Source organism: Eschscholzia californica, unplaced genomic scaffold (genome assembly GCF_041429995.1).
Source record: "Eschscholzia californica isolate CP2 unplaced genomic scaffold, dmEscCali1.0.p SCAF_3, whole genome shotgun sequence".
NCBI lineage: Eukaryota > Viridiplantae > Streptophyta > Magnoliopsida > Ranunculales > Papaveraceae > Eschscholzia > Eschscholzia californica.
Window position 1 is genome coordinate 62179268 of NW_028238420.1, and position 204542 is coordinate 62383809.

Here is a 204542-nt window from a genome sequence, read left to right on the forward strand (position 1 = left end):
AGGATTGGACCTGAGACCTCATACTTAATGTTCAAGAGGTTTACTAATTCAGCTATATGATCACTATCTTGTTTCATTCTGTACTGTCAAATTAATATATTTAATTCGACATTAAGGAGTCCAACTTCTTTGAAGAAATTATGTGATTTGATGGGGTTCGGTGCGACCGTACCGGTGGCACCACCTCACGCCCCTGATTAAAGTTATCGACTCTACACTAATCTTTCGACAAAAAATAAATCTACATTAGTCTCTAATACTCTATATATAATCACGTGGCACAAATCAATTTGAAGTAGGTGGTAGTGGTAGGTTAATAAGTTATTAAAAATAAGGGAAATCTCATACAAACATGAAAGCAGAACACAAATCAACCAATGTAATTTTTTTTTGCGATCTAGGACACAAATCAAGAGGAAGTTAAGGAATCAATCCCAATAATGGGTTTGGGTGGCTAGATGTACAGAATTTTTTTTAATAACTCTCTCTCTCTCTAATTTCTCACCAAACTTGTATTTGTCCGTCTCTAACTCTAACGTCCCTCCAACAACTACCAAAAGCCGTTTGAAAACCGTCCGTCCAACCCAAAGGAGGCAACTTTCTTATTCCCTCCCTCCTTTCTCTCATCGGCGGACTTCTCAACGACACTCCTTCCATCTTTGGATCTTCCCCAAATTTAAATCAAAACCCTAAATCAAAACTCACCTTTCTCTTCCAACAATCCAACCACTTCGTATCTGTTTCTCTCTTTTCTAAAGATGGCTTCAATCTTCTCTCCTCTCACTCCCACCAAACCAGCTAACAATCTCCTTTCAAATCTTTCTTCCAAGTTTCCATCTTTATCTCAATCTTCTTCTACCTCAACCATCTCTTCTGCTTCGCAGAAATCTCGATCTTTATCAGTCCGTTGCTCAGTCGCTTCTGCTCCTTCTCCGGTCAAACTCACCAACAAGGAGTTCGCCGTGAAATCAGTGAAGGCGAGGCAGATCATAGATAGTAGAGGTAATCCGACGGTTGAGGTTGATCTAGTTACTGATGATCTATATCGATCTGCTGTTCCTAGTGGAGCTTCTACTGGGATTTATGAAGCTTTGGAGCTTAGAGATGGTGATAAAAGTGTTTATGGAGGGAAAGGTGTTCTTAATGCTGTGAAGAATATCAATGAGTTATTGGCTCCAAAGCTTATTGGGGTTGATGTTAGGTTTGTGTTTGTACTTCTTCAACCTTGATTGATGTTTTTTTCATTGATCTTCTTTCTTTGATCTGTTTTAGAAGAACTGAAATCATATGATCTAGTTAATCTAAATCTCCAAGTAGTAGTATATAACATTTGTGGGATCTTTTAGGTGAATTAATGCCAAAAGATGATCTATGTTTCTGTTCATATAGAAGTAGTAATTGTAGAAATACTTGCCCTTTTTTCGGTTTATCGTTGAAGTGCATTTTAATGTATGTAAGAATGAGTTTCAATTTAGGAGAGTTTGTCCTTTGGGTACTTCCTAATACAAAAAAGATTTGAATATCAGATGGCGAACTTGGAGTTATTTTATCATTAGCTCTTGTGTTGAAGTATGATCATGTTAGGTTGTTAGAATTGAGTTATGCTTCGGGTTATTGTTGGCCATCAGAATCGAGAACTAGTTCAGATGAATCAGAGTCCATTAGGTAACGGGTTACAGAAGTTTTTTATTTACTTGTTTCGTGATCAACAGTTTATGTAGTTGAGCATCAAAAGGAGTATACAGTTGTAGAACCAGCTGAAATTTTGTATATACTCAGTAATCAATAGCACAAGTTAGAGGTCGGAGGGTTGAATTCTGTGGTGGAAGAGATTCTCCTGGCAAGAAGCTGTTCGATAATAAATTAGAGGATAACAGAGTTATCTCACACTTTAGGGTGCTACAACGCTGGCTGGTCATTTAGGTTTACTACTTATGGTTCTGATATAAAATCTGACATGCAATTCATTATATGATTTTCCAATACAGGAATCAAGCTGATGTTGATGCGATCATGCTAGAATTTGACGGAACTGCAAACAAATCTAAACTGGGGGCCAATGCTATTCTTGGAGTTTCTCTTAGCGTTTGTAGAGCTGGTGCAGGAGCAAAGGGAGTTCCCCTATACAAACATATTCAGGAACTTGCTGGGACGAAGGAGCTTGTCATGCCAGTTCCAGCTTTCAATGTGATAAATGGAGGAAGCCACGCTGGAAACAATCTTGCCATGCAGGAATTTATGATATTACCTGTAGGCGCAACTTCATTTGCTGAGGCAATGCGCATGGGTAGTGAAGGTTAGAACAACTAAACAATTTTTCCCCCATAGATCTTGCTGTTTACTTTTCTTCATAAATCTTGATGGTGAAAATGATAGTTTATACCAGCTCTGGTGTTAGATAACAAATAGCAAAAAGGAATTGGGTCTCATCTTGAATCCTCAAGTTCTACATTTTGGTTATCAATCAATTAAGATGCTCTTATTTCTCGCTTTTAGTTTTACCTGTTGGTCTTTCTTCCTCTTTTGTTTAGTTAGGTCTTATCGTGTCTGTTCATGGTTGTCACAATTCTGAGCAAAGATTGAACCTTAGACGCAATATCCAATTTCCGATCAGTTAGTATTTTCCAAATTGATAGAAGCATACCTTGTTAAATGGGAAGGATAAAAAGGCGTGAGACCTAGAACAAATATTAGGACCTAACATTTGACACGATCAATAACATTATTTTTGGGTGGCTGAATGAAATTTGAACATCTTGATAGTTAACCATTTAACCTTCAAAGAAATGTTAGATTAGACTGCTTATTTTGTGTTGAAGGAGGCGATCGAGGAATATACTAAAGAAAGAGATAAATACAAGAAGAATCTAATAATTAGTTCAAATACAATGTTCACTGTTCTGCACAATTCCAACTGAACACAAAATGCTCGCCTTACCAAAGAAAAGTTTTTTTTCTTGAGCGTTCTTCAAGTATAACTTATTTTAATGAGTTGCAGTAGCATAATGTTGACGACTAGAGTTCTTAAATTAAATTTTACAAAACTGTGCATTTGGAATCAGTGTATCACATCTTGAAGGGCATCATCAAAGCGAAATATGGGCAAGACGCATGCAACGTCGGAGATGAAGGAGGATTTGCTCCCAATGTTCAGGATAACAGGGAGGGATTGGTTTTACTCATCGATGCAATTGAAAAGGCTGGATACACTGGCAAGGTAGAAGCTCCAATCAATTTTTTTTTCATTTGATTTAAAGATGTGATTTTCTTTTACCATTTACCTCATAACTAAAAAAATGATACAGATCAAAATAGGAATGGACGTAGCAGCTTCGGAGTTTCTAACGAAGGATGGGAAATATGATTTAAACTTCAAGAAGCAGCCAAATGATGGCTCGCATGTGCTAACAGCTCAGAGTCTCGGTGACCTATACAAAGAGTTCATTAGAGATTTTCCAATTGTTTCCATCGAAGACCCTTTTGATCAAGATGACTGGAGCTCATGGGCTTCGTTACAATCCTCAGTTGATATCCAAATTGTTGGAGATGATCTGTTGGTCACGAACCCAAAGAAAATCGCTGAAGCCATTCAGAAGAAAGCTTGCAGTGGTCTGCTGTTAAAGGCAAGTACTTCTAATACATCCTCTATGATAGGAAATCTCTAAGCTGAGTCATTCATTCTCCTGTTGGATTATCGACTCTAACCCCATCGTGTGATGTTCATGATCTGTTTCGGGTATCGCTTGTGCTGCTTCCCCGATGCCACGTTAATCTGCATCTCGTCTTGACACGTTCGACCCATTTTATGGCAGGTTAACCAGATTGGTACTGTTACAGAATCCATTCAAGCAGCTCTTGACTCTAAAGCTGCAGGATGGGGCGTGATGGTTAGCCACCGGAGTGGTGAAACAGAAGATAATTTCATTGCAGATCTATCTGTTGGTTTGGCAAGTGGACAGGTTTGTGATGTGTTTTCATTAAATCCAATAGATTTACTGCCGCAAAATTTCTTTTCTTAAGGTTTTCTATATGTTGCCTTACAGATAAAGACAGGAGCCCCTTGCCGAAGTGAGCGATTAGCCAAGTACAATCAGGTAAGCCCTTGTGTTCTTATCAGTCTACTGGCTTAAAAAGAACAAATTATGCTCAGTTCTTGGCTTAATTGTGAAAATACTACTTGGATAACAAAACTTCTTGTTAACCAATTATTCTGCATTTTGTTTCATCATACCTGAACCTGATTCAACATTTGCATTTGGAGTTTTCATCTTTTCTGACTTGATTATGTTTGTTGTTGTTCTCGGGTGTAATAGCTTCTGCGTATTGAGGAGGAGCTCGGTAATGTGCGTTATGCTGGTGAAGCTTTTAGATCTCCTTAGGGAAACAAAGAAAGTAAGATCAAAATTTATTCTATTTATGAAGAGATAGTTAATCTGTGTTTGGATTGAGAACCTATATTGCCGAATGGGTAAAAGTAGTGTCTATCGGAAGTAAACGAGTTTTTGTTGTTGTTATTCGTATCTGCACATTCTTATCTTTTAGTAGGGTAAGAATCAGTTTTCGTGCTTTTTACAGAATAATTCTTCCCTTAAACACAGGGAATGTGTCTCATTAATCTATGGAAATTCGTATAAACTAGTTATATTGTCACCACTTACATTTATACTTCCTTTCTTTCAAGTCGGATTCTAGTCCCTATATATAATATAAATATATGTAAATTTATAAGATCATATAATCACGGGCAGCCTGGGCCGTTGCTCAGGCCGGAATTTCTACAATTTCGTGTTATTATAGTATAGAACAGAAATGAAATTGTAGCTCATTGGTTAGTCTTGGTTGAGGTTCAAACCCCTTCCACTTTCATCCTCATTTTGCTCTTTTTCTTCTTTAAATGTTCTTTGAACTCGCCCCAACTAGCTGAAAATCCTAAATTTCACTAACAAAATAATTATCTGATGGGATGTGTTAGTATCTGAATCGAATCCAATAATGATTGTATCCAATTAGACAACATCAAAATTTTTGGAATTGATCGGTATTAGAATTGAGTGGTGCATTATCAGAACTACTCCTCAATCCTCTCTTGTCAAGGTCTCCTCATTGGTTGGAAACCACCATAAACGAATGTTATTATAGAGTCCAACTACTGGTAAAATGAAACAACATAATTTGATTTCTTAAACCCTTAATTTTTTCTATGAATTTTAAAGTTATTGAAAGTAGCAAATGATATAAGAAATTAACAATCTTTTTGTATAATTGGTGCAATTTTATCTGCACTCAGTAAAATCAAACCTAATAATATATAATATGAGATAATCCCATGGGGGACTAAGTACAATATGATAAAATACAACTTTTATTTTTACAAGAGGAAGAACCCAGCAAAGGTAGCAGCACCAACACCAGCTACCATAGATACCTTCACAACGGATGATGATGATGCTGATGGTGATGATGAAGGTGATGATGATGGTGATGATGAAGATGATGATGGTGACGATGATGGTGATGATGATGGAGAGTTTGCTCCATTTCCAGATTTTGCCATAGCAATATCATGTAACTCATCTTGGGTAAGTTCGAATCCGTCCATAGAACGACCAGAGCTCGGTGATATTTCTTCATCATTATCGACGAGGCTTTCAGCTCCATTAGATGGTGCAGGTGATGATGATGATGAGATTGATTGAACCATAATGGCCACGAAGATGAAAGCAGCAATGAAGATAATATTCATTTGTTTTGCCATCTCTCTCTCTCTCTCTATAGTTATTTTCCCTTATATTTTGCTTTCTCTTGATCTTTGTCTCTAGCTCTCTTAATATTACTGGGAATGGAGAGAGAGAGAGGTTGAAATGAAATGAAAAATGGGTAGGTATTTAAGATGGAGAAAGAGAAGTTAAGAGAGAGAGGGGGGAAGAGAGAGAAAAGGTGGTGGGAGATTGGAAGTTAGCAATGAGGGGTTAGGGAGAGGAAGAAGGTGGTCAAACTAACTATTTGGAGAACAAGGGAGGATAATCTTCTCATCCAATAGATTAGAGTATATCTATAACCAAATACAACACTAAAAGGGTGTTTGATTTTTTAGCACTTATAAGTGCTATGATGTTTGTTTTCCATCACTTTCAAGTGTTTGACTTTTGTTTTTATATTAATTCTAAATGTCATAAAAATGAGTAATTGTCTATTTTGACCTTAAAGTATTTACATATTAGTATTTCATACTAATTTATTGTGCTTGCTAGTTTGGATACAAGAGAAACACGATTTATGAATACTTTGTGTTGAAAATATTAACCACAAATAATTAAAAATTGTGAGGGAGAAAAAACTTACGTTGCATCATTGAATTTGGGTGGTTCCGTGATTAATGAAGGAAGAGATGAGAAAAAAAAATCAAGGAGAAAAACTTAGGTGAAGGGTGAGTGAAGAAGGAAAAGAGTCGTCGCTGAAGTCTTAAAAAGATTTTTTACTTATCATTTGTTTAAGATTTTCTTTTTAGCTATAGTTACATTGGTAATTATTATATTCGGAGAAGGATAAAAATGCCTTTTTTAACACTTAGAAAGTAAGTGCAAAAAAATAAGCTCCAAGTTAGAGCTTACTTTTTTGCACTTACTTTGGTCCCACTTACAAGTGGTATTCACTTATTAAGTGAAAAAACAAACGGCCTAAAATTGTCGGCCCGCACTTATTAAGTGAAAATCACTTCATAAGTGCAAAAATCAAACACCCTCTAATTCTTATTTGGGTTATTTCTCAAATGACCCCTAGTTTATGACCAGCTTTCCGCGCAGTCCCTAGTTTATCGAAAATACCTAGATAATCCTTTTTTTTGTCGTTACCATCTATTGACCATGAAGTTAAATTTTGAATTCCCAAATTAATTAACCTTCTTTTATGTCAGATCACACTTTTCATGGCTTGACTTGTCACACCAACTAAAAAATTAATTCATGACTTCTCTCTCTCCAAAAACTCTCTCTCTCTCTAAAAACTTTCTTTCTCCTTGATATTTGTTGAAATTTCTCTCATCATCCCTCTAAAATCTCTTTCTCTCTCTCTCGTCATCTCTAAATACTCCCATCAATTCTATTCAAGATGCAGTACTCCAAAGATATGAGAACAGATTTCCTCCCATAACCAAGAGACAGAACGTTAGAGCATGTCCAACCCCAGCCGGGTTGAGGCCATAAATTCAAATTTATGGCCTCAGCCCCCCGCTCCAAGCCCAGCCGCTTGGAGCGGAGGCTGGGGCTCGGTGTTCAGTCGCCCCTAACATTAGGGGCGACTGAACAACGGCCCCAAGTGACCGTTGGGGCCCCAACGGTCACTTGGGGGGCATCCCCTAGCCGTTGGAGCAAATCCAACGGCTAGAAATGGATCCAACCCCTATAAATAGGGGTTGGATCCATTTTCATCTCTCACCCTCTTCTCATCACTTTCTTTCTCTCATTCTTGCAACTTCCTCTCCATTTCTATCTCTCTTTCTTTCAATTTTTTTTGATCTTTTCATTTGTTCACCCATGGATCCATTAGACATCAATGAATTCGATAACCAAAGTTATATGGAAATGTTGTCCCCTAATTCTACTTACCCGTCGGCTCAATTAGGAGTTGATGATTATGAAGTATGTGAGGATTCTTGTGTGCAAGGAGGGACGTGCTCAACAAATGCTTTTAGCGGCGCGAGAGGCTTGGTTCAACGGTGCACCATGAGACCCAAGAAACCCCTTCTAGTTATTTTTAATTAATTATTCTAGTGTTGTTTAGTCGTATTTAAGTAGTTGTAAATTTTTAATCAATTATTAGTTGTAATCGATGTTTTTTTAATTGAATTTTATTAGTAAATTGGGAAATTCCAAATTCAAATTTTCGGCCTCAAGAGAGGGTGGGGCTGGAGCTGAATTTTAGAGGCTGAGCTGAGGCCAATAATTTTAGGTGAAAAAGTGGTTTTTTCGGCCTAAGACAGGCTGGGATTGGACTTGCTCTTAGGTTAATTTCTGAATAAATTGATCGCAAGTCACTACTTCACATGCTTTTTATGGTTGAAGTGTTAATATGATGATGTTTGATATTTTTTATGGTTGAAGTGTTAATACGATGATGATGATGTTGTTGATGGTTGAACGGTTAGATGATGATGATGTTTTTTATGGTTGAATTGTTAGATAATGATGATGATGATGATGATTTTTTGATGGTTGAAGTGTTAGACGACGACGATGATGATGATGATTTTTTGATGGTTGAAGTGTTAGATGATGATGATGATGTTTTTGATGGTTGAAGTGTTAGATGATGATGGTGATGTTTTTCAAGAGAGAAGTGTTAGATGATGATGATGTTTTTGATGTTAAAGTGTTAGATGATGATGATTAGAATCAGATTATCAGAAACAATCCAATAATCATCTCTTGAAAATCGGTTATCACGTCTTGAAGCTTCATCTGGTTTCATAAAATCACAAGTGGTTTTACCTTGTTCACCGGAACTTAACCCTAACGGAGGAGAAAATAAGGTTCCTCTTTGACCATGGTGATGGTGATAACTACTATCACTGGAGCTAAGTTGTAAAATCATTGAAGATGTTCCCGCCAAATTTTCATCGTTGTTGTTTCCCTAAGAAAGAATTGCTAAGATATGTTTTAAAAAAGAGTTATTTTTCAGATAGCCCCCAACTTTGTGACCAGCTTCCTGCCTAGCCCATACTTTATCAATAATTGTCATATGACCCCCTTTTTCAGTTACCGTTAACTAGTCATATTCCCTCTCCCCTCCACATCATCTCTTCTCTCTGCCACCTCATCTTCGCGCCACCTCATCATCTTCTTCGACGAAAATCGCCGACCGTCCAATTTTTTCCGGGCAGCGACCTTCAAATATAATTTTTTTTTTATTTTCTCTCTCTCTAGAATTTTTATACTCCCCTTCCCCAGAGTTTTTAGAGAAAGAGAGGAGAGGAATAAATTTTTGTTTTATCAAAAATACCCAGAGGACCTCCTTTTTCAGTTACTGTTATAACTATGTTAACTAGTCATCACATCTCTCTCCTCCATCTCATCAACTCTCTCTGCCACCTCATATTATCGCCACCTCATATTATCGCCACCTCATCGACTTCACCGGCGAAGGTCGTCAGCCGACCAATATGAGGTGGCAGATAGAGGTGATGAGATGGTGGAGAGAGAGGTGATGACTAATTAACGAACTTATAACGATAACTGAAAAAATGGGTCATCTGAGTTATTTTGATAAAGTAAGGGACTAGGCAGGAAGCTGGTCATAAAGTTGGGAGCTATTTGGGAAATAACCCTTGTTAAAACTAGTCATATCTGGAAATTTTCTTACCCAACTACATGTAAATGGCCTGTACTCGGTTCTTCTCACTAATGGCACATTAATTTGCAATGTAGTTCATTAGCAATCAGGTGCGGATGTGCGGTCACACAAATATTAACAAGTCGGGATTTAATGGAATATCTTATAAAATTCGAACTCTATTTCATTCGGCTGGCTCCTCTCCTAAGTTTTAGATGTCTACGATGTGTTTCGAGTTTCAAGACTTTTTTTTTTTTCTCTTTTGGTTGAACTTTTATGAGCCCCACCTATCTCTCCTTGAGATTGCAATTACCTAAACAAAATAGACCATAATGGTAGCACTATTGGTTGGGTATAGTTGAGATCCTTTCTTCATGAAACCCCCGCAGTTAATGGCGATTTTCAGTTTGGAAGACCAATCTCAGTTACTTTTGTCTGACTGTGGAAAAAGAAAAATTTGCCCTTCCGGCCTTCCCCGGCCAAATCTTTCACAAACCCAGGTTTGTTTTTATGAACAATCTTGATTTCCCCTTCTCTAATTTTGCTTATTTCTCTGTTAAGGACTGACTTCTCTCTCTAGAAACCTACCCATTCGATGCAATAACAGACATATCTCCACACAATCATATTTGCATTTTTTTTTGTAGAATAGAATCATGGGTTTTGTCTGGAAATCCAAATCCTTCATTTTACCAGTCAATTTATGGTTTTAGTAGCTTAATTCTGTTCATATTCAACCATCTGGCTTCTTGTTTGATGATTTTATTATGAATGAATGTTGTTACTCTTTTCTTCAATTAATTCCATGTATCTTGCAATTTTAGTTTTGGGTATGTTCAAAACAATCAAACATTGGGTTATTTGTCATTTTAATGATGAGATTAGGTTTAGATTTCACAGTCAGCTTCTGATCATCCCCATGAGTTATCAAGTATTGTTATAAGCATATTAAACAGTTACTCTTGGATTGCCCTGCCTTCTTCCTTGGTTTCTTCATCCAGCCTTCTTATTGAAATACAATTTGTTTTGCTTACTCTTTACCCAGAATCAAATTTGAGTGGCTTATTGTAGTAACGATTAGTAGTTCCGAATATGGGGGTTTTACTTATATTTATACTTCTACAGGTGTTTCGGTTTGACGCTTGTTTAATTAATTTAGTTTCTTTGGGTAGAACAGTTTCCTCCCTCTCTGTGTGGAATGCCGGAGTGGTTAGTTGACAAAGGGGAATTAGTAGGAAAAGTATGGATTTCCTTGATCATGGACAAGTTTTGCCTGCTATATCAGTTGATAGATTTGGATTTGTAAAGCATGAACTCGCTGACTATCTCCAAGTTTCGACAAAGATAAACTATGCTCAACAAGAGAGGTATGCTTTAAAGTCTTTTATCTATATGCCGTTCCTTGTCGCTCAAAATCACTATAAAAATGTAAGATCATGCGCCAATTCTCCATATAGTGGTTGGTCTACTTAAACTGAAAAGTTGTTAAAATATAGTTTTTAGTGTGATTGAAATATTGTGGGAACGTTGATTCAAAACTTAGGAAACAACAAACAACTATTAAAAGAGTAAAAGATATCTTAGAAGTTCTAACATTTTTAATGGTCAGAAAGGAGGAAGTGTTGGATAACCATATACTTCTACATCGTGAGGTTACACGGGCTTTATGGATATTTTTTTGTAAATGCAACAAATACCAATTGGACGTCTCCAAAATCAGTTAGTGACTTAATTAGGTCATGGGGCAATGCTATAAAGCTGAAGAATTGGAAGAAACTTTGGTTTCATTGCCCCATGCAATATTGGCGACACTTTGATTTCAGTGCGCATTCTTTTTCGTGTATTCACACCTGATAGTATATGTGAATGTACATGAGACAATGGCATAGTGGTGGGGGAGCTATGAGTATCCTTTGAAGTCTTTGCTATGATTGTATTTCATTTTGTGACTAGTATTACACTTGGTGATGAATTATGAGTATGAATCCTTATTAGGGAGGAGAGAAGGGTTAGAAAATGGAGGAAAATGATGGGGGTCGGCGGAAGCGATTGGAAACATAATTTTAGAAAGAAACCTCATGTGGTGAAAAGGCGTATAAGGAAGGGAATTCCAGATTGTTTAAGAGGTCTTGCTTGGCAACTGATATCTGGAAGTCGTGATCTTTTGATTATGAATCCTGGAGTTTATGAGGTACTTTTCCTTTACCCCTTGTATAAATGCTTGCGTGGTTTATTTGTATTTTTCTTTCCGTTTTTTGTGTAAAAACTCATTCCTACCGATAAATGTGCTATTGATTCCTACGAAAGATCGAACCTTGAGAGTTGAGAGTAGTGGTGTTGAAATTTAGTCACATAAACCTGCTTGAATACGATTATTAGAAACTAACCCATTGACAGAGTTGGATTATCGCTCTATACATGGTACTTGGGAGTGAAATCATACCGATGCATAATAATTAATGTAGAACCAAGGACGATTCTTAGAATATCCACTACATGGAAAGGTCATGAGTTATAAAACATCCTTCTGTAGTACCGCGGAAAACTTAAGAGTGTACATTTGTTCTAAAGATATGGCGAGGATTAACAACTAGAAATCAAGATAAGTATAAAGGCATAAGAAATGGTGAAGATAAAATGTAATGCACCACTTAGGTTTTCGTTTACTTAAAAATTTATAAATTATATTATAATCAACCTGATTATAGGCCTTTATGATTAGCCCTACTGGTCAACTCTGGACTCCCACTGGAGGAGTACTGATTGGACAAAAACTCTATAAGAACATGTATAGCGAGTTTACCCCAACCCATATTGGTAAATAGCAAGGTACAAAGTAATAAGATATCTCCAAAGTAGTTGCTGAGCTCTTAAAGACCTTAAATTCTGAACCTCTACCAAGAATATCTCTACTAAGCCCTAATAGCCATTAAAGATCTAAGTTGCTGCCCATACGACCCATGTTTTCCCACCAAAAATGCCACTGCATCACTTCTGATCTCTCCCCTCCATTACATAGCTAAGTAGCGCTCGGATATTTTCTTGAGGTCGACATACTGTGTGGTTACGCTTTGTTTTTCATCTCAATCATCCGAAGAATTAGTACGTTGATAGTTGACTCGATGGTAGAACCACAAGGCAGCCGAATAAAAGAACAAATAATATAGAACTGCAAAGCATTCTTCGAGAAACGAAGTACTTTCATGGTTTCCAAATAAATCAATAACTTATTCGGTACTTTTTGTTGGAGACTATTATTCCATCTATTAATGACATTCTTTTCCGATAACCTGATTTTTGACTAATTTGTGCTTCTACTGCAGCAACTAGTGCTATATGAGACGTCATCCTCTGAACTAGACATTATTCGAGATATTTCGCGTACTTTCCCTTCACATATATTTTTTCAACAAAGACATGGTCCAGGTCAAAGATCCCTATATAATATTCTGAAGGCATACTCTGTGTATGATAGAGATGTTGGATATGTACAGGTTTTACTCCCATTGCTGATCCTGACTTCTTTGCTTCTTTTTTGTGTTTGTTGTTTTTTGTGACTTCTTTATTGTCGATACCTCTGAAATGCAGGGAATGGGTTTTTTAGCTGGTCTATTTCTTCTTTATATGAGCGAAGAAGATGCATTTTGGCTATTGGTTGCTTTGTTGAAAGGAGTCACTCACCCTCCAATGGAAGGACTATATTTGGTATTTTTTGCCGCATAATTTATAAGTTCTACAGAACTAGGACTTGATCCAGGGAAAGCTCAATTTAATATGTGATACAGTATAATGTATATATAATACGCTCACAAGCACCCAAGTCTAAAAATATCTGAAACATCCTGGTTTGTGAACTGGTGGAAAGCTCAACTATATATTTCATATTTGTTCTCAAAAGTCTGAATATTTCATTTATGATTCTTCTGTACGTATATTGTTGAGAAGTTGGGTGTCTTTCCCCAAGTACGGCAGCATTCATCACATAGATTGAACTTCCACTTCTCTCAGAAATTTTACCTTCTTTTCATGTAATAGGTGGGTTTGCCACTTGTACAACAATACCTCTTTCAGTTTGATGGATTGGTGAGAGATTATTTGCCGAAGCTAGGCGAACACTTTTCGCATGAAATGATAATGCCAAGCATGTACGCGAGCCAATGGTTCATAACTGTTTTCTCTTACTCATTCCCTTTTCATTTAACTCTCCGGATATGGGATGTCTTTCTCTCTGAGGTTAGTGATTTAATAACCAGCTTGCTTGCATTTCCCTTATGAAGGTCCTTCATGACTTAAAATTAGTACTCCAAATAGTTGTTTATTTTGGTTTTTCTTTTTTTACTTTAGCATCCTTTTCTTATCTGTCTTGAAATTCATTGAACTTTCGGCAGGGTGTGAAGATCATTTTTCGAGTTGGTTTGGCCATATTGAAATACTGTCACAATGATTTGGTGAGAACTTATGCCTAGAGTTCTCTTTGGAGTATTATTGCTTTCATTTCATTAGGTTTCTCTAAATGTTTCATTTAATTGAACAGATAAAATTACCATTTGAAAAGCTTATACACGCTTTACGAAATTTCCCCGAGGATGCCATGGACCCAGATACCCTATTACCAATGGCCTACTCAATCAAGGTTTAACTTTCCTACTACTCTCATTTTCTAATACCTTAAACTTCTGAATTCTCAACTATTGAAGTTTTATATGCTTGCCCCGAGTACTTAGTATCCGTAGTATTATATCTCACGATGGAAATATAAAATTTTAGTGAGGTTGGGTATTTTGATGCCGTCCTTGATGCTTTACCATAACATGCACAAAACTAGTTGAACAAAATTAGTTGTTGAACGAAAAGGAAAAGCTACACGTTTGAGGTTTCGAGTAGCTAAAGCTTCCGCGATTTACAAAGACATAAACTCGTGGCGGAAGCTTCAACGAGGGTTTACTTCATTGTTCCATGTATAAATTGGACTAGAATTCTTTGCAAACACTAGCAAATTGCAACTAAACTATTACACTTATAGCTAAACATAAGTTTGGATTAGGAGCCCTTAATGCAGAAATTCATGAATATGAGTCCAAAACTTGCGAAAACTCTTAAAACTTGCCAGTCCCTATACATAATAAGCTTAGGGCTCATTTCAGGCAATAACACTATCATAAAAATATCTAATTTTAATCGAAATCTAAACGAAATAGAATAAAGATAGATGTAGGAACTAGTAAATAAGAAAATAAACGAAGCATTAAGCGAAGTCATTTATATTGCTAGACTTCGGTCTCCACTCTCCACCTGTGTACATCCTATTCGCATCACAACCATGATTGACAGCTGATTTTCATATTTTTATATGTTTATTTCAATTAAATGTCGTGAATCCTTTTTCTAGATGTCTAGGAGCATCATCTTAGCAATAGTTTAAATATATATTCTTCATACTTTTCCACCGAATATTATGGTTTATCGAAAGTGAAGTCGCCCTATAGAAATAAAACCGAATTTCTTTCCTTTTCTTTTTTCTTTTCCTGTTTTCCTTTTCACGATTTCCTTTTCTTTGTAGGGCATCTGATTATCTATATTTTATACGAATATAGGATAGTGAATCCAAGTACACCACTTGGGCCGAATTTGGATATTGCCTCTGCAAGACCTACACGAAAATGATTCTTTTTCCGAAATAACGTGCTTAATTGGTAGAAAAAAAAATATGGATGTTCTTGGTATATGTCTATTTATTTTTTTGCATCGTGGATTATTATTAGGTATCGAAACGTCTGGAGACGCTGAGGCAAGAGTACGAGAGACTAACTGAAGAAGCTAATGAGAAGCAGCTTCAGACAGGTAAGCAGAAAGGATCGGCAAAATGGCAAACGAAAATATGATGAATGATGTACCAAAACCGATACTACTGGAACAGGTCCTTTCCTTATTTGCTTGTATTACTTATTCAATCCAAACTCAAATCCAAATAATGTATAGCCCAACCAACACATACTTGATGTGACCATCGTGAGGATGACACATGATTCATCTTCGGGTCGTTCGCCTGGAAAAATATTAAATAACACCAATAAGAATATAATTGTTCTTAAGCTGTCATTCTGCAATCGTGTGTTCAAACTTCAAACAGCCGTTAGTCGCTCCGATGAATAATTTAAGATGTTGGTCCTCGATTGGACTCAAAGCCTCAAATAATAGATTACATTATATACATAATATACAGTGAGGTGTCTAGTCATTTGTGATAAGAAGGAATCATTATTTGTTCATGTTCTTTTCTTGCTTTGAGAAGTTGCCCTAGAAGAAGGCTAGAAGAACCATTTTCAACTATTTTGATAAAGAAATATATACTCAATGGATTTTATATGAGAAGACAGGTAGGGCCAAATAGACTTTCTCCAAAAGTTTTTTTTGGAAGTAACTTTCTCCAAAAGTTGTGTATTATTATGCTAAACTTGGTCACTAATCATTATTCTGTTTCCTCTCATATGTCTATCTTTATCTTTACATTTCTCTCTTATATTTATTGTTGCACTAGCTATAACTTCATAAGTGCTCTCAACGAAAAAATAAAAATAAAAAAAAATTCATAAGTGTCCTATTATTTGTAGGCCATGTTTGGTACACCATAAATAGATGACGTGATTACCTATGTAAAACTTGTGTTTTTCAAATGGCCGCGGCTTTGGGGAATAAACAAAAATCTCCAGGGAATAAGAAATAAGTCAACTTAGATTGACTCAAGAGGAATATTTATCTTCTAGTCCAAAAATTCATATGATTAAATTTTCCCCCTTAATCTTCATCTCTCCACCACTCTTCTTCTATCTCATTCTCTCTCCTGCTTTCTCTTTCACTGTTACTGTCTCTCTTTCTCGACCTCTCTCTCCCGCAAATTAATCAACATAGTGGAGATGAACATAATGAAATTAAGGTTTCTAGGGTTTCTAGGAGACAAAAATAACATAATGAAACCCTAATCAATTATCACAGACTAGTGTCAACAGTTGGTAGCCCAAGTGGTTCCAAGGTGTTGACATAAACTCCAGAAATCCCTGGAGGTCCCAGGTTCGAATCCCAGAGAAGGTGGAATCTTTGGTTATTTGAATTGGGGTTATTAGGGTGTAAATAATGTTGTTGGGCTTTAAGCCATGTCTTGTTGGGCTATAGGCCCGGTTCTGTTAGTGTTTGAGTGGGCGGTTATCGAGCTTATCACATCTATGATGTATCAAGTGCCAAATGTAACGACATACGTAGATCGTAGTCGACTTCCAAAAAAAAAAATTATCACAGGCTAGTTCCATCTTCTTCGGCGCCCAATGGATAACGGGAGGAGATCAACCAACACGGACTGTACCAATCATGGACGAACTCGACGAGCGCATGAAGACTTCAAACGGTCTCAACGAACAAAGTTAGGATCATTCTATCTATGTAATACCAGCAACTACAATCAAATCTTATAAATCCAACAAGCCCTGATTTTGGTTGTTTCTTAGACCATATATGACAACATCAACCTTGATCAAACTGCTACAGAGGTTGATAAATAGAACTTGTTGAAGTTAGATGTGGAGATGCATTTTTGGACTAAAAAATTAAATAGATGAGGAAGAAGAGATTGTGTAAATAGATGGAATTGATAATCTAATAGGACTTTTTGTTAGAGTTCAGATTACCATCACCAAGATCAAACTGTTAGAGAGAGAGAGAAAATAAGTTATTATTAGACTTCAGAGAGATAATTTAGAAAGGAAGAGAGAAGAAGATGAAGATTAGGTGCCAAACTTCAATCGACGTATTTTTGGACTAAAAGTTTAATAAACTTCCCGAGTCAACCTTGACTGAATAAGTCTCTATTCCCCGGAGAATTTTGTTTATTCCCCAAAGCCGCGGCCTTTTCAAATATCTTTATGGAATATGATTCTTAGTATTGATGCAACAACACGGTGACTACCGCTAAAGCCAACAATTTTTACATGTTCTTGGTGTTAAGTATATACGAATTTTTGTTTGTTCGGAAATATATAATTTGGAAAGTGAAGGCAACCAATTAGCAAATAGCCAAGAAATGACGTAGCGCCTAAAGTCTCGTCAAGAAAATGATATGCCGAAATAACTACTTAGTCTGGAGGCTAGAACTAAGCACTCACACTAACAACTGGGTGGGGGGTTAGATGCTCATCGATCTGAGTCAAGCTGGTAGAAGACTATCCCAAAATCGATCACATTTAAAAAATTTCGTTGATCGGTCGGATAAATCGTGACAAGATTGTTTATGGAACGTATATATACTATTTACAAAAAATTTCTAACACCAAAATCTAGCCCGAAGGGTGGTTACTATTTTAAAGATCACAGACAATCGTTACCAATGTACAAGCTTAAGAATATCATGTCAGTTGCTTTTAGTTTCAAGGTATCCTGCTCTAAATATATCATCAACAATATCAAACAACTTTTTTCTCATTGAGTATCAAAACTTAATCGCCATCGAATATCTAAGCTTAGTGAACAAACCATCACGTTATGCAAAGTATTTTCGACCATATCTCACCTATTGATCCTAAACTACACCATTTATTGTCACAATGCGAGAAGGGTAATTATATTATATCTATGAAGTAGACGGTCGAATGAATCTTCCCCCCCTCTCTAGTTTGTTTTTGTTGAAATTCTCCCCCTCTCTAGTTGAGTCTAAGGGGGGGGGGGGGGGGGGGGGGGTAGTGGTTGGGGACATTGGGGGACATTTTCATGTCCCCCAATGTCCGTGTTATTGGTTGGAGACATTTGAAATGTCCCCAAATGTCCGTGTTATTGGTTGGGGACATTTCAAATGTCCGTATTATTGGTTGGAGACATTTCAAATGTCTCCAAATGTCTGTGTTATTCGTTCGGGACACGAAATTAGGGACATTTCAAGACAAATTGTTTTTGGGGACATTTGGAGACATTTTAGTGTAAATTTGGAGAGCTTTTGGAGAGAAAATGTCTCTCAAATAATGGAAGACACTTGGGGACATTTGAGTAAGGAAGATAATAAAAATAATTATTATTACCAAATCATATTATAATAATATTATCTTATTATTATATTACTACATTATTGTATTATTATTATTATTACTATTATTATTATTATTATTATTATTATTATTATTATTATTATTATTATATATTTGAGTAAGGAAGGTAATAAAAATAATTATTATTATCAAATCATATTATTATAATATTATCTTATTATTATATTACTATATTATTGTATTATTATTACATTATATTATATTATATTATATTACATTACATTATATTATATTATATTATATTATATTATATTATATTATATTATATTATTATATTATATTATATTATATTATATTATATTATATTATTATATTAATATTTAACTATATTAAATAATAAATATTTACCAATTGTCCATCAATGTCCACAGATATCTACAGATGTCTACGAAAGTCGAAAAATATATATTTGGAAATATTAATTAATTTTTTTTATTTCATATGGTAAGACAGTAATAATATTAAAAATAATAAATATCAACTAAATTTCTATCAATGTCCACAGATATTCACGGATGTCTACGAAAGTCGAAAAATATATTTTCAAAGTAGTAGGACAAATTTATTTCGTATGATTAGACAATAATGATTACATTAAAATAATAAATGTCTACCAACTGCCATCAATGTCCTCAGATATCCACAGATGTCCACAAAAGTCGAAAAATATATTATTGAAACATGAGTACAAATATATTATTTCATATGGTTTGACAATAATGATAATATTAAAATAATAAATGTCTATCAATTATCCTTCAATGATGAGATAATAATAATAATAATAATAATAATAATAATAATAATAATAATAATAATAAATAATAATAATAATAATAATAATAATAATAATAATAATAATAATAATAATAATAAATAATAATAATAATAATAATAATAATAATAATAATAATAATAATATCCACTACACATTTTGTCCATGGATTCAATATGTTGAAATGTCCCCAGGACATTTTGTCCATGAACCAAATGTCTTGAAACGTCTCTGAGACATTTTGTCTATGAATCAAATGTCCTGAAATGTCCTGAAATGTCCATAAAGACATTTTGTCTACGGACAAATGTCCCGAAATGTCTTGAAATGTCTCTGGAACATTTTGTCTCTGAGTGTCCTCCAATGTCCTGAACCACTACCCCCAAATTTAGATCCACATTTGATGGGGAAAATCATTATCTAATTGATTATCACATAATGCAATTAACAACAGAGGGCACCCCTACCACCACCACCACCACCACCAGTCCACCACCATACCACAAATAATGCCAAGTCAGCATTCCTGTTGAGTTTGTGGCTGAAAATGACTCCCATCATGGGTTTCATTGTCCTTTTGTAATTATTATATCATCATATCGAATCAGATCCAGCTCATGAACCAGTCAAATTTTTCGCAATCTCCAACCATCTTATCTTCTTCCTCTTCCTCCAACTTTGACTCCATACAACCCACCTCATAATAACATTTAACACTCTTTCACTTGTCTCTCGACACGTGTTTCCATCTACTCCTCACGTGTCAAAACCGACTCAATGACCTGACCCTGAACCTAACCCGAACACGTGTGTAACAAACACAAACTTGTGGTACACGTCAAAAGTCACTCCTACTTTACCGGAATATCCTTTACCCAGAGCCATTTGTCTTCACGCAAAATGACCTATTTAACCCTAATCTATACCACTAATTCTCAGAGAAGTCCGAAATTACCCTAGGACATAAGGGTAGAAGCGTCTAATTGTAATGTGTGTGGTTCGTGAGGTATTTAGGGTTAAATAGATGACCGAGGGTATAATCGTAACAAAAGTTTGTAGGTTATCTCTCCAATACTATATAAACCCCTTGGCTAGCCCTAGTAGAGAAGAAAAAGCTTCTCTCATATTTTACTTGTTCTCAAAGTTTCTAGGGTTTGAAAACGTCTGTTCTTTAAACAATTCTAGGGTTTGTGTTGAGAGGATCTGCTAGAAGAGGAATTTTCGAAAGATCGATCTTTGGTTTCATCAAGTATAATTATCATTGTAAGTATCTTCGATTTGTTCTATTGTGTTCGTTTCTTTGATCTTCGTTCAATTGTTACGATTTTTCTGCTTTTGATTTCGATCTATTTGTATATGTTCGTTCATATGCATTCCGTTTTAAGTAATTCTTTTCGAAATTGAAACTAGGGTTTGGTGGTTATACTCCTGTTTTTAGGGCTTTTATGCGTTCATTATAGATTCAATATTCAATGTCGTTGACAAATTATTGATCAATAATTATATCTTCTGGCGGAAGCCCTAAATTATTGTTTTTAGTCGCAATCCCTCTTTGCTTATTTTTTTCATCTGATCTTCATATTGCTTCTTGAATACTCCTGATTTGTACGATATGTTCCTAAATATGCCATCTTTAGGGCTTTGACTTGATTTTTAGAAGTCTCGAAGAATCCGTTGATCTATAGCGTTAGATCTGCTTATTTCTCTGATTTTTCATTATCATTCTCTTTGTTCCCAAAATTTTACGTTCCATTCTAGCAACCCCACTAATTTATATTTTTATTTCGTTATCAAATTGTGATAATTCTAATTTTTGGGGTTTAATTTCTTTTTCTCCAGGAAAATTGAATGATCAATGGAGTCGAAAGGTGGGAAAAAGTCTAGTAGTAGTAGTACATCCTTATGTTATGAAGCTCCTCTAGGTTATTGCATTGAAGACGTACGACCAAACGGTGGAATCAAGAAATTCAGATCTGCTGCTTACTCCAACTGCGCTCGCAAACCATCCTGATATCCCCGTGCTCCGATCTTAACCACTATTTGTGGTTCATTTACTTGCTTTCCTTTTCAATTTCGTTCTAGTTTTCATTTCATTAGCCATCTTCCTTTCTCCCTTCTTATAACCTCTTTCTTCTACTACTACTACTATTATTACTTCTGAAAAGATGGCCATCCCCACATCTGCAATTGGTTTCGAAGGTTTCGAGAAGAGACTCGAAATCTCTTTCTTTGAGCCAGGGGTATTTGCTGACCCTGGTGGAAAAGGCTTTAGATCTTTATCTAAAGCTCAACTTGATGAGATATTAAACCCAGCTGAATGCACCATTGTTTCATCCTTGTCTAATGCTCATCTTGATTCTTATGTTCTATCTGAATCAAGCTTCTTTGTTTACCCTTACAAGCTCATTATCAAAACTTGTGGAACTACCAAGCTTTTGCTCTCGATCCCACCCATTCTTGAACTAGCCAAATCTTTATCTCTATCTGTGAAAGCTGTGAACTATACTCGTGGTAGCTTCATATTTCCTGGAGCTCAAACTTACCCACACCGTAGTTTCTCTGAAGAAGTTGCTCTGTTGGACAGCCATTTCTGCGAGCTAGGTTTGAACAGCAAAGCTTATGTGATGGGTAGCTTAGTTGAATCACAAGATTGGCATGTGTATTCTGCCTGTGCTGAATTAGCTGACTCGGTTGATACACCAACATACACATTGGAAATGTGCATGACTGGTCTAGGCAAGGACCAAGCTTCAGTCTTCTTCAAGACTAAATCAAGCTCAGCTGCTGGGATGACTGTGGAGTCTGGAATCAGGAAGATATTACCAGATTCAGATATATGTGATTTCGAGTTTGATCCATGTGGGTACTCCATGAATGGTATTGAAGGATGTGCAATTTCCACAATTCATGTAACACCAGAAGATGGTTTCAGCTATGCTAGCTTTGAAGCTGCAGGATATGATCTGAAAGCTGTTGATCTGAAACAGCTTGTTAAGAGGGTTTTGGTCTGTTTTGAGCCCTCAGAGTTCTCGATTGCCGTTCATGCTGATACTGCTGCGTTTGAGACTGGACTTGAGCTTGAAGGATATGATTGTGGAGACGGAAGCGAGCAAGTGATGGATAATGGCGGAGGATCTGTTATGTACCAGAGCTTTGTGAAGAACGGGAACGGAAAGGCCGATAGCAGCTGTGGCTCTCCTAGGTCAATTCTGAAAGGTGGCTGGAAAGATGAATCTGAAGGAGAAGAATGAGTGATGAGTTAGCTGTTTTTATTATTTTCCCTTGTTTCTTTAAGATGTAGTAAGTCTTTTGAGTAATATATTAATGCTCAAGCAAGTGGATGATGATGGATTCTAGTAATTTGGCTTTGTTAATCGAACTTGATTAGACATCCATAATTGATGGTTTTTAAATAAAATTGAACTTGTTAAACTGAGCTTCTGTTTTAAATATTTTTCAAGTTACAAACAAGTAGAGTTTGTTTCAGGAGGCCATCTTTGCATCTTCAAGAGGTTCCTTATTGTCTAGGTAGGAGTTGGTATACTCTTCTTCTCCACCATTTTATGAACATGTATGAAGATACCTGCCAACAACCTTTGGCCCGAGTGGTCATCCATGTGACCATGTTTAATTTCTACAAAATGAAGTATTGACGTTGTTGTTTGTGGGATTGATCAAATTGATTAGGTTCTTTTCTCCATTAGTCATGTGGTTCTAAGACAAGGTTACTTGAGACCCATGTAGGGTAGAAGCGGACAACAACATTCAAATTCTTTTTTTCCTTTGATGAGACACTAGTATACAAGGGGAGTAGAAGCAAGCATCCATTGGCTATTTTATACGAAGAGACACTAGTATACTTTCTTTGATGAGACACTAGTATACAAGGGGAGGAGTAGAAGAAGCATCGATTGGGTGGGGTGACCATTTAGGGTTCAATCATATTGAAACTTTGGTTGGTTCAGTTCAATCTATTCTATTTGGTTCAGTTGGTTCGTTGAACGTACTCCACGTAAATATGTATATACTCTTTAACATGGTAGGACCATGTAAACATGAGAAGACGACATGTTTCATGCTTCTCTTTTATAGAACTTGTTTTGATTTCAAATTGGACCGCAAAAGAGCTTTCTTCCATCTTCTTCTTATTAGTTCTATTATCTTTATGTGACTTACTTAATGACAACCTCACATTTTTTTCCTTTATTTGGTTGGTCTTCAAAGTCCTCTTTGAACCTTGTCTTGCCTCCCTTTCACTTGACCTTTCAGACTACACTTCTCTTTTTTGGCCTTTGCTTATAGGAAACTTCCCACATCTCATTCTCTTATGAATCTTTACCTCTATCTAAACTTCATTTTCATTTTCTCTCTCCCACCATCTTTTCATTTCACTTTTCCATCCCTCCAGTCACTTCCTACACTATTCATTAGATGATTTTGAGTTAATTTGATAGGACGATTTAGATTCAGACAATGAAAAAAACAACGACTACATACCCAAATGTTTCTAGACTAGTTCATCAACTCAAATCTACATCAATGGCCCTCTGTGTTTGTAGATAATATGTGAACCATAAGGGTTATGGTGTTTAAGTTTTGGAAAATAAAGAAATTAATTTCAATTTCTCCAAGCAAAGTGAAAACCACTCAAAAATACCCCTTCCCACAACTAACATTGTTATTGTAGTTGTATAGATTGATTATATGATCGCAATTCAGAGTCAATACATTGATATAACCCGTTCTCGAAATAGAAGAATTGCTTAATAGAATAGTACAAGTAGTAGATGAAGAATGTAAAAACTGTGTAGGAGGAGGAGCTCAGTTTCGAGATGATAGGCTCCTGAATAGAAGGATGCCCACGCCTGCAATTGCTAGTGTGAGAACAAGAGGAGCTCCAACCGATTCCAAATCAGCGATTCTACTTCTGTTGTTGGTTCTTCCTCGCTCAGGCCAATCAGCTAAACTTTCACGGAGAAAACTAGTCAAATTGTCTAACTGATGCATAACTTGGCGTTGTCCTCGAACAATGGCATTGACCTGTGATCATAGAAGAATTTTAATGAGTTTTACAGTCGAACTTGAAAATGATTATTTTGTCCCCCACTCTGACATAGCTAGATTAGATGACTTCGATTTGGACAAGCCCAAGACGATTAAAAGAAATAATGCCACTCAATAGTTGATATAATGGAATGAAGAAGCAAGAGAAATCACGGTACCTCTTCCATTAATGGAGATTCCCTCGCCAATTGGGAAGAAGATGAAGAGTTGGGTAAAAGTGAACTATAACCCAAACTAGGCATGAGAAGAGATGCAGATCCATTACAGGCTTCAGCTTGAAGGGCTAGGTTTTGTTGGCTAGCAGAGACTTTCTTGGCATTGAACCTCGAATTTAGCTCTTCAATCCTAGATGTGAATTCATCCATCCTCTCATGGAGAGTAGAAATTTGTTCTGAAAGTTGAGTAATAACTCCCTACAACAAATCCAAAAACAAGATTTACAAACATGAAGTGAGAGAATATCGGACATGCTTTCGTTGATTTTGTTTCAGACCTGGTTCAGATGCATAGCCTGTGACTTTGGGATTCTTCCGTCGAACCTTCTATTGTCAACTGAAAGTCGTGTCAGCTTCGATAGACTCTTTTCGCGCATGGTAGAATATGACTGCGACACCCCACTGGTTGAAAATCAAAGTTAAACCAATTAACTAACATAACCATCATTGAATTGAGTTTAGAGGAAAAGAAATTGAGTGAAACATCTGACACCACCAAACGTGCAAAGTCTAAATAACGAGACCAAACCTCTTATGGTTTGTATTTTTGGTTGTAACCCTATCAGTAAATAGTCGAGAAAGTGCATCTTTAGGACTTGACGCAACCAAATCTTCATCCATGCTGAGCTTTGTCTTCAAATCATCGGGCAGTGTCTGCGAAAATAATGAGACTAGTTATAAATCAGAAGGAGATGAGCTGAAAAGGTGAATTCATTATTAAAAGAGTGTCGAAAGTTTTCATACCATAACGTCATTTACAAGCTTCTCTAACTGAATCTGTTCGATATAAGTACGAGGCACATATGAACCTTCCATACCCAGTTGCTCTGCCACCGTCTTTACATACAGTCGATCTTTACCTTGCACCTCCCCAAAACCAGTAGAATTCTTGAGTTAGTGCTAAGTAAAGTTGATGAAAATTGCTGAATATAGTTTCAGTAAATGCTTCCTGTCTGCAAATTAAACGATCGGTTTTAGAGGTGCAAGTGATAGTGTGATACCTGAACATAGTGACGCTGTAGTTGCTCTAACCAGTCCATCTTTATACAGACTTTATCAGTAGAGAAGACAAGGCTGCTCCTTTTCAGTATGGCTGCTATAGTGTACCCCAAGGCCATCAACCCACCAAGAAGGCGGACACTTACTTCAAAAGATATTCTTGGTGATATTATGAATGGACTATCCGTAACCCATTCCTGAACTTGACAAGTAACAGATAAGAATAGACATAAAAGCTCGAAAGTACTAATCCGTAAGAGATTAAAATTAAGCATTATATAGTTTGAGATTTAGTACAAATGTTCACTTCTGTTAGAGAATAAGTTAGGCACCTTGTGATGTTATATTAATCTAGCATAACAGAATTTAACTCGAAAAAGATCGAAAGTGAGTGGCCGAGTCCATAAAACTTATATTCTTTCTCATGGGACTAAGCATTGGGCATCTGCCCTTGTCTAAATTTCCCCACTAGAATAGGTTAAGGCTACAATAACAACTAAGCCTTGTCCATAAATATCGTAGTTAGTTGGCCTAGTAGCCTTCAACTATCATCTCCGTCTCCATTGAACTGCAGTTCGCAACTTTGAAAACTCGGCTCCCCCTTAGAAAGGAGAAGGGGACATTTATAACTGATTCATACAGAAAAGGTAAACCCATTTAGCATCTCCAAACGTTTGAGTAAACTCGGCACGGCGGACAAGCTTTCAGCCTCTCCACAGGAATGCCTGTTATGCGTACTTGGGGAACTCAATCCTCCTCTAAAAATGAGGAGAAGGAGAGATTTCTAGATGATATTGTCATCCATACCAAAAAAAATACTAAGCAGCTCAAGTGCTCAACTTTTTTTTCTAGTTAATTGATGATATTAGCAAATAGTATGAGTTCACATATCGATAAAACTGAAAGAAGCAGTTACTTCTGAAGTACGAACCTCAAACATAAGGTTGTATTTTCCGTCTCTGTTCCGCATACGAAGATATGATTGACAAGCTTCAGGATCTTCACCGGGTGGTAGAAGATAAATATCGTAAGTCTCTTCTGAGGTTTCTGTATATTCACTGGGCATGACGGCCTTAATTTGATCCACTGTTAAAATTTTCCGAGACTGCAACAATCAAATACCAAGTTTTAGATGTTAAACTATAAAACTCTAGTAACATAAGAATGGTGGTCACTCATGGAAATTCAGAAATTCTAATGATGAAGTAATCACATAAGTTGGTAACCTTTAAAACATAGGTGGGATTCTGGAATCCCGTGAATGGATTAAACTTGTTGATTATTTTTATGTGCGCCGTTTGCAGATCAGGTTCGATAAAAGCCTTGTACATTGGATATACCTGCACAAAAGATAAGAGAAAAAGAGCAGTTTTAGACGTGACAGCTTGGTTACCTCATAAGGCAATCAAATACTTATCATAGCTATATCGAACATAGGGAAAAGGTAGAAAACCGTTTCAGAGATTTGATGGATTATTTCTTCTGGTTCTTGGCCAGCACGTTGTATATCTCGTAAAACACGTTTCACCAGATCGAAGTGAACACCACCTGTTACTGATACTCGAAGGTCTAAAAAAGGTCGCAATTTTTCACTCAGAGCATAGATGCCTTCAATAATAACAATCCGTGAACTTGGAACTTCAAGTGTCCTGGTATGAGTAACCACCAAGATATATAACAAATTTCAGAGTCGGGAAAAACACAAAATATGGGGTTTCTAGCTTGTCGTCTTTTACTTTTTTATTACCTAATAACAGAATACCAAATACCAAATATTAGGTACCCAACCTGTATCCCATTCGGCTGCTAGACTTGAAATCATACACCGGCACCTGAACAGACTTCCCATCTTTTAGGCCACGGATGTTCTGAAGCAGCGTGTCATAGTCTGTCAATCGTGGATCTGATTCATAGATAACAAGCATTAGACTTATATAGTCGTAGTATCAATTTTTTCTCGCTTACTAGCTTACTGTGTTAAGTTTCGTGACGGCAATAGAAGTTACCATCGAAGTTGCCATCTATAATACGGCTAGCATCATTATAGTTGTCCATTGATATAACAGCAATGCTAGGCATAAAATTGAGAATCTTCTCAGTGAATGCCGTCTTTCCAGCCCCAGAAGGGCCTGCAACACCAACCAGTATCAAGCCTTCATTTTTTTGGGCCAATAACTGACATGCTCGTATTAGAATAAAGAAACCCTTCTCAAAAGACAAGGGATCTACTATTGGGACAATCTCGTATCGATCAGAGTCTTTTTTCTTTATCAATTGAACCTGGTCTCTCAAAAGGCCAGACCTTCGTCGAGGAGAGTCGACACTAGAGATATCTTGAGCCATCTGAAACCTGAAATATGAATTTTCCGATATAAAAAATAAGCCACTCTGAGATGAAAGATATGTGATATAAGACCAAAAATCAAGTGAAACAAAATAGTTCGTGTCAGACAACCCCACGAAGATTTCATGGATCGACTCTTCATCAAAAAGTAATAATCAAACTAGCTGCACTTGTTGACTACATTAAAGTTTGAACTATCCAAGCGAGTAGTAATCGAACTTACTTATATCATAAAAACCTTTGGGAAGGAAGGGGAAGTAATCGAAAAATGAACAGAGGTTTTCTATGTGTAGAGAGTAACATCTAGATATCAATCCTACTCGAATAAATTCAAATCGACTTTCTTCGGATATTTTCAGCATCTGAGTGCTTGACTATCTGTCTATCTGATCTTAGTACTGGTAACTGTACAACCAGACAACTCGAAAATCCTAATTTAAACACACCAACACTAAAATTGGACGCGCCTAAGTTAGCAGCAAACCCTTAATGACACCCATATTTCACAAATTTCATCCATGAGCTCTGATATTTGAAGATATCAAAATCTTAATCATTAGAAGAAGTCTCAGTATATAAACTAATCAGGTTATGAACTACCTCAATTTTTCTTTAAAAGTAACTGAATTAACAAAATCAAACGGGTAAACTGTAAGCTCCAAATATGAAATCTAGAGAAAATTTATTCAAGAACTTAGCTTCATCACCCATGCCTATGGAATTATTCAAGAACAAGAAAGATATACCAAAAAATATCAATCACCCAGACCTTAAAATGACTAATTTATAAAACCCAGAAGAAGAAAAAAAAATCAAATTCGATCAAACTATCTTGATTATGATGATGATACTTACAAATAATTTTCTTGTGGTAATCTTGCTCAAGAACTCTGGAATTTGGAGGACTGAAATCTAAACTTTTATTTTTTAGTGGAATTGAGATTACTAGATAGTTGATTTTGTGGTTATAGGGTGAAACCAAATCTGGGGTAGTAAAGAAATTGAGGGTCTTTTTTTGGTTGAATGAAACAGTGGGTGAAAAGTGATTGATTAATGTATTTTGTTCAGTGGTGAACCAATTATCAGGAATTCTCCAAATTGGCGGTGGACAAGAGAAGAAGGAGACGTGCCCACCACTGGGACCTCATGGGATGGGTCTGCTTATTGCTTAGGTGTAGTTGCACCTTCCCGAGTCTAGAGATGCAAATGTGCTAGCACGTGAACGGACAAGATTTAGAGAGTGGACGGACAAGATTCAGAGAGTCGGATTTGACCAGAGCTTCATGGTTGTATCAATAAAGCTTTCGAGAGATTACAAATTTTCTGCCCTTCCGCTTTTGAGATGATTATTACACAAAGATTGCGTTATATGAACTTTGTTTTCGGTTGTTTTAGACGTTCTTTAATATTTCTCCCAATTTGATTGATCTTCATTAACATAGGTTCATGAACTTCTGATTCGTCGGAACAAAGAGTTCAACTGACAAACCTCTAATTTTATTAAAAACAAAACTTCAGTATTGTTGCTGAAAGGAGCAAGAGAAACTTCTTACTCGTTGGAGCAGATGAGCAAGGAGGTCCCTCAATAACCTTTAGATATCTTAACTTAGACAATCTTATAAATTCTCATTTCATAAATCAAAATCTCCAAATATATATACTCAAGAGATTTAATATAAATTTAATTTTAATATAGTTATACATATAAATGTGTCTTCCACTTCTTGATACCACAATTTAATAATACATAGTAACTCTTATAAATGTAATATATAAATCAAACACTTTCTTTTCATATTTTCCTTCATAATAATCTAAGTGTTAACAAATCTACAAATCTTTCTTACTTCCCCATTCTCAAAATCACCAGTAATATTTCCCATTTTCACCATGGAATCAGAAAATGCTTGAAAGAAAGCAATACCATCTTCGGCATATTTCCGTACTATATTCTTCGTTTCGATGGCTAGGACGCTAGAATACAATTCTTGGTCTGAGTTTAGTAATCCTTCTCCTCTTAATAGTATTTGATAGAAAGAATTATCAAAAAGAGTTGGAGTAACATAATCCATAGATGATTTATTTTCACTATTTCCTCCAATTGATGGACACATAGATTTCAAGTTGTTAAGGTGAGTCTCACTAATAAGATTCTTCTCCATTGTTTCTTGATAATCTCCATGAATTCTGTCCCTGAAGTTTTGGCATCTTGCTGAGCCTATTGTGTGTGCACCTATAGATTATGATCAAATCCAGGCATATATTACTTAGAAGAATCATAAACAAAGAATTCTTTGACTATTAAAATTTAGAGTTAAATCTGTTTGAATCTGATTTCAGGTGAATGAGATATTGATATTCAAAATATCGAGCTTAAATGACTTCATGCTTTTATATTGAGTAGAAACCAAAATTGATTTCTCACAAGATGGTATCAGAGAAGTTTGCACCACTGCTCACGCGCAGGTACATGCACGATGCAGGTGATAGGCCTCTATGACATATTAGTGGGAATATGATTAAGAATTTAAGATGTCCTACTCTTTCCTCGTTCGCGATTAATTTTATATCAATGGGTCTTTCAATTTTTTTTTTATTATTATCGTAAAGGAACTCCGATTAAAATTTGGCCCTGGAACTCTAAAATTTCAGTTAAGCCACTACCACAAACTTCATATTTAGGGTTGTATTCAAAGTAGAAGCCCAAAATTTGAAGTGCATACCAATAAGAGCCACCATCTCTGTGACAGAGAAACCTTGATAAATGAATTTAGCAATGAGAGATAGTAAACCCTGATCAGAAGTAGGAATATAAGTATTTGCTCCTTCAAAGTTTGCAGTTTTTGAGTCTTTTCTTCCTAATGGTACATGCCAGTATGGCCCTCCAACCTACAAAATATTTCATTAATTAGAATACATTAGCTCAAATGAGTAGCTTTAACATCTGGACCTAGCTAATAATAGAGTCATTCTATTGATACAATAAACTTATAACAATTAGACAATATTTTATCACCAGTCATATCAGATATAGACGAGACATAATTAGACGATCCGGATTCAAGATTTGGAAAAAAAAGATTTACCAAAATAACTGCATCTCTTGCAGCTATGGTGAGTAAATCTGCACAAGAAACAATCCCAGGGCATTCAGATTCAAGCTTGTTCTTGATCCTATCAACAATGTCAAATCCTTTTAAGGAATTCAAATTAGGCAAAGCTTTCTTCTCTCCTTGTAGTGTAATTGTATCATCTAACAAAATGGACCCATCACAACCCTGTCAAATCATTACCAAAATTAAACCATTGTAATTATGTTTCATTAACGCAACTTTTTTTAATGGGAAGTGATATATGAATAGATCGGTGGACCGCCATATGTACATACAAGACTTTCACATGAGGGGATATAAGAGGGTTGTTTATGGGAATTGACCCCATGGACAACTGAGGGTTACCCTTTCACGTGAGGGGTCTAAATTTACAATTTTCTTTTTGTTTAATGTCATACCTGCACAAAACAATCGTGAAAATGCAACCTAAGAACAAATGCAGCTGTATGTGGATCTTCTTGTACGACACATTCCATCTCTTTTCTCACGATTTCTTGGGCATTTGGACACGTCGATGTGTAATAATCCAAAGTTAATGAAGGGGTTAGAGCTTGAGAATTAATGATAAAAATGGAAATCAAGAACACAACTAGAGGTTGTAAAAAGAGAGGCATGGTATGGGGTTTTCCCATAATTCCTTCTAAATTAAGAACAAAGTGGTGTAGAGGGGAGAAAGAGGTTGGAATTGATGGATTTGATTAGACTCTTTATGAGTTTATATATAAGTAAGAAGAGTGTAATATTTTGGTGAGGGTTATGAATAATTAGATAATTAATTAATCAAATTGTGTATAATGGAAGGTAATATAATGTATGAAGGATGAAGGGGTTAGTCAAGAGAGGATGCAACTAATATTGCTTGGTTTGGTGATTATTTTCCTTAACTAAATTACCAAATTAATTTGGAGATATCTTCACTTCATAAAAGTTGATTCTCTTTTTGTTATAATTTTAATATTTTGGGCACGAGAAGAAGGTGAGAATGGATTATTACTTAAATATCACAAATAGAGTCTTTGCTATCGTGTTTGACTGGTAAATTTACATATAGAAAAATATATGTTGATTTTTACCCTAAGACGAAAATGGGTTTTACATAGATATATATATTTTGTAATAATTTATAAGGTTTAAAATAGTCCGTTGGAGACGGGAGAGGAGTCAATATTTTTATTCGTTGATTTTAGAAATTGAAAACGTCAACTATTCTGAAAAAGAGTTGCATCGAGTATGTAGGATGAACGACCTATCTATAACGTCTCTACTTCTTTCTTTATGTATGTCATCTTCGTATTCTATCTTTTTGTCTCTTTCTTTTATCTTTACATGCATCGACCTCATGCACCTATCTTGCTTACATGAACATTAACATTATAGTTAAAGAAACAAAGAGATGTACGGAAAAAATAATGTTAGGAGATATTATAATAATGTCTCATATAGGTGCTTGGTTAATGAGGTAACAACAACGATAAAATGTCTGAAAACTCAAGTTGAAACTCAACCAGAATCCGATATAGATAAATTGAGTTTGCCCAAACCACGTCGATGTAGATTCTTGTGTGCATTTGGGGGCACCCACACATTATTTTATGAGATAAAAGTGAAACATTTCCTCAAGTGAGAACTGTGCAAGATTTGACCCCTAGCTTCTAGAGAGTGTACAATAATAAAACCCTTATAAGCTTGGAAGTTTCAGTCATGTATAGATGAACCACCAATGGAAAAAACAAAGAAACCTATGCAAATAAAGTGACAATGAAAAATCTAGTAACCATGCAAAAATCAAGATTCATTTGTTAAGAAATTTGAGTCCCCAAATGATAATTCTTGAAGGTATAATGGAAGTTTCTTCGATAAAAAAAAATAATCATCAAATGTAAATGCTTCCTCTAGCATTGCAATTCCAAAATTGAATTGTTGAAGGAAAATGACATAACAATGAATTAATTGTTGATCTTTGATATCCTGCACTTTTCAAAGGATTAGATGGCAAAAACCCATATTATAATATGGTTTTGTTGCATTGGGTGTTGATTTTTCGAAACAAACCTCTGTTGATTTAGGCTTGAAATAGAATTGGGCTAAAACCCAATAGAACCTTGAATGTAATGAAGAAAATTCTATTAGCACCTCCATTCTTGTTAATAGCGGCTCCAGTTATTGGCGCCCTTCCCATTGGTTTCAGAAAATTGTTAAAAGTGCCAAGCACTCCTAATTTTGTATTTGACAGAAATAAAAAGTTTTATCCAAACCGAAATACATTCAATCTTACCTATTTCAAAGGGGCACAAAATACTTTTCTCTTTTTTCTTTTGCAATGATAAACATGATAAAAGGCCCGACATGTACAAAGTAACAACAAGCTTAAAAGCAACAATAAATAACAACAGATAACAGGCAAAGAAGCAGCAGACAGATGGTCCACAACACTTGGAACAACTTAGAACCAACTTTTCTCAAGTATGATGAAGTCTGCTCCATCATCCAAATTTTGGAATTACAAACTTTATTTTCTTCGTGTAATAAATCTTTGAGGCGTCTCAAGTTGAGAAAATCTATGAAGCCCCTCTCTAAACTAGTCACCATAGGAATCCAAATTGATTAGACCCAACTGAACCCGGGGCGAAGGTGGTCCAAACGAATTAACTACACTGACCGAAAGGGGTCGGGCCGTCGGGGACCCAGGGCGCTATTAACCCAAATGGGAGGCGCCAATGAAACTACCCTAGAATCAACCGCTTTAATTCAGCCCAAAAAAATCAATGGTTTAGTTCATATATTTCAGATCAATTTGATTTGGCTCCGTTTACTTGCGGGGAATTTCCTAAATCGGACATGAGATCTATCATTACGAAGGAAGAAGGAAGTGAGGATCTGAAGAAAATCAGCTGTTAGAATTTAGAGAGAGAAAGAGGAGAGAGAGAGAGAGAGAGCAAACCATTTGAAAGATGGGTTGCTCGTTATCTGGTCTGAATGCTCTATATGACGCCGTTAATGGTGGAGGAGATGTTTGGGTCAATGAAAACCGTTTCAGAATTGTGAAATTGCTCGGAGAAGGTGGATTTGCTTATGTTTATCTTGTTAAAGAAGTTGGTTCTGATTCCTCTTCCTCTACTGGTGGTTTTGGCGTCAAATTCAATGATCCTTCTCTTATTTCAGGTAATTCATCAAACCCCAGATCTCAAATTTGTAAATTTAGTAAAGGGTAGTTGATTATCCTTCTCTTTTTGTTTATGAGTTTCTACCAATTTCACATTAATCATATATTCATAGGTATTCAAGTATGTCAATCAAGAACCAATATCATGTCATGCTAAATCAGGGATTAAATTGCTAATTTTTCTAACTAATCAGTTACTGATCTGACAAAATGTGCTAAATAATGATGAATTATAACATGGGTTTTCATTCTTTTTTGTGTTTATGTCAGACCCATGATTTTGCTTTTCAATCTGTTTTTTCCTTCTTCTAGTTTGATTTGTTTTATGAGCCATTGTCACTTTTATTTCTAATGCATTTCTATGTTTTCAAAGAGGATGGTACATATGCAATGAAGAAAATTCTAATTCAAAACAAGGAGCAATTAGAGTTGGTGAGGGAGGAGGTTCGAGTTTCTTCTTTGTTTAGCCACCCAAATCTACTTCCACTTCTTGATCACGCTATAATTGCAGCTAAGGTAGCTTACTTTTGGTTTATTATGTTGTCTTCCTTTTTTCTTTTCGAAAATACGGGATTACAAAAGTACAATAGACATCATTATTAGTACATCAAATGACTTTGATAAATCATAAGGATGGAATATGCTCACAACTAACGTCAAACTGTCCTAACGATACTCATAAACCTAAAGGCCATTATTATACTTATCTACTCTTATTTTATACCCTTAGTAATACATATCAATAAATGATGGATTTCAATCTTCACCAAGCATCGATCCTGTGACCTATGGGTTTTTGGAGTGGGTGCACTCCACTGGAGCAAGAGCCCATGTGTATGTCGTCTCCCTTATTCACATACAGTATTTTATTGTATGTATCCAATTGTTCTTAAGCATAATCTTTTGCTAATTAGAGATTCATTCTGAGAAAAGTAGGGTTTTGGTAGAACGCACAATAACTCTCAAGAAATCTGTGTATCATGGTTGACTTCTTGAGACATCTAAACGACAGACTGATTAATAAGCATTAACCGGTATTGTTTCTGCTCATCACACAGAAAGTTTAAATGTAACTAATCAGTTTAATGTAAATGCTATGTTTCTTTCTAGTCTACAGAAGGAACCAGCAATCACGAAGCGTATTTGTTATTTCCAGTTCATTCAGATGGAACCATACTAGACAATACCAATTCTATGAAAGAAAAAAAGGAGTTCTTCTCGACCAGCGATGTTCTTCATATATTCCGACAGGTGATGAAGAATTCAAAATATCAATCACTTGGCATTTGTTACTTTTATGATATGTTTTCTGATTATTTAATGAAGTAGCAAAAAAAACTCTGAGGGCAGAAATCAGAATTAAGTGGTGGAGGTCCTTTTTTCGTGGACTATGATGATGCACTGATGACACATGTAAGCGGAAAGCAGAACCCATGATATTGTAGTTTTATCATTAGAAGAGTTATGGGTCCTGTTGCTCGTGCCATTAGTTTCGAATAATGATTATAAAAGTTAATCTCCATGTCAGTCCACTAATGCAAAACGAATTTGAAGGCTTCATGATTGAAATCTTACAGATTTTCTTTGATTTGGTACTTGTAATATCAATTCCTGTCATATATGCACTATGGTTCATGACGACGAAGACCTGTATACCAGACTAAATCTACTTCTTTGGGCTGGTTGTTATACTCCAGTGATGTCACTTTTGGTCATAACTTAGAAATACATTATCTTAATTCTTAAGTGAAGAATCTCATTCCGCAAGATAGATTTCTTTCTGATGAGTTTAAAACTTCTAAATTGAATTAGCTCTATTTTCCTGGGCAAAGTTGAAATACAATGAATATATCATTCCTACGGACATTGGAACTCAGTTTTAGTTTTTTATTTGGCTGCAACAGATGCCCTGGCACTTGCATCTGCGTGTCGAATACTCGGTGTGTTTCGGTTATAATGTGAGGTTATGTTTGTAATTGTGTGTATTGTGTTTGTAGTTGTATACAATCTTGTTGTGATGATAAATAGTACTCTAGATTAACGTCTTTTAAATCGAAACAGAAGTTGATGCGAGAGAAAAAAAACTCTAAGTAAAATAAAGGACATAATGATTAAAGAATATGTATATATGTACGTAACTATGTATAGATGTATCCTTACCCTGATTTGGTTTCTTCCATTCACCGTCTGCGGTACCTTGTTGCTTGAATTGTCAACTTCTGCTCAAATGAGAATTTTTTATTGACAAAAGTCTTATACGCAGGTTTGTGCAGGACTGAAGCACATGCACAGTTTTGATACTCCTTATGCACACAATGATGTCAAACCAGGCAATGTACTTCTCACATACAGAAAAGGAGAACCACCACTTTCCATTTTAATGGATTTTGGGAGTGCTCGGCCTGCAAGAAAGCAAATCCGATCTCGTTCTGAGGCTCTACGATTGCAGGTACTGCAATCGTGCTTTCTTCCAAAGCTTTCGGTTATGCTATTCTTTTTCCACCAACTACTTGGGAGGTTTATATTCGAAGTTGTGACATTGAGGGTTTAATGGTAATCTAGGTAACAGGGATAATCCTTTTTTACAATCTTGTTTGGACCATGAAGTATCACTCTAAATTAACGCCTTCTATATATAATGTGACAATAGTTGGTCCAACAACTTTTACCAATATCGGACGACGATACCCATACGCCCATATTATGCATGTTGTAATCAAACTTAAAAATTTCTTCTTTTAACCAATACGAAAAGTAGCCTCTTATGAAGAAACCAGCATTCTCGTTTGCTGATATATTGATTTCCAGAGTCTTCTTTGGGACGATGTTAACAACCACTTAATGTTGCGTGAAGTGTTGCAAGGCGAGGCGAGAGGGTGATTTCATGAGCCTGTGTCTATAGTCGGTGCACCTAGTCGAGCACCTAGTCGAGCACCTCTGGTCTTGGGGAATGGTACCCCAGATGCCTTCCCTGGTTTCATCCTTCTATGTTGTTTCATGTGTTTTCCAGAAATATCCACGATATTGTTACAGTTTTATAAATGGCTTTGAACTTCATGACCTGCCAGCTCTGCTTCCTCTGACACCTCATGCCATTTCTCCATCTTCAAGTTTCACTTTCATAACGTTACAGTTTATAAATTTTATCCTTATAACCATCAACTATGCACATTAGAAATATAATTGTGCTCTATATTCCTTCCGAATCGAATTTAAAATCAGTTTAGATTAGTAGAAAACTTGATGAATGTACTCCTCTCTAGCTAATATTAAATATGCTTACATGCTTCGGTGGTTGTATACTTGTATGTAGGAATGGGCAGCAGAGCATTGTTCTGCACCTTATCGAGCTCCAGAGTTGTGGGATTGTCCAAGTCATGCTGATATTGATGAGAGAACAGATATTTGGTCACTTGGATGCACATTATATGCAATAATGTAAGTATTTTAAAATCATTTCAATGGCTCTTAGGGTAAAGAACGCTGTGAATTGCGATGACATATTAACAGATGTTTTGCCTCGTCTCTGAGACTGACCATAATTCCTTCGAACATTTTCTTTTTCGCCAACTCATTTTTGAATTGTTCTTTGAACTTTAAAGTTGTATTTAAAATATCACAAGAAATTTCGAAGTTTTTCTGATGAACCCGCCCTTACTTCTGCAACTATATATTGCAGGTATGGTGTATCACCATTTGAGTACGTACTAGGGGAAGCAGGAGGAAGCTTGCAGTTAGCAATAATAAACGCACAAGTAAAGTGGCCCGTAGGGCCTAAACCTCCGTATCCAGAAGCTCTTCACCAGTTTGTAACATGGATGCTCCAGCCTCAAGCTGCACTACGTCCTCGCATTGATGATATCATCATTCACGTCGATAAGTTAATCTCGAAATTCTCTTCTTGATTTGAAAAATATATACTCTGTGGCCTAACCGAACAATGTTGAATCAAGAAACGGAAACACAGGTAAAAAAAACATTCAAATGTTAAACTAATTGAATCTTTACTGTTATTAATAGAAAAATGCAGTTTTCTTCTTGTATGCTGTCATGAGTTTCACTTACTAGGGTTATATGTATGTGTTCACACTTCATTCTTTTCATATGAGTATATGATGCAATAGAAGTGCAGACCGGTTATGAGCTTAAAAAAACCTAAATTCAGAGCTCGACTACACTTTTAACATGTTAACAATTCAGAATTGATGTAGAGAACTAGTAACTAAGGTGGTGTTGTTCTTTTTCTAAGTCTGGTCTAAGTTTGGCTCCAGGTTTGAATCGAGTTGAGCCAAAATTTTAAGACGTTTATTTTTGTGTGGTTCGTCTGAATGGCTGATTGAAGTTGTTTTTTGATATATTTTTTTATCCAGAGGAGTTAGATTTTCATGAAACAATTGACAGAAAAACAGTCAAGTTACACTGATGCCCAGTGGGGTCACTCGGTCGTCGGGGGTTTTTACATTTACCCCATTGGCCCAACCCATTTACCAGGGCCATGGGCCCACCAATCGGCCTTTTGCAGGCTGGAGAAATGGCCCGACAGATTGAAATCTCAACCTAGCCGGGGCCGGTCCAGGACAGAGAGTCCAGGCCAGTGTTGAGCCAGCCCCACTGATCCAAATGACACCACTAGTTTACACCAAGGAAGGTTCTCTCTTACTGTAAATGATTCCAAAAGCCAAGAAGCACAATAGAGAAGATCCCAATCAGCCACCCCCTGAGGGCCTGACCCTACCTATAAGGAAGGCCAACCTTTTGCGGGTACAAAATTTGGGTAGAAAAATGATTTGTTTCCCCCAGGCCTTCACCAACACTTCTTTTTTTCACGCTTGGAAGAGTGTTGGCAGACTGCCATCGCCAACGATCTTTCAAGAAAAATAACATAAAATTTGTTCTCTCTCTGTCTCTCTACCTCACCCTAGTCGACGACAGGGAGTTGCCGTCAAATGGGGTTAGAAGGGAAAGAGAGAGATTAAGGGTCACCGACAGATGGAAATGCGCCCCGCTAAGAGAAAAATGGGTTGTTTGTATTCTAAAATTTTGAAAGCCTCCAAAATTTTTGTTTGTTTTCCCAAAACATCCGGCTAAAACAAAGACAGTAGCAGACAACTCAAGGTGTAAATTACCTACTTCTCTCTCCCTCTCATTTTGTGCCATGTGTCATACTCAGATTCTTCCCTCTTAGAGCATCTCCAATGGGACACTCAATCTCTAACACTTAGAGTGCCACGTGTGACTTTTTGAAATTTTTGTTAAAAAATCATCTCCAATGGAACACTTTGTTAGACACTCTATTATGAGTTGGACACATTTATTATAGAGTGTCTAGAGAGAGAAACTCTAAAATGAGAGTGTCTACTTGAGACTCTCTAAGTGTTACTTTATTATTCCAACCAATAGAAAATTTTGCTTTTCAACTACTTTTTATATATTGAATTGAAGAGGGACATGTGTATTAAATAAGAGATTTTAGAGATCTCCATTGGAGACCAAACAAATGTAGAGTGTCTCTACATTGACACTAGGAAAGAGAATCTTTATTTGACAACTAGATTTTTAGAGTGTTTAGTAGAGTGTCCCATTGGAGATGCTCTTAAATCCCACATCTCTCCTCCCCTCTGCCTCTGCTTTCTTCCTTGCATTTTGTTTTATTGGGATGAAATATCTTCCTCACTATTTCACTCTCAGACATCTCCTAACCATTTTTCTAAGAGATACAAAACTCCCAACTTTCTCACAATTTTAAGTTCAGAGTAGAGTGGAGAAAATGTTGAATGAGGTAAGAAGTTCAGGTGGTGGAGTATGGCCACGTTTATGTGATTCATGTTGTTCATTACCCTGTTCAGTTTATTGCCATGCCGACGCCGCTTACTTATGTACAAATTGTGACAGACGCGTGCACGAAGCAAATCATGTAGCTGCACGTCACAAGCGCGTGCGGATTTGTGAAGCCTGTGAGTATGCTCCTGCAGCTTTTACTTGTAAAGCAGACGCTGCTTCCCTCTGCACATCTTGTGATGCTGAAATTCATTCAGCAAATCCACTCGCACGTCGTCATCACCGTATTCCAGTCCTTCCTATCCATGGCTATACCTCAACTACCCACTTCCCTTCTAGACCTTTCGAGTCCAAACATAATAACCCAACTTGGTCATTCGACCCAAAATTGGTTTCACAAATTCAAAATGAAACAATTGAAGAACAAAAACAAGAACAAGAAGAAGAAGATGAAACTTCATCTTGGTTGTTGCTTAGTCCTGCTAAGATTCATAAGAACAATGGCAATAGTAATTATCAGAGTAATAAGAATCATGGGTATTCTTCATTTGACAGAGAAGTTAATGAATATTTGGATCAGTATAACCAGCAAGAACAACTGCACAATTTTCATGGGAAGGATGATGGGATGAGTAGTGACAGTGTTGTACCAGTTAGCCAACAAAATCAGCAGCAGAGTGTTCAACTTGACATGGATTATGAAGCTTTAAAATCTGGGTTTAGTTATACTTCTTCAATTAGTCAAACTGTAAGTTTTTTGTTTCTATATAATATTGAATTTTATACTTTTAAGATGAATTTGGATCACTATTTATGTTATGTTTTCGGGTTTATCTTGTTACTGATTTTGGGTTTCATTTTGAATCAGATTTCTTTGACATCGATGGACAGAAATATTGTTCCGGATTGTAGCACAAATCATATCTTGAACAACTCACATACAAGAACTTCGAACGGGAAAATTGATATATTTTCAAGTCCTTCAATTCAATTTCCGACACAATTTAGTCCAATGGATAGAGAAGCAAGAGTACTTCGATACAAGGAGAAAAGAAAGAGTAGAAAGTTTGAGAAAACAATAAGGTATGCCTCGAGGAAAGCTTACGCAGAGGCTAGACCTCGTATTAAAGGTCGATTTGCAAAGAGAATAGATGTTGAAGTTGAACAAATGTTCTCCGAATGTGGATATGGAGTTGTTCCATCATTCTAACTACATCAAAAGAAGGAAAACCCTAAAACCTAAGTCTTAACCCTAGACAAGAGTGGACGTCGAAAGATATTTGTTGAAGTTGATTGATCATTATTCGAAAATTTAATAGCCGAAAGTGGATTCGAGGTATCGTGGTTGTTTTAACTTTCTTAAGGAAAAAAATTTCCTTTGTCAAAGAAGGGAAACAACTTCTACTATTTTTGTGTATTTCTTAAGAAGTTAGGATAAATGAGAAGTAGTGAATTGTGTACATTGATCTATATCAAATGTTTGTTCATCCCTTTATCTCTAATCCCAAAAATAAGTAACTATATGTTAATTAGTTACCACAACTTTAAGAGACCACAAATTTATGAAGTTCACAAAATTATTATTCTAATGAGTTTGCATTATACTATGTTGAAGCAATTAAGCCTTTCGACAAAAAAACAGCAACTAACCCTTATTTGCACTGATCAGCGATCCGACCCTTACAAACAATGCCTGTGTAAAGTGAAAAGTTATAAAAGATTAAGTTATTTGTTCTAAATTGATTTTGTACCCATTATTTACCTTCGGCCGTTTAATATAATTTTGCCTCCGGGTTTTGTAAGCAAAATTATATGAAACAATTTTATAAGCTTTAGGTTTGGTTTTGGTGTTGGTGATTGGGTTGTAATTCCAGTTAGAATCAAAATTAAGATCTCTCTTTGTTTTGTCTTCATTATAACAGAGTCTTGGTTTATTCTAAAAGTAGAATATTTCCTTTCTTCGGCTTACAACTAGATAGACTATAAATGAGTAATGACTATCAATAATCATTCTTTCGGTTTAACTGAGTTAGAACGAAAAAGAGTTTAGTAGAGGCGAGAGTAAATTCTCAACATTTTATACAACTGTAACAGTACCAACAGTTAGAGTGTATGCCTTTGGGATACAACGACTATTCCTTTCAGGGTTGTGATGGTAGTATACAGTTCAGAAAGCGAGCGAACCTTGAAAGTAATATGAGCTCCTTGAATGCTTTAACTGGATCCTCTAGACGCTAAAATACTTCTGACTTCAGATTCTAGACATTAGAATTCTTCTTTCTTCCTTTACTAGACAAATTAGAATTTCTCTGAAATCAGAATTATATTCCAAACACACTTCGAATTTCTGCATTTAAAAGAGAATAGAAGAAGAAAATGAATTGAATTTTCGAGATGATTTGGATGAATGCATAATCAATGCACCTTTTGGGTATCTAGGGATACATCTCTTGAAAAGGAGGACTTTTTATGAAGTTTCTTTCCAAATTAGAGTCAACTGCAATATCTTGCTTAAAGACTCAGATGGAACGCCCTTTATCCGATCTGTCCAGATTATTCCCAATAGATGAGGCCAGATGGCCATTAGATGAAAATACAAGCTTATCCCACTTCATGCCCGACGCGGGTGGGATGCGGGTGGGACGTGAATGATTGGATCCTCGTGGATCTAATGATCCTGGTGGCACTCCATCAACACTCCCCGGTGGATGCAACCGGTAGCCGTTATATGGCGGCCTTTCGTGCGGGTAAAACACAAGCCACCCGATCTAGACGTGCTCGCTTTGCACAAATGACCCTCAACCGAGTTGTTTTGCCGTTAAGTCCATAGTTTAACCTAAGTTTGTCCAAGTCTTAAACTTGAATATCTCATTATTCCTGAATTGAATTCAAGTGATTCTTGACTTTAATTCGAAGAGCTCGACGAAACAAACACAATGAGGTGGTCCATTTCTGAATTTGACAAGTCGGATTGAACTAATATCGACTCCGACTGCAACCGATGGAAAAGACAAGAAAAACTCACTGTGGTGAGAAGAAAGTGATCTTTTACCACAAATCTAACCATTGAAACCCAACCACTTAAATCCATTGGGTTTTTTTCTGGTGGTCATTCCCTTGCCTTCCAAGTTATCTCACTCACTTCTATACCTTTATTTTGTTGATTGTTTGGGATCTTAGGAGATAGAAGAATAAGAAAAAAGAATTTCTAGAGATGAAAAAGAACAGAGAAGTCTAGTCTCAAACTTGGCCTTTAGTAAAAGCTCACTGCACTTTTGGCCCTTTTCTTTTCTAGTGCTAAAAATATTCAAAGGAGAAAGTGAAGGAGAGAGAGAGAGAGAGAAAGTTTAGCCAAGTGTAAGGCAATGAAAAGAAGAGGGTACATGGGCAATGAGCTTTTATTGGATAGATTGAAGGCTCTCCATTCCAATCAGGGGTGGCTACTATTGAAACTTGGTATGCTCTTTTGCTTTTGGTTTGGAGCCCTAATTGAAACTTCCCTTTTGCTCTTTGTTCACTTTAGGAATCCGTTTATGAATTTTAATTGGCAATTCTTCTTCACTTTTATCCACTTGAGCATTAGCAATGTGGCTGGATTCTTAAAGGGTGCATGTCAATTTTATGTCCATTTTCTTACATCAAAACAAATTATAGTTGTTATACAGTAAGATTCTGCATTTGTGGTGCTATGTTTTTCTAATAATATTTTTCATAGATCATCTCAAGAAAGAGTTATAACGGAGTTTCGTGGAAGGGTCGTGATCGTTTTTTTTACATAACGAAAAGGTTAAGGAGTCACAAAGACCAATTAACTTAACAAGATCATCTCAATTAATTTTAAATTGTGTGTCAACAAATTTAACATGGTATTAGAGCTAGATCTTTTTTTATTATTTTTATGAAAATGGGCGCTGCCTAACTTTATTAAATCTCACAACAAGAAAATGTTGGATTTATCTATCTCCAATTGACTTACAATACTCCCAGGAACCGTAATCAATACACTTGGTGTGTCATAATTGTTCCTAGTATAAGAATTAGCTAGTAAATGTGCGAGTTTATTCGTATTTCTCGGACAATAAGCAAAACTACACTTATTAAGAAGTGTCATATTAGTTTTAATATCAAGAACAATAGATTGAATCTTCCATAATATATCGTCTTCTAGGTTAGAGCAAGTCTTTACCACATTCAAGGCGGTGTCCCCTTCGATTATAAAATCATATTCAGGTAAGTCTGCAGCTAATGTTGAAGCTAGAAGTGCAACTTTTGCTTCAGCTTCAAGTGCCGATGTAGCGCTTGTTTCATGAGCCAGGGCCATCACAAATTCACCAGTAAAGGCTCTGCAAATAACTGCAAGCTTTGCTTGCCCTTCCTTGTACCTCGCATCAAAGTTTACTTTAAGTTCATCGGGCAAAGGGGACTTCCAAACCTCTGAATTAATTAGCATAGTCTCCTCATTTGAATTACATAATGACTGACCTGAAGTCATAAACTCATCATTCAATTTCATTGCTGCATTTATAATTTGTCGGGAGATGCTAGAGTGCCCAAATTTTTGGGCATTTTAATGCCCAGCTGATGTGGAATCACTAAAAGACAAGGGTTTTTCAAAGTTTGACTACGGTGGGGACCGCTTTTGTTTCTAAATGAGGAAATATGTCACCCTCTAAATACCAATTTCTAAGAGCATCTCCAAACGTCCAACCTCTATATTGGCATAATCTCTATATTTTCACTCCTTAAATAGAGTTTCACTCCAAACGCAAAACACTATTCAAGTCTCTATATTGACATCTTTATTATTTTATTAGTTTTAAATTTATAACTTATTATTTTTATTACTTATAACTTCTAAAATTTGATAAATTAAATATAATTAATATAGATTACATATAAAAACATTATATTAAAAAATACATATAATATTAGAGATATTACAATGCGTACGTTACTACAAATCTTAGAGATATTACAATGCGTACATTACTACAAATTACGAAAATATGAACTAATATTGTTACGTAACTACCCGTAAAATTATTTAGTACTCCGGTAAGTCTCCACCTTCGCCTCCACTTCTAGATTCGCCTCCATCTACACCTCCATACCCACCTTCGTCTACACCTCCATACCCACCTCCGTATCCACCACTTCCGTATCTATCAATTTTGTATTTTGTTAAGTATTTTATGTTTATTAATAAAATTTTAATTATGGTCATTTATAATTATATAATTAATTAAATAATATTCTTAGTTTTTAGAATACAAAAGTAATGGGACACAAGTGTCAATTCATAAAAGATATTAAGGACTCAAGTATAAATTTTATGGCAACCAAGGACTAAAAATCTATTATGTCAAATCAGCTCTATAATATAAAGAAGTGAATAGTGAGCCTTCACATGTGAAGGCTCACTATTCACCATTCTCTACATTATAGAGAAGTAGAGGAGCCTTTGGAGCTCCAAAATCTCTATTTATGGAGAAATAGAGCACGTTTGGAGATGCTCTAAGTCACTCTATCATTTGCCTAATTTGTCTCCCTCCTTGCAAAGAATTATCGATAACCAATTTATTTCTCGTTTTCCATAAGTACCAAGCAACACAAAACCGTAATGTAACTATCTTCTCCTCTTCTTCCCCTGCAATCCGATCATATAAAATATCATGAAAACTTCTTTGTCCCTCCAATCTCAGGTCAAGTGGTGGTAATTACCTAGCTGTCATATATAATAGATTTCGCATCACCTGCAAAAAAAAAAACGCATATTAAGCTAAAAATACAACATGTGAGAGAAACATGTAAGCATTAGGCCATCCAAATGTCATTCTAAAAAGGAGTCCTCCATGGTTGTTGCTTTCTACTTGCACTTTTCACACCTGGCCCAACCAATAGATCGTGACATGGATATTCCAATTTATCCTGATTGTTCATTGTTGTCCATTTCAATGAGGTCCTTTCAATGCCAAAACTTCAACAATCTTGTTTAGTAACTAATGAGACATGGGAAAGTGGCAAAGGCCCTAGGTTTAGGGGTTTTTTTTTGTCTTCCAAGAAATGCTTCTTATGGGATTGTCTAAATCTCAAGCCCTAATCTTCATTTGGCTTTTGTGCATAGATTGTCGCTTCCACTTACTGAAATATACTATGCTTTTAAAAAGTGTTTCTCCTAGGTGATAAATTAGATGAAAAAGGGAATAACATATCTACCACATGGTAAAGCCAATTACTCAAATGTACTATCATTCCCATATCATCTATCCCATTGGCTTGCCAAGAACCAATCCTATTCAACACTTCTTTATGAACAATATATCATCGATAGTTCCTTCCTACGTGTTAGCTTTACGGATGCACTTTTTCCAACTAGATGCGGTCTGGATATCATGTCGAATGAGTTTAATTATATTCAAGTTGTGCTCTTATCTGGTCAACTTTTTCAAGCTATAGCCATTCATTCACCTCATCCAACACAACCAACTTCACTAGAAATCTTTTGAGCATCTTTGAGCGTAAAGTTTTCGTCTTTATGGACATCGATAAAGGTCAATCCGCATTTTCATCTTCACTCGCAATGTTCGCATAAGAAAGAGAACATTTCATAGATTGGGTGACCCAAAGGCTCCATTTGCTTATGGAATCCTATGGATCAATGAACACAAACCCACACTTTGGGAGGATAATCAACTGCATGTTTAGTGATTTTACTCTAGTATTGGTGAGAGAATTGGGACTCAAACAACACGAAGAACTTTTAAGCAGGAGGGTTACAGACAATACTAAAGAACATGTATGAGGTCCTTAGTTTATGAAAATAAAACGGGCACTATCTCCGCCTTTTGAAAGCTTCCTGGTTATGCCGTTTACCATTTCACATGTCTTTTTTTTTTTGTTGAAAGTTAATCTAATGTCTTATATTCTCTTGTGGAGCTCATTTTAATCGAGTGGTAACATGTATATTTTTTATTGGAGAGACCAAGGTTCAAATCTTACCATTAAAAAAGGGAAATGATAGAGTGCCCAGCAATTTTGCCCATTAAATTGCCCAACTTTCCTTATTTAGAAATAAAAGCGGTCCCCACCGTAGTCAAACTTTGAAAAACCCTTGTCTTTTAGTGATTCCACATCAGCTGGGCAATTTAATGGGTTAAAAACTGGGCACTCTAGCATCTCCCATTAAAAAAAGGGTTATTTTCCTAATGGCCCCCAACTTTGTGACCAGCTTCCCGCCTCCCTACTTTACGAGAAATACCCATATGGTCCCCTTTTTTCGTTAACTTTAATTTTCCGTCACTCTCTCTCCTCCATCTCTTTTTCTTCTCTGCCATGTCACGCCACATCATCTGTTACGCCACCTCACCACCTTCTCCGGCAGTGGTCGCCGGCCAGCCAAATTTCCGGCTTTAGTAAAGCTTAATATTGTCTCGAAAACATGGAATATCATATGAAATTAGATAGGAATTGCACGAATTGGTGTTTGGATTTCTCTACTAGAACGTTTTGTATTAAACTACGAAAAAACTATTATAAGAGTACACAACATAAATATACGACTATTGAACAACAATATAATATTATAGGTTTTATAGGCAATGCTCAAACTTGTTAAAGGCAAGCTTGTTAAAGGCAATTTCTAAAATAGTTAAAAGTAATGTATGCAAAGGAGGCAATGCCTCAACTAATGTTTGACCTAACGAACACAATTGACGCTGTTAGGTTGTTGCCGGCCGGCGACCATAACAAGAAAAAGACTTTCTTCTTCATTCACTTTCCTTCTTCTTCTTCCATTTCCGGCGAAGGGCGACCATAATACTGTATCTATATCTCCTGGTTCGGACTTTATTATCATAAGTGGTGTTAGTTGTTGTTATGAATAATGCATTATTTACTGGTAAAGAGATGTTCAACAAATAGCAAGATCAAAGGCGAAGATGTTATAGAGAGAGAGAGAGAGAGCGGAAAGAGAAGAAAAAGAAAGAAGGAGAACGAAGTAGGAAGAAGAAGAATAGGAAAAAAAAAAGGTGGGTGAGAGTTACCTGGTCAACTCCTTTTGACCAAGTCATATGTGGAAAATACATTGTTTTTAAAAAGTTTGGGCATTGCCTATAAGATTTCTCTAATTCCTTTTACATCTCAAATGAAATCCGGTAGACCAAAAACACCCAAAAATAATAGGTTTCAAAAGCACGTACAACAAATAAATACATATATGCAGTTCAAGCATTGAATTATATGCACGACCATGAATCAACACAAAATTCAAATTATGTGGGAACTCCAATACCACGATACCTACAAACCCTTTAGTGAAGTTTAATTACCTCTAAAAATGTAAAGCCAGAGTTAAGTATCATTTAAATGAGTGCCTATAATAATGAGTGCCTTTATAGGCGCCTCTTCTTTTTTCCTCTTGGCCTGCCTTCACTCCTAGCGCCCTCACGGATTGGGCAGTCTAAGACATTCAAACTAGGCCTACTGCACTATGGGTTTGAACAACACGGACTAGGCTCAGACCGACTACTCTCAGATTGCCTTGTAGGTGGGTCCCAGACTGCTTAGTCCGAAGTCTAAAGCCCACAGGGTGCTAAGAGAGGGTGGACGAAGAATAAAAAAGGAGGTGTGCCCATAGACGCGCCCATAAATAGTTAAATAGGATTAAAACCTTGGGAACCTAGCTAGTCCCAATTGGCCGAATGATATGATTCACTTATCAATATTAAAATCTTGTTAAGCCGAAAGGTCACTTGTAGACCCTAGAGTGGAAGCCTATTGTTCATGAGAAGTAAAGACTACACTAAAAGTTCCTACTCATGCACACACATCCTTTCTTTTCTTTCTCTGTTTAGTTACATCATCAATCAAACATGAAATTATTTTCATAAAGATTACTTAAATACCCCTCTATAATTCTAAAACAAAGAAAGAAAATTTTAAATTGAAAAATGATTTTTTCTTGTTAAAGGAATTAAAATAAAAAATACATTATTTTAAATAGAATTAGCATGCATAAATTAATCCAATGATGGGAAACTAAAAGTAAGGCTCACAAGTCACAAATAACTAGTAAATGAAAAAAATGGACGAAAAATGAAGAGACAACGAAGTCAGTATATAAGTTATATATCGAAAATTGCACTATCTTTTGTAGAAATACTTCAATAACTTATCATAATTAATATTCCTAATTGCAGTGATTAGACTAAAACACTATGAGGTTTGGGTGTAAGATAGAATTATACTTTTCTAATTTAACAAAAATTCTTTTCTTCAAAATGTTTCTATATATACTACCTTTATAGAGTGGAAAAAGGAAAGCATTTGGAACTTTTCTTTACAAGTGAAATTAAAAGTTCTCAAGCCAAGTATATAACTTTCAATGACAATTTAGTAAAAATAAAATAATCTCAATTTATCTTAACTCAAAATCCAAATTATTACTAATTAATTCTTTTTCTTTTTTGTTTATAAATAGACTTCTTGAACTTAACCATATTCTTGTACTACAAAAACTAGCAAGAAGTATCTTGAGAGATTGGAGAAGAGAAGAGGGATGAGACCAGAGGGAACAATGACCGGAGCTGCCAGACTTCAGGGATGGAAATCTCCGATCCCGTACCTTTTCGGAGGAGTAGCTGTCATGTTAGGTCTCATTGCCATGGCTTTGATAATCTTGGTGTGTTCTTGTTGGAACTCATCATCTAGTTCTTCTTCTAATGCACCGGACGATATAGAAAAGTCGAGAAAACCCGTCCTTCTTCCACCGGAGATGGAACCGAAGTTTGTTGTTATCATGGCTGGAGATGAAAATCCAACTTTCCTAGCAAACCCAGTCCCATCATCAACTCACCAAAACTTGCAACGGGTCTGAAAACGATTCATCTCAACTCACTGAGTCATGAATGAATAAAAGCTTTTATTTCTTATTCTTAACTTCAAGATATTGATCTTAACATTTTGTGTTTGTTAGGATTATTTGCGGTATTAATTATGTAAATAGGTTGAGTTTGGTTTATTTGTGACATTAGATTAAAGGACGTTTACTATTACTTTTTGTAACGGTTCTCTGTGAATCTAATACCGTTGCATTTTCTAATCTCAAACCCTAAACAAAGATGTTATAGTTGTTTGGGGTTCCACTTCAGAGAGATACAAGTTTATAATTTATTACCATTTCATACAGAGTGGCACAAAAACGAAAAATCATAGCGAATAACATTCTCCTCAATTATACTAATTAAGATTTTACTTAACATTTAAAACAAACTTGATCTTGTCGTGTGACTTGTTGCTTTTCGCGGTAGCTTGCTGCTTACAACCTCACAACGGAAGTGCGCTAGCGCAGCTCGCTTCGCTCTGAAAGCTGAGCTCGCTGCTGTTAAGCTTGACTTTATGGTTCCACCAAGAGTGCTAGTCAACTAGGTTTGTAACTGAACACTAAAGGATAGTATCATTGTTTCATGTTGTTTCAATAATAAATTATATGATTTAACTCATTTGATGAGGAAATTATTAGTACCATATGATTAATGATTTTTTGCCTTTGTGCAAATTCTATACATTATACATCATGATTTTACATCATTTGACATGTATATATCAAAAGATTGAAAAACATATAAATGTCATGTAAGAGCTAATTCTAGTATTGACCTCATGACCTTCTGGTCTCTAGAGGAATGCACATGTAGTTGAGCACTTGAGCTACAATCTCATGCCCATTGTCATATCACTAAAAACCTATTGGTGACGGTAGTTGTTGTAAATGCTGTCGGCAACGGCATTTCGCCGACTGCTTCCAGCCGCCAACAGTAGTATTTTTTACCGCTTTATATATAGTCGGCGAAGTTTTTTTTTTTCCGCCGGCAGTAGCTGTCTCCAGCAACATTTATCTATTGCCGACGGCTATATGTCATCCGCAAAAGCTTTCATTTTTGTAGTGTATCTAACCTAAATTATAGTTTAATCAAGCCTTTAAAAAACAAAATTGGATTCTTTAAGCTACTATATATACTATATGTTTAATTCAGCATAACTAAACTGCTTTTAAATTACATTATACTTCTTTGAGGTATGGTGGACGCGACGACTCGAAAATGGAGAAGATATAGAAAGATTCTGTTGATGATAATGTGGAGAAAAGAAAATGTTTGGAGAGGGAAAGAGAGAGAGAAAAAGGTGTGGTTTGAAGTTTTTGATTTGAAACTATAGTCTTAAAAGTAAGAATAAAAGATTATATATAGGTTATATTTTATCTTCTTTTTGCAAAATTTTGAGTGGAAGGGAACACTTTTTAATGATAATTTAAACCACTAGTTGTTGTTTTTATATCTTTTAAAACATTTATTCTTGTTTGTTTGACAGTACAAATAGTGAAATAGAATAGAATTATTCTCTAAGCATATTATATCTTTTTCTTCTCTCTCATTCATCCTCATTCAAAATTTTGAAATCTAATGATTAGTTTAACTATTAAGAATAAAGGTTAATTTCCAATTGCGTTCAATTTTTCAAATGACAAAATCAGAACGGAACTATCAGTTCGACAAATTATCTAAACTGACACCTAATGTCAAAGAGTTGAGCCAAAGTTGTGGACTTAAATTGAATGACCATTTTTATTTTCAAAGGTAACTACATGTACTGAATCCACAACTGCATAGGGAACTACATAGACATGATTCGAGTCTGATCATAGAAAAAAATTCTCTTCGAGAGAATCAACCATCTTCCTCATGAGGCTTATGTGGTGGTTAGAACAGAGAAACATTTGGTTGTAAATTCTAATGTAGCAGATAAAATCATAAATGTGCATGGGCCAATCAATAATAGTTCACGTCACACACACTCTGCTGTTTTTGGGGCTCATCACTGACGCCTCACCTGCACAGGGGGACCTACGTAGTGTAGTGTAGTGTAGAGTAGTATAGTGTCGGTCGCGAAAAACAATTGCCATTGCTTCTATTGAAAGCGCATATAATTCTTGAGTCCACTAAAAGGATGAACATTTGCCAGACATATGCTTCCATTGCTTCTATTTTCGAATAATCTATGTTAATAAAAGTTATTACAAACTTTGTTGTATTTATTTACATATGATTTAATTGAGTGTTCATAATTCTAATTTAAACTAAAATGATTACATTTAAACACCTTCAACACTTCAAAAGAGTAACTACATTTTAAGAAATCCCAAAGTTACAAAGCTTGTAGTGGTTCTCTACTTAGGTTTTGGATTTCTTTGTTGGCAATATGTTAGCACTTCATGGTAGTACAATGTTGCTAGTACAACACTAACAAGGTGCCCATGAATATATTTGATATTCTTTGGGCATATTCCAAGTCTTTGGTTCTCCTTCAATCACATAAGACCATAAGGAAATTGAAAATTGATTTCCTCTTTTCCCTTTTGTGTTATAATAAGTGCCACTATAAGAGGCCATTTTTTATACAACATATCTGTTGTGTCCCATCCAGATTTAGGTTCGAAGTGGTCAAATTTGTGCCTAGCTTTACAATAATGGCGTTATCAAGCTTTTATGAAAACTGTCAACGACCCAATCTGAAGTGATTACTAAATTTGTTTCCACCTCTAGACCTCAGGTTCGAGACACGAATTTATACACCCTTAGAGTATGATAACATTTCCAGAAAAAAAATGTTCTAGCGAAAATTAAATTTATTACTGGGTCTTCCATCCTTTACAAATAACAGTATAACGATTAGTAGTTTGTCTTCTAGACCTTTTAGTTCATCCAAAGACAGAGAATAAAGTAGGAGTTCAAAGTTCATACGAAGATTTGTGTTAAGATCTAACTCCACCAAAATAATAAAGGCATTGAAGTTGAACTTGCTCAATCTTGTGAATTTTATATATGACCCAAATAAGTTGTTACTGTTAATTAGATATAATATGAATATGGACTCCAAAAATGACACAAGCCTCATTTGAGTATAATGTAATTCATGATTTCATGGAACTAGGGCATGAGATCAGACAGTAAAATGACTAGTTCTCTATAATGATAACTACATTATACACCATACTTAGAATTTGGGAAATCACCTAAATTTTATCACAATTTACTAATCAAAATGTGCTTTAGATTTATAGATATAGAATCCATAGACCAAGAATCTGAGCTCTTTCACACTGTTCAAGTCTGAACGGCACTGGCACGAGCATCGCAAGTCAGGGATGCTCAAGCATGCCCAGTTAGGGATGCCCAAGGAAAGCCATGGCCTGGACATGGCAAGTCATAGACACCCGAGGCAAGCGATGGCACAGCCATGGCAAGTCAGGGATGACCGCGGCAAGGCATGGAGCAAACATGGCAATGAAAAGCAATGCAAGAACATTATCTGAAACTTAGATTTTCATAACATTCAATTAACAATGAACATAAGTCTGAAGTTCTTGCTCTAGTTTCTTCATCACACATTAAATAACACAAGATTAATCGCCACCAGGAAAAGGGGATCTAAACTGAAAGTCTTAATATGAGTTCCAAAGGCAGCAGAACCTGCAAATGAACTACACCAGGATAGAAAACGTAATCGAAAAACAATTATTTCACCAAATACCGATTTAGTAGAAGATCAACAATGCTGCGCTTATATTTTTGACTGTTTAGCAATCTTGAACCACTCGGTATGAAAGGATCCGGACATGTCAGTCCTCTCATAGGTGTGAGCTCCAAAATAATCTCTTTGAGCCTGGACCAAATTAGCTGGAAGCCTATCCCTCCTGTAAGTATCGAAATAAGCAAGACTGGAAGACATACCCGGGGTACTAATACCCGAATTGATAGCGAGACAGATAACACGACGCCAAGCTGATTGTCGTTCAATGATTTCCTTCGCAAATTCAGGGTCCACAAGAAGGTTAGCGAGATCTGGGTTCCTGTCATAGGCTTGCTTAATACGATCAAGAAATACTGCACGGATAATGCACCCTCCTTTCCAAATTCTAGCCAGTTCTCCCAACTTCAGGTCCCATCCCTGCTCCAGACTCTTTGCACGGATCAAATTCATTCCCTGTGCATAACTGCAAATCTTAGCTGCATAAAGAGCTTGTCTTACATCATAGATCAACTTCTGCTTATCGACAATTTGATCTGTCAGATTTTCACCAAAGCCACTTGATTTGAAGACTTTAGCGGCTTCAACTCTCTCTTCCTTCAACCCACTGAGGAATCTTGCATCCAAAGATGAAGCTATCGTTGGAGCTGCAATTGATAAATCAGCAGCTTGTTGAACTGTCCATTTACCAGTACCTTTCATACCAGTCTTGTCCAATACCTTATCAACCAAATACCCATCTCCCTTATCATCTTTAATTCCGAAAATATCTGCAGTGATTTCGACCAAGAAACTCAAAAGTTCTCCCTTGTTCCATTCAGTGAAAACTTGATGTAGTTCCTCGTTTGATAGCTTCCCGACGGATTTCAGTACATCATAAGCCTCCGCAATTAGCTGCATATCACCATACTCAATTCCGTTGTGAACCATCTTAACAAAATTACCGGATCCTCCCTTGCCGATGTAAGTAACACAAGGGCCACTATCAGGAACTTGAGCTGCCACTTTGAGTAGGATATCCTCGATGTACTTGTAGGCCTCAAAGGAGCCTCCAGGCATCATAGAGGGTCCATGTCGGGCACCCTCTTCTCCACCAGAAACACCCATTCCAAGATAGAGGAGACCCAATTCACTCATGGCTTTCTCTCTCCTCTCAGTGTTCTCGTACCATTCATTACCACCATCAATTATACAATCACCTTTCTCCATGTAAACTGATAGGGTTTTGATGGTCTGGTCAACAGGTGCTCCAGCCTTAACAAGCATGATTATAACCCGTGGTTTTTGGATCGAATTAACAAAGGATTCAGGATCATGGAACCCAACTAATGGGAGGTTTCCTTCATTCTTCGCTCGTTCAACAGTCTCATCAACTTTAGAGGTGGTCCTATTGTAGACGGAAATGGGGAAACCTTTGTCAGCAATGTTGAGAGCAAGATTTTGCCCCATCACAGCAAGCCCCGCGAGGCCAATTCTTGAGAGAGGTGGGGAAGTTGTGGCCATATTCTCCTGTTCAAATCGAAGAAGATTATAAGTTGTAGAGATAACAAGTCATCACAACTTTTTTAAACACAAATTTATAGAAAAAGGGATTGTTTGTGTATGATCCAAAAACTGAAAGGAGAGGGTTTCCCAAGACTTATCTACTTGCAAATTCTAATGCCCATGTGATGTGGGGATAGTGCTAATAGATCTCCTAGACGCGAGGGTTGGGGTCACTAAGCACTCCCTCTCCGTGCAGAGCTAAGGTTAAGAAGTCACGACCCATTCGTGAGACAGTAGCTCTAAAACCGTGTAAGAGCCAATTGGGCCTAACTCTCCTTGAAAACCGGCTTGCCAGGAAAAGAGTTCCCAAGACTAATCTACTTGGCAAATTACTATTCACGGTGGGATAATGCTAATAGTAATAACAAAGATCAAAAGAACCTAAAAGACATAACCAAACCTAGATTCTCAAGACATATACGGTTAAAACTTCAACAAGTATCATACTACCATTGCCAATCAATCTAGATTACTTATCTAATTGTGATCTATAAAGGGGAAAAGATCACAATTGTTACTTCTCAAACAGCACAAAGGGTCATTACAAATCCAAATATCACGTATACTAATCCACAGTGAAAGTCTCACAGATGAGTGGATCAAAACAAAATCCAATACTCACAAAAATATCAATTCACTAGAAGTAAATAATGAAAATTTTAACCAGAACCCCATTAACAAAAATCACAAAAACCCTCACCAGATTTACCAAATCAAAACAAAAATACCCATATGAATGAGAGATAGATTAGAAAACAAATGCAGTTCAAAAACAGTAGATTGAAGCATTCATCAAGGAAGAAAACAAACATATAATTAGGAGGCAAAGAACTCAAACCTGTTCAATTGAGCACTAATCGACTGAAAATTTGTTTGAGAAATCCCTTGAAATTGAAGATCTGGGTCTTTTGTCAAGTGATTTAAATAGATGAACTTGTAAATAGTCCCAACAAGATTTCAGATTTGGGTATTAAATATTTTTTCCCTTTTAGTTTCGTATTCCACCAACCATGTTTCATGCTTGGCAGAATCTAACAGCTAGGATTTAGTATATAGTAAGGGTAAAACTGTAAAACTATTAGTATTTTCCCATACTTGATGGAAAATCGTGTGGTCGATATATTTTACCACATTGGTACGATTCTAATTAAATGATGAAATTTATGTATGAAAATAATTTTATGGAAATTAGGTGTACCAAGATCTCAAGATGGTAGGTGAAGAAATATGATATCACCTATTCACCTTACAGATTTTCTTACAAATTTAGGAGCTAATTCTTCACGTGAGTGCTTTGGGGCATCTCGTTTTGGTTAGAGGGCACCAAGACTTTGGGTCACTCTAGTTTAACCCAAATTAACCAGAGAGCAACTTTTAAGTAAAAGCATGTTACATCTTGGCCGGTGTTTCGCGGAAAGAAAGGTTTCTGGGGCAATAAGTTTTGGGAGGAAACAAAATTTTCTTGTTTCCTCCAAACATCACCATTTTTTGTTCTTTATCTTCTAAAACTCCGGCGACCACCACCGAATCCCGCCGACATACACCATTAGTTCCGGTGACATACACCATTAGTTTCGGCGACCTCCAACTATTCCGGACGACTCTCTCCCTCCCTTTCTCTCTTTCTCTCTCTCCTTCTCTCTCCCTCTCCCCTTCTCTCTCCCTCTCTCCTTCTCTCTCTCTCTCAACTTTTTATGCTCTGGAGAAGGGGATGCCCTTTCGCCGGAACCTCGTCTGAAAACCAGACGAGGTTGTCTGGTTCTACTAGACGAATCTGGTAAAACCAGACACAACTTCGCCTGGATCTGAAGTTCAAATCCAGATTGGCAACATCCGCCCAACGAATTTCTGTCGGTGACTTATAAGGTCCGCTTGGTTTGGGTTTTATTTGTTTTCCATCGTCTTCCCCGGAAAATTTTTTGTTTTCCCCAAAACAGTGGACTACATCTTCCATCATAAAAGCCTTAAAGGATTTTCAATAGATGCACAACCAACTAACCAAGTAGTTCTTGGCTTCTTTATTTACGATTGAGTCTATTGTTGTTAAATCAAGAGGCACCGAACCAAAGTACTCGACGTTTGGTAGCTCAAATGGTCGATACTGCTGACATAAACTCTAAAATCATGAAAGTTCCAAGTTCGAATCCCAAAGGAGGTAGAATTCATGGTTTATTGAACTTGGTGCAATAAGGTATAAATAATGTTATTGATCTTTAGATCATAGTTTAGTTGGGTTTAAACTCGTTCTTGTAGGAGATATGATAAAGTCATGAAAAAGTTAACAATCAGATATAGATGAACATGAAATAAATGACACCATATTTGACGAGGTCCAGTCAGATATTCACGAGCTACATCCTCGAATAATTAAACTCCTAAAATCCATCTCTTATTTATAAAGAAATTATGATCTCTTCACCTCAATCGGTCTACAAAATAAACTAGAAAACAATATAAAATCTATATCTAATATTATTACCATTAGATACTTACAAGAGATATCTTAAATATATCTTTTATATCTTCCAATATGTTGCCCTCATGTTCATCATCAGATCTATTCATCTCGATTTGTCTCATATCTCAATACCTATCTTTTATCTCTTTTTCATCTCTATCTTCTTTTTCTCTACTTCTTTTCTAAGAGGATCTCCTTTAAATGTATTACAAATCATAAAAGGGGATCATCTCGCAATTTTTAATAAACTAAGAGGTCAAACGAGTAGCTGGTCACGAACTAGGGAAAAAATTTACCCATTTTTAACGGGAGATTTGGTCAAAACTCCCTAAAAAATTTGGGCTTTGGTTAAAACGGGTTTATCAACTTTTATAAGCTTCAGCTCCCTGTGGTATTTTTGTAAATTATCTAATATAGGGAAAAGACGAATATGACCTTATTGCAAAGCTTTGCAAACCAGATTGCAAAATTTTACAAGGCAAATCAAATTGCAAAGTAGTGCAAACCAGTTTGCAAAGCTCTGCAAACCAGATTGCAAAGTGTGTGCAAAGCTTTTCAAAGTCATTGCAAGGCAAACCAGATTGCAAAGTCGTTGCAAGGCAAACAAGATTGCAAAGCAGTGCAAACCAGTTTGCGAAGCGCGAAGCTTCGCAAACTCAACATAAACCCTAGCAAAATAAGTAACTAAGAAGTAAAATTATATCTTGAAACAATAGCAGATTCTCCTTCCATTATTGTCTATGAGTCCAATTATGAAGAAAACTATATAAACCCTAGCAAAGCTGAACCATAAGTGAAAAATTTGTACTTTCTCTCTCTAAAATGTTTTCCTAAAAACTAATGAAAACCATCAAAATCAACTTCAAACAATCAATCCTGAGATTCAAACAACTAAACCTAACATAAAGATATATAAAAATCAATTGAAACCCTATGGTATGATTCAACTCGCGAAATTCTCGACCAAAACTTTCCACTTCGCTCTCTCTGAACTGAAGCTAAGGGTCTAAGTCCTGGGGTTTTTAGAAAATCAGTGGTTAATTAAAGGGTAATTTCGGCATAAAAATGAGAGTGCTTTTAGAGTCCTTCAAGATTTTCGAAACTATCTATGGTGCCTAGAAGAACAAAAAGATAATTTGTCTTTTTGACAAAAAAAAAAAAGGGAAAGTGGGCCTCCAACCCAATTTCCTGTTTTTCAATAGCTAACATCTTGACAGTAACTACTTCAAAACTTGAAGCACAAGCAAAATATTTGGTCTCATTGATAAACAAATGAAATAACTCAAACACTTGAGTTGAATTTCAAACTACACTCTATCAAATTCCCTTTCGAGCAGGACTTCATTGAAGCTTCCATCATAGAAGCGACAAGATAACATAAATTAGTTATGTTGATTATCTTTCAACAAAAAAAAATAGTTATGTTGATTATGATCCACATCAATTAATACTCCTTATTTGTTGGGGTAATAAGGGGTTATTCTTAATATTGGGTGAAGCTAGGGATTAATTTATTAACCACATCAATCAATAATCCTTAATTGAGATGAGGGCCTACTTGATTTCTTTCACAAATCAAGCTTATCAGAATGACTACATATGTTTCATTTCAGTTTCTTTCTTGAATTCACATAGTTTTTATCACAGTTTTATGAACAAGGACACCTGATATCTAACAGAATGAATTCTAAAGTATTAGCTCCCAAGTTTCTAATTCCTTTGGTTCTTGGAGTAGTAACTCTTCTAGCAGTGCTTGTATACTTGGTATATGTACGGTTGAAAAGCAGAAGAATAATTAATCAAGCTAAGAGAGTTCGAGTTCACAACGTGCCCTTGTCGGTACCGGCCTTGCTACAGATGTATGCTAGCGATAAAAGTTCGATAGCAGATAAAAAAGCCCATGAAAGTCATAGCTCCCCCACATCGGCTATAGATATTCATCGGAAGCATGAAGTTCGTAACGCTATTGTTTCTGAGCCTGTGGTACTAAGGATGTTCGATGTTGTAACAGTGGATAAACTAAGAGGAACACTTAAAGTAGATGTACTTGAATACCCAAACTTATCACAAGAGATTTCCTTGGATGTTTCAATAATAGAGAGGTTTATAAGTGAGATGGGAAGAGAGAAACCGATAAGATTTACGCCTAACCAACTTAAAGACCTCACTTGGAACTACTCGGTGAGATTAGGTTCGGGTGGGTTCGGAGTTGTTTATGAAGGAAGGTTTCCTAATGGAGTTCAAGTTGCTGTTAAGATACTTAATGACAATAGAGGTGAGGGAGTAAAAGAACAATTCATGGCAGAAGTGAGCACAATTGGTAGAACTTATCATAAAAATCTAGTAAAATTATATGGGTTTTGTTTTGATTCATCTATGAAAGCTTTGGTCTATGAGTTCATGGAGAATGGATCACTTGATATGATTTTGTTTAGTAAAAATCAGACTATAAAGTGGGAAAAGTTATATGAAATCACTATTGGAATAGCTAAGGGGTTAAGTTATTTACATGAACATTGTGATAGGAGAATAATTCATTATGATATAAAACCCGGTAATATTCTTCTTGACTCAAATATGTGTCCAAAAATTGCAGATTTTGGTTTAGCTAAGCTTTGTAATAGGGATAGTTCTCATGTCACGATGACGGGAGGTAGAGGAACGCCGGGTTATGCGGCACCAGAGCTTTGGATGCCGTTTCCTGTTACGCATAAATGCGACGTGTATAGCTATGGTATGATGTTGTTTGAAATTTTTGGGAGAAGAAGGAATTTAAACCTAAATTTGAGTGAAAGTAATCAATGGTTTCCTAGACAAGTTTGGGAGAAGTTTGAGAAGAAAGAATTGGATGAGATGATAAACGGGTTTGGGATAGAAGAGAAGGATAGAAACAAGGCAAAAACAATGGTTTGTGTTGCTCTATGGTGTGCCCAATACTTGCCTGAAACAAGACCTTCTATGAGTAAGGTGGTGAAGATTTTAGAAGAGGGTGAACAAGTTACCTTGCCACCGAACCCGTTTTTGCATCTAGGCTTTTCAAGTGCAGCTTTGGCACTGCAATCAAAAGCCGTTAAAGATGAGTCTTTGACTACAGATAGTAGTACGTCTACGAGTGATTACAGAAATTACACCACAATCATGAAGAAGTATGAGATTGAAATGGCGATATAGTTGTGAGTGCCACAAAACAACTTCTCCATCTAGAGATCTTCATATTTATTTGCTTTTCTGCTTTCTTTGTTTCCATGGCTTTTACATATTAATTATAACTAGTCTGACATTCTACCGGACCCCTAGGCCAACAAAATCCCAACCGGCTTAGGTGACCGGGTGAAATGCCGTTTTTCTATTCAATATTATTTGCTTGTCAAGATTCACTTCGGATCACTATATATTCCCCATTTTGATTGAATAATAGTAGGATTTGTACAGCTGTGGTCAATATGACTTCACTCTTAGTTATTATCTTTATGAATTATTGAATTGAACTGTTCATTAAGACGTGTGTGAATTGACATCCTAAAATTAATCTTTACTCTCTTGTTATTTTTTTAATTCCGTATAGAGCACAACTGAAATCTGACTCGATGTCTGAATTGACTCGCTTCAAAATCTAAACTTTTTTTTCTTTCTGTGCCTCCTTATATCTGATTCGTCTAAATGTCTGATTTGAGTTGATTTTGGGTCTATTGATTCAGATGATTTAGACTCAGACTAGTCAGATACAAATAAAAGAAAAACTACCACATAAGTTGGAGAAGAGGGAAGAAAGAAGAGTGACCCTTAATTTAGAAAATCTATTGAAACAGAGATAATCATTCATTTACTTAATCAAGATCTTTCAACTCATTAAATTGATCATCAATTTGTAAGTTACTAATCATTCGACGAAGTTCAGAAGTTTCTTCTTTAAGTTGATTATACTGTTGAAAAACTTGCTCATGAGAATCTGAGACATGATTAAGCTTATCAATTAATTGACTGTTTTCGTTTCTAAGACGAACAACTTGTGACCAGAGTTCATCTAAGTGTCTCTGTTTTCTCATTCTTGATCGACGGGCAGATTCTCTATTTGATATCATTCTTCTCCTTCTCCTTTCATCTATAACACTTTGGTGGATTTCATCTGCTTCATCAGAAGTTGAATTATTACTTAGACATGATAATTGTTGTGTTGATTCATGAAAAGGAGGAAGAATCAGAGAATTTGATGAAGAACCTAAGAACCCATAAGAGAATTGAAGGTTTTGTGTATTGTCCTGTATTATAGAGGTAAAGTTGGCAGGGTAAGAAGATGGGTTTACATGTTCGAAGTACCGGAGTTCCGTGAGTTCATCGGAATCCATGGACTGAAATTTGAAGTGAGAGAGCAGAGGATGTTGTAAATGAAGAGTGAGAGAGAGAGGAGTTGGAGAGTGTGTTGTTGTTGTTGTTGTTGTTGAGAGAAGAGAGTAGATGGAGCATGAAAATGGAGATGTTTATAGGGGTGGGAAAAGGTTAAGGGAAGTGACCCACACACACTTGAACAGATAGAGAAAATAGTAAAAGTGTAGTGGGATCCCAAGTGTAGTTTCATAAAGGGCAGACACAATGTTCTCTCATTTTTGTTTTGAAATGCTAATGACTACCCCCATGCCATAATGCCTGTCATGTGCATCATAGATGATAGATCTTACCTCTTACTACATACATCACCAAATCCAGCCAAGATTTAATTTCGTGTTGGTCTTAGTGACTTGTTAGTACTTCGGTTTTTGTTTACTCTTTGTTCAAAGCTATATCAAAAAAGCTGCAAATCGATGCAAATCTTACTTATATATTATGTATGAATTTAAATAAATTTTACTACGTCTACATACCAGGGCGAATTTCACCTAGGAAGTTGAAATCTTAACAGATTTGATGCATTTTTTGTCCGCAAAGAAATAACAAGAGTGAAGGGCTATTTTTTGTCAATTTTCTCTCACTACGTACGTAATTAGATAAAGGGAAATATCACATGCTTTTAAATGTTTGATTCCAGATCAAGTTAAAAAATAAAAATAATCATGTTTTCATACTTTTTTTGGATGAGTACATTGGGAGAGGGTCGTGACCCTATTAGATTTATCCCAAGATCTCCAACTCTTAAGGATTTCACTTTCCATTATGAATTGAGCCTGAAATTTATCCCAAGATCTGCAAAAGAAAATATCTTGTCTTTGGAAAATAGTCAGAGTGTTACTGTCTAAAACAAATTTGTCAGATGTTTGTACATGTACATGTATACATTGTTTGGGAGATTGAGGGGTATATATCAGAAATGTTAATTCCGTTTTGGCCCCCGATTTGTGACCAACCGGCCGTTTTAGCCCCGAATTGTGTCCGGCAGTTCGTTTTGGCCCCAAAAAATTCCTAAATGGCCCCAAATTTTTTCAACCTCCCAATTCTACCCCCATGGCGTTTCTGTAATTATTTTTTTTTTCTTTTTCTTTGTCCACCTCATCTAACAATCACCACATCACTCTGTCCACCTCACCCTTCTTCTCCGGCGAAAAGTTGCCGGCCGGAATAAAAAATTCCGGCCGGCCACCTTTACCAAAAAAAAAAAAAAAAATTCTTCATCTTCTTCATTCCTCTCTTTTCTTCATCTCCTTCTTTCTCTCTCTTCTTCATCTCCTTCTTTCTCTCTCTTCTTCTTCTTTATCTCTTCTTCCTCTTTCTTTACCTCTCTCTCTCTCTAACCCCTCTCTCTCTCTAACCCCTCTCTCTCTCTCAATATAACTCCGGAGAACCAGACCTTGAAGGTCTGGTTTCAAACCAGACTCGGTTTGGTTTCAAACCAGACTCGGTCTGGTTTCAAACCAGATCGGGATCTGGGGAGTTATATTGAGAGAGAGAGAGAGGGGTTAGAGAGAGAGAGAGAGGTAAAGAAAGTAGAAGAGAGAAAGAAGGAGATGAAGAAGAGAGAGAAAGAAGGAGATGAAGAAGAGAGAGAAAGAAGGAGATGAAGAAATTTTTTTTTTTTTTTTTTTGGTAAAGGTGGCCGGCCGGAATTTTTTATTCCGGCCGGCAACCTTTCGCCGGAGAAGAAGGGTGAGGTGGACAGAGTGATGTGGTGATTGTTAGATGAGGTGGACAAAGAAAAAAAGATAATTACAGAAATGCCATGGGGGTAAAATTGGGAGGTTGAAAAAATTTGGGACCATTTAGGAATTTTTTGGGGCCAAAACGAACTGCCGGACACAATTCGGGGCTAAAACGGCCAGTTGGTCACAAATCGGGGGCCAAAACGGAATTAACCCTTAAAATAACATCATAATTCATGAAAGTGTACATATACCTAAGAGTTGTACTTTTTTTTTTTTTTGTTGAAAACCTAAGAGTTGTACTTGTGTAGAAGAGTTTTGGATAATTACAATGGTTAAAGTTGAAATCAAAAAGTTTAAATTATTTTATATAGAGAATGTTCGTCAGCAAATACAAATGGCATCTCTTGGTACAGATTAATTATGGATTAGAGGAGGGAGATCCGTTTGGTTGTGGCAAACCAACCCAACCATTTCTTTACCTATTCTATGGGACAAACAAATAATGTGTTGCTAAATTATTGGATTATGTGGGAGCATCCAACCCTCAATAATATAATATATACTTTACAAGCTACAACACGCCTATTGATCTTCCTAGATAGGGTAGATTTCTATCTGATAATCAAAGTAATTTAGACCACTAGCAAGTAATGCATTTGGTACTAACCTTGTCTTTGATTATGTGGATGATGCAAACAACTGTTTATTCAGTTAGTTGTGTTAGTAGTCCAAGACGAAGTTGGACTCATAAAACTCCTGTCAGCTATTAATTTTTCTAAAGTTTTCCGATATGAAGATATAAACAAAAGGAATGTTTAATATTCTAAGTTTTGAAGCTAAAGTTGCAATTAACTTTCAAAGTACAAGAAAGAAAAGTAAAAGTAAAATGGAGAATCACATTCCACAATTAAATTCTTCACTTCTTTCTGTTAATCAAAATATTGCATACTTTTATATTTGAACTAAAAGAATATAATTGACACTACAACTAGTTAATCTTACCTAATTTGCCATTAATAACCAATCAACTAAAATAAAGTGGAAGAGAACAAAGCACTCCATCAAAGTACAAATCTGACATGCTAAATTAACGACCCTTAGGTCAAATAAACAGGGGGCGGAGAAAGAACGAGATCAGGTTTTGCGATGTAGGGGAAATAGTAATAGTACAAATTAACGACCGGAAGACTAGGTTCAACGGCTAACGACACGGGAAACACAAAACAAGAATGAGAGACACGCAAGGTCAGGATAGATAAGGTAGATACTGCCACTGAGTCTGGGTCCCTCTTAAGATGAGCGCGTGGGGTGCGGGTTGCACCAGCCGTCTACCTGATTCATCCACCCATCAACTCAAGCCAAAAAGCTATTCTCATCTAATACTCATTTTTTCTCCCTCTTTCAATACTCTTTTTAGTTTTCCATCATGGAAATATGGATATGTCTATCTCTCACTCTCTCTCCAAGATTTGTTTGCGTGGTACAACTAGTACCATGCCTATCTCTGAAATGTGTCTTGTGTCGAACAGAAAAAGAACATGATGTAACGAGGTCTTTATTTGTTTACAAAAAGTTCTTGTTAAAATATATAGGTATATATATATATATATATATAATTACCATGATGATCTTTTTTATTGTTTTATTATATATAATTATTTATTAACATAAAAATAATAGCAAAAAAGAAAAATTAATCATCACAATGATGGCATAGTAAAAACTAAAAGTTTTGAAACATTATCAACAAAACCTGTAACCACTAATGGTTCTTTCTTTCTTAGTATTTTCTCTTTTATACTTGTGATGTCATTACTTATCTATTCATTGGTTGAGAGAGAGGATAAGTTCATAATTTTAAAACTTACTTCACTCATCATACAACACTTGAAAAGTTCATTTCTTTTATCATAATATTTTCATCTCACACTAATCACAATTATATAGGAGTATTATACTACTTTACTCTAATTTCTTATTGTTAATGCTCTTAATCTTCTTTCTCAAATTTAATCTTAAAGTTGTTAGAATAAGTTGTATATATACATTGATTAGTTAAATCATTATCTTAACTTGATTAAGTGCTTCATTTGTTGATTATTATATAATGATTTAAACACATGAGCATAAGTGCTTAGGTACTTATAAGATGTTCTTAGTCCACTAACGAGAATACGGATAATGGCATTGAAGAAATTCAACTAAATTAGAATAAATCTATAACAACAACATCTGAGCTATTTCCAGTGTTCACATTTTTTTATCGTATCTTTTAAGAAGTAAATTGAATATTAAGTTTTTTATTTTTTTTAATTGTTTTCAATGGAACCACTTTATATTATTCGAATTAACCTCCAAAGATTCCACCCATAATTGATCCCAATAGAAAAAGTATGGATTCAAAGACAACATAACTTTTCTTGAAGAGAAATATCAAATAGTTAGTTACACATTAAAGTATTCCATTATCCATACATATCCACTTATCCTTTAAACTCTACAATCTTCTCTAGACTACCTAAGCCACACCATTTTTTTTTTTCTTAACTCACAACCACAAATTAAATTACTACTTAATTTTGGTGCCTAACTCACCATTTTCATGGTTAATGTGATCATTCTAGAACTAGTGCAGTTCTAGAATACTTTCTAGACGAAAGTAGTACTTTCACAGGTGAGTTTGAGGAAAACCAACAATATTACTTAACACATACTATTTGATTTAAAATGATTTGGCAACTCCTTAGAAAATATATAAAAAATTGTGATATTACTTGCTTCTAGCCTTATTTAGAGATCTACACACGCCGTGCTCGCATTATGTTTAAAATGTCTTCGCAGATGAATTAATTATCTTATTTAAAAACGACTATGTCACAATCAACTGTAAAACGGGCACTGATTATCGTTATTTTTCACACCACCATGTGAATTATAGTTAGTAAAGCTAGAGTGGCAAATATTGTCGCCCAGAATCAATATCTTCTTCTATAGGTTGTTACAAGCAATTTAGAAGAAATTACCAAAGTATGTCCGTTGGATCAATTTTATGGCCCATAACCCCATTTGTGGTCATAATGCATAGATGACCCTCTTTCTTATACTAATAAAAAGACAAAAGAGAAAAAAGTTGGGAGAACAAAATTGCTTACCTATCTTCTTTTCAAACTTTATTTGCAGTTTGTATAGGGGAAAATTTTTAGTCCCACCCCTATTATTTTTTTTCAAAAGTACTGAGTATATCTCTATTTTCCCTTATCAACTAATTTAGAAGTTTTTCATAAAAAAAAAAAAAACTAATTTATAAGTAGTGAAGCAATAAGATTTGATCATATAATGAGTTGGTGTTTGCAAGTTAAAAAGGGGCTCAAGTTTATCTCTTACTAGGTGTTGGTAATTAAAAGATATGACTAAACTCGTTCTTAAATTTTTAGTGCTCTTGAAGTAGACGTTCCAAACTTTCAATTCCAACTTTGACAGGTTGAGATGGAGAACCAGTTAGGGTTTTGTTAAATTTCCTTCCAAGTTTTAAATGTTTGAAAGGAGAATTTATAGTTTATCCGAAGTGTAGCTTTTATAACAATGTGAAGTTGTCATTAAAAAGTAAAAACTAAGTTGAAAGGTAGAATAGAAGAAGGCCAAAACAAAAGAGGAGAAAAAGGTCACTCCATGAAAGAGAATATGATGACACTTTTTCATTTTCTTGTTTCTTCCGAACTTACTCATTAGTGAAGGGACATCTTTTATTGGGTAATTTTCCAAATGGCCCCCAACTTTGTGATCAGCTTCCTGCCTAGCCCCCTATATTAGAAAAAATATCCATATGATCTCTTTTTTAGATTCCGTTATAACACCGTTAACCACTCACCATTTCTCTCTCCTCCATCTCATAACCTCTCTCTGCCACCTCATCTTCTAGCCAACTAATCATCTTCTCCGGCAAGAGTCGCCGGCCGCCAATTTTCCGACCGGCGACTTCCAACATTAAAAAAAATAAAAAATTTCCTCCCCTCTCTCTCTCTAACACTCCGGCCAAGGGAGACCTTCGCCGGAGGTCTGGTCTGTCCACGAACAGACCAGATGGACAGACCAGATCTGTTCGTGGACAGACCAAATCCAGTCTGTTCACGGACAGACCTTGATGACGGATCAGACCTCCGGCGAAGGGCCGGTGACTTCAAACATAGAAAAAAAAGAATTTTTTTTCTTCCTCTATCTCTAACACTCCGGCGAAGGGAGACCTTCGCCGAAGGTCTGGTCTGTCCACGAACAGACCAGACCTGTTCGTGGACAGACCAGATTCGGTTTGTCCGTGAACAGACCTTGAAGGTTTGTCCATGGACAGACCTTGATGACAGACCATATCTGGTATGTTCATGGGCTCTCGCCGGAGTGTTAGAAGAGAGAGACGAAAAGAGAAAAAAATTTATGTTTGAAGTCGTCGACCGGAAAATTGTCGGTACCGGTGACTCTCGCCGGAGAAGATGATGAGTTGGCTAGCAGATGAGGTGGCAGAGAGAGGTTATGAGATGGAGGAGAGAGAAATATTGACTGGTTAACGGTGTTATAACGGAATCTAAAAAAGGGGGTCATATGGATATTTTTGCTATTTTAGGAGGCTAGGCAGGAATCTGGTCACAAAGTTGGCGGCCATTTGGGAAATAACCCTATTTTATTTCACTTTGTATTCTCATATTTATCTTGTACCCTACCCTCCTCAACTTCGAACTTTACATAAAATTGGCTAAAGCCCCAATTTTATTTTATTTTATTTTATTTTTCAGTGAGAATTATATTTTGTTTAGTTAAAAAGTCAATATTTGTATTTTATTTGGTTAAATATTTATATTTATTTAGTTAAAAACACAATATTTTTTGCAAACCTCTTTCCAGCTGCTTGTAATCACTTACAAACTTCTTGCAAACTTTTTGCAAGTTATTGCAAACTATCTATGAAAATACCTAGGGAGTTGAAGACTAGAGAAAAATGAGTGATCTTTTTTAACCAAAACAAAAACTGTATAGGGAGTTATGACAAAATTTCCCTTTACTTTAATGATTTGCCCCCTCATCAAATTTTCTTCAATCACGACAAAGACTTGCATCCTAACCAGTTTATATACGGTTGAGGGGACATTGCCATATTGATGCACGACATTGCCTAGTTTCTGACTTTCGCTATATCATCTAGATTGCCAAGGATCGCCCTGGTCTTAGACTTGGACTGATTTCAGAATAGAGCTAGTGATTCCAACCCTTACTCTTAGTTGGAGGCATGCTCTTTACTACCAATACTCAAATCACTAGTTTCTACCAGGGTGGCCTGAACCTACTACTGTTATCCTCATAGACTTGGGCTTTAGGAGGTCATGGGTTCAAAGTTTCTCCCCTCCATAGCTTAAAATAAATGAGTAGAAAATATGTTTTTCGAATATAATAGAAAAATATGTTCTTTTGGAGTTTTTCACAATTGAGATTCAGAAACATTAACAATCATTTCCTTCGCTCGAAGACTATGATTTTGATCTCAGAAACTTTTGTCGAACGCCTGATTATCATCACACGTCCAAACTTTCGAGGACAAATTTCTTGCATCAGTTTTTGTGCATTATCATCAATATAGAAAATCGATTACTAATCACTTCCACAACAACCTCCTGGAGTACATGTCCGACACTATCGTATACAAGGCTCAAAGTGAATTATAGAATTCGTACCCCTTAGAATTTGGGGCCGAAGCCATCGGTTTGATAGCTTTGGGACAGGGCTTGCCCTGCAAACTCCATAGGTTAGGTTAACCATTGGAGACTTAAGAACCGATACCGCAGACTGTACTTATGGTTTACCCAAACATCTTAAGAAAACAAACTCATAACACAATGTCACAAAATCAAGACAATCATACACAGACCAACACAGGCAAATCCTATACTCACACTGCACCATTTCTACTTGCTATTTCCAACATTTGTGGCCCTGATTCATCTCTACTTAAGAGTTTGATTCATCTCTACAAAAGAGCTAAGATATTGTAGTAACACTACCAATACATCCTTGGGTAGCCGAACGGGCTGCCACCAAAGGGAAGCCAAGTGACCCTTATTAGGGTTTAAAGAGGTATCGGCTACAGCTATTCAAACGTAAGCTTTTAGGTTATAATACGTAGGTTGTATAAGAGTATAAGTCCACTACACGGACCACTTGATCTGCCAAGCCATTCAGTCTAGTCATGGCTCCTATAGTCTAAGGCCGTCTCACCAGACACTAATCCTATAACACATTTGCCTAACCACATTGAAAGAGCAATAAATCAAGTAATGACTTACTACTTTCCACAAGATAGTCAGATTCAATATTAAGCATAAAACGATGAATCGGAGGTAAAATGTGAAAAATAATGTAAACTAAAGAACTTAAAATAAACTCAAAACCCCATCCAAAAGTATCAAAACCTAAAATTAATTTCAAGTATATTGGTGTCATAAACACACCATGTTCAATTGTGCATAATAACCAAATAAATCCCAAAAAATTAGTAAATGAAAACCAAGTAAAAGAAGTTTCAAAACTTCCTAAATGAAAGTACTTAATTATTGCAAAGAGATGGTAAACCCAAAACCCTAAGTTGTGTATTGTTTAACTTACTAATGAAAATGTATACCTACCTAATCATCAGTAGGGAATTCGTTCCGACAAAGCGGGCAAGAATTGTGCGAATTCAGCCACGGCAAGATGCAATCTCCATGAAAGTAATGAGAACAGGGCAAAGATGTCACAGTTTCCATTAACACAAAATTTTCAGTACAAACAGCACATACTCTGTTTCCATTGAGTTGTTCTTGAGTCAAGTTTACTCTTGGAAGATTCTGTATGAAATTTGCAGAAGCAGGCTGGTTTTCAACTGGATCAACTCCAAAAACATGATTCATTTGTAAGTCATCTAAAAGTTCATCAATATCAGCATACGGGTTAATTGGGATTTCATCTTCTTCCATTGGATCATCCTGAGCAACCATCATGAAATCATCCCCTGGTTCATCATTTCCCACTTCAATTACAGCATTCTGAGGAACATTCAAATCATTATCATCATTTCTTCTTACATTAGGAACATCTATATTACGAGCAACCATCAGAAAATCATTAACTTCACGGGTAAACTCTATTAATTGATCAAGATAAGAACCATCAGGTCTATCTGGTTCATTGATGGGTAGAGGGAAAGGAGGGGATTGAGTGACAAAGCTCTGTTCATGGTGGTTTTGGGTAGGAGGAAATAAGATATCTTCTTCTTCATCAGAAGAAATGCAAACAGTTTCTGGTTGGGTTAGAACAGAAGGATTAGCATTTTGTTGGGAGAGATTTGATGGAGGATCAGGTAAATCAACAGAAGTAACCAAGAAATCATCAGAATTGGGGTTTGATTCTTGAAATACCACTGGTACAATTGCATCTTCATCTTGCAATGGAGGGAGATTGAGGTCGAAATTCTTCACCATTACTAAAAATCTAAGCTCTGTTTTCTCTCTTTCTCTCTCTCCAAAACAATAGAATTGAGGATTGAAGAAATTATATTGGGTATGGTTACCTAAGTGTAATAACAAAAATTCTACATGTATAGATGGTAGGCTATGTAAACTTGTACATATTGATGTGGTTCAATATGAGCTATTGGATTTTAATTTTTAGGTGAGATTCTAGAAGTTGATGCTCGATAATCTCGAGATTTGTGATGATCTTCAAATCCAATGGTTATTCATATGACTGCATAAATTTGTGTCTGACAACGTCTGCACACACACAATAGCTCGGCTAAGAGTGGAATCCCTTCTGGAAGGTTCTATTCTTGTTAAGGTTGACAGGTTCGTTGACTAATTAGAGCAGAAAAATGGCAAAACTATAAAGTTACCGTGTTTGTGGTTTTAGTAAGTAAGGGTATAAACGGTAGACTGTAGTACTAAATAAAATATAGTGCGTGTACACTTGTGCGTATTGAGGTGATTCAATCTGAGCTATTAGATTTAAACATTTAGGTGGAATTCTCCCAACTAATGTTTGATGACTTCGAGATTTGAACTGATCTTAAAATCCTATGGTTATTCCTGTGGCTACATAAATTTGTATGTGACAAGGTCTGTACACAGACAATAGCTCAACTAAGAATGGAATCTAATATAGAAGATTTCATTCTTGATATGATTTTACAGGTCCGGAGACAAATTAGAACGGAAAAATAGTAAAATAATAAAGTTGTCGTGCTTGCGTTTTTAGTAAATAGGGGTATAAATGGTAGATTATAGTATGTGAATGAAGTATAGGTGGAATTCTACGAATTTATGCTTGATGATTTCGAAATTTAAATTGATCTTAAAATCTAATGGTTATTGGTATGGCCACATAAATTTCAAGTGACAAGGTCTGGACACACACAATAGCTCAATCAAGAGGGGAATCCAATCTAGTAGATCTGATTGTTGCTAAGGTTTTAAATGTTCGATGACAAATTAGAACAGAAATATGGTAAAAGTATAAAGGTACCGTTTTGTGTTCTTGGTAAGTAGGGGTATAAGTGGTAGAGTACAGGATGTAACAGAAATAAATAGGCCGTTCTAGTTCCGTTTATTCTTCCAAGTTGTTGCGAACTATGAAAATACCTAGGTAGTTGAAAGGTAGAAAAGGTTGAGTGATCTTTTTTAACCAAAACAAAAAAATTGTAGGGAGTTACGACAAAATTTTCCTTTACTTTAATGATTTGCCCCCTCATCAAATTTTCTTCAACCACGACGAAGACTTGCATCCTAGCCAGTTTATATAGTTTGAGGGGACATCGCCACATTGATACACGCCATTTCCTAGTTTCTGACTTTCGCTATATCATCTAGATTGACAAGGATCACCCTAGTCTTAGACTTGGGCTGATTTCAGAATAGAGAGAGTGATCGTAACCTTGACTCTTAGTCGAAGGCATGCTCTGTACTACCAACACTCGAATCACTAGTTTCTACCAGGGTGGCCTCAAGTAACTTCAGAGACTTTCGCTTTAGGAGGTCATGGGTTCAAACTTTCTCCCCTCCGTAGCATAAAATAAATGAGTAGAAAATATGTTTTTCGAATATAATAGAAAAATGTGTTCTTTTGGAGTTTTTCACAATTGAGATTCAGAAACATTAAAAATCATTTCCTTCGGTCGAAGACTAAGATTATGAATTCAGAAACTTTTGTCGAACGCATGTAAGATTATCGTCACACGTCCAAACTTTCGAGGGCAAATTTTTTGCATGTGCATTACCATTAGGGAAATTTGGCCAAAACTCCCTAAAAAATTTGAGTTTTGGTTAAAAAGGATTTATCAACTTTTTGTAGGCTTCAGCTCCCTATGACATTTTTGTAAATAATCTAATATAGGGAAAAGACGAAAGTGACCTTATTGCAAACGAGAGTGCAAACCAGTTTGCAAACGAGAGTGCAAACCAGTTTGCAAACGAGAGTGCAAACCAGTTTGCAAACGAGAGTGCAAACCAGTTTGCAAACGAGAGTGCAAACCAGTTTGCAAACCAGATTGCAAAGCTTTGCAAACCAGATTGCAAAGCTTTGCAAGACAAATCAAATTGCAAAGTAGTGCAAACTAGTTTGCAAAGCTCTGCAAATCAGATTGCAAAGTGTGTGCAAAGTCATTGCAAGGCAAACCAGATTGCAAAGCAATGCAAACGGGATTGCAAAACTCTGCAAACCAGTTTGCAAAGCTCTATAAACCAGATTGCAAAGCAGTGCAAACCAGTTTGCAAAGCTCTGTAAATCAGATTGCAAAGCAGTGCAAACCAGTTTGCAAAGCTTCGTAAGATAGGATTGTAAGGGCAATTTCGGCATTAGAAATGGGAGTGCTTTTAGAATTATCCTTCAAGCCTATTTCCAAATTATATACGGGGCCTAAAAGGACAAAAAGATAACTTGTCTTTTTGACAAAAAAAAACATGAAATTGGGCCTCCGACCCAATTTCCCTGTATAGAAAACCGATTACCAATCACTTTCACAACAAACTCCTGGAGTCCGACCCTATCGTATACAAGGCCCAAAGCGAATCATAAAATTCGAACCCCTTAGAATTTGGGGCCACGCGAAAAGCTTATGTCTGAGTAGCTGAAGCCGATACCTCTTTAAACCCTAATAAGGGTCACTTGGCTTCAGCTACTCAGACATAAGCTTTTAGGTTATAATAAGTAGGTTGCATAAAAGTTTAAGTCCACTACAAACCACTTGGTCGGCCAAGCCATTCAGTCCAGCCATGGCTCCTATAAATAAGGTCTTAAACGTTTAGTTCTTCGTATAGTCTAAAGTCATTTCACCCGACACTGATCCTATAACACATTTGCCTAACCACATGAAAGAGCAATAAATCAAGTAATGACTTACACAAGATACTCAGATTCAATATTAAGCATAAAACGATGAATCGGAAATAAAATGTGAGAAATAATGTAAACTAAAGAACTTAAAATAAACTCAAAACCCCATCCAAAAGTACCAAAACCTAAAATTAACTTCAAGTATATGGGTGTCACAAACACACCATGTTCAATTGTGCATAATACCAATAACAAAAAGCCTGAAAATTTAATATGAAAACCAAGTAAAAAAATTTCAAAACTTGCTAAATGATAGTACTTAATTATTGCAAAGAGATGGTAAACCCTTCTAAGCTGTGTATTGTTTAACTTACTAATGAAAATGTGTACCTACTTAATCATCAGTAGGGAATTCGTTCCGACAAAGCGGGCAAGAATTGTGTGAATTCAGCCATGGCAAGATGCAGTCTCCATGAAAGTAATGAGAACAGGGTAAAGCTGTCACATTTTCCATTAACACGAAATTTTCAGTACAAACAGCACATACTCTGTTTCCATTGAGTTGTTCTTGAGTCAAGTTTACTCTTGGAAGATTCTGTATGAAATTTGCAGAAGCAGGTTGGTTTTCAACTGGATCAACTCCAAAAACATGATTCATTATTTGTAATTGTAAGTCTTGATAATCATCGTCTTCGTCACTGTCTTCGTCACTAGAATAATCATAAATATCATCTAAAAATTCATCATAATCAGCATCTGGGATTTCATCTTCTCCCATTTGATCATCTTGAACAACCATCATGAAATCATCCCCTGGTTCATCATTTCCCAATTCAATTACAGCATTCTGAGGAACATTCAAATCAGTATCATCATTTCTTCTTTCATTAGGAACATCTATATTATTAGCATTTTGTGGTGTTGGAACAGAAGGATTAGCATTTTGTTGGGAGATATTTGATGGAAGATCATGAAAATCAACAGAAGGAACCAAGAAATCATCAGAATTGGGGTTTGATTCTTGAAATCCCACTGGTTCCATTCCATCTTCATCTTGCAATGGAGGGAGATTGAGATCGAAATCCCTCACCATTATTAAAAATCTAAGCTCTGTTTTCTCTCTCTCTCTCTCTCCAAATCAATAGAGTTGAGGGTTGAAGAACTTATAATATGAGTATGGTTACCTGAGTGTAATAACCAAAATTCTAGATGTATAGACTGATAGGCTATGTAAACTTCTACACATTGATGTGGTTCAATATGAGCTATTGGATTTTAATTTTTAGGTGAGATTCTAGAAGTTGGTGCTCGATATTCTCGAGATTTGTGAAGATCTTAAAATCCAATGGTTACTCCTATGACTGCATAAATTTGTACGCGACAAGGTATGTACACAGACAATAGCTCGGCTAAGAGTGGAATCCCTTCTGGAAGGTTCTATTCTTGCTAAGGTTGACAGGTTCGTTGACTAATTAGAGCGGAAAAATGACAAAATTATAAAGTTACCGTGTTTGTGGTTTTAGTAAGTAAGGGTATAAACGGTAGACTATATTACTAGATAAAGTATAGTGCGTGTACAGTTGTGCATATTGAGGTGGTTCAATATGAGCTATTAGATTTAAACATTTAGGTGGAATTCTCAGAACTAATGCTTCATGACTTCGAGATTTGACTTGATCTTAAAATCTAATGGTTATTCCTGTGCCTATATAAATTTGTATGTGACAATGTTTGTACACAGACAATAGCTCAGCTAAGAATGAAATCCAATCTAGAAGATTTCATTCTTAATATGGCTTTACAGGTCCGGAGACAAGTTAGAACGAAAAAATAGTAAAATTATAAAGTTGTTGTGCTGGCGTTTTTAGTAAGTAGGGGTAGAAACGGTAGATTATAGTATGTAAATGAAGTATAGTGCGTGTACACTTGTGCATATTGAGATGGTTCAATATGAGCTATTAGATTTAAACATTTAGGTGGAATTCTCAGAACTAATGCTTCATGACTTCGAGATTTGACTTGATCTTAAAATCCAATGGTTATTCCTATGCCTACATAAATTTGTATGTGACAAGGTCTGTACACAGACAATAGCTCAGCTAAGAATGAAATCCAATCTAGAAGATTTCATTCTTAATATGGCTTTACAGGTCCGGAGACAAATTAGAACGAAAAAATAGTAAAATTATAAAGTTGTTGTGCTGGCGTTTTTGATAAGTAGGGGTAGAAACGGTAGATTATAGTATGTAAATGAAGTATAGTGCGTGTACACTTGTGCATATTGAGATGGTTCAATATGAGCTATTAGATTTAAACATTTAGGTGGAATTCTCATAACTAATGCTTGATGACTTCGAGATTTGACTTGATCTTAAAATCCAATGGTTATTCCTGTGGCTACATAAATTTGTAGGTGACAAGGTCTGTACACAGACAATAGCTCAGCTAAGAATGGAATCCAATCTAGAAGATTTCATTCTTAATATGGTTTTACAGGTCGGGAGACAAATTAGAACGGAAAAATAGTAAAATTATAAAGTTGTCGTGCTGGCGTATTTAGTAAATAGGGGTAGAAACGGTAGATTATACTATGTAAATGAAGTATAGTGAGTGGACACTTGTGCATATTGAGGTGGTTCAATATAAGCTATTGGAGTTCGATTTTTAGGTGGAATTCTACGAATTGATGCTTGATGACTTTCAAGTCTAAATTGATCTTAAAATCCAACGGTTATTCGTATGGCCACATAAACTTTGCGTGACAAGGTATGTACACACACAATAGCTCAACTAAGAGGGGAATCCAGTCAAGTAGATTTTATTGTTGCTAAGGTTTTAAATGTTCATTGACAAATTAGAGCAGAAAAATGGCAAAATTATAAAATTACCGTTTTGTGTTCTTGGTATGTAGGGGCATAAGTGGTAGAGTATAGGATGTAAGTGAAACATAGTGTGTGTAGACTTGTGCATATTGAGGTGGTTTCTTTTTTGTTGAGGGATATTGAGGTGGTTCAATATGAGATATTCGATCTTAACTTTTAGGTGGAATTCTATGAATTGATGCCTGATGACTTCGAGATTTTTTCAACAAAAATAAAAAGATTTCGAGATTTGAACTGATCTTAAAATCCAATGTTTATTCCTATGGCTACATAAATTTTAAGTGACAAGGTCTCTGTCAAAAAAAAAAGTGACAAGGTTTGTACACATACAATAGCTTGGGTAAGAGTGGCATCCAGTCTTACATATCTCGTTCTTGCTAAGATTTTGCAAGTTTGTTGACAAATGAGAGCAGAAAATGGTATAGTTATAAAATTATTGCGTTTGCGTTCTTGGTAAGTAGGGGTATATAGGGTAGACGATAGTATTTAAATGAAATATAATGCGTGTACACTTGTGCAAATTGATGTGGTTAAATATGAGTTACTGGATTTTAGTTTTAGATGGAATTCTACAAATTGATGTTTGATGACAGATTTGAAATGACCCTACATCCAATGGTTATTCATATGCTACATAAATTTGTACGTGACAAGATTCGTATATAGAGAATTGCTTGGCTAAGAGTAAAATCAAGTCTCTAAGCTTCCGATCTTTTTAAGGTTTTGCGTGTTTGGTGAAGAATCGAAGCAAAAAAAAAAAATTTGCAAAATTCAATACGATAGAAATTGAATTGAAGTCACATGGCGAATTAAAATTCAATACGATATGATATAGAACCAACCTGGATGCTTCTATTCCTGTTAAAGTTTTGCAAGTTCCTTGGTGAATTGAAGTCACAAACTTACAACCTTTGCATTCAATACGATATTATTATATGATATTGGATATGACTATTTCCATATGTGATAAGGTATCCGATTATCAAATTCAATACGACATCCAGCGGATATTGAACTCTCTTATTCGAATTTGAATCCCATGTGCTAATCGGATTGAACCAAAACCAAAAGACAAGATAATACCGAAAAAAAAATTCAGAAAGCAAGATGCCAACCTCTGGATGTGATCAATGTTAAAAATGTCGAGTGAACTTGTTTCCACATGCATTTCGGACAACGGGCAAGTACAGAAAAAAAAAAACCTACAAGTTGGGTGTATAGAACTCTGAAATGATACAGCACCCAAATTCCAAAATCCTCTCTCAACCAAAAAAAGTAAAACATCCAAAATCCTGGTTAGACAAATTCAATGGCTAATGGCTTCCAAATATACAGAAGGGAAAACTTTACAGCACCAGTATTCCGAAATCCTGGTTAAACAAACACTTATCTGCGGGTGCCTCAGTTTACATTATATGTAAATATCTACAAGAGCCACCCACATTCGAATCCCCGTTCTCACTGTTGATCACCAGAAGTGGATGGCAACAAGGCATTTCCTCGTGATGAGAAACCCTTCGGCAGAAGTCAAGAGGGGTGGTTTTCGTGTTGAAACAGATACATGGTTAAAACTGATACAAAGAAGATGAGAATTGCCAGTAACCAGTATATTGAGTTTACTTTCCAAGGGTGTGTTGTTGTTACAGTATCAATAACAGCGCCTTCTTCCAAAACGACAGGCTCAATTTTCGTGCTCGAAACTGATGACTCCTCAGCAGCTAACAACTCGGATACTACGTCATCACATGTTTTTGCACACGCAGCCGTAGAGGTACCATCCTCAGGAGAGAACTCTTCAGCTTTTTCATTCCTAACATTAAATGCAGGGACATCGTTCTTTTTCTCTAAAAGCCTCTCCGCTAGAATTTTATTTGTCTTCATTAATGAAGATATCTGCAAATCAAGCACATTCAAAATTATAAGAAGAACAAGATTTTCAATTAAAAGTTAGAAAAGGCTTGTTTACGACTATGAGCTATAAATCAATTTGTACAAAAGGCGACTATCGTTTCACTTTGTTGTCTAAGCCATGGAAATAAATTCGACATACATATACCAAAATGAACGAATTATTTAACTTTCCAACTCAACTTCTACGAAATCGTTTCTTGTTTCTCTCTGCACATATCTCTATGTATGACCTGACCGAAAGTGCGACATTTTAGACGGATGATCTTCTTATGTAAACCACAATAACCTAACAAAATGAGATTATATTTCCATAATTTCTATAAATTTGTAACTAACTCCACTCGAACCAAAATACTTCCATTCAAATGTTGGGTCTCTCGCTGGGCCGAAACTGAAACCTTGGTCTAAATAAGTTTCGGGTCAAACCTGGTTTTGGAGGCGCTCTCTTTCGGTTGCAAGTTGTAGCACAAGATTTGTAATTAACTTCGTCTTAATATTAATATCATTTGCAGTTGCGGATTTCACTTCATCACCTTGACGCAAAGATGTCTCCAAATATTCTAGTCTACCCCTTACTAAAGTAAGCTCTTCATAAAGTTCTATGTTAGTTTCGGATAACATAGTACACATTATTTCCGCGCTTGCAGACCTATTTTCAGCTTTTTCGGCTTTTGACTTCAGACACGCAATTACTGTTTCCATATCCCGAATTGCAGAGTATAACATATTCTGCTTCTCCTTACTTGCTTCAATAGAGGCTTTTGCATTCTGTAACCGAAGATCAGATTCCGCTAGCTTCTTCTCGAGCAAGTTAACCTTTTCCATGTTATAACCATTACTTTTCAGAACACCAAACTCTTTATTGAGCTCTAACTTAGTCTCTGATAACAAATCACATTCGGTTTCGAAGCTATGTGTTCTACTCTCAATCTTGGAGATATTTTCCTTTACGCCATGAATTTCATATTCTATTTCAGTGATGTCAGCACATAACACATTACTTTGATCCAAACTTTCCTCCATGGAGGCCTTTGCATGGTTCATCTGAGTTTCGGATTCTTTTACCATCTTCCCAAGAGAATTTATCTTTTCCCTCAAAGAGAAGGCTACAGAATCAGCATGATTATATTTGACATCGGCTTCCTTCGGGGTGTCTTTTAAAGTGCTCACCGATACTATACGGGATTTTTCAACTTCTGAGCTGCTCTTTTCAAGCTTCTCTAAAGCACTTCCTTTGGTTTTCATCCGTTCAACGCTATTCATAAGTTTATCTCTCATCTGTCCTTGTTGACCCAAAGTTTTCAGATCGAAATGACCGAGTTTGAGTCTACCCAAAAGTTCTTTTGAAATGCCTTTTAGAATCACTGCAACATTTTCTGCTTCAAACAACCTCTCAGAACTAACAGCAACTGCCTCTTCCGTGCTGAATAGTTTGTGTTTAGCGGAATATAGCTCCCGTTTCAATTCTTCTTCCTTTTTTCTTGAATCTGACAATTTCTTTTCTGTATCTAGCTCGGATGCCAGAGATTTCTCCAGCATTCTAAGAAAATGTCGTTGTTGTTCAGCAGTATTCACGCTTGAAAATTGTCTTTTATCTGCAAAATACACCTCCTTGTTGGTACCTGTCAAGAGAAATCTATTACGCGATTTTATTGTTCTCTGATACTTCTTCGACTGCCTGCTCATATCAGATAGTAAACTTCGTAACTGCTCGAACGAATTCACTAAGTCCTTCAACTTTTCAGCCATCTTAACAAAAGATTCAGTCCATAGTTGACATGAAAATATTTTTCGGCGAGCATCCTCTATCTCTTTTGGGATAGAAGCCATGAAACTTCCCAGCACCGTTAACTCTGAATCCAATATTTCAGATATGACAACAAATTGCAGTCCCTTCTCGGCGTAGTCAGCCCAAATATCATCACTCTCTTTAGGTAAAGCTTCACAATCGCTTTTTTTAGCACCCACGTGCATTAAAATGGCATCCAAGTTTAACAACTTCTCGGAGGAATATGCTAACACAAGTTCTACTCTCATCAAAGCTTCACTAGCTCTTTCTAATTCTTGTGTCCCCGTTCCAGAAGACGAGGTCGGTTCTTGTATAGAACTATTATATGAATGAGCGTCTCGACCATCTGTAGTAGTAATATTTGAAGTAGTAGTCATTTTGGCACCAGTTGTCTCATCCATAAGCATGGTAAAATTTGTTCTCTATGCGTCAAAACCTAAAAATATTCAAAATAATAAGGTTTCGGATCTTTAACTTTGACCAACAACTAAATCAAGGCTCAAGTTGGTGTGTGAGAAATTTCTGCAAATTTTCACATATCACTTGTGTTTTGGTTATGTATGTTTGTGTGCTACTACATGGACTAACTTTAATAAGCAAACCTGAATTTGGCAAGACAGAGTGATAATATTTATAGATATGTTTGCAACAACAAATTCTCACACACTACTTTATGAAATCCGTATTGGTTAAAAACAAGAGAGTCCATGTATTATAGGACACATATGGGGTGTGGATTTTGCAAAAATCTACTCGATGACAAGCGGAGTCTAAAAAAAGATTAACTCTAACACAAGGAATGAAATATCGGTGTAGGTGTAAATTTCGGTAGGTATGGAGATGGAAATATTTCGGTCATGTCGGACGAAATATTTCGAAATTTGATTCCTTTATCAGGCATTGTTAAGATAAAGTAATTAATTCGGTTTTGTTGGAAATTCCGGTAGGCATGGAAATCTCAAATGGTGATTGACAAGACCACGACTTCAAAGGCCAGGACTTCAAAGCCCAGGACTTCAAAGGCAAAATACAAGTAAGAATCGCGCTGAGAGACACATATTACCACCCAACCGACGTGGCCGTCAGATTCCGCCAGACATCGAAAACTTAAGTTTACAATGAAATTAAGCTAGCAATTCTCATACTCACAAGTACTTCCACTATTTGTTTCATACTTCACAAAATCAACAGAAACCCAATTTTTCAAGAATTTATAATCCTTTCTTCCAAATATTCCATTTTTACATTAACTGATTATACTTTCAATGGCCCTCAATATAATATGAAAAAGAAATCACCAAAAGAGATCAATACTTTTATGATTGATTGATTTCTATGATTCCTAAAAGAAGAACTCAATCAGGATTTCATAAGAATCTTTAAACCACCTCACTATCAATTAAAATACCTAAAATTTTCAATGACCCAAATCAAGAAACAATTCAAAAAGCTTGAATTAACACAATTAAGCGAATTCTAATGGTACCCAGATGATTAATTTAAGAAAACTAAAGCTGGGTAGAAGAGATTTTTACTTAAAAAGAGTCATACCTTATTCCTTGATCCATCAAGAAGAAGAAGAAGCCATTAAAATAGACCAGAGAAATAAACTTTTATCACCAAATTCCAATCAAGAGAAGAAGAGATCAAGTCTTGGGTAATTGAAACGCCATGCTATCTTCACTCTTCATGCGTTTTCTTGTCACCAATTCAACAAACAACTTAACTACTAAAGTAAAGACAAGTTTAGTAGATTGACCTTTGGTTGACAAATATTTTTAATTTTTGGGTCTATCACTTATGTTGTTATTCATTCTTTTTTCAAAAATAGGTATCTTCTTCTATTGAGTATTAAAAAGCTATTTGATTCAATCTCTTTTCCAATTTGTTGATGAAGTTATGATTGAGGATAAAAAAGCAAATACCTACAAAAAGTGAAGTGAATACAAAGGTGACCCACACCTGTTTAGTGGGAGGAACATGACAGTTAGTTGACACATAAATGGTGAATGTATAGATGGAACAATCAGTCACAACACTACCACTCTTTACATGAGGGAATAGATGGTGGGTTTTGACTTTGGGTTCAACCCAACCCACCATGGATTCTCACTCGAGGGGGTATAGTACATGTGAACTTCTAGTTGACATACAAATAATATTATAATATCGAGTTCGCAATTTCCTGTACTAATAATGTTTTCACCAATAATATTGTTCAGCGTAAATTTACCATAGAAGGTTTTTATCGTTGATAAGAATGGACAACTCCAAGATCGCTTTCTTTTGTTTCGTGTATCAGATAGAATTGCTGGTTATGTTACACGTTTTATTGGAGTATATAATTATATTATCCAATTGATTACCTGTTTTATTGGCTGGTTTTGTTTGTTTATTCTTTTGTATATCTTGATTTATATATAAATTAATGGATTTTCCCATTTAAGAAGATTTCTTCTATGATTTTTTATATTGTTTAATAAATTGACCAATCAATGCAAATTATTTCATTGTTCTTCAATTATTAGTTATTAAAATATAAAAGGATTCAGAGGTTATAATTCAAAATGTAAGAGAGATTCTAAGCCTTGTGAGTGCAAGTTCCAATGCCAACAACCCATTATAATATGAAATAAAAATAAATTTGATAGTACTAATGGGTTTTTTAAATTTAAAAGTTACAATTTAAGTCTGGTTATTTTATTTTATTTTGCTAAATAATTTTATAAAAATATTATATCCTAACTGTTAGCCTGTAGAACTTTAAAATTTAAGAATAAATTTTATTAATTTTTTATAATCAAAGTCCCATTATTAATCAAAGTTTTAATTGACTTAGATCAATATTTTCATAAATATAAAATGGCATGCAATAATCGCTTAAGCAGTCTTCAACTTTTAAGAACTACACTGATAGAACGACCGTTAGACCAACCGTGTACTAAAACTTTTAGAAAATTGTAATAGCAAAAATAGTTGTCTATTCTCTCATACCAAACCAATAGCCCCTAATTCGTGTGTAGATCATTTCCTCAAAACTCTAGTTCGTTTGCCCATTGAAATCCTTGCCTTTTTACGAAGGATTCTAGGAGTTATCACATTTATTACATAACATTATCCATACTAGATACAAAATGAAGAATGAAATCCTTGTTGGTCTCTGGTTTAACAAAACATGTCAATATTCAAAAAGTACAATTAGTGGGATTAAATCAATTAACTTTTCACATTAAGCAAATTACATACATGTAGGTGTATAGTTATTAATGTAAAATTTCTATTAGCTTTCTCTTACAAAATCCATTACCATTTATAATTGCTACTCAAACACTATGGACCCTTTTCAACAAAAAGAAAACACTAGGACCTATGTCATGTGCCCAAGGCATGGACTAAACACCCTAGGTTCCCCTCAAACACTTCAACAAATATTCACATTCTAAAATAAATCTGTACTTGGTGTTCCTTTTTTTTGTTGAAAACTGTAGAAGTTATATTTGTAACAAAAAAAAGATATAGAAGTAATACGTTATCACCATGTATAACAAAATAGAGAGATTGAGAGATCGAATGGTAGTTTATAGTGTATGCATGACACTAGACATTAGCCAAGCCGACTGCTCTCTGAATATGTCCAGGGCAACTGTGTCTAGCCCGACTTTTTGTGGGTTAGCCTAAGGTGGTTTGTGGCTTGTCTCGGATCTGCTCGAAATGGCCTTGCCCTAGCCAAGCCCTATTGACACCACTAATTAACCACAATCATCTAAGATTACTCCAATTATTTGACCCCATGCTTAGATAAAGGGAATATTAGGTACTTATGGTACGAATAGCATTGTTGGGTTGAGACCTCATAGGCGTGGTTATAAAGGAAAAAAAGTTTTAACCTCTGTTAATTGGTTCTCTCCTCTTCTCAATAAGAAAGAAAAATAAAAAATATATAAGTTGACTCCTTTTTCTTTCTTGACATGAGAGAACCTTTCTATAGTGGTTCTGAAGATCTTCAGATTCTTTTTCCCTCTTTCATTGAAGAATCAGACCAGAGAAGGACAGTTTGATCAAACCCAAACTCAAATTCAACAACATAGTTCTAGTAAAAGCTCTAATGGGAGACAGAATGTCTTAAATGGCAGGAAAATCTGAAGTGGGTATCATTTTTCCCCCCTTTTAACTTTTTGTTTACTTGAATATTGGTGGTGGGGATCTTCTTTAAGCTCTGACAATGGATTTTTCTGAAGTGGGTATCCAAGGGATGGTTTGATTATTGAAATCAGTGTATGTCTTTTTGTGTGGTTTGACTGGTTTTGAGTGTTCTTCAACTTTTGATTTAAAGTGGGTTTCTTTTTGTTTTGTTAATGTGAGCTTATAACCATTGAATTGATCACTTCTAGGTTATCTGATAGCTATTTCTAGTCTGGGTTTGGTGATAAATTGATCATTTTGTATGAAAATTGTTTGTTTTAGTGTGATTTGGGGATTCTCTCTCTAGTTTGAGCTGGGGAATTCAGGAGGTTTAGTTTTGATTTAGGTCAAATTTTGTTCTTTGATTAGCACTTTGAAGCACATTTTGTCTTGCTCCTTTACTTGTTTATTTGTTGAGGGAAGATGGATTTGGGTGATAAGAAAAACAGTGTTTTGGAAGAGAAAAATATGGATCACAATTTACCTAGTTTTACCTCAGAATGGAAATCTGGATATGCTAATATCTCAACTCAGCCATTGGGTTCTAGCCCAATCAACAATTCTATCGACTTACGCAGAGGGAATCTAGTCGGTTCATCTGCTTCTTCTGTTTCCATGGTGAACTCATTTTGCCCAACTCTTTGGGATCACCCTAATCCACAAAACTTGGAGTACTGTAAGAACAATTTCGGAAACATTTTAGGTTCATCCAGTGCTTCAGTGGGTATTGATAAATCTCTTGAAACCAATTGCAATTATTCGAATCCAACAATGAGAGCTGGTGGTTTCATGCAACCAGGTCCTGAAATGATTCCGCAGAGCCTGTCTCAGTTTCCAGCTGATTCTGCATTCATAGAACGAGCTGCTAGGTTTTCCTGCTTCAATGCTGTGAATTTAAGTGAGGTCTTTAACCCTTATGGAAATTCAGAATCTCGAAGTCTGTATTCTAAGAGCATAGGACAAATTCAACGACCCGAAGTGGTTTCTTCAGGGAACAGGTTGGAAGAGCGATTCCAGAAGGACGTTTTGGATGACATTTCCCTATTTGTCGATAATGGAGCTGCCAAAGGGTCTTTGTTCAAGAGTGATGAAGCAAATCAAGCAACTGGTTTGACAAACGAGGCTGATGAAGCTGAGTTGAATGGAAGTGGTAGCCAAGAGGAGTCACCGTCTATGGTTGATGGTGGTGAGGAACCTTCTTCTGTTAAGGGAGTTCTCACTAAAAAGAGGAAGAGAGTTGTCCAGGTAACAAAATGAGTGTAATATATTCCTTTAAGTAGCATACTATACGGGCTTACTTTTCATTTTATTCGGTTATCATTACAAGCTCAAATATTTCATGTAGAACTCTAAGCAAGCTAAAGGAACCTCGCCCCTACCCGGTGAATCCGTGAAAGATATAGCTGCAACTAAAGAAATAGGTGACCCAAATCCAAGTTCATCCACTGGTAAGGCTAATGGTAAAAACATTGAAGATAGCGCTCAAGCTGTGGATGCCCCTAAGGAAGATTATGTGCATATCAGAGCACGAAGAGGTCAGGCTACTAATAGCCATAGTCTTGCAGAAAGGGTAAGTGTTTGCACAGATGAATCTTAGTTCTTGATGATCAAACTATTACTTAAATGGTTATAAGTGTAATTTATGTTATCCGTGTAATAGGTGAGAAGAGAAAAGATCGGTGAAAGGATGAAATTTCTACAAGAACTAGTACCTGGCTGCGATAAGGTAATTTTTTACTGTTGATTGATATTTTTCCCTAAACCTTAAACCTAAAAATCAGTTTCCAACAAAGTCATTCTTTCACTTCAAACTTTAAATGGAAATATAAGTTGATTGAAATTTTAACCGAACCTTGGGTTCTTTGTCGTGGTTTGGTTACAGATCACAGGCAAGGCGGTCATGCTTGATGAGATCATTAACTATGTACAATCACTTCAACGGCAAGTTGAGGTACAGTAAAGTCAGAGTTCTCGTAATGTTTTTTATCTTTAAGATCTTACGAATAATAACACTTTGCTAAAATGAAATATCTTCTCTGCTTCTATTGTTTATTTGTGACTGACAATCGATGTAGTCTAGTTGATTGCTCTATATTTGGTTAGCTTTTGGAAATCAATTAAGACATAACTTTTTAGATTCATAATGACAAATCGATACTTATAGTATGTCAATTTCAAAAAAAAATTTGCTGGTTTTAGGAGAGATCCCGTGTTTCAAACAACAATTATGTACATCCATATCTTTGCAATTATGTCATCAATTTCCTATTATGACACAAAAATCAAAACCTACACTGTTTACACCCTCGTCAAGAAAAGGAGCAGTTGAGTCAAAGTAAACACTGGTTCTTTACCCTTAAAAAAGATCGATAACTAATTGTTGAATGTTCTCTTCTCTTGCACCAGTTTTTATCAATGAAGCTTGCAGCTGTCAATCCACGATCCGAATTTAATGTTGAAAGTCTCCTTGCTAAAGAGGTAAGTAAGATCCATATAACAAGATGTACTATACATATTTCTATTTCGTCTGTTTTCCCTTTATTTTAACTTTTGTTACTTTCTTAACTACAGATGCTGCACTCAAGAAATGGCCCATCCAAAATGGGGTTCTCTCCGGACATGCTTATACCTCATCCCCAGCTACATCCGTCTCAACAAGGAACAATTCAAGCAGGAATTTCTGGTCTAGGTGGCCCCTCAGAAATGCTAAGGAGAACCAATAACTCTGATTTTACAGCTTTGGGTGTTGGATACAAGGATCTTACGCCTCAGGTACGAGATGCTTCTTCTTCCACATAAGCTGATTCTATTCACTCTTCTTTTTCGTTTGAAACTTGCTCAGTATAATTATTTTGGTCTCTCTCTAAGAAGGGTATAGTTGTTAAAATGAGTCTTTACTATGACGATCAATGTTTTAAAAGGCGCACAAGATGTGCATTGATGCGTACGCCTCGAGGCAAAGTATAGGTGTTCCGTATTAGAACTTACGCCTCGATTTTGTAGTAACTTTCTCTGTTTTTCGTTAGCTTCTAGAGATAGTGAAAAGGGCAGAAGTGACCAAAAGCATTCTTATCCTTCGACTTTACTATTAAAAAGTTAATTTTCACTAGTCCTACTAACAAATTCAACAAAATATGCTATTGATAGGATAAAATACTATTACTATATTAAAAATATACAAAATTGAAGCTACGCCTCTTTAGCGCCTCAAGCACTGTCTCGCATTGTCAAAGAAAACCGCATCGAGACGTGAAAACACTTTTTTATACATTAATGACAATTTATAATTATTTTACATCCATTTGTTTAAGAAAATCTCAAAGACCGAAATTCTCATTAAAGGCGAGTCGCCCCATGTTGACAATTGAAGGACTTAAAATTCGCATAAACCAAATTTGGAAAAAAATCAATTTATGTTCCATTATTCCTCAAAACTCAGCATGTTGCTATATGTATTAAAATCACGTTAATTCATTATCTGCAGATGCCGAATGTGTGGAACGATGAACTTCAGAATGTGATGATGAATTTAGGTGCTAATTCTTCTTTTCATAGCCAAGATCAAGGGGATAAACATAGAAGTTGATTTCGTCAAGAAATGATCTCTTTTGATTCCCGTCAAAATTCGACCAATGTTAAATTTTGGAGTTCAAAGTTTAAAGTTGCAGGTTCTAAGCTAACCAGGCCACATGAAAGTTAAGCCTTGACAAGAACTCTCTTCTAGTACATCCCATCAAATGGTGGCATGTCTTATATGTTTTCATTTGTAGATTTGACAGAAAATCGTACAGAATTTTTTGCTGGAAGGGTCGTCAATACCGCTAGTGGTATACATATTACATATACTCGGTGAAGATCCATCTCTGCTCTTCTCTTCTATCAATTTTATGTCAATAGAATTTTAAAACCCTATAATGAGAGAGATATGAAAGGTTAATATGTTATGAATCTTTCAGATCCTGTTGATTTGGGTGTTGTAGTAGTGGAAGCTCATTTAGGGTTGTCTTCTTTGGGCATCTGTTGTTAGCTTTGTTCTGGGGTTAGAAACTGTATGTTCCTTTATATATAACAAACTAAATGATAGTACATTTGTTTTCCTTGTTCCTTCTTCGCTTCTCCGATTTATGGTCAATGAAAATTTCTGTATTATCTATGATTTGTTGCGCCGATTTATCGCTATAAATGTTGTGATTCTTTTCATTTCGTTCGTATTCTATGTATCAGTGCAGAAAATCTGCGTACATCATTTTTAATGTACTATACAAGTTTTGGTCCGACCCGTTTTGCTTATATTTGTCCTAGTTTTGCGATGGCGGATAGTAATGTAAAGGGTATCCATGTATTTTCGGAATTAGAAAGAGAGATGACGGGATTAGGGTTCTCAGGAAGATATATAAACTGAAACCTTAAAGATATCTTTGTAACTCATCTTTCATTCATAGTGGAAATCATCGCGCCATTGTACACCGTAGAGTATCTATCTCTAATAAACCGAACTACGTACATATCACAAGTTTTCTACTTTTGTGTGATTGTCTACTTTCATTATTGTTTTTCTTGGTTGCTTAAGTTCCTTGTTTTGTACATCTCACAAATTTTCTACTTTTGTGTGATTGTCTACTTTCATTATTGTTATTCTTGGTTGCTAAGTTGCTTGTTTTTGGTCATAACAAGAGTGTTTTATTGGTAATGAAAAATTATTTGGATCTATAAGAGCTTGTTAAACCCTAATTTCATCCATTAGGAGCTGGTCAGAAAAGCATCAAGTATCAATAAAGGACATTTTGAACGTAAATTTACATAATTCATAGAAAACAAGGACATATGTATATCATGTTTTTTTGATTTACAGCCCTACCCTAATTATATATTTCTATTAGTTCCTATCATATATCTAGTACATGAACAAACACTTGATACCCTTTCATCTCTAAATTAGGAGGAAGAAAGAAGAAAAAAAGAAAAAGTTAGTACAAGCTCTAGAGTCTCTATTTAAAGAACTAGTACTTGAAAAGGGACATATTTCCTTGTGTGGGGCAAAATTGTGAGATCTCTATATCTGTCTTAGGGTTCTCCATTGTCTTCATCTAAAGGTTGATGATTGTTGATAGGAGGCTTCTTACGAGGCGTTTGATGAGGTCCGTTATAATCACCCAACGGTCCATAATTATCGATCTCCGAAGACTTGGGTGTTGGAACAGTATCAGCATCCAAGAGTTTGTCATGGTGAGTATGAGGCTTGCTAGTTTGGCTCCCGACGACATCCAAGGGTTCATAGTTGTTTCTTAAAAGCATATTTGGAGGTTTTCGAGGAGGTCCCTTGTAGTCATCCAACGGTTCTTTGTTGTTGATTGGAGGCTTTCGACGAGGGTTATTGACTCCATTGTAGTCTTTATGCATCATGTTCATAAACTTACTTTCAGGTGGTTGATGGTGAGAACCTTTTGAACTGTCATGACCATTTAGTTTGTTCTGTGAAAATATTCCATCTTTCTTTGAAGAAACTTTGGCCTTTCCTGCATTCACAACCCAAGTATCGACCAAAAATCAAATCTCTTTGATATGCCTAGAGACTAATATCAAAAAATAACATAAAATTGCCCTTAATCCAACAATCTCCATTATATATTATTTTCATTACATTTTCGAACAAAACGGGTTGCATTAGTACCTGATTTCAATGACGAATATACACCATTATCTTTCTTTATCTCATTCATTTCAACATTATCAACCAACAATTTTCTTCCTTGAAGTTGTTTTATACTAACATCAGTTGCTGCAGAGCTGTAGATTAATTCCTGTTCACATAAAGTCATAAAATAAATAACATAAAGAATATTCAAGAATCAATATCCATAAATATATGAAAAACGCTACTCTGCCGAAATATAGAACCTTATGATCAAAAGACGGTCTCGTTAACCCCAGGAAACCATCTCCATTTGGCATAGTCGTCGCCTTCGTATCTGTATGAAAAGAGAAACATATAAGAAATATAATAATTAGCAATAAGAACATCTATATGAAGTTTATGGTTTAGGGTTTAGGAATTATGGTATATATGTATATACCTTGTTTGATAGGGTTCCCTAGTGCAAAGTTAACAACAAAGAGAAGCCATAGAAGAAGGCCTTCAAACGTTACAGTACTAGTAATCATCTTTGTCATTCTTTAGAGAAATTATAAGAGTTTTTGTTTTGTTCATACAAGAGAAAAGAAGAAATTAAAATGGGAATGAGGCAGTGAGATTTATAGAATCCAAAAGGCAAAAGGTAGCTAGATAGCTACTAGAGTAGTAGTCCAAACCCAAGTCAAAGCTAGGGTTCCAATATATTCTGTACCATGTACCATTATCCTAATGGTTTCTTTAAGTTATTTTAGGGTTACTGAGACATTGAAAAACTCAAAAGGACATTGTTCAATGGTTGAAAACTTGAATATAGTGAAGTTAGGTAGGCTTCAAAATGTCATGTTAAGTTTTTTTGCATTACCCATGCAGCATGCAAAAGGAATAAGGTTTTTGTATGGTGGCCAAGGTATTTGATATCCTTTTAAACCTAGGTTTAGATGTTTTATTATTTGTTAAATTTGGTTACCCTAGTCCCCATATAAATAAAGATTAAAGGATACTGGTTATTGCTTTCATTGTACTGATTTCACATTAACTTAGGGGTGGTAGTGGAAGAGCATTCTAAATGGACTCTTGAGAGTCCAGGAATGTCCAAAGTGTTTAGTTTTGGACATTTGAGAGTTCGATAAAGTGAGAGACATTCAAATCCAGACATTTGAGAGTCTATGACTGATCAGGTTTTCAACTCAAGACAAAAAATTTATGGACTTTGGTGGATTTTGCTGTCTAATTGGAGAAAAATATTCTTCAGAAAATAAAGAATGTTTAAAATTCTGATTTCTTATGTTTGCCTTCGTATTGACATCTAACTCTTTCAAATAAACATCTTTAATGGACTTACGAAATAATAACGACAGGTGATTCAGAGACATGGTGGAGCCAACTAACGTACTTAACTCCCTAGAAGTCTCTAATAGCGGCCTATAGAAAATAACACTGGACCTTAAATCATGGTGGCCCAAATCAAGTCTCCGTTGCCCCATAAAACCACAAAAACCAAAAACGAAAATCGTTGCTCCCTGGACATGAACCCTCAACCCATATGGTGTGAGACAACAAACACAACAGCTAAGCTGAGTCCAATTATTTTTTATGTGGCTTTCAATCATATACATCTTCTGTTTAAATTTTTGAGAGAAGGGCCCCAAGGAAGAGGAGGGTCCGGAGCGATCGCGCTGCTCACGCCTCCTCACCCACGCCCCTGTCTAAACGAAGGGGAAATGCAATTGGCCTTTTGGCCCTTTTGCCATAATTAAGAACAAACACAAAACCTTTTCTCTATCATTGATATCTTATAAGATTTTTTTTTTTTTGATGAGAATGATATCTTATAAGATAGAAAACTTTATCTAATGAATGGTTGGTGCCTTGGTGGCACATGAACATTCAAAGAGTGAAAACTCAAACGGCATCCAAATGGTCCAATAAAATTTTGTATCCAGATAACCAAACATTTTATACGGTTGTGCTACACAATTCCAAAAATATTTGTGAGAATAGCCGACTGACATAGGTTGTTTATTTTTTTTCTTCTAAATATGCCGCATCGCCACTAAAGACTATGATGGACATGATTTTTCGGCCCAATTTATCTGGGTTCATACTTCAGACCCCTCCATATCTGTTGATTTTTTCAAAAAAATATAATAATCGAAGTTATGTTAAGGCTGTCCAGCTAGTACTGAGACATGGTGGTGATTTAATTATTGAGTATTTTGTCTTTTTTAAAAGCTTTTATTTTAGTCGAACCAGCTCAGTCAATGGTCAAACTTTATCCAATAGCTATCTGATCTAATCCAAGGAACAAGACACTCATTTGTGTCTAATGAGATGTTACATTCTTCCTCTCATTGTTTCATTTTAATATGTCTAAAAAAGTCAGTATGCACTATGACTTGCTTTAGTATTATTATACTAGCATTTTAGAAACTATCTACATCATTTTAAAACAAAATGGTATATATTCCCATCAAATTTTATTAAGTTTAATTCTATGATAACTCAATATTAGTGATATTGAGAAACTGAAAACTCGAAAATTATGTAGATCTTTTTCGAATGTTGATAAATTATGTTGTATTAATCACGTACATGTAGACTTAATTATTTGTTAGATAATACTAATTTTCAGCACGTTTTAAATATAATTGTAGTAAGAAAAAACAAAAACTTGTTCTTGGCAAATTTTAATATTTAGTTAGGTTATCCAACCGAACTAAACTGTTCACGCATAGTTTGATTCGGTTACCGTTAATACATGCATAGTTGTAGTTCAATGCGAATGAAACTCTTTTAAAATTTAGACTAGAACTAATTGGACTTGTATGATGATTCCTATTAGGAATGTTCCAAAACCGGAAAGATCTTCCAATTCAAGCCCATGTTATACATGTACGTGGAACTTGTCATGTCTCCTAAAATTTTAGGATAAATTAAACAATTCTAACTTACTCCTAGATGAAAGCAAATAAATTGAAAACTTATTTTCATTAAAACTTTAAACTTAACAAATAACTCAATGCTACAAAGTAAAAAAGAAAAGAAATAAAATTAACTAATAGCATTTGACCGCTTGGAAATCTAGTGTTACTTTAAAAAAAAAAAAAAGTTCAAATGGTCAGAGTGTCTTTCTTTCACATCTTAATTTAACATTTCAGACAGTGATCATATTAACATCCAACCATCGTGAACAAAATCCAAATTATAAATTCTAAAAGAATAAAACAAAATCTAATTAGATTTTAAACATTTACAGCCAAAGATTGGTTTTAATGGATTTTTGAGCCAGGGGTCCAAAAAGTGGGGGGTAAACCCAAAAAAAATCCACTCTTGCCCAAAAATTAGTTGCAGGTCCAAATGTCAGATTTTTTTTTTTATTCCCCTCTTGCCCTTGGACGGGACATGCTGACGTTTCCCTGAAAAAAAAAAAATGTCTGGTAAATAAAATAATTTACCAGTATACGAAAAATTCAAAGTTTCAAAATTTTTTGAAAATTTGAAAACGAAATTTCAAATTCCCGCCCAGCAAACCATCTCTTCCCGGTAAATAAAATAATTTCTCTTACACAAAAAATTCCAATTTTCAAATTTTTTTGAAATTTTCAAACGAAATCTTTTTTTCGAAATTTTCAAATTTTTAAACGAAATTTCAAATTCCCGGCCAAAATATCAAATTTTTTTGAAAATTTTAAATTCCCGGGCAAATTTTGAAATTTTTTTGAAAATTTTAAATTCCCGCCCAGCAAAAGTGTCTAGTACAGAAAAAAATTTCCAGTAAATAAAATAATTTCCCGGTCTCAAATTTTTTTTTTCGAAGTTTTGAAATTTTCAAATTCCCGCCCAAATTTTTTTTACGAAATTTCAAATTCCCGCCCAAAATTTCAAAATTTTTTGAAAATTTTAAATTTCCGGGCAAATTTTGAAATTTTTTTGAAAATTTTAAATTCCCGCCCAGCAAAAGTGTCTAGTACAGAAAAAAATTTCCAGTAAATAAAATAATTTCCCGGTCACAAATTTTTTTTTTCGAAGTTTTGAAATTTTCAAACGAAATTTCAAATTCCCGCCCAAATTTTCAAATTTTTTTACCAGTAAATAAAATAATTTTCAGAAAAAAAAATCGTTTCCCGAGAATTTTCGATGGCATGAACGGTAAATACTTTATTTTCTAAGGGCCCTTTACGTAATTTTAACCCCCAAACTGACACATTGGACCTCCCTTTCATTTTTAGGCAACTTTGGGTGAAATTTTCATTTTGGCCCCCTTTTTGGACCAATGGCTCAATCCCTCTTTAAGAAAATGGGTTACCATAATAATGGAAAAAAATCATTGAGAAAGGAAATAAAAACAAGATCTATGAGATATTAAAAGATACTGAAATATTCTGTTTACTTCACTTTAAAAGCACCAGTGTCTTCTTTTTTTGACGCAGTAAATCTCTCTCCTTCCCTCCTCTTTCTCTCTTCACTTTTTCTCTCTACAGAACCCCAAAACCAACACAGATACTCAATTTTCAAACCCTAGATTTCTCCCTTTTCATTCCTTCTTTTTAGTTTCTAATCCCCTCTCCAAAACCCTAGATTTCAAATCGCCCCCCCTCTCTCTCTCTCTCTTTTGATGAACTTCCGATTGCATTCAGTTGAGATGCTTTTCCTCTAATCGGATCTGATCCTAACCAGTGTATATAGATACAGTTCTTCTTTCTTTCTTTTCTCCCCTTTTGGTTTGAACTTAATTTATTAGTTTTGGATTGAATATGGGGGGAGTAACATCATCAATGGCGGCAAAATTAGCTTTCTTTCCGCCAAATCCACCTTCATATAACCTAGTTCCAAACGAATCGACTGGGAAAATAGAGATTTCTGGTGTACCTAATAGACAAAATATAAACGTTGATGTATTAAAGCTATCAACTAAAAGAGGAAATCAAATTGTTGCATTATATGTGAAGAATCCATCTGCATCATTAACACTTTTGTATTCTCATGGAAATGCTGCTGATTTAGGTCAGATGTATCAACTCTTTATTGAGCTTAGTCTTCAACTCTCTGTCAACTTGATGGGGTTAGTATAATCAAAATTTCCCCTAGATTCATAAATTCTGTATCTTTACTTCAAATTTAGCTTTAAATTTGATTTTTCAAACTTGGGTCATCAGAAATTTACAGATTAGATGATCTTATTTGGGTTGTTTTCTTATGATTCTACAGATATGATTATTCTGGCTATGGGCAATCATCTGGAAAGGTATGAAACTTTTTAGTGTCATGGTTTATAGAATTTAAATTTTTTTGATTGAGCAATGAGATCTAATTAACTGAAGATTAGTAATAATTAATTTTTTGTTTAAATTATTTGTTATAGCCTAGTGAACAGAATACATATGCGGATATTGAAGCTGCATATAGATGTCTTGAAGAGAATTATGGAGTAAAGGAGGAAGATGTTATATTATATGGTCAATCGGTTGGTAGTGGTCCAACATTGGATTTAGCAACAAGGTTACCTCGATTAAGAGCTGTCATTCTTCACAGTCCTCTTCTTTCTGGCCTTCGAGTTCTTTATCCTATCAATCGAACATTTTGGTTTGACATATATAAGGTTTGCTCTCTTGTTATACGTGTGTGTATATATATATATATATATATATTATATTTACCGTTTTAAAGGCATTGATGATGTTAAAAGGCAAAATTGGAATGTACCTAATGATTGTACTTAATGATGATTGTCATTTGTCGTTGCAGAATATCGATAAAATTCCATATGTCAAGTGCCCTGTCTTGGTAATTCATGTAAGCATTCATGCTACTCCTTTTCTAGACTAGTTGGTTTTATGGTATTGAAATTGAACACGAGACAGGTATAGTTGCATGTCAATAGTCATTCAGAGAATGGCCTCGACCCTTGAACACCTTTAATGAAGATTATTATCGTTATGGCGTGGTAATCTTACTTAGATTATTAAATCAATAGTTACCGAGTTAGAACTGGAACAACAAAACCTCGCTAAATCTTGTGGTTTGTTTACACATGACTGTTTTTGGTGCTTGTAGGGAACGGCTGATGAAGTTGTTAACTGGTCCCATGGTAAGAAGCTTTGGGAGAATTGTAAAGAGAAATATGAGCCCCTATGGCTTAAAGGAGGGAATCACTGCGACTTAGAGCTCTACCCCGAGTACACAAAGCATCTCAAGAAGTTCATAATTGCAATTGAAAAAGTATCACAGATTCGAATTGAATCAGCTCGTAGTCAAGATCAGTTTGAGCTTCCTAGGAACAGTACAGATCATAGGGAGATGCCTAGATCAAGCGTGGACCACAGAGAGAAGTCTAGATTCAGTTTGGGACACAGAGAGAAGTCTAAGTCGAACGTGGACCTAAGAGAGAAGGCTAGGTTTAGTGAGGACCACAAAGAGAATTCTAAAGCTAGCATAGACCTAAGAGAGAGGTGTAAGTCTAATTTGGACCAAAGAGAGAAATCTAGATCGAGTGAGGACCAAAGAAATGAAGAGGAAAGTCCCGATTGCAAAGAAAAGTCAAGATCAAGCACTGATAAGAGAGAGAAAGCTAGAAAGAGTGTTGAACGATCAGAGAAGGCACGAAACAGCACTGACCAGCTCGATAAAGCAAGGCACAGGTTTAATATACTTTTTTTTTTTTTCAAATTCTCCAATTTATTTTTTTCTAGTGCATTTCCTAAGGTGAGTATTTATATTTGTAAGTATAAATATTCGGTTATCTTGACTACTGAAATCAAATGATGGCAGCTTTGGAGGCATGGTGAGGTCAGTCGCATTTTGCAATATCGATTGTTTTAAGCACTCGAAATCTGAAGTTTGACAAAACAACAAGGTGAATTTTTAAAGTTGTTACTTCTGTTATTAGAGATAAATGTGTCTTATGTATAATCAAGTCGTTTAGACTTTAGAGCCGTGGAGGATCCCCGTCATCGCCTTTTACCGCATATTCACAGAGTAGTATACCATTAATATTGTTCTAAAATCGTATGATATCAAAGCATCGTAACTACATTAAATTGGTCTGTGTTGTCCAAAAAATTCAGTTATATAAATCTCGATAATGGCAAGTAGTACTATGTAAGTTCGTTTGCCGAATTAGAATTAGTTCAATTAAAGCTTCTCTATTAAGATAGAGTATTTGTTGTATTAGTGATTTATAATTTCATGAGATGCTTTAACGTGTTATAATCATTACAACCCCCCGCCCCCGTAATGAATGGTATTAATTTTCCGTGTTTCGTTCAGTTTATTTACGGATTTTCTATGCACGTCAATGCATGCAGGTACTCATCATTACTGGAGTTCTGACATAGGGTTATCGCTTTAAAAAATTTACAGATGACTGAAGAATACATGAGTTTTATGAAGTCCAATTCTATCTACAGCTGAATGGCATATAGATTGAGTTTCCTCACCATAGCATGGAGATGATAGATGTCAATATCAGTGGTTCTAAACTAGTAAAAAAGTGAAAAATGTTAATATACTATTATTACCTTTGGATTCCTATACTATTAACTATTAAGAGTTTGTTTTCGGAAAATAAGATGTAGATGATCAAAATGATGAAGATGATGATGCATCATCAACATCATCACATCATCATCATCTTATTATTCTGTGCATCTTGCCTGATCTGTTTCATGTGGAGTGGTTGAGATAAGATTTTAATGGGGTAAGCTTTTGTTACTGAAATGCATAGAAATTTTATAGGATTTCCAATTGGGGGGTAAATAGGAAGCTTTTCTAATATTCAAGTCTCTTGAGATTTCTTTCTTTGTGTTTCTCAACTTTACTATCTGATACTGATATGTGATATTTATAATATTACTTAAATCCTTGTTTCCCATTTGGCAGTCGAAAATTGTAAAATTCTTAGTGCCCTTTGATGCCCCAGTTTGGAGGGGTTCCTGTCAGGGAAGGATCTTCCACTCTGATCTTTACAAGTTTGTTCAATGCTATTTTACCCGAGAACGCCTGAAATCAAGCCTGATAATCTTGCGGGCTTGCCCGATAAAAACTGAAAGTGACAGGCCCTATCTGATCCATTTTGGGCTATCCTGTTCAGCATGAAATCTTATTGACTCGGGTCAATGGCTATTCACCCGAGTTCTCTATAAGCACCGGATTTTAATGTGGGTGGCGTTCGCCTTCGCTTGCTTCTTCCATCTTCTTTTCAAAACAAAAGGAATCCGCCCACATTGGATTTTCAAGAGCCTCGTGAACAGAACGAGGAATAGAAACTGAATCAACCTGACTGAGAAAAGAGCAATACTGATTTGAAATACCCTGATAAGACAAATACTTAGAAATAGGATGATTAGTGTTGCATGTAAGAAGATACCGAGAGGGCATGCGTCGCTCCCGGGTAGGATATCTAGGAGGAAGAGGTTCAGAAACTGAAGGAGATAGTGAACTACCTGATTGTGCGGAAGAAGCTGCAAAGGATCTCTAGAGCTCATCGGACGAGAGCAAGCCTGTGATGGATTAACAATAGGAGATAGAGGCACCATTTGGCTAGATGGAGGATAGGATAATATATTATCAAGGATAGAAACTAGACGTGGAAGAGAAGTATTGTCCTCCACGAAAGTCTCTCTAGCGGGATCCGACAAGGAACGATTACTTATGAAAAAGGGAATTTGTTCTAGAAAAGTTACATCAATTGAGTGATAGAAACGATGTGTGAGGGGGTCATAACACCTTATCCTTTAGACATTGTTAGAGTACCTTAAGAAAACACACTTAATAGGCTTATCATCAAGTTTTGTACGAGCAGGATTACGATTCTGAACGAAACACGTACATCCAAAGACACGAGGTAAGATAGGAAATAGTGTGCTATTCGGTTGGAGAATATGGAAAGAAGTCTTTCCATTTAATACTCTACTAGGAGTTCGATTTATAAGATAGACTGCAGTGAGCACTGATAAATGCCAAAATTTCTTAGGAACATTCATACCACGTAAAATGCAACGTACTACAGACATAATATGACGATTTTTTCGTTCTGCCACGCCATTCTGTTCAGGAGTGTAAGGGCATGTAAGTTGTTGAAGAAGACCCTTTTTGTTAAGTTCAGACCGAAACTCATTAGTTAGGTATTCCCCACCGTTATCAGATCTAATGTTGCAAAATACTGTGTTAAATTGAGTTTTTATTAATTGAAGAAAATTAGTAAAATAGTGAAGACTTCAGACTTTGTTTTCATCAAATGAACCCATGTGCAACGAGTGTAATCGTCGATGAATGTCACATAATAACAATGTTTGGACATAGCTGTCACATGAGAAGGCCCCCACACATCAGAATGGATGAGATAAAAAGCTCTAGGTGCACGAAGCATACGAGGGATATACGTGGTACGAGTATGTTTTGATAATTCACAAACTACGCAGTTAAACTTATAATCCTTGCAAGCTTTATGAAGGGAAGGAAATAACCAACATAGGTATTGAAAGTTTGCATGTCCTAAACGTGCATGCCACAAATCTAAAGAATTTAGAGAACATTGAGATGAATTCGAACCAGGTAAAATAGAAGCTTGCAGACTAGATTGAGATATCATAGGCGTCAAAGGCTCACCAAAATAATAGAGTCCATCGCGCTCATATCCTGTGCCAAGAATCTTCTTCGAAATCAAATATTGTAAAACACAACAATCAGGTAAGAAAATAACAACACAATTAGGTTTTTTTGCAAGACGGCTAACAGATAAAAGATTGTAAGCAAATTTTGGGACGCAATAGACTGAATTTAAGGTAATATTGGAGGATAAACGAGCATTTCCTTGACTACGTATAAGCATGGAGGTTCCATCTGCAATACTAACAGTTTGATTAACGGGAATGCCTCTGAGGTAAAAGTAGATAACTTGCCAGTCATATGATTATTGGCTCCTGAATCCAAAATCCAAGTAGGGTGGTCCGACTTACCATGAAAAGCGACATAATTACCAACTGTGGTAGCATCCATAGATTTAGAAGTATGTGTTAAGTCCAAACACAACTGTAGTTTATCAATTTGGGATTGAAGTTCGACGTAATCTAGTTGAGCAACAAAACTACTATGAGAATGAACAGATGACATATATCCTCCAAGTTCAAACACAACTAAACAGAACACACATTTTAAAATGTTCCTGCAATATTGAACTACCAAACAGTATTATAGATAATAGAGATATCAGGACTTTCTTGAATAAAAGTTATGACTGTTGAAGAAGATGTTTTTCCTTTTCTTTTGATATTTTCAGAGAGAAAGAGTAAAGTTCTCAAATTCTGAAGTAGATATTGATGTAGCCACTTTTGATAGTTTCTTCACTTTATGAGTAGAAGAAGAGAAAATATATATATTAACTTCCTCTTTCATATTTGATGATCCACTACTGTCAGAGATACGGCTGGATTGAAAAGGGCAAGAAGGTTGCTGGAATGTCACCAGAATTGTGAGAATTGAAGTATGAATCCGAATAGGCTCTGATACCAAATTGAATTCATAACTTCTCATATATTTCAATTTTGTATTTACAAGGTTATATAACTTAGTTACAAGATAAGTATGGTTAGAAAATCAAGATAAGATTATATATATATATATAAATATATATATATATCTAAACCTAATAACAGAAATTATATAAGATATATATATACTTATATATAAGATATATCTCTAATTCAATACAAAAAAGATATATCCCTAAATCTAATAGTATAATATATAATATTTCTTAATTCCAACAATAACTGCGCGTTTTTTTTGTTGGAAAGAGATACATCATTAGTAAGAGTATGATTACAGTACATATAATTTATTTCTTCATGAATTTATCCATTTGGACTATTCTTGCACGTCTCTTCGTGTCTAATGTTCTTTGAGCCTACATGTCTTTGAATATAACTCCATATTAAGTTCACGAGAAAATCAAAGCTATACGAAGGCTACAAACATCACGTACTAGGCCATGAGCTTCACATTGTTCACGCCATATTGTCCCTCACATATGAAAGTTTTTAAACTTGCACATGTCCTTTTAGTAGGTGCAGCGAGCACCTGTACTTGGCTAAGAGTAGGAAAGCTATATATTTACTTGGTCATAAGATACCACAATATTAGTTGACGAATGTGACTACGTCCTCACCCGAAACCTAAAGAAAATGTAAAGTGTAAATTGTAGGACATAGATATGATAATGTCAAACGTAAGTGTTTGCCCGTGACTCCTAGCTCTTGCCATGCCACCAACCATGGTCTTTGCAACATCACATGTTGAAAAGGGAATAGGTACTAAAGAGAAATACTTTATAAAACATCATTAATTATTTTCCTTACGAAAAGATAAAGTGTCACATGTATTCTCTAACAATTTTGGTGTTTGATTCATACAAATTGTAGGGTTTGTGAAAAGAAACAGATGTACAACTAATTTTCGTATTTATTAGTTATATACGGTTTATCAATGTGAAAAAAAAAGATGTACAACGAATTGTCGTAGTTTCTCATCATTATGATGTTGCCATTTGGACTATCCATTATGAGATTATAATTTAAGACTGTTCAAGGAAATGTATTAAGTAATAATGAAGTGATGAATGAGCCTTTGAATATTAAACCCTCAAATTACCCAAAAGAACCAAACAAGGAAATAAATAGGAGGGATAAAGATCTTTTCAAATTCAAAGCTAAAAGAAGAGCCAAGAAGGCAACCCACAATGGGCAGAAACGTATGATCGACGGTCTAGATGAATCATTCATTTTGGAGATTGATACGTATGGCTCATCCTGGCCATCCATTCCCAATTGGGTCCATTTTCAGCTGAGATTTCCATCACTTTTTTTTTTGTTAAAGGATAGAGATTTCCATCACTTAATCATTTTTGTCTCAAATAAAAAGGGGTTCTCTTTGTTTGAATGATTATTTTGTTTGTATTGGTAATTTTCATTTGTGGTTGTAAGGGAGTGAAACAGAATCTCATAATTGAGAAATAGTCCTTTTCATGGGACCAAATTAGATTACTTCAAAACATCAAACATATGGTTTTCTGCTTTTCCCGGTAGATCCTATCACCCATGATGGGACTATTTCGAAGTACCTTCTCTTTTTCCCTCTTCTCTTTTTCCCTTTTCTCTTTTTCTTCTGCTCATGTAACTTACTCAGTGATATTTTTTATTTTTGAATTGTCTGTGTGTCTCGAACTCTTGACTTCTAAGATAGAAGACTAAACCTCTTACCACTCTAACCGAAAGTTATTGGCCTGTGAGTGCCTCGAACACTTGACCTCTGTAGTGGAAGACTAAACCTCTTTATCTGTTTAATTCTCAGTACAAAACCTAAAAGATAGAAACTAATTTGGTAACCATTCCATAAGGTGGGTGCTTCTTACTTAGTTAGATGGTCATCACCATGTAGATTTCATCCAAGTGGAATTTGGTTGAGGACAACAAAAGTAAATGACTTTCAATATTTAACTGCCACAAAACACTAACTTTGTGACAGAGAATAACTAAAAGAACAAGAAGACAACACTTTGAAACAGAAAATGAGATAACATACATATTTAAATAAAGTAGACATGTAGGTTATAGGACAGACAAGACATTGCCAAAGGTCTAAGGCCTCTCTCACTTTCATGAAACCCTAGCACTAATGACATCAATCAATCTGAGGGATGTCATTAAAATCTTATAGATGGATCATATGAAGAGAGCCTTTCTTTCACTTGATAGCAATCCTTCTTCATCACCACAACTAAGATGGTGGGTAATGTGTGTAAATTTTTTTGTGTTTTAAAGTTAGGAACATATAAAAAAAATAATCTATGACCGGACTAGCTGAACAATTTCATCACATAATCTATCAAATGCACAAAATATGAGCACAAATCATTATCACATTAGAGAACGTGCTACAAGATAAGAGTGTAATCACATTATTTCGGTTAAACTATCACGAGGAGTAGCAGATGAAAAACTCTAAAGCCATGGCTAGACAATTATTTGCAAAAGAAACATTTTGTACCAAATGACATGTTGGTGTACATGGATTTGCAGCTCCGTGTTTGTGCAATTTTCTAAAATATGGAGAGATCATGGATTTGAGTCTTGAAGACATTAGTTACCTCTTTAGATTTTCCTCATATGCTTTATAAGGTATATCATTTGGGTGGCATCACGGCTAGTCCTCCGGGAAGCTAATTTAGATTTTGTGTGAAGCTAACACCCGAGCCCAATGAGCTCGATACTCGAGATGCCTGGTGTTTGAGGCAGGCCCGGACGGTCAATGGCGCTCAGATTTTGTTAAGTACCCGCCCGAGTCTGCCCAACTGCACTCATGTTCAAAAGGTTAATGTGCTTGATGGTCCTGAACTCCTGATCCTCCCCAGCAGATGCCAATAGTGCCCGTAGGCCTATCCGCGCGCTCGACTCATTTCCTAACTCTAGGTATATGTATTAAATAAAGTAAATGATTTTTTTTTATTTATTGCTCTTAGAGTTTGTTACCATAACCTATTGACCTACTTCAACAAAAAAAAACCTATTGACCTGTTTAAGGTTCTTTCTCCTAGCCTTTAGGGAAGTTATATGTCTCATTAGACCTTTAGGAAACAAAGGCATGCACCCAAAGACTCTTCCATTCACAAAAATATAATTGAGAGAGAACTAGTTTTTCTTTGTGTTTTAGACATAATATAGTTGTGACTAGTATTATGTTCTAATCTAAACCCATGGAACAAAAAACACCTTTGAGTACTAGTGTTCCAGCAGGAGGAGAAGAACAATCAAGACTAAATTCAAGAGAAAATGGTTTGAAGGATAATAATAATAGGTTTATCAAGAGAGAAAACACAAAGTCATCAAAAAGGTTTTCAGCTTCAAACATTACAAGTTTTAGAGAAGAAACAAGACCATCATTCAGATCAAATTTAATCATTTCTAGTACTGCTTCTTCTCCTGGCTATTCTTTTCAAAAAGGTATTATTATCATATAAATTCTTAATTAAGTTCTTAATACACTTACTTATTTCTCTTCCCTTTGTTTTCTTGAGAGAACTTAAACATGGGTTTTGATCCAAATTTTATATTAAATCTCCCTTTCCACTTGTTTATACAACAAGGTGAAAGTGGGTTTCAACCCAAAATTTTGTATTAAATTATCCTTGTTTATTGGACTTCTTCGAAGCTTGATTTAACGTGCTCGAGCTCAAACATCAAAGTTCAACTTCGAGCTAATACACTATAAATTTTCATGAAATACAACGGAATATTCGTGCTTTCAGGTGTATCACGTGAAAATCTACAAATATTAGCTCAATCTTGAAATATAATAGTTTGAGCTCGAGTTCATTAAATCATTTCTTAACTTCGATACAAGGAAACATGAATAAATCCATGCTAATCTAATAACATCTTTTTTTATGGTATCCAGATGAGATTGATCCATCTACTTACTCATTTACAAATGCTCTAAATGGTGAGTTAATTAAATGGTAACTAGTATATAAATATCAAGGGACTAATAGATTTTAAAGATTATGATGAGTTAATTAAGTTTGTGGATTATGAATTAATTAGGATTTGGGTTTTGAGATTTTTAGCTTTGCAGGTAAGATCAAGATATAATGTTTTGGATTGTTTATCACCATCACCATCAAATGGATTATCTTTGAATTCTAAATGGAATGAAGCAGAAAAGTATATCTCTAATCCACTTTCAGGACAAGTTCCAATTGAGTGTTTATCATCAAAACCATTAAGTGGAAGAAGATCTATTCTTACTAATAGTACTAGATTTAAACCCAGATATACATTTTCTGGACCTCTAGTTTACTCCTCATCCTCTCCTAAACCTAGTTTTGAGCAAACAAACCCATCCATGACTAAACAAGAAGCAAATGAGGTTAAGGCTCTAATTAAAGGTTTGAACTTTTACCCATTGTTCTTAATTTCTCCTTTACGAGCTTAACCCTAATTTCGAATAGCTTATTTCAAATGTTTTACGCTTTAAAATGGAGTAATGCTACACGCAAACCAATTTTCTATACTCGCTTCTACATTTTTTTTTTCTATTAGCCGAAAAAATTAGCTTGTTTTTTCGAAAAAGAATACATCTTGTCAATCAGTTCTTAATAATTGTAATACAAAATATTTCTTGTAAATTTGTAGTTTTATTGAAAATAAATAAAGAGTTTGGTTTTGGTTAGTTTAAGCTAATCCAAACATGGGTTAAGCTAGCTATCATCATTATCAAGATTAATCACTTTTTGATGTGGGGGATATTTATGCAGAGGAGATAAAGAAGGAAGATAATATGATGAAAAGAGATGTTGGGACTCAAAGTACTCCACCTAATATTAGTCCATCAAGCAGTCCAATAAGTCCTACTTCATCTCCTTCTGTCAAAGAAAGATCATCTAAAAAGGCTAGTGAAGATGATGAAGATGATTCACCATTTTGTGATTCAAAATTCAAAATTTATTTTGATAAAGACAAGGTATGTTTACTCTAAGAAGTTAACTTTTTAGGTTCATTAGTTTTTTTACTGTATAGTCGATCGTCTCTTGCCCACTTAGACCTGACTGGTTCGTGTTGAACAATCATTCAGAATGAACATTTGAAATAAGTTGAATTATTGGGTTGTGTAGCGGTTCCAGTACTTCATTGGTTATTGTCGTCGATATTTGCAGGTGGCGGTGGCAGGTGCCTCGAAGATTGAAGAAAAACAAAGTACACATGAAGTTGCAACTAAGAGTGGGAAAAAAGATGTGAGAAGAAATAGAAAGAACAAAAAACAACAAAAACAGAAGTGCACTATGGTACAACTGCAGCAAGAAGATTTTGGTTGTTGTTCATGCTCATCTTGGCTACCTTTTTGGATGAAACAAAAAGTGTAAGTGATAATATACATAATATATTTTTCTAACCAAACTCATTTCTCCAAGATCAAGACCAACAAACACATCTTTCAACAAAAAAAAAAAGGCTAACAAACACATCATAAGAGGTGAGTTGACCTCAAACTTTGTTAAGGTCAAAGAAACAAACCCAAACCAGAAAGTCGAATTTGAGAAGAAACCGAACCCTAAGTATTCAACCACAAAAAAAAAAAATTAAACTAAATTTACATATTTTGAGTTGTGATCAAACATATGAGAAAAAAATATCTGAACAATAATGGTGATTGCGCCAAAAAGAAAACCCAACTTCGTAACTGCCAACCAATCCACATTCCATATTGCGAGCAGGGCAGGGACAGGCGAGATTAACCTAGGTTCTGACAACGAATCAAACTACGAGCTCCGCCTATCTGAGTTGGCTTCTAGAAGAAGAGATGATGGGTTTCACTTTCATACTTAAATCCTGAAAACAAGTTTTCTCTCCCATCTCTGAGGTTGGTAAGGTATGGCAGTCACAATCTTCCTGCCTTCAAGCAATGGCAACTCACTAACATTGAAAGGGACCTTGTCACGCCATACAAAGCCATTCTCGTGCTCTAGTTTCCTAAGCATTTCACCTGCACTCTTTGTCTCCTGTCTCAAAACTATCTGCCATGATTCTTTTTCCGGCATTTTTCCCTTCATATTATTCAATGCATAACGAAGAACTCCGATTGCTAACCCTATTTGGTCATCAATCCTCAAAGCATCGGCCTGGTGCTTTTTGCTTTTTAATTCATGTAAGGTTCTGGATAGGTATATGAAGTCCTGCAGCAAAAATCCACCAGCAATCATATATATGTGCGAGTGGTGAGCGTTCGTTGTTGCGTTATATAGGTTCGTAATGCCTATGTTAGATACAAGACAATGTCAGCCAGCCAACTCAGGCAACAAAGAGAATGCACAGAAGACAATCCAATTATGGGATGTCAATGGGGTATGTATTGAATAAGTGCTTGCTTGCTCTAAGACTTAAATATGGGAGAACTGATCATGCATCCGACAGAGTCAGGATTGAAAAGGTAAGTAGTTGGGACAGACTGGACCGGATACCCCACGATCCCGATTCCGTAACAGTGAGCGGCCACCCTACGATCCCAATCCCCTAGTGGGAAATCCTTCATACTGGGTGGCAGCATGGGATCGGCTCGGTCTACCCCATTCCTATGTTGGAGTTATTCGAACACTGTTTTGGGAGGGTGTGGCGGTCACTTTATGTGTGAAAGAATGCCTCGCCTCTTGAGCTAGATTTTGGAGTGGGAGTGGCCCAAGACCACACCCACACCTTATCCGTTCCTCAAGTTACTCGGGTGGGTTGGGCAACCCAACTACAAAGATCAAAAGAAAACTAATGCCGCAATAGTACATTAAGAAAGTAAGATGTAGAATTATGAAAAATAAATATGGAGTTCATATCTTCGTGTTGGCCTTTCAACTCACCGTATCCAACACCTATGTGACGGATACGACTACCTGTGCCGCTATCCATGTTACATAGGTCCAAATACACATTGTACCAAATGTTGTCTTGAAGTAGTACTAGTAAAAAAGAGAATTTTACTCCACATGAAAATCAAGAAATAGCAATTGAAGAAATCTGCGTATTAGACAGAATCTGTCACTGAATGCATACCTCAAACTGCTGTGAAATTCTTTTATGCTCCTCAGCTTTTGAATATAGAATACCACAAGCCTCATCAAGTAGTTGTCCCACTCCACAATGCAGCTTTGCCAAGAGCCCATCGGTGCTTCCCTTTTCCTCCGCTTTTCTTATAGCTACAGCCTACTCAGTAATTAGGATTATATCAAGATTACAATCTCGGTAATCATTGAATCAAAATTTCCTCCAAAGTAACTCGAGGAAGATGAAAAATACCAAATATACATAAAAATACTTTTATATATGTATTCGGGGTGAAATCAGAATTTCCCATGAAAATACTACAAGGATGCAACTATAAATAATTAAGACTAACCTGTGCCTCGGCCAAGCAAATAAGACTCATAATGGTGGAGACAGATGGAATAGCTTCTGGCAGCCTTTCCTGAGCATATCCAAGCTGTAGAGAGATAAGTATCTCTTGAGACAAATATTGAAAAACACCCGCCGCTTTCCTAAAAAGAGTGCTGGAATTCACTAGATCTGGAGGGGCAATTTGTGAATACATAATTATCATCGGATGTAATTCAGAGAACGTCATGCTAACAGCTGAAAGAAGCGTGATTTTACCTCCTTTAGATAGAACTTCCGAGGCTCTCTCTCTCAATATAGCACCATAAAGGAAAAGGGCCATGGCAAGCTCAAAGCGCAAATTATCAATGCGAAAGAACTTATTCCCCATTAGATTTAGGAGACTAGGAACACTAAGAGCACTAGACCACCTTATATTGAGATCTGAAGTCCACCGAACAATCTTACAGTTGTCGCTAACCATGTCAACATGAACCAATAAATTTTCCAACAACGGCAAATACATTTCCAACTTCAACAGGTCCTGCCGATCATTTCAATTAACAATAAGTATAAAATTATGGAGACACTGAACAAAGTCAAAAGAGACATTACCTGTTCATGTCTTGAAGTTAATCCTCCTGCCATTTCTCTAGCAATAGCCTCTGTAGTAAAACTTGTCCCATTAATAGACTCCTCGATTGCTCTTCGCCTGGAACTTAATTCTTTCAGCTGCTCTAGTGTGCCCGCATCATGAGACGTGAAAACTTCTTCAAAAACAATCTGATGAAGATGAGTGTTTTAGTGTTCCTTTTTCATCGGCAGAGATCGCAATGCCACGATATGCTTATATTGTCATCCACAACTTCAAGAGACTCACTAAGCAGATTCATTTTACGAAGTCTAGCGAGCATAGACAACTTAGTTTCTAGTGTTAAGAGTAAAGCTCACTTTGGTAAAATGTACTTCTTTCGACTGGATAAACCAGAGTACGAGTCTTACTGTTTCCAAAAAAGAAAAACCTAAGTTTCACACTTCCACTACAAAGACATTATACCAAAGTGAACTTATTATCTCGCACCGTGGTGATATGTTTCTAATTCAGCAAAAATGGGAGAGGTGTAATCTTAATGAACGTCTGAAGATCCTTAAAACATTCACACAATGAAGAAAAAGCAGCTTCCGTATTTTATTAACTAAGTTAATCTCATAAACCAAACAAAACCCTAATTTCATGATTAAATTGAAGAAAATAAACTGCTCAAATTTGGTGAAACCCTAAAGCAATATCAATAAAATTTGTCTCAAATTCAAGATGAAAACATTCCAGAAATAAAAATACTTACTCTCTTAGTTTTTAATTTCGCAGGTTCGTTGAAGTGAAGCATCATCATCATTCACTAATACTAAAAAACCCCAAATTTAAAATAAATCTAACTAATATCAATCCACCAAAAAAAAAGAGAAAAACAAAAAAAAACAAAGCTTGGAAAAGATCCTAAGATGAATTATTATCAGACAACTCTGCTTCTAATTTAGCTGCTTTAATCATTTGTTCCTTCTCATACTTGATCAACCTCTCTTTCATCTTCTCCTGTGATTAACAAGAAATAATCAAAACCCTTTACTTAATATGTAATTCTGAAATAAACCCATTCCGGAATTGACTTGAAAACACTAAAAAATATAATCAATTCATTAAAGTTCTAATCGAATTTTAGAGAGAGAGAGAGAAAGAGAGATTGCCTTGTGAGAGATTTCAAGACGATGCATGACATAGAAACCTAGAACCCCTCCGAGAATAGTGCCAGTGATGATTCTGAAATAACCCCATTTTTGAGATTTAGTGATATAAGGTGATGAAGAGGAGGAGGAGGAGGATCCCACCATTTCTTTTTTATGGTCCGTCCCTTTGAAGTTTCAACTCTTCCCGTCTCTTTGTTTACTTCTCTGTTAAGACTATTTCTCTCCCCTTCCTTCGTTTTTGATCTAACAAGTCTAACTTTGGCACGTTCCGAAGGAATTATTGATACGTGAGGAGTTCCTTGGCCAATTTGGGAGGGAATAATCCAATGTCAACGGCTTAGATTTCTTCGCCATCTGAAACACAAATCTTAAGGAAGCTAACAAATCAATATCAACCGTTGATTCGGATTTTCACTCAAATCTGCTTAAGAATTTCGTGGCTAGATGGATCTGAAATCTGAATTGGGGTGAAATTTCTTACTCGTAAGAATGGGTCTGATGGGCCGGATGGATCAACGGCGTCCTGATTGGGTTGCGTAACAATATTTTATTATAAATCTCAAAATTTGAGGGATAATAGGAAATGGGAAGTTTTATAAGGTCTCCCCAATTTTGTTAAAAGGCCTCCCCATGAACCATTTTACATGGTAAATTATCATTGAGGGGGGCCTTTTAACAAAAATGAGGGGGCCCTATAAAATCTCCCATAGGAAAGGGAAGTTTTATAAGGCCTCCCCAATTTTGTTAAAAGGCCTCCCCATGAACCATTTTACATGGTAAATTATCATTGAGGGGGGCCTTTTAACAAAAATGAGGGGGCCCTATAAAATCTCCCATAGGAAAGGGAAGTTTTATAAGGCCTCCCCAATTTTGTTAAAAGGCCTCCCCATGAACCATTTTACATGGTAAATTATCATTGAGGGGGGCCTTTTAACAAAAATGAGGGGGCCCTATAAAATCTCCCATAGGAAAGCGAAGTTTTATAAGGCCTCCCCAATTTTGTTAAAAGGCCTCCCCATGAACCATTTTACATGGTAAATTATCATTGAGGGGGGCCTTTTAACAAAAATGAGGGGGCCCTATAAAATCTCCCATAGGAAAGGGAAGTTTTATAAGGCCTCCCCAATTTTGTTAAAAGGCCTCCCCATGAACCATTTTACATGGTAAATTATCATTGAGGGGGGCCTTTTAACAAAAATGAGGGGGCCCTATAAAATCTCCCATAGGAAAGGGAAGAATGTTTTCATCTTGAATTTGAGACAAATTTTATTGATATTGCTTTTGGGATTCACCAAATTTGAGCAGTTTATTTTCTTCAATTTAATCATGAAATTAGGGTTTTGTTTGGTTTATGAGATTAACTTAGTTGATAAATATGGAAGCTGCTTTTTCTTCATTGTGTGAATGTTTTAAGGATCTTCAGACGTTCTTTAAGATTATACTTCTCCCATCTTCGCTGAATTAGAACCATATCACCACGGTGCGAGATAATAAGTTCTTTAATATTCATTACAAACGGATGGTTGTCTTGTTAACAACATAATTGTATATGTCCTCAACATTTTGGAAAGTTTTCAAAAAATGAGTTTTTTTTACATTATTATTTTTGAGTGGTTGACCTAAATTTTGGGTTTTTCGAGCATTTTTTCCATAATATATCCATGTTTGTAATGAATGTAGTAACACTTGAAAGTTATAGTGTTTGTATCTCCAAGATCTTCTTACTCTTGATATCCTTAAGCGAAGTGGTTTCATCTTCTCAAACAGGTGTGCTCTTTGTCAAGCGAAACGACCTGGTCGACACTAATACTCTCCCAAAGACGTTTGATAAGAACAATTTCTTGACATATGAAGTTCCTTATACTATAATGTGAGAAGAGGCTACAAGTCAAAATCTACTCGAAATAAACGGTCGCCATAACACATTACACGAAATAAACGGTCGCCATTTTAAAATCAACTCTCTCTCTCTCGATAAACAGTTGATTCCTATTCAAGTCTAGAGTAAGTTTACTATTATAGTTTCTTCAATCATTTTTTTGGATGAGGTGTACAATTAAATAGGATAAAACACAAATACACCAAATAGTTGCTGCGAATGAGTAACCCACCACTGTAGAGGGGGTAATTATACCTAAAATCTTATAATCTCGATCAAAACTCTCCTTTTTTATTTGTACAAACCAAGAATGAAAGATTTCCACTTTTTCTGGACTTGGTATTTAGTTGGGATGCTCTAATTTGTATGTAATCTTATCTTATATTTCTTAATTTTGTTTTTCTTTGTAGTTGCAACCTTTGCAATTAATGATATCTATTTTACCCTCTTCAAAAAACACTTGAAATTTGATTGTGAAAAAAATCCAGAAAAATGCTATTAGGCCCCAAATATGAGATTGACCACAGAGCGAATGTTGATGTGGTTGGCCCCCGTTAGACCGTTTTCCTCTCTACATGGTCTGTATAATTGAAGCCATCCTCATCGACATTTGGCCTATGGTCAACCAATTTTATTGGGGCCAAATAGCATTGAGAAAAATATTGTAATCCTGTTGGCATAACATTTTAGATTGAGTAATGTTACAAGTCAAAGTCTACTCCGAATTTACACGAAATAAATAGTTGATTCCAATTCAAGTCTAGAGTAAGTTTACTATTAGAGCAACTCCAATGCAACACTCAAACTCTAAATCTTAGAGTGTCACATAGAAATTTTTAGAGTTTTCCTTAAAATCCATCTCCAATGCAAAACTCAATATGAATCTCTAAAATGATGTGTCAAGATTTGTTTTAGAGATCCTTAAGAGGACACTCTAAATTTAGAGTGTTCTCTTGAGTTTCTCTAAGTGCCACATTAAGAGCATCTCCAATGCAAAACTCAATCTTAGTAATTCGGAGTGCCACATAGGATTTTCTGAGTTTTTCTTAAAAAATCATCTCCAATGCAAAACTCAACTAAGATCTCAAAGATGATGTGTCGAGAGTGGAATAGAGATATCTCAAGAGGACACTCTATTTTCAGAGTGTCCTCTTGAGATATCTCTAATTGTCCAACTCATCAATATTTAAATTTCAACCAATAGAAATCAAGTCTTCGTATATTTCCAAAATAACTAATTATTTTTTTACAAAAATAACCATGACACGTAAGTAAAATAAAAGAGTTTAGAGTGTTGCATTGGAGACATACAAGAATTGAGGATCTCTATTTTCGACACCTACGAGTGAGAATCTCAATTGGAACTCGACAAATATGACGAATAGAGATCTTTTTGAGTTTTGCATTGGAGATGCTCTAAGCTAATCAAGTAATTTTATACCAAAATATAGGTTTTTAGAGTTTCTCTTGAGTATCGCATTGGACAATAAAGTATCTCTAAATGACCAAATAGGAAAGAGACCATTTAAAGACTCAATTTTCACACTTAGATTTTTAGAGTTTTTGTTGAGTGTTGCATTGGAGATACTCTTATAGTTTCTTCAATCATTTTCTTTGGATGAGGTGTACAAAACAAAAGGGATAAAACACAAAATACACCAAATAGTTGCTGCAAATGAGTAACCCACCACTCTAGAGGGGGTAATTATACCTAAAAAAAAATGAAAAAGATAAAACGCCAGAGAAAATAAATTGAGGTGCCAATTCTCTCTCCCTCTTGTTTCAGAAAACAGTAAGTAGACAGAGAGAGAGAGAGAGAGAAACGACGGAAGCCATGGAAACTGCGATTTGTGGAAGAATTACTCTTTCATCCAATCAAATCTTCAATACCAAACCAGGTCTCTTTCTCTCTCTATATTCCCTAACCACTAATTCATCTCCTTTTTTCACACATTTCTACTGTTTCTTTACTTGTCTGTTTAATTTCTTAGTTTCTCTCACTAAATCGTCTAATTCTTTGAGCAAACTGTTTCTTTAAGATTAAAATTTGTTCAAATCGATTCTTATATCGATTTCAGAGTGAATTAAACTGTTTGTTAAGGTGGTTCTAATTGGGAAACGAATGTTTAAGTTTTGGTTTCATTGTCATCTTATCTTAAACGAAAAATTTCTTTGGTAAGTTTCAATAGCAGGATAAGGCTTGAATTTTTGCATTTTGAAGTGTCTTTGTGAAGAAAAGTTGTGTTTTTCAAGGTTTGGATTAACTGAAAATGAAAATAGAAGGAAACTGTTTGATCTTGGTACGTTTGAAACTTAGGGCATAATGATAGTCAATATGGTGTAACAAATTAGGGATTATATTATGTTGTTTAACTTTGATAAGCTTGTCGGTTGAGTTACCATTACCAACAGAAATCCAATTTGAGGTGAAACACTTTCATGCAAATTTTTGACTTGAATTTCTAGTATTATAGGACCAACATGACATATATCTGAATGTGCAGCTTCAAAGTGCATTTAGAATTTTGGATAGAATAGGGATTATCGTTGTAGATTTTGAAGTATTGCTTTCCATATGGCAATTGACAAGCTTTAGCTAAGCAATTGGTTTTGACTTTAGCTAAACCTTAATTGTCGCCCAATGACATGTAAATCTCCATCAACTTAAGGCGTGCAAGTTTTGTAGCTAATGAAGTCCATTCTGTCGCGTTATGATGACGAGTCCATGACTATAATAGGAAGCAACCGTGACACCTTTTCGTAGTTGTTCATAAAGAATTCCTGATTTGTTACGAGTGCATAAGAAAATCAGTGTTGAACCTCATATTAATGTTTCAAACTTTGGAAATAAGATTGTTCATTAACTGCAAATATGCACTCCTAATAATGTTGTTTCTTCCGCAATTTCGGACGATTAAATACTTTGTTAATTGGGTTTGTCATATATGTGTAGGTCTCAAAATGGTAATCCCTATCAACTATTAAATATAATTACCCATAGGATTATCTTTGTCATTTACCACAATACATTTTTTTATCTTTTCTTTGAGTGGATGTGATTATATTTAATTGCAGACCACTGGCTTCCACTATCATTTGCAGCTCAAATTCCATATGGTATGTTTATTTGCGGTGATACTTATGCTATAAGATCCTCCAACATCCGTTCTTATACGCAAGAACCTATGATTAGCCATAAGCCACGTCAAATACTGGGTTTGTTGCTGTTTGGTATTCCGCCGAAATACCATGATTATTCTCATAAGGAATTTTTTTTCATCAAACGACTTGATCTTAGAGCTTAGAAGCCTGAAGATTAGGAGAGCCTGAATCTTTAATGTAAAGGTTATATTATTTATTAGCGTTGTTTAAAGAGGTTATGAGCCGTAACATCAAGTCATGAGTTATCTCTTAGTTGTCTCTGCAGAAACTAGTAAATACTCGTGTATATTTATTGTGGATCAGTAAGGATTTTACACTTGCCATATGTATATTGGAAGCACAATGGTTAAATACAGTTCCACAGCGATACGGATGAAGTAGTCCAATAGTCGCTGTGAAACAATATAATTTGATCATAGAGATCAAGCTTTGGTAAAGCTGTTTTGAATCTAATGTGATTTGTGCGATGATTAAACTTGAAGGATGCACATCTTACAAGGTATTAGTGTTAGCATTATCTCCACAACTGTAACAAACCTTGATGGCTTGACACTGTAACTACTCTGAGAAGGAATTTTCATGAAATTTTCCATTCCAGAGTGTAAAATTCTGTCACCAAATTTTACTCCAATCCCTGCTCCCCATCAATACTTGAAAATGTTTTCGGAGAAACTCATATTTTCTAGCTTGCATGGAGAAAGCTTGCTAAGCAATGTTTTAATTAAATATCGATATAATAGGGATTTCCATGTCCACTTATTAGAATGAAACACTTGAATTGATCAATAAATGATCCATGCACGTGTGCTTGCTGTCATGAGTGCAGGAGTACCTTTTACCAAGATTTAGAAGTAAAGTATTTAACTTGCAATTGGTTGGAGTCTTGAGTAGTTTGTTTGATTTTGTTTTCCTTGTTTCCACCACGACCAAGTAACCAACATCATCAATTTCGAAGATGTGGTTGGTTTTCATCTAATTCTGAGACTTTACTTGTTAGTGCATCATTTAAATTAATTCATTTCATTAACTTAATTCCAATAAATTTTCTTGTCAGTCTTAATTAGCAAACTGACTTTTGAGCTTCTTACACTAACTCATAGTAAACATACCCGAAGCACAATTTTATGCGCTCAAAACAAATTTATTGCAAAAAGAATTCCGCTAACTAGCATAGCTTTTTCTGACGTGTAGACAAAGGACATAAGTTCCATTTCTTCGCTCTAGCACCTTTTGCTTTTTAATCTTGATTGGAAGCCTCCATATTGAGTAGCTTCTGCCACTCGAAGGTTTCTTGTAGCTTATGATTTCTTATTACATTATTATCTTTACTGTAAGTATCAAAATCTTCACTCATGTAAGCTTGACAATGTTCAAAAAATTGATTACATTCATAGAAGACCACATTTGTTTATCCTACATATGCCTCTACAAGTATTCATGTTGATGTTGCCATTGTTTTACCCATTTATATATGCACGCAAGTGGCCTATCACCTCACGAGTGGATCCCACAGCTACCACATCCTTTAGGGGGTTCCCTTCATTTTAGCTTTCCTATTTTGTTTTGTTTTAGTTTACTTTTATCGGATACTTGAGAATTGCTACTTGATAGGAACTACTAGCTTTACAAGTTCCTCTCTAAAGTTAGGGTTTATATTTATGCAAAAGGATGGAACCTAGGATTTATTCTTGTGTTTTTGTTGTAGTTGAGTGAAAAACTAATTACTTGAGGAAACATTGATATAGTTGTTATATCTTTATGTTTTAAATTTTCTTTAGATTTTTTATTTCTATATAGAGATCGACATTGAGATCTATATCCATTGGCACCAATGGACATGTCTGCTGTCAACTTTGTGTCTAGTAGTTTGCATGTCATTTTGTATCCATCAGAAGTTATGTGGCATATTAGGACAAGAAATGAAGTACTTTACCTTTTTTTTTGTTGAAAGAAGTACTTTAGCTTTATATTTTATCTAGATTGTTACTTCAAATATGTAATCTATATTGCTAAAATGATTCTTATAGAAAAGCACTCACTTTACAAAGGACAATACACTAATCGAGGAAGTCTTGTGACAATATTTGCTGCTGGACCGGGCAAAGGAGGTGGATTGTTAGACAGGCCAACCATTGAGAAAACTACTCCTGGACGTGAATCTGAATTTGACTTGAGGTACCAGTAAAACTCAAATTTTATTGTATTGATTATGCTCTCATGTAATTCTGAAAGTCTTTTTTCCGAGTATATCAGATATCTTGAAAGCACGTAAAATACTAAAACGTCACACGTCGAAATACAACGTTTACTCCCATAATATCGACGATATTGTCATTATTTCCATTCTCTTTTTCAGAAAAGCCAGGAAGACAGCACCACCATATCGTGTATTATTGCATAACGACAACTTCAACAAGCGAGAATACGTCGTTCAAGTTCTGATGAAGGTTATCCCAGGAATGACTGTCGACAATGCAGTCAACATTATGCAAGAAGCGCACATAAATGGCATGGCAGTGGTCATTGTTTGTGCTCAAGCTGATGCCGAAGAACACTGTATGCAACTGAGAGGCAATGGTCTTTTAAGTTCAATCGAGCCTGCAAGTGGAGGAGGCTGTTGAAAATTCTTCTTCTTGCCCGAAAAACATGTAAGCCTCTAATATTTTACTATTGAAATACTCATCCCATCTTAAATACTAGAGAACCCCAATTTATATATGTACATAGAAAACTCGAAACTGTCTATACATGTATGAACTTGTTATATGAAGTTTGTTTCTTAGCAGGATCTAAAGCAGTTATTGGATTCTAAACCATATGTACCTTTCGAAATGTTTGATCCGTGCTTGACGACTAGATCTCTGTCTGTGGGGCTAACTTTTTGGTTTATACGTAGTATTAGCTTACATGGTAGAAAACAATAAGAGGTAAGTTATTGGCTTCATCATGAGAGTTTCAAAAATTTTCGCTTTTTTTTTTATGAAATAATATTTCAGGCATTGTTTTTCATAAGGCCAAATTCGATCAGTTTTTTTGTATATTTTGTGGCTTGTTCAAGCCATAATTTGTCAAATTTTCGCAGAAGAAAATTTCAAGGGGAAATTTTTGGTTTTGTCAAATTTTCCGAGACAACAAAACTTCTTCCTCATCTCCTAGCACCAACTCGGCCACCAGTTTCGGCTACCACCTCCGACCACCACGATTTCTTATCTTTTTGTTCTCCTCTCTTTCCACCAGTATCTCCATTTACCTTTCTTCTCACTCACTTCCCTCCCTCTCCCGCTATTTATTTCGGCAAATGGGAGGATCTCCTCCGCCAAAAATCGATCTAGTTAAGGAGAAATCCCCCAACAGTTCGTATTGGTTTGGGGATCGCCCAAACTAGCAACTGTTTTTCTGTTGAAATGGAACCTCCCCTTTGCTGGAACAGATAAAAAAAAGAGGGGAAAGAGAGAGGGAGAAGGAGAAAGACAAATAATGGTAGTGATGGTGGTTTGAAGGTGGTGTGCAGAGGAGAATAGAGCAAGATTAAAAGAAGAAATAAGTTGTCGCAATAGTCAGTTTGATGGCGACCAGTGCGGGAGTAAAAAAAAAATTTACAATCTTAGTATAGAACAACAACCCTTGGTTGGAATGGTAAGAAGTATAGTCTTCCACCTTAGTGATCAAGGGTTCGAGGCACGCCAAACAATTCAAACAAAAAAAGACAACCTTATTCATACACTATCGAACAAGCTTAGTAACTTTCAATCTCGACAGGTGTAAAAATATGTGTGTGGTTATGCATTAGTTGGATAATACACCGGAATTTCAAGTTTCAATAGAAATGAAGGGTTAAAAAAATAGAAACGCAGGGTTCAAACTTTCACTCGAACAGTAGAGAAAGAAAGAGAGAACATTGGTGGTCTGGTGAAGGCGGGGAGGAGAGCAAATCCACTATAATTCTAGTAAAGTGCAAAATTCTCCTTAAATTTGATCAAACCTTCCTATAAATTTTTTGCGGTGATTCACTCAATTTTTTTTAGCCCCAGACTTTTAGGTATTTTTTTTGTTTAACGAAAAAAAACTTGCAAGCAACAATTGTTTAGTTTTTAACTAAACAAAATAAAAATACTTAGACTTTTAACTAAATAAAGTAGAACTTGATCTTTCTACTTAAAGGAAAAAAAAAAAAGGAAAAGAAAAAAGAACTTGGTGGGGGTAAGGGGCCAACTCGCTTGCGCGCCATGTTGTTTTTATTTCATTTATGCCGTGGTGGTTTACATCTTTTAATCACTTTCTTCTGCCTTTCTATTGTTGTGTGGAAAACAAAAGTTCGCAAAAATAAAGTATGACTTGGACAAAGAATTTCGCTCCATATATGCCTACATGGCGTATCTTGTTGTGCTACCGAACCGAGACACACTATATTTAGCAAGTTTGGCATATACTACACCGTCTATGGTGTGGTCGCCCCCCACTCGTTTATTATGATCGACAATTTTTGAAGGCATATCATCACATGTGTATCTTGAGTGCAAAAATTAGTCATATAAAATTATACATGACAGTGAATGTACTTTGTGTGACTATAGGTTTGTAATGTATGTAAAATAACAAACTCATCAAATTTTGAGTTCAAGTTATATATACTGACAAAAAATTATATGTACATGGTCAATATAGATTGAAGATCTTCTGTATTCTAAAATATTTGTCATCTATATTAAATTGATATTAAAAATTGAGATCAAGTGAGATATTGGAGGAAGCTAAGATCGGTTTTATTCTTCTTTAATTTATGTTTTGGAATCAGCCTTTGCTTTATATCTCATTGTTCCCATATATAAACATCAATTACTCGAATGACATATCACTTCAGTTTGATCTTCAATTCTTTCATTCAGTTGTATCATATGACAATCTCAACCGGCCTATTTATCTTTCTTAAAATTGCTTTCATAAATTATGCTCATTGCCAACCAATTCTAATACCAAAATCAAGTATATGAATATGAATCTGATCGAGTCTATCAAGAGGTTCAACTAAAGTTTGATTCTAAGTATAATATGAGAATAATAAAAAAGAGTAAATTTCAGAAAATTATAGAGTCGTAGGAGACGAGGAAGATAATATTTGATGAATTATTCTATTTTCTAGTTTATAAGTTTATAAGGTGTTACCAAATGATCCCTCCAATGTGATTTTTCATTTTGGTATCTTGGTTTTTGAGAGAACAAAATGGCAGTGTAATTTGTTTTATATAAGATTTATTTTATATAATATCCATGTTTGAACATGAAAGGACCCTTAATTCCTTTTTATTATTGAATTTGTATTTTCATCTGTCCAAATGAAAAAAAAAACAACCAATAGTGCAGACCCGCTATAGATAATAGGTGGTTCTCTTTGGTTGGAGCAATTTTAATATTAGTTCTATATATTTTGTCGACTTTTAGTGTCTTTTGTTTGAGTCTGTGTGGTCAATTTCTTTCCCTTCGTGTGGCACTTTACATTTGAAAGTTCTATGAACTTATCGTCTGTAACTCTCATGTAGTTCTTAAAGAAATAACAATTATCATCCATGTAACTTGTGATTCAATCACTTATCAATGAAAGAGGGTTTCACTTGGTTTCAAAAAAGAAAAAATAAAATAAAATAATAGGTGGGTTTGGCTCCATCCAAAAATGCTTTGCGTCCGTCTAATCCGAATTTTGAGTCCGAGATAGAAACCCGACTCTAAAGACAAATACTATAGGCACCCCTGAACCTGTCCAAGTTGTATAAACCCTAAATCCAACCGCCAGGAGACTTAATTCTTTTATGTCCGTTGGATTTTAGGGCTTGAGGATGTATGGCTTATAAACCCTAAATATTTCACCATCTCTCTCTCTCTCTCTCTCTCTCTCTACATTTTTGCAGCATTTCTGTCGTTCAAAAGCTTTCCAAAAGGTAAACAATCTCTTCTTCTCCATTGCTTGGTTTGAACTATAATCCGCATTCTTGAATCTGTTTCTTATTATTGTTTTGGTTCTTGTTTAGTGAGAAAGAGAGAATTTTCAGTGAAGAGTTCACTGCGATTCCAAGATGTTCACCGCCATGAGGAAAATCCAGAAGGATAAGGGCGTCGAGCCAACTGAGTTCGACGAGACAGTTGCTCAGGTAATTCGGCGTCCCTTCTTTTCCATAATGTCTCTCTCTCTATCTCTTAGTATCTGTCATATTTGGTGTGTAATCTGATTTAGGGTTTTTGTCTCTCTGTCTCCATAGTCATTGTTCGATTTGGAGAATACCAGCAATGATCTCAAAAGTGATTTGAAAGATCTTTACATCAATTCTGCAGTGTAAGTGTCAAATAATTACTTGTTATTTAGGTTTTGCATAATGAATGAAAATGATTTAATGTTTGTTTGCTGCAGTCAAATTGATGTTTCTGGGAACCGTAAGGCTGTAGTTATCCACGTTCCCTACAGATTGAGGAAGGGTTTCCGTAAAATTCATGTCAAGCTTGTCAGGGAACTTGAAAAGAAGTTCAGTGGCAAGGTAAACCCTAATTTCTTGTTGCAAACTTAGTAGTTGTAGAGATATAAGTCGACGTAATGGGTTTATTGACTGCAAGACTTTGGTAAGTGACAAGTCTATACCTCTTCCTTATGGAAGCCACTAGGGCAAGCAATCTGATACAAACCAAACTAAGGGGCATACAATGCTTTTGATTTTGGTGAATTAGGGTATACTGATGAAAATTCTATATTCTTTTGCAATCTGGTATTAACCCAAACTTAGGAGCATAAAATGCTTTTGATTTTTACAGAATAGGGTATACTGATGAATTCCATATAAACCCAAACTCATATAAACGAAACTAAGGAGCATACAATGCATTTGATTTTCGTAATGGATTATGGTGTAATATGGATTATGGCTGATTGTTGCGTAAGAGGCAATCAATCTGATATAAACCAAACTAAGGAGCATACAATGTTTTTGATTTTGGCGGATTAGGGTATACTGTTGAAATTCCATACTCTTTTGCACATTATTTCATGTTCTATTTTCACGGACTGTTGCGTAATGGATTATGGTGATCGTTGTGTATTATGCTTGAGTTTCCTTTGTTGATGATCTTGAAATGTCAGTCAGTCTTAATATTAATTACGTTGAGCTGAAAACTCTGTTGTGTTTTAGGATGTGATTGTGATAGCTACCCGAAGGATAGTGAGACCACCAAAGAAGGGCGCTGCAGTTCAAAGGCCTCGAAGCCGTACCCTCACTGCTGTACATGATGCTATTCTAGAGGATGTTGTTTATCCAGCTGAGATTGTTGGCAAGCGCATCAAATACCGTCTTGACGGTTCCAAAATTATCAAGGTAATGAGACAAATGATGCCAATATTGGAATTCTTGTACACTCTAGTTTTCTCCGAATTTACCTTCATCCTGATATGATTATATCTTGGTTGTAGATTTTCTTGGACCCCAAGGAGCGAAACAACACAGAATACAAGCTTGAAACATTTAGCGGTGTTTACAGGAAGCTCTCTGGGAAAGATGTTGTGTTCGAGTACCCAATTACTGATGCATAAGTAGAAGAAAAACTCAACTAGATTATTTCTTATGCTGTTTGTTAAGTTCTCATTTTAATGACAGTTAAACTGCTAGTACTGCTTGAAGTTTTGACCTGAGAAACTATCTGAATTCCCTGCCATTATTTAGTTTTTGAAGGTTAAACTGTAGAAGTTTTTTGAAGATTTTATGTGTGATGTCAGTCTTAAATTAAATCAATTTGATTACCCAGTAACCAATTTTGTTGTCTGGGAGCAAAACTTCTGGGGATCCCAAATCAACCAAGTAATCACTATTTAAGTGAATCATATATCTGAGTCTAAAACACAAACATTCTATAATCTGATTCTAATCAATGTAGAGTTCTAACGGGATTTTACTTGGAAAAGAACAAAATTCTAACTAAAATTTCGGGTTTCTCATGGACACTGCTTCTAAAGAAGTGTATTGTAATATAGAAAGGTATGTGAACAATCGTCCCATGGGTGTCATGTTTTTTTTTGTTGAAAACATGCCTGCCATGTTGGTGTACATCCTTTTATCCTCTTGTTCTAATTACTGATTTGTTATGAAGTTGCGTAATTATGATCAACAATCTTGTATGATGCATTTCGAATGCTTGCATTCTGAGTTAAAAATTAAAAAATTAATTAGAGAGATATACATGACATTTCATGTCTTTATTGTGATTAGAGGATTGCCATGTGTGTGAAACAACAAACTTATCAACGGCTATTTATGGATTCAAGTTATAAAATCTTCTTTTCAAGGATTCAAGCTATATATATATACACAAAATAATTGCACATCACCCTAAATTTAAAAAATCTCTTTAATTATTCATATTATTACTTTAGACATGCACTTGTTACACTCATTTTGTAGAGATGAAATGAGAAATTGGAGAAAGCTAAAAAAACAGTTTCATTCTTCTTTAACATCGTAGTTTCAACAAAAATGAGTGACTTGTGTTCGTTTGAATCCCATGATTCCTGCATACTATCATCAATTTAAACCCTATTGGGCTTCTACTATCTCGATTCAATCAGATTTTGATGGCAAGTAAATTTTGAGAATTGTAAAGGAGGGTTAATCTTATAATAAATTTTGATAAAAAAATAATTGATGAAGTAAATTAAAAAGACGGAGATTATAAAGATTATCGATGAAGTAATTTATTTTACAAAAATGCCAAGGGTACAAATTTCTTTCACTTATTAACCATCCATCCGACTCTAGCGACATTATACTTATACTGATTTTGTTTTATGGATTTTTGAATGTGGTGAATTGAAACAAGTTTTTTTTTCAAATACGATGAGAGTAATTTTCTTGTTAAACATATTGGAAACCTTACTTTTTCAACACTATATACATCGAGTATGTTTGTCACATTCCTAGTTTTCGCTTCAATTTAACTTCTACGAGCAAGTTGATTAAATTCGTATAGTGTCTCACAAGTTTATCTTCTTAAGTGTATTTTTAAGACTATCTGAAAATCCGACTAATTGTTCCAACAAATGAAGTTTATGGTCTTTAAATTCAATGAAGTTCTATATTGCTTTCTCAGTTAACTAGTCCCCAACGTTTAACATTATGGTTTGGGACATTTAGGTTGTTTAGAATGTTTGTCTAAGAATTTTGATTTTATTGATTATGATTCTTGAGATGATTATATTGAGTTCAAAACTCATTGAACCCCTCTATTTCTTAAAACCATTATAATATTGATGTAATGATGTACTAGTAAAAAAGAATAGAATGTTTGCCTAATGGTTGGTAATATGGCTCATAAACCCCCTCATTATGAACCACAACACATGCCAATACAAAAAAAATTTACATACAGACAACGGCTTCTTTGTTTGATTGCGGATCTATAATAAAACTTGGAAGGTTATAAATTTATAATTATGTCATTTAAAAAATAATTCTCCTTTTGGATCAAATTCTCACTCAGTCTCTCCACCTAGTGTGTCACGATTTATCTTCTAACTAGTAATGCTAGATGTTATTACAAGTTAAGTTTATTTCGATTCAGAAAAAAAAAAAAGTTAAGTTTATTTCAGATCGACACAAAATTTACAATGTCTATATCTCAAATTGATCTTTTCTCTCTGAACAATTTTTTTAGAACCTCTCTAAACATAAGAGTGACATTAACTCGTAAAGTACCCACGTCATAGTGCCTTTAATTCTCTGTCAACTATCTCTCTCTCTCTCCTGCCAAGTTTCTTCACGTTAATGGCGTCATCTCTAACAACTTTTTCATGACCCACAACTAGATTTATCCAATTATGCTCCGTTCCTTCTGCAAATTAGGGCATTTTACTACTCGATCATGACAGACTTCCAGACTTCTTCTCCCGAGACAGACTTCGCTTCCGTCTCCACTATCCAGCAGGTAAAAAGTTACACAAAAAAAACTGAACTTTTATTCTCACGATGTTTGATTGAAGCTGAATTAGTAAGTTAAAACTCATAAAGATCTGAAATTGATCATGGGTTTTGCTTCAATTGTTAGGATGGTGGAAATGGAAGATCTCCTTCACATAGGTTGATGATAATTGATGAACCTTCAAGACATTGGCGAGATATTTTCTGGTTGTGTATTTTTATCATACATTTAATAGGATTAGGGTTTCTTCTAGCAGTTCTGGGTATGAATAGGTTTCAAAGAGCTGATAGACTTAAGATTGATAGGTTTACTTATAAGTTTGTTGAGAATAGGTCAGAGTTAACAGAGACTTATTGGCCATTTTATGCTGTAGCTGGTGCTGTTGGCACTGTTCTTGGTTGGATTTGGTTGTTATTGCTTGGTTCTAAAGCTAATCAAATGATGAGAATTTCAGTGCATATTTTGACTACTTATCTTGCTGTTATAAGCATCTTTTGTTTTTGGGGCAGACAGTATTTTTGGGGTATTGCATTTGCAATTGGTGCTTCTCTCCAATTTTTGTACGTAATTTCGGTTATAGACAGGTACCATGAATTCCTCTTCTTCTTATTTATTTTTGATGATTTGGTTAGGCTTAATTTGTGGTCATTCGACTCAATACCAATTGGCAATGATCGGAGGGTGATTTAGTTACTAGATCACCCTTTTGCCATCCCATGTGAACTATTCTCACACAGACATATGATTTGATTTTCTCTTGTGCCCACTCACGTTGAAGGATCTTGATTTGAACGAACTATTGTGATTGTCATCCTCATTTTCGATGTTTGGGTAAAGGATGAGTACTTGACCTAAAGGATCAATTCTCAAAATTGATTTTTGTCTCTAGTAGTGAATATTGAGCAACACCCACATGCATGTGTACATTCACGAGCTATATGTCTCAATTCATGCATAATAACAACTAACGGAGATTGAATTTCGTAACAGGAACTTTGAAGTTTCAAGTACTCAACTTAGGGATTAGATTAGAAAATGTTTGTCTTTGCTAATGATGCCCAAAAGAACTCAAATGTGGGCTTTTGTATGGACCAATGTTGTGTGTTATTGCACAAAGTAGGGTTGGGATCAATTGTAACATCTTTGAGTAAAATGTGATAATGGTTGGTGCAAAAATAAACATCTGTTGATAAAAGTGAAGGATCTAATAACAATACAATAAAATATGTTTGTACAACTGTACTTTGGTTTTCGCATTTTTTCCATTCACCATGTATGGCACCTCCTTACCTGTTTTTGAAGTACATAACCGTCCTGGTGTCTGTGTTAGGTAGCTTTCTAGTTAGTCTAAAATCTATCATGTTTGAAATTACTAGCTAAGGTCAGTATTTGAATACTCGTGTCTGAAATCTGCTTGACTTTGTTCTGTTCTCCTTTAGACTTCCCTTTACGATGCTGGTGTTGCAAAAAGCTGTGAAGATGGTCTGGAGCCTTCCGGAAGTTACCGGAGTAACATGTGCATTTATGCTAGTAATGCTTCTATGGATGGTAATATGGTCATTTGGGACAGCTGGAGTTGTTGCTTCAAGCATTGGTGATGGTGGACGCTGGTGGCTTCTTGCGGTGAGGTGGCAAGTTTTGTTCATTCTACATCTACTCTTATAGAAACTATACTAACAATGAAGTAGCTTTTGATATATTCCCAAATGACCAATCTATCATTTCTACATGCAGGTGCTTTCAGTGAGTTTGTTCTGGACAGGTGCTGTCCTCTGTAATACAGTGCATGTTATAGTATCTGGAATGGTTTTTCTTGTTCTCATCCATGGTGGTCGAGAAGCAGCGTCAATGCCTCCCAAGCCAATGCTGAGGTCTCTAAGATATGCAGTGACAACTTCATTGGGAAGCATCTGCTACGGATCACTCTTTACAGCAGCTATCCGGGTGTTGCGGTGGGAGGTGAACATATAAGTTATAACCTCTATTTAACTCGATGTGTCATAGATAATGAGTACAAATATCAATATCCGATACCTGTAAAAGGTGTCTGATATTGTGAGATGAGAAAGGCCAGTGTCGTAATACGGCTTTAACCATTTACATTTTCTTGGCTTAGTTAGGCCTTTCGTTTTAATGATTTTGTACTTCTTTGACATGACTCACAGAAGGGGTTAACCTTGAGTGAGATTTTATTGTTCTAACACGATTGTATGCAAATACATACATGATGAGTACGAGTATCCGAGTATCCTACTTAGACAAAAATACTAGGAGTATCCATGTTAGGTTTAATTCGGTTTTAAAAAAAATTGTTTAGATTTGTTATGCCTATTAAGAAGGTAATATACTGTGTCACTGCTTGCTTGTAAACCACTTCTTATTTGTTGTGTACAATTTTCTTGAAATTTTCCAGATCAGAGGATTCCGATCCAAAATAGGCAACAATGAGTGTTTGTTGTGCTGTGTCGACTTTTTGTTTAATCTCGTAGAGACACTTGTTCGTTTTTTCAACAAATATGCATATGTCCAGGTAGCTTCCTTTCTCTTTGAATTTGTTTTTTTTGTTTTTCCTATTGGGAGATGCTAGAGTTACGAAGGATTTTGACAAAAGAAAGTTCCCAGCTGATGTGGCGGTTGTGATATTCAACTCTCAACGGCCTAGATTTGGTCAAAGTTTCAAACCACAACCGACACATCAGCTGGGAACTATCTTTTGTCAAAATATTTTGTAACTTTAGCATTTCCCTTTCCCTATTTAGACCGACTCATATCAAATTGATTAGAACAAACCCACTGGGGCCTAGTGCACCCAGGGTGAAACCTGAGGTTTCATCCTGCAACCCCTTCTGACTGAATGAGTCATGACAAACTACTTCTGCCAGAACTGATGCCAACAACCGGCACTGTCATTTAAGTGTCGTTAGATGTTCATGTGTTTTGTTCACATAATATCCAAAATTTGTAGGAAACAGCATGTGAACAAGTTGCCCAACTTGGTTAAATTTCATTCAGAGATAAAGTTATCTCCAAGATATGCACCATCTTATCTGATATATATTTGAATTTTGTCCCCCTTCTAGGCCTTACTCATGGACAATTCGTGTCGTGTTACGGTCTCATATAGGGTATATGTAGCTAGCTTTGATGTAAGAATTCTACTTAGAGCAGAGTCATCTACTATTCGTTATGATGGGAAGTCCAAATCTAGGGAATTGGTTCTCATTCCTCGTTGCCAAAGAACAAGCAGATACCATGACAACATTCTCTTGAATGGAAGACCATGTCGACCATTATACATAGACCCGATTGGTCTTGTATCCTGAATGGTCTGTTTGGTGGAATTTGTGTAACTTGCTTATATGTAAGCTAAGCATTGGCCTTCATAGGGTTTATGCGCATTTGCCTACCTGTTTTCTGAGTCACATCATCTCCAAAGTTATTTTCAGTTTAAGAAATCCCACTGCCATTTTTATCAAGTCAGTCCGTTACCCTAAACTAGCAGAAAGAAATGAATGGCCTAAAACAAGATTTCATTGTGTTTGTCATCCAGATAGCAGTTTATGGTAAAGGCTTCAATTCGTCCGCAAGAGATGCATGGGAGTTGTTCCAGTCAACTGGCGTAGAAGCGCTTATCGCATACGACTGTTCAGGCGCAGTCCTACTTATGGGAACTATCTTGGGTGGTCTTATTACCGGGACCTGTGCAGGAGTTTGGACATGGTTAAAAATGAGCAATAGAGTAATTATGGTTGGCTCTACTGCTATGTTGATGGGAATGATCTTGGTAAGTTTTCCAGATTCTTCCTCTCTTCGTTTTTGCATTTTCTTCTTGGTCATTATGAAATCAAATCCTCTTGGGTGACTGTTAAACTTTTGAAGATTTGAAGCAATCAAAGTAGATGCGCGAAGTTATTTGGAGAAGAATTTCAAATTTGCTTAACTACCGAAACTGAAAAATTGGTCTTTTTCGGGTGAAGGCGGAATACTATTAGAGGGGCCGAAGGCCAAAGAATAGGCAAAACATGGATCAGTTCCCCAGACATACGCAAAGCAAATTACGCTCCCTGTTAGAAGTTACACCATGAAAATATGTGAAGATCGCGTGTCAATTAGACATATAATTAAGTACAGACTAAGTTTGTTGGCATTCAACTGATAATCATTGACAATGAGTAGAGAAGTCCTAGAATACCATTTACTTTATAAACTTCTCTTTTGTCCATGTGAGACTATTATCCCACTTCTCGTTTCTGGTGTTTGAGCCTAAGACGTGTCTTTTTGTTGAGTAAAGTCGAATACCATTTAGGTCTACAGCACGTGGGTTTAGCTCTTAAGTTTGTGAACGTCTAACCCTGAAGCAAATTGACAATGAGAAAAGAAGCCTTAGATATTATTTACGTGGTCACGAGGGTTACCTCGATCTATGTCAGACGATTCTCACAATACAGAAGTCGAAATGCACTAACTTGTTGATTTGCAGGTGGGATTAGCAACTGTAGTGGTGGAAAGCGCTGTTACATCGATATACATCTGCTATGCTGAAGACCCTTCACTAATTAACAGATGGGATGCCGAATTCTTCAACCAGATTTCTGAGACTCTACACCAACGATTACAACACAGGAGTGCTAGAAACAGAGAAGTTATGACAACAAATAACAGGTCTGGTGCACAAGTTCAAGAATCAAGTCCTGCTTGACAAGCCTTCTTCCCCCACACTCCACTCACCACCACCCACCGCCATGGCGCCACCACCAAAAAAATGTATTGAAGTAACAGAAAACACTGTAATTAATTCCATTTTAATTATCTAAATTAAGTTTGTTTTTCTCTTTCCAATTTTTGTGTCTTGATATTCTTAAAAGAGAGCAGAAGTTGCATTTTTGAAAGCATGTAGACAACTTAGGTTATGGCCAGGGTAGGGCTGTTTTCTTTTATCTTTAATCATTTGTGTTACTTTATTATATAGTTTGCGTGTGCTTACTTGTTTCAGACTACGAGAAAAGTATTTTTCTCAATTTTAGACTTGTTTTTAAAGTGGAAATATATGTATTTTGTTTTTTGAGAAATCGATTAAGATCTACGTTAGTTGTTACAAGGTATTGATACATCATGAAAATGTGATGAGCACGATAACCACCTAAGTTAAACCATAATGAAAGAGGCTTAAAACCCGACAATATGAAAGAGCCCTAAAACCCGGCAACATGAAAGAGGCCTAAAGCTTGACAATTTATTATATTATTTACTTTATATATTGTCTAAATTGCATGAAATAAATCTTGATAGCCAACTGCTTCCACCGAGACTCGATTCCACGACTTCATAGACTTAAGAGGGTTGTCTGAACTATAATAAAATCTAATGGTTAAATGGCAAGGGCAACATGATTGCCCAAAGTGGAGCTTAGGGTTGACTTAGTATTGAGTCTTAGTATTGATGTTTTAATCCTTTCAAGGACTACTGATTGATTTTGCGTCCATTTGAATCAAACATAAATAATTCTAAATTACTCAGCCAATTGCAACACAAAAAGCTGGATCTTATTGGTTTGACCTAGGTCACAAGAAATCAACCAGGTATCAATCACATCTACATCTCTTCTTGGCTCACTAGGAGTCTAGGACTATACAATACCTATCCGGAGCGGACGCTAGGTGTCTTATTACTGGCTCGTAATGTCCCTTGTACCGTTGGCTAGATCCAGCGACATCTTAGGACATTCTCATTTGCAACCTGGGGAACCAAAAATAACCTATATATGTGATCACATAAATCTAGCTTAGTCGTAGGTGAAATTAAACGGCTTAAGGTCTTCCATGTTCTATTATATAGTAGGTGAAATTAAACGGCTTAAGTTCTTCCATGTTCTATTATATAGTAGATATGTGCCCTTCCACAATCATTAGCTAAACACATGGATTGAATGTTTATTGTGGACTTACCTAATATGTCACAAAGAATGAGCCACATAGTTCGGAGGCACACCTCAACAAATGGAGATTCATCATATCATCCAATGTGGTTTTTGCTTTTTTTTTTTAATTGAGAATTAATGGTGGCTCACATTCATATATTTCGTTTTGGAGATAGTTTGACCAGTTACCAATTTGAATTTGATAGACTGCGTATTTAGGTGATGGTTACCCTATTATAATGGAATCAGACTTGAAGGATAAAGTTGGTTATAATAACCAACTCACTACACCCATCTCAATGGAACAAAATGTGGAGTAGTTATATTAATTATCACTAACCCCTCCCAATATATACAAAATGATTTTGGGGACTCCCTAAACATACTCCCAAGTGTACTCCCCTTCACATGGGAGGGTATTTTGGTCTTTTCAATCTGACAAAAACTATGAAAAGACCAAAATGGTCTTCCTCATGTGAGAGGGAGTACACTTGGGAGTAGGGTTTAGGGAGTTCCCTTATCACCTTTGCAATATATAATGCATGTGTCTCAGTCAAGACACGACAATAACTTAGGGAGAGAATTGAGATTAGAAGATTTTCAATATCCTGTATTCATCTTAGTTATTGTACCAGATTTATAACTTAATCAACAATTAATGGCTGAAGGTATGTAACTTTCTCATCTATTTAGAATAATTTTCTAACAGTTTTCAACTACCTCATCACAATCATGAGCAAATTTGAGATGTCATGTAATATTTTCACTATGAATCACATACACAAATTTACATGTCTAGATTAGGTTAAAAGGACAAATGCATGAAATAACAATTATTTGATAAACATGGCATACTTATAATTAAGGGACAGTTCCCTGACAATCACATTCCTAACAGTGTTCAAAGTTAAATATAATATAATGTTACAAAAAGGTGTTTCTTGCAGGTAAGAAAATATGTAGCATTTAGCACAGGAACGCCTAAATTATATGCAAAATTTGGCAAAAATTGTCTTAGTTCTTATTAGTTAATTTAGCCCCCTCTGATGTAAATCTTGAATCCCCACTTTTTGCAAATACCTTTCATCTTTATTTTTTTTTGTTGAGATAAATACCTAACATCTTGCTAGCTCTTTGGCATCATCTATTTACAGAAGTATAGAAATTTATTTATTTATTTTTCTATGAAGAGAACAATATAAGAGGGCCACAGAACAAAAAAAAATCTAAATTTTTTTCGACTTTCATAAATGTTTTTCGATGTGGAAGAAGGCAAAAAGGCAAAATTGCATTCCAATTGGTAAGCCAGCAAGGCAGCAATAATGTTACATGATTGGTGGTACTGAACCCGACCTGTCTTCCCGTCGAATCCGGGCCAGGTGACGTAGCGGGACGAGGTATAGAGAGAGCTCCCTAAATATCATGAGGCCACGCACCCGGCCGGGATTCAGCTGGGAGAAGGGGGCTGGGCATAGAGTCAGTTTTGATAAAGTAAATTACACTTTTAATAAAATAGTTTCATTAAGTGGTCAAAAGAGAATGGATTGCTGAGAAAGCAATACACAACCTTACATAGACAAGAAACAAAAGTCGTTATAAATATTACAAGAGATCAAACTAGAAAGATATGAGTGTACAAATTAACATAAAATGTAATATGAAAATCTTCATGAGATCAAGTCGTCCTTCTTTCTTGACGACATAAACGATAATGTAGGTAAGGTTCGAGGTTGAGGCTCGAACCTTGAATGCTAAAAGTGGTGAAGGTTCGAGGTTGAGGCTCAAAAAGCGACAAACCTCGAAACCCTTCACTTATAATATGAGATCATATAGTCTTGCTCAAATGAGTATTCCATTAATATTTTCCCACCATAGGAAGTAGTGGACTAGTAGCTAATGATGATGATTTTGTTTCCAGTTTCCTGCATGAAAATGTAACATAAATGAGAGTAAGAAAGAAACAATATATATATATATACACACACACACACACACACTAAATGAGGAGAAGCAAGAAAAGAGTACCTGCAAATTATAAACTTCAAGTTTAACATGTTTATAAGTATTTTTTTTTTTTTGAGAGAGGGAGAGAGAGGGAGAGAGAGAGTGAGGGACCTTTCCCTCTACATGATTTATACAACTAAGGGAGGTGAAATGGATGAGAGAAAGTGAGAACCCTAAGGGGGGTTTTATAGGTGTTTTTGGTTGATGGTGATGACTATAGTAAAGGACTACACATAATATACGATTAGTTTGGCTGGGATAGCAAAATGAAAGTGGGGTATTGTGAGGACTATTATAGGGAGATCGATCTCATCTTTAGAATTGTGAAATCTCTCACTCAATTTTTTATGTTATTATTTTTTTTATTTTTTGAATTTTTTTTTATGTTATTAAGATTCAAGACCTTATATATACTTTCAAAATTAAACTCATCATGTCCACCATCCTTTGGTGTAACGGTTGGACACCCCTCTTAAGCCCATGAGGTCGTGAGATCGAGTCTCGGTGGAAGCAGTTTGAATTGTAATAAATCTGTCAAATTTTAGGCCTCTTTCATTACGGTTTAAATTAGGCGGTTATCGTAGTCCATTTCTCAAAAAAAAAAAAAAAAAAAAAAAAAAAATTAAACTCATCCTAGCTCTCCTGTATTCCTCTCTTACTATTCCTATCTCTTTCTCTCTTCTTCTCTACTCCCAAGTAAGTAGACCTCTTTGAAAGATAAAGTTGAAGAAGTTGGTTTTCATAGCCCTTCATGTGTCTCCCTATACCAGCCACCTTCATCTATTAATCTCAAATTCATGCATGCATACCCATGCATGTTAGGTTTATATGGTGGGTAGGGGAGTGGTTGGTGGTTGGGATCTTCAGCAAGGAACCGTGCTAGCTAACAAAAGGACCTACTTCCCAATCAAATTAGGTTCATATTTGCAGTTTATGTACCCACTCTTCTTTTACAAAGTAGTTAAGAGTTAACGAGTTATGAATCTTATGAAAGGAAAGTAAGTTGCATGAATTGTGGTAGCCTGGTTGGTGTAAAAGTTCAATTTCTTTCTTAACAATTTATACTTTACAACTTGTGTGGTCAAGGAGGGCTCAAGGCCGACCTATGCCTAAAGCAGTGGAGGCAGTTGTCTTTTGATGAGCGAGCGTGTTTGGGGACTAGGGTCCATGATCTGGGTTTTACAGTCTAGACGAGTTCAGACTTAAATTTCACACACAAATATGTTAAATAACTGGGTTATTTCCCAAATAGCCCCCAACTTTGTGACCAGTTTCCTTCCTAGTCCCCTACTTTGTCAAAATATCCAGATGGTCTCTTTTTTCAGATTCCGTTATAACACCGTTAACTAGTCATCATCTCTCTCTCCTCCATCTCATCACCTCTCTCTGCCGCCTCATCTTCTCGCCACTTCATCATCTTCAACGACAGAGGTCGCCGACCGACCAATTTTCCTGTCGGCAACCTTCAAACACAAAAGAAAATTGATAACGGTGTTATAACGGAATCTGAAAAAAGGAGCTATCTGGGTATTTTTAATAAAGTAGGAGCTAGGTAGGAAGCTGACCACAAAGTTGGGGGCTATTTGAGAAATGACCCTAAATAATTAGAGGGTCAAAACTTCAAACTTCTTTAATATACAAATAGGTATAAAAGAGATTACAAATGTACCTATCCCGGACCTAAGTGGTAATAAATCGTCGTTCAAGAGAAAAAATTCCATCGAGGGATAGTAACATATTTCAAATGTATAAACTTTGTACAGAGATGGATAAATGAAGTCATATTATGGCTGTTGATCCGGAATGATGGGACAACTTCTCCCTCTTGTTGCTTGGCTACTAGTTTAATTTGGTGGAGGTGATTAATAATGATGGGAACCTCTTTAGTATATGTCAAAAGTTCATTTGTCATTTGTGATAGTTTGCAGTGTCGGTCTTAATATCTCCTGCAATTCTGTGGATTACCACAAACTGCTCCAGGAGTTTCCTTGGAGACGAGGAAACTGCTCCAGGAGTTTCCTTGGAGACCGAGGGAGTGGTGCCAATACAGGTTGGCACTGATTTTTCAGTGGTCGAAAGCGACTTATATAGAAATGTGCTCCAAAGCTGGTTATGCTATCATCAGAAAACGATCCATAAATATCTATAGACAACCCCAAGTATTTTTATTACAGTTATGTACAAATTTGACACTAATCCTTATAATGGGGACTCGGATCGGCACTATCAAAGAAATGGGAGAGACGATTAACTTTGGAGAGAAGTTAATCAGATGAATGAAGTTTTCGTTGGGGCTCGATTCCGGTCGACACTAATCATTTTTTTGGAGGAGTTTAGTTACTACAAAAAGATGAATGAAGTTTTCGTTGGGTTAAATTTCATCATTCTTATATATGTTGTTAGGTAAATCTAACTTATTGTTATGCAAAACGTAAAGAACCAGGGACGGTTCTGACTTGGGTGGTCCAAAGCGGAATCGGACAAATATGGGCGTGTACTTTTTTTAGTATCTATTATATAAAACAGAAGGGAAAACGATGACTGGGACAAACATCCTTTTTTAATATGTGATATTGTCTAGAGACCCTTCTCAAAATTTAAAATATAGTCCTTCGTAGAGATAAAGTTACCTATTTAAAAAATAATAACCGTATCCTTCTTAGAAATAAAATAACTAATTTAAGAAAAAAAGAAACAAAATAAACTTCAAGGGTTAAAAAAAGAAATTAAAACCTCTCTCTCTTTCAATAAAATAATAACAAAGGATATTGTCTAGAAGTCCTTCTTAAAATTTAAAATATAGTCCTTCGTAGAAATAAAGTTACCTATTTAAAAAAACAATAATCTTTTCCTTCTTAGAAATAAAATAACTAATTTAAGAAAAAAAGAAACAAAATAAACTTCAAGGGTTAAAAAAGGAAATTAAAATCTCTCTCTCTCTCTCTTTCAATAAAATAATAACTAATTTAAGAGAAAAGAAACAAAAAAAAAATAACACAAAAAATAATAACTAATAAAAATCTCTCTCTCACAATAAAATATAACAATAAATTTCGTAACATTTGATTGATACAAGTGTCCGTGCCTTAGGGCACGAACCAATGTACAAATCAAATTTGAGGACTTTTCATATTTATTATCGCTATATTGTGGACACCCTAATTTTTTGGTATTTTACTTATTGTTTATTTTCTTTTGTTTCCTTTTTTTTTCTTAAATTAGTTATTTTATTTCTAATAAGGATACGGTTATTATTTTTTAAATAGGTAATTTTATCTCTACGAAGGACTATATTTTAAATTTTTAGAAGGACTTCTAGACAATATCCCTAATTAAAACAGGGTGTTTGTCCCAGTCAGCGTTTTCCCTTCTGTCTTATTATACTGTAATAGATATTGTCTAGAAGCCTTTCTCAAACTTTAAAATATAGTCCTTCGTCGAAATAAATTTACCTATTTAAAAAACAATAATCCTTTCCTTCTTAGAAATAAAATAACTAATTTAAGAAAAAAGAAATAAAATAAATTTCAAGGGTTAAAAGAAGAAATTAAAATCTCTTTCTCTCAATAAAATAATACTCCGATCCGTCCCAAATTAAGAGTCCCACTTTGAAAAGTCAATTTTTTTTCACAAATTTTGGTTTTCCATTTTTACCCATATTAATTTAGTAGTATATCTTTTTTGGAATTTTAAGAATTATGGTAGGGTATTATTTCTCTCACTTCACTTACCATAAGTGTCCAACTATTGAAAATAAAATTAAACACTAAATTAGAAACACAATAAAACGTGATAATCTTAAAATTCAAAATTAGTTAATTTTCACTATTCTGAAATTTGGCGCTTTTTATTTTCATTTTAACTAAATTTGAGTTTTCAAATTAGAATTCAATTGTGAACAAAAAATTGAATTTACCGAAAGTGTTGTTTTGACAAATTTTAATTCTTGATTTCCAAAATAGATTAGTAGCACTATATAAGACTAATTTCCATAAGCACAAAATTATTCAAATTAATCATTCCTCGAGTTTTATGGTAGCAAATGTTGGTCGTATTTTATGTTTTGGTGTTTTCTTTCTTAATTAATCTCATACCCAAATAATGTTGATTTTAAGCCATTATGGAAAGCGGGATACTTTATTATGGAATGAGTTAGATTTTGGTGTTATTCAACTAAGAAAATTTCTAATTAGCTAATGATAACTCTAAAATCCAATACAAGGGTATACTTGGAAAAGGTAGAGATTTTATATGATATAAAAAGAAATGGGACTCTTAATTTGGGACAGACAAAAAAGGAATACAGGACTCTTAATTTGGGACGGAGGGAGTAACTAATTTAAGAGAAAATAAACAAAAAAATAATAACTAATAAAAATCTCTCTCTCTTAATAAAATATACCAATAAATTTCGTAACATTTGATTAATACAAGTGTCCGTGCCCTAGGGCACGGGATATACTCTAGTATAGGTATAATTTGCAAAAACTCAATTTTTGGATTCAACTTGGTATGTAATGGTGCAGTCAGGTGCGGAACTAGAAAATAGTGTGAGGGAGGGCAAAGGTGAAATCTAATAGAATAGATCACACATAAAAATTCTGTGGGACTCAGAATTACTACTATAAGTCAAATTCCAGAGAGGGCCATTACCCTGCCTGGCCACCACCTCGTTCCGCCCCTGGGTGCAGTGGCTTGCAGATAGTAAACATTGTGAAAACTTATACACATAACGCAAGATTTACACAGGTTAATTTGCGAAAGTATATGCATGTTTGCATTAGTTTGCACAACTCAACAAAGCCGAAGCCTGAAAAACAAAAAAATTTGACCTAGTTTTGTGAATTTATATCATGTACATACACACACACACACATATATATATATATATATATATATATATATATATATTATAACAAAACAGGTCAATCTATTACAGAGCCGTGTTTGGGGGCGGGCGAGCAGGGCGTCCGCCCTGGGCCCCCACCCCCAGAGAGGCCCACCTCTTATGAAGGTCGCACTCAGATTATATATAAATAACTTTAAACATTTTAATGTGAAACTCCATCAACTCTAATGGTCAAGATTGTGGATTTCCACACTTGAGACACGGGAAACAAAACCCATCACTCGTTTTTTTTTTTCCTTTCCTTATAATTGTGAGGTTGAGAAGATAATTGCTAAATCAATTCTTATTTATGCTCCGTCACACTTTTTCTTTAAACTGCTTTGTTGTTTGGTTGCATATCTTTCATCTTTAGACGTGTTTTTTAAGAAAAAGAGATCTAAGTATTTTTTTTTTATTCTAACAATACATTATGAGAAGATCATGATACAAAAGATCATATTAAAAAAAGCGCGTGGTTCAATTTTTTACTTGTAATTTTTTTATTATACAAAAGACCATAATCAAACTTCGCCCAGGGCCCTAAAATTCCTAGCCACGGCTCTGGACTCTGTTACGGGAGGGATAAACTCTGTCCGTCCATTTTTATTGGGAGTTTGATAGAGACCACATCCAACAACGGTATAAAATCGTCTTCATGTAAATCGGCTCAAAATGAAAAGGTATTAGTGTCAACAATAAGTTACGATCTCCATCCCCTATTTTCGATAAAAAAAATTAGTTGTCATCGTCTTCATTTCCTTGCTTTAGTACATGAGAATAATATGGGTCTACAAGCGTCAGCCAAGAAGGAGGGATATCGTTACGATCTCCTTGTAACGATCTCCCTCCCCCTATATTCCATTAAACTTGTGTTCCAAATTAAATCACTTGTATCCTAATTCTATAAAATAAAACATATTTGAAGGTTTATGTTTTTATTAGTGAAATTTTTATTTCGATATCGTACGTAGATTGGTGCGAATTAATTATATTTATTCTCACCCAGATTATGAATGTCATTTTGTATCCAGTTTTTTCCGGAGAAATGACCTTTCGTATGACTCAAAACTCTGCAACTCCGTCAAGGGATTCTCCTCAAGATGTTCCATGAGAGTTTCTACCTGATTTTCCGATAGAGGAAGAGAGAGAGAAAGGAGGGTTGGGGGGAGGGGGCGATGACGTGTCCGTATTTGACCCGTTCACCAACACGATGTGATACACCAACAACCATTTTTAGACATGAAGACAGAGTAGAGAAGAGAGAAGAGACGAAAAAAATAGGTTGAGAAAAGGTGAAAAGGAAACTAGGTGGGGGAAATCTGCTTGTGTCCATAAATATGACAAAAGTATACAGTCAACTAGGGCCAAATTTTACCAATTGGTTATAGAGAGGCTGAGAGGGCCACATTGAATTAATCATTTTACATGAACTTACACAAAACCCGCAAATGAAATGGTTAGCCTGTATGAGCTTGGGATTTAAAGTTGCCCATAATTCTCTTTGTCTCGTCACCTCGGTGGGCCTTTTGAGGCTAATTTCTATTATAGGCACCAAAGCAAAGGAAAATGATTTGGGGATTCCCTAAACCCTACTCCCTCACATGGGAAAGCTATTTTGGTCTTTTCAGCTTACAACAACTCTAAAAAGACCAAAATAGCCTTCCCATGTGAGGGGGGTACACTTGGGAGTAGGGTTTAGGGAATCCCCTTATCACCTTTGCCAAAGCAAATACCACAGAAACCTTACAAACAAAATGGCCCCTCAAAATAGTGAGGTTTTGTGAAGAAACCTATTTTGCATTATTGCATAAATATGTCAATGTATTACATAAAAAAAAAAGTGATTGTTTGGGTCGAAAAATTATTCATAATAACTAAAAAACATAAATAACTTTTTTTTATTAATTAGAAGTTACCAAAATATTATAGATAGCGACACATAAAGTTTAAAATAATATGTGTAATCATCAATCAAATCATTTAAAATTTTTTTGGTTCCCAAAATAGTCTTACTCATTAAAATTTATTTTCTCTCTCAAGAAACCTAGAAATTTTAGGTTAATCTTCTTCTACTTCTTTTAATAAAGAATATGACAATGTCAGAATAATGTTAAGAGTGAAATCTAAACTTAGATCAAGACGTTGGAGAACATATAGCTTCAGGAAATGAATACGAGATATGTAGATCGAAGATTGAGAAAACTACAAAAATCAGAATGTAGTGAAGAGGGATTTAGTCAAGATGACTTGATCTAGATCTCGAAAAGGAAGTTAAAAAAGACAAGATATGTATGATGACTGGTTATCAGAAGTAAATGATCTTATGGAAAAATTAAAAAAAGATAGATACGAAGATGCTTAGAAGTCGTGCTTGCATATTAAGTCTCAGTTATTGGGCAAGCAAGGGAAAACCCGTGACGTTACTAAAAACATGATTTCATAAGCAAACAGTGGATAAAGATTTTTTACAAAGAAAGGATTTGGCTAACTAATTGTTAAGCAAGGTCAAAATAACTCGGGGAAACACTTCATTGAGCCATTGGCAATCACTTCTCTCCAGGTGCTTATGGATTGTTTTCGTCTGTTGGTGCTTGTAAGAAAAAGATTTGGGAAGAATATTACGGAGTGATAGACCAAGACCTACAATCAATAAAAATAAAAATGAGAACGTACCCTAATTTCGATTTTTTCCCCCCTAATATGTTATGATTTCCTCTGTAGTTTTAGAACCAGGTGGTGTTTCCATCTAATTGTATACCAATATTGATTGACGATGAAGAAATCAGATTTGAAGAAGAAAAAACTTGAGTTTTTTTATTCTCGATTTTCAAATAGCGTTTGCAAAATCTGCAACCCGAGATTACATTCTGCAAAACTTGCACATCCTGTTTGTAATTTACATTTCACAACCCTAGTTTGCAAGGATTGCAAACCCAGATTGCAGAAAAGCAGTCAGAAAAAAAACGTCGTTTTTCTGATTTTTTTTTAAATATTGAATGTGGATCTTGTTAGAATATTAATAAAAAAAATTCCTTCTAATATATAAGTTTCAGAAATCCGACATCTCAAGAAAAAGTTATATATATTTAAAATTTAACGAAAAAATAAAAAATTAATTACAGAAAATGACAAAAGAATATTTTAGACTTTGTATGTTTTTTACCTGAATAATAGTTATTAAATTTTGTGTATTTTGCTACTCAATTTCAATATTATTTTGACCTATGCATAAATATGACAACGTATAGGTAAATAAAAGAATATACACGACCTATCTCGTGCATGTTTTTAATCTATATAGAAAGAAGAGGCCTTCCGTGTTTGGTGTGGGGGCCTTTCTGCCCTATTAGACATTTTTTTTATGAAGAGCCCTATTAGACATTGGGTGCATCTCGATTTTCATGGCCTAAGAGCATCTCCAATGCAACACTCAAACTCTAAATCTCAGAGTGCCACATAGGATTTTTTTGAGTTTTTTTCTAAAATCCATCTCCAATGCAAAACTCAACATGAATCTCTAAAGTGATGTGTCAAGAATCATTTTAGAGATCCTTAAGAGGACACTCTAAGTTTAGAGTGTCCTCTTGAGTTTCTCTAAGTGTCACATAAGCAAATCAATTAGTTTTAAATTAAAATATAGGTTTTTAGAGTTTCTCTTGAGTGTTGCATTGGAGATGGTTTCGAAATAGAGTGTCTCTAAATGGCCAAATAGGGAAGAGACCATTTAGAGATCCATTTTTCACACTTGACACATAGGATTTTTAGAGTTTTTCTTGAGTCTTGCATTGGAGATGCTCTAACTTGATTTCTTATAAAAAATTGACTTGGTCAAGTCAAGAGTTTTTGGGGGTGGAGATGGTAAAAATGTGCGTCCCCATATAACTTTGTGGGCAGGTGCCCGCTATCCTCCAAACTGAAGTGCCTCTAGCAGTAAATATAGAAAAGGCAACTCCTGATCGGCCTCTCTTCCCCAACGCACATCTCCCTCTCTCTCTCTCTCTCTCAAATTCGTCCGCCTGAAATTTCCCCACAACTTTGAATCGGAGCATCGGCATCGGAGTGGTAAACCCTCTCTCTCTCTCTAAAATCAAGTACTTTTCCTGGCCCTATAGCTTTCAATCGTTTCTATCACATGCATTTCCATCTCGTTCTACTTTGCCCCAGTTTTCTGGTTCGCAGATTCAAAACTTGTTTAAGATCTTGAGTTTTCTCTCTCTAAACCTTTGAATTTTTCATTTTCACTGATTATATTTTCCTTTCTTATAATTTTATCAGTTTCGATCTACATTTTATTATAACTTGATTCTTTTCTGCGATTTTATATATTAAAGATTGAATTTTTATGATCTGTGTTTCTGATACCCTTTGGCAGTATCAATTTAATCTAGATCTTGTGAAGATATAATGGCTATGGTCGACGAGCCACTTTATCCTATAGCGATTTTGATCGATGAGTTAAAAAATGAGGATATTCAGCTACGTTTGAACTCAATCCGTAAGCTTTCAACAATTTCACGAGCTCTTGGTGAGGAGAGAACTAGAAAGGAATTGATTCCTTTTCTTAGTGAAAACAATGATGACGATGATGAAGTACTTTTGGTAATGGCTGAAGAATTGGGGGGTTTTATTCCTTATGTTGGAGGAGTTGAATATGCACATGTTTTGCTTCCTCCATTGGAAACTCTATGTACTGTCGAAGAAACTTGTGTGAGAGACAAAGCTGTTGAATCTTTGTGTAAAATTGGAGCTCAGATGAAAGAGAGTGATTTGGTTGAACATTTTGTTCCTCTCGTGAAGGTAAGATTGTTGCTTTAATGTCTTAGCTTTCTTAACCAGTTCATAAATTTTTTTTTAATCATGTAACAAAAATTGGAATAACATTTAGGAAATATGGAATATGCATTGCCCCCCCTGTTATGACAAAGATTTAGAGAGCTAGAAAAGCAATAATGAAAGTAAACAATCACATAGAACACTAGAGATTTACGTGGTTTGGTTGGCGAGACCCACTACACAACGAACAATGAGGCGATGATCACTATGTATGGAAAACAAGATTTTAGTAAATGTAACACATTGAAACCTTAAGACTCCGCCTCCAACTCTCTATCTTTGAACCAAGAAAACGAGATACCCCTTTCATTGATAACCACTCGTTATAGGACTAAGGCAAGTATAAGTAAATGGGTCGTTTTGGCCACGGACGCCTATTAAACAGTTCTCTGGTTGCTTGTTGGGTTAAATATCTACCAATATTTCAAGGCACTTACAACAGCCTGAATTGTATGTACTTTCATTTTGTATTGGTGCTAATTACTCTCCTTGCATTTGAATAAATGTTTTTCAATTATTACAACTTGGCGATGAAACTCCTTGAGATATTAGCTTTACTTGTTTGTTCACCCCTATCATAAGATTCATTGGTCAAAAAAGTTGTATGGTCTAGCTTATTTACTATCAAGTGCCACTACGATTGATTTTCTTTATAGTTATGCATTGAATTCGTTGCTTCATTTCTTCTGCATTTCTACTATTAGAGACTGGCATCTGGTGAATGGTTTACTGCTCGAGTTTCCTCTTGTGGGTTGTTTCACATTGCTTACCCGAGTGCCTCAGAGACGTTAAAGACAGAACTCAGGTCCATATACAATCAGTTATGTTCGGATGACATGCCGATGGTAAGGAGATCAGCTGCGTCAAACTTAGGAAAGTTTGCTGCAACAGTTGAACCAGCTCACCTGAAAACCGAAATCATGTCAATATTTGATGATTTGACACAGGATGGTATGTGGATCTCTATTTTATGTTTGTTATCTTTCAAAATATGTGTATTGTCAAACTACTGCGCAGCTTTTGGTTGTAAGCTTGTATTGCATTTAATGTGCTTTCAATGGTGAATGTCAGAGTTTTCAATTTACAATTATCACTTAATTAGATCTTTAATTGCTAAGTAGTTGAAATCGTAATTGTCGACGATAGATCATATGATGGTAGATCACAGATATGATTTGTTGAAAAAGTCTGATCATACATCTCCAATCTATCCAATATATCTTTCAAAAGAAAAATATATCCAATATATCAGTTGAGTCTTATATGACAAATATTAGCCATTGCACTCTATCTTCAAAGAATTGGTTGGTTCATTAAGGAATTAAAGATTTTCTTCTGCTTTTTCGTGTTGAATTTTAGTGTTTCATAGTTTAAAAAAAAAATGTACTGTGTCACCATTCGTAAATAAGGTTTCTAAATTCATGATTTATCAGTTTACTGTATGCATTAAATTTCTCTCATTTCAGATCAAGATTCTGTTCGACTATTGGCTGTTGAGGGTTGTGCAGCACTTGGGAAGTTGTTGGAGCCCCAGGACTGTGTGGCGCATATCCTTCCTGTCATTGTTAATTTTTCTCAGGTAACCTTATCCTATCGCGGATGCATTTCTGCTTTTAAGCTTCTTCTACTCAATTTGCTTATGCAGTTCTAATCCTTCAGTGTTCTGCTAATTGCTGGCACATGCAAATTTCCGACATCTTGTGAAACATGCTTCTTTTAATATTACCCAGTACCCACAGATTATGTCAGTATTTTTTTTTTGTATTTTCTTGGTCTAAAGCTTGTGGCCTGTTTGAAGATTTAAAGCATAGGATTATCTGTCTCGTTTTGCGGCTTTTATCAGAGTTATACTTATTTGTCTTTTGATCAAGTAAGAGATATCGAGGCTGATATGGGTTCTATATTGGTAGAAATTCCTTGTTTTCTTCGGATCCAAAATCGTGGTTTGACTATTGATGGTCAACTTTAATAGTTGATCAGCATTAAACTTATTTGTACATTTTATTTTCTTAGATTTTATGTTTTCCGTCTTATACCCAAATTGGGAGACATTTCGTCCTCTTAAGAATGTAGTTTTGGCACTTCATCATCCTACTAAGAACTGTTAAAATTCATCTCCGTCATTTATTTAGGAACTACTGCATAATGCTTACACAACTGGATTTACTTATTCTGCTTATTCACTGTTCTTTGGTTTTTCCAAATAGGATAAGTCTTGGCGTGTTCGTTACATGGTGGCAAATCAATTATATGAGCTTTGTGAGGCTGTGGGTTCTGAACCAACCAAGTAACTCCGCCTTTCTTGCGAGTCATGTTGATTTACTCTATTCCTTTGTACATAATATGTGTGTGTATATATATCTTTGTGTTTGTAAATTGTTTAGAGTTAATGCTTGTTTGTGGGTTTATTTTCTTTTTGAGTGTTGTTGACAATTGGATTACCATCTAGGACGGACTTGGTGCCTGCATATGTAAGGTTACTTAAAGATAATGAGGCTGAAGTGCGTATAGCAGCTGCTGGAAAAGTAACAAAATTTTGCAGGATCTTAAATCCAGAACTTTCAATTGAGCATATCCTTCCTTGTGTAAAGGTACACATGCGTTGTGCAGTATTTAGTTTTCTTTCTCATCTTTATAGTTTCTATTAAGAGTCATATTCTGTAGTGTGTAATGTTTTATTTCTCGCTCTCCCAATATTATATTACTAAATAATGTTATCTTGTGCAGGAATTGTCATCAGATTCGTCTCAGCATGTTCGTTCTGCTCTGGCTTCAGTTATAATGGGTATGGCGCCAGTCTTGGGAAAGGTAAGGATCAGATAATGGACCATTACTCCCGCTGAAACAAAAAATGTAACGTCACAAAGTCATTCATTTTTTTAGCTGTTAATTAGCTTCATCATCCCATGTATTATGCATCTCCTATATGTAGTATATTTTTCCATTGGCAAATGATTCCTCTTAGGCGCTCCAGTTATTTTCTGTTTTCTCAATCTTTGCAGCATGCCAGCATCTGATATTATTCTGCTGTTAATATATTAAAATTATTAGACTGTAACTAGTTAATTTTTCAATCTTCCTTATGGCAGTATCATTGAAGTTTAAACATATCTTCACTATAATGGACTGTTTCATTTAGATTTCATCATTTGTGAAATTGCAGGATGCGACAATTGAGCAACTCCTTCCAATCTTTCTCTCCCTTCTAAAGGACGAATTCCCTGATGTGCGGCTAAATATAATTAGCAAGCTTGATGAAGTGAACCAGGTGGGACCTTCGGGAGTTCATCCTAGTCAATCTTTTGTTTTCTAAATCCCATCAAGCATCTATTTGATCTGTGTTTTTTTTCGAATGTTTAGCATAACTCTTGATATTTCAACTTCTTATTTATCCATTATATTTCATCTATTTCTTCCATGGCTGTTGATCTGTAGCATGCAATTCACGTCTTTCTTGTTCTGTTCCTTCGAACTTAAAGTGGGTATAATGAAGTGAACCAAATTTAGATTTATTATTATTTCTAGATTATTTTATTCTTTTTCGTAATGTCCTTGCAGGTGATTGGAATCGATCTGTTGTCCCAGTCACTACTACCAGCCATTGTTGAGCTTGCAGAAGATAGACACTGGAGGGTCCGACTTGCAATTATAGAGTACATCCCTTTATTAGCAAGCCAGTTGGGCGTAGGATTTTTTGATGATAAGCTTGGTGCTCTCTGCATGCAGTGGTTGGAAGACAAGGTATGTTTTTCTCTTGTACTAATGATAAAAAGGGTGGCTATATGAGATATGTAGACAAATCATTCCTGCATACATAACTCTCTATGATCTTCTCTAATTTCATTTCGTGTTCTAGTGCACTTCTTCTGTTACATCTGATGCTGATTTCGTATATTATCCACCCCTATCGTTGTTGATTCGCATATACTTCGGTCTTAGGCTCTATGTACTAATCTGGCAACTAGAATGCTCTTTCTTACTACTAACAAGTAGTTTTTGGAAAACTGCTTTTCTTTTATGTTTCTTTGCATATTGCTGCACCTGGTTGCTGGTTCAGGAGTCCTTCGTCTCTGATGTTCCTAATAATCATCTCCTCTGACCTAATGCTTGTGCGGTTGAAAGCTGCAGATTTTAACATAGTTTGACAAGCTTGTTTTTTCACCCATTGGCTAAGTTTGCTACTTATTCGTAAATGTAGGTTTATTCAATTCGTGATGCAGCTGCTAATAACTTGAAGCGCCTGGCGGAGGAATTTGGTCCTGATTGGGCGATGCAGCACATTATTCCACAGGTCTGGGTTCTGACTCATGTTTCTAGCCATGATCCTCATAGTTCTATGATATCCAAGGATTTTGTAATGGCCAACATACTTTTTTTATCTAGCTGTATTGATCCATATTGTTTAACTATTACAGAAGATTGGATCAAAAAAAAAAACTATTACAGAAGATTTTCTTCTGTTTTTTTTTTCTAAACTACAGCATCTTGTAACGACCCATTTTGCTCATATGTCGAGCAAAATATTCCTAGGTATTGTGCCTGCAGACTTTACAATTTTGTCAAACTGCTATGCCCACTTTGCTCATATTGTTTAGTATTGGCCGGTCCACCCGAGGAACTCGGGGGGTTAGATCGGGGCAGACCGAGTTGAATCCTGGCCGAGCCCCCCCCGAGTTTGTATATATATTTAGTGATGGAATTCAATTTGAATGATTAATGTAGAGTTTGTCGGCTACTTACATACATATGTAAATATATATATATATATATATATATATATATATATATATGTTATGTAGTATGTTATTCATAATGATAGAGGTAGTAAAAATGTCAGCCAAAACTCAAGTAAAGTTCGCTCAAGTTACTAGGGCCGGTATTGATTGGAGATCATCATCCCTTGACCGATCCTGAGTTGTTCCCCTCCCCAATTGCTAATTGTATGCAAAAATCATAACTTTGTGGATTGCTCTTCTCTAGTTCTCTGGCATATCCTTATAATGTATACCATAAAAATAAAGTCTGCAACCCCCATAATACTTCTTCTTTTGGATCAAGGAAAGATTTCATAATATTTTGGCCGAAGTGACGTAAATATTTCCATTTCCATGCCTTACAGAAATTTCCCTGAAACTGAAATGTAATTACTTTCTCTTAAAATGCCTGACCAAGGAACTAAATTTCAAAATATTTCGGCCGACACGACCAAAATAAATCAATTCCCATGCCTACTGAAATTTCCTCCAAAACCGAAATTTCGTTCCGTGTTTTGGGCGACCCAAGTGAAAAACACTGGCTTGGGCTACGGGAAAGAAGACTCAAAATTGCGTCTATATAAAGCGGCTTGTTTTGAGTGTGTTGCTACTGACAGACTGGTACTGAATATTTGTTTTTTTTCTATCCCTTTAATAATTAGGTTGAGATTCCCTCTTTGCAGGTTTTGGAAATGATAAAGAACCCACATTATCTGTACCGAATGACAATAATACATGCAATATCTCTACTTGCTCCTGTCATGGGCGCAGAAATAACTTGTTCCAAACTGCTACCATTACTCGTAACTGCATCAAAGGATCGGTAAATATCCAAAACAATTTATGAATCTTGACAATTATGGCTTGAATGATCTATTCTTTTTGTTCAACTACCAATGAACATCACCCGTCTCTCTATTCTGCTTCAACTTATGATGAAATGTCTTACACGTGACAGGGTACCCAATATCAAATTCAACGTGGCAAAGGTGTTGCAATCGATAATTCCAGTCGTTGACCAATCTGTGAGTAACTAGCCATTGGGATTCTCTATCTTGCCCACTTCTTTTTATTTAAATTTTCTATTTTGTGGATGTTCTCGCTTGAATTCCGTAATTTCACTCTTTTGATAAACTTTTGACCTGTTTCTTCTGATGCATCAGGTTGTTGAAGAGACGATCCGTCCTTGTTTGGTTGAGCTCAGTGAGGACCCCGATGTCGACGTCAGGTTTTTCGCAAGCGAGGCTCTTCAGTCAAGCAACCAAGTCAAGATGTCGAGTTAGATAACTATCCTTAATTGAAGATTTTGTATACTAGTTGGAGGATTATACTTCTAAATTCTCCTGCACCAACAGGATTTCTATTCATCTGATTTAAAATGTGTTTTCACCCCTTTTTCCCATTGCTAGTCTTTTGAGTGCTTTTGTTTCTATTGCTTTTCCTTTTCCCCAATAGCAGTAGCAAGTAGAACCACTTACCAGTTTTGTTGCAGATTTAGTGTGCATCATATCTACTGTCACCTTGCAGAAATTGCCCCGGATGTTCTTCCGTGGCAACCATGAGATATTTGTTTTCTTAGGGTTTTGTTTGATAGCCTTCTAGTTCCCAGTGGGTTCTAAAGTACTTCTATTGTTTATGCAATTTTATTTCACATAACCATGAGTCTCCTAACTTAAAACTGTGAGATATAGTGTAGTTTTTCTTTTTTTTAACTTTTTAGGACTACGCTTCGGCTTTTCCCATAAAATTAGTTCCAGGGATCGTGTGCAAATAAAAATACATTTATTTGCACCATTGCGACACTTACCAGACTAATACATCTAAAAATAGAGCAATACACTTTGTTTCAAATGCTCTTAGAATAATATTATATGTAAGAGGCCTGACGTCCAACAACATGGAAGAGGCAGAAAGTTCGACAAATTTATTAGATTATTTACACTTCTAATTTCTTTTGTACTTTACAATGACTGAAAGTCAGATTTTAAAAATGGAAATAGTAATAATAAGCTCTCTAGATTTGGAACTAGTTATTTTGGAGATAGAAATGAAAATAGTAATAATAAGCTCTCCAGATTTGAGGAATAAAGAATCGATTTAGAGTCTGTTTCATAGGTGAGAAAATAATTGATGTGAAAATAATTTTTTTTTCTCGTGAGAAAGAAAACCAAGTTTTTCCTATGAAATGTCACAAGTACAAGTACTAGCTCCATTCTTTCATCAAAAAAAAAAGTACTAGCTCCATTAGTTGATGTTTTGTTTCCCACATAAGAGAGGTCACGGGTTGAAGACTAAAATTGGTGGCAATTTGCCTTTTTTTCAAGAGGACATACTTATCACCTGACTATGGCATATCAAGTTTTATTGTCCTGTTTTCTTGCTATCGGACGTCGCCGCCTCTCTTTTAAATCGGTTCTAAGTCAAAATCATACACTCACACATTGAGAAAAAAAATTTCGTGATTTAAATTTAAGTAGCAAAATTGATGTAGGCTCGATTAAAAAAAATAGCGTGGTATAAGAGAATTCGGATTTAAATTATCCACTTGTAATTTTATCACAAAAATAGTTTGATTTGTTATATAAATCACTTTTTTATTTGATTGATACCGTTTTAAGACATAAAAATAACCATCATGGATTAAAATTAATCAAGAAATTACCTATTAGATTGAAATTTATCGGCTTCCACTCTCAACATAAGAAATATTGTAGACTGAGTGTAGGAGGGAAAGCGAAATATGGGAAGTGGAGTAATGGAGAAGGAATGAAGAGAGACATGGATTATAGGATACTGCAACACTGTCTCTGGATTTAGGCTTCAGTCTTGGTTGACTTCTTCATGTTTTTGGCAAATGTTTCAGCAACCAGTAGCGGAAAAGCAATTGTTGCGTCACAATGTACCTTTGTCAAACAAAAAAAATGGACAGTATAGTAATAATTAAAAATATATTATTGATCAAGTTAAAAGGAAACGGAAATATGTGATTTGAATTTTGAAGAATACCTTAACAGTTTTAGCAGACACTCGTATTTTTCCCCATGATACAGCCTCATCGGGACAAGCTCCAGAATCACTCCCATCAAACTCTTGAGCTGTATTAATAAAAACAGCATAATCTGCACCATTTCGCATCATATTTGCATTGCAAATGTGATGCTTTGGAAGCCCTCCTCCAAGAATTATCATGCCTGTCTTCCTAAGATTTGCATGGACGGCTTCCCCATTCATGGCCCTTATATCTACATAAAGGTTCGATAAAGAAATCAGCCAATACTAGGTAATAATATATTACCTCAAATATTTGGAAGATTTTTTACCTTGCACGAGATCAATAATTAAACCAGGTTTGCGTACGGAATGGAAGTCCACCATGCTCCCTAAAGGACCATTTGTAAGGCCCGGGCAGAATACTGGGATGTTATTCTGGATGAAGCAAAAAAAGAGAGTTATCGCGTAGCCACAGTAAAAGAAAGTACGTAGTTATATCATGCATGAATAAATTTCAAATGAATATTTTTTTAGCACAACATTCTGCACATTTAAAGAGCTGAAATTATAATTTTTCGTGAGGTTCTTAGGTTCATAAATATGCTTGAATTAGAAAGAGTAACTAACTCAATGATCTTCGATCTTCACTGACCCTGAGTTGGCAATGAAATACAAACTTCCTCCTTCATCGTCAAAAAATTAGAGAACTTTTACAAGAATTTGCTCTAAAAGAACTCCATGATTTTCCATTTTCATTGCCTTGTGATTCATGTCAGTTACTCTCAAACACAATGACGTTCATACAAACGCCACAATGTGATGACAAATTCCACAAACGACATTGACGATCTGGAAGAGTAAAGTTTTGTCTTTATCACGAAAAATTTCTACCCTATGCATTCATCGTATACGTAAAACTTGAATTCCCCAATTTACAAATGCATTTGGTACCTCCAGTAAGACTAAAGTCTTTTAAATTCAAAAAATCTGGAAGAATCTTTTTCATATTGAATAAGTGTAAGAACAATGATGATGACAAATGTGTACGTTGATGCTAATAAATAACATGATACCGCCACGCTTTAATTATGACTTCCTCACCAATTTTAAAGTTTACATGCTTCCTTAATGAAGCACTTACCTTGTATGCCCAGTAAAGATAAGAGGCGGGATTATTTATTTCTTTTCCTAGGCGAGACATGAGCTTCGATGGTGTCCAAAGTACTTTCTGTACGGAAAAGATAGAAGTGCAAAGTCATTAGCTTATAAGAGGAACGTTACGAACGTATTAGTATGACAATGAAATAGAAAACGAAAACAGGTTATGATACAATGCTTCCCTAAATGGGATTGCATCGTTTAACAATATTAACCCTTGATAAGATCTGCATCATTTAACATTATTTTTATTATTTTCGTGATATAAGTAACAAAATATGCACGGTTAACTAATTAGAGTATATGTTAGCTATTGACAGGGTCTACACATTTAGGCCTAGCCAAATACAATTTGGATCCTCTTTCTTCAAGTAGCGAAGGAAACCTTAACAACATAAATGAGATCCGAGAAAAATCCTATATTTTAACTTTTTTTACTGAGCATCATTAGCAGAACCTCATTATGTGTAACTAACAAACCTAGCAATTATGACAATTGCAAAACAACTGTAGTTGTTAATTATGGGGGAAAAATTAATACTGACATACCTCCGAAACCTGCTCAGCTAGCATTTGGTCAAAAATTGGTATGATCCAATCCTTGAATTTGTCGCAGTCAGCTCCACCTTGAGAAAAGTCACCTTTATATGTAGGTGCAAGGCACTTTATAAGGTCCTCTTCGATCCCGCCACTCGTCGTAACAACTACGTGTACCTGAAATCACATAACAAGTAGGACTTCTCTTATATCACGAGCAATTATAGAAATAAAAAAGCTAAAAATCCTGAATCTCGGCAGATGCTAGTTATGGCTATGATATTTTTCTCGCCCATCCTGAAAAAAATACACTTCTGAAAAAACTTGTTCATCAAATGCCTAGCAGTTTGTCCTTTTTCTGATGGTGAACACTGAACAGAAAACCCTAGTAGTTTTTCGTTAATGCAGTCTGAATTTTACACTCCTTCATGGGAGTATATTGATGAGAAATTGAGAATAACAAGTGTCAAGATAAGAGTGTTATTTGCTTGTCCTAAGAGTCTTCAAGTAAAATAAACAGCTAACTGGTTGCAGGTAACAAGAGGTCCAAGAGCTTCACTCTTTCCCTTTGAGGAATAAGGGGGTCAGAAAAGTTGATCTTAGCACAAAGTAGAATCCAGGAAGCGCCTAGCAGACAAACTGTCTCGATGCAACTTAACTCAACATAAAATGTCATATTTGACGAAAATTATGTGATCAAATCATTTCATGGCACTAGAGTTGCAGTTAATTTTCTATCTGTGGAGTTAACTCATCTGTTTCTTGAAACCATGTAATGAAAGATTTAATGGTAATATTTCGTCTCCATCTGTTCAGCCAATTCACATGTTTCCTTGAGATGAGCTTATTAAGCCATATTTGATTTCAATTATTGGGTTCGGGTCGAACACTAACCTGACGCTGTAATTTAGACTATGTAGCTCGAGTAGAACCGGTACTCGGGCATTCGGGCTTGAGTAGTACAAGACTATATTTATCAGAGACCACATTGTTATTTAGGCTTAATATAGTCTTGCCATATTTGATCATTTACAAACTCTTTCAAGTCAAATCAAAATCATGGTGCACTATAGCGCATATAAAAATTGTAGAAATTCAACCAACAAATTAAGTAAAACTTGGAATCCACTTGTTGAGGTTTCAGTGATTATCTTCATAAACCTTACATACACATTGTTGTTGTAATTCCAGGCGGTTTGAACAAGATGTAAACACTACAGCAAAAAAGTGTGATCTTATCCTCTTAAAAACTTCCAAATTTCAAATTCCAAAAAAGTACAAGAAGGATACTTTAGATTCTGAAAGGCATACCACTAACTTGAGTGTTCCACAGTTTCCACAACTAGCTAAACGCAAACGCAGGTCCATTTGCGACTACCCAATACTATATTTAGGGTCATCCATTGGTGATGGAGACTTATACCATTAATGTTCTTTGTGACTGTTGATACTAAGCTACAAAACCCCGTACCTGTGTGAGGTGGTTAAAGCGGGGACTATATATCGACAACTGCTAAGTCGGGGCGTTAAACCAAACATTCACCAGTTCTATATAAACAAAGTAACAAACAATAGCAGGGCAACTGACTAGCAAAAAAAAAAAAACAGTATATGAGAAGTAAAAAAGAGAGAGAGCTTTGAACTTATTAGGGCTTACCATATGATGCTCAACAAGATATCTAACAATCTCTCGAACACCAGATGAAATAAGATTTGAAGTAAAACCCAAGAACACTTTGCATCTTACTGACTCTCTAAAACTCAATTCTCTCTCTTCTTCACTACAATCTTCAGCTACAGGCTCATCTGAAAGCCTCCAATCTATCTACAAATCATCAAGAAAGTTCATTTAAAAAAAAGTTCAATCTTTAATAATAAAGTTGAATGGGGAAAGAAATCTCACCATCTGGTTGACAACTTGGATTGCTTCTCCAAGATTAGAAGCCTGAAAACCAGTTGTAGTCGTTGATTTAAGGAGCTCAGAATAATCAACACCTCCATTGAAGTCATAACCCTCAATCTTCTTGCAACTTCCTTCTAGGGTTTCCGATTCTTTGAACACAGTAGATCACACGGACGCCAGAATATGATCTTCCCCTGCTTCCCGCATTTTCTTTTTTGTTGCTCCCTTCTCTAACGCAACTACGAGAGAGTGAAAGAGAGTAGAGAAAGAGTTGTCTTTTTAAAAAGAACCCTAACTTCAGGAAAATTCCCAATCCTAGAAATCCTAATTTCAGGAAAATTCCCAATTTTAGATCTCTCTCCTTTCCATAAACCCTAACTTCATAATCCTCCAAATTTCTGAAATTCCCAATTTTAAATCTCTCTCATTCCCAAAAACCCTAATTTCATAAATCTTTGTGCAAAATACTCAATAAAATCCTGTAGATTTCTTCATCTTCAATTACCCCTTTCTAATCCATCTCTAGAAACAACTTCATTGGCGCTTTTGAATCTCCATTTACTCTATTAACAACATCCATAAGAGATGAATAAAACCCTAAACTAGGGCTTTCTCTGCCTCATTTTGGACGTCGTGTGCAATCAAAAGCGCTTCTTTCCACATTTCAATGTTTGGCATAAACCGAAACAACTCTCATCGAATTGGAATTAATTTAAGAGAGAAGGAAAGATAATCGTTTGAAACTCTCATCAAACCCATTGGGGTTCTCTCTCTGTCTATATCAGTTTGAAACTTGGGAAATAATCGTGGCCGTTAGATTTTCAAGTTGGGGTAAATTTAAGAGAGAGAGAGAGAAGGAAAGACAGAAACAGAGTCGTGTTTTATAGCTCTTCCCATTATAAAGACTGACCTCCCGCCAACCTAATTAAGGGGAAAAAAAGTGGAGTAGTTCATCTTCTGCTTTTGAAAAATGGGGTTGAAATCAAACGACGAAGGAGACAAAAGTCTATTACTCAACGACCATGAATCAGATCTCTTAGTCTTCAAAGGTTTGATTTTTAATTTTGAAGTTTGCTAGTTTAAAGTTTGTTTTTGTGGATGTGAAATTTCGAAAATTGATTGTTTGTTTGTTTGTTTCTTTCTTTCTTTAGGGACAGAAATGAGAGAGAAAATGAGGGTATTGATTCTTTATGCCTCACAAACTGGGAATGCTTTAGATGCTGCTGAGAGAGTAGGACGTGAAGCTGAACGGATGGGTTGTCCTTCTCTTGTCCTTTCCATGGATGAATTTGATCCTGTAAGTCTTCTTTCTATTTTTTCAGTTAGAGAGAGAGAAAGATTTGATTTTGTGAAGTATTTTTTATGAATTTTGAATATGGGTAGATTATAGAAAAAAAAAGGTAGAATTAACTCACAAGTTACAATTTTTACTTGTTATTTTCAAAATAAGTGGTGAGTTCAGATGAAATACTTTAATTAGATAATGTCTAAGTTTATAGAGTCATAGAGAGTGGTTGGCAAAAGAGAAGATGTGTATTGAGAAGAATCATAGTTAAAAGTTTGGAGATCAGAACTTTGGCTAGAATTGGAAGATTTAGTGCTATGAACTTTGTGAGCTTGGTTAAGGTTGGATGATTTAATGCTATGAACTTGGACTTGTTGGGAGTCGATCTTGACTCGGAACCGAGTCCCGAGCATACTGAGTTACTCTCCAGATAGTCATTAAACTCGACCAATATGTGTGTTTGTGTGCCTGCATGTGTACATCGATCTGCTTGAAAATATCTAGCAGAAAGAAGAAGAAGAAGAAAGGTAAGTTTAAATCTGAACTGCGAATATGAAAATGGGGAGTGCCTTTCTTTCTCCCTATTATCCTCTCTTCTGCTCTCTTCTTTAGCTTAAGTCAAAAACTCCGGTCGACCTTATTTTTCTTTTATTTTTAGGTATTGTATCTATGCCAGTTACTTGACTTGAGACTTGGCTGTTATGCCGTGTGTCAGTTACATAGATTTGACTCGCTCAAAGGTTTGTTTCGAGGTTTGTTGGCTTCCAAGCCCAAGTTATTCATGTTTCTGACTATGTACGGTGGGAGATCCCAAACTCTCACCATAAAATATAATTGGTTAGTCGGGGCTAAGATTTGATAAGTTCAGATATATCCTACTACTCCGTTTCTTTTCGCAGAAGAATTTTTTGGTTTCCTCAATTAATACAATTAGTTTGGTTAAGTGATGCAATTTGCGTTTCTCTTATTTCACTACGCCTTGAGCTAGTGCTTTTTAGCTAATTTATTGTTTGTTGTGTCAGAGTTGTTTATGTTACGAAGACACCGTCATCTTTATTGTTTCTACTACTGGGCAGGGGGATATACCAGATTCCATGAAGGTCGGTTTTCCATTTTATGCATATTTCTGTTTCAAAAGCTCGTAGAGTTTGTATTTGATTTACTTGTATTTTTCAATTACATTTGTAGGTATTCTGGAGGTTTCTGTTGCAGAGAAATCTTGGTAAGCAATGGCTGGAAGGAGTTAAATGTGCTGTGTTTGGGCTGGGAGATTCTGGATATCAGAAATATAATGTAATTACTTCTAGATTTCTAGTTGTTGTTACTCTTGATTCATAAATTATAGTGAAGCACAAATGCATTTTGTTATCCTGTCTATCTTATTCTACAAGCAAATTAAGTGTGTAACACTATTAATAGTAGCAAATAAAGATCAACTTCAATGAAAACCGATTAATGAGACAAGCACCAAAATTACGAAGTTACAAAAGTTTATATGAAATGGAACTTTCTGATACCTTAGAAACTAGAATGGACAGATCTGTCTAAACCCCCAACACGACAAGTACAAGCATGACCTTTCTGCTGCTTCTCTTATTTGGTGAACAGTTATCTACATGCATTTGCTTCTGTGAGAAAAAAAAAATGTTAGAATTATTTCTTTACTTGCATTCAGATAATTGGTTAGAGCATCCACTGCTGCTTTTATATTGAATTTTAATGTGCATTTGTGATTCGTTCCGCTTTCAATACTTACTTGAATTTGAATGTCAGTTGGTGATTTCTTCTTACTCTTTGATAAATCTTGGAGTATGGTAGTTAGAGTTAAACTATTACTTAAAACTAAACTTTGTGAGTAAGTGCGTTTTTTCTTGCTTTCAGTTTGCTGCGAAAAAGTTGGATAAAAGACTTGCTGATCTTGGAGCTAATCGAGTAATTGAAAGAGGGCTAGGAGATGATCAGCACCCCTCAGGGTATGTCACTTCGAATCCCTTTCAATAAAAACTTGAAGCATATGATATGAACTTCCAGTCCATGTACATGGTATTGTAGTCTTTATAAAAGTTGCTTAGAAGAAACAACTAAGATTTGGGGAACTTGCTAAAGATGAAAAGTATCTGGTATTCTTGGCACAATTGTTGGCCTCATTGTCTCAAATCCTGCTTCATAGTTATACTCCGAAACATAGTTGCTTTGACATGCATTAGAGCTTGCATATAGAGGTTTCCGTCTAGTTTAGGCATCTTTCTATGTCACGTGCCTTCCACAGGAAGTGGAGAAGCTCATGAAGCAAATGACACATTAATCAAGGGTCCAGAAAGAGTAGATAACTCTACCCTAAAAACAAGTTCTTTTTCCTATTTCCTCGTGCCAAAATGTTTATCATAGAAGCAAAAATGATGTTGATCTCATGTTTAAGTACATCAATGACTTACATCTTCTCTTTATTCCTTACTGAAAGAGCAAAGAAGAATCTATTGATGGTGTGTTTGGATGGCGGAATCATATCATGAATCCGCAGATTCATGAGTCCTTGGGATTCATGATTCCACGAATTCATGAATCCAAGTAATATTTTTTGGCTTGTTTGGCAACTAAGAATCTTATGATTTATTATTATTTGAGTATTTTTAAACGTCTTTAGAAAAAATATGATTTTTGAAAAAAATAATGATTTTGAAAAAAAATAATGATTTTGTAGAAGGAAATATTTTTTTGTTGATTTTAAGTTTGAAATTTAGGTTCATTAATCCAAAATCCTAGCAAATCCTAAGGGGTAGGGTGGGATTTTGGTCCAATACAAATTTTGGAATTAGGAATCCCTAGGATTCAAGAGTCCTAGGATTCTTGGTAGCCAAACAGACCAAGGATTCATGATTCCTACCAAATCCCACTTTTGATAGGAATCCTACTTAGGAATCCTACAACCAAACACACCATGAAGTTAAACAGGAAAGGAGAAAAAAAACGCAAAAAAACTTTTTCTAGTTAGAAATTGATAATGGCCTTGACTGTATCTTTATAAGGCTTTTTACATAATCATTCTAGTATTATGTGTTTTAACATTGTAATCTGCAATTTGGATAGCTGTATGCCTGTATCCTGTAATATGCTAGTATAGTACAAGATATAGTTATTTGAATTACCAGTATCGATTCTATTGAAGTATTTGCACTTTTTTATATACTCTAGTTCAGAATTAAAAGTTGAGCTGTATTTCAATTTCCACTCTGGAATTTCAGACAAATCAAATGCTATTTTTGTAAGTTACTTTTTCTAGATCACGAAAGTTTTCGTAGTATAACTAGTAAAAGATATTAGCAAAAAGAAATTTATGCGTGCGGTCCTATACTTGTAAATCATTTTTAGGTTGCCTTTCATTCCAGGTGTAGCTCCTTGTGCCCGTAAAATAGGTATTTTCAACTGAACAATAAGTTAAAATGTCTTTATATTATTTTCCAGATATGAAGGTGCATTTGACCCATGGTTATCATCATTGTGGAGTGCACTGAATCAGATCAATCCTGCTATATTTCCTAGAGGTATCGGAGTTATAGACCCTGATATGAAAACATTGGATCATCCAAAATATCAAATCATATATCATGCGGACAAGATAGGATCTCTATTTTCAGGTAACTTATATTATTTCATGTTTCATTGGTGGAACTTTCAATTCGTATAGAAGAGGAGGACCTTTTACTTGTGTACCTCTATTATACGTTCTTTTCTGTCTTCATAAACAGTCAACTCCGCAAAAAAGTTGAAAGAACCTTTTGTTGATGGAAAAACAGAAGTTTTATTGATGGAAAACAGAACTTTTTCTTTTTCTGCTTAGTTTTTGTTTGCGATTGTAATATGCAATTGTGCAACAAATAGAGAGGAAAGACCAAAAAAGTAAACATTAGTTTATCGTGAATCATAATCCTTTCCAACTGGTTGTCAGGGAAAAAGAGCACAACTGGAAAGACAGTGATAACAAATACAATTACTAGATCACAAGTGCCTATTTTGGACTCTACAACAACTGCTTTTGAGATTAAGACCGACTTTATACTGTCAGTCTGTCACAAAACCTAAACAAAGAAAACTATACTTTTATTTCGAGTAAATAACGCCATTAATTTCATTCTGCATCTAATGGCTGATTCCTCACAGAACTACTTTTGTTTGGTTCATTAGAAAATTTTCTGATTCTTAATAGGGGTCTCATTAAGTGTGCTTGCCTGCTTGTTAACTACAATTATTTGGTTGGTTTGTTCTTGGTCAAGTTTGAAAATATTGATCTGTACACTAAATAGCCCCTTATTGTTTTCCCAGATATGAAGCATGCTGAAATGCAGATTGAAAGAGCTCGTTCAATGTCCCCTGGAAAACTTTGCCGTGACAATAAGCCTCCTTGTTTTTTGCAAATGGTATAGGTAACATGCACTATCATTATTAACACCCGTATTTGCTTTGTTTGGAATTGTTTAGGCAGAACGTCACTCATGCTCCTCATCTCACAAAACTTATTTCTTAATTTACGTTTGATATCATGGTCCAATTAAGAACAGTAGCTCCGTTGTCTGTTTTCCATAACCATTAATTGTGTTATTCTTTTCTGAATGTGGTCACCGAAAACAGTTGTCTAGTCAAATATAAGGCTATCTTTTGGCAGTACATTTTTGTTCATTCGTTCTTGGTTTCCGACTCACTGTTGTGCCCAAACTTCTTTGTTCTACCAGAAGTCCTTACTACTTTTTCAGTTTCTAGTAGACTAACCATTCATTCCTCTAAATTTGTTTGTAGACGAGAAATCAGCAGTTAACCAAAGCAGACAGTGAGAAAGATGTGCGCCATTTTGAATTTAAATTTGTTTCATCGGTAAGCTCTAAGACACTTTATTCTAAATTAAAAACCTTTTGCGAGTCATTATTAATGATGTTTTTTTTGCTTTTGGGTCCTTGATCTATTTTCCCATGCGAGTTAAGATGCTTATCTGACGTTTTTCATTTTCAGAATACTGAATATCAAGTAGGTGATGTTCTTGAGGTTCTCCCTAGTCAAAATCCGGCGGCAGTTGATGCATTCATACAACGTTGTAACCTTAATCCAGACATATTCATTACGGTATGCTGTTGTTCCTTATGTTTCATTTTATTGATAGACTCACCGGTTTATGTTTCCAACTTTCGGTACATGTTGTGATAGAACCGGACTGCACATCTATTGTGTTTTAAACCCTAAATTATTCTCTGATAGGTGTGTGTGTTTTATGTGTAAGTTTGTAATGTACTTTTTACTTCTAAGACCGGGCATTTTTCTGGAGATCTTTCTTGAGAGAAAACTTTATCACTTTAATGGTGTGACCATGGTTGTGTTTTGACCCATGCTCGCCTGGCCATTATATATAACCCATATTTGTTTCTGAATTGCCTCGAAATTCACAAAAATCATTGAGGTAACTATGGATTCAATTTCAGGTTAAAGATAAAGGGATTGAGAATGGTGTTTCTGAATCGCCTATAAATTCATCAAGTGCACCGGTCCAGCTAAGAACCTTTGTCGAATTAGCGATGGACGTGGCATCAGCTTCTCCACGCCGCTATTTTTTTGAGGCAAGAATTTTTAATGTTCGCCGTGTCTTTGTTTAATAACTGAAAATATAGAGATAAATTTGCCTATAGTTCTGATAAGATTCCCTTTGTTTTTGCAATCTGTCTGGTATTCAATGTGACATAACAATGTAACATCTTCAGGTTATGAGTTTCTTCGCAACTGCTGAACATGAAAAGGAGAGGCTTCAATATTTCGCTTCGCCTGAAGGAAGAGATGATTTATACCAATATAATCAGAAGGAGCGGAGGACCGTCCTAGAGGTACGTATATACATGTATAATTTACCGGTTTGCTATATATGAAGGGAATATCTCATTTAAGATTTAGAAAAAACTTTTTGCTTGAAGAAATCTTGGGTTCATCTTTTTACCCTAGGTTTTAACATATTCTTTCTACTCGGTGCAATTTTCTTCTTGTTGCATAAGAACTTCAAATTAGGATTATGTAGGCTCTATTATTTATTTGTTTTTAACATATCGAGACCATCTCTAGTATATATAATTCACGTACTTCCTCCTTTTCCACAGTTCGGTTTTGTCGTTACCTTTCTCTTTATCCAAGTAGTTCATCCTTTAGATGCCAATGCTGTCTCGTAATTATTCCATTTCCTGGTGCCTGAACTTAACTGGTATCTGTTCTTTCGTGAAGGTATTAGAGGACTTTCCTTCAGTGCAAATGCCATTTGAATGGCTTGTTCAGTTGGTTCCTCCGTTAAAACCCAGGGCGTTTTCCATTTCTTCTTCCCCTCTAGCTCATCCTTATCAAGTGCACTTGACTGTGAGTGTTGTCTCCTGGAAGACGCCTTTCAAGAGGAAGCGATCGGGTCTTTGTTCGACATGGTTAGCAGGACTAAATCCTCAAGAAAGTAAGTATAACTTTAAGTAATCTATGCAGTATAGTAGTTTTCTAGCATACACCCAAAACTGGAGCTACAAAAACAGTTGGTCCTGGTTCCAGTAACCAAATAGGTGCCACTACCAGTTTCTAGACCGGGTAAAAGGGCCAAGCCAGTCCATCCCCTATCACGTAGTAAGTATAACGATAGTGGGGATGCATGCAAATCTCCCGCTGAATTAGTCTATTCTTTTGTAAGCAGGCATCCATATTCCTGTGTGGTTCAAGCAAGGGTTGCTACCTTCTCCGCCACGATCACTTCCTCTTATTCTAATTGGACCAGGAACCGGATGTGCACCTTTCCGTGCATTTATAGCAGAACGAGCAGTAGAAAGTGCATCTGGACCGACTGCTCCCGTCCTTTTCTTCTTTGGTTGCAGAAACAAAGAAAACGATTTCTTATACGAAGACTTTTGGTCGTCTCATGCACAACCCGGTGGGGTGCTCTCAAAAGAAAATGGCGGAGGTTTTTTCGTTGCGTTTTCGAGAGATCAGCCGCAAAAGGTTTACGTGCAACATAAGATGAAGGAAGAAAGTCAAAGAATTTGGAATTTATTGAACGACGGTGCAGCTGTTTATGTTTCAGGGTCATCAACAAAAATGCCGGCAGATGTTTTTACGTGCATGGAGGAGATAATAGCGAAAGAAAGCGGAGTTCCAAAAGAATCGGCTCTGAGGTGGTTGCAGATGCTGGATAAAGCTGGTAAGTATCATGTTGAAGCATGGTCTTGATCCATGACACTTGCAGCTGAAAACCAGTAGACAAAAGAAAACCAAACTTTTGTTTTCAGATTTGAATTTTGTATTCTATTTTCAATGAAGGTCCTTGTCCTTATTTATTCTTTCGTATCAGATATTTCTTGCCTTTGTCGGAAATTCATTTCATACTGGTGAATAATGTTAAAAGAATTTGTGTTGTGATTTCTTATTTTGTATTTAAAGGAGAAAACAAGGTTTCCTTTAATTTTCTTTTGTTTTTGTTCTACGTTGCTAATAAGGATCATATTTGTTATGGATATCATCTTGAAAAACTACAACCATATATACGCGAAAAATGTATAAATAAATATGTTTATCACCCTTCTCTTTCTTTGACTCCTTTTTGATATCAATATAGTGTTTCTATCTCTCAACAAAAAAGAAATTTAGTGTTTCTATCTCTTTGTGATTTCATCTTCATAACTATGGAATATATCCTAGCGCGTACCAGCAAACAATCGGAAACATGACATAGAATTATGAAACACTAATTGCAAATAGTAATAGATTAGAATACAATGTCTTATTTCAACAACCAAAAGGAAATAGTACAACTAACTTGACTATGATCACAAAATGCAGAATGCCCACTTTGGGTAAATACATAGACCCACTATTGTGGTTAAAAAAGGGGTTCATTACAAAAATTTTACAAACCAGAAACTTGAAACAAAACTTAGGAAAATGTCAAGAGTTGATTGAATTATTTATATTTTCACACTTCTAATACAAAACTATAAAAGGGTTTCGTAATAAAAGGGTCGAATATACACGCACCTTTTGTACGCTTCAATAGATTCTATGATGTTTGATAGCTTGCACCATTTCAATTGTGAAGAAACTCTGCATATTCCTCGGAGCTTCATAACTCATAACTACTACATTATACTGTCTTCTTAAATAAATAATCCCTTACCCTTTTCGAATATCTGCCACCAACCCACATATATATATATATATATATATATATATATATATATATGATCATGCTCCTAGATGAGAATGTTCAACCTCATAAATAACATGACAGAGGAAAAGCAATGTTTCCCTTGCAATTTCCTAATCAAAATTTCATCCTCTGCCTTCGATGTTTCAGTGAGGAACAAAAAGTTAGTTAAGACCCGAACCTTTCCCATCATCTTAATCAATGCTTGAACATTAAGCATCTGCGAAACCTCGTCCAGCACCCAACTCCCTCTGTTTCCGATAGAGTTTCGTCGATGGGTTCTTTAAATTTGGCCATCTCACTGAGTTCTTCAAAAGAATCGACAAGATTTTGAAGTCGAGCAACAAACTCAATCAATAATGAAGCAAATGTTGCCAAAGATAAAGCACTTGCACTTTCATATGTTCTTGATTCTTCTTCAACCAGAACTGTATCAGCATTGAAAGATAGAGCTCGTGAAGGCCTTGGTGGTTTCTGGTTTGTGAAAATCGGTTCGGAGGGAGCTCCTGCTGGCAAAGAGGGGTTGACTTGAGTGTTATTAGGAGGACTTACATGGATATCCCAGCTTTTCGACATTGGTTGGACTGATCTTAGATCAAGCACAGCTTCGCTTTGTGAATAACGTGATTTCATCCTAAGTGATTTAGTTTCATCCTCGTTCATGTTTAGAAGGTCCTCAGGATTTTCTAAGACCTTTGGTCGTGATCCAATCTCCCAACTATCAGCATTGACAAGAAGATACGATCTTCGATCTATCTTTTTTTGTAATTCTTCTGCAGCTTCATGGACTTCAAAAAGAATATCCCCATGGCTTAATCTCTCCATCTTCTTGACTTTCCTACCTAGCTCCCGTAAAACTTTAGCGCCTTCGGTACCTACTCTTTGTAACTCGTTACTGAAAACTTGCCTCCGTTCTGGTGGGGCCTACAAAAATTGCATTAATAAACGGAAAATGCAGCTTCTTATAAATGCAAAATGAACAAAGAAGCAAGCAATTTCAAGGGAATCGGTTAATGTGTAAATGGAGATCATAATCACCTGTATTTCAGCAAGTATACAACCATGCAAAGCCATGACCATGAAGGCACAATGCCTCAGTGCTCCGCTTACTTTTACATAATTCCTCCATGGGTAACTTAACATCTTATAAGGACCATGTGGTGGCTCCCAGATTGCAAAACCTAACTGCAAAAGTTGCGAACAAGTTAATTTCCATTTGTCTCAAAAGTGGCATTCGAACCATAAAGCAAAATATCATACCAAGGCTTCCTCTTGGCTTGTAGATTCAACAGCAGATCTATAGCCACTGTAAACCGGATCATCAGTTGAAGCTTGGTAAGTAAGAATCTTCGAAGGGACCCTCTCATATTCAACACATTGCAAGTACCCATTAACACAACCTACAAAAACAAAAGCATTATAGATTGATTAATCATCCAATTTTTGGATCCAAGGAATCATGCCTTGGGGACAAAGTACACTGTAACATTCATCGCCTAGTCTACCTGTCAGTAATCCTGGTAGAAAGTTTTGCGATTCAAGAAGCTAAAGATATATCAGTACTTTCCCACCATGGGTACATTATGGGAGCGAAAGATCGGAAACCTAACTTATAGAAGACTCAGATTACATTCAAACTATAGCCTTAAAGAGAAACTAGATAACTTAATAGCATGATAACAACATCGAACCTTCCAAGGATGTGGCGACACTAGAGAAATTTTTTACCACCAATCTGTGCAAATCTTCGCCTGCCCAGATAGGATAGATGCATATATTTACACCCAAACAAACTACAGCACCTAGTGCAATGAGCAAGAAGCGATTAACTGCCGTTTGCATAAACTCTCCTGTCCTATACCCAGATACCGTAATGATGCAATACGTTAACAAAAACACCCGAAATCCGTATTCGTACGGTTTCATTGTCGGGTATAGTTTCAGAAACGTAGTAACCCATCCTGTACACCATAAAAGTGGCAGATTGATGAGTTAGTCATCTCAAAAAATAGATAAATATAAGAAAAGCAAATCCTTTTGTATTTGATAATGAATGCTAGAAATTTACCTACAATAAATATACTAAGAACAATGAAAACTTCTTCGAATTTTCCGCCCAATCGACATAGTTCTGCCATGGCTAGACCCAGCCCTCCAGCAGATAATGTCCCCAAACCGCGGTTAAATCCTTTACTAAGGGTAGCTCCTGGATAAAAACCAAAACAAAATTGACATGTTTTCATCATTAAACAAGATAGATTCATAATCACTGATACATCCAAATTAAAATTGATTACTAATCAAGACAAATCAAATAGAAATGACAAATTAGTCTAATTAAGTTTGTCCTTCCTTAATCACCACCAAGAACACAAATCCAGAAACAAGTTTTAGTGAATCATCAAATAGTGAATCAAAACAAAAGCTACCCAAATTAAAATCATGAAAGGAAATTAGATTCTAACTAAAAATTTGAAGTAATTTGTATGGGAAATTGTCTTACCAATGCTAAATTCGAAGACAACAACGACAGTGAGAATTGCCCAAACAGAATACCTAGCGAGACCTTTAAATGCTGGTTCTTTGAGAAAAATAAGCAGAGAAATAAGAACAAGAGCTAATCCCATCTTAGCAGCAAATATGAATTTCCTTGGATCGGCAATACCAAATTGCCATGACTTAACAACAAGCTCATTCAAACTTTTCCAGCTATTAACAAACCAATCAGATATTGAACGGAAAAAACTACGTTGATTTCCAGTTCCATCACCAATATCAATCACACTACCAAACCCTAATTCTGAAAACCCACCTTTCTCTAGGAGTCTTTGTCTACTTTTCTCTGCAAAAGTATGCCTAAAAGATCCCATTCTGCTCGCCATCTCTTCTTCTTCTTTCTCTCTCTAGAAAAATTGCAGATCAGAGAGAAAGAGAGGAGAATTCAAGCAAATTGCAGATAAGAGATTTGATCGATTAAGGAATCGAGATGTGGTTCCTAATCGGAGAAAGAGCAAAAAAAAGTTGTCTTTTGAAAAATCTAATTAAGAACCATCATCAGCTTTGCCGTTAGATGACTAATAAGAATCCGTTTTAGAGAGAGAGAAAGAAAGACATGGAGAGAGAGAGGTGAGAGAGAGAGGGGAGTTAGTTGACAAATAAGAGGGTCATTGCCTTCTTGCTGATGTATTGTGGCCTTGTGGGGTGGGGCCGTGGGGGTTCGGGTGGGGGAAGAAGAGAAGTTTAAAGTAATAAGACAAAAAGTATTCAAAGCGTAAAGTATCACTAGCATCCCGGAAGGCTAGTCCTCACCGTCCTATAACACGTTATCAGTACGATTTGCTCTACTGTGATGTGGTCTTGGGAGTGTGTATTTTGGCAGCAATCCCACATTAGTGGTGAGACGGAATGTGGTGCTCTTCTTAAGAGGTTAAGCACACTTCCCTAATGAGGTCTTTTAAACCGTGAGGCCCAGGTGTGTCAAAGCGGACAGTATCACTAGCAGTCCGGAAGGCTGGTCTGCACCATCCTATAACACGTTATAAGCACGACGCTCTAACCAACCGGGGAGATTCCATTCAACTCAAAAAAACTATCAAAATTTACAAGTAATTCTTAAATTTTCAAGTTCAATATGTCAACTCTAACAAGTGTTTATTTTGCAGTACTTGACTTATCAGGGAAAAACTATATTACTTGGAAGCTTGAAATCGAAATCCATCTAGAGGCCAAACAACTAGAAAAGACAATTTGAGGGAAATAATGAACCTCTTTACAGACGCTCAGCGACTCTGATTGTGATCCACCATCATTTGTGTGAAGAACTTAATTCAGAATGTTTAAATCAAAAAGACCCGCTTGTATTACGGAAATGTTTAGAGATAAAATCCGGTCATTTGAAAAGAGTTATTTTACCAAAAGGCTTCACTAGGGAAGGGTGCTTAACCTCTTAAGAGGAGCACCACACTCCGTCTCACCACCAATATGGATTGTTGCCACAACACACCCTCCCAAGACCACATCATAGTAGAGCGAATCGTGCTGATAACGTGTTATAGGATGGTGCGGATCAGCCTTCCGGGCTGTTAGTGATATTGTTCGCTTTGGCACACCTGAGCCTCACGGTTTTAAAATGCCTCACTAGGGAAGGCTGCCTAACCTCTTAAGACAAGCACCACACTCCATCTCACCACCAATGTGAGATTGTTACCACAACACACCCTCCCAAACTCACATCACAGTAGAGCGAATCGTGTTAAGAACGAGTTTTAGGATGGTGCAGCCCAGCCTTCGGTGCGTAACCTCTTAAGAGGAGCACCACACTCCGTCTCACCACTAATGTGGAATTGTGCCGCAACATTTTAGTCATTTCACGTTTTATACTAAAATTAGGTTTTTCTTTTGGTGATTTCACATTTTATGAAAAGGGTGTTATAAGACAAAACTTGATCCAAGATTTGAACATATACCCAACTTTAAGTAGTTAACTTCAATATTTTATGAAAAGTATTCGCTGGTTTTTGGAGATGATTGTAGTTTTGGGTATCTAAAATAGTCTTCGGACATAAAAACTTGATTGTGTTTTGTTCTCTAATCTTATCATTTTCACCTCACTTCTACTACCACAATTTTCAATCACCACCACCACCACCACTTATCACCAATTTCTTTCTTCCCACTTTATTTCTTCCTCTCCCCTTCTTTCTGAAAAATCGAACATATATGTTGTCCTGCTACAAAGACGAAGGAAAATGTCTACTTAGTCTTCTTCTTCTTTAATTCAGCAGAGGTGTCTTCTGAGTTGAAGAAGGAGGTAGAAGAAGGGGATTTTCCTTTCATCTTTGTCATCTCTAACAAATCTTAAATTTGTTTGGCTTTCCAGAGAGATAAAATGAGGGAGATGAAGAGAAAGAGACGGAAGTGAAGACGAAGAGAAGGAGAAAGAGCGGAAGAAAGGAAAAAGATGAAGATATGGAGAGAAAGGGAGATAAGTAGAAGAAAGAGATTGGAGATGGAGGGGGAGAGAGACAAACAGAGAGAGGGGGCAAGAGAGAGAGAAAAAAGACATTGGTGGTGAGTGGTGGTTCTGGTCGGTGGTCGTAAGTGATGTTGGTAACCGAAAATGATAGTGTTGGTCGAAAGTTGTGCTGGTGGAGGTGAGGTGAAAATGAAAGGCAAAAAACATTCCAGTAAATTTTTGGAGTAAAAATAAAAATTCTCCTTAAGTCAATCTTGACTAAGTAAATCTTTATACTCCTGAAACCTCATTATGATTGATAGTTTTTTTTACGTGGCATGAAAACTCCAGTCAATCCTATTTTGACCAAAATTGATCAAATTAAGTTAGATAGCAATTTTTTTAAGACCCTAAAATCAAGAGCATCTCAATGCAAGACTCGGTCTTATAAATTCTAAGTGCCGCGTAAGATTTTTAGAGTTTTTTTTTCAAAAACTCTCTCCAATACATAACCAATTTAGATCTCTAAGATGACGTAGAGGTAGTTAAATAGAGATATCTTAAGAGAATATTATTTCTAGTGTCATCCTCTTGAGATATTTCTGATTGTCTAACCCATCATTTTATAAATTTAGACCAACAGAAATCAAGATTTAAGAAGAATTCAACGTATTGTGTAGCGGAATTCCACTTCTCTATCTTTTTTTTGTTGAAAGACTGCTCTGTCAGTATCAATGTGACGATTCAATAATTCATATCCTCTCAATTTTTTTCCATATGGATTCCAAAAGTCATTACATATAACGAAAACTCATTCTTACTTTTACCTTATTTATAGCCATTAACCAAAGTTAACAACGGTTGAGATTCCATCTCCACCATATATCAAATCTGTGGTCTCTAGATTTTCGGAATAGACGGAGAACTAACTGACCAAAAAATTGTTGGGTAGATCCTCTCACTTGATGTCATATTTGTGCTTCAAGACCTATATAATGAGTTGTCTTATATCAATAGAATACTCATATGGTCCCCAGGTGATAAGCCAAAGTTTTCTAATATACACAAATTTGGAATTTATCTATTTCCCATTATAGTATGAAAATCAGAAGTTGTGAAGTTTTTTTTTTTTTTTTGTTTTTTTTTATTGAACTAGTTTTTTTTTAGTTGAAAGAGAAGTTGTGAAGTTGGGGAGGTGAGGCAAAGATTTTATTAATACAAAATGATATGAAGCGAGAGCTATTTAATATTATTTTAAATGATATATTTAGATCTGACGACATTTTATATGAGAAAATATTAGCTCAATCTCAACTACAATAAATCTATTTTGAAAAAAAACTAGTACAATAAAACTAAATTCAAGTACAATGTTTCTGGCTGTATATGTCCCCAATCATGTTACCCCATAAGGAAATTTGGAGGAGAGTGCATTATAAATTCAGCCGTGATGTCATACCCGGCAATCTCTCAGTTGAATTCCGATCGTGATAGTTGGCCGGTTTAGATCTAGTGAGAGAATTCTCTCACTAGATCATCCTCGTCCAATTACCTTTGTCGGGATTCGACCGGGATATTGATTGGACATAGCACTATTTTGTTATAAATTTGGTTATTCTTTGATTGACTTTCAAAAGTATGATCAGTTTCTCACGTGGTCCCCTAAAGTATTAAAAATAGGTTAACCCCTTTTCTTTTTTTCAAGACATCAACTAAAAAGTTAGATTTTAGTTTTCAAGATTGTCCTTTTGTCTTTTTCTTCTCTTATTTTTGATTTAGCCCCAAATAATTATCTCTCTTCATTTTCTATCTTCATTATCTTCTCTTTTTCTCTCTCTCCAAAGGGGCCTCCGTTAGTGGAGCATGAGGTCATCAAAAAGATATTTTTTTTAAATTGAAACAATGACGGTATCAAAACCATCACCGATAGGCCTGTAAACGGTAGCTTATAAGATCGGATATAGGCATATCCGTATCCGAATCCGATAAGCTATCCGAATATCTGAATCCGATAATTATCCGACGGATATTAGAAATCAATATCCGAATCTGATAATATTAACGGATATCGGATAAAATCCGATATCCGAAACTTTAACAAAATTTCAAATTTTTTCTGTAAATTTTTAACCATTAGATCTAAATAATAAATCTCAACCATACATTTTATATATTATTATGAATAAATTTAAATTTTTATTAATTTTTTATATTACTTATCGGATCGAATATGAGTCGATCCGTATCCGATATCCGATAAACAAATATCCGATAAGGAATATCCGAATCCGTTTCCGAATCCAAAATTTCAGATATTTTTTTAAAATTCGAATACGGATGCGGATCGGATGTCGAATATTCGGATATCCATAGACAGGCTTAATCACCGTCAACAACTGGTAGTCCAGTTGGTTAGTGCATTTTAGGACTCTTTCATGTGGTTGGACTTTAAACCTCTTTCATCTCTTGATTTAGCTTAGGTGGTTATCCTACTTATCACCCTCTTTATTGCAAATATAATGCATCATTGACACGTCCATCTATGTTGGAGGTGATGGGATTTGGAGTTGAGAGGGCACACCAAGTATATGGCCCCTAATCATATGATATAGTCATAATATAATTTTAATTGGATTAATAGTTATAATAAGATTTAAGAATACTAAAAGTAAATATGATTTAAGAAAAAAATTGGTTTAATGTCAATTAGAATGATAAAATATAGAAACTTAATTATTTTTAATCAGACTTGTTCTCATGTCTGATTAGATATAACGTGTAAGTGCTGTGTAAAAATAAGTTCTTTTAATTCAATCTTATTTTTAATTAACGTACGTATTTAAGAACGATATTGTTTTATAATCTCATTTAGATAATGATGCGAACTCATATATAGAAGTTTATACGAAGTTCTAGACGTAGTCATACATTCCGGTTGGAGACATTCACAAATGAACTACTTTTACAAAAAAAACATCAATAAAGGGGTGAGATAAAGTAAAATAAAATAAAATAATAATCGGAATATGAAACTTTGTTGATTGATTAATTCACTTCAACTAACAAAGCAGATTTATGAATCAATAACAGAATGAAGATGATTAGGAAAATCTAATACTAGCCACTCTTTGTCATTTTAAGACAAAACTTATAAGGTATAGTTGATAATCATCAAATTAGTATAAGATACAAGCTCCTTTCTTCAATATTGCATACTATTCACACTCATTTCTAATGTTTATGCTTTTGAGACAGCTGCTTTTCTTCAACTATATTAATCCATCACTATTACTAACCAATCTCATATACAAATTCAACATGAAGGCCACCATTTTATAGCCGAAAACGAGATGGAGAGGATGTCGCACCATTAATGGGAGGACGGGAAAAAGTTAACAACCATGCTTAGTCTTTAAACCTGAAAGAGGAAGTCATGTAGGAGCTTGTTATCGAGGAAAATTCCAAGTGTGTTTTTAAAACGGAGAAAACAGAAAATGTATGGAATATGGAATGAATACTCACTCATTTTATCTGCAGATTGTACAACATGATAAACAAGCGAACCATCTAGTACCACCCTTGAATGGTGTTGTTCCAGCTTTCGGTTGCTGCTGTTGCTGATTCTGCTTCTGTTGCTGTGACGTCTGCTTCACTTGTTGAAGGGAATCTTTCTTCACTGAGCCAATTTTCCCTCCGTCCCCTGTCAATCTGCATATAAACCCATTTTTCGGTTAGGAGTTGATATGAAATTACGAGCAAATTTTTGGGTATCCATGAGATGTTCTGTTAGCAACTTAACCAATGAACACGATAAAAAATATAGGGAATTCCTTTTAGAAGAACATTGAAACGCGGAAGTTCTCATTATGCATTTGTGTGATGAACTACATAATCAGGCAGAAACTTGGTTATAGGTTAGGAGTGAAACGTACATGCTGGTTTCAGAAGAAGTGCAAGAAGAGCATGAAGCATGAGACCAGAAGCTGCTAGAGTTTGAACAGTAGCAGAATGGCCATGCATGTATCTTCGTTCTTCTGCATTACACAAAGGGTATGTCCCTCATCTATTTTAAAATCCAAGACTACGACACCTAAATGCGTCTGGCATGAATAAATTCACATACATGTTCTTAAACAAGTGTATTTATTTTATGCACATCAAAGTGAGATAATTTATAAGTTCGAAGAAAATGGTGTTAATAGCACTGAACCATGATTGAATGTATAACATTGTTGATAGTGATTTCAATTGCAAAAAAGGTTGATTTGTTGCATTTATGAGTTAGTATTGTTCCATAAGACATGTATGTATAACTGTCTAAATTACTTTTACGTTTAACACGTACAAAATATAATTAGAGTAGATCGTAATATGATACGTTTTCTCAATAGTTTAGCATACTTGTATTTACCTCTAAATTCATTCCTAGAACTCAATTGTCTAATAGATTCGAAGTATATTTAAAGTTTAGCTCAAAAGTAATAACTCACATTGGAAATGCGAAAGATTGGATGCTGGTTATACTCCCATCAGAATGGCGAGAGACGCTAGAGGAGAGAGTTGGCTCATCGGCAGGTAGCTTTGGCTTATTACGATCTTCTGCAGCTACCCTTAAAACCTCCTTCATGGTTTCAGCTGCTGCTTCAGTTACACCTAAACCCTCTCCCAAATCGGATCTCTTCTTCTCGGAGTTTACTACTGTGCTTCCTGGGGGTGATATATTTTGGAAGTCGTTAAACCCTCCCGTTTTTTTATGAGGGATAATCAACTCGCCCGACTTGTTAAGCGGGAAAACCAACTCTCCAGATTTACCCAAGTCTAACTCTCCTGACCTACCCATCAAAACCAATTGGTCTCTCGAGAAACTATTATTCCCCACATGGATACTGAACAACGATTCATTGGAACACACGCTCCATTCCTGCGGTGTTGAGGATTTACTTCTTGCAAACACGGAAGATGGAATCCTATACTTGCCGGGTTCCTCCGTCCGACCCATCACTTGGATTGGAGGGGATTGCTTTGGCAATGCATTTTGTGGTGATTCAGGAGTAAGACCAGGGACAATCTTTTCTCCATATATTGAAGCTTGATGACTATCTTCGTCAAGTTTAGGAGGGTTAATAGTACCTTCCTCTGACTTGGTTTGCTCATTATCTTCCCGTAAGAAAAAATCTTCATCAAATGAAGAGCCGGAAGAAGAAGAAGAAGAAGAGAAGGAGGCTGAGGAACCAGACTTTTTGCTTGGCGTAAGAAGATCACTTTCGCTGAGAGTAGCATCGGTATGCAAAATAGAATGATTATTACTTAAACTTTCACTTTCATGGGCAGATCCCATAACTAAACCTATGTGATCAAATTTAAGCACCAGATCTCACAAAGAATATGTTTCCCACTGAAAAAAATAACATATAAACATAAGTTTAGACTCAATTGCAGTTGTTCATCATCAAGAAGAGACGTAAAGTGTAAACACAGTCTCAACTGATTACTAACATAAGTAAGCAAATATCGTCTGATCAACTAACAATATAATCGAATACTTTATGTTCGATATACAAGTCTCGTAATTTCAGATAAGGAGGTGAAATAGACAAAAGTCCCTGGTAATCAACAAGAAGAAACAACAAATTGGTAGTTGGGGATTGATGGGATTATTCGCTGAGGAAATTTTATCAAATAGTTGTTCGGTATTAATCGTGTTTCATTTTGAATAAAAACAACATAGGCCCAAGGGTTCATCATCTAATTTGTGAACCCAAAAATGGGTCATTTCCAAAATCACAACATTCCGAGTTATTCGTCGAATTGATTCAAACAATAGTCAATTGCTTCTTGTTTCTTTCTTGTTCATTTTGGGTTAGACATTCTTATCAAAGGTTTCAATTGATCAATTAAACCCCTAGTTCTTTCCCAAATTTTAATGAAGTATGAGCTAATACAAGAAACTATTCTTCAAAATAACAACAAAAAAACTTACCCCGTTAATGAATTATATCGGAAGATCGTCGATCAACCACTACAAGCAACTAGCTAGAAACGGCACCAATGGCTAAAAATCCCTTACAGGCCTTCAAATCTACGAAGAATTTTACAACAACAAGAGATTAAGAAAGTCAGAAATGAAAAATCATAGAAAAAAAACAGAGAAATTGGAAAAGAATCAATGAGAATAGAATTGAAGGAACAGAGTATCAGTTACCTAGGTGAAAAAAAAATGCTATCTTTTTTTCCCTTTGGAGCTGTATAGATGAAATTGTAAGAATTGTTTGAAAAGGGGTTTAATTTTCTGGGATGATTTTGGCTGAAGAAATGAGGAGAAGGAGAGATAGAAACAAAGATTGGGGGTTAGGGTTTCTGAGGAAGGGTGATTTTAGACTCAATTGAAGGTGAAGCGTTACTTTAGGCGTTTTTCCCTCCAAAAATAACCAACTCTGTTTGTCGTTCGCGCCATCTTAACAACTAACTAAAAATGTGGGATTGAGATGACAATTTACTAGTCATTAGTGGGTGTTTTGGTCATTTACGGATAATCTTAGTTGTCTCATAATCGATGGTCAAAGCCGAAGGGTAAGATCATGAAGTTTAAAGGTACCTTCCATTTTGTTAATGGCGCCTCTTATTTAAAAGCGCCCACCAATTTCAATAAAATCATTAGAAACGCCCCTTTTACTCTCACTTTTATTTAGTATATGGCTTGATGTTGGTGGACTCGTGCCGATTTTGGTTTACAAAATCTGGTTTAAGTCAAATGATTTAATTGAGGCATGAAACACGTTTTTTTTTCTTGTTATTTGATTTTGTATTACCTTAATCTTAAATACACAAATTTTATTTCTATTTTTAATTCCGAATTTTTTAAGAAATAATTCTTTAAAACTTCTAAAGTTGAAATAATCTTTTTCTCTTTTTCTCTTTTTCTATACTTATCACTGGACAAATATGTATTTGGTTGAAGATTTTAGGATAAAGAAGAGGTTTTGGGGCATGGTAATGTTTAGCTATAAACTAATTATGATTTGCGTGACATTTGGATCAGTTACGACCAACCACGTCCGGATCCTGCAACACATAAAAGTGTCACTCGATTAGAAGATCTGACATTAGGGAATCGGATAAGAGGGCACAGATTAAATCTGCCCAAAAAAAGTCCAAGAGGGTCTAGATAGGAGCCGCACAAAGATAACTAAGGTCGGACCAAGTGCCCAGAACAAGATAGGTGGTAACAAGATAGGTGGTCAAGCACATGGCCCCCCCCCCCACAAACTAATTTTAGAATGCCACACAAACTAATTTTGAGTTTTTGTTCAAATTATCTATCTCCCATTGTACTATTTAGAACTAAATAATGAGATTAAGGGTGGGAAGCGGGTTGGATCAGGCCGGTCGGGTACATGAGATAAATCGGGTCGGGTCGGGTCGGTCGGGCTTTCAGGTGTAATCATGCGGGTTATTTAAAAAATCCTAGTGTCCAAAACCCGTCCAAGTTCGTCAAACTTTTCGAATTTTTCGGGTATCGAGTGGTCGAGTATCGAGTTTTCACCAAAGTTTCAAAATATCTCGATCTAAACGACCAAAATATTTTTATTTTAATGGTACCGAAATTTCTATTGAAACTAAAATTTGATTAAGTTTCTCTTAACAATGTTGTGTCAAGGGTACTCCGCACTTTGACAACAATATATGTATATATATGTACATTATACACTTCAAATACTTTAAAAGTATATATATATATATGTTATACATGCATACATAAATACATACAAGCAAGCATACATATAATGTGCATAGGTATTATCGGACGAGTTAGGGCAGGATGTTGAGTGACACTTCAAAACCTGTATCCGCCCCGTTGATTTCATCGGGTCGATCGAGCTAAACCTGCCTTCGAATTTCAGATATCCGCGGACTTTAAGAGATTCGGGTACCCGTGACGGATTTCGAGTTTGCGGACATTTCTCCCAACCCTAAATGAGATGAAACTAATTATTGTAGGGATAATCAAGAAAATACTCTAAATTGAGGAAAAAGAGCCTTACATGACCTGATCTTTTTTTCAAGTTGTCCTGAATGATGCCGTGCTTGACAGACAGTAGAAAATGAGTCTGACACTTAGTTGCCCTACAGTCAGACAACGTTTTCAATCCATGTAGCAGTGTTGTTAAATGAACGAAGAAACTCTTTCATAACTAATGTTTTATAATACATTCTGAATGATATGTAGAGTAATTTTGAAATCTACATCCAACACATCGATTAGATAAAGGATTTTATATTGTCATCTAAAATAATCTTAATTAGAGTATGATTTAAGAGACAGAAAACTTAGAATCCTTTTTATGAGTCTTTATTATTACGTTTTCTCTCTGTCACCCAAAAAAATGAGAATAGACTATAGAGAGAAAGGGTTTAGTTCAACAAAAAAAAAAAAAAAAAGAGAGAAAGGGTTCGGTGAGAAGGAGTAATGTTGATGCAGTAGGAAATCAGTCTATGCTATTGCTATATAGTCTATTACTGTACCCTATATAGTTATGCTACCATTTAATGCAACTTATCAAATCAATGGAATTGAATTTTGTGATGAACTAACTTTCTGACATGAGCTTTCAACAGAAAAAAAAAAAACTTTCTGACATGAGGAAATTAAGAGATAGGTCCCTGTAGTGACTGACTGTCTTCCTAGACTCAAGCTAGCATGCTGTATATATATATACTAGAAGTGTGAATGCAGTCTTTTGGAAAGTGTACCCATACAAATATTAATACTCCACTATGGATGGAATTCTCTTTATCTTTTGGTAGGGGTTGGATTTTGTCCGGGAAAACCGGAACCCGTCCACGATCGTACGAGTCCGAAGGGTCCGTGACTGTTCGATGTCCGAATTGGTTCGTGATCGCCCGACCGGAAAAGCTTAAGCAGACGGACGCGGACATAAGTTCTTACCCGGTGATCCGACCGAGTCCGTCCGTTTATATAGTCCGTCCGACCGAACCCGTCCATACCCGTCTGCTTTATCCTACCCGTTATATCCGTCCGCCTATATGATTGACTTTAAGCTTTTAGATTTATAGAGTTAACAACAACCGTTAGATATCAAAAGTAAAAATATATAACCTTAGAAATCACTTTTCTTAATCTTGTCTTCGCTTCTTTACTTCTCTAATATCTCTCTCCTCTAAAATCTCAATATCTCATCAGTAACTCAAGAATCCATACACCAATCGTAATCCATGAGAAGAAGAATATAACTGATCGTAATCCATGAAAAATCTCAATGATTATCTTTTAATTTTGTATTCATTTGCTTTTTGGAATTGTAAAGTGGGAGTTTAGAAAGTTGTATTTAGCTACTAAACAGTTTTATTTTCGAATAAAAAATTCTTTATTTGTTTATTACTGACCGGTGTCTGACCGACCGATACCCGATTTGCCAGACTATCAAAACGATCACGAACCGGCACTTTGTTGGAGAAAAATCTGAAATGTACGTCTGTTTTTCTGGATGACCGAGTGGACACTTAGGACTTGTGTCCGTTCCGCCCTGACCGATTGAGTTAGTGTCCATTTTCCGCCCATCCGGACTGATTCCCACCCTTATCTGTGGGTCACCCGATTAATGAGTCATACTAACTTGCATAAAATTCAACCAAAACCTTAACCCGAATGGAGCTCCAACTCGCCTGCCCCACTTGTAACTCGCACCAATATGTTATTGTTCTTACTCCAGATAGTCTTTCTATTATTTGTAGAACATATGTTTAGAAGATTTAGATTGGGAAATTTGTTGGAAATTTCTAATAAATTTTTTGTTCTAGTGAAAAAAAAATCGAATTCTTCAGCTCCCTATGTATTTTGGAATTCACAATAAATTGCAAAATGTTTGCAAAAACTTCACAACATGTTTGCGACAGTTTACAAGAGGTCTTCAACAACTTGTTAAAAGTTTGCGACAGTTTGCAACAAGTTTACAACAGTTTGCAACAAGTTTACAATAAGTTTACAACAAGTTTACAACAGCTTACTCCTGTTTTGCAACAAGTTTGCAGAGCTTGCGAGAAAGTTGCAAATATATTGGATTTTTAATTGAACAAATCACAAATTTTGAGTCTTTAACCAAATAAAATACAACATGTCTTTTTTATTGACAAATGCTAAATGAAGCTGCATAATTGCTTCATAAAGCTATTTGCTAGACACAACCATTTATTTTTTATTAAATTGCTAAATAACACTAGAGATCGATTTATCGGTTTTATCTAGCAAATAATTTTTTGAATCTTAGATTGCAAAATACAACTACGTTAACTTCCCAGAATTATTTAATAGACACAATTTTTTTCCTTTATTAAATTATTAAACAAAAATAAAATTGGTTGTATTAGTATTATCTTAAAAAAAATAGTGTTATAGGTTTTAAAAAAATATAAATTATTTTTATGTAACATGATTTTCTGAAATATACATTATTAAGGTTTAAACTAAACTTAAAAAATATATATAGTGACTTTATGTAGTATGATTTTATGAATATCCCATGGTATTTTTTTTTGTGTTGAAAATATATCCGTTGGATTTTTTTTTTGAAAATATATATTTGTTTTTTTTTGTTATTTGTTAATATTTGGTTAACTTCTTAGTTTAATGTTCGAATAAATTTTATGTATGAATAATTAATTATGGTAATAGAAATTTGAATTTTGAGAAAAAATTCGATTACATTTGATTTTTTTTTTCTTTTAGTGTTGGGTTTACCAATTTAAGACGAAATTCAATTAATTTTATTTAGTTATTTTGTTTAATAATTTTTTTAGAGTTGTGTATAGAATGGAGGAGAAATTCGGTTATACTTGATTTTGGTGTTGGTGTTGTTTAGCAATTTAGGACAATATTTTTATTAGTTTTGTTTAGTTATTTTTGTCTAATAGTTGTCCTTAGCAAAACTGAAGTTGCATATAGTAGCATCCTTTTTATTTAAAAAAATATTTAAAAATTAGATCTTCGGTCTAATTTCCTAATTTTTAAATATAACATTCAAGATACTATATGCTATATTTAGTTCATGCAAAAATCAATTAACTATACTAATAATAGTTAGGGTATTCTCTTTATTAGTGGGTCACTCCACTAACCAATCGAATTAACTTCCAAAGAGTTCGACCAAAACCTTAGGCAAATGGAGTCCAACTCTCAGTAGCACCAATGCGTTGGAGTTCTCATTTTACAAAGTCTCTAGCTTAAGTATTTGTAGAACATATGTCAAGAACGACTTAGATATAGCATCTGAGTGATGATACTACATTTAAACGTATTTTGTATGATTTCTGTCTTAAATTTTATATTTAATTCATCCTAAAACAAATTTAATACAACAAAAATTGTACGCTATCTAAATTGTTTCGACCTTAATTCTGAACAAATTAATTGGCAAGTGACCGAGACGGAGAGACCCAATCTGTGACAATATATAAGAACAAAAGAAATGATATATGCATTACCAACCATAACCTTACTAAAATTAGTAATGATAGTAAGAACAAAAATATAGAAGGCTAAAACATGTGACATTGGCACTCACCAAAAGTTCAAGTTCTTTTTCTTTTCCACTTTTTTTTTGTAGTTCACATGATAATCACATAAGAAAAGAGAAACTGTCAAAAGAAAATGTAAATCCTGAAGAAGAAACAAACTAAACAACATCATTGCCATGATCCATCATTGTAACCATCACCATCATCATTCATAATGCTAAACAGTTTGCTCGTTCAAACCATTTCTATCACCATCTATTTATAGACAAAAAAAAATTACAACTGCTCCACTTTCTGTGGGCCTTCACTGGGCCTGCCCTTAAAAGAATAGTACTAGTAGGTATGATTTGATTCAACTTCAAATAGTGGATTGGGGAGAGGGGAAGAAAATGGAGGGGAAGGAGAAAGAGAGGAGGAGGAGAAGACATATATACGACATGAGGGGTCTTCCATGCCAATTGAGCCAATGGACACCTAAAAACCGCACCCATGAACACAAATGGGTGGGTTCTGTCTTTAGAAGAGCTGCCCTTCATTCTTACTGTATTATTTATTTATGCAAAAAGTGTACCCACATTTTTACTATTTATTTATGCAAAAAGACATTGAACAATGTAAAAAATCAAAATAACGAGTTGGTCACATCTCAATTGTCTTAAAGAATTTAACCCACAATAATAATAACATTTCAATCTTATCCAAACAAAATACTCAAAGAATAAGACAAGGGTAAGTAGAGGGGGAATTAATGAGAGAAGAACTAGTAGCTAGTAGTAATTTAGAGTAGAGAATTAAAGAGCTAGGGTTGAGTAGAGGCGAAAATAATGGGGGGTAGAAAAAGTGGTCAAAGTATCACATATAGTTACAAGAGGAATTAATGGAAAGAGGAATTAATGGAAAGAGGATTCAATGGACTCACTCTTTTATGGGCGTGCACCAACCATGTGATAACCTTTTAACTCCTAAAACCCCCACCCCCACCCCCACCCCCACCCCCACCCCCACCCCCACCCCCATCTATTCTCTTCATCTCTCTCTCTCCTATTTATTTTGTTCATTGAGACCAACAAAGACCAAACAACAACCCCATAACATCCAGCTAGCTAGCTAGAGAGAGTTATTATAACTAGTGAGTTTGTGAGTCCTCACAAGACTACTACTAGTACTTCTTAGTAGTATAATCTTCTTCTTCTTGTTCTTCTTCTGTGACTATCATGGGGAAAGTAAAGATTTTTATTTCCATGGTTTTTGCATATCTACTTGTTCTATCAGTACTGAGTAGTCCAAGTAGTAGTTTAAGAGAAGAAGAAGAAGAAAATGATCAAAGAGGGCATCATCATAATCATCATCATCATGTTAGAGGAGGAGGAGGAGGAGATGAAAGTGATGATAGGATATCAGCACTACCAGGGCAACCTCCTAATGTCTCTTTTCAACAGTTCTCTGGTTATGTCACTGTTAATCACTTATCTGGTAGAGCTCTCTTTTATTGGCTCACTGAAGCTGCTCTTCCTCATCCCCATTCTAAACCTTTGGTCATCTGGCTTAATGGAGGTCTCTCTCTCTCTCTCTCTCTTTCTACTGCTGCATGAAAATTTATAGTCTAAACAAAAGAAAAATGAACCCACTTTACATTGTGAAAAATGAGAGTCTACTAGACCAATATCCTAGTTGAATTCAGGCCGAGATACGTGGTCGGACAAGATTTAGAGAGAATACTTTCTCTTTCTAAATTTTGTCCGGTCACGTATTCCGACCGAGATTCAACTGATATATTTGACCCAGTATTCACTCTTATTTTCATAATATATGACTGACCTTGTTGTTCTTCTTCTCAGTGCTCTAATTAGGTTAGTATTTCTCATTTTCTAGCTTAACATTCAATTTATCTAACTTTCTAAGTTATCCTTAAAATAATCTTTCTAACATTTAAGTCATCCATTTAATAAGTTAGTATTCAACTCTTCTCACAATGATGTTTTCAATTTTAGTATTTATAATGTAGGAAGGAAAAATAGTTATCTAGTAACCTCCTTTAAAATTGTTCACATGATTTTAGTAGAGAAACAACTCATGTTACAACTTTACTCAAGAGGGTTTCACATTTTTCATTCACGTCACCGACACGTATAATAATTTATTATTACAAACTTTAAATGTTTTTTTTTTCTTTCGATTTTGTATATTACTAGTTCAAATAGTGTCTTCGGAGATACCCAAAACACGTATAATAATTTATTATTACAAACTTTAAATGTTTTTTTTTTCTTTCGATTTTGTATATTACTAGTTCAAATAGTGTCTTCGGAGATACCCAAAACAAAATTTAGGTAAAATCCATTTGATTAGGTTGTTGTCTAGCTTGTTGATAGTTTTTCTCAAGTGTTTGAGTTGATTAGGTCATGAATCATGGAGTAGAATGATATTTGACCCAACAAAAACATATTGTACTAGAAAGTCTATAGTTTCTACTCCCACCATCAAGGAAATGAAATGAAAGGAAGACATGTATAGTATTACATTGACCTCTCTCTCTCACTAATCTGTCTAGTCTCTTTCTCTTTGTCTGCACCTGTCTTTTGATGTTAAAATATCACATAAGAAACTTACAACAATTGAATGCAAAGAAAGAAACTGAAAACAGTGTCTCATTTATTACTCTGGAAAAAAGATAAGAAAGGTGGTTCCTACCCATAAATGATCTCAATTCCTAACCCTCCATTTATATCATTTATCAATGGTACTGCAGGATGAATTCTAAATGGCCCGAAAATTAGAGCCAACTACGTACCTAACAGTGTTGTGACAGTTCTAATTGGTCAGACCATTTCTCTTTCCGTGGATCCTAACAAATTGGGGCTTCCCACTCACCGTTCCGTTGTAGTCGATCCCAACTTTCGAGATATTTTGAACTTTAAAATCCTGTCTTCCGTCTTGTGTACATAATACATAACCACAATGTACTTTGTAAGGGTTAAAGAGGGCTATTAATTAACTATTGTCTAACATGAGACTATCAGTCCTTGAAAACGTTCAACAATAACACACTACCAAAAAGGTACCTAATCTCCTATTTGATCTTTTACCTATTTATATATCTACCTTGTGTTATAAGAAAATGTGATAAATTATTAAAAAAATTTATTTTTAACAAGTCAAAGTTCAACTTTCTTTAATAATTGTATTGATTTTAATATATTTCTTACTTGAAAATATAAAAATGACTTTATCCATTATGTGTCCTAATTAAGGTTACATGATAAAATTTAAACTTTTACGTTTTCAAGTTGGATCTTTGAAATAGTACAATCAGTGAGAGAAGTTGAACTTTGACTTGTTAAAATTAGAAAGAGTTTATAATTTATCATGTGTTCTTAGTACACATAGTAGAAAGAGCTAAAAAGAATTTACTGGCTAACAATAATAGAAACAAAACCCTCCAGTATTTTTATTTTGGTTCTAGTTTTCTTTATGAAACACGGGTGGTACTGTAATGAAGTGTACCCATAGCCCGAACACCCAACCATGACCATTTACCCCCAACAATTTCAGTGTGTTCGGGCTAGATATGAACACTAATTTTCACCAAGTTACTTGATTCAATATGTCGGGTAGTATCTATTTGAATGCAATTTTTTTGGACTGTAGAGCCTGGCTAAGGTCTGAGTTGACTATGGGCGGCCCAGCCGGTCCAATTGTTGTACACAATGGTTAGATTTTAAATTGTCCTTAAACTGGGAGGAAAATAGAAATTATATAAACAGATTGCTCTTGAAGTTAAATATTACATAAGAAGTACTGATACTAATACAAGTAAAATTGGTTTCAGGTCCTGGTTGTTCTTCAGTGGCATATGGAGCATCAGAGGAAATAGGCCCATTCAGGTTAAACAAGAATGGCTCAGGATTATATATGAACAAGTTTTCATGGAACTCCATTGCCAACCTTCTCTTCCTCGAAACCCCTGCGGGAGTTGGATTCTCTTACACTAACACATCCTCTGAGCTCTTCGACACTGGTGATCAACGTACAGGTACGTGTTTATTTCCGAAATCCAATTCTTTACACCTTAGTTTGAAATTGAAACTCAATTTTTTACGCCTTAGCTTCAATACTTTATATGTAAGGTTTGCATTTTTTTCACATATTTCCACAAAGTAAAGTCCTATAATAAGTTCGCCTATTATGTCAAACTATCTCAATCTGAAAATGAAAATAAATATGAATCGACAATTTTCTTTTTCAGTCTTATATAGGTAGTCTCTATTATAACATTGATTTATTAACCCCCAAAGTATTATTTATCCAACCGTGGTACTTGGCCCGACAACACATGGACCAAAATGGCCCGAGAAGGCAACACTTCTAGTACATTAGCAATTTTGCCTTCTCAGGCCCAAACATTTATTGTCGAGTCAAATAGCATTTTCTTTATTAACCTGACTCAGTTCCGATGGATTTTATTCAGCTAAAGACTCACTAGAATTCATTATCCGATGGTTGGAACGATTCCCACGTTACAAGAACCGCGAAATCTACTTAACAGGAGAAAGCTACGCAGGACATTACGTACCTCAGTTAGCCAAAGAAATCTTGATCCACAACCAAAAGGCTAATCAACCTCTTAATCTCAAAGGAATCATGGTAATAATCTTTAACAAATTTTTCATTTTTCTATAGATATTTATTTATGTATTTTTATTTTCTTTTAATTATTAACATCTTCGCTTTTATTTTTTAAACAATATTGTTAGGTTGGGAATGCAGTCACAGATAACTATTACGATAATGTTGGAACGATAACATACTGGTGGAGTCATGCAATGATATCTGATAAAACGTATAAACAACTCATTAACACTTGCGATTTTCATCGGCAAAAGAATTCAAATGAGTGTGAATCTCTATATACTTATGCAATGGATAAAGAATTTGGAAATATTGATCAATACAATATTTATGCACCACCATGTAATAAATCCGATGGCAGCACTATGGCAAGCCAACGATCTCTAGGGTTACCACATCGACCAAATTCGGTAAAAAAAGATTAATTTGAAAATATATATTTTCATTTAATTTTATAATGCTTTTGGAATTTATTTGTTTTCTTTTGTTTTTATTAGATTTTTAGGCAGGTTTCAGGGTATGATCCGTGTACAGAAAAATATGCGGAAATTTATTATAATCGACCAGACGTTCAGAAAGTTCTTCATGCAAATACGACTAGAATTCCTTATAAATGGACTGCTTGCAGGTAAAAAAAATCATTTAGCTTTTCTTAGTATTTATTGTTATTAATTTTAATATTCCAATTGGTATTAAGTATTTGATTTTTGTTTAATTTTTCTGTATAAATAGTGAAACTCTAAACCGAAATTGGAATGATACGGCTGCCTCGATTCTTCCTATTTACAAAGAGATGATTGCAGCTGGTTTAAGGGTTTGGGTGTTCAGGTTAATTTTTAATTACACATAGTTAAAGATTATAATCACTAATTTTACATTTATATCTAAATTATTTCGTCAATCCTGATAATGTTTCCTCAAAATATTAATGCATACTCTATTATTACAGCGGAGATGTTGATTCTGTTGTACCAGTTACTGCAACGAGATTTTCCCTCGCTCGACTCAATCTAGCAACAAAAATACCATGGTACCCATGGTATGTCAAGAAACAGGTCAGTGCATTTTGATATTTTCTTCCGACTCGGTAAAAGTCATATCAACTTGTTTGTGTTTCATCTGATATACATGGTTATAATGTTTAAACAACCTAAAACAATGGGGATTACTTACGGATGGTTTCTGTTGACGGGAGCACTCGTTGGTTGGTGGAGTGTGTTATGTCGACAGAATACCGTCGGTAGTAGTATGTATTACCGACTGTATTCTACATATGCTGTCGGTAGAAATTGTTTCACATAGGTTAATTACAAACACCTGCCTATTTTTTAACGGAGAGAGTGGTCGATGGCACATTTGGACGTCGGTGTTGGCTTTAGGCCGACGACTTTTTGTATTTAAGCATCGACATTGATATCTGACATAAATTTATATAAAAAAAACATTTTTATACAAGAAAGAGAAAACAATAAATTTATGAATTTTACCTCATTATGTCCTCTAATTTTTGTTTTAAATACTATGTTAATTGTGGGTTTTTAATATGGTGAAGGTTGGAGGTTGGACAGAAGTGTATGAAGGGCTAACATTTGCAACAGTGAGGGGGGCAGGGCATGAAGTTCCTCTTTTCAAACCAAGAGCTGCTCTTCAACTTTTCAAGTCATTTATAAGTGGAAATCCTCTACCAAAATCCACAAATTAAATTAAGGAAAAAAAATCATGCATTTTCGAAAAACTTGCCTAAATTATTATTGTTCTTCAATCTATATAGAGAGAGACTATGATAGATTTCATTTTAGAGACAAAACAAGAGAGTAGATAGAGAAATGGGGAAAAGAAAATACTAATTGTTTGTGTTTCATCCAAGGAGGAAAATACACAAATTTGAGTTTACCAGGACTTGAGAATGAAATGAAGATTTATGTTGTAAGCAATTCCCATTTGTGTTGGATTTCAGAAACTAGTGTAATAGACTGTGGCCTGGATTTCAGAAACTTGTGTTGGATTTCAGAAGCAATTCCCATTTGCGCAAATCCAGTGTCAATCGGTCCAGGCCTGGTTGTCTAGCTAGTAGACAAGCTCGGCTTGTATGCAGTCACAACTGTGGCCTGTATAAGCAATAGGGTCTATAGGGACTCTGTCAAATTGATCTTGGCCCGCGCCTCCACAAACTAGGCAGTCCGAGGGCACTTAGACTGGGCCTAACTAATGAAGGGTTTGAACAACACAGACTCAGGTCAGTCCAAGGCCCATGCGGAGTGCCAAGAGAGGGGCAAGCCAAAAGCAAAAAGACGGGGCACCGATAAAGGCAGCCCAAATATTATAGGCATGCATCATGCCCAGAGTTATTAAGAATCTCAGTCTCCAAATTTAGGCTATTAGACGAGCTAACTATGTGTCTATGTTAGGCCAAATCCAGACTAACAAGCTGCACATAACGACCCTGTCTAGGTGTGAACAACCCTGTCTAGGCGTGGTCCAAGCTGTGAGCTTGATGGCTCGTCTAACAACAAGCCAAGTGAGCATGTCTATTTTAACTTTTAACCAGTTTGGTGACTTGGCGTTTGGCTCCGCACTCGAATTTACTCTAATTTGCTGGGCTATTTTCTTCGCAAACCTATCCCTTGATAAATTTTTAAGACTGTGTTTGATATCACCTATTTCGAGAAGTAAAAGAGTTCCCATTAAAGTATGCAAAATTTTGTTATCTTGTCTAGCGTTGGCCTTGTGTTTTTGGTGGTGGGTTGGTGGTGGAGTCCGTCTGGTGCTAGTAGGGGCTGTTGGTTTGATGGTGGTGTTTGTGGTGCAGTGGTCCTTTGATTGTGTTGGTGGTTAAAAACATCATAAATGTAAATTGGGGTTGAGATGAAAGGATTTCCTACTATTTTACGAACATGAAAATAAACGTTAAATCAACCTTTCTGTCGTAAATCAACCCAAGCTCCACAGTTTCTCCCAGATACTACAGTATCCATTTCACAACCTGCCAATGACCTCTCCCAGGTCTGCCCATGTATCTGTTTACTACAACAACATGTGAAATATCAGGCCTTGTGCACACCATAGCATACATAATGCCACCTACTGCACTTGCATAAGGCACTCGAGACATGTACTCCTTTTCGTCATCAGTTGTCGGTGACAGTTCACCCGAAAGCTTGAAATGTGCGGCCAATGGAGTACCGACAGGTTTTGCCTCAGCCATACCGAAACGTTCCAACACCTTCTCGATGTACGTTTTCTGAGACAAGAACAGTTTTCCAGCAAATCTGTCTCTCTGTATCTCCATACTCAGTACCTTCCTTGAGACACCCAAGTCTTTCATCTCAAACTCAGCCTTTAACTGATCCTTTAACATGTGGATTTCCAACATATCCTTGCAAGCTATCATCATGTCATCCACATATAAGAGCAGATACACATAAGAATCATCTGATAGTTTCATGTGGTACACACAACTATCATAACTGCTTATGTCATAGCCGTTCTTAACCATAAACGTGTCAAAACGCTTATACCACTGCCTAGGAGACTGTTTCAGTCCATACAAGGACTTTTCAGTAAACAGACCTGATCTTCTTTCCCGAGAATCTCAAACCCCTCTGGCTGACGCATATAGATTTGTTTCTCCAACTCTCCATGTAAAAACGCAGTCTTAACATCAAGCTTCTCCAATTCCATATCATACGAAGCAACCATAGCAAGTAATACTCTAACAGAGCATGTTTAACAACAGGAGAAAATACCTCATTGAAGTTTATCCCTTCTCGTTGTGTAAACCCCTTAGCTACTAACCGTGCTTTGTATCCTCCACCATTGGGATTCTTTCATTCTTCTTGAAAACCCATTTGCTACCAACAATCTTTTGACCCTTAGAAAAAATTAGTAAATTACTAACAAAATTCTTTTTAGTAATTTAAAAGTCGTCGGAAAAATTAGTCAATCGACGACCTTCACCAGAGAAGGTTATGAGGTGGCGAGAGAGATGAAGTTGAGGAAATGGAAGAGAAAGAGAGATGAGGTGACCTTTATGTTTTTAATTTTTCTTTGGAAATAATTCCATTTTGGCCCTCAAATATAGTCTGTGAAAAAGTTGAAATTCTTTTAGTTGTTGGGAGCCAATAAGCCAAATCGAACTGCCAAACGCGTATGTAACCAAAACAATGAGTTGATCACAAATTAAGAGCCAAAATGAAATTAACCCTAAAAATAAGAAAGGACACATGAGAAAAATCTTTTGAGAAGAAATGTAAGCAGAAAGTGGCGACAAGAAGAAGAAACAAGGACTGAAAAAATTTGTTGAATGTCGTTGACAATGTTGATTGGTTGTTGCTAGCAAGCTTTTACGACAATTTATTCATGTGCTAAAAATGAAAAAAGACATTAAAGAAATTTTTTTTTTGAAAAAAAAGGATCAATAGACAAAATATTAACGGTTAAATTTAACTAACGAAATTATATTCTTCAAGCCCGACTAAAAATTTTAGAGCCAAAATTTTCAAAGTAGTCACAAATATAGAGTCCAAATTGGAATTAACCAAATAATAGTATAAGTGCATGTGTTTCCATTAAACAAAACCCTTAATATCCGCTTCTTGAACACCCTTATCACCGTCCAATTAGAGAGATAGTCAAACAAGGCAATCTTCCTTAAACTCAACTACTAGTAAAAGGTCTAAAGTCACCACGTTTAAGATGGGTAGGAATAGAAAGTTGGGTAAGATTCTCAATCTTCTCATGTCTTTTTTAAGCTGAATCACATAAGCCATCAGTGGGTTGTTGTCTTCTCTCCTTATTAGGTATTCAATCAAGCTAAGATAATAATGATTAGTTATATCAATATACATTTATCTTACTTGATCTTGTAATTCTTTTCTGGGTTTAGTTTGTTTTGCCTTTTCTGTTCAAAATCATTGTCTGGGTAACTTCCATATTAACTTTATAATGAGGGTTAGACATTTCAATCTTACTTTTGATTTACAGTATAATATTTCCATGTTAACTTATTAATGTTCTTGAAAAGATTTGTATAATGTTTACATGTTAACTCATTGATGGTATTTCAGGGATTGACAAAAGACTAAGGTAAGATCCGTAAATGTAAATTCGAATTCTTGTGCTTTTCATATACGCGTAAATCCGAATCCATTAGGTCATTCCCAACTTCTTGGAGTAAAGCTCATAATTTGAAGAAATCATGATATTGATGAGTTATAGTTGTTAATATAGAACTTGAATAAGTTCTAGAGTTGAATTTAGAAGAAAGAATGGAAGAATTGAGAGTTCCATTTCTTCCTTCTAATCTTCACGAACCCACCACTTCTAATGCTGCAAGATTCGACACAAATGTGCTGGGATATGGTCACAGTCAGGGATTCGCGTTTTCGACTGTAAAGAAACGAGGAATTGGAAATCGTTCTTGGATACAAATAGAATCCAATGGGACTTCAAAGATTTTAGAACTTGATAAGGCTACTTTAATGAGACATTGTTCCTTACCCGCTAGAGATCTTCGCCTTTTAGATCCTGTTTTCATTTATCCTTCGACAATATTAGGCCGAGAGAAAGCAATTGTTGTTAGTCTTGAACAAATACGGTGTATAATCACTTCCGATGAAGTATTTTTGATGAACTCTTTGGATGGTTGTGTTTTGCAATACGAATCGGAGCTTTGTAGACGTCTTCAGATAACCAGAGATCAAAGTGGTAAAGATACTACTAACTCTTTTTCATTTTTCGGCTTACCTCCGAAAAATTTATGTGTTCTTGGAATTTTTGGCTTGGGATTCGGCTAGGTCTTTGCCGGGAGCCAGATACCTAATTTGATTCTTTGCAAATTTGGATTTGAAATCATGAAAATCTGCTTGAAAAGCTTACAGGTTGTATGTACTGATTCAACTCAGATAACCTGCCTTTCGAATTCAGGGCACTTGAGCTAGCTTTGGAATTTACTTGCACGTCGCTTGATGCCCTGGTATGCCAGACTCTTCCTAATCAACTACCATGTTAGTTTCCAGTGTGAATGTCGAAACTAATAGAATGCATATGAACTTCCTTGTATGCTGTTTGAAAATGCAATATCGTTTGTTGTGTATGTGTTTCTTAAAACCTATATTTTTGGACTTAGCAGGTAGAAGAACTGGACATGGAGATATGTCCAGTGCTAGATGAGCTAGCAACATCGATTAACACCCGTAATTTGGAACGTGTACGTAGACTGAAAGGCCATCTACTCGCATTGACCAGACGAGTTCAGAAGGTACATTCTTCAATAACCAAAAGTCATCAACTCTTGAGTCTTGATTCCATTTCTCGATTGTTCTTGTCGATACATTTATCGATTACCCATTCAATTGGTTTGCAGGTTCGAGATGAAATAGAGCAGCTAATGGATGATGATGGAGACATGGCTGAGATGTACTTGACAGAGAAGAAAGAGAGAATAGAGGGTTACTCAACTGAGCAATTATTTACTAGTATTATAGCAACTGGATCAAGAGTGGAGTCTAAATCTGCACCAATTTCACCTGTGGGGCCAAAAATTGGGATCCATAAACTGGAAACTGCTTTGAGTAGTTTAAGCAAACATGAAAGTTTCATAAGCTCGTCAGGTAGCAGGTACAACATCGAAGAGCTCGAAATGTTGTTGGAAGCGTACTTCATTGCTATCGACAATACCCTTAGCAAATTGTTATCGGTAAGATATGATTCCTTCATAGGTCCTATAGCCATACCGGGTTTGCCTATTAGAACTTCAGTTGTCGTGTATATGATATTGAAAGATAATTTGCTTACCTGAGTTTCCATAATGTCAGTTGGGTGGCTTGAGGCTAGAGCCCCACTACTTGGGTAGTCTTTTTTTCTAAGTCAGAATTGACTCGAGTCAGACTTCACATTGTTTCTTTTTATTGGATTCATTATGTCTGACTCGCCTGAATGACTGATTTGAGCTGGTTTTGGGTCCACTTGAGCCACACGGTCCAAATTCTAACGAGTCAGATTCAGATAATGAGATAAAGAAAACTTACCATTTTGGCTTGAAGATTTTTAATACTCCCACGTCGGTGATGCAGCTGAAAGAGTACATAGACGACACTGAAGACTTCATCAACATTAAACTGGGTAATGTTCAAAACCAGTTGATACAGTTTGAGTTACTTCTGACAGCAGCAACATTTGTAGCTGCAATATTTGGAGTAGTTACAGGAGTATTTGGAATGAACTTCAAACCTGCTATTTTCAAATATGAACCTGCCTTCAAATGGGTTTTGATTATAACCGGTGCTTCGTGTGGATTTATATACTTATGTTTCTTGCTGTATTTTAAGCACAAAAGAATACTGCCTTTCTGATTACAAACAAACATACCTCTAGAGGGAAGAATTCCTTAGTTCTTGGTACATTTTTAAACAATATACTATCATTTTAATGAAGTAATATCTCAGTTCTAGTTTGGTTGTTCATTCAATTTCTCCCTGCCTGCAATCTAATCCGACAAATTATTCAAGTGATAAAAATGAGAAAGGACATAAAAGAACACCTTTTGAGAAGAAGGGTAAAGCAGAAAGTGGTAACAAAAATAGAGACCGAAAAAATTGTTGAAGGTCGTCGACAATGCAGATCAGTCATTGCCAACAATCTTCTCCAACAACTTATTCCAGTGATAAAAAGGAGAAAGGACATAGATTAAAACCTTTGAAAAGAAAGGTAAAACGAAAAAAAAAATATCGACCGTTAAATTCGACTAACGAAATCATATTCTCGAGGCCCAAACTAAAATCAAGACAAAATACAAGAGCCAAAACTTTAATGTGGTCACAAATTTGGGTGCTAAATTATAGGAAAAAAAACCTTAATATAGGTCGGAATAGAAGTTGGGTATGATTCTCTCTCTCTCTTCTCATGTTCTTTTAAGCAGCCAGCTGAATCACATAAGTTATCAGTGGGTGGGTTGTTGTTCTTCTTCATCTATGGTTCCTTCAAAGCCAATCTTTTTCTTCATCATCTTTACACTATTCCCAAACTACTCAATTTCTTCTCCAGTCTCAATTTCTTTCACCCCCAAAACCCTTAACAAATCAGGCGATTCAGTTCAAATAAAATGGACTGGAATAGAATCACCTTCAAATTACGATTGGTTAGGTATTTACTCACCTCCAAACTCATCGGATGATAATTTTATTGGTTATGTTTTCTTATCTTCTTGTACCAATTGGAAATCTGGGTCATGTTCAATCGAGCTTCCATTAGTTAATCTACGATCAAATTATGAGTTTCGAATCTTTAGATGGTCAGAAAATGAAATTGATAATAAAAAAGTAGATCATGATCATAACCCATTACCTGGAACCAAACATTTACTGGTAAAATCAGAGGAATTAGGGTTTCAGATAGGGGGTGGACCAGAACAGATCCATTTATCATTTACAGATAAAGATGATGAGATGAGGGTTATGTTTATTACAGAAAATGGGAAAGTGAATTATGTTAAGTATGGAAGAGATGAAGATGAATTAGATGAAGTTGTGAAAACAGAGGTGGGGAGGTATGAGAGAGAAGATATGTGTGATTCTCCTGCTAATTCAAGTATTGGTTGGAGAGATCCTGGGTTTATTCATACTGCTATTATGACTAATTTGAAGATGGAGAAGAGATATTATTACAAGGTAAGATTCTATTTTTTGTTGATTATGGAACAGAATTAGATCTTGATTTTACTTTTCCTAATATGGGAAATCAAGTTTTTTGTTCAAACATTCTAATAATCTTTGTCATTTAGGTCATAATTTCAAGAGTGATTTGTGATTGACAAAAGTTCTTCTTTGAACAAAATTGGCAAGAATTGTGTATAATTATGTAGGTATGGGACAATGACACAACCCAAATGAGGTGGAGTTAAGGCCTTCGAAATATGATATTTTCTTTACCTAGGTGTAACTTGTAAGTTATAGTTGGAGTTAGTGGTTTCACCATGGGCCGCCTCGCCGTGGAGGGGTGGGCAAATATGGCATGTTTATAAATGGGCCTTGTTGTCTCCAATGGACATTAGAACGGTTACGGGCCACCACGACACGTGTTGAAACACTAATTGGATTTGTTAGTTGATTTATAGTCTAGTGAGGTTGTAGGTTTTTTATACCATTAATTGTTTCTACTTTGTTTGTATCTGTTTTGAAATTTGAATATTTCAATAGTGTGATTTTCTAATCTTAGTTATTTGTTCAGTTCATAAATCATTTAGCTTAACTTGTTATGGAAATCAAGGGGGGTTCATCTTAGTTTGCCGAGAATATCCTAGCGAATTCATGGAAAAGGTCCCCATTTTAGCAAAGGAGTACAAATGCGACTTTGACCTTGACGTGTTGGTTGTTAATTAAGTGTATATTATTATGATTTCTAGAGAAGACGGATCATCGATTGACTGGGGTTGCCAGGGATTGGGTTTGGATCAGGTTATTAGTAATTCACCGTCTTCCATTATTTACACTACTAGCTAGTTTTCGGGTAAAGGATTAAACTACTTGCTTTTATAGCGTGCATGCAATTTTCTGGTCTCCGACTAACAAAATTTGGAAACAATTTCTTGGATTTGATTACTTTACTGTAGATTGTGGTTTTCTGTTCTTCCATTTGGAGTTAAAGTGTAAATTTATGTCTACGTGCACACTTTCCATGTTAGTATATAAGGAATAATTTTTTCTGTAAAATTGAAATCGCTTCTTCTAGTAAACACTAGTATCTAAGTGCTGGTATCTGCAAGTCAGTTGATCAGCATACTTTCTTCTTGTTGTTCTTCCATGTTATATATCAGGAAGTTCGAATTGTTCACCGTCAATGATCGTTAGCACTAATTCGCTGTGGTATGTAATTGACGCCTTGACGGGTCCAGAAGACCAACTTTTACTGTCACGAGAAACAAAATTGGACCGCCTTTCTAATTTTCATTTCTTATCTAGAAAGTTGAATATAAAATTTTCCCACATATCTTTGATATTCTAAATATCTAATTCTACGTCATGGTCTTTACATAACAGGTTGGCAGCGATGAGGGAGGTTGGAGTGCCCCACACAGCTTCATGTCACGAGCGGAGGACTCGGATGAGACTGTTGCCTTCTTATTCGGGGATATGGGAGCTGCAACCCCATATTCAACCTTCTTGCGTACACAAGACGAGAGCATATCAACCATGAAATGGGTTCTCCGAGACATTGAAGCCCTAGGTGACAAGCCGAGCTTTATCTCTCATATTGGTGACATTAGCTATGCAAGAGGCTATTCATGGTTATGGGACACATTCTTCACACAGGTCGAACCTGTTGCTTCTAAGGTCCCGTACCACGTTTGCATTGGCAATCACGAGTACGATTGGCCATTACAGCCTTGGAAGCCCGATTGGGCCCAAACAGTTTACAAGACGGACGGAGGTGGTGAGTGTGGGGTACCCTACAGCCTCAAGTTTACCATGCCTGGTAATTCTTCAGTATCAACCAAATCTCGTGCACCTGCAACTCGAAACCTTTTCTACTCATTTAATGCAGGAGTCGTCCATTTCGTTTATATGTCAACCGAGACTAATTTCCTTCCAGGGAGTGATCAATACAACTTCATCAAGAACGATCTAGAGACAGTCAATCGAAAAAAGACACCTTTTATTGTTGTCCAAGGTCACCGGCCAATGTATACAACAAGCAACGAGGGTAGAGATGGACCATTAAGAAGCAGAATGTTAGAACATTATGAGCCTTTATTTGTGAAGAACAAGGTGACACTTGCTCTATGGGGTCATGTTCATAGATACGAAAGATTCTGTCCGATGAAGAATTACACGTGTGGAAAGGAAGATGAAAATCTACCAATACATATCGTTATTGGGATGGGGGGACAAGATTGGCAACCTATCTGGGAGCCACGACCTGACCATCCAAAAGATCCAATCTTCCCTCAACCTGAACGATCTATGTTCCGTACTGGCGAGTTTGGGTACACAAAACTTGTTGCCACGAAGGAAAAACTCACGTTTACTTATATAGGAAACCATGATGGAGAAGCTCACGACATGGTGGAAATTCTAGCATCAGGCAGAGTTCTAAATGGGATTAGTGATAGTTCAAGTGAGGTAGTCATTAAGAAATCGACATTTTCGTGGTTTGTGGAAGGTGCAAGTCTTTTAGTGCTTGGAGCTTTTATGGGCTATGTTATTGGGTTCATATCACATGCCAAGAAAGTCGTTTCATCTGGTCAGAGCTGGACTCCTGTGAAGAACGACGACGTATGATTCTTTTTCTACTCAAATAATTAGGTATTTTGCATGTTGTAGATTTTTTTCGTGTTCTGGTTGCCAGGATAAGTCACTGAGATTTGAGTACTGAAATGAAGAAGTAGCTTTTATTCATTTGCGTGAATCTGTGATTGAGACCTGACTGAACGTCGGTCTAGGTTTCTTAGAATGTCTGTTACCCCTTGATAAGGTTATGTAAATAAGAGTGGGTACTTTTATATGGTTCAGTAATAAAGTTGTACTACCAATGGACTAAATGTTATATGATTATACTGCGTTCGTATTAGGGTTTCCTAACTCTTGACTGTGCGTATTAAGAAATTAATTCTTTGTATTTTTAAGTAAAAAACATTTCATAAGGTAATGATTAGTTATATCAATGTATCTTACTTGATTTTGTAATTCTAGTCTGGGTTTAGTTTGTTTCGCTGTTTCTGTTCAAAATCACTATCTGGGTGTATCTTCCATACTGAGGGTTAGACATTTCAATCTTACTTTTGATTTATAATGTTTCCATGTCAACTTATTGATGTTCTTTAAAAATTTGTATAATGTTTACAATGTTAACTTATTGATTCTATTTTAGGTCATCCCAACTTCTTGGAGTATAAAGCTCACAATTTAAGAATCATGATATTGATGAGTTATAGTTGTTAATATAGAATTTGAATAAGTTATAGAGTTGAATTTTAGAAGAAAGAACGGGATAATTGAGAGCTCCATTTCTTCCTTCTTCTAATCTTCATGAACCCACCTCTTCGAATACTGCAAGATTCAACACAAATGTGCTCGGGTATGCTCACACTCAGGGATTTGCGTTTTGGACTGTAAAGAAACGAGGGAAATCGTTCTTGGATACAAATAGAACCGAATGGGACTTCAAAGATTTTAGAACTTGATAAGGCTACTATAATGAGACATCGTTCCTTACCCGCTAGAGATCTTCGCCTTTTAGATCCTGTTTTCATTTATCCTTCGACAATGTTAGGCCTAGAGAAAGCAATTGTTGTTAGTCTTGAACAAATAAGGTGTATAATCACTTCCGATGAAGTAGTTTTGATGAATTCTTTGGATCGTTGTGTTATGCAATACGAACCGGAGGTTTGTAGACGTCTTCAGATAACCAGAGATCAAAGTGGTAAAGATACTATATCTTTTTCATTTTTCAGTTTACCTCCGAAAATTTATGTGTTATTGATTTTTGGGTTTGGGAGTTGGCTATCGGTCGGCTATTTGGCTAGGTCTTTTCCCCGAGCTAGATACCTAATTTGATTCTTAGCAAATTTGGACTTGAATTCATGAAAATCTGCTTGAAAAGCTTACAGGTTGTATGTACTGATTCAACTCAGATAACCTGCCTTTCTAATTCAGGGCACTTGAGCTTGCTTTGGAATTTACTTGCACGTGGCTTGATGCCCAGGTATGTCAGACTCTTCCTAATGAACTGCCATTTTAGTTTTCAATCTGAATGTCGAAACTAATAGAATGCCTATGGACTTCCTTGTATGCTGTTTGAAAATGCAATATAGTTTGTTGTGTGTGTGTGTTTCATAAAACCTATATTTTTGGACTTAGCAGGTAGAAGAACTGGACATGGAGATATGTCCAGTGCTAGATGAGCTAGCAACATCGATTAACACCCGTAATTTGGAACGTCTACGTAGACTGAAATGCCATCCATAACCAAAAGTCATCAACTCTTGATTCCATTTCTTCCTAAATGAAGTTTCTCTTGTCGATTGTTCTTGTCTATACATTTATTTATTACCCATTCAGTTGGTTTGCAGGTTCGAGATGAAACAGAGCAGCTAATGGATGATGATGGAGACATGGCTGAGATGTACTTGACAGAGAAGAAAGAGAGAATAGACGGTTACTCAACTGAGCAGTTATTTCCTAGTATTTTAGCAACTGGGTCAAGAATGGAGTCTAAATCTGCACCAATTTCACCTGTGGGGCCAAAAATTGGGATCCATAAACTGGAAACTGCTGTGAGTAGTTTAAGCAAACACGAAAGTTTCATAAGCTGGTCAGGTATCCCACATTGGACAATGGGTAACTAGCAACCAAGAATATAAGGTCTAGGTCCTCTCCACTCATTGCCAATTGGTTTTGAGTTGGATGACCACAAACTTAACATGGTATCAGAGCTAGACCCACACGTGATAGGTAAAAAGCCACACGTGCTCCACGTCCCCGAAGAAATACACGTGTTAGGATCAAAGAACCCTACACGCGAGGGGGCGTGTGAGAATAGTCCCACATTGGACAATGGGTAACTAGCAACCAAGAATATAAACTATAGGTCCTCTCCACTCATTGCCAATTGGTTTTGAGTTAGATGGCCACAAACTTAACAGGTACAACATCGAAGAGCTCGAAATGTTGTTGGAAGCCTACTTCGTTGCTATCGACAATACCCTTAGCTTATCGGTAAGATATGATTCCTTCATACCTATAGCCATACCGGGTTTGCCTATTAGAACTTCAGTTGTCGTGTATATGAAATTAAAAGATAATTTGCTGACTTGAGTTTCGATAATGTCAACTGGGTGGCTGTGGCTCGAGGCTAGGGCCCCACTACTTAGGTAGTCTTTTTTACGAAGTCAGAATTGACTCGAGTTGGACTTCACAATGTTTCTTTTTATCGGACTCATTATGGCTGCCTCATATGAATGACTGATTTGAGCTGGTTTTGGGTCCATTTGAGCTACACTGTCCAAATTCTAACGAGTCAGATTCAGATAATGAGAGGAAAAAAAAACTTACCATTTTGGCTTGAAGATTTTGTATATTCCCATGTCGATGATGCAGCTGAAAGAGTACATAGAAGACACTGAAGACCTCATCAACATTAAACTGGTGAGATGAGTAATTAAACTTGTAGAACGAACATATATATATATATATTGAGTTGAGTTTTGAGTCGTGTTTTTGTTTTTAAATAGGGTAATGCTCAAAACCAGTTGATACAGTTTGAGTTACTTCTGACAGCAGCAACATTTGTAGCTGCAATATTTGGAGTAGTTACAGGAGTATTTGGAATGAACTTCAAGCCTGTTATTTTCAACTATGAACCTGCCTTCAAATGGGTTTTGATTATAACCGGTGCTTCGTGTGGATTTGTATACTTATGTTTCTTGTTGTATTTTAAGCACAAAAGAATACTGCCTTTCTGATTACAAACAAACATACCTCTAGAGGGAAGAATTCCAAAGTTATACTATCATTTTAATGAGTAATGTTTTAGTATCTTCATGAGTTTTGTTATCTTGGTATATAAGTGCTTTCTCTTAATTCATTTGGGCATTGCTAGTTGAATCTCAATTCTAGTTGCAATTTCTCTCAACCCATTCTACAAACACAATTCTGTGTCATGTTGTTGGTGGTGAAAGGTTGTGATGGTGGTGGCGGTGATGAGTTGTCGTCGTTATCTTTGTGGGGATGGCGTTAGATGAGTTTGTACTGTCTGTCGTAGATAAATGATTTGATGTAACAACCCTCTCGGAGACCATAGACATCGTTCCACCTGGTACAAGATTTGATCTTGCCATGGGGTTCATTTAACAACTCTATGGGATGTTTGTTTTTCTTCTGCATCATCTATTATATAAAATAAGATGTTGAGTGTTGACTAGGACAAACTCAAACACAAACCAAAGACAAACCAATGATAAATCCAGCTGTTCGTTATTCCGTGCTAAATCTCCACCTTCTGTATTTAAAGATTAACAAAGAAAAGCATACAAATCATTGGATTCAATATATATCAACGGTTGGTTCATTATGTTTATTTAATATAGCATTTAATTTGTTCCAATTAATATGTCAACATGGACTCTTTGGCTCTTAGCATAACAAGGGTTTCTTGCTTTACTCCAATTAAGTGGGATTCAATATGTATTTTAAGATTAACAACCGTTCAATTTTAATTCGTGTCCATTTAATTTTAATTTCCGCAATAATGTATCAATTAATTTCTTCGAATTAATATGGCAATGAGCACTCTTAGGCTCTTAATTAGCATAACAACTTGTTCCTTACTCCTCTCTCCTCCCTCCATGCCGAATTCTTGAGAAACCTATATCTCAATGTTGAATTCTTGATTTCTCAACGCCCATATATTCTCAATTTCCAATCATAATCTAGGTTTCCGTTACACATATCTTAAATTTCTAAATCTTTCTAATTAACAGTAACTCAATCTAGACATCATAAGTTTGTTGCTTCATTGTTTTTTGCTTCATTGATCTTCGGCATTGTTTGATTTTTAATAGTTCAGATGCTGCCATATATGTGTTTGATGAAATTAATGTCTGATAGAAGCTAATATAGCTTATGTATTTATCAATGGTCTTTTGTATAAGTTTTTCAGAGTCTATGTCTGCATATTGTTTCCTACAATTGGATTTCAGATTCGGTGCCTTTTCAGATTCAATGGTTTTTCAGAGTCTATGTATTTTGATACATAACCTTTTACTTAATAGTAACTCAATCTATAACTCGTTAAATACGATGATAGTATCAATTTAGATGTTACCAATTTTGTGTCAATTTCTTCTACAAGTTTTGAATACAAAATCTATTATGAAAAAAATTCTCATATCAATCTCTTTCTATTCCATTTCAGGGTTGGTTCGTTAAATACGATGATAATTTAGATGTTACCAATTTTGTGTCAATTTCTTCCTGAATTTTTTAATACGAAATCTATTATGAAAAAAAATTCTCATATGCATCTCTGTCTATTCCATTTCAGGGTTGTGCTCATTACTCTATTTAGTCTCAATACAAATATTTCGATGGAAATTGCTATAAATTTTCTTCTTGGAAGTATGAACTGTCTTCTTGGTCCAATAAAGGTAAATGTGTGTTTTAAACGTGATGTATCGTACATGGATGATTTTTTTTATGGAGATCTTATAGTGTACTTATTGTCATAAATATAGCTTTAGTGTCTTATTGTAGTTCAAAATCAATTATATGGCTTCTTTCGCATTGTTTTTTGCATCTCTAAATTTGTTTGCATGTTTGACGCGTAGTTTGTATGAGCTCCAGACACATTCCAGTTCTTTTGAAATTTTACTCTGCATCAAAAGAGAAACTAGAAGTTGTTTCTCTTGTCACTTAGGTTTCCTTTCTATTAAGTATATTCGTTTGTAAGCCATTTTGCAAATTTCATTTCAGTTTCACTTTGTAAAAAAAAAATCACATTTTATAAGTCATTTTGGTCCTAAAATAGGCTTCTTCATCAGTATGTGTTTCGACTTTTACAAATCTTGAAGATTTAGTTAAATCTTGTAGTAAACTCCATTAGAGACTCTATCAAGTACCCCAAAAGGTCTCACAAGAATTACACATTCAAAAGCTTATTTTTCGAGGCGAATGTTTTATGGTTGAAATTTACAATCTAGGTGGTGATATTTTGAAGTTTGAAAATTCATTTGATTCTTTTGAACAACTGGATTCAGAATTTGCTAAATTTATTCAATGAGTTTGCATTTAGAATTTGCTAAATTTTGTTAAATTCGTTTGATTTAACAAAATTTTCAAACTTCAAAATATCACCACCTAGATTGAGGGTTGGGCTTATGGTCATGCCTGGTTTCAATGTTGGCAAGATTGATTAAATTCACATTACACCTCATTGAGTTGCAGAGAGGTTTAGTATAAGTTTTTGCATGTTTTAATGATTTTTTGTTAATGATTAGGGATTGCAATGGGTTTTTACAAGCTTCTTAGACATTTGAATGTTGAAATTTAAACAAAAAATTCAATCTAGGTTTATTATGATCTCAAAGTTTTATGTTAGTCTTTATGATAATACAAATAGTAATCCACTTCTCGATACAGGGAAGACTAATATATTTGAAATACAAAATTATGCTGGACATAGAGAATACAATGGTTGAACCAATTTGAGGATTCTAACAATATAATAGAGGAGAATGGTTGACTTTCCAAATTATCATATTCTTCAAACATCTCTTAGCAAAGAATATCTACGCTCTTACTCTCATGCATAAGATAACGAAGTGTGATTACAATGTAATATACGATACAATGTAGAAACTGGTTACACCAACTGCAAAATGGAGTGGTGAGAGAGAAAACTCAAAGATACGCGGATGCAGAGTCTGAAAATAAAACGAGAACGCACTAGAAAATTAAAATCAATGAAAAAAGAAATAGTTAGTTCATATCAAGAGTCACGCAAAAAAATTTATTTGGGAAGCCAATGAATTTTTTTTTAGGTTTGGGTATTCGATTTGTTTGTGTACACAAAATTTTTTTTTTTTGAAGATTTGAATTCTCAAATATTTAGTATGGTTCGTGTCTAAAAGGAGATCTAACAGAAGTGATAACAGGAGGTTTATTTCTGCAAATTTAGAGTCATTCATTTTCATAACGAGTAGCCAACTACTTTATGACGTATGAAATACTCAATATAATCGACCGTGCCGAAGGCACGGGTTATACCTAGTTTATGAAAACTGACATGAGATTTGAATTGACTAGATATACTTTTGAAAATGTTACCTTTAGTCAGACTTGTCCGTCTGACTCGTCTAAATGGTCGCTTGGGTTCATTTGAGTTAAATTGAGTTAGATATGTAAATATCTTAGTGAAGAGTCCATTGTCTCAATAACCTAAAATGACTATCATGGGATTCCTATACACCTAAATAATGCAATTTTTTAATGTAATTTTTTGGAATAGTAACTTTTGGTTTAAATACAACTACTAAATGTAGTTTTAGGAAGAAAACTAACATTTGGTTTCACAGAGAATGGCATGAATAGCGTGAACAAAATAAGTTCTTTTTTGTATTGTCAACTTGTTTGGAATCCATGTGAACATAATAAGTTGTTGACTTCATGTGCAAAACAAAATAAGTTGGTGACTTCATGTGTAAAATTTGTCTTTTCGAGCTATCAAACGTGTCAAGCAACGTTATTAAATAATGAAACTTTAAAATGAAGTCGGAAAGATATCAGTATATGGTCTTCCTATTTTGACCATGATTCATAGCATGACAAAATCAAGCCAAAGGTGTGAAAATGGGTTGGATTGCTAGGTTGTCGGGGGCCGGGGTCATCTCGCTCATAAAGAGAGAGAGAGAGAGAGAGACACAGAGAGAAATGGGGGGTGAGTACCCTATTAGCCATTAGGGTTATCGACCTGATTCGCCCGAGCCCAAAGAAATATTACATGTGGGCACACACATACCCGACCGATTCCCACCCGTAGGAGTGAATCAAATTTTCATGCCCATTTCGTCTTACTTTTTCCCACTCTAAAGAGATGATTGCAGCTTGAGGGTTGGGTGCTCAAGTTTGTCGTCAGTTATGGCTAATTAATTTTCCTTTACGAAAATAGAACAAAAGGTAAATCACATGCATCTTCATAAATAAGTAATACACGAATTTCCATCGTCTTTTATTTCACATGCATCTTCATTAATAGAGAAGTAAATAAGTAATACACGAATTTCCATTGTCTTTTATTTCACATGCATCTTAGTGTCCATTGCCCACATCTATTTCACCAAGTACAAGATTGCCATTGACATCAACATTGCCCACATCCACTTCACCAAGTACAAGATTGCCATCGACATCAACATGGAGCTTAGCACCTACATTTATAGGACCATCAAGCTTGCCATTTCCAGTAATTGCACTCGACATCGTCTCTACAAGAAAACATTTTACCACATTTTCCACCGTTTCTAATTAGCCAAAAACTTGAAGGTGAGAATAAAAATCAATAGCAAATCATTAAATTGTGTAGAGAAGTTTAGATTAAAACCAAGAGAGAGAGAGGCTTAGACAATTAGACTTGATATAGATATATTTATACTAAAAATTACCCAATGTTTTCTAAGAAATAAATTGGTTCAAAATAGAATAGAAGAAAATAAAGGGAAAGCAATATATGACTTACTTGGAGCATATACCATAATGAGAACAAAGAGGAATGCACCAATCAAAAGCCTAATAAAGTTATTAGCCATGATTTGTGATATTTGAACTTATGATGAGGATTCTATTCAAGAGTATGTTCTATTATTTATAATAACATGCATAGCTCTAAATTAGGTACTCATCAACTTGTTTTGATAATAATAATAGTTTTTATCGTTCAAATTAGTCATATAAATTATTTTTATTTTTTTTAATTGGATGTATATCATGTGAATGAATTTCATTAAAAAGAAATATCATGTGAATGAATATACTAATATAGTGTCATTGACTTTCATTAGGAAGTGTAAAGCACGTCCATGCACATGTACTAGCACTACCAACAACAAATAGTTTTTATTAGTGAGGTTGCTATTTATCAAATTTTGATTTGACACAATGACGTTTGCTTCTTTCGCTCGACCTGTTTATCTCTTTATGTTACTCATTTTTGTTCGGCTTTGACTGACTAACTAGAGTTTTGGAGTCCCTATCACACCCTACTGGTGCTTAGAAGTTTTACGACCGTTTGTCTTTCTTCTTACTTGAGAAGTTTTTTGCCACATAGTCTGTCGTGCAAATCACGAACAAATTTGTTGGATTTCTTACTATTGACCATCAAACTTCTATCGTTTAGACTTTCAAACTTCTACAATTATTTGGTAAAGTACACAATCTTATGGACTTAAAAACATTAATGTATAAACAATTTTTGCAAAAACTCATGTTAAAATCGAAAATACTTTCACATTCATCAAGTTCGAGAATTGTATTTCCCTTTTTTTTTATTCACTTCTTTCTACCAATATA

General features: G+C 35.5%; 28 protein-coding genes, 1 long non-coding RNA gene and 2 pseudogenes across 40 annotated transcripts; 19 read left to right on the forward strand and 12 right to left on the reverse strand.

Moving 5' to 3' along the window:
* Positions 1–344: 344 nt before the first annotated feature.
* On the forward strand, positions 345–4638 carry ENO1 (enolase 1). Its single transcript, XM_086667306.1, has 7 exons — positions 345–1201; positions 1989–2296; positions 3063–3217; positions 3306–3623; positions 3813–3959; positions 4044–4094; positions 4314–4638. The coding sequence occupies exons 1-7, from the start codon at positions 759–761 to the stop codon at positions 4377–4379; spliced, it is 1488 nt and encodes a 495-aa protein (XP_086523432.1). The 5' UTR covers positions 345–758; the 3' UTR covers positions 4380–4638.
* Positions 4639–9507: 4869 nt separating this feature from the next.
* Positions 9508–15426, forward strand: LOC147552961 (uncharacterized). 2 transcript variants are annotated; one of them, XM_086669497.1, is made up of 9 exons: positions 9508–9827; positions 10505–10694; positions 11323–11518; positions 12651–12821; positions 12916–13032; positions 13363–13560; positions 13716–13775; positions 13862–13960; positions 15090–15426. In XM_086669497.1, exons 2-9 carry the CDS (start codon positions 10570–10572, stop codon positions 15207–15209), a joined length of 1086 nt encoding a protein of 361 aa, XP_086525623.1. In that variant the 5' UTR covers positions 9508–9827; positions 10505–10569; the 3' UTR covers positions 15210–15426. The 2 variants fall into 2 exon arrangements, with proteins under 2 accessions (XP_086525623.1, XP_086525624.1); XM_086669498.1 differs by lacking the exon at positions 13862–13960.
* A 4386-nt stretch (positions 15427–19812) lies between these two features.
* Positions 19813–22620, forward strand: LOC147552962 (S-adenosylmethionine decarboxylase proenzyme-like). Its single transcript, XM_086669501.1, has 2 exons — positions 19813–20451; positions 21028–22620. The coding sequence occupies exon 2, from the start codon at positions 21354–21356 to the stop codon at positions 22437–22439; it is 1086 nt and encodes a 361-aa protein (XP_086525627.1). The 5' UTR covers positions 19813–20451; positions 21028–21353; the 3' UTR covers positions 22440–22620.
* A 1003-nt stretch (positions 22621–23623) lies between these two features.
* LOC147552963 (inorganic pyrophosphatase TTM2-like) lies at positions 23624–29438 on the reverse strand. 2 transcript variants are annotated; one of them, XM_086669500.1, is made up of 12 exons: positions 28666–29014; positions 27473–27816; positions 27255–27369; positions 26920–27115; positions 26693–26806; positions 26398–26571; positions 25469–25663; positions 25212–25334; positions 24997–25121; positions 24746–24869; positions 24476–24665; positions 23624–23857 (listed from the first exon to the last, which is right to left on the reverse strand). In XM_086669500.1, the coding sequence occupies exons 2-12, from the start codon at positions 27807–27809 to the stop codon at positions 23778–23780; spliced, it is 1773 nt and encodes a 590-aa protein (XP_086525626.1). In that variant the 5' UTR covers positions 27810–27816; positions 28666–29014; the 3' UTR covers positions 23624–23777. The 2 variants fall into 2 exon arrangements, with proteins under 2 accessions (XP_086525626.1, XP_086525625.1); XM_086669499.1 differs by having other exon boundaries at positions 23683–24228; positions 24411–24665; positions 28666–29438.
* Positions 29439–29488: 50 nt separating this feature from the next.
* LOC147552964 (Peroxidase superfamily protein) lies at positions 29489–31603 on the reverse strand. Its single transcript, XM_086669812.1, has 4 exons — positions 31322–31603; positions 30897–31088; positions 30534–30699; positions 29489–30043 (listed from the first exon to the last, which is right to left on the reverse strand). Exons 1-4 carry the CDS (start codon positions 31553–31555, stop codon positions 29625–29627), a joined length of 1011 nt encoding a protein of 336 aa, XP_086525938.1. The 5' UTR covers positions 31556–31603; the 3' UTR covers positions 29489–29624.
* Positions 31604–33384: 1781 nt separating this feature from the next.
* Positions 33385–38129, forward strand: LOC147552965 (uncharacterized). The gene is made up of 6 exons (XM_086669503.1): positions 33385–34085; positions 34460–34602; positions 35197–35337; positions 36350–36535; positions 37400–37524; positions 37766–38129. Exons 1-6 carry the CDS (start codon positions 33875–33877, stop codon positions 37989–37991), a joined length of 1032 nt encoding a protein of 343 aa, XP_086525629.1. The 5' UTR covers positions 33385–33874; the 3' UTR covers positions 37992–38129.
* A 1517-nt stretch (positions 38130–39646) lies between these two features.
* On the forward strand, positions 39647–41357 carry LOC147552966 (zinc finger protein CONSTANS-LIKE 2-like). The gene is made up of 2 exons (XM_086669504.1): positions 39647–40612; positions 40733–41357. Exons 1-2 carry the CDS (start codon positions 39854–39856, stop codon positions 41072–41074), a joined length of 1101 nt encoding a protein of 366 aa, XP_086525630.1. The 5' UTR covers positions 39647–39853; the 3' UTR covers positions 41075–41357.
* Positions 41358–49373: 8016 nt separating this feature from the next.
* Positions 49374–49963, forward strand: LOC147552967 (protein GLUTAMINE DUMPER 5 pseudogene; annotated as a pseudogene). Its single transcript, XR_015237512.1, has one exon. The product of XR_015237512.1 is annotated as a protein GLUTAMINE DUMPER 5 pseudogene (transcript).
* A 3262-nt stretch (positions 49964–53225) lies between these two features.
* Positions 53226–56264, reverse strand: LOC147552968 (6-phosphogluconate dehydrogenase, decarboxylating 2-like). Its single transcript, XM_086669506.1, has 2 exons — positions 55832–56264; positions 53226–54957 (listed from the first exon to the last, which is right to left on the reverse strand). The coding sequence occupies exon 2, from the start codon at positions 54949–54951 to the stop codon at positions 53482–53484; it is 1470 nt and encodes a 489-aa protein (XP_086525632.1). The 5' UTR covers positions 54952–54957; positions 55832–56264; the 3' UTR covers positions 53226–53481.
* A 2709-nt stretch (positions 56265–58973) lies between these two features.
* LOC147552969 (rust resistance kinase Lr10-like) lies at positions 58974–60950 on the forward strand. Its single transcript, XM_086669505.1, has one exon. The coding sequence runs from the start codon at positions 59132–59134 to the stop codon at positions 60620–60622; it is 1491 nt and encodes a 496-aa protein (XP_086525631.1). The 5' UTR covers positions 58974–59131; the 3' UTR covers positions 60623–60950.
* A 328-nt stretch (positions 60951–61278) lies between these two features.
* Positions 61279–61797, reverse strand: LOC147552970 (basic leucine zipper 43-like). The gene has a single exon (XM_086668666.1). It carries the CDS (start codon positions 61795–61797, stop codon positions 61279–61281), a length of 519 nt encoding a protein of 172 aa, XP_086524792.1.
* A 16075-nt stretch (positions 61798–77872) lies between these two features.
* Positions 77873–82670, reverse strand: LOC147552971 (WPP domain-interacting tail-anchored protein 1-like). Its single transcript, XM_086669507.1, has 3 exons — positions 82000–82670; positions 79086–80884; positions 77873–78641 (listed from the first exon to the last, which is right to left on the reverse strand). The coding sequence occupies exons 2-3, from the start codon at positions 80853–80855 to the stop codon at positions 78276–78278; spliced, it is 2136 nt and encodes a 711-aa protein (XP_086525633.1). The 5' UTR covers positions 80856–80884; positions 82000–82670; the 3' UTR covers positions 77873–78275.
* Positions 82671–84248: 1578 nt separating this feature from the next.
* LOC147552972 (transcription factor bHLH49-like) lies at positions 84249–88783 on the forward strand. Its single transcript, XM_086669508.1, has 7 exons — positions 84249–85875; positions 85976–86200; positions 86291–86356; positions 86513–86581; positions 87037–87108; positions 87202–87402; positions 88115–88783. Exons 1-7 carry the CDS (start codon positions 85054–85056, stop codon positions 88214–88216), a joined length of 1557 nt encoding a protein of 518 aa, XP_086525634.1. The 5' UTR covers positions 84249–85053; the 3' UTR covers positions 88217–88783.
* Positions 88784–89440: 657 nt separating this feature from the next.
* LOC147552973 (uncharacterized) lies at positions 89441–90840 on the reverse strand. The gene is made up of 3 exons (XM_086666656.1): positions 90705–90840; positions 90302–90599; positions 89441–90146 (listed from the first exon to the last, which is right to left on the reverse strand). The coding sequence occupies exons 2-3, from the start codon at positions 90447–90449 to the stop codon at positions 89695–89697; spliced, it is 600 nt and encodes a 199-aa protein (XP_086522782.1). The 5' UTR covers positions 90450–90599; positions 90705–90840; the 3' UTR covers positions 89441–89694.
* A 3801-nt stretch (positions 90841–94641) lies between these two features.
* On the forward strand, positions 94642–98130 carry LOC147552974 (uncharacterized). 2 transcript variants are annotated; one of them, XM_086671138.1, is made up of 7 exons: positions 94642–95324; positions 95471–95507; positions 95625–95861; positions 96008–96055; positions 96317–96900; positions 97031–97115; positions 97567–98130. In XM_086671138.1, exons 1-6 carry the CDS (start codon positions 95017–95019, stop codon positions 97101–97103), a joined length of 1287 nt encoding a protein of 428 aa, XP_086527264.1. In that variant the 5' UTR covers positions 94642–95016; the 3' UTR covers positions 97104–97115; positions 97567–98130. The 2 variants fall into 2 exon arrangements, with proteins under 2 accessions (XP_086527264.1, XP_086527266.1); XM_086671140.1 differs by having other exon boundaries at positions 94648–95324; positions 97622–98130.
* Positions 98131–103388: 5258 nt separating this feature from the next.
* LOC147552975 (uncharacterized) lies at positions 103389–106209 on the forward strand. The gene is made up of 5 exons (XM_086669510.1): positions 103389–104256; positions 104711–104755; positions 104880–105200; positions 105570–105775; positions 105969–106209. The coding sequence occupies exons 1-5, from the start codon at positions 104010–104012 to the stop codon at positions 106173–106175; spliced, it is 1026 nt and encodes a 341-aa protein (XP_086525636.1). The 5' UTR covers positions 103389–104009; the 3' UTR covers positions 106176–106209.
* On the reverse strand, positions 106196–109641 carry LOC147552976 (Endosomal targeting BRO1-like domain-containing protein). The gene is made up of 6 exons (XM_086669509.1): positions 109515–109641; positions 108784–108951; positions 108448–108712; positions 108194–108360; positions 107851–108000; positions 106196–106985 (listed from the first exon to the last, which is right to left on the reverse strand). The coding sequence occupies exons 1-6, from the start codon at positions 109563–109565 to the stop codon at positions 106635–106637; spliced, it is 1152 nt and encodes a 383-aa protein (XP_086525635.1). The 5' UTR covers positions 109566–109641; the 3' UTR covers positions 106196–106634.
* LOC147552977 (ATP-dependent helicase/nuclease subunit) lies at positions 109628–110162 on the reverse strand. The gene is made up of 2 exons (XM_086669511.1): positions 109915–110162; positions 109628–109762 (listed from the first exon to the last, which is right to left on the reverse strand). The coding sequence occupies exons 1-2, from the start codon at positions 110056–110058 to the stop codon at positions 109667–109669; spliced, it is 240 nt and encodes a 79-aa protein (XP_086525637.1). The 5' UTR covers positions 110059–110162; the 3' UTR covers positions 109628–109666.
* A 3338-nt stretch (positions 110163–113500) lies between these two features.
* Positions 113501–117768, forward strand: LOC147552978 (Ribosomal protein L12/ ATP-dependent Clp protease adaptor protein ClpS family protein). 3 transcript variants are annotated; one of them, XM_086669512.1, is made up of 4 exons: positions 113531–113691; positions 114869–114910; positions 116983–117130; positions 117312–117768. In XM_086669512.1, exons 1-4 carry the CDS (start codon positions 113628–113630, stop codon positions 117574–117576), a joined length of 519 nt encoding a protein of 172 aa, XP_086525638.1. In that variant the 5' UTR covers positions 113531–113627; the 3' UTR covers positions 117577–117768. The 3 variants fall into 3 exon arrangements, with proteins under 3 accessions (XP_086525640.1, XP_086525638.1, XP_086525641.1); XM_086669514.1 differs by lacking the exon at positions 114869–114910 and having other exon boundaries at positions 113501–113691; XM_086669515.1 differs by lacking the exon at positions 113531–113691 and having other exon boundaries at positions 114869–115159; positions 115345–117130.
* Positions 117769–120782: 3014 nt separating this feature from the next.
* LOC147552979 (small ribosomal subunit protein eS7-like) lies at positions 120783–122737 on the forward strand. 2 transcript variants are annotated; one of them, XM_086667714.1, is made up of 6 exons: positions 120783–120888; positions 120979–121098; positions 121207–121280; positions 121356–121479; positions 122125–122307; positions 122403–122737. In XM_086667714.1, the coding sequence occupies exons 2-6, from the start codon at positions 121024–121026 to the stop codon at positions 122520–122522; spliced, it is 576 nt and encodes a 191-aa protein (XP_086523840.1). In that variant the 5' UTR covers positions 120783–120888; positions 120979–121023; the 3' UTR covers positions 122523–122737. The 2 variants fall into 2 exon arrangements, with proteins under 2 accessions (XP_086523840.1, XP_086523839.1); XM_086667713.1 differs by having other exon boundaries at positions 120859–120875; positions 120977–121098.
* Positions 122738–124635: 1898 nt separating this feature from the next.
* LOC147552980 (Plasma-membrane choline transporter family protein) lies at positions 124636–129969 on the forward strand. Its single transcript, XM_086670026.1, has 7 exons — positions 124636–124906; positions 125027–125484; positions 126340–126523; positions 126635–126859; positions 127314–127430; positions 128451–128684; positions 129381–129969. The coding sequence occupies exons 1-7, from the start codon at positions 124844–124846 to the stop codon at positions 129597–129599; spliced, it is 1500 nt and encodes a 499-aa protein (XP_086526152.1). The 5' UTR covers positions 124636–124843; the 3' UTR covers positions 129600–129969.
* Positions 129970–132319: 2350 nt separating this feature from the next.
* On the reverse strand, positions 132320–132963 carry LOC147552981 (uncharacterized). Its single transcript, XR_015238544.1, has 2 exons — positions 132843–132963; positions 132320–132739 (listed from the first exon to the last, which is right to left on the reverse strand). It is a non-coding gene; the product is annotated as an uncharacterized LOC147552981 (long non-coding RNA).
* Positions 132964–141419: 8456 nt separating this feature from the next.
* Positions 141420–148952, forward strand: LOC147552982 (uncharacterized). Of its 2 annotated transcripts, none has more exons than XM_086664780.1 (13): positions 141420–141771; positions 142082–142506; positions 143247–143493; positions 144009–144121; positions 144750–144829; positions 144992–145133; positions 145270–145350; positions 145706–145810; positions 146101–146283; positions 146741–146833; positions 147980–148119; positions 148255–148321; positions 148460–148952. In XM_086664780.1, exons 2-13 carry the CDS (start codon positions 142114–142116, stop codon positions 148577–148579), a joined length of 1764 nt encoding a protein of 587 aa, XP_086520906.1. In that variant the 5' UTR covers positions 141420–141771; positions 142082–142113; the 3' UTR covers positions 148580–148952. The 2 variants fall into 2 exon arrangements, with proteins under 2 accessions (XP_086520906.1, XP_086520907.1); XM_086664781.1 differs by having other exon boundaries at positions 141620–141771; positions 142098–142506.
* A 684-nt stretch (positions 148953–149636) lies between these two features.
* LOC147552983 (deoxyhypusine synthase-like) lies at positions 149637–154019 on the reverse strand. Its single transcript, XM_086664783.1, has 8 exons — positions 153886–154019; positions 153640–153807; positions 151995–152159; positions 151429–151515; positions 150617–150722; positions 150303–150538; positions 150080–150199; positions 149637–149657 (listed from the first exon to the last, which is right to left on the reverse strand). The coding sequence occupies exons 1-7, from the start codon at positions 153886–153888 to the stop codon at positions 150110–150112; spliced, it is 855 nt and encodes a 284-aa protein (XP_086520909.1). The 5' UTR covers positions 153889–154019; the 3' UTR covers positions 149637–149657; positions 150080–150109.
* On the forward strand, positions 153655–162681 carry LOC147552984 (Flavodoxin family protein). Its single transcript, XM_086664782.1, has 13 exons — positions 153655–154934; positions 155037–155182; positions 156193–156270; positions 156359–156463; positions 157052–157143; positions 158633–158805; positions 159491–159585; positions 159962–160036; positions 160172–160282; positions 160636–160770; positions 160912–161031; positions 161420–161636; positions 161868–162681. The coding sequence occupies exons 1-13, from the start codon at positions 154856–154858 to the stop codon at positions 162395–162397; spliced, it is 1956 nt and encodes a 651-aa protein (XP_086520908.1). The 5' UTR covers positions 153655–154855; the 3' UTR covers positions 162398–162681.
* A 223-nt stretch (positions 162682–162904) lies between these two features.
* Positions 162905–166617, reverse strand: LOC147552985 (aluminum-activated malate transporter 9-like). The gene is made up of 6 exons (XM_086669156.1): positions 165874–166617; positions 165439–165576; positions 165062–165331; positions 164631–164770; positions 164409–164555; positions 162905–164294 (listed from the first exon to the last, which is right to left on the reverse strand). Exons 1-6 carry the CDS (start codon positions 166250–166252, stop codon positions 163569–163571), a joined length of 1800 nt encoding a protein of 599 aa, XP_086525282.1. The 5' UTR covers positions 166253–166617; the 3' UTR covers positions 162905–163568.
* Positions 166618–171338: 4721 nt separating this feature from the next.
* On the reverse strand, positions 171339–174667 carry LOC147552986 (uncharacterized). The gene is made up of 5 exons (XM_086666375.1): positions 174527–174667; positions 174305–174403; positions 172815–173719; positions 171847–172032; positions 171339–171742 (listed from the first exon to the last, which is right to left on the reverse strand). Exons 3-4 carry the CDS (start codon positions 173660–173662, stop codon positions 171852–171854), a joined length of 1029 nt encoding a protein of 342 aa, XP_086522501.1. The 5' UTR covers positions 173663–173719; positions 174305–174403; positions 174527–174667; the 3' UTR covers positions 171339–171742; positions 171847–171851.
* Positions 174668–180606: 5939 nt separating this feature from the next.
* LOC147552987 (serine carboxypeptidase-like 25) lies at positions 180607–186411 on the forward strand. Its single transcript, XM_086666370.1, has 8 exons — positions 180607–181410; positions 183686–183889; positions 184325–184500; positions 184611–184895; positions 184983–185113; positions 185218–185313; positions 185435–185540; positions 186038–186411. The coding sequence occupies exons 1-8, from the start codon at positions 181071–181073 to the stop codon at positions 186185–186187; spliced, it is 1488 nt and encodes a 495-aa protein (XP_086522496.1). The 5' UTR covers positions 180607–181070; the 3' UTR covers positions 186188–186411.
* Positions 186412–189124: 2713 nt separating this feature from the next.
* LOC147552988 (magnesium transporter MRS2-5-like) lies at positions 189125–191948 on the forward strand. Of its 4 annotated transcripts, none has more exons than XM_086666374.1 (6): positions 189125–189202; positions 189552–190191; positions 190389–190459; positions 190616–190744; positions 190850–191182; positions 191559–191948. In XM_086666374.1, exons 2-6 carry the CDS (start codon positions 189753–189755, stop codon positions 191835–191837), a joined length of 1251 nt encoding a protein of 416 aa, XP_086522500.1. In that variant the 5' UTR covers positions 189125–189202; positions 189552–189752; the 3' UTR covers positions 191838–191948. The 4 variants fall into 4 exon arrangements, with proteins under 4 accessions (XP_086522500.1, XP_086522498.1, XP_086522499.1 ...); XM_086666372.1 differs by having other exon boundaries at positions 189178–189284; XM_086666373.1 differs by lacking the exon at positions 189125–189202 and adding an exon at positions 189259–189435.
* On the forward strand, positions 191559–196166 carry LOC147552989 (putative inactive purple acid phosphatase 2). The gene is made up of 2 exons (XM_086666369.1): positions 191559–193151; positions 194520–196166. The coding sequence occupies exons 1-2, from the start codon at positions 192366–192368 to the stop codon at positions 195759–195761; spliced, it is 2028 nt and encodes a 675-aa protein (XP_086522495.1). The 5' UTR covers positions 191559–192365; the 3' UTR covers positions 195762–196166.
* On the forward strand, positions 196128–197860 carry LOC147552990 (magnesium transporter MRS2-5-like; annotated as a pseudogene).
* The last annotated feature ends 6682 nt before the right edge of the window (positions 197861–204542 follow it).

Excerpts from the sequence above, each read along its gene's own strand:
- LOC147552984 (XM_086664782.1), top strand. The coding sequence starts at position 154,856 with ATGGGGTTGAAATCAAACGACGAAGGAGACAAAAGTCTATTACTCAAC. Across the intron at positions 158,806-159,490 it reads GATAGGATCTCTATTTTCAG|ATATGAAGCATGCTGAAATG; the intron begins GTAACTTATATT and ends TTGTTTTCCCAG. Across the intron at positions 160,037-160,171 it reads AATTTAAATTTGTTTCATCG|AATACTGAATATCAAGTAGG; the intron begins GTAAGCTCTAAG and ends TTTCATTTTCAG.
- LOC147552968 (XM_086669506.1), bottom strand. The coding sequence starts at position 54,951 with ATGGCCACAACTTCCCCACCTCTCTCAAGAATTGGCCTCGCGGGGCTT.
- LOC147552970 (XM_086668666.1), bottom strand. The coding sequence starts at position 61,797 with ATGGATTCCGATGAACTCACGGAACTCCGGTACTTCGAACATGTAAAC.
- LOC147552982 (XM_086664780.1), top strand. The coding sequence starts at position 142,114 with ATGGCTATGGTCGACGAGCCACTTTATCCTATAGCGATTTTGATCGAT. Across the intron at positions 144,830-144,991 it reads GTGGGTTCTGAACCAACCAA|GACGGACTTGGTGCCTGCAT; the intron begins GTAACTCCGCCT and ends ATTACCATCTAG. Across the intron at positions 145,351-145,705 it reads TGGCGCCAGTCTTGGGAAAG|GATGCGACAATTGAGCAACT; the intron begins GTAAGGATCAGA and ends GTGAAATTGCAG.
- LOC147552963 (XM_086669499.1), bottom strand. The coding sequence starts at position 27,809 with ATGGCTCAAGATATCTCTAGTGTCGACTCTCCTCGACGAAGGTCTGGC. Across the intron at positions 27,116-27,254 it reads AGCAGCCGAATGGGATACAG|GACACTTGAAGTTCCAAGTT; the intron begins GTTGGGTACCTA and ends TACTCATACCAG. Across the intron at positions 24,666-24,745 it reads AGGCTATGCATCTGAACCAG|GGAGTTATTACTCAACTTTC; the intron begins GTCTGAAACAAA and ends GATTTGTTGTAG.
- LOC147552966 (XM_086669504.1), top strand. The coding sequence starts at position 39,854 with ATGTTGAATGAGGTAAGAAGTTCAGGTGGTGGAGTATGGCCACGTTTA. Across the intron at positions 40,613-40,732 it reads CTTCTTCAATTAGTCAAACT|ATTTCTTTGACATCGATGGA; the intron begins GTAAGTTTTTTG and ends ATTTTGAATCAG.
- LOC147552983 (XM_086664783.1), bottom strand. Across the intron at positions 152,160-153,639 it reads ATCTTGTTGAGCATCATATG|GTACACGTAGTTGTTACGAC; the intron begins GTAAGCCCTAAT and ends ATGTGATTTCAG. Across the intron at positions 150,539-150,616 it reads AATTATTGATCTCGTGCAAG|ATATAAGGGCCATGAATGGG; the intron begins GTAAAAAATCTT and ends ACCTTTATGTAG.
- LOC147552977 (XM_086669511.1), bottom strand. The coding sequence starts at position 110,058 with ATGGTGGGATCCTCCTCCTCCTCCTCTTCATCACCTTATATCACTAAA. Across the intron at positions 109,763-109,914 it reads GTCTTGAAATCTCTCACAAG|GAGAAGATGAAAGAGAGGTT; the intron begins GCAATCTCTCTT and ends TGTTAATCACAG.
- LOC147552962 (XM_086669501.1), top strand. The coding sequence starts at position 21,354 with ATGGCCATCCCCACATCTGCAATTGGTTTCGAAGGTTTCGAGAAGAGA.
- LOC147552979 (XM_086667714.1), top strand. The coding sequence starts at position 121,024 with ATGTTCACCGCCATGAGGAAAATCCAGAAGGATAAGGGCGTCGAGCCA. Across the intron at positions 121,480-122,124 it reads AAAAGAAGTTCAGTGGCAAG|GATGTGATTGTGATAGCTAC; the intron begins GTAAACCCTAAT and ends GTTGTGTTTTAG. Across the intron at positions 122,308-122,402 it reads ACGGTTCCAAAATTATCAAG|ATTTTCTTGGACCCCAAGGA; the intron begins GTAATGAGACAA and ends TCTTGGTTGTAG.
- LOC147552969 (XM_086669505.1), top strand. The coding sequence starts at position 59,132 with ATGAATTCTAAAGTATTAGCTCCCAAGTTTCTAATTCCTTTGGTTCTT.
- LOC147552975 (XM_086669510.1), top strand. The coding sequence starts at position 104,010 with ATGGAACAAAAAACACCTTTGAGTACTAGTGTTCCAGCAGGAGGAGAA. Across the intron at positions 104,257-104,710 it reads TGGCTATTCTTTTCAAAAAG|ATGAGATTGATCCATCTACT; the intron begins GTATTATTATCA and ends TATGGTATCCAG. Across the intron at positions 105,201-105,569 it reads GGTTAAGGCTCTAATTAAAG|AGGAGATAAAGAAGGAAGAT; the intron begins GTTTGAACTTTT and ends ATATTTATGCAG.
- LOC147552985 (XM_086669156.1), bottom strand. The coding sequence starts at position 166,252 with ATGGCGAGCAGAATGGGATCTTTTAGGCATACTTTTGCAGAGAAAAGT. Across the intron at positions 165,577-165,873 it reads TGTCTTCGAATTTAGCATTG|GAGCTACCCTTAGTAAAGGA; the intron begins GTAAGACAATTT and ends GTTTTTATCCAG. Across the intron at positions 164,556-164,630 it reads CAAGCCAAGAGGAAGCCTTG|TTAGGTTTTGCAATCTGGGA; the intron begins GTATGATATTTT and ends CAACTTTTGCAG.
- LOC147552986 (XM_086666375.1), bottom strand. The coding sequence starts at position 173,662 with ATGGGATCTGCCCATGAAAGTGAAAGTTTAAGTAATAATCATTCTATT. Across the intron at positions 172,033-172,814 it reads CAATCTTTCGCATTTCCAAT|ATTGACAGGGGACGGAGGGA; the intron begins GTGAGTTATTAC and ends GTTTATATGCAG.
- LOC147552989 (XM_086666369.1), top strand. The coding sequence starts at position 192,366 with ATGATTCTCTCTCTCTCTTCTCATGTTCTTTTAAGCAGCCAGCTGAAT. Across the intron at positions 193,152-194,519 it reads AGAAGAGATATTATTACAAG|GTTGGCAGCGATGAGGGAGG; the intron begins GTAAGATTCTAT and ends TTTACATAACAG.
- LOC147552973 (XM_086666656.1), bottom strand. The coding sequence starts at position 90,449 with ATGACTTTATGTGAACAGGAATTAATCTACAGCTCTGCAGCAACTGAT. Across the intron at positions 90,147-90,301 it reads ATATTCGTCATTGAAATCAG|GAAAGGCCAAAGTTTCTTCA; the intron begins GTACTAATGCAA and ends TTGTGAATGCAG.
- LOC147552988 (XM_086666371.1), top strand. The coding sequence starts at position 189,753 with ATGGAAGAATTGAGAGTTCCATTTCTTCCTTCTAATCTTCACGAACCC. Across the intron at positions 190,192-190,388 it reads GATAACCAGAGATCAAAGTG|ATAACCTGCCTTTCGAATTC; the intron begins GTAAAGATACTA and ends GATTCAACTCAG. Across the intron at positions 190,745-190,849 it reads TGACCAGACGAGTTCAGAAG|GTTCGAGATGAAATAGAGCA; the intron begins GTACATTCTTCA and ends ATTGGTTTGCAG.
- LOC147552978 (XM_086669512.1), top strand. The coding sequence starts at position 113,628 with ATGGAAACTGCGATTTGTGGAAGAATTACTCTTTCATCCAATCAAATC. Across the intron at positions 113,692-114,868 it reads AATCTTCAATACCAAACCAG|ACCACTGGCTTCCACTATCA; the intron begins GTCTCTTTCTCT and ends ATTTAATTGCAG. Across the intron at positions 114,911-116,982 it reads TGCAGCTCAAATTCCATATG|AAAAGCACTCACTTTACAAA; the intron begins GTATGTTTATTT and ends TGATTCTTATAG.
- LOC147552974 (XM_086671138.1), top strand. The coding sequence starts at position 95,017 with ATGGGGGGAGTAACATCATCAATGGCGGCAAAATTAGCTTTCTTTCCG. Across the intron at positions 95,325-95,470 it reads CTCTCTGTCAACTTGATGGG|ATATGATTATTCTGGCTATG; the intron begins GTTAGTATAATC and ends ATGATTCTACAG. Across the intron at positions 95,508-95,624 it reads ATGGGCAATCATCTGGAAAG|CCTAGTGAACAGAATACATA; the intron begins GTATGAAACTTT and ends TATTTGTTATAG.
- ENO1 (XM_086667306.1), top strand. The coding sequence starts at position 759 with ATGGCTTCAATCTTCTCTCCTCTCACTCCCACCAAACCAGCTAACAAT. Across the intron at positions 3,624-3,812 it reads GCAGTGGTCTGCTGTTAAAG|GTTAACCAGATTGGTACTGT; the intron begins GCAAGTACTTCT and ends ATTTTATGGCAG. Across the intron at positions 3,960-4,043 it reads TTGGTTTGGCAAGTGGACAG|ATAAAGACAGGAGCCCCTTG; the intron begins GTTTGTGATGTG and ends GTTGCCTTACAG.
- LOC147552971 (XM_086669507.1), bottom strand. The coding sequence starts at position 80,855 with ATGCTTATGGATGAGACAACTGGTGCCAAAATGACTACTACTTCAAAT. Across the intron at positions 78,642-79,085 it reads GAGAGCGCCTCCAAAACCAG|ATATCTTCATTAATGAAGAC; the intron begins GTTTGACCCGAA and ends CTTGATTTGCAG.
- LOC147552976 (XM_086669509.1), bottom strand. The coding sequence starts at position 109,565 with ATGATGATGATGCTTCACTTCAACGAACCTGCGAAATTAAAAACTAAG. Across the intron at positions 108,361-108,447 it reads GGAAGTTCTATCTAAAGGAG|ATCTAGTGAATTCCAGCACT; the intron begins GTAAAATCACGC and ends TTGCCCCTCCAG. Across the intron at positions 106,986-107,850 it reads GAATTTCACAGCAGTTTGAG|GACTTCATATACCTATCCAG; the intron begins GTATGCATTCAG and ends TTTTTGCTGCAG.
- LOC147552965 (XM_086669503.1), top strand. The coding sequence starts at position 33,875 with ATGGGTTGCTCGTTATCTGGTCTGAATGCTCTATATGACGCCGTTAAT. Across the intron at positions 34,086-34,459 it reads TGATCCTTCTCTTATTTCAG|AGGATGGTACATATGCAATG; the intron begins GTAATTCATCAA and ends ATGTTTTCAAAG. Across the intron at positions 37,525-37,765 it reads TGCACATTATATGCAATAAT|GTATGGTGTATCACCATTTG; the intron begins GTAAGTATTTTA and ends TATATATTGCAG.
- LOC147552961 (XM_086669497.1), top strand. The coding sequence starts at position 10,570 with ATGGATTTCCTTGATCATGGACAAGTTTTGCCTGCTATATCAGTTGAT. Across the intron at positions 10,695-11,322 it reads AACTATGCTCAACAAGAGAG|GGAGGAGAGAAGGGTTAGAA; the intron begins GTATGCTTTAAA and ends AATCCTTATTAG. Across the intron at positions 13,561-13,715 it reads GGGATGTCTTTCTCTCTGAG|GGTGTGAAGATCATTTTTCG; the intron begins GTTAGTGATTTA and ends AACTTTCGGCAG.
- LOC147552987 (XM_086666370.1), top strand. The coding sequence starts at position 181,071 with ATGGGGAAAGTAAAGATTTTTATTTCCATGGTTTTTGCATATCTACTT. Across the intron at positions 181,411-183,685 it reads GGTCATCTGGCTTAATGGAG|GTCCTGGTTGTTCTTCAGTG; the intron begins GTCTCTCTCTCT and ends AATTGGTTTCAG. Across the intron at positions 183,890-184,324 it reads CACTGGTGATCAACGTACAG|CTAAAGACTCACTAGAATTC; the intron begins GTACGTGTTTAT and ends GATTTTATTCAG.
- LOC147552980 (XM_086670026.1), top strand. The coding sequence starts at position 124,844 with ATGACAGACTTCCAGACTTCTTCTCCCGAGACAGACTTCGCTTCCGTC. Across the intron at positions 125,485-126,339 it reads GTAATTTCGGTTATAGACAG|ACTTCCCTTTACGATGCTGG; the intron begins GTACCATGAATT and ends GTTCTCCTTTAG. Across the intron at positions 126,524-126,634 it reads GACGCTGGTGGCTTCTTGCG|GTGCTTTCAGTGAGTTTGTT; the intron begins GTGAGGTGGCAA and ends TTCTACATGCAG.
- LOC147552964 (XM_086669812.1), bottom strand. The coding sequence starts at position 31,555 with ATGGGAAAACCCCATACCATGCCTCTCTTTTTACAACCTCTAGTTGTG. Across the intron at positions 31,089-31,321 it reads TTCACGATTGTTTTGTGCAG|GGTTGTGATGGGTCCATTTT; the intron begins GTATGACATTAA and ends ATGATTTGACAG. Across the intron at positions 30,700-30,896 it reads CAAGAGATGCAGTTATTTTG|GTTGGAGGGCCATACTGGCA; the intron begins GTAAATCTTTTT and ends AATATTTTGTAG.
- LOC147552972 (XM_086669508.1), top strand. The coding sequence starts at position 85,054 with ATGGATTTGGGTGATAAGAAAAACAGTGTTTTGGAAGAGAAAAATATG. Across the intron at positions 87,109-87,201 it reads AAAGTCTCCTTGCTAAAGAG|ATGCTGCACTCAAGAAATGG; the intron begins GTAAGTAAGATC and ends TCTTAACTACAG. Across the intron at positions 87,403-88,114 it reads ACAAGGATCTTACGCCTCAG|ATGCCGAATGTGTGGAACGA; the intron begins GTACGAGATGCT and ends CATTATCTGCAG.